This window comes from Corvus moneduloides, chromosome Z (assembly GCF_009650955.1).
Source record: "Corvus moneduloides isolate bCorMon1 chromosome Z, bCorMon1.pri, whole genome shotgun sequence".
In the NCBI taxonomy this organism is placed as follows: Eukaryota; Metazoa; Chordata; class Aves; order Passeriformes; family Corvidae; genus Corvus; species Corvus moneduloides.
In genome coordinates this window covers 56680852-56952607 of record NC_045511.1, presented here as the reverse complement: position 1 = coordinate 56952607, position 271756 = coordinate 56680852, and the positions used below count along the sequence as shown (strand labels likewise).

The 271756-nt window shown below is 37.5% G+C and overlaps 1 protein-coding gene and 1 long non-coding RNA gene across 16 annotated transcripts; one reads left to right on the top strand and one right to left on the bottom strand.

Annotated features, from left to right (window-relative positions):
* Window positions 1–30078: 30078 nt before the first annotated feature.
* On the bottom strand, window positions 30079–156385 carry MEF2C (myocyte enhancer factor 2C). 13 transcript variants are annotated; one of them, XM_032095451.1, is made up of 13 exons: window positions 151549–152073; window positions 142358–142408; window positions 139939–140161; window positions 107647–107844; window positions 95236–95439; window positions 67384–67527; window positions 60738–60924; window positions 59590–59637; window positions 45030–45202; window positions 43822–43845; window positions 42751–42880; window positions 41700–41835; window positions 30079–34817 (listed from the first exon to the last, which is right to left on the bottom strand). In XM_032095451.1, the coding sequence occupies exons 4-13, from the start codon at window positions 107698–107700 to the stop codon at window positions 34496–34498; spliced, it is 1422 nt and encodes a 473-aa protein (XP_031951342.1). In that variant the 5' UTR covers window positions 107701–107844; window positions 139939–140161; window positions 142358–142408; window positions 151549–152073; the 3' UTR covers window positions 30079–34495. The 13 variants fall into 13 exon arrangements, with proteins under 13 accessions (XP_031951342.1, XP_031951345.1, XP_031951352.1 ...); XM_032095454.1 differs by lacking the exons at window positions 139939–140161; window positions 142358–142408; window positions 151549–152073 and adding exons at window positions 155707–155805; window positions 156292–156385; XM_032095461.1 differs by lacking the exons at window positions 139939–140161; window positions 142358–142408 and adding an exon at window positions 67185–67322 and having other exon boundaries at window positions 151549–152079.
* A 21236-nt stretch (window positions 156386–177621) lies between these two features.
* LOC116438236 lies at window positions 177622–215188 on the top strand. Of its 3 annotated transcripts, XR_004237642.1 has the most exons (6): window positions 177622–177856; window positions 188541–188686; window positions 189953–190071; window positions 203383–203461; window positions 203927–204143; window positions 205017–215188. It is a non-coding gene; the product is annotated as an uncharacterized LOC116438236 (long non-coding RNA). The 3 variants fall into 3 exon arrangements; XR_004237641.1 differs by having other exon boundaries at window positions 188541–190071; XR_004237640.1 differs by lacking the exons at window positions 188541–188686; window positions 189953–190071.
* Window positions 215189–271756: the final 56568 nt, after the last annotated feature.

Genomic DNA, 271756 nt, shown 5'->3' with positions numbered 1-271756 from the left:
TAACCCTTGAAGGGAAATCCATGTTTATGAATGAATATTAGCTTTCTTGAGCCTAACAGACCCCTCCCAGTGGCAGAGTTTTGCTGCTACTAAAAGTAAAACAAAAGCTTTGTGAGACGGGCAGAAAACTCCTATTTAAGGTATCAGCTGAACCATTAAAAACTGTTTTCACTGGGGCTGTGATGAAGAATCAGGGTGTTATTTTGGCTGCAGACCCTGCTTCTCACACAGCCCTTTTGCTTTGCTTGTGATTACTGACCCCAAATATGTGAAATAGATAGCTTTTATTCCTAAAATATTACGGGGTTTTGTTTCGCTTTGAATGAATTTGCAGATGAATCTATAAACATGAAAAACATTTCATCTGGTGTTCAGCAGCCAACATTCAAAGGCAAGTGCATTTACAATAAAGCTCTTATTACTTGCAAATAAAAGCATCTTTCACTTGCCTAAGGATTGTTGTAATCAAGATTATTTTCTAGGCTAAGATTTTATTTGTTCACAGAGATGCATACAACAGTCTTTCTCTGTGACTTTATGTTTGACAGTTGTTAAGTAAAATGGTTAAATGCTCAGTTACTGCTCCTCAACTCTACCTAAATACCTATCATATAATTTTGACAAACAGAAAAGAGACAATTAATAAAATGAAACTCAAAATCCATCCTCAATTGGACACTTTTGAAAGAACAAGATTAAAATGGATAGAAGTAACATGCACTGTTTTTCCCTGTTGTGTCCAGAGCAATAGAGGTAAATGTTAGGTGTTAGATATCAAAACCTTGTTTGCCTTCTTCCCCCTCCATTCTTAGATCTAGTTTTGAGGTTCCCCAGGTTTTTCCACATATTTACAGTTTCCTTATAAAACAAACTCTAGACTCTGATATAGACATTCACTTTGTCAGCCAGAATCTCTGCAGCACATAACATCACCACTGTTGTTTTTGTAACCCATTAGTCACTTATCAAATAAATTGATATATTACAGGGGTACAAATATCAAAATTAAATTTATACTTCCTTTTCTTTCCATTCACTTCATTACACAGGCTGCGGACTATATATCTTTTAAAATGTTGAGCAATACTGAGATTATGTATTTTTTAAAAAAAAATGTAGAACTGTCGCGATAGAGGGGAAACCCAGACGCTCAGTATGAGTGATCAGCAGGAATCCGATTTATTGATTGTAGCAGAACTCCTTATATACTAACAATAATAGGCTTCATGCATATTCGTAACAGCGCATTCTAAGTGGTTCACGTCGACTAAGCTGATCCTAAACCCCTCCTTAGTCCCCCTTTCGTGGTCAGCAGTTCTGCTTTTTTCCCTGGCCTTCTAACCACAGATGTCCATTGTTTATACTGCCAAAACCTAACCTTGCTGGCTCTGCAAATAAACCCATAGTTCAGCAGTAAGGCTCAATGGTGGTTCAGTTACTGAGCAAGATACATGTAATATTCTGTAACTTCAGTTGTTACACAGGATGTGTGGTGCATTGTCTTATGAGACCTTGCTCAGCTAGCTGCAAGGGTCTATGTGCCCATTCTCACGTAGCCAGCTTCTCAAATCAGTAAGCTGCAAAGAATCTGTATATCCCGAATCTATATGTCCCTTTTCATGTAACCAATCTCTCACAATTCCCCCGTTTATATTAGTTTGAGCAAGTAAAACTCCCTGAGTTAGTTGATCTACACGTTTGGCTAAACAAGAAAATATAATGCGTGCTCCAAGCAATAGCAAAAGTATGATGCCGACCCATCTAAGACCTTCTTTTATGAGACTTACGGCCCAAACTCCAAGTCCTCCAAAGGTCCCTTGAAACCATCTATCGAAAGGACTGCCCGGAACAGTGAGCTTTTTGGTGTGTTCAGGGAGCCATTGAAGCTGAGAGTGGATTGATTTACTGTGATCTGATAAATTAAAGCAGCACATTCCTTCTATGTCTTTACATCCATGTCCATGTGCTAACAGTAGGAAATCAATGGCTGCACGATTTTGCAGTAAGGCGTGGCGTAAGCTATCCACGTCTGCAACAAGCTCACCTATCAGGTGTGAGGTGACATTTGCTTGCTTGCCTGTCCAACATGCCAATCTTCTAAGCTGAGTGAGGGCACGTGCTAATGCAGCTCCTGGGACCAAAAGAGAAGCAAAAAAGACAGCAGGAGTTTTCCATAACTGCACATCGTCTCTGCAATTAGGATCTAATGGAAGAGCGCTTCGTCGTGCTCACTTGTGTGTAATATTTAACAGTTGCTGAATGCTAGGAGCAAACATTGTTAGTTTCCCAAAATAGCACGGTCCTCCCACTGGTTTAGAAGGCACTCCTGGCCATGCCCTGTCCCCACAAATGAGGAAAGTTCCTGAGGGCAGAGCCCTAGGTTCTTGTGGAGGATTATCAACTGGCCATACTGAGCCATTGCAGTACACTGTGATGTTAAAGTACCATGAGGTGGTAGGGCTCAGCCATGTACTGTCTTTGTTTGGCCTTTGGGGGCTGACATTGCTGTCAAAGTGACTGCCTTTAAACATAAGACAATAGGGACTAGGCTGAGAGCCTAAGAGATCTAGCTCTTGTGGCTCAAACATAGATGTATTAAGGCCTAAGGCAATTGCTCGTGCTTGGGCAGCTAGAGGGTTTTTCTTTATTTTCAGGTCATTGCAGATGTTAAAAGTAGAGAGGTGAGTATCGAGATAGTTATCAGTGAGGGTAGAATGGCTTGCATTACAAAAGGTTGAGAGTGCAATTTCTGGCTCTGAGTAGTTGAGAGTGTATTTTCTGAGGCTACTAGTTTCTGCTAACAGAACCCCAATAAGGCAAGTGCGGAAAGGGTCAGAAGGCGTTGCTAAGGATAAGCAAAAAGAATCTTGGCCTGTTTGGTTAGCCCAGGTAATCCACATGTTTTTTGGTGGTCTATAGCGCTAACGTGGTGTGGATCGGTAGCGTGCACGGTTATCAGCAATGTTGCAAGCACTAAAGCGCTGACACATGCGTTCCCACTTACAATGGCGCACCATCCATTGGCGTGGTATCTTAAGGCCATCTCCGCAAACTCTATGCACTTTTGCGGATTTAAGCTGTAAGCGAATGCGAGCAACCTCGTGATTAATTCGATAGCGAAACTCAGCAATAGCTCGTTGTTCTACTGACTCATAAAGAGTAAGACCCTGAAAAATTGGTAAACCAGTTTCCCGTTCTAAAGCTCTCTGTAACATGTCACGTCGCCAAGTCCCCTCACAATTAATACACCATGGTCCCCCTAACAGAAGTGTCTGATGAACCCACCACTCTTTGTTACAACCCCCACATCGGATAAGAAACCATGCAAAATGCCCTGGCTTCCCGCAAACACCACAGGTTTGACAATTAAGTTTCCCTGGATAATACCAAGGGCGTCCACTAGCTGTTCTGCTTCCTCCCGGAATTCAAAGTGCCTAAGTCAGGTAGGCACGATGTTTGCAAGATGTGTGATCACCGGATCAGCTACTAGATGTAGCCGAAGCAGACTCAGCTCCGGAAGGTGATATTATGGAGGATCCAGGCTTGCACGGTGTCGGTTTGACCCAGCAGCTGGGTATCCACTGCGGACCTGTAGGAGTAAGCACACAAACATAGCCACGACCGAAATATAACACTTCTGCAGGGCCTTTCCATTCCCCAGTAGCCATGTCCTTAAAGTGAACATAGCTTCCAGTTCCCCTTTGAGCTGGTGGAGCCCCTTCTTTATGTTTTATTGCAGGAGGCTCCTTTTCATCACCAAAAATACAAAGATGGTTTAATACAAACAAAGCTTTTGCTACTCTTTCTTTTGGGTCTATAATATCTTTAAACTTCTCTAAATATCTCTTTACAGTCCCATTAGCTCTCTCTACAATAGCTTGCCCAGTAGGTGACTGTGGGATTCCTGTGGTGTGACTGATGTTCCATGTTTGCAGGAACGTTTGAATGGTCTTGCTAACATAAGCAGGACCATTGTCCATCTTGATGGCTTTCAGGACTCCCATCACTGCAAAGCAACTAGTTAAATGTCTGCGCATGTCTCTAGCCTTTTCGCCTGGCTGTGGTGTAGCCCAAACGAAGTGGCTATAGGTATCAATAGAGACGTGGAGATATTTCAGGCGGCCTAATGCTGGAACATGAGTAACATCCATCTGCCAAAGTTCATTGGCTTTAAGTCCTCTGGGATTAACTCCACAGCCTATTCCAATTCCACTATTATGGAAACTGCACACCGGACAGACCTTAACAATTGCTTGCACTTCGGCCATGGAAATGCCGTAGCTTCGTGCAAGTCCTTTAGCATTCTGATGGAAGGTGGCATGGGCCTCTCTCGCCTGTTGGTGAACCGGCAGTGGGGGCTGGACGATTCCTGCCACTAGCTGATCAGCCCTGTTGTTTCCTTCCCCTAGGCCGTCTGTGCTCATGTGACTTCTAATATGTAGCACTGCATATGCTTCAGTTCGTTTAGCAATTGCTATTTGCATGCTGACAAGGAGTGCTACCAGTCTCTGATTTTTGATGTCACGCAGTGTTGCATCCTCAATGCGATTCGCAACCTCTACTACATATAAAGAATCTGAAACAATATTGAGGCGAATGTCCTTCCATCTCACCAAGGCCCAAGCAACAGCATAAAGTTCTAATGTTTGTAATGAATCCTCTGGTGTTGCTTTTAGAATCCGGTGCCTCCTAGTGTTATCATCTTTCCACGTGACCGCTGCTTTCCGTGACTTTCTTCCAGCATCAGTGAACACAGTAAGCGCATTATCCAGCGGTTCTTGAGCTCTTTTTGGTTTAGAAATCCACCCATGGTTAGTCATCCAGGCTAACACAGGTGCTGGTAGTGGCTTTGCTACCAAATTAGGTCCTTCGCTCAAGAGGGCTCGCTGCAGCTCCGGTGAGTTAAGCAGGAACCATTCTAGATCCGTGGGCCATATAGGTATCCAGATCGTCCCTGGATCTGTTCCATCCACCTGCAAAATTCTGATGCACGCCTTTTGAATTAAATCTGCTAAAGTTGCCACTTTCTCTTGAATTGTCCTTCTAGGCTGCAATGGTGGTGCAATCCATTCTAGGACCCTAATATCTTTGGGTGGCTCCCCCGTTTCTGTTAATTTGCATTGGGTGATTGCAGCGAGCAGATATATTGGGCCACAAATGATTGTAATGTCCAAAGGTAATGCAGGATCACATCTTGAAGTGAGGCCTGTAGTGATCTGCTCTGCAATAGTCTGTAGCACAGCCTTCTGTTCAGGTGTCAGTGTAACTGACTGTGCAGGGTTGGTGCCTTTCGAAAGTGGACGAAGCTCATTTAGCAGTTCATTAGGAATGCCAACTACGGGGCGAAGCCACTGCAGATCTCCCATAAGTTTCTGCGCATCATGCAGGTTACGGATGTCTGTATGAATGGTAAGCTTTTGAGGTTGGATAGTGTTGTCAGCGATTTTCCAACCTAGATAAATCCACGGAGCTGAAGTTTGAATTTTCTCGGGAGCTATGTGTAGGCCCCGATCATTCAAAGTATTTGAGCGAGTATGTCTCGTCCCATCAGAGCAGCAACACCAAGTGGCAATGGGATGATGGACACACTGCAATTTATCACTTGCTCAGCTATAGCCCATTGCAATGGGACTTGCGAGCGAGGGTAAGTCCTCCTACTCCAGTGACTGTAGCGTCAGATTCAAAGGTGGGCCAATGCTGAGGCCAGTGGTGACTGCTGATGATGGATACATCAGCGCCAGTGTCTAAGAGTGCTGTCAGGGTAACAGTCTCTTCTTGGTATGTTACTGTCACCTGGCGGCGTGGCCGACTTTTCAAGCTCACAGTGAGCATGGCTGCCGGCCCTGTGGATCCGAAGGCTCCCTCACCCCTAGGGTTGGAGTGTACAGGTGATAGTCCTTCAGTGAGAACCGGCAAAGGCACCGATTGGGCTAGTCGAGTGCCCTTTTCTATAAACATTGGTGGAAAAAGAGTCTGTATCATAATTTGAATTTCTCCAGTATAATCCGCATCGATTAGTCCTGTAAGTATTTGTAATCCTTCCATAGTAGCTGATGAGCATCCGATTAAAAGTGCTCCGACCGCTTTCCTGTTTATAACTATAGGTCCTTTGATCCCGGTGGGGACACGCTGCGGTCGATTGTCTATAAGAGTACAGTTTATTGAGGTTGCCAGGTCCAACCCGAGGCTCCCCTGGGTTGCAGGTTGGAGATGAAAGTGCTGCTCAGTGCTGGTAGAGGTGTGCAGGTGTTGACTTCCTGGGTCGCTGGGTATGCTGCCGCTTTTGGTGTCATCGCGGGGTGGGCCTTCCTGCTCGGCTTCTTGTTTCCCGACTTTGCCCTCCGGCAGGCAGCACTGGCATGGGTGTCCGATTGTCAATGCTGACACCAGACGTTACCGGCGTTACAATCCCGTCTCAGGTGACTGGAGACTCCACAGCGAAAACATCGCAGTCGGGTGGTCTGTCGTCGAGACCCGCTCCGGTGATTTTGCAGAGGTGCAAGGGCAGCTAAAACCTGACTCTGATTTGCCTCAATCTGCCTCTGAGCTACCTCAGCCTGCTGTTTCATCCCTATTCCCAGTTCCTTTCCAAGTTCCTTTATTGCATTAACAATCATAGCTTGGGGACCTACAGGGACCTGTGACATTCTCTCTAGTGCCTCCTCAATAGTCCAAGTAGCAGGCAGAGTAACTAACACACTACATGCAGTGGAGTTACAATTCTGGATAGCACATTGTTTAAGCAAAATACCATGCATATAGTCTGGAAGCCCAGTTGCTAAAACAGCATTTGCTACGTGATCTATAAAGGTACCAAATGGCTCATCTCTTCCCTGTCTGATACTCATATATGATGGCAATCCTCCTGAGTCCTTAATCTGATCTATTGCTCGCCGAGCCAGCTGCATGCTTTCCCGGACCTTGTAAGGACCTACGAGAGCCTGTGCTTCTGTCCGGGTATAATTTCTCAGACCCATTAATTCCTCTAAAGTTACCCCATGTAAAGGATTTCCTGCTCTCCGCTGCGTTTCTACCGACTGCTGGCATAAAGCCTGCCAGTAAGCTCCAAACAGCATACGCTGGTGCTGTGTTAGTATTAGCTTAGTGATATTTTTAACATCATTCAGTAGCAAGAGCATAGAGCCCCACAAAAAATCAAGCATTTGATGAGTTGGTTCCCCTTTTATCCCGGATTCATTAACAGTGGCTCGCAGTTGGGTAAGCAATTTCCAATCTAAACCCAAATGTATTCAGGTTTGCTGTCCTGTAGAGATGTAATGCTACAATGCCTATGGCATATTGTCACCCTAAGAGCTTCATTTTCTGGCTTAGAGGTGATTTTATAAGATCACTTCTTTTCTGAATGCAGTGAAGCCTCTTGACTTGGGGCGTAAGCAATTACAAGGCTTCCACTAAACTTCCCAAAATCAAAAGAGGAGCTTCATTCCTAGTAGTGCAATCCACTAGGATTAGTGGACTGGACACACTGGACTAGAATTAAGAAGCACAGAGAGACCACAACTGTAATGATTTCAAAGTTAATACACGCACTTTACAAACATTTGCAAGATTAAAAAATTTATTAGGCACACATTTAAAAATTCTGGTATTTTGTGATTTTGTGAACTGGATGAAAGCAGCAATTTATCTCCAAGTTGATCTCAATGGGAGAGTGAGAATCTGTCAGACTGATTCATAACACCTTATTTCAGCAGTGAAGAGATGAATAGTTTTGCTGATGGAATTAGCTCAGGTGGAAGAAAGAACTATTTTAAGCACAAGTAAAATTACATTGTCTTTTCTACTTCCCAATCCTTGATATAGTTCATATTGACAAATATTTGGCAGGCCAGAAACTACTCTTTGTAGTATAACTGAGTATTTCAATAAATGTTACTTTTTTGGCTGCATTGGATAAAATAATATCTATCAATTTCCAGAAGAGGTTAACAAAAACAAGCACCTACCTTTTAGAAAATATAAGGTTTTTTTCTTTTAAAACCCATTTTTCAAACAAAAATCCTTCTAATTTCCTAAAAGTGGCTACTTTTCTTCCTTACTTACTCCTAAAAACAAATCACCTTTTAAAACTGGAAGAAAAGAATGTGATTAAGAAAACAACGGTGAGTAAAACATAAAACTCTACTTGCACTCTGTGCTCTCCACATGGGAAAGAGCAGATAGTCAAATAGCTATATTACTAGCAATTTTCCCCAAAGAAGTAACTAAAACATTGCTGTATATACAGCACTACTGGAAGACAGTGCTGAGTTAAACAGGTTGGTTTGTTACTTATTTAGTAAAAGGAAAAATGAAGAAAATCTACCCTTTATACCCATAGGCATATTTTCAAAATCATACACATTTCCTGCTACACACATTGTCCTTATAGCCTAACTTCAGTGTTTTAAAATGAGAATAGGGTGAAGGACTGAGCTATTCAGGTGTCCCTGAAGAGTTCTTAATTTCATTCCTGGCCACAGGAGTTTTTATTCTTGGCAACAGGACAGTGATCTCCTTTCACGCATGAAATTTAACATCGTTATATGATGCACCTGTATGTGTGATTTGGAGGGACTGAATGGCAGGGCCTGGTCTGTCCCCGACAATTTTGGGGATTCTGGCAATGATGGTAATTACAAGGAGGGGTGGTTCAGAGACTCCACAGACTGAGCTTTGGGCACTGATTCCCTTCAGCAGCAGAAATAAATGAATCAGCCAAGTATATATCACACATTTTCCCTAATACCTCACTATTACTGCTCTGTTTGTGACAAGCAAGCTCATGTGAGATCTTGGTTTGTTTGCAAATGGCCTCCACTGCGCTGCCAAAAGAGGGATGCAGTGTATGACAACCCTTGTTTCCTTCCAGTGTCCGTTTGCATTTTCCATTCTTTTCAGATGGTACTCCTGGTTAGCTTTTCAGATCAAGACTTACTGTTGAAATTTCTCTATAAAACTTTTCCTCCCTCAGTTTATTGTGCTGGTGACAAAGGTAGCTTCTCAATACTTCCCACCATATTGTAGCCATACAAAGCAACAGCAGCAATCCTCACTGCTGAATTGTCCAAACACTGATTCTCACATTTGCTACTGCTAGGTAAATATATAACATGGTTAGCATTCAGCATGGAATTTTCTTTCCTGTTGCCCACAGCTTGCCTGGAAGGCAGGGGTGATGCAGCTTGTGTGCCTCAAAGAGATGACAAGCATCTGTTCTTTGATCACCCTTCTGTTCTCTTACATGAATATTGTGTTTCTTTAGTGAACTGCTCACTGTCTCCCTCCTCACTTTCACCCATCCCAACTAATTAAGTCTACATTCATCTTGTCTGCTCTGCTTTTGGAACCATATTTGTTGTCTACTGTGTCGACAAAGACCCACCAAAAAACCTCACTCATGATACATTTTGAAATGAGTAATTTTCTAGGACAGTGCCATATTCTGTGTGACCAAAAATTGATGCTTTGCTGGGAAAATGATTTGAATTCACATACAGATTTTTGGATCTTTTCAGTCTCAGAACATGGATGACACTGACTGCAGATAGAACAAGAGTGGATATTGTAAAACTCAGTGGTTTTCCTGTGATAATTTTTTAAAGTATATTAGGTGCATAATTGACACTACTACGTGTTGCAGCGGGGATTACTGTAACACGCATATATCAAACCAGGAGTCCTGTGGAAAGGAAGTATATATGGACAGATTCATCATAGATGTTTCAGAGATGTTTATTTCTCCAGCCGCATGACCGGGACTCTGCTCAGGAACTCCGCAGTCACGGGACCCGAGGGTCCTTGGCCACACAGGGAAACACAAACCAACCAATCGGGAATGAGGCTGACCAGGGGCAGGGAAACCCCGTGTCTCCCCCCCAGGGCCCCTCTCCCATGGCTCCATGGCAGGGGGGGAGACCCCAACAACTCAGGACCCGTTTTATTTTAATAAAAGGAGAATGAAAACAACTGGATAAACATACCAAGATCAGTTTCAAGGCAAAACAAGCCACCCTCCTGAGTCTTTAAATGTCCAAACAGATTCTCTGGAACATCTTAGGGCTGACAGAAGGGAGACAGAACTCTCTGGGCATGCTTTGTGGGGAAACTGAGGCAGGAGAGGGTTTAATTTCTTCCCTCCCCCTTTTCATCCCCTCCTCGGCATCGGAGAGGAATTGTAGGGAAATGGAATTGTATAGGGAAGCCATGGGGTGAAAAACGGATTAGGAATAAAGTGGGGATAGGGTAAACTTAGGAAGGGGTTCATATTGGGTATAAGGTAAAAGGGGGAAGTAGGCTGTGGGTAGGGAAGTTGCTGGGATGGATATTGTTTATAATTTTGTGCATAACAGCTGCCTTTGACGGGAATACCTCCAGGCCCAGCAACATTTGCTGCTTGTAAACCCTTCTTTCCTTGCACTATATGAAACTGTACAACTTCCCCATCTCCTACACTTTGCATGTAATTTTTAGGGTTATTCCTTTTAATGGCAGTTCTATGGATGAAGAAATCTTCCCCTGTATCATCTCGTGTTGTAAATCCATAGTTGGTTTTTACATTGTACCATTTCACAGTTCCTGTGATTTTCGTTGCTATAACTTCTCCTATCACATGCTTGCGTGTTTGTCGTGGCTGCTGGTCCCGCGTGGCTGCCGCCTCGCCAAATCCGACATCTCGGCTGGGTCCCTGCATTGCGGCTGCTCCACGCTCTCCGAGCGGCACTGCTCTGGCGCGTGTCTGGGCTCTGTGCGGCCCCGCGTTGCCATCGCCGCTAGCCCCGTGCCCTGTGAGTGGTTCCGCTCCGCAGACTCCACGCTGCTTTGAGTGCGGCCCTGTTTCGGCTCGGCGCTGCGCTGCGCGGCTTCTCGTGTCGCTGCTTCTCCCTCCGCAGGGCTCTCCGAGCCAGTCGCTCAGAGCGGTCTTCCACACTGATGCCCGGTTCCTGGCTGCTCGTGACCCATGACACCCACGGCGCCTGTGGCATCGCTCCCTCACTTGCGGTCGCGTGGCCGGGGACCCCGAGACAGGGATGGGGTCCGCGATAAGGCGCGCGCTCCTGAGGGGGCCGGGCGCATCCAGCACAGGCACCTCCGCTGGCACGGCTGCGGTCACGCGCCCCTAGGGTGGCAGCCGCGCGGTCTCGGCCACGGGATAAGTATGATCTTCTGCTTTAGGGGTAATGGGACCATACAAATGCTCCTCAAGAGCTTCACTGATTAGGTATGCATGGAAAGCTTCTCTTTGATCCCTTACCTTATCCCAGATCTCGTCCCAGAAACACCCCTCACAAGATCCAGGAGGTTCGATATCAAAAAGTAAGTCTCGAGAAATATAGGAGAACCTTTTGAAAAGCCAGTTAAAAAAATGTTCTAGATCTCCCGGTTCCAATACCTTTTTGTTTTGTTGTTCAAGGATTCCTTTTACTTCTAGATACATTTTTTTCTGTGGCTCAGAGAGCCCCATTTCCCATGATTATTCCATAGTCCAGAGAGAATATCCAAACCAAGATGAGAAGAGAGAGGTCTAGAGTGGTTTTTTACTCACGAATTTTCCTCAGGGATCGGTGTCAAGCCCACATCCTCCACCAGTTTGTTGCAGCGGGGATTACTGTAACACGCATATATCAAACCAGGAGTCCTGTGGAAAGGAAGTATATATGGACAGATTCATCATAGATGTTTCAGAGATGTTTATTTCTCCAGCCGCATGGCCGGGACTCTGCTCCCAGTCACGGGACCCGAGGGTCCTTGGCCACACAGGGAAACACAAACCAACCAATCGGGAATGAGGCTGACCAGGGGCAGGGAAACCCCGTGTCTCCCCCCCAGGGCCCCTCTCCCATGGCTCCATGGCAGAGGGGGAGACCCCAACAACTCAGGACCATTTGTCAGCAAGATCTTGAGTGGTTGTGGATGGCAATCACTTTACATTTCTTGAAAGGTGTATATTACTGCCAGTAAAAGCCCTTTTTCTACTCGACAAAAGTATCAAGGACAGTCCTGAATCACTCATGATAAGGTTTCTGTCTCTATGTGTAGTCTTAAATTTTTTTATGACATTAAGTTATGAAGGAAAAAATAATTAATGATTGATCTGACACAGCACAGTGAAGAACAGAATGGCAGCACAGAGAGTGCCAAGTAACAGTTTTATGGAAAATGACTTTAATCAAAAAAATATGATTTTATAAGATATCTGGGTTTACTGATAAGAGCAACTGTGTAGTTCTATGCAGGTGTCCTAGGGGTGACTTAATGATGTGTATCCCATATCACTGCCCTATGCCTAGGAATTAATTTTGTGCCTTTCTATGCCTTTAAACTGAGCCTGAGAGGGGGGAGGAAAAACTGAGCAAAACTTCTTCAAAGCAGTTTGCAGCTTGCTCAAGGTCACATATAGCGACTTTTTTTTCAGCTGCGGCAGGAGAGTGAGAGCAGAGGGAAGCACCCGGCTTGCTGCTTTCCAGCCAGCTTTTGGCCAGTTTTTCAGCTTCTTTTTCCCTGGAGAGAGACTGAGTTGAACTTTTGTTTTTTACTGGAATTTCGGATTGTCTCCCTTTTCTGCTGGACTGCTTCAATATCAGAATACATCAGGAGGACTTTCCACTGAGCACAGAGGGCCTGGCCCTGGGCCAAGTCCTAGCTCCGAGGAGGAGGGAGACCAAAGGGAGGACTCTAACATTTTCCCAGGTTTTTCTCCACAGTGAGAGATTTTATTATTTAGGATTATTATCCTTTTCCCGTGTGTTTGTTAAATAAATAGTTTTTATCTCTTTCACTTTCCTTAGAGCAAAAAGTTTCTTTTTTCCTGAACCTGGTGGAGGAGGGATGGTTGTAACCTGCCTTCTCTCAGAGAATATATTTCTAAATTTGGCCAAACTGGCACAGCAGGGCAGTTTGATTTAGCAATGCTTGACAGTCTGAGTGAAGACTATCAGGTTATCAGTACAACACATATTGTAACGACTTAGGAACTGATCAACCAGTAGACCTCAAAAATTGGTGTCAGTGGAAAAACTCTCAAATGAAGTGTTTTTCTGACAGAAGTCTTATTGCTCAGTTGATAGCTCTGTGCTTTCCAATATTTTATTAACTATTTGAAACTAAACAAAATACCCTACAACTGGCAACTGCAGATTGGTTGGACAAGAGAGAAATAATATTAGTTATATGGAAGTCACAGAGTGTATTCTAGTTTTGATTTGTGTCAGTCAAAGCATTTTCTAACACATGCAAGTCAAATGTGAAGTCATGCATCATGGGTCTGTGATTGCAGCCACCAGCAGAGTGGAGCTTCTTTTGAAAAGCAATAACCTTGTTGAGCATCTACAGTAATTGTCATCTTGAGACTGTTAGAAAAAAAACCCAAAACCCCTTGTTCTCAAAAGGTGATGTGCAGAAAGTTTATTTTGCATTTTTGTACAACTCAAGAACAGTATGTCACATGAGGACATTCCCTCATGGGGGAACACTTCCTCACGTTCACACATTCTTAGATCCATTTTTAAAAACAGAAGCTGAAAAATTGGAGACCACATCTAAAAGCTATTTGAATGCTGGGGAAAACAAAAGCCTAAGACAGGTACATAAATGTGTATTAAAAACAACAACAACAGCAACAGCAACAACCACAGGAAGTCTTGTCTATGTAACAAAAGTAGCTTTACTGGCTGTAAAGCACTGAAGAGGTCTTCCTTGAGGGAAGTATTTGTATTTATCAAGAGTAGGCACAAATCTTTAATGGACAGAGGATGCCACAAGTACAAGAGAAGTGAAGCACTTAAGCCTTGTTATCCTACCACAAAGGTGTATTTTGGCACATCAGTGAGCTCAGTGTAAGGTGACGTGAAAATCTACTTCCCACAACACATAAAAAGTCAGCTGAGAGGATCTCAGATTCAGTCTGTTTTTCTAATCTGAAGGGGCTCACTTAAACCATCTAACTTTATAAAAATTAAGAGGCTACTCCCTGTAGGGACTCAACAGTCACTGGAGGGAGACAAAGTCCTCTGTGAGAGTATTTAGGGACTGTTTTCAGAAGGAGCATTTTCTGTTACAGCTGTACAGCATGTCCAGAAAGAGAACTATTTCCTGATAGTAAGGTAATGCAGTACTTGTGCTCGAGGCATGAGCTCTGGCATGCCCCAGGTCAGAGAGAGTCCAGCTGCGTTACTTCCATGCATCGCTGAAGCGACTTCCTCATCAGGAAAAGAGCTGCTGGCTGACCCAGCTAGCTGGCTTCTTTGCAGAGGGAACATGGCAGGAGCCGAGATGGTATCGGCTCACGTTAGCTCCGAGACGGAGGAAGAGAGAGGCTGTTCAGGTCTCACTTCTAACAGGTTTATTGTTAGAAGTTTCGCAACCTGAACAAGCTCGGAAGGCTGGAATCTGATGTGATGGGAATGGTGGGAATGATGGGAATGATGGGATCCTCCCTTGAGGCTCGTCCTCAGTTTTATAGGGAATTTGAAAACCCTGGTGAAAGGGGAAAACAACCACTGAGTTACAAGCCAAGGGGAGGATACAATTTAACAAGAACCACTGGGGGAAACCGAGAGGCGGGAGTTATAACAAAGAACCAGTGAACAACCGAGTAACCGAGAATTTTTCCGAACCGGGGGAGGCGGCTTGTACCCGGGCACTGCCCGGGGGGTGCAGCTTAGGCTTCTGAGCCGCCCCTCGACCCACCCTCTGAGTCTGCCTCTTCGGGAAACTCGATCTAGGGGATGGGCTGGGATTGATTGGCATCACGCTGCCCCAGCCCCGCAGCGGGCTGGATCACACCAACAGTAAGGCAGGGGTGACACAGTGCTGATGGGTGTACATTGCTGCTCAGCAGCTGGAGGCACCTAAGAAGTGCTTATGCAAGCAAGGAGTAGGACAGAATATCCCAAAAGTGATGCCCCAAGTGTCCCAGAAAGAGGATGGACCAGGAGCAGGTGGTATTTCAGGTGTGGTGTCTGCACAGAAACAAAGCAAGACAGTGTAAATGAAAGACTGAACTTTGCTCTGGAACAGATGTCAGTATGAATGGTGTGCCTGGTTGTTTGGATGCCAGCTCCACAGCATCAATTTCTGAGACAGGAGAGTCAGACAGCTAGACAGTGAAGGTTTAGTCTCATGTCTGTCTGTTTTGGGGGAAGTGGTTTGCTGCTGCAGGCAATGGGAGACAAAGGGGGGACAAAAGCTGGTAGGAGAGCAAGAATCCAGCTTCTCTTCATGCAAAACCAAGAAGTAAAACTCTGTTCCTGAAGAAGCAGAAATTCCAGCTGCCAAACTGCATGCACCTCTATACAGCAAAAAAAAAATCAAAATGTGCATACATTCACTGACAAAAATTCCTGTGTTTTCAGGTTACAGGCAATCCACAGTTTGGGGCTGAGCCTCGCAGTACCTTGGATGGCCTGATGACCCCTCCAGTGCCAGCACCAGGACCTGGTAGAAGTACTGTCCATGGCTACACTTGATAAGCCACATGGTAAATAAGTGAGCTGGCAACACCATCTCCCATTCTACTCTACCTTAAGATGTTAAAAGATGGTGGTAGTAGAAAAAAGTTACTTCTTTGGACTTCCACTAGACCTCCTCCCTTAAGATCTCTCTTCAATATATGCTACTGCTTTCTGAAATCGGACATATTTGAAAAAGAGGGTCTTGTCATCTCCTTTTAGTCCTTCTTCACTCTTTTTCTTCATCTTTAATGACATCTCTGTGGTGACATGGGCTTCCCAACTTGGATTTATTTTTTAGTGTCACCTCTGTCTTTATTTTTTTTAGTATAGAAACTTGTCAGAACACATCACCTCTCCCTGCATATCAGAGGATAGAGGAAAAAAGCCACTGCAGTGTCTGTAATTCAAAATAGTCCTGTGCTCTGCCCTAGCTTTGCCCTGAGGAAATACATGCAGCAATATGCTCTCAGGTTTGGCCTACAGAGATGGCAATTCAGATTGTTAGCTGATTTTTCTATTTTATGACCTGCGTAACACAACCAGGTGAACATCCTGAACATCCCTGAAATAGTTTTTTCCCTGTAGCCAGCTTTTTTTGATATGGATTGTTTGGTGACTTATCTTAAAAACACGATCTCACAAACACTATGGAGGTAAAAAACCAGACAGTGATGATAAACTTTCACCTGCTACTGATTTTGCACAAAAGAAGGGCTTTTTATTAAGTTCATAGTCTTCTAAAGGTTTATACTTAAGTTCCATTATTGCGTATCATAAATATAAATTTAGGTATAACACAACTATACACTTAAGCATAACTACACACTTAATTTATCTTATTTAAGCTTAGTAAATGATGGAAAATATTGGCCATGTAGTGTTTAACTGCAAACCCACACATAATTATGAGTGATCCTCTAGGAGTCTTCAAATACACCACAGGCTGAATAGAAGATAACGTCAAGTCATTAAAAAAATCAAAACAAAACAGCAGTTTCCATCTCTACATTCAGAGATTTGAGGTCAGAAATAACCATTTGTATGGCATAGTCAGATGTCTTTGTTTCCAAGATGTAGGAGGAAGATAATGTGAGCTGTATTTTTACCAAAACCTTGTGAGCTGTGATCAGCAATGCACCACTAGCAGTTTCTATAGCTACTCTATCTGATGGGAGCTGCTGCCATGTGTCTATCAAAACACAGTTATTAACACAACCACACAAAGAGAGAAGAGTGCTTGATTGATCACACAAACAATGGATTTGTGTCACAAGACCTGTCCTCGTCTCCCTCACTTTGAAAGTACCTGCTCCTGTAGAAGAAAAGGAGGTCCTGCTGCTCACCCACGAGCTAGGAATGGGAGCACTGAGGCAAGACGCAGGTTTAAATTCCCACCAGAAGGAAGAGGATTTGAAAATCACTCTTTAACTGCTTTGCCATTTTTTACTTTGTGAAGCTCATGCACAAGGAGCTGGGGTTAGCAGGCAAAAGGACAGATACTGCATTCAGGGCACAGTTCGGACTAATAGGGTCTGTGCAGCAAAACTGGCAGGTGCATAAGGGAGATGCCTGGGTGCTGCTAGGCAAAGCACATTTTGTCTGCTCACAGCAGTGGTCAGGCAGCTCCTGATGTCACTGATAAACCTTAGGGAAGTGCCTTTGAACATACAAGTCCTACTCCAAAGCCCATTGAAGGCAACTAGACCCCTTCCAACACCTTCCATGATCTTCATCTTGAAACATGCACTGCAGATCTGCCTGGTCAGTTCAAGCAAACTGGTTATAAAGCTGTGTGGGGGTGTCTTGATGAAATGCTTTGATCAGGCTTGAATTTCACCTTTTTTTGTATACACAGCTGGATTGTTAGTCACACAAGTGATGCCAGGTCATCAGTCTCTGTGGTCCTTCACAGAGATGGAACAAATTCCAGTAACAGAGAGGTTTCTCCATCTCAGCATGCAAGCCATAGTAAGCCTTTCATCCCCCTTCACCAAGAACATAGTGTGTATGTCCTCATTTGTCTTTGTTTACTTAGAGATTTGCAGCTGAAAAGGTCTTGAATAGGTCAGGAGTGTCTTTGACACAGGAGAAAACTGAGATGCAGAAAGAACAGCTTGCCTCTCAAGATTTGCAGAGTTTTTATTCCTTTAAATTTAAAAGGTAATTAAGGTGGAAAGATTGCCTAGAAAAGTTTCTAAGTATCTAACATATAGTTAGTAATAATATCAAGTCCTCTGATCTGAAAATATCTTAGTCTTAGTTACAAAAGATTAGTTGCTGTCCTATGTCACTTCAGGAAGAATTTTCCCATTGTTCTCCAAAGAAATATTAATGAACAGTTATATTTTGCAACATGCCCAGAAAAGGGATAGACCCAATCAGACATGTTATACAACAGAGAAGAGATTAAGGGTATTGGTGCAACCTTAACTTCAAGGTGACACCTATAAGCTGTGGCCTGGCATGATTTTGAAGACTCACAGTCTTTTAATGAAGACTATTTCTGTCTTGTTGTTTGTCTATTCACTAACTCTGTTATTAAAATTGTAATTTTAGTCCTCTAGTTTTCATAGAAAGTTACTTTGGACTTACAAGACAACAGGGTATCAGAATGCTACCTATGCCTCCATCACCTGAGTACCCAACAGAGCAAAGCAAGTTGCTTTTTCTCCTTTGGGCAATGTGAGGACAGCATGAGATTTTTCCACATATTCTAGCCACAGAGAGGAGTTTTACACTGTAAATTAAACTCAGTCCTGCTTAGCCTATACCCTGGTATAAAACAGCATTAACCTTAGGGAAATTAAATCACCCATCAGTGAGGCTGAGACAAGGTGCTGCTGTGCAAGAGCTGTGTGTCCATCTCTGGCTGACTCATTGCATTTATCAGTTAAACCGGGTGTAGTGAGCAAAGGAGTGGGACCACTTACTTATGTAGAGCATGTCTGGACCTGTTCTCCAAAAATCAGGGAGGCAGTGGTGAAGTATGAGGTTTCTTTAAAGTAACTGGATGTAGTCCGATTGTTGCCTTTCTCTGGTCTTAGAATTAAGAACCAAACATAGTTTAAGGGAAAAGGGGTTTTTACCTTGGTATTTATTTAAGGATCCTTAAGGTGCACCAGCTTGCCCAGGTGGAATGCGCCGAAATGCACACCCAAATGCACCCTGATGATAGATCACTTATGCAGTATATGACCTTGAAAATTAGCATATCTATCAAAGATTACCCACTGAGATGCTCAAATGAAGCCCCCCATCCCAAGGAAGCCCCCCCTGGCTGGGCCTATCTTAGTTTACAGGATGTTCTAGGGAAGACCTTGGTTTCTCAGGATAGCATAGGGCTTTCTGGCCACAACTGCAAGGCCTCCAGGATGTTTGGTCTCCTGGCTTAATGGAATACTGGGTCTAAGCTAAGTTATCAGACTTAAGGAATTGTAAGTATGCATGCTAAAAGCACTGGGGATACCTAAAAGCTATATAAAAGGGTATATAAAAGGTATATATAAAAAAAGGCAAAAAATCATCATTGCATCACAATGAGTAGAAGAGGCTTTTGAAGTTTTTCTTTAATTTTTAAATTTTTTTTTTAATAAGGAATAGAGGAACTGTCTGGGGTCACTGACTGTCAAAGAGAAAGATTAGAGGAAATCCAAATGCCTGGGAGATGGAAAGGAAGGGTCTTCCTGAAGCCTAATATCCTCTGACTCCAAAAAACAGAGTAGAAAAACTGTATAGGAGAGACAGATACTTCTCCTTACTAGCAAAACTATCTTCCTTATAATCCAGTAGGCTGGAGAAATCTGTTGCCATTCAGAAAGTGGGAAGAGAAAAGGTCTTGCTAATGCCTGTCTCTTCAGCAGCTATTGATAGAATATTTAAAGGAAGACTGATGATAACATCAGCTGAAAAACTACCCAGATACAGAGCCTCCTTCCAGCTGCCCAAATGGCCATAGAAATTTTTTAGAAACAGCAGCTGGTCTGTTTGGCTTTGTCAGAAGAAATAAGTGCAAGTGGGCAGCTACGACTCTCACAGCTATAAAAACATTCGTAATAAGAGACCATATTGGATAAAAATGACTTGGAGAGTTACAGTGCCTACTGAAAAATTACCCCTAGATTAAGGTGTCATTAATTGTCTTTTATATAGCCTTATCTTTCCATGTTTGGCAAACAGAACAAATATGATGTAAACTGCCTCTTCATAGGGTAAATACATTTTATTGTGTTCTTTCTTCCAGCTTCTGACTAGGGGAAAGTAATTTTTCTGTTCATAGGGAATCACAGGAATTAACAGAGAACAAATTGACAATTTCTTTCATTGTACAGCCACAGTAAGCCAGAAGCTGAGTCTTGATATCCTCAAAGAGGTGTATGATGAGAGCCTTGGCTGAACTGAGCTTTCAGGTGGCACTCTCTGAATTTGTCTTATTGTGAGCATTCTTATTAATGCTATCACTCAAGCAAGGTTTTCTTAAAAAGTTAATTCTTAAACACATGAAAACTTTAAATAACAGGGTATCAGGAAGAGATACTAAATGATAATAGGTGAACTCCCTCTTCCCTCTGTACTTTGTAACCTTGTAATCTTCATTACTGGTCTTGTGCTCCATTCCAGTAGCAATTCATGGTATCGTACACTGTACAATCTTCACACACTTCCCCTCAGCATCTTAGGAAACATTCCTTCCCTCTTTCTTTTCAGTATTTCCTGTGTGGGTGTTTTCTTGTGGGTACATGATCCGTACCCCACCCCTGCTAAGACTGGAGTTTGTACATCACTCTGCTCTTTTTCTCCCTGGAGAGGCTCTGTTTCCCTGTTTTTCCAGAGAACTTTGACTGCCTAAAATAGTAAGAGCCACGGTAAAGCAAGCTGTTGGTTTCTCACAGTCCTTCAAACAAAGCATACAGTAAACTGCAAGCAGGTAACACCTCCGTGCTGCAGAAGGTGTATCACCTTTGGGGTATGTGATGCAGCAGCAGAAGGGAGAACCCAGTCAAAGAAATAATCTTATAGGAGAAAATTACGTCATAATTTATAAAAAACCCTTGAAAAGCCTTAGAATTATAAGCAGTTGATTATACTTTCCATGTTTCTTCCTTCAATACCCTCATTCAGATGTTACTCAGCCTGGGAGTAAACAACAACATATCCAAACAGCAACACGTAGACTGACCATGAATTCTCAGCTAAAATTTTCTCTTCAAAATCATATCTCTCTGTAGAAATATATAACTAATTCTTGTCGGCGATTGAATCACGGACCCAGACCAGCAGAGAATCTGAATCGTTTATTCAAAGGAGTGAGCTGGTTTTATACACTTTTCCGAGGCACAATATTTCCTTCTATGGCGTGACCTATCCCGTGTTGCCACATCAGCCACACATTTCCTCAATGTCCTTCTGTGGGGTGATCACTCACTGTTCACCCGTCTGTCAGCTCCTGGAAGGCTCCTCCCCATAGGGGTCTGCCATGTGACACCTCCTCCCCCCAGGGTCTGGTGGAGACAAGCGTCTCTGTGTGCCACCATGTGCTCCTTTGTGCTGCCATGTGCCTCTGCAGGCAGGTTTTACAGCTCACTACTCAATTCTCTCTTATAATTCCCCATAAATTCTCTTTCTAATAACATTCTTCCCTAAGTTCTGATAAGTTAGATAGGAATATTACAAGGAAAAATTAGAAAGGAGCAAACTGGTATCTTGTATAACTGGCATATTAAAAAAAGAAAGTAATTATGACAAATGAGGAGAAATTTGGGAAAGCACTTTGCATGAGGAAATATTCTGAAAAATCCATACAAAAATCCTATTACATTAAATTGTGTCTCTTTTCTGTCCTCCATCTTAAAATGTGTTAGAAGGCAGTAAACAACACCCAAGGTCCAGTAAAAAAGCATGTGTTTCAGAGTCAAAGCTCAGTGCCAGATTCTGCCCTTGGGTCACAACAACCCCCTGCAGTGCTATAGGCTGGGGAAAGAGTGACTGGAAAGCTTTCACTTTGGTGAAACTGGTGAGATTTCACTTTTTATGGTGGAAAGGACTTGAGGGTGCTGGTTGACTGTTGGGGTGGGTCAGCCTGCTCTCGGGCTGAAACCATCAAATGTCAGTCACCAGAAGAGATCACTGCGGTCTAGGTTACCTCCCCCTGGGTGGCTCCCAATCCTAAATTACCTCCCCCTGTTCCAGAAAGTTCTCCCTTTTTTAGTTATTAATTGGTTCCCTGTTATGACCCCTGCCTCCCTGTTTTCCCCATTTGTTCTGAAAAATTGTATCCTCCCCTCTGCTTGTACCCCATTGGTTGTTTTCTCTTTCCCTGCCTTACTCCACCCCCCCATAAAGGGGCTAGCCCGCGTCTCCTCGGGGCTTCGCTGGTCCCTGGACCCTCCTGCAAATAAACCTGTTGGAACTCATACCAGGAGCCCCTCCCGCCTTCTTTGCCTCCGGGCTAACACCAGCCTATTCCACCGGCTGCCTGACGTGTTTCCTCTGAGGAGCCAGCGCACGCACCCATCCCACGCCGATTCCACTGAGCCGTCCAGCGAGGACGCTGTGGAGGCCAACGCTGCGTCCCTTCTGCCCGAGGGCACACCGGGACTTGTGGTGACAAACCCCCGGTTGCGTTAGTTGACAGTTGCTGAACATGAGCCAGTGTGGGCCCAAGTGGCCAAGAAAGCCAATGGCTTCCTAGCTTGGGTCAGACCTAGTGTGGCAAGCAGAACCAAGACAGAGATTGTTCCCCTGTACTGGGCACTGGTGAGGTGCACCTCGAGTGCTGCGTTCATTTTTGGTCACCTCACGACCCAAAAGACATTGAGGTTCTTCAGTGAGTCCAGAGAAGGTCCATGGAACTGGGAAAGGGCCTGGAGCACAAGCCTGATGGGGAGCAGCTGAGGGAATTGCAGGGGGCTCAATCTAGAGAAAAGGAGGCTCATATGGAACCTTGTCACTCTCTACATATGTCTTGAAAGAGCTTGTAGCTAAATGGGTTTTGGTCTCTTCTCCCAGAAAACCAATGACAGGATGAGAGGAAATAGCCTAAAGTTATGCCACAGAAGGTTTAGATTGGAATATTAGGAAAAATTTTCTCATTAAAAGGGATATCAAATCCTGGAAGAGGTTGCCCCGGGAAGCGGTAGAGTCAACAACCCTGGAGGGACTTAACATATGTGTCAATGTGGCATCTGGGGAGGTGGATTAATAGTGGACTTGGCAATGAAGGGTTAGGGGCCGGACCTGACATCCTTAGAGGCCTTTTCCAGCCTAAATGATTTTATGATTCAATCAAGGGAAAATCTACAGTACAGCACAATGGGGCAGGGGACAGGAAGAGACTTCTCGCATTCCAGCATCTCCCAGGCTGAGCAACCCTAACCCTAACTCTAAACCTAATCCTAACCCTAACCCTAATCCTAACCCTAACTCTTTCCCAATCAGGAAAGTGGAGAGAGGGACAGCTGAAAGTGTGTTATGGCATTGCCTTCGTTGGCTATACAAGTTGCTGGAGCATCTGTTTTTCTGTGGCTTCCCTGTGGATACTTTTCCCTAAAACAACAGTTCAGTTGTTTTAAAAGCTACTGTTTGTCTCACAGATTTCTGAGGCAGAAAGAATTTTGTTTTCTCTGAGCCATACTAACATAAGATGGGTTTTGTCTGTATTTTTCAGTGTCCTGAAAAACTCTTACAATAAAAAGAATTAAAGAGAGGAAATATTAGATATTTAATACACTGACTCAGGATTCATCTGCTATTTAAGAAGTGGGAGGCTCAGAAAGATCAGCAGTAGAAAGAAATTTCCATGAAAATATCAGGAGGTGGTTGATAGGTATCTGTTGCATGTTGGAAGAAGAAAAGACCTGAAAATTGTACCAAACAGTAATACACTTGAAGTATATCCACATTTCTTCCTGAAGAGGTAGAGTGAATCAGCCCCAAACACTTGATTGGAGAAATTACCTGTGTTTTCAGGAGGCAGGGTATATAATTCCTGGGCTACATTCAGAAGTTTGCTGATCAGTCATTTTTGTTCTGAAAACCTTAAAACCTTGAGCCACTGTTCTTCCTCTGTTCAAGGTCCTTTAACCTTTTAAAGGGGATTAGAAGTCATTGCACTGGTAACTGTCATTGCTTTATTTGCAGGTTGATCTGCAGTTCTGCAAACTCCCTACAAATTGCTATTTACACTTGTGAGGGACACCCACAATGACATGTGAAAAGCTCAATCAGGATTAATTTTACCACTGTTTAAATGTAACTTCTCTTTTTGACCATTCAAATTTAGAACAGCTGAAATTTCAAACATTTCAGAAAGAGGGCGCTGGAATGATGTTCACAAGCTATTTGCTTTTCTTGTATGCTTTTCATTTGTCCAGCTGTCTTCTTCTATCTGTCTTCTACCTTGGGACAAAGTCTGTTTTTCTGCAAGAATTGAACAATTTGATAGACTGAATTGTTCCGTTAATATTCGAGGGGTATAAATAGCAAAGAAGTCACTGCAGGAGGTTGTGTTTGGCTCAGCCTCTGCCTCTGCATGCTAAGGTAATATAGGAGAGGTTTTAAAAAATGATTGTTATATTTATACTGCATCTGTCATGATCATTTCTCATGAGCTGCTATATTACCCTCACTAAATGATTTCATGGTTAGACTATAACTAAACTTGATTAGTTCACTGTCTCAGAGATATAAACACATTTTAGGAAACTCTGAAAATATCCCAGTCTACATGCAGAGATATTAGTGGCAATAGAAAACATCATCCAACAGCCTTTGATTTTGATCCATGTAATATATCTGTGGAATTTTGCTCAGGAGTTTCTGCACTTAGTGCTCTAATTCTAATTCTAATTCTGATTAAACCACAGCATCCTTGTTAAACTGGTCAGTCTAGATACTGTAAACAAAGTCTGCACAGGATGTCTAATCCAGCATATTCATTCACATGCTGGTCTGATGGGCTAGTTTCAAAAGCAATCTTATACACAGAGTATACTTGCTGATAATGTCATTTCGTGACATTTTCTGTGTAACTGGGTACTCTGACTGAAAAAATATTCCATTATTTATTGCTTGTGTATATGTGATTTATTAATTAAAGTTTGATGACTAATACTGGCATATTTACACATGCAAGCAAACCTTTTCATGGTGAGAGCAGTTTTGTACCTGGCACTTTGCAGACGACTACAAATCCATCTTTTCAGCAAAATTCTGGTATGTAGTTGAACAGCAGGTTTGTGAAATTACAGACCCATGTTTGCATTCATGTCATCACTTTGTTTTCACTTCCCATCTCTATACTTACACACTGATATTTTCTCATTCCTGCATGTGCATGTTAATTCTATCAATCATGCATCCTTAACTGTACCCTTGTGTCTGTAATTTATGCAGTTACTCATTTTTCCCTGGCTGCTGTGGAATAAATAAACAGTTGCATGTTTACACTTAAGCCAACTGGGTATACTGCACAATACTGGAAAAGCACAGATTCACAGATTCATTTAGGTTTGAAAAGACCTCCAAGATGATTGAATCCAGCCTTTCTCTCATCACCACCTTGTCAACTAAACCATAGCACTAAGTTCAATTGTTTCATGAATACCTTTAGGGATTGTGACTCCACCACCTCCCAGGGCAGCCTGTTCCAATGTTTAACAACCCTTTTTTGTGAAGAAGTTCTTCCTGGTGTCCAACCTGAATCTCCCCTGACACACCTTGAGGCCATTTCCTCTTGTCCTTTCTTTGGTTGCCTGGGAGAAGAGACTGAGCCCCACCTAGCTACAACCTCCTTTCAGGGAGTTGTAGAGTGATAAGGTTACTCCTGAGTCTCCTTTTCTCCAGGCTGAAAATCCCAGCTCCCTCAGCCAGTCCTCATATGACTTACCCTTTAGACCTTCTCCAGCTTCTTTACCCTTCTCTGGATTCACTCCAGCACCACAATGACTTTATTGAAGTGAAGGGTCCAGAAACGGACACAGCACTCAAGGCGTGGCCTCACCAGTGCTGAGACAGTCACTGCCCTGGTCCTGCTGGCCACACTGTTGCTGATACAAGCCAGGGTGCCTTTGGCCTTCTTGGCCTCCTGGGTAAAACTCAGTCTGTCCTGCTATCTGTTGACTAGCACTCCCAAGTCCTTTCCCATCAGGCAGCTTCCCAGCCACTCTTTCCCCATCCTATAGCACCGCATGGGGTTATTGTAGCTGAAGTGCAGGACATGTCACTTGGCCTTGTTGAAGCTCATACCATTCATACTCATACTCATACTCATGAAGCTCATACCAACGGCCTCTGTCCGTCAGTCCATCAGTTCAGCCTGTCCAGATCCATCTTCAGATCTTTCCTACCCTCCAGCAGATCAACACTCCCACCCAATTTAGTTTCATACTTTCTGAGTGTGGACTCAGTCCCTTTTTCCAGATCATCAATAATAATTAACGGGACTGGCCCCAATACTGAGACCTGGGGAACACCACTGGTGACCAACAGCCAGGGTGTAGCACCACTCACCACCATTCTCTGGGCCCGGCCATCCAGCCAGTTCTAACCCAACAAAGAGTGCAACTGTCCAAGCTGTGGCCTGACAGCTTTTCAAGGAGAATGCCATAAGACACAGTTCAAAGACTTTGCTGTGTCCACGTAGACAACATCCTTAGCTTTCCTTTCATTCATCAGGTAAGTAACATGGTAACAAAAGGAGATCAGGTTGGTCAGGAAGGACCTGCCTTTCATAAACCCTTTCTGCTGATCCCCTGGTTGTCTGGTAGGTGATGAGTGATCACACTTGAGTGGTTTGCTCCATAACGCTGCTGGACACAGAGGTCAGGCTGACAGGCCGGTAGTTCCTCAGATCTTTCCAGCTCTTCCTGGAGATGTAGATCACATTGGCCAAACTGAGGTCATCTGGGACCTTCCCAGTTAACCAAGACAGAATATAAAAGATGGAGAATGCCTTGACAAGGCTTTTCTACCAGCTCCCTCTGTACCGTTGGATGAATCCTATCCAGTCCCAGAGACTTATGAGTGTCTAAATGGCTCAGCAAGTCACTAACTATTTTCTCTTGGATTACAGGGGGACTATTCTGCTCCTTGTCTAGAAGTTCGGCGGTCAGGTTTCCCTAAGAATAACAGGTCTTACTGTTAAAGATTGAGGCAAAGAAGGCATTAAGTACTTCAGCCTTTACCTTGTCCTTGCTGACATGGTCCCCCGCTGTGTTCAGTAAAGCATTTTCTTTGGCTCTCCTTTTGTCTCTGATGTATTATAAAAACACTTTTTTTACACCTTTCACACCAGTGATTGACCAGATTGAATTCTAATTGAGCTTTTTCCTTTCTAATTTTCTCTCTACATGACCTAACATCTTGTATTCTTCTTCAGTTGCCTGCCCCCTCTTTCAAAGGTCATAAATTCTCTTTTTCCCCCCAGAGTTCCTGCAAAAGCAAAGCCATGCTAGGTGACAGGTTTAGCTCTTGGCTGATGATGTGTGCTGAATGCTTCATCTGTACTGTATTAATTTCCAGCACTTAAAATCAATATGCATAATCTGAAAAAAGAGGGTTTGCAGGGAAAATTAGGATGGTTATATAAAGTGATGTCTAGACACAAGAACTGCCACATGGGATCACATCAAAAGTCCACTTTTCTCATTACCTTCTCCCTTACAGCAGTCTGTAGGGGATATTCCAGGGGAAGAACACACACACACACAAAAAGCATACATGAATTGTTCCCTAGAATGCTTCTTATTTTCAAAAAATAAGCCATGGAAAATCTTCCTTTGCTCTTGCTGGTAAGTGTATCATCATGCTTAATAAGACAATTGGAACTATGCCCTCTTAAATTAGCAAACCCATTATGAACTTACCCAGGATGTTTACTTTCAGAATCTTTTATGGCCAAAAAGCCTACTGCTTAATTACACATAACATTGGTCATCATATGGCCTTGTGAATCTGCTGTCTGATGGTTTCTTTGGATATATGTGTTCTCCTTTCAAGCAAATTTGTCTCCTGCCCATCTTGTTCTGTATTCAGAACAGACAGAGTAATATGTATTAGGTCAAGATTTCCCACTGTAAAATGCAACTGTAAAGGATGTCATAGTGGTATTTTCTAGCTCTCACTGCCATAAAAAAATGTTACCATAGTGTAAAGGGTTGCAAAAAAGTGACTTGGGCCCCACAGGATGCTGCATTTTCATTGTGAGACTGAAAACCCTATCCTGAGCAACTCTACAGAAAATAATTATCTAAGTAATGTCTGCCAAAACAAAATAATTATTTACACCAATTATGTTTATCATGAAAACACACTAAGTTTTATCACTTCTAAGTTTTTCCTGCACAGTTAGATCTTCTATTACATCATTTCATTTCTTTGGTCAAAGAAGTAAAACCTTCACAACTAATGGTGATCAATCCCTGCCCCCAGAAGGATGCAACATTTTGTAACCTGGAAGAACTTATAGATCATTGTCCTGATAAATAGAGACAGATACTTCAAGCTGAAAACTTTGGGCAGACTATGAATGAACCACAGACAGAAGCACAAAGCCAGAAGAGGGTAGAAAGGACAATTAGAACAGCACACTTTGCAGCTTTCACAAGCAATGTACTCCATTCAAGTTCAAGTATTCTCATGTTAGTCTTCAAGTATCTTTAGGAATCAAGGGGATGCAGAATGGAACAAAAGCTTGCCACAATAGCTGCTGGAAGAGGAGAAAGAAATACCTTCATCAGTAGAAAGTCTACTGTTAACCAAAATATCTGCTCACAACAGAATTATCTTGGATGTGTCTACATGGACTGCGGAGAATGCAGTATAGATTTACCTATTGCAGACACTCTCAATACTTACTGTAAAGCATTAAGTACACTACATGAATAAAAAAAAATGTAGTCATATGGCTAAGCAGTCTGAATGTCCCAAAATCAGGGACTCCAGAAAACTGGAGTTCCATGCATCAGTTTAGATGGAGCAGGTAAAATCTTGCTGCATTGGTAAATTTCCACTGAATTAATGAGGAATAGGCTATGTCTGTCAGTAGAGACATGAACAATATCTTTTTGCTGCTTATAGACTTAATGATCTGATTGTTTTAAAATAATTCCTCCTTGCTGTTCTTTGGATTCTCTCACTCCCAGTATTTTACCTCTGGAAATGCAAGCATTGTGTTAAGAAAGGGTTAGGTATGAATGAGTCACATTGCTGGCTTGCTCTCCTTAATGTGACATATGCAACAACTGTCTCAGCATAGTTTCCCGGTTCTACAAAGATGCTATGTTGATTTTTGCTAAAGAAAAGAAGAAAGGAATTTTCAGGTAAAGCAAACGCTCTGAGTGGAAGATGTATGCCTCTTAGTTATTATCTCAGACTGTACACTTCACAATTGCTTTTTAGGATGACATATGTGAACCTAAAGTGAGAAAGCTGATTTAAAGAATTGTTGACTCTCCCCCCACCTCCCATTGCAACATAATTAAAAAAATTGTTTATAAATATAGTTCATAGTATTTACAGCAAAGTAGTCAGTATGTTTATGCTTATTTTTTTCCAGAGCAATAAATAGCACAACAAAGTACATAACAGACTCTATTTTCTAAGTAATTTCTTTTCCAATGCAGGTATAACATTATCAGTATTAATCACACAGATGACTGCAAGATGACTCCCAGATAAATTTTTTAAGCCAACTGCATTTTCAGAAATATTTTGTTAATCCTGACCAATGATGACATAAAGGGATTTACTTGAGCAAAATATAATATGTAGTAAAACAAATGACATTTAATCTTAGTTTTAACAGCTCATTGCTAGGCCAATTGCTAGGCTATTGGTAGTCCAACACTGCAATACTAGCAGTATTTCTCCTAAATGAAATTGTTGTGAAAAGGAACAGCACAGCACAGTTTTCTTTCATAAACATATTTAGGAACTAGGCTTTGTAAAGTTATTTTTGAAACTGTTCCATTCACCAAGCACCTTAACTTTGTAATAGGTTGTCTGCTTCTGGCATAAAACCACATCTTTTTGAAATAAAGTGATTCTTTTATTCTGAAAATATAAATATTAGTAGGAAAACCCCCCTGTAACTCCCCACAAACAAACAAACAAACAAACAAACAAACAAAAACTCCCAGAAAAAAGTATAGAAAGGTGAATAGATTAATTCTGACACAGTCCTTATGCAGGTTTGTTAGACAATAATAGATCCAATGATATATTATTTTTACACAGAACATGCATTTTTTATAGGGTTTTTGCATGGTTGTCCCCATGGATATAATTCACAGGACATGTGGGAGTTTAGATTCCCTTTCAGTAACTAAGCACCTGAAAGCCAGGCATTATTTCATCAAGCTCCTCTGCTAGTCAGATGTCAAGGACAGATTCAGATGGCCTGATTCCAAATGACACTGACTCCAGAGGAGTGATGGAGTTTCTCTGAATTGGTGGGGTGATGTGTGCCAGAAAACATTGCTTAGCTTTCAAAGCAAGCACAAATAATTGGTAAGGGACCTCGAGGCAGCTGCTGGTAGTTAAAGTGCTGATTCTTTCATGTGTTACAATTCAAAACAGTGAAAACTGAACACTATTTAAATTAATAAAAAAATGCACAACAGACACCATATCACTAAGAAAGCCAGTAACTTTACTGATTTGTCTGCAAAATACAAATTATACCTTATTTCCAGCAGGAGAATCTTTTGAAATTTTCCCATTTTTGTTCACTACAGACAGCTGAATTAAGTCCCTTGAGATACACAGATGTGGTTTAACTTAGTTATAACATCTTGTCATCTAGTGGCGACAAAGTCCAGCTTATGCCGCTGTGAGCCTCTACTTTAATATTTGTTGCAAATGCTTGTATGCTCCCATTTACAAGCTATTTTTTTATCACCATTGTTTTATGGAAGCAAATCCCCATGAAAGAGAAGAAAAAAAGAAAAAAAGGATACAACAAACCATCTGAAGCAATCCAAGTGTAATGCCTGCAGTAACCCAGGTCTGATATTAAATACACAAAAGACTCTAGTACTGCATTTTTAATTTGTAATTTTTTTTAAAATTACTTATTTAACTGACCTTTTTTTGAATCAAACTGAGGTATGGATCAGTCTGAGGTATGAGAAGGGAAGGTAGAAATGCAACACGTGATTATGAAAATAATCAAATGGATATTTTTGATGCAGAAAGTCTGTGGCTCAAAGCTTGGATTGCTCCACATCTTTGGTTAAAATATATTAACAAAAGCCTTTTATTACATCTACAGTCTGAAGCATTCTAACAGACACCAATGTTCCATCAGTCCTTCAAGAGACCTGTAGTGGCAGGAAATTAATGCCATGTAACTGACGACATCACAGCAGATGGCACAAACAGGAACAGATGAAGTATGCCATGTTTAGGCAACAGCCTTTATTGAGGTTTCAAGTGGCTTTTAAAAAATTACAAAGCGTTTACCTTCAAGGTGAAGGAAGAAGGAAAACAAAACAGCTGTTAGACTACAGATAAAAGAGGGTATATAGGATAACACATACAATACAAAAGGGTTGACATCCTTGAAAACAGCCTATGAGTTCTATTCTTATGCTAACTTTACCTGAAAAAGATCTGAGGACAACAGATAGTTTTTATATTAGTCATTAAAAATTGCTAAATTCCTCTTCTGGGAAAAATATAAGCCATTTTGTTATAAAACACAACTTTTGAAAGACACTGAAATGATCAAAGCTTTACTGTGAATGGCTCAATGCATACAGTGTACATGTTGTGCAGGTAAGGTATATCATATAATTGTCACCAGCAATTAAACACTAACTGACAACACCTTTTAATAGAGATTAGCTTAGCTATAACAATACTTGCAGATGTCTAGAATGCCACTTCAGGTGTTTGAACTTGCAATTAAGAATGTTGCCTAAAACATCATATAGCATGGGTTAAGGTAAAGTAAATGTTAATACTCTTTCAGGGCTCTGCCCCAAACTCCTTAAATACAAAGGAATCACACAATAAACCCAAATTAGCTTTTGCAAATACAATAAATGGTAAGGTACAGATAAAGGAACAAGAAAGGTAGACAGTTATAGTTTACAGAAAGTGACTTCACAATCAAAGTTGTGCTTCTTATCATTAGATCAGTTTGCAAATATGCATTATCCCCCACAATTTTGCCAGTATAAATTAGTTGCCCTCTGCAGCAGGAACAAGAGGGCTGACTGGCATTTATTTTCACGTGATTCTGTTCTACTTGTGTTTATACAAAAAATCACTGTCAGAGTTAATATAAATTGCCCAGGCAATATTTTTCACGCTACTTTCTTCTTAGTTACTTGCAGTAATATATTACACTGCATCTTCATTAAATATGATACCTTTCATTTTTTTCATGTGTTGCTGAGGCAAATCGCAAGGTAAACTCTTAATATGGCTATTCTTAATATATCAATAGACCAAATCCCCTTCCCCACTGACAAGTTTCTACTATGATACCAATAAAATTGTATTTTTTCTTGAAATTACAAGGTACATTTGTGATATATTTGCATATTTTTGACACACCAAAGTTCAAAATTCTCAGACGAGAATATGAATACAGATTAATCTGAGGGTGAAGAAAGTGGTTTCAAACACAGGGGTTTTGTGTTTGAAAATTAATTATGGGCCCCATTTTACCTTTTTTTTTTTGTTTGGTTTGGTTTGGTTTGGTTTTTTTTGTTTATTTTTTGTTTTTTTTAAAACATGCGTATCTTTGTTTACCCTGCAGTTTGCTACACGAGATAAGATGGACGCATTAGTAGCACAGTATTCTGCTTAAAGAGTTTCCAGATTATGCTATAGCCCCTGCACGGCTGAAAGTGCCTGTAAGGCAGGCTTCTGTAAAGTCATGGTAAGTGAAGAGCCTGTGTCCTAATGCACACTGTAGTCTGATCATCATTCTCTACTACAGAGAGGTACACTCTATCACTGAGCAGTGCACAGCAACTGCATATATAGGTGGAAAAAAGAGTGTGGATTTCACTTCAAAGTATTTTGCGTTGACATTTCACTGTCACAGCTATATTCTTCATCATAATGTCAATGTATGTAGTTGAGACCTAGAAGGACTCTTGAAAAAAGGAGAAATATTACACTTTTACTATGGCACTAACATTTTGCTTAAACACTTTTTCCCTCCAACAGAAAGATTAAACTGAAACACTTGAATATACCATTTTTTCTAATATACAAGAGGGACAAAGAGGGACTGAAAATGACACATTCCCTCTGGTCAAGCTATCTTAGTCAGAGGAACAATATGAGGCTGGAGAAAATGTGGATGTCGTGTGCTGAAGCAAGTCCTGCTCCGGTGTAAACACACAGGGGGCGTTGCTCAACAACATGCCCACTGTGAGATGACGTGCGGAGGTCCATGAGAACCAAGGACCAGATGGCCAATATTGGCTGTGTAAAATCAACCAGTTTTGAATGACCTTTTAACTGATGATCTCTTTAAGAGTTTTATGTCTGTGAGAGGGGAGGAATCTATACAACCGGCATGTTTGTGCCAATCCCTCCCTTTGTCTCCCCCGCTGCTTCAGCACATATTCACCTGCGCTCACGTAGCTGACAGCCATTAAAGCTGTACATTCAATTCTGACAGGCAGAATACCAGCTTCATTAATGAGAGGGCCAAGTTACGCCACTTTGTCATTTAACCCATGGAAAACTACAAGATACGCAGGACATTAAGAAATAGAAGGGCCCTTAACTTGTTACAATGCACAAAACAGCATGAAAGAACTAATCAGTATATACAATGGATGGCAGTTCACCCAACTGATTGTAAAATGCTGTATTAAAATGATTTAAGTTGTTACACCATGGGTAAAGTATAATCGTTTACAGATCAGTCTTTCAACAGCTGACTTTGATCTGTAAAACATATACCCAGTAAAATATAACTGAAAGAAAATAGTTAAATGTGCAACTGCACAAATATAATTCCCCACTATTAAGAGAACAAAAACTTTTGCTATTACCATAATTATTATATATATTAGAAAGCTATACACAAGCATGTTAATTTCACAGATTTTTTTAAAAAGATTCTTAATATTTTATATAATTAGAAATACACATTTCAAAAACAAAACTTATGCAAAGAGAAAACAGTTATCTTGGTTAGCAAAGCATGGAGTTCCTCAAGGCTTAGGGTAGTGCTTTCTATACAAAAAGTCCTTTTTGTTTTTTTCTTCAGGACTGTTTAAAAGATTAGCAAAGCTATCAAGGAAAAAAGAACACATTTTGGCTTAAGGAAACTACAAAAGCCACAAATGCTTTGCAAACTCTGTCTTACTTTTTAATATGAAAATAAGCAAAATGTAATGTACATATTTTTATACTTTTTTTATTTAATAAATGATGCAGACCCATAATTTTAAAAATTAAATATGTCAGCCCTAGAACTCAACATTTTTAGAAGTATGGTCCTCTTGAAATGGTCTGATCCTTTTTAAATGAGTGCCATACTCCAGAAATATGCCTGCATGTTTGTGAGCATTTTCAGTATGTTAGGTGACCCAGTCTCTTTCTAGCATCAATTCATGGCCACCCAACTTCTGGGTCTGTCAAAACATCTGTACATTTTCTATATGTTGCATAACAGCTGCTTTCTCTCTCAGTAAAGATCTGCCATTTCTGGCAAATGTTTTCATTTTGTCTATTTACATGTAAATAACGTTGAACCTGCAACATGACACTATCTATTGTAACATACATTTTGCAAGGGAGCACAACAGTGAAAAGAAGTTAGCCTTAAAATCTATTTTGTACAAGTGTTCTGTTGTACAACTCAAGTGCTAAGCTTATCTCAGCATTTCTGTTTATCCTTATACTGCATCACTGAGGCAATTTAAAAGTACTTTTACAAAACAGAGTACCTGACTTTTTTTCACACACAGCACATATAATGCATATCGACCCTTCCCCCCTCCCCCCTCCCGTTAAGGTATAGCACACACACACTGCAAGAAAAAAAACCCCAACTAATAGTAATAATGCTATCATGTTGCCCATCCTTCAGAGAGCCGCATGCGCTTGACAGAGGGGCTTTCCCTTTCGTCCGGCGAAGATCTGGTGAGTCCAATGGGGGAGTGGAATTCGTTCCGGTGATCTTCTCGGTCACTTCCATCGTAGGAACTGCTACAGCTGCTCAAACTGTCAACAGGAGATCTCCCCGCCTCATGGCGCGTGTGCTGTTGGTATCTCGATGATGTGGTGGTACGGTCTCTAGGAGGAGAAACAGGTTCTGACTTGATGTTGAGGCTTTGAGTAGAAGGCAGGGAGAGATTTGTACTCTGAGATAAATGAGTGCTAGTGCAAGCTCTGTAGGAGGAAAGGAAACCCAGTTACAGACGGAGGAGGCATGGAGCCCCCAGATATGCACAAACACTCACACAAAACACCAGTGTAAAAGCTCACCAGGAACAGCACATGCAGAGAGCTTGGGCACTGTTGTCTGAGCAGAATTCACAAATTCCAGGAGATGAAAGCACCACAACAGACAAGCCCTCAATTTGGAGAGAGGTCTCACTTTCAATCTCTCTCTTTTTTTTAAAATCAAATGTCATCACAAATTTGGGAAGGTGAGCCTTTGCACTGTTGGAACCACCTGCAGGTTTCTGTGTAACTAATACTTGTGCGTGTGTATGCATTAGCTGAGACAGGGGAAGCATGGACTTTCTTCTGGGTTTAATCCCATTAATTTGAATGCACACAACTATTTTTATTGTGGTTTGTTTTGACATGTGACTTCAGATGCAAAACAGAAACAAAAAATTCTGGTCTGGTAATTTTTATACCTTTCAGAATAAAGTTGAAATTACTGGTCCTAGGATTGACATCAACAAAATAGCACAGGCAGGCAAGGATTTAGATATGATTTATGGTTTAAATCTGTAAATCCATAATTCAATCCAGAATGCATTTGGATAAACTACAAAAGGGAAGCAGAGGAATAGGAGAAGATAGAGGACAACTCTGCTTGCCCATTGGAAAGCCAAGCTCAAAGGATGATATTAGCAGACAGACCGCTATGCTGAAACTTTTTCAAAGGTAGGCCGTATAACTATTCTAAGCTTTTTTTTTTTTTTTTTCTGTGCATTTTTGTGGGCAGGTAGTGGCAGAGGAAAGAGGAAACAGGTAGGGACGAGAGTGAATACTGAGAACATGCTTTATCTCTATGGGAGAAATGAGATTACTTTCATCTGCAGAATATTTTGTACAAAAGCACCACCTCCTGGCAAAACTTGACTTTTCATTATTGAAATAGAATTCTCAACATGCAGTTCCCATTATGTTCCAGTTCAAGGACCATTTGCTCAGCTGAAGCTAGTGTATTACCCTAGAGACAGCATTTCAAGGTTTCTATTCATATTTATTTATAGAGGGGTAGGAAGGCATTAAGGGCAACAGACCACTTGGCTTTGCAAGATTTTAAACCTAAATGGATATGCAGGCATTTTTTAATGCAAGAAGATGCAATATTGGGATTTGTAAGGAATTTCTAAGTATGTAGAAGACAGAGGTAAGTTTAGGTGTGGTCTTTTCATTTATTGAAATACTCTACTTTCCCAGGTATCTCATCAACTGAAAGCTAAGCGTTACTGAAACAACATTTACTACTACTTGGATGAATTTTTTTTCTTCTGACAAATTCAAAATAAAACTATAAGGCTTCAATATTGAATGATATAATCTTCTTTTATCAGGAATTACTGCAGTGCTTAATAATGAATGGATCTTTTTAGAAAATAAAGTAAACAGGATGTTCTACCTCCAAGTTTTTCATCAACCCCTCAGTCTTATACAGATGTATTTCTCAAACCTGCAATAAGCCCTTTCTTAAGTTACGAAGTTCATGAATAATAACCTTCAATAGTAAAACATGTAACCTTTTTCTTTTTTCAAGCAGGATATTTTCTTTGTATTGTTTCTGTAAATATTAAATTAATACATATAAGAAACTGTAAATATAAGACTTTGCCATTCCAACATAGTGAAATATTCCATTCTTCCTGAAAATTTGTTAAAAACAATCCAACGAAAATCCAATATACATCTCTGTCATTTTTTTCTTTTCATTTCCAGTGACTTTATTTTTGTGTTGCTTAGGAGATCCTAGGACTTCACCTGAGTAAACAGGCTGTCAGTTTAGTATGATAAGATTACACATGAATTTACAAGCCAAGCTTATAGCTAAACTGAAAGTCCTGTAATAAAGGATGGTGGAGCCTGGGCATTTGATTTAGAAGTGTTTGATTTGAGCAAATGACATGCCACTTTGCAAAGCTGGGGATAATTAAAAAAGATAAAAATAGATAAAAAGAACTATATTCAGTTAAATGTGTTCACATGGAACATACTAGCATTCTATTGTGTGACAGCACCCAAGGGAACAGATCTAGAGGGATGAACTGAGTGTCATTGATACAGAGCTGGTATTGCTGTGCTGGAATATTGCCTTTTTAGTAGTGCCTCAGAAGTGAGTATGAGAATGCATCTCTATAGACTTTTCTACAGATTCCTTGGGAATCACCGGCATTATTACATAATCACCTGGCATACAAATTAGAGGCAGTTCTATAAATGCTACAGGTTGATTTGAATTTTGAATCCCCCCTTTTTTTCTGTACATTTAAAAATGGGTAAGGAGTCATTTTGGCAGGTCAAGACTGAAGTTCTGAGATTTAGAACAATATAAACAAATTGTAACAATATAAATAAATTGTAGCACTTATTTTGAGTCACCGTTTTTTTCTTTCTAAATATAAACTTTTTCTGCTGAAAGTATTTCTGTGATTTGATATATTTTTATTTCATTATAATTTGCAATATTTCATTAACATTTTCTGAAACATTTTTATGAGAAGTTCCTCTAAGCTAAAATGGTCACTTACATGGGAAACATAGTGTTACACATACATGCGAATGGTGAAATAATAGGTGCTAAGGTGCAGTTTATAAATCTGTATTCCAAACAGAAGACTGACCTCTATTTAGAATGGAAGCTGCGCCATAAGAAATGAGCGTTCAGTCTGCTGCAAAATGGTTTAATTTCCTGTATATGTATGTGTGAGTGTAGAAACAGCTGTTTGCACTTATATGTATCAATGCATATTTTACACTGCTGCTTCATATAATTACGTTAATTTGGCCCTATTTTCATCATGTGAAACCTTCACTAAATCCCCTGGTAAACAAACAGGTCTTGGATATGGAAAAACTACTGAGAAACTAATGAAAATTATTTCAAAGGTTTGTATATAGTTATGTGCACTGAATAGGTGCCAGGCAGACCACTTATTCTGACATCATGACCTTTTTCCACATATGGTAGGAAAACACTTCATTTTATGGGGACAATGAAGAAAATTAATGTTTTAACTTGGCACAGCAGTCCCTGTTGAGGCCAGTGTAGTTAAAATTCGATGTTTATTCAGATTATGATGGCCACATGGAGAAATGTTGGTTCCTATCTGGTTTCGACACAGAACAACAACACAGCTCTGCTGTGTGAGAAGTGGGGAGGAAGACAGGGTGCCATGAACTTGGGATGATGCCAGCTCTGTATGCATCTCCTTCTACTTGAATCTCCAAATGGTATTGAAACTCAGCATGACACAGGCAGAAGTGCAGGTCTGAGTAAGTGATGAGGACATGAACATGGACAATGTAGGGTTTTCTAGAGAGAGAAAGTGGTCTATTGAAGGAAGAAAGCCTCATGCACCTTTTCTATTATGCCTACACTTGCTTCTCTAAATCAGTTTATTTCCTCACTTCATATAATTTTCTCCCATAAATACATGTAAATGAACATTGAAAATTCATGGCGAAATTTATTTATGTAACCTTAGTTATGTGCTAATTTGTATCTAGGAGAAGATATTTTTGACTTACTAGCAATTCAACTTCTTCCCTCCTCTCTGTTTTTATTTTAGGTAAAAGCTAAGTGTTTTTTAGTTGGTTTTGTTTATTTTTTAATACTTTTCTGATCAATGTAAAAGCAGAATAAGAACTTCTGTATCAGGACATTTTGTTAGGCTCTCATGTATTAAGGTTTACACTTTTTAAAAAGGAATTTTAAAACAAAGAATAACATGAAAATGAATTACTAGAACATCTTATTTATAATTGTGGCATAAGAAAAGAAGGCTCAATCTGAAATACATATGGTTTTATTAAAAGCAAGGAAATTGTCAGAACTGATATAAATTCATTAAACATGTTGTAACTGTTTCCAAATTTTTCAATAAAAATTGTTTAATGGAGAATATTTCCCTATATCTAGATATAGTTATTATCTAATCAAAAGTAATTATTGCTAAGTAATAATCTTGCTACGTAAGGATCACAGAACAAGTCAATATTATGTATGAATTTGGACACCTTTTGTTCATCTGTGTAGAAGTTTAGAGAAACTTCTCTTACTTCTCTTAAATAATTATCTATATTGAAGCATCTTCAGATTAAATGTTGTTTCTATGCTTGTATTCATATTTTAGGAAAGTGAAAACTTCACCTGTGGATGTTACTTTTAGATGAAAATATTGTCTCTTAGGCTAGGAAGATTTCTCATACTTTGGATTTTTGCATAAAAATTTTGATAATTTATTACAAAGTTTGAGAAGGATTTCCCTTCTGGTTATCAGCAGTTAAATTCTGTTAGTCTTTTTGGAACATGTTAAATAAGCAGTAAGAGACATCAGTGTAATATTCAGGCCAAATCCCAAAGCTTTGGGAGGGACTGATTTTCAGTAGAATTTGTATGTGTATTTTTTCCAGAGGTAGATGCAGTTAAAAGACCATGAAAATACTATTTTGCTTTTTAACGCAAAAAGTTGAAAAGTCTGGCTTGTTTTAATGTCCTAGTCATGTCTAAACAGGCTCTACATTGTTATGCTGTTCACCAGGCTCAGCAGAAGGCCAAAAGGTGCACAGAAAGTGAAAGTGAGCCACTCCATGTACTCATGTATTTACCCTCTAGTTCACCGGCACTAGTGTGGCTCCAAATTGCACAGTCAGCGTGAAGAACTAAGAGCTAGGTTGCAGAGATCTCTAATTACCTTCAAGATGGTTCAGACAGTGCTACTGAAATTGCTGAGGACTGATCTGGAGCAAGATACTACATCTAACCTATCTTATTCTACTACTAACCACATTCTTCTGTCATGCATTGAGGAAGCAGAGCTGATTTTCACCTCTAGACTTTGGTGAAAAACAAAACCTGAAGGAGAGCTGTAATGTCTCTTCCATTAATTTGTTTTCCCACAGGTTTTTATAGCCTACTGTTAACAACAGGCATCTCACAGTTGCCAAATATTTCAGTGTATGACCTCACTCAGCACAGAGATTTGTGTTGTCAAAACCTTTCTAGATGTTTTTTTCTCAAGTCTGTGAAGATGACTATAATTTTGTTTCATTTTTAAAATATTTTTGCAAATTCTAGATCAGGTTGACATGGACCGAATATATTCTACAGAATTTCAAGTTTTTCAAGTAATCCAAAAGTTAAAACAAATGCTTTTGCATGTAGAACTCAGTGAATAAAATAAAGGCTTATGATTTTCTGCAGTGATAGAAGACTTCTTCAGAGCTGCCTGTGAAGCAGCTTTCATAGCTGAATTCATTTACAAATCATTGAAAGAATAGTAATAAGAGTAGCAACTCAGAATGTAATCCACAGCCACAGTCATTACACTTTGACATTCTGCAATATGAATCAGAAACAGATCACAATGTGTGACATATCTGAAAAAGCATGTAGTTAGTTTAGGAGCTAATTTATACTTTTTTTTTTTTTTGGCTAACCAAATAGTCTTATTACATTCCTTGGTATGGTACCGATTGTTTATACAGTGATACCTAACAAGCGAGCTTTCAATTTGTTTGAGAATTTATAACTGATTGTTCAGTAAGTCTGAATGCTGCCCCAGAAATAGTGCAAACTCAAAAAGAAAAGTGTAAGAGAAAGATATTAAGACTATTTTTTCTAGCACGGCAGGTATTTCAGCTGTATGTTTTTATGTCATTTGTATCTCTATATACTTATTCATATAGGAATGAGGTTTAAAAAAATTGTTTCATTTGAAACACTTGTATAGCTGTCCTTAAAAACCCAAATCTTCTAGATGGTAAGGACATTAAAATAAGTTACAAAAAATGGTCAGATAAAGTAGAAAGAGAATTTTGAAATTTAAGCTGCATTTAGAGTATTAAATAGTTCCACATTATGGCAACAATCTTGAAAAAAAAAGAGTGCATATGTGTAACACTTCTTTCTGAAAAAAAAAAATTCTTTTCAAATATATATGAATTAAAATTTTTCCTCATAAATACACTCCAGCTGTTTTCAGCTTCTATTTTTATGATTAAACCTTTTAAAATTCTGACATGTCTAACCATACATTAGGCTACTGTGCCACACTGGTGCATGTCTATGGTTTTACTCAATAGAAACTGCAGATATCAGAATATTTGAAGTCATACACTTGTTCATTTCAATGAGCCAAGAGGTTGCTTGATCAGGTGATTTGCCTGTGTGAATTTTCACATTTCAAAGATCCCAAGATGATAGAGCGCTGCGTTTCTCCAAAACTGGAGTAAATACTGTAAAATTAGCCACTAGAGGGCAGGAATACCTGTCCTCCTCAGTACAGGCACATCAAATTAAGTTTTGTGAGCTCTCAGTTATTTGGCCTAATCATGGTATTTTCTCTAAAAATTATCTCCAAAGAAATGAAACTTGAATTTCAGAGTTGAGCAGAAGGGAGTATGTTATTATTATATAAGGTTAAGTCTTAATCTCAGGTCAATTAATTATGTAAATCTTACTTTATTAAAATGTCTAGAAAAAATTCTAGTTTACTGTAAGTCTTTATGTGATGGTAACTGGAAATAAAAAGCATAAATAGTAAATATAGCATCAGTACAATATAGGTGTTTGGTTTTAGTAGTGAAATAAAATGCTATTTAAAGAAATAAAAACTAAAACATAAACAATACACTACTGAGAAGATATGGACACAGAATATTTCATTGTAGCTCCCTAGCAAACTTTCCATGAATTGCATTGTTCCAGTTTTGCAAAATCTAGTTTTTACACACAGTAACTATGTTCTGGTATGTTACTTGACATATTTCACATTTGGAATTACTGGGGAGACTGAAGTCACAGTAGGACAGTAAAGTAAAGAAAACACTGCTTACCCCAATTGACTGAGGGTAGATGGTGGCATGTTATGTAGGTGTTGCTGTTGCCAGCCAGTCACAGAACCAAGATGAAGAGCACTGGCTGTATTAAAACCAGAGAGAGATGATATATCTGCATTACTCAGAGAATATTCTAGATTTGAAAACAGAAAGACAATAATTAAGTGAGAATTAAAGAGAAAGCAATTAAACAACACAGTAATTTTCATGTCACTTTGTAAGCCTTTTAATTTTAATTGCACAATCACCTTAAGTTACAGCAGAAAAAGTAGATCTTCCTCTTCCCTCAACTCATTAACTTGAGAGCAAGTAATGCACTAATAATTATTCTGCAATCTAGCAGGGCTTTACTGGGTCTGGCAGATCTAAAGCATTCTTGGCCTGAAAATTCACAATAACTACATATGCATAACTACAAATTAACTACAAATACACTGTCAGAAAGACTTGAAAAGTAAAACATTTTGGTTAGAGTCTTCCTTGAAGAATCCAGCAGGCAGCCTATTTCTGAACAACACATGTGTTCTCTAATATCACTGGATCTGTGTGTCACTGTGTGCACTCTGTACAGCAGCAATTCACAACAGGAACTGTAAAGATGCCTTGAGGCTTTTCATTTTTGCGCCCTCCCAGGTAGGGAGGTGTGATAGCCAACAGTTACTGAACACTGATGTGGAGATACTGAAGCTGCTTATTCCCACTACCCTCATGGCTTTAGGATGTACTAGTGTACTCAACTGCATGAAATTATCTCCAAGGAAGACTAAGAACTGTTAACTGTTTTAAGTTTCACTTTTTTTTTTTAAATTAAAGCCAATGAAATAAAGCTACCAAATCAATTTTTCTTCAAACAAGACGGCTAACTTTAAAATAGATATGTCTGAAGTTAGTGACAGGTACAGAATAAGCAAATGTAGTGCAAAGGCATAACAGCTATGAATATTTCAGTTTCTCCCAAGGAACATTAGCTAATTCATTAATACTGAGATAAACACTTGTCAGCACCTTGCTCCCTTCCCCATCCTTTGCATCCTGCACTCATACTCACCAGTACCATATGTTGTTGAGATGGCTGATGGGTATCCTCCCATCCCTTGCCCTGGTAGAGTAGGAGTTGCTACGGAAACCACTGGAGTAGCCAATGACTGAGCAGACTGGGAGTTATTTATCCTTTGATTCTTTTAAAGTAAGTAAAATAAACATATTATTGACCAGTTTTAAGTCAGTTGAGTGTATCTGCTTTCTGGGAATGTTTTGTGCATGAGAAATACAGACTGTAACAAACTTCTAGAAATTAATCATCTAACATGTGGCTTTGATGAACTCTGCCAACCCTATCATTTATAAGCTTTCAAGAGACCAGTTGTCACCATAGTAACCCATTACATCAGTATCTCCTAGGTAACTGAACTAGTAAGATTGCTTTTATTGTTGGTAGAACAGATCATGTGAGAAACTAATGAAATATATAAGCTCTATTCCCATCGTTTTCCTTTTCACTCATATAGGAAAAAAAAGCAACCACAAAAACCAATAAAACCCACAAAGCAAAACAAAATGAAACAAAAAAGGCAAAAGAAAAACCCCCAAACCCAGCTCTTCTGGATTTTGAAACTGAGGAGCAGCCCCAGATTGCTGAACACTGAACTCTTACCAGGAGATGGAGCTCTGACTACTTCGTTTTGTGCAAAAAAAAGCCCCAAGCCTTCAAGGCTGTTAGATTACACAGCAGTTACTCGCTTATCTTTAACTCCAGGGCTCTAGATGTTGCACTGTAAAAATTACACTAGAGAACTCTAATTATGTGACTGGCAGGAAAAAATGATTAGAGAGCCACCAAAAAAGATGTCATAAGGCTCCACCATCTTCAACAACGTAAGTTTACATGCTCTCCACCACCACCAAAATGAAAGCTTAATTCTAGCAGGCATAATTTGAATATGAACAACAACTGCATCTGGCGTTCTATTGCTATATTTAAAAATTGTGATGAATTTTCTGTTTACAACATAGCTATTGTAGCATTTTCCATTTTATTTCAACCAACATTTCACTTACATAATGAAAAATAACTGGTTTTCTTTTCCTTGTTATTAAGATGAACATCGTTACCACTTACCAGAAGCAGATCAACATCCTCAGACTGATTGCATAGGAAAGGAGTGTTAAAAATTAGTAAATATAAATATTTACCAGGATGTAGGTTTTTAGCTTACAGAATAGTTTCATCTCATAGGGGGAGCAAAATAAACAACTTCTGAGCATAGGTTGGAAAAAATACACCTCATAGATCTCTTATTTGTCCTTCAAATGGAGTGTTTGTCTCAATTGTAGGAACAACCTATCCAGGTTTCAGCACAAGACTTTCTCTAAGAATTAATTTTTTCTTCCACAGTGCCATTGGATGCAGACTGTCTTGCTATACCTGACAACTTAAAAGAGTCCCTTGGAAAATATAACTTTTAAAGGGCTTGGAATAATTCATTTGATGCAGACAGCTTGTCACTGCCTTGGTCAGCTTTGAGTATTGCTGTGTAGGACTATTTGTCACTTTTTCACTTAGGAGGCAGCATCACATTTATGGACAGTTTTAGTTTGATGATTAATTTATTTTGCATCAAGCTGAAGAAGCCAACTTGGAAGTTGTTTTAATAATGCTTGTTACAAAATGGAAAGCTGCATCACTTACATTACCATCTTTTAAAATTAAGTTCACTTTTAATGTTAAAATACTCATGAAAGATTTACGTGGAAACGGACTTTTGGAAAGTCCGGCGTGGACACGATACCTTCCCAATTCAGCCTTCTAGCATAGTATATTGCCTAAATTTCACTAGTTCTGACAGGAGATACAGAAATTTCATACTCCTTTTTCTCTTGCTCTATTTACTACCTCTTATCATTACAAAATTTGGAACTCACAGTGATAGGGCTCAAATTAATTTATTGCTGTTAATATGCCTTCTGCTAAGAGTCTGTGTGTGGCTAAATATTTAAGAAAAACATAATAAGTTAGGAATCCTCAGGGTTAAAGTCAGCCTTTATAAAAAATTCAGGAAAGACTCTTTCAGCTACTGGGAAAGACACTGCAGAAGTTTAGACTCTGCAGGGCGCAGTTCCTCTTCAGCAACCCAACAGACAAAAAGTAGGAAGTAAATAGGACTTAAAAAAGCAATCAAGGAGGCTCAGCCTACGTCCCCAGCTTGATGTCAAGCCCAAGTCAGAAAAATCAAACAATCAAGAATTTATTTGCCTGAGCCAGACTTGAAATTCCTAAGTAACTCCGATCTGAAGGAGGCAAAAAGAAGAGCTTTGAAAATGCATTACCACTGATGGCATGGTATTCTTGCTTCCAGGTGGAATAAGCACACGGAGGTCTGGTTTACGGTTGTTCATTCCCAAATTCATTGGAGGAGGAGATTTTGCTTGCATATTCTTGTTCAAGTTGCCAGGTGAGACCAGCAGACCTGGTGAGTTGCGGGAGTTGCCATATCCATTTCCTATTAAGGTAAAAAAAGAGAAAAAAAAAAAGAGAGAGAAGTTTGATAAAGTCCACTGGTTTTTTTAAGCCTTTCTAAAGCTGTGAAATACAAAACTCATGGTAAATATCTATGTCATGTATCTTTATAGGAAAATACAACATGTGCCATATTTGTAACAACTGGTCTTCAAATGCTTTCTCTCATGGCTGCTGCCATCTCGGTGATGTGTTGAAATTAACTCAATGATACAACTCTGTTTACAGCACTGTCGTATATAGCATGATATACTGTGCCCTAGTAGCAGCCAACATCTGGCATTTGCCTTACAAGGAGCAGGAAAGTCAGATAATTTAAGGGCATAAAAACTGTCAAAGCTATTCCATGTTTTCTTGACAACTACAGAAGATTGTGCCTTTCCTGACTCAGCCCTTTGCAGGTCATGATTTTGTTTTGCTTTTAAACAAAGGATGAGTATAACGAAACGATAATTTCCTCAAAAGGCGGGGGGAGGACCAGGAGGATTCATAAATGCTTTGGGGTCTTTTTCACTACACTTTTTGGACCTGGTCTGTCAACACTAAAGTCAATGGGAGCCACATCATAACCTTATTTGGAAAACACCACCATATCTTTCATCTTCATCTCTCTTCTGCAGGCCCCAGGGAGACAATTCTGACAAGCAAATGCTTCTTTTGCCTTCTCTCACCACATCGTATTGACTACTATGTATGCATAAGGTTATTGACCTACCATACCAATAAAAATGAGACCTTCCTATTTCATTCACTTGATTTCACCTCTTACCCACATAAAATCTAGGGAAAAAGATGACTTTTTAGTGTAACCTTGAAATTCTGTCTACACAATCTCAGGAGAGGTACAGAAACTGCCCAGTCATAGAGAGGGAATAGCATGAAAATTAGTATGGAAAGAGAAAACTTTCATGGGTAAATACCAAAGAAACACTAGGGAAGGCTTTCTGTTCTGTGCTCAGCCTTTGTTCATGAGCTGCAACAGACAGCCTAGAATTTGTGTGAGAAGATGAGCTAGTGAGTGTGGCAGAGCCCTCTGGGTCAAAAACCCTGGACCTTCAAATTTCCTTTGTAGTCCCAAAGTCAGTGAAGAACACGGTATCTCACTTCCTCCTGCCTCTTTCCCCGGATGTGAAATGGGGTTTATAGCCCTAAAGAACATAAATGGATTATGGAACTAAATTTGATAATGTCTATAAGGCGGGCATAAAAATGACAGTACATGACAGCAATTTGCTCCTCTGGTTAGGATAATGAAGTGTGTCCAAGCATGACTAAGATTTTAACGTTTTTAATCCTCAAGCTCATCAGCTACTTGTATTTATCAAATCAACAAATACATGGAAATAAAATCTGTCAGAGGCTGTTAAATACAAGTATGCCACTTTAGGCTCTTGGAGACCCTGAACTGTGAACACCAGGATTAAGGCAGAGGAAAATTATCACAAAACTGCTTGAAATCTGTATTTGTCAGGTATCCTTAGTAACTGGTCTGGCCTGGCTTGTTTGTTCTCACGCTTTTTATTATCATGATCTCCCAAGTCTTTGCAAAATAATGAAAACTGAAGAGGACTCAGATCACTTCCAATATTCTGTATTAAAATGACTTTAGAGATTAAGTTTAGTTAATCTTGTTGTTTATTTCTTTAATAACATCATACAGTTAGTAAGATAAAATGGGTTATTGAAATGTATTTTTGACTTGCTAAGCAAGCTCAGCAGAATGGTGTCAAAATTTTCCATTTTGTGTCAGTAGGCTTTTTTCTTTCAAAATGAGCAATTGTTCTCAATGTAGATTAGCTATCTATTATGCTCTAATTAATGCTGTGTGTTACTACAGGCAGTGAAATTAGAAGGGGCATTTTGAATATACAACAATATTTTCTGCCAGAAACCACACTGCATTTTTGAAAAGTTCATCATTTACAAACTGAATACTGAAAATCAAAGCATGAAGTGTTCAACAGCAGAAACTGAAGCAAAAGGAGGGTTTCTCTGGTGTCAGTTTCATACAGGAGGTATTTTACCAGCAGGACGTAAAACTGCCTGTGAAATCTGTTGTATGACAAGGAATTGTTCAGAGTGACAATGAAATTGTTTGAAGCAGCAGTTTTTTCAGTTCTACAATATAGGACCTAAGATATATAGCAAAATAGAATGTATGTTTGTTTCTAGTTGTGATTTTTGGAGAACAAAGGACCTTACAAGAAAGAACTCCTATTTCCTACATAAGATATACTTAATATAATTTACTATTAAACATTAGGGGAAAGAATGCTTCTGTATGAAGCTTTATTCTTCAGAAACTTTCATCTGAAGTTTACATCTTCTGATGTAAAATAGTTTGAACAATGATTAGATTTCTTATATATATATTTTAAAAACATCAAATTCTTTTTAAGAACTACTGCAAACTTTTCTTTGCCAGATGATTTCTGCTGTACATGGCATATTATGCCAGCTAGCATTTTGGAGCCATATAATAATAGTTCTTCTTTCCAGTCACCAACTTGTTATTCTTTTGGTATAATGAGGATTCAGGAATGTAAGACTGTGGACCTTAAACCAGTAATACAGAAACCCATCATTTGGAAATCAGTGATGAATGCATGCATGTGGTTTACAGTTAAGAAGAGTCTGCATTTAAACCAGCTCTTTAAACTGTATCCTTTTAACTCAAGAGGGCTGTGGCCTGCTTTGAGGCAGCTGTCCCACCTTCAGATAAATCCACCAAAGAGAATGGCCTCATTTACATTCAGAGGCAAAACAAATGTATAAGACTTCTAATGTACAAATTAAACCTTCCTTCATGCTATACTTTAAAATTGCACTCTGCCTGGACAATTATCAATTTAGATGTGACCATATGCAGAACATCTCATTCCACTATCCACTTGAAAGCACAAAAATTATATGTCGTATATGAATGGATTTCCTGATTATAGATCATAAGAAAATGAAAACCAGATGGATTTTAGAACAAGTTGGCTTTACATTTTTATTTGGTTAAAAGCCATATTTTTGATGGAATAGAACATTTTTAAACATTATGAATATATTCTGTAATGCATAATGAAAATAAAAACAGTGGATGCAGAAGTTTTTAAGGGCATATGTCAGAATTTGTAAATTTACAGCATTTTCAATTCCATAAGTTTTCAGAAAAAGAATTTTTTTCCTTGTATTATACTGACTTGTAGGAGCAAAAATATTTTATGCAGGAAAGAGCTTGTTTCTAGATGGACTGTTGGAGCAGCACGTGTCATGAAATGCAGTGCCAGAAATTGTATTTAGATTAATGGCAGAATATAAAGTCAAGTGCTTTCTGAGCACAGAACACTCCTCTTGGGTATGCTCCCACATTTTGCATTTAGGCACAAGTGCCACTGACTTTAGAATGAATTCTGTCCAAGTACAAACTGCATGATTAGCCCTGTAATATCACTTTTCAAAAAACTCAGAATTTGTGCACTGACAGTTATTCAATCAGGAAGAATTATTAAAAAAATCCATTTAATCATGGAAAACTACAATATTAACTATGTTACAAATTCATGTAATACCACCTTAAACAATCACTTCCATATTTTAAGATTTTCAGGATACCAGAAGGGCATAAGTTTACTCAGGACAGAACAGGGAGCAAGCAGTTTACTTCTCTCCTTTCATCCTCTATTATTAACACCTGTACCTTTTAAGGAGTTTTGGTCATTGGTGTTAGAGGGGTTGCAAAGTGACTGCAATTCTTAATAGTTTTAGAGTTAGAACAATAATTCTGTACTGAGTATTTAAGCCAGGAAGGTTTCCACGTGTTAAGATAACACAAATGAGAAAAGAATAACTTTTTTCCTTACCTCTCAACATTCTTGAACATCATTTTAATAATTCAAAGTCTTTAAGTCTGGAAAAATTGGAAAATTTTAGTATTTTGATTTCTTGAACTTTTGAAACTGTCATGTTCCTACTTTTTTTTTCTTCTCTTTTTTTTTTTTTTCTCTCTTTCTTTTTGTTTTTAATCTTTTGTGACTTCAAAGATATAGAGATATATTGAATGAAAAATCCTCTATGGTAGTCTGAAGAAGTAGAGTGGGAGAACGAAGAACAAGACACACAATTTATATGTCCTTTATTTGATCTCTCTTTTGTTTACTCTAGTGCTTTTCATGGAACATATGGGTTGAGAATTTACAAGATGCTTAGGAACCTGGGATTAATTTTGATAGAAAGTAAACTTTCAAATTCTTGAAGAAGTTTTAATAAATACTAACGCTCATTTCAAGTTTCCAATAAGTGTATGCTCTTGTGAAAACTTTCGCATTTCTTCCAAGATGCATATGTACATTGGATTTCATGGAGGATATCTGCTTCTTGCTTGGTTATATTAAATGCATATCCCATATATACGATATGTTGATTTGACGCAGTCCGTGCCTTTAATTGTGTCTCCCCTTGTTGGGAGAGACTTTTTAGAGTCTTTGCCAGGAGTTAGAGACGAACGGGACCTTTCGCTTTCTCAATCTTCAGATAGTTGTTTATTAAGTCTTATCAGGAAAGTACAAGCCACTGACGTGACCCAGACATAGAATGAAGCAGAGAATGCAGCAAAAGCCAAATTATCAAGATTACACAGCCTTTTTAAAGGTAAATTGCCCAATGAAATCTTAAAATGCAAGATATTTTCACTTTTCTACCAATGTCTAATAAATCTTCTAGTCACACAGGCAGGAACTGTGGAATTCTCTATCCAATCATCCCAGACCACTTCTACCGCAGAATATGGAGTAGATGGAGAAGAAGAAGAAGAAGGTCTGGAGAACAATAACAATCCTCCATTTTGATGTTTTCTGCTTTTATATACTTACTATACTATTAAAACCAAAAACTCTAAATTTTTCACCTTGTGACAATCTTACATAATATTCTATCACCTAATCCACACCATTGTAGATTCTAATTCTTCCCAGAGGGTAGTTAATTTTCTCCATGGGAAGGTCAAAACCAGTATTGTCCAGGGGGGTAGAACCCTTCAAAACAGGCAGAGAAGTATTCTCTATATTCTGGGTTCCCCCATTGGCTGATCACCAAGCCTCTCAAAAAGAATGTTAAATTTGGAATTAATCTATATAAGCACAAGAGCAAACTATTCTGCAAGTTATCTACAGAAGTTATAACTTCAAAATATATGCATATATATGAAAGAATCAATAGAAATTTTGCTAAATTTGCACCCAGTTTTGTACTCATCACTTGGTTTATTTTCCTATTTTCTGGAGGAATGGTAATCATTCTTAATACTAATTAAAAGGCAATAAAAGTTTCCTTTTCTCTCTTACATTTTATGTGTCTTTTTTTTATGCATACACACTGTTGAAACAGGCTACGGTTCATCACCCAAAATAAAAAGATACCAACAACAAAGAACTAATGCTAGGAAGCTGTATTGTTGTTCACCTAAATATAATTTTAAAAAGAGGTAATTGAAAGTTCTTACTCATATGTCACATGCGTGTCACATTTCACAGCACACAAGTGTTACTAACTGCAAATGGGAGAAGAAAACCGATATGCTGCTACCCTAATCCAGAGAAAAATAAAATCTTCACTTTAAAATAGCTGCCCGTTCCCACTGCACTGAACTAATGGACCTTCTTTACTGAATTATGGGGAGCCAACTGAGAGAGATGTGGTATAAAAAACCTAATGACTTTGTGTGGAAGAATTCTCAAACATCTTGTGAAAGCAGCAGCTACTTTTTTGAGGGGACTGAAACAGGATGGCAGTTCAGAGAACACACAGACATTGGGGAGAATAGGAGGAGAATGAGAAGAAAACTATCTCAACAACTCTTTGTTAGTTTCAGAACCAATCACTTAGAAATAATATAAATAAATGGTAGAGATTTCCACATCAACAGAAATCTAAGTCAACTCTCTCTAACTCATCCATTCTTGACACGCAGGTTCTATAACTGTCAATGGGAACTTCTTGCTCTATAAGTCTAAAGAGATGAAAAGGGCTCTCTGATGGCACTACAGTTGTCCTGGCTGGGAAATGAGAGGGTATTTGGGAACCACTAAAATACTCCCAATACTGTAGGCAATTTAGGTGTACATGCCACCTGTACTGAACAAAGCTAAAGGTCACATTGTGCATCCCATTTAATTATTCTGGGTGAGTTCTCATTTTAGAAGTCAGCCAAATCTCCAGTTCTTTCATTGTAGCTGAGGTAAATGGTGTCTTCAAATTTCCTTAGGAAAACTGTGTATTATCTGCTTATATTTGCAGTATATTATGAAGGAAGTTACTTCTCTGTTCCATGACTTACGGGGCCAGGAGTTGGACTTGATGATACTTGTGAGTCCCTTCCAACTTGGCTTATTCTGTGATTCTGTGCAGTTATTCAGTTTTGCTTTGTCCCTGTGCTGGTTCAAGTACTTAGGTTCAGATGCTATGTACTGTGACAACATGTGTCTTACTACTGAAAGACATGTTTGGTGCCAATAGTCCTCTGACCAGTGTAATGGTTTGCCTGACCAGGTACCCATCCATAGGCTAACATCCTGGTCCATCCCCATCCACATGGAGGTTCTGGATGCCTGGGTCTGGGTCTGCCATGGCATCTGGGTCTGTCCCGTACTCTCACTGGCCCTGCTCCTTGGCTGGGGCAGTGGGATGGGTCCTGGCTGCAAAGCCCCAGGAACCTCTGCTCTTCCAGGCTTCCAGCTGCTTTCTGACCCCAGTGTGTCCTGGTGGCATGTTCCTCACATAGGAATTAAAACCCAACTCACATCATCAACGCTTCATATTGAGTACTGCCAGCTGTCTTACTGAACTGCTTATGTGGATGAAGTAGTCAAAATTATTTCTAACCCGTGGTCTAGTTCATATAAAAATTGGAACATCCTTACAATCTAGTGTTTGTGGAGTATTTGCTGGTGCACAAACCTGTTGCTGCAAGAAGTCATTTTTATCCCATAATGCAGAAATTTGGCCCAGATTTCCATCAGGACAGTGAACCTCTTTACTTTGAACCTCTGCTTCTCAGGCAGAGGTTCAAAGTAAAGAAGGTTCAAAGTAAAAGAAGCGGCTCTTTGGTCACTTGACAATGCAAGACATATTGTAAAATAAATTTCTGAAAGTCTAAGAGCAAGCTGTGAATTTAGGTGGCTAGAAATTTGAGATGATTTTTCAGCTGAATGGAGAAATAGGTGGGCTTATTTAGATTTACCATGAAAGACCATGAGAACAGAAACCTGACTTGTGCATCACACCCCATGCAAACACTTCACTTCTGAGTCAAGTGCATGGCAATCTAACCTGATCACCAACACTGCGGTTATGTTTTATTGCTATAATAAGATCTGTATTTAAATGTTTCTAAATTAGTACTTGCAGTAAGTATTTCCCCACTTTAGGAGTTCACACCTTAATAAAATAAATGTAAAGGTGGCACCTGACTGTTTTGAATTAGCCTGTGGCTACCCACACAAGCGACTGTGAGAAACCCTTCAAAACAATTCTCGCTGCAATTATTTTTCCCAAGTGGTAGGCAGGTATTTCAGCACATGGATTCCCTCCTTGCAACCTTTGGAATAGTGATGTATATCATAGACAGCAAGGGTCTGTAGTTAAGTTATACACTGAGAGAAGGGGAAATGTACTTTCTTCTTCAAGAATGATGATCCTTATTCCTTTTGTTTTGTTTTGTTTTGACTCAACAAAGCAGAGCAATAGATACTCCAAATCAAGGTCCTGTTTGTGTTTTTTTAGTCTTGAACTACAATTACTATTGCCAGTATTCTTATAATATAATGCCCAATCATAGCATCTTATTATCTGCTTTCATAATTCTTTAATGGCATCTCACTTCAGGAATCTTAGATCACGCAGCTTTCATGCAGAAACACTAGCTTTCTGTTATCATTACTTCTCATTTTATTGATTAATTTATTTCCATTTCCACTATTTTGTTCTAACACATTTATGAATAGCTATGGTCTTTTCAGAACCCATATATTTCACCTTATCTTGTTTTGATTGAAACTTCAGCTAATCAAAAGAGTGACTAAGTTGCAGTTATTGAGAAAAATTGCTTAATTATACAGTGGTCTTCAGTGCTTTATAAATATGGCTGTAGTTTAAACACATGGGCACTGCACAATGAGCAACAGGAATGTATTCTTGTGTCATAGTTTTGTAAGGTCCAAGCAAAATGTCAGGGATCAGAGAGTAATGGCTCTTACCATGGTAAAAAAGTGTCTTACCAAGGTAAAACACATCTCCTGCCCCTACCACTTGTGTAGTACAAACCTGCTACCATGAGGAGCTGGCACAGCGCAATGTCTCTGACCTTGCATAGTTCCCCCTCTTTGTTCTTGCTTGACATTTGCAAATGTTAGTCCATGTTCTGCACTAGGAATACACTTGTCTTCCACATTAAGATGTAGTCTAATAGGAGAGGTCAGTGCCAAGTATTGAGCATGTTTATCAGAAACTTATCTTGTATCACAGATTTTCCAAAAATCTTGCAGTTCCTGGCATAGCCCTGATCTCTTAACATGTGAACAATTCGTACATGGCCTTCCCCCAAGGTCTGAGATAACCATCTACCCTAAATATGTTTTCAGGACTTAACGGTACTCTTATAAGTATGCTAGCTGAGAAGATTCTCCATTCTAGTCCTGTTTATGCAAAAAATAAACAGGTGTTTTTTTCTTTTTAGTATGGGTTGTTTCAACATATGCAGTAATTGAGAAAAAAAAGCAACACCAGAATGTGACTTACGTCAGAGAGAAAACTATGTTGCTGAAAAATACACTGCTTTCTGAAAATACATAGGAGAAAAATACATGCCTGGGAAGAAAAGAGGACTTACATCTTTTGACTGCCGGCAAGAGGCTTTTGACAAATCATGTCACAGAATCACAGAATGGTTTGGGTTGGAAAGAACCTTAAAGATACCCAGTTTTAAACCCCTTGCTAAGTGCAGGGACACCTTTCATTAGAAGTTACTCAAAACTCCACCCAAGGTTGCCACCTTGAGCATGTACAGGGATGGGACATCCACATCTCCTCTGGAGAGCCTGTGTCAAACCATCACCATCCTCAGTCAATAATTTCTTCTGAATACCAAATTTAAATCTACCCTTTTTCAGTTTGAAGCCATGACCTCTTTGTCAATCATCTGCTTTTAACAAATTATTTGCTGATAACAAATGATTTCCTTTTTGGGCTGTTTGAAATCATCATTTTGCAGAAACTGCTTTTTCAATGAAAAATGTTTTAAGACAAGAATAAATAGAATGCCTTATTTGAAAAGATCAGTAACTAACCCTTTGGCTTCTATTACTGGGAGATTGCTCCAACTGTTAGCACAGGAAAAATCTGCTTTTAAGAGATTTGGAAAATAAATGGAACTGTTGGATTCAGTCTTAATTGGTGAATCATGTCAAAAGTTAAAGGGCAGGGGTCATGTTAACTTAATATTGTCAGGAACTGCCATGTGAGGATGCAGTCATAGCTTCCAAAGTTTAAAAGCAATTCTTGTTTTCTTTCTCTCAGCAAAGTCATTGCTGCAGTCCAGATCCAAGAGGCATCAGCTATCCCATTCAGAACTCAGGACAGGCATGAAATCCAGACATTTTCTAATTTGCAATGCCGCCTTCTATTTTCTGAATTTGAACAAGAATATGTACTGCAGTGTGCAACAGAAAATAGTGTTGTGTCTTAGTGAGCAAGAATGCACAGACAGGAAAAACAGTGAAATCCCTGTCTCATTTAAAGCAAGCATAAAATTCCCCCAGACTTCACTAGGAAAGGGATTTTATCTAAAGAACCCAAATTAGTCTTGAGGAACATTTGAAACTTCTTGTAATAAAGGAAGTAAATCATGCCTGTCTTTAAAATCCCATTTACAAAGAACCAGTTCGTATGACTCGCTCAATTGTTCATTACATGTGAACTTAGGGCGTTCTCCTTTTTGAACCTTTCAGGCTGTCTTTTTGTAAATACAAATATTGAAACATTGTTATTAGAGAGATGAAGAGACAGAGAATACCTAAATAAACTACTAAGTCAACAATTACACAACTGGCGGAAAACTAATAAAGGCCAAATTTTTACAGATTTTCACTGATGTCTACTGAGAATAGCCTTGCATGGATCTGTTCTTTGGTAAGAGGTCACGTATGTTAGCTGAACACATCCAACCTTTGCATATGACACACATTGCAAGATTTTTTTATTTTTATATGGACAGCAGCTTCTAGCCTTTCAGACTTATCTCAAAGTTTCACTGATGTGACTTTCATGTGTTTTTTTGTTACATGGAATTAGATTTGGAAAAACCTGTGTTGACTGCCTACTTAGATATGAAATTCAGTAGATAGACTATTTCCTTCATACTATGTATTAGACCTGTCAAATAGTTCTAGTGTTCTCCCTGCTTTAACATAATCTCCTACCTGTAGGTGCTTCCCTTAACACAATGAAGAAAAAAAGTCTATCTATCTATCTATCTATCTATCTATCTATCTATCTATCTACATCTCCTTCTTATATGGAGAAAAGCTTGGAAGAAGATCACTTAAAGGCATAATACAAGTGGAAAAGGAAAAACAGAGCTGTTATGTTTTTCGTTTCTTATCCCCTCCATGGTTTTAAGTCAATGTGCCAATTTATGAATTCTTATTGTTTGGATTTGGCACTATTGCATCACAAACTCTGTTATGAATGATTGTGTGTCCTTTCTTTTGTACTGTGAGATTCCTTGGACAGGAAGTATTGTTTACTATGCTTCTGTACCACATTTTTTCCAGTCTTTGGATCAGAAGTCTGTGGGTCATTGCACTCATCAAGTAATAACAGACAGGCAAAAACTTGTCATGCTCTTCCTGGCAAACCCAGTTTCTGTCCTACTAACAGGTTGCCCATGAGCTGTGGTTTGAGAAATATTTCTCCAAGCTCATTTGTATTTTTAACATATTCCACACTTGTAGTCCAAGAATTACCTTCTCTTGACTATGCTAAACATGATTTCAGGGCAGAGTAAAGAATATTCCTGTTACATTTTAATTTCTTTTAAAAAAATTAAATTCATTTGTTTATTTGTATTTATAGTTCCAAAAGTCTTTAATGCAGCTAGATGTCTTTGAAAACATTGCTTATTTTTGGTACTGCTGGTCAGCTTATTTGGGCAGATTGCAGATCTTTTTACTAAACCACACTTCTTTGAGGATATAACATCCAGATTGCCTCTACCCTGAGGGCATATAAATTAAAAACTGCTACTATTACACATATTCCCATGTGGCTTGAAATACTAGTAGAATATATAATACATTCACCCACAGTCAGTACACGACCCAGAAAAGAAAAAAGAGAACGAAAGTGCTAGAAAATTATGATACTGGCTGGCACTTGAGGGCCTCAGCTGTCAGAAGATAAGAAGGCAATTGTTGGCCTGAATTAAAAGAACTTCACATATTCTACTATATAAACAGGTAAACATATCACTTAGCCTTCATATTAGTTATGGAGTAAACTAAAATGGATTTAGACCATGGCTATTTGGGTCCAAAAAGTTCTTGCTCTGTCTTTCAATCAAAAGCCTCTGTTTTGAGAGAATAGTGTCAAAGACATTGCTGTATTTATAATTTAGCAATGATAATGTGTGAAGTTCACTCCAATTTTGTTGGCAGTTGCTACTATCACATGATAGAAACTATTCAATCAGTGTTTGGCTAAGAACAAATTTCCTCCGACAAACCTGAGACAACCTTTGTTTAACTTAAAAATACCATAGATGGTAATTAGTTGTGTAATATATTAAAGAAGTAGTCAGCTTTTTAAGATCTATTTTTGTCTTAGGTTGACTCCCAAGGTAAATTGTGGATGATTCCAGGGTTATTATTTGAAATAATCCAAACCAGTGAAATAACATACTTCTTAAAACACAGGCTTAAATAATCTTTTTCCATATCTGATATTGCAGTTATAGTGCAATTTATTTTATTGTAGTTTATTGAAGTAGTGCAGAAACTGAGGTCTGGTGTTAGTAACTAAAAGTAGTTTCATTTTATAATAGCAGAAATGAAACTGTTGAGACTCTTCTTCTTGGAGTATATTATTTTGAACATATGCTATTTTTGGATATTGTGGAAAAATGCAAATTCAGAAGGTTCTAATTTGGCCGGAAATATGAACCCAAACATGATCATGCTACCAGCTTCTCAGATGCTAAATAGAAGAAAACAGAGAATTCTTTGTTTCTTGTGAAAAATGATGAACAAAGAGAACTTTTGATGTTTATTCTTCTGCACCCTAAAGAAAGATGACTGTCCAAAATAGTGCCTTTGTGGAATGATGCAACTAAGACAGAGGATTCAACCTTATTATGACCTTTCCATTTTCCTTCAGCCCTTTATCAAATTCTTCCTATTGTTCTGCATTGAAGAGATTTAGAAAGCTCTTCTTCAATGACGTTTAAAGCTCTTATTGCCTAACAAAGAACAAAGACTATTACTGCAATTAAATATTTATGATGCATTCCTAGCAATGTCCCTCATATATATGCCCCTCAAATCAATTGCCTACTCCAAAGTTACATTGCTTGAGAGCTTAATGCAAATTCTTAATTTGTGGGTAAACAATCAAACCATTGTCTTCTATGCTTATATATGTTTTTTATATATTTCCAAGAAAAAAATATTGAGAAAGAATATAAATTTTCAACTGGTGTAGTGATACTCACATTTTTTTAAGCACAAGGATTATTATGAGAAATGCACAAGCAGATGAATTTTAATTTTAGTATGCTCGTGTTTTAAAAGAAAACACTGCTTTTACTAACGGCTTTTCAGCGTCTATTTAAAGGAACGGGAGACCAGTAACGAGGTGATGATATTTCTAAATGAGCCAGGAGAGGGAGCCCCTTAATAGGGCGGTCAATTCCTACGCCAGTCTGTCTGCCGCTGTTTCTGAAATTCTACACAAGCTTAAAAGTAAGATGAAATGCGAACACTGCAGGATGAATCTTTCTTTAGCTCTGTTTTGCAGGTTAACTAGAGATAATGAACAAAACTATGATTTTCTGTCATGCTTTCTCTTTTTTGAGAACAACGGAGACTGATAGTGAAGTTTCCATGGTCTGCTTTCCCTACTCCAAAATTAATACAAAATGACTTCTCAAAACTTTAGCAGAAAGTGCCTTTCTGGTACAGTGCTGTGCAGCTCTAATTATACTATGAATGCACCACATAAATATCTGTGACTCATCTATGTGTGAAGATAAAAGGCGAGTGGGGGTCCTTAATTCACGTTGAGGATAGACAAAGGAGAAAAAAACCCAAACCATTATATCCAAAATTTCTTTATCAGTAATTTTAAGAGACAATATTGGAATTGCCATTTATATCTGCCTTGGTTTATAGGGCACAAAATGGATCTTCCAACTATTTTCCCACACAATTTTCTCTGAGAGCAGTTACCGCAGCAAAATACCATGCTTTACCACTCAGCTTTTTTTCTGTGAACATATGTGTTTACTTCTCAAACTGCAAAATTAATTTTGCCATTGCCTTTTGTAATGTGTATTTGTCATAATGTAACATTGCTGATATTTCTTACAAACCACTGAGTTTACTGAGCAAAGGGGACTACTCTGATAACATTGCTTTGATAACACAGACCTTAGCAAGTACAGTTCTCATTAGTTCTAAGTGAGCAGGACTAAATGGCTAATCTTTTTCTCTGCCTGGGTATTTTGAAAATCCTTTACCTATTGTGTCTCAAACCAGTTAAGCAAACACGTATAACTAAGCTTAAGTTAATTACTAATTATTTAAGTAAATGCTAACAGATTTTGCTGACTAGCAATGGTCTTAGAGCAGGGCTTTGAAATATAATCTTCACACAGTACACAGAAGTCCAATGAGCAACTCAATATTGAAATCATAATTCAAGCTTAAATTCATAAAATGAAACACCAATTCCACTAAAGTCAATGGCAAACTTTCCCAGGATGCAAAAAGGATCAGGGTTTCTAACACTGGCTCCACTAGTTTTCCTTGAACAGGGCAAAGCAATGTACCTTAAAGTTTTTATGTAAAGGCTAATGTGAAGGAAACTAGACATCTGTTTCTGTGGAATTTGTTGAGGTGCAAGATTTTTGATGCTGCTGGAAAACAAGGCTCTTTCTACTAATAAGAGAAGCACAAATATCAATGAACTCTCCACAACCCAGCTGAGGGAATTAAACAAATGCCAATCAATTTTTAATATCCCACCTCCAAAATGGAGCTATTTTAGAACTCAACTTTTGAAGTAAGTCCTTTATTCACTTGGAAAAATAAATATAAACTCTCTTCTCTTTACCTGCACTGGTGCCTGCACCGGTTGTGAGGTCCCCACCCATCAGGCCACCTACGGGGTTGAAATGAAATGCTGTAAATGAGCATAATAAATTACAACACTCAAACATTCAAAGCATTTTCTCTACCTTCAATCAGCCTGCTGCAGTACCCACCATTTCTTTCCTCTGACTTCAACAGGCAGTTGAATCAGACCCATAATTATAGTATCATAAAGTTTAATGCTACCTGTATGAGACACTTGCCTTTCAAGGACACACAAAATATGGAGTACCCGTAATTTCCTTATTTTAGTTTCATACTTCCACAGCATATGAAAAATTATTTTTGAAAGATATGTATAGTAGTCCTTAATTTGAAAACTGTCTTTAGTTGAATGTTAGTCAGAAAAGCAAATGATTGGGAGGAAGAGGCTGAAGGTTCCTGGACAAGAACAGAACTCAGAGGGTATATATATTTACATAGTTTTTAATTTCCTCAGCCTTTCACAAACATTCACACTAAGGATTTTTAAAACTTCTCTTTGCACTTGGAGACTTCAAATGATTTGTTGAACCTGGTGTACTTGAGGGTCTTGATGTTGCTGGAGCCAGACAGATCGAAATAACCTAATCCCCATTTTTCCTATTCAGAGATGAGCCCTCATCATCACCAGAACAAAGCACAACCTCTTGCTATGTAAGGGCCTGAACTACAGAGCTCAACTGACATTAACCCATCAAGGAACTTGTGAATGAATCAATAAAAATAAACTGTACATTTAGCCTGTAGACTGATTATTAAAGTAATGAGTGTTCTAATTTACTTGCTTCAATTTTTTTGCTTTGGCTACATTTTCTCCTCAGCTTTATGGTATAGTAAGTTCTTGCATTAATTAAATAGATGAGCTGATTTTTATGAAAGAACATGTTGTCTGCCCTTTTACCCTCCCTTTTTACCCTTTTTACCTCCATTGATTTTCTTCAGTCTTAGTCAACATTCAGCTTTTCTTTTTTTTGTCTCTTTTGATTTTTCAACACAGCAATTTTGGACAAACTGTTACGACTGTTAAAAATAGAGTTTTTGTTTCTTGGAGTACAGTTTAAAGTGACCCAAAGCATGCAAGCAGCTGATAGTAGAGCATTTGAAGGGATAGGATTGAACAGAGCCTACCTGTGTTACCTGCACTTGGAGGCCGGTGTGTCACACCAGGAGACATGCTATTCCTTTGCAAAGAAGGGTGAGCCAGTGGCAAAAGGTTGGGGTTTCCCAGTGAGCCAACTGGGTTACTGTACACCAAACTGTTGTGGTTGGACACTGGGATAGAAACTGGCATCTCAAAGTTTGGTGGTGGAACAGCCTGTACAAGGAAAAAAGGAAAACAAAGACGAGGATAGTACAAAAATGCAACAGACTTCAAGTACAGCCTTTTGTACTTGGTGGTTAAAATATTTATGCTTGTCCCTTTCCCCCAAGACTCAAGAAAAGAATTTCAAAAGAGTTACCAAGGCTTTTAAATATGATTTTTCGAATCATGATTCTATCTTCCTTTAATGCAGCTTGCATATTTACTTTGTAAGAAGTGGAAAGATTTTTTCTTTTTTTCTATATTTTTCTTGTTTAAAAAAACCTTCTGCCTAATGCAGCTTAATTTTCTATTTCTTTCATTCTGCGAAGTCATAATTGTTCACTTGTCATACCTTAATCTAGTGTCACAGATGACTGCAAGACTGAGGGTACATGACAATGGTGACTTCATTGCATGGAAAAAACATTAGAAGGGGCAGAATGCAAAAGGAAAGACTTTAATTTCAGCTTGTGTTGTTTTAGCAACCAGAATTACCCCAAATCACGTAAAAGACACCAACAAATCACTTTTTACTGAGTTTCTGTCTTAGCTTGTAAGGTCTTAAAAGAAGTAAAGTTCTTCTCAGAGACAGCTAACAAATACAAGAAATTTAGATACACACTAGTATTTGTGGGGTTATTTTGGGGGGGAGGACGTGGTTTTTAGTGATGCATTTTCAATATACTCTTTTCATACTTAAATTCAACATCTTCTCCTGAACCACTTCCCTTTGCAAGAGTGCTTTTCAAAAAAAACCCCAAATAATGTACCTCACTAACAGAGTGTGTGAGGAGATGCATATCTGATTATGCTCTCAGGAAGCTCAGGTTTCCTTGGTTGGTTGGGGTTTTCTCAGGTTGCAGTTGCTTGTATTTCTATAAAAGTTATGATTACATTAGAAATCTGTATTTAATTTATTTTTTTTAAAAATTATTAATTTTTCACCTTTTTGATAAGAAAAACCTTTTCAGAATTACCTGAGATTTTAAATATTCAATACCTGAATGCAAGCTAAGTACCCCTCGATTTGCAGTTTAGCAATCTTATAAGCTTCAAGAGCTTAAACATATCAAAAAAATTCTTTAAAGTAGCCTGGTAATATATTCCAAGGGAGGAAATCACAGGTTTTAAATTTATTGTTGGCAGCTGATAGTATTGGTGTGTCTTCAAGAACCTGGAGGGAATACATGGAGAGCTGGACATATTATCTGTTAGTCAGGCAACTGAGGCGCCCTGACCTTGTGCCCCCCATGTCTCTTCTCTGGCTGGAGCTGTTGGCTATGCCTTGTGTCTTACAGCACTATCCATCAAATTACAGTTATCAATTAAGCTTATTTTTTTTCTTTCTTGGTCCTCTCTAGGGACAAAGAAAATTTTACTCTAAATATAGAGGAATTATTTTGCCTAACCGCTGAAACACAGATCAAAATTTTCAGGTTATGAGGTTAAGGATAATTTACACAAATGCCTTTGAATTATTTCAAGGTGTTAATTTATCTCTGATACCTTCTCAGTAGCCTGTGGCCTCCTTTCTGCAAGAGATGGCTATACCAGTAGTTCAGTGGATGGGCCTGCTGGCATTGCTCCCCAGCCTGGGGGTTGCACACGGGAATTTGCTTCCCCTTGCTGAGAAGCTGAAGTGCACTCCAAGGCCTGTATATTTCATAGAGCTGATTGATTTAAGTAGAGGTAGGAAAGGAAGGCGAGGTGTTTTGGTAATCCTCATATTCTACATCTAATCTACAGATGTAAGAATCTACATGCAATCTGCATCCTTATAATTGAGATTTAGGCTCCTTGGAAATAGGTTCATATAGCATAATCTGAAACATTTTATCAGCTTGAAGGTATGTTTTGAAGCAAGTCATTCTTTCTACTGGCCACAGAAGGACCCAAAAGGTTCCTTAATCCCATATTGGTCAGAAGCACATGACAGTTTGTGGAGCTCAAAGTCAGCTGCTGCTAATTCCTACCTTTTCAAAAGGTTTTAGCCCATGAATTCACAGGAGGATCTGACTAGCTCTTCATGTTTCACCCCGAATTACAGCCTTATGTGAGACATGAATAAGCCAATATGGAGTTTCTCGTTATTGCAGCACTCAGGGCTGTGATGGAGTTCTCTCCCTGGTGTCTTTGAGCCCATGGTCCTGCCTGCTTGAGTGCCAGTCCATGTTGCATTGACTGTTACCCACAGGAGAGCACTTCGCACAATATTTTCTTCACCCATGTCACAAAACCTATGAAGTCTGCCCTCTGAGTAGCGGTAGAGACTATTATTGCCTCTATTTTCTTAACATCTTTTCCTAATCTAAATTTCTGTTATATAAACTAAAACAAATGCAGAACTGAAGGTCTTGCCAGAATTCAACAAGCTTGTTTGCTTTCACCACTATGCTTTTCCTTCCATCTACAAACCAAACTGTTCAAGAGCTAGATTCTTCTTTTTGTACATTAGTACAGCACAAAAGAGCTCCAGTCTTGGTTGCTTTTGAGGTTGCCAGTCTCCCTAGTCATCTGAAACTTAGCTTTCATTTTGCCATTTAAAAAATATATTTTTAAAGTAGTTGAATTATTTGTTTAATTTCTGTACTAATAGTCTAGTTTTCATCATTTTACCTACTCTCTGGATCTACTTACATTTATTTACCTAGCACTTCATAGGCAATTTTATCAGGGTGAAGTCAGTTTACTCTTTGCCTTTCAGCACAATATGTACTATATCTGAAATACAGTAGTTTTTATTTTTTCTTCTACACAGTCAAAAGTTAGAGAGAGTAGTTTGACTGGATAAACATCAGTATTAAACGCTACACCTCTAACTACAGTTTGCTCTGTTTGTCTGACTTTAATAAAGTCTTACAAATCTCTTACCAAGACCTGCAACCTCATGCAGATTTCCTAGTCATTCCTGGTGGTAAACCACAGGACACATTGATTCCATCTCAGCCTGACGGACGTTAAATTTTTTGGTGCACTTGTGTAATATCTATATTAGTAGGAACTAGGGAGGAACTGAGGCCGTCTGAGGCCACAGAGCAGTTCATGTCCATACCATTAAGCTTTCTCAACCTCAAAAAAATCATAACTGCGTATAGACTGACTACTGGGAATTGTTCCTGGCCTGAACTAACAACCAAACAAAGCTAAGAAATTGTCTGTGAGACTGTTATTTGACATCAAAAGGTGTCAAAAGCCTGCTGGGCACTGTTCAAAGGATTCACCTCAGAGATAAGTACACTTCCCACTGCTTCAGCATGTTTGCTTTTTTGTTTTTTGGCCACATTTTGCCTTTTTTCCCCCTCCCTTTGTCTGTTCTCCTTTGGACACCACTGCCAAAGGGGCAGATGGCTCACCAGAGATGATATTGCCAGTGTACAGCACAGTGTAAAATGCACACTCCACAAGCTGTGGTACATGATGCAAAACAAAATGTTGGACACTCAACCCCCTTGGAAGTTAATGAACCAAATATTCTGTGTTAAATATTGGTTTTATTCCTCCCTTGTTCAACCAGGCCTTCATTTATTCAGAGACAGAGATACTTATAGGTTTCTAGAGGGCTATTTCTGTCTCCTCTGCTTTCATCACTCTTATGAAAATTACAAATAAATGTCTAATTATTATCAGATGGTTTAGAACAATATACTTATCCCCAGAAAATTATCTGAGGGAGCATTATTGGGCTTGGCTGTTAGGAGCAAAAGCCAATGTTGTTTTCATTTGGCAGCAGCTTTTTTACATTACAAGACCCGGCCCAGGCAAGGCATTGTTTCATATATTCTGTCAGTAGTGATTTAGAGACTTGGTGACTTTATGATTAATTTTGCTTTCTTCTCCACAGATTTCTTGGTTACCTTTGATGATCACAAGTAAATGAATATATCTTCCCTGACTTAGTTATTCTGATTTGTCCAGTTAAGGATATTACTCTATACAATATATATATATAAAACCAGGTAGTTACAAATTTCCATTATGCACTAGTTGTGAGCTCTATCTTGCCCATTACATCTTAGCTTATGCCAAGAGAAGGAGTTCCTATTGCATTAGCAGAATATATCTACTGTTTCTTCCTTTTGAGGTAAGCAGCTTGATGGAGGATACAGACCCTGAGCTCTGCATATGAAGTATTTAGAGAAGGGCTATTCTGTCTTACATGAAAAAATGCTAACTTTTGGCAGTTCATCTCTGACACATCTCTGAAGTAATTTCACAAAAATATTAATACACTGCACCTCACAACATCCCAAAAGGTAGGAAGTTATACCCTAAATCACCAAATAATTGCTGAAGTAGGACTATATTTTATGTCAAAAAGTTACATTTAATGAAAGCAACCAGTAGGAAATCCTATTAATTTTGGGAAAACAAAACTCATGTACCATGCTCAGATTAACTGTGTTGTTTCCAAATCTTATTCATTTCCTGAGTTTACAGAAAAGACAATTTCCCAAAATGTTTATCGAGATAAGGAGTGACAGAACTCACTACTACAGGAATGAAGGTTTTTTCTCAAGGTTTTGGTTTTTTTTTTTAATTGTCTTAAGATTTCAGATGATTATAGCATGTCTATTTTGTTAGGAAAGAAGCAGGTAGCATAAGATAAACAGAGGTTCTGAAGGGTCATCCCAAATACATTTTTAAGGCAGAAAAGTAGCTTGGTGAAAACTCTGTCAGTTTGATTTGAAAAAGCCAAAAGTCATCCTTGAAAGAGAAAAGAAATGGAAGAATGACAATTGGTGAGATTTTGATGTGAAAAAGGGTTAAGCATTCTGGCTTATTACAGTCTCCCCAAATGCTGCAGTCATCATTTGTCAAACTGAGTTTTATCCTGAGAAACCAAATGCACGGTGACAGCTTTAGAGCTTTGTGTTCTGAGAAAAACAGTTTTCCAAAAGAAGCAAATAAAAAAGGAGGTAAAAAGATTGGGACATATCTGTATTCTTTCCTGATATTCTATATACATGTTGGGCATCCTTAACCAGCCATTTCAAATATTACTTTATCAAATTTGGTGCCTTTCTGATCTCTGGGAAAGTGTTATTTAGTCTTCTTATTTTTTTCCAAAATATTTTTGGCATGATGTGAGAACTCCTTCAAATTTTAATTACCTTGAGTGAAAAATCCTTCTGCTGAGAATTAATGGAAAGAACACTTAGAGTGCTTGAGACAGAATCTGAGCCTCCTTAAGAAGTATCCTCATCTTAGGTGTCAAATTTTGTATGTGCAAATGACTAGCACTACAGAAGACACTGCTCATTCTGGGTATCCAGACAATGTTTTTGGTAGATAACCATGCAACTTTTGTATGGGAATGACGAATGAACACAGACAAATAATCTCTTGTCTTTTAGAAATAAGCAGTTACCTATGCAAATTCAAATGCTTCTTTGGATCTGAGTCAATATCTGGTTTCCCACTTCCGCAGACAGTTGGAAGATCAACTAAATATAACTTCCAAACCTCCATATTCTTTTTGTTTGCTTTATAAATGTAATATCAAACATAATGACCAAGTATTCATCCTTTGTATGTCTTGTGCAAGCCAAATAGCACATGCAGAGTTATTTCTCTTAAATATCTGGCAAGGCATATGACTGTTAGAAATTTTGACTTGGTTAAAACAAAATTTATCTCATGTTAAAGCATTAGAGAAATGCTGATGAGGTCAAAGCAAATTCTCTGATAAAGCTGTAAAATCACCCCAACACACAAACATGTCTGAATCCTGCCATTAGGCTCTCATGCAGTCTGTTTCTCTGCAGTGAGCAAGTAGCTGTAACCCTTCAGTGCTGCAACTGAGTTTAGCAGAGACAATTGGGAATTGAAGTTACACACACAAAACACACTAATTACTATATAAAAAGGAATTTCATTTCCACATTGTTTTTTCTGTATCCCCACAGAAAGTATTGTGTGGATTTGTTAGCCTGTCCACAAAGAAAGATTTCCGCTGTTATTTTTTAGGTATAATTTGGGCAAGTGATGTGGTAAAACAGTTCTGTAAATCAAGTGAATATAGTTCATATATGTATATTTCACTTCCTTCCGTAGGTTTCACCCATAATGGGCTTTGTCTGTGTGTCAGAGTTAGAGACTTGAAAGAAAAGTATGCTGTGAGAAATTTTCTGACCACAGTGTTTAGTTACATATTTGGCTATTAAAGCCTCTTTCTAGCAGAAATTATTTCCTTAAGAAGCCAGAACTGAAAGGGTTATGGTTTGTTACTGCAGCAGTTACCAGCAGACAGCCATCTAACCTTTGGTACTTACAGGTATTTTATGGCTCTTGATCATATTATCAAATTCTTCATTAATTTTTTTGTATTTTTCTTCAGTGCGTGGGGTGAGAGCATAAGAGGAGTCAGGATCAGGGCTTTCACAACCTTTGCTTTCTTTCTTGTGCAATGCCTGCCAGGTTCAGAGAAATATCAGAAAGTAAAAAAAATGAAAAGGAGCTCAGAGTACTTACACATAATCTTTGCCTGCTGATCATTAGATCAATATCTTCATTAATTTTTCTGTACTTGTCCTCAGACTCAGGGCTGTGACCTACTGAATCGTCCGCATCAGGGTCTGGACTGTCACAGCCATTAAGTCCTTTCTTTCTCAATGTCTGAAATACATAATTTGGAAAGTTCCATCCTTGACACAGGCTGCAAGAAAGACTCAGTAGTGTTAAAGAAACACAAACGGCTCATCATAGGAAAGTTTTACATTATGCTTTAAGGAAAGAAGGTGACTAATGATCCACCACACTGATGCTGTAGGTCTCCAATTATGAGTGCCAAGTGAGGACCATACAGGACCTTTCTGCTGAAGCTGGAGCCAATCAATAAAGAATGAATCTGGCAACGAGCAAAGTACCTATGCTAGTATCTCCCCTGCTCCATGATCCCCATATCCCACAGCATTTAGGGTTTAAGCTAAACACACAGAATGCAATTTATTTTGACATAAACCAAACGTAACATATCTATCCATACTGTTTACAGTGGAATACACTGATGTCTTTCTTTTCTTTTCTGAAGGATGCAGGAGGAGGAAATGAAAAAAGAATCAAACCTGCAACATATTTAGGAATAGATTTCTTCACAGAAGAATAATAATTACCTAAATTGAATTCTAGGAATGACTTTAGCAATGTCATTCCTAAGTGTGTATGCTTTTGATAGTACAAGAGGGAGGGCAGAGTTGATAATATGGCTATGAAATAACAATGAAGATCTTCTAGACATAGTGTTTACTTTTTATTGACTACACTTACAGTGCTACAAATGCACAGGGCTGAAGCTTAATGTACTGGGAAAAGCACTGCTAAAACAGATGCTTAGTGAAAAGTCAAAATGAAAGAATTTCATGTTCAGCTACTCAAATACTCACGACCATGTTTATCATCACTAAGATAGCAGAGTTGAAAAATCTTAAAACCAGAATGAAATCAGTAGCTTGCAATTCAGAATAGTTGTCTGGCTTCAAATAGGTTTTAAGTGATCTACCTTTACAGAACACCAAAGAACAGCCACAGGCCATATTAAGGTAAAAGAATATGAGAAAAAAGTGTGGACTCCTCAAGTACAAGCAATAGTACATAAAGCCAATATATTAATGATTCTCATATTTAGGTTCAAGAATATCTCACTCAAAAACTCTTCAAAGTCCAGTTGGCTGTCTACAAATTTTTAAAGTCAGCTTGCAGTCCATTCTGTGTTGAAACCTGGCTGAGCAATATCAAGTACAACGAAAATATCACATAACACCTAATGTGTGTTAATAAGTGGCTATGCTTGTGCTGTCTGTCAGTGTGGGATACTCTGGTTTCTTTTTGCCTTCTTAGAATGGTTGTGTATCATCTGAGCTTTTTGTTCCTTCAGGAATAGTATATTTCATAATTATTTTCTTTATGAAAATGTTTGGCTTGCTACTGTTACTACCCTTAAGTATTGTAATGTCATACCTTGTTCTCATACTATGGAAAAAACCCTGAACCTTCCATTTTCATCAACTAAGCAAAGTCATAGTGATCTGCCCTAAGAGTTCTGACCCTTCCAATCTCACATTGTAGACCTCTGAAACAGATTTAGACATTTGTGGAAGGATGGCTTAATGTAGGTCTTTCTTTTCAAACTTCATGTCTATAGACACTTCAAGTCAATTCCACAAGCTACTTCTGACACACCAATAAAATTATAATCTAATGGAATAAAAACTTGAGATGCTAAAACAACCTGAATGATTCCCTGCAACTTTTTTCTCTCCCTCTTCTCTCTCTTTTTTCTTTTAAATGTTAAATGTTCAGTTAGCAAAACAGACATAGTTGTGCATGATATCTACTGCTAGTAGCTTGAAACAAGCCAATTAGAAAGAGGGTTTTGCAATCAGCTGCTGTTTAATACATTTAATAGACACAACAAGATACAGTAAAAGCAAAATGTCTCATTGTAATCTCAACTAACATTCTTCTCTTCATGTAAGGACAAAACAGTTGTCCTCTAAATACATAAAATATTCTGTTTCAAGATTAGATCAAGCTGTCCAGACATGAAACCAAGATCAGCACACTTGGGACCATTTCCTGAGCTCATCTGATTCACTGATGGAGTCCTGCTGATTCCCATGGAGTCCCTGAGGACTGATGAGGATGTGAGCTGGACTAAATGGCTTCCTCAACTCCAGGCTTTGAGATGACAGACAAAAAGAAATATGAAAACAGAAGAACAGGAGGAATGTTTTGTAGCCTATTTGAATCTTTTCCTCTCCTATCCATCGCAAATCCTTGTCTACTGCATTCACAAGACTGTGTCTGGGTGAAGTAGATGCATCTTGTCCTTAGCATACTCACAATGACCTAAAGCTCTGCAAACGATTACGTAGCACTCAGGTGAAACAGTTGCTACTCTGGTTTGTAGAGGTTCAGGGATGCACTGCACCTTTCAGATGCTCAAAAGAGGAAAGGCAATGTGAGCCAACATATGTCTTGCAACAATCTCCAAAGAGACTGGATTCCCTCCCATGCTTTTATTACTTATTTACTTTTACATTATTTTCATGCTTTTAGAAAGCAGGTGGCTTGCCACACAAGGCAGAGAAAGACCAATCTCTATTTTCACCAGAAAAGACAAGAACCAAATTTAATAAAATTTTGTTGATATTCTACCCAAAAATAACTTTAGCCCTAAAGAGTAGAGGCAAACTTTTTCCTTGCAAAAAACATCAGTCTAGTGTGTTTGGCTGGTACCTTGGCTGATGGTGCAAATCAAGCTCAGTAATGCAGACCACCACATCTCAAAAAAAAATAAAATCAAAACAAACAAACAAGCAAACAAACACAGACACAATCCCCCAGCCACTGCCAACAAAACACCACACAAATCCCAAACTAAAACAAGACATATTTCAATGAGATGGGTTAAGGCTAAGCAACAGGAATTTCCACATATATGCTGGACTCAGAGGCACAGCTCCTAGCTTTGTGAGTGCTGGAACTAATGTCTGGTCTCCTGTGAACTGCATTTTGGGGTAAAGTGCAATATGCAGAGAAGATCTCCTCAGTACCCATCCTTCTGCTGATCTTTGCTGCTTCTCTCTGTCAGGACTCAGGCTGCAATGCTGCTTCCAGCGGGGAGTCTTTCTGGGAGTAATTTCTGGTTTCTCTTTTTTTGCACAAGAAAGTATAATTTTCATGAAACTTCACTGTCTTTGAGACCTCTCTCTTTGCCCTAGATTTGCTTGGCATTGAATAAAAACTGAAGTTTTAAGGGAAAAGACAGAAGAACAGATTGATAGATTACACAGGGACTGGAATGCACACACTTACATCACAGTCCTCCACTGGAGAGGAGAGAAGGCTGGAAGTGACAAACTCTGCACTAAGGCAATGAGTTGTATCAGACAGAAAGGACAGAAATAATGACCCTGAACATCTTAGTGTTATCTCTGGCATCTCAACATGCAGGCTACAGTTTTCCCTATCGTATTACCTTGTTTGTTATTTTACTCTCCTTCACATCATTAACTACCACATTAAATCTCTCATTTTTTTTTCTTCATTTATTGTTGTGCTTCAACACAACACACGTTCATACAGCACAAGTGGTGCTGACCAATATTAAGCTGATTAATCCTTTCTCACAAGCTCTCTGGACTTTGTGTCAAGTTTTCCTCTTCTCCCCTATTTTGTGTAACCTCTTGAAAGCAGAGCCTGGTTCTGGAGTCTTTGACCCAGTCTTGCAGTGATTTAGAAACAATTTTTCTTATGATGTTAAGCTGTCATAGCCTTTTGCAAACCCTGGAAAATAGCCAGACCTTTCACATTCTCCTAGAGATTAGCTAGTTTCCAAAGATTTAATGACTATTCAGGGAATTTTTAAAAGGATAAAATAGCACAATTGTGTAGCACATTGCATTCTAGAGAACTCCAAGCCAGATTTCAGTTATTTTTAAAGAAAATAAGCCATTTTTCAACTACGGAAGCTCCACTTCTTCCAAGCAATCAAACAAGTAATTATATTGGACTCCAATAACCTAAAATCAGCCAAAGCATATGAACAACAAAATGGTTAAAGAAAAACGACCTTTGACTGAAATCTCCATTGCCAGCAATTAGTCTAAATCCTACTCTGTAAACCTCAGAGGAGAAGTACTAACTTAGTGACATGCTGACTCCTGTAAAATGAAGTATAAACAACTATTTTCTTTCATTTCATGCAAAACTTATCATCATTATGGAAGCTCAAAAGAAAATATGGCAATAACACCCAGGTCTGATGTTATCAAGGCAATGCAAATCATTGTAATTTTGAAGACTTTTGAGGAGGAAAAGCCTTTCGTTTTCCTAATCTAGTCTCTGTTTCTGCAGTTTTATCCTCTGTTTGTTTTTTTTAACATTTCTTTAACAGAATGAGTGGAGAAGGTTAGAATTTATTTTATTTTTTTCCATCTCATCATTTAGTTTGTCCATTCATATTTTTAATAGGTTTATCTGCTGTGGAAGTGCTTCTCATTGCACTCCAGGGCTTGGAAATGCTCACAGTATAGTTGCCAAATTAAAAGGCTAGGTCAGTTGATGAGGCTCCCAAAAGGTTCTGACCAACCCACTATGTTCCTTTCTGATATCCTCTGCAATGAAGACCTAACAAGGTTAGGTTAATCACTATCTTCATTTGTGTAATAAAAAGTGTGATCTCACTGGGTCTTCATCTGTAATCAAACTTTACAGTATGGAAAAATTCAGAATTGCATGTCTACTTCTACAAATTCCCATATCTTTTATGTTGTCCAGAAGCCACCACAATGATCTTTAACTGACAGACTGACTGGCGACAATCCATGGACTTGCAATTTTGTAAATACATTTGGCATTTCACTGCCATTTGACTGTCAGAAAAAAACCTTCAAGTCCCCTCAATTTTCACTATCACTTTCTTTCCCATATCTGGATGGAATAAGTCTTTTAGCCACAAATGAAAAATGGTTTTGTCTCTCTTCTTTTCACTGGACCTACATATTTACGTGGTAAAGAAGACAATAGCCAATTTCAAAGGAATTATATGCTATTGTGTTCAACTGCTGTATCATTTATAATCATTCTATGATTTCAAAGAACCTGGCCAAATTTATGGTGGTCCCCCAAAAGAGCAGAAAATATTTAGACATGGGCGTGATTCATTTAAGCATCAGTTTGCTCTCTGTGCAACAGAGATATTAAAGTTAGAAAGTGTTGAGTGAAGAAAACCTCCACTATCTTCTTGGTTATAGAATGATGAAATTTTATGATGAAATTGCATGATACAATGTATGGTGCAATCAAGTAATGAAAGGTTCTACTCAAATGAAAAACACAGAGGAAGAGATGGGTTGCTATGGGAACCACCCGTCTGAATTTCCAACTTATGTGTAACTAAAGTCTCAAATTTTATGTTCCATTAACATAGAGTTCATAAATTTTTACATTTAATAATGGACATAAACTAGTATGCTGGTACTAATGTACTTTAATTGTATATTTAGGAGAATCACATAAAACATTATTATCTATCAAACTCCACACACACAAAAATGTATACCAGTAACACAGAAAAATGGAACATTTCTTACCTCTTTTCCAAAAATCATAAAATGTTTTTGTGGTTTGCATTCCTTTTGAAACAAGCTACAGAGCTTATATTAAGCTGAACTTCTATAGCTCCATGCTAATCTTTTTGTTACTACTTTGTTTTTACCAAATTTCAAAGAAAAAAATTCAGTTGTCTGGTACTATATGTCTGTCTTCTTCAAATGAATACATGTAAATGTGTTTTTCACGACAATACACCAAATCCTCTGCTTGGATTTGCTTTTGATTTTCACATGCTAAGTGATTATTCTCTCCTCCTTCAAGTACCTTCTCTAATCACACCTCTTGTGAAACCAAACAGCACCGACAGCCTTTGCCAGTAACACCTGCTTCTCTCTGCTTACAAATGATCAGCCAATGGATTGACAGTATTAGTACATGTGTACTGCAAGCTCAGCAGGGCATGAGATCTCTACCTGACTAAAGAGTTCAGTCTATCCTCTTCCACTCATGCTCTTGTTGTGTACCAAGGCATCTCTACAACATTTTGCAGTGTGGGTACAAACAAAATCCGTTTTTTCAAAAGGGCAATGGGATAGTGGGATTTTTGTTTCTTTGTTACCTATAGCTCTGCTACCTAACTTGGGTATGGGGGAGCTTTGGAAGACAGTGCACCTGGCGCAGCCCCAGAGCATCCAGGACTTGTCTGTTTGTGCTGACCCTGCAGCCTGGAGCAGACTGGTCAGCACCACCACATCTGCTAGTGCCTCTCTGCAGTGCCTCTCCTCCATCTGTATGAGAGAACTCACCTTGCTGTGCTGCTGTGCCAACATCTCCCCTCTGGAGAGCTGGTGAGGCAGGAGATGGGAAGATGGCAGAGGTTTGTGTGCTCTCTAAAAGAGATCATGCAAAATCCCTTTCTTTAATGTTCAATCTTGTCAACTTGCAAGTGCTTTTTGTTTAGTATAGAGTTAAATTAGACTGGGTAACTTTGGCTTTTTAAGTATAAGAAGTGTACGTCAGATTCAGAGATCTCACAGTGGCTAAAGTAAGCCACATATCTTTTGGGATTTTCTCTGAAAGAAACAAAAGCAAATCACATGAGGACTCCAGCATTAAAGCTCTGTATTAAAATTTCTGCTAATGCATAGTCACTTGGTCTGTTCAGCCTGGAGAAGAGGAGACTGAGGGGAGACTTAATTGAAGTCTACAACTTCCTCATAAGGGGAAGAGGAGGGTCAGGCACTGATCTCTTCTCTGTGATGACCAGTGACAGGACTCCAATAACTGCCATGAAGTTGTGTCATGGGAGGCTTAGTTTGGATATTAGAAAAAGGTTCTTCACCCAGAGGGTGGCTGTGCACTGGAACAGACTCCTCAGGCAAGTCATCACAGCACCAAGACTGACAGAGTTCATGAAGTGTTTGGACGATATTCTTGGGCACATGGTGTGACTCTTAGGTCTGTGATGTGCAGGACCAGCAGCTGGAGTTGATGACCCTTGTGGATTCCTTCCAATTCAGCTTATTCTGTGATTCCTTGTAAACTTACAGCCCCCTATATTCACAATTATTTCATGGGACACGCAAAAGATTTCTGTCCATCACTTGTAAACTGTTTTTAAAAGAATTTATATCTGAAAAATTCCTGAGGTTCTAATTAAGGATATTTTCTCATCCTTTGGGCTTTTTCCTATCCATCATCATGGTGCAAAAGGTCTGACAACCCACAGACCCCCCATGGCAGCTGACGTAGGATTCCTACGCCAACCGTCAATGGAGGGGATCACATTTCCTGGGCTCTGAAAGAGGAGATGGCAGCAACACCTGCTGATCCCAGCCACCCGGGAATCCACGGGGGGAGAGGAGCATCAAATGACCAGTGGTGCTGGCTGGCATGATGTGGCTGCAGCCAGCAGGGAGCGGGTCCCCAGAAATGTCATGCATCCCTGCCATCTGCACCTGTCAGTGCCAGCACCTGCTGCCCTGTGGCCATAGATGGCTGTTCCCAGGGCTGCGGTGCTGATTGGGGACACTCCGCTCCTGGCTGCTTGAGTTTGTCTTTCCTTCACCCATGGTGCTGTCACAATTCTCAGTTCTCATGTGGTTGCAGCTACGGGAGTGCAGTCTTTGCTCCTTACAAATATATGCACATAAATATATGCGTGTGTATCTATACATTTATATATATATTAAAAAATAATATATGTATATACATACCCTCTACTAAATAACGTCTCAGCAGCTTTTTGTTCAAATCTAGATGGATTTTTTAGAAGTGTTCACACTTGCATGACCAGCTTCCATTTGCTCTGATGCAGTATAATACTACCTTAATATTGCTGGTGTGCTGCATTAGTGGAGTTAAAAAAAGGGATATGTTTCTTCAGACAAGACTGGCATTTTCTGAATAATGGGTTCACATGTGAGATTAATTGGAGGTGTTAAGATTAGTGACATAAATGTCATGCTGACCTAGTTGTGATTACAGCTTCTCATGCAATCCCCTTTGTAAATATCTGAGGTTTAAAAAGGAAAAAAAACCCCAGCTTTCAATGAACAGAATTTCTCATAAATGTTAGTAACAATTCACTGTAAAATGCACTCTTTACATCCAAAGATGGTATTGAAATGAAACTTCTGTGCAGATGTATTCTAAACCAGTGTTTGAAAAGAAACTCAAATTCTGTTCTGTTGTATTAAAAACACCGGACAACGGCCCAGAGACTGGCTGTCAGTGTGTTATGCACAAAATTAGCAGATTATTTACCTTATGACAGGTATTCTCAGGATATTTTTGTTTTAGTGATGAAATACTTATGAGTGCCTTTTGAGTACCCCAGCGATTCTAACTCCTTACTGAGGGCTCAAAGGCCCAGGCACTTCTTTTGAGTTATGGAAACATGGAAGATGTAGGTAAAGGTAAAAACCATGAGGTTACTCTCCTGTATTTCCCACCATTCTTTCTGCATGGTGTCCTCCCATGACTGTATGCTTTCTGAAGAATGAAGGCTAGCATCATAGCCTAGTGGCAAAGGTCTCCATTTTGCATCCCCTATCTTTTTACAGAAAATAGACTCCCATTATTTTTTGAGATACAATATTTGCAGAACAACTAACTCCATGAAGAAAAAGCTTCTATATTTTAGCTACTTCAACTAGTTCACTGGCAGGAGCACCACCATTCTGTAGCCAGACCTGGAAGCGGAGGGGTGCAAAGATAACCTAAAGCCAGAATAGTTGCATTCCTGACTCACCTTTTGCCCTTGACCACAGCAAAATATCAGTTCACTATATACCTGACTGATTTTTCAATCTCATTGAAATGCACAAAGTATTTAAATGGCCAGGTTTTCTCTAAGCTTTATTGAGAATCTTTGAAAGAGAACAAGATATTGGTGAGACATAGCATATTTGATTTGTACTAGGTTTTGCTGTCAGACACAGAAAGTGTATGAATGGAAAAATAAACTTTACAGTAGTGCAGAAGAATAATTTCAGTTTCATTAGGGAATATGAGGTTCCTTAAAAATAAACACTGTAATCATCAACAGGTTGTTATTTCACTTCTTTCTTTTTACGTTCGTCTATCTATAATCCTCCTCTGGCTCCAGCCCTTCCAGATGGAGCACCATCCTCAACATTTTCATTTGTGTCTAATTTAGTCAGACATATACACAAATACAAGGCTGAAGTCAGATCTCACTTACACTAGTGCAAATTTATAGCTGGATTTGGAACAGCTGTAAAGATACCAGTCAAGATATTCTAGATGTACAATGGTGTTACCAAGTCTGTTACATCATTGTTGCTAGCTCTTGAAATATAGAGTATTTGAAATATGCAGGGCTTAATATAAACGGCTGCAGAAAAAATTAACTATTTCAAAGGCAGATGGTGTTTTCCATGATATAAATGGTAACCTTTAATACTAAATGACATATTCAAAATACTTTAGAAAAGTGAAATACAGAACTTGAGAAATGTGACATACAGAAGAACACATATATTTGAAAGATTTTTTTTTTTGTCACAAAAGCCTGTTATGTGAAAGAATAACAGCTGTAAGGAATTATTCTTTGCATATATTTTGAGCATTATTTATGTTCTAAAAGATCCATAAGAGATTCTGAAATTATATCTTTAGTGACTGCTTCATACAGTATTAAAATGCAACCATCCTGGGGAGAATATATCGCCAACCTGTGTAGCTTCACTAGCCACTGAAGTTTTCAGGAGTAGAAATGATGCATCCCTCAGACAAATAAAAGTGTAACATATGATGTAAGTTACTTTGGATGCAATTTTTCCCAGATTATGAGGCAAACACCTTTACCCTCAACCATGGGGCCAGGTGACTGCGACATTTTGCTTTTCTATTTCATCTGAAACAGAACACTTCCAGCAGCACTGAACTCTGCAGCACTGACTCAGCAGTGAAAATGCCACCCAGTGAGACAAGAACACCATTTCCTTCAGCACCTGGGTTTTCTTTGGAGGTCTCCCAAAAAATCTTGAATGTATCAATGTTCTGAACAGGTTTGTTTTTCCTCTCAAAATTGGAACATTTATTTTATAACAGATCCAATGACAGGGTACTAAATTAAAAAAAAAAAAAAGGTACCAGCATGACAATGAGTAAATGTTGCTGAATTGCAGTTTCTTCTATAGGAAAAAATATGCTTCCTTTTATCTTCATAGTACTATAATTGCTTACCCATTGGTAAAAATGCCCATACCAATATATTTTTCAAAAATGGTGAATTACAATAGAGGCTAGATCCCTGAAACTCTAGCCTCCTCTTTCTTTGTAGCACGGAGGCCTTAAATAGCACAAAGCAACAACCATCAACTGAGTGTTCTGCTGAGAGTGCTGTCACCAAGGAGAAAGAGAAGGAAGGCTCTTCACTAAGTTTAGAGAAAGCAAGTTACAGGATTTCACAATCCAAATTGGCCCATGATTTTAACTATGAAAACAGATAACTCAAATGATGCAGAATTTTATATCTAAGATGGCTTTTTTCCTGTATGTAAGTTCTGTTATTTACCAGAAACATTCGTGCAAATTGTATCTATCTTTAAACAGCTGCTAAAATCTCTAGACTATGATATGTATTTGTCAGCTTATCAAAGTGTCATCTGATAGAAACAAAGAACTGGATTTTGTTTTCCCATGGAAAAGCCTACAGGAGTGGTAAGATGCAGACAGGAACTTTACGAGCTGAAATTTGCAGATACATTAGCTAAACACTAGCCAAAAAAAGGAGTGAGAAAGTGCAGTCAGAAGTATGGAGAAGCTCAGTGAAACTCCGGAACTGGATGATTATCTTCCAAAGCTGGTCCTTCAAAACAATGGTTTTCCTCAAGCATAACTTCTTTAAAAGTCATACTGCTCCTATCGCTCTGCTCTTCCCTTGAGACGAGTAAGTACTTCTCTCAAAAGAAGACAATCAGAAATGACAAAGTTAGCAAAAAGTTGTCAGATTCTGAAAAGCTTTTTGATAATTTCCAGTCAAGGGTATTCTAAATTTCTATTACGACAAACTGTGCCATCATGGAGGCAGAAGCCCCTTTACATAAGATTATCCAAGGATTAAGCTGTTACTGTATAGCCCAAGAAGATGCAGTTTAACTCCCACTTCTCTTACTGACTTCCTGCATGGGCTTTTTTAAATTCACTTTTCTATAGTTTTCCCTCTATAAAAAGCTGAATAATAGTTACCACTACCATAATTGGGGTGCTATAAGAAGGAAACCCCAAGCAAGTGGTAAAATACTCAGTCAGGAGTCTAAATTTGGTATAGAGAAACAGACCAACCCTCACATACACCTGCAGAACCTGTCTTTACATTCTGCCCTCTGAAGCTGTCAAATTAACAACATGATGGTCAGTTTCAGTGCTCTGCTTGGGAAAGAAGAAAGCATTAGAAACAGAGCAGCTTCTAGTTGTTATCACTGCTTGAGGAAACAGGAATGTCAGAGGCAGACTCAAGATCTAGTCAGAAATTTTGGCCAGGACACAGTTTACACAGGTACTAGAAAAATCATGGCTGAGAAGATAGAATAGAAAATGAAAGGGAAAAAAATTTCTTAATTCAGAATCTAAACATTGAAAAATCTGGCTTCTTCTGGACACAGCTAAAACATTTTAAATGTTAGGGTGTTCGTTGTAAAACTGGATTTCTTTTTTTGGACAAAATTATAGGTTTGTAGGATGAATTGGTATATTGGCCTGGCAAAGTCTACTGTCTGAGATCTAAAATCTTTAATCATATGGTATTTACAGAGAGAGATCCATGGGCTACAAAAGATGTCTCCACTTGGGTCCCCTAATTCCACAGGAGAGATGAATAAATGGAACAAGATTTCAGTCTGCCTAATTTTTCTGAGACTTGGTAGAAGTAGACATGAAGAGCACTGTGAAGGTGGATGTAACAGATACTGTTTCACTTGGTGAAGAGTTATGTGTGGGTTCTTGACCGGTTATGATGTCTCTTGCTACTGCAGCATAAATCACTGTACAGGGCTGCCTGCTCTGCCCTGCCATGAGAAACTACTCACCCCATGCCAGAGCCATGGAGATGGAGTAGTCAAGGGGTAGGCATGCATTCTCTTCCTCTGACTCTGCTGTGAAGGTTGCAACCTCCAACGCAAGAAAGGCAATAAATAGCTTAGGGGTACTCTAGGTAACACAGGTGTTTTTTCAGACCCTCACAAAGTTATGTCACATATAAGAACTTTTTCTTATATGAGAAAGTTTTTCTTATTAAAAATCCCAAATCCAGAGCAGCCTGGTGGTCTGCATTTGTTTTAGTGAACTGACCTATGTGATAAGTCACTTCACAAATGTTTGGCACCATGGATATGAATAGTATTTTGAGGATTGTGTTCCTGAGAAAAAGGTAAATATTGATTTCTGTGTCTCTGAGAAAAATATTCAGAAGCCAGTAGCATTCCGATTTTTTTTCTAAAGTGCTCAGCCTGTGTATAAGGAAGAACCATACAGAGTTCTTACCCAGCAACGAGTTGAAATCCACAAGGGCAAAAACACTATTCCCAGTCTTCTTGTGCTGGAGGCTTTACAAAACTACAGACCAATCTTGAAACCATTATGATGAGAGATGGAAAAATAGCATTGCCTATTGATATTTCTTCAGCAAGAAAACTGAGTTCATTTACTTATTCCCCTATCTTGGCTATCTTCTAAGCTGTATGCAGCCATCTGCCTGCTGCCACAGAAGCCAGAGCTGTTTCTTAGGCTCTGGAGAGCATTTACAGTGCAATAAAACAGCCTAGAATAAAGGTAAAAAGTGTTACATAGAATGATAAAGGAATACTTCAGGTTCTCTATAATTTATTGCATGTCTGAATACAAAAAATTTAATCAGAAGCTAACTGTGCCAATGAAAGCAGAAACGTGATAAGATTGACGGGGATTACCTCAAAATACACATGGCTTTGCCTCTTACTCTTGATATATTACAATTAAAGATCTGGCAAAGAGATCCTGACTGATTTTAGTGGGCTCAGGCTTTCACACAGCACTTAACAGCAGTGAAAGAAGCCAACAATCTCCTAAATAACTAAAATTTCAATTCAGTAATGCTAGAAAACCCTTTCTGTGAAGGGGGCAAGGGGCATATACACCACGATACAAGAATGTCTCAAGTTACAATGCAAGATGGAACCAAAAGTATGTATTGTATCACTGTCTGTTAAAACCAGGTGGGGCAGGGTTCTTTATCTCTTCCATGACACATCCCTGGTAACTCCCCCCGGTAGATATCTTCTGTTAATGGGCCATCTAGCCTCACTGCATGACTCATAAAATTACATCATCCCGTTGTGAGATGTTCCTCCAACCAAGCATTCCTACCTGGATATAATCTGAGGTTTGTAACACCACGCTCAGCCTTTACCTACTGGATTCCCAGAGGACAAGAGCTACATAACCACCACTGGACCTTCAGAGGAAGACCAGACCTTTCTACAGGATCACCGCTTTGACAGAGCCATATCTATCACTTCAAGAGGACTGCAGCCACCATTTAATCAGATTGCTACCACCACCCTGACCAACAGGGTGTCATGTTTCTGTACTATTGCATTTATTTTAATTTTCCTATTAAATTGTATCTCTGACTTGAAGTCACTGGTCTGCTTTCAGACTAGTACAAAGAATTTCTCCAGTTCAGAAGTGCAAAATTTTGGTCCTAGAATCTGTAGAGGGGTTCAAAGTCCTGAGGTTTTTCTAGAGTTTCTCAACAATGTGAAACTTCCAAATAAACTGCAGAAAAGCTTACTTACATAGATTGTAAAACTGGCAAAATTCCTATTCTCCCTGGATATGGTAGATCACAAGACCACAAATAAAATAGCAGTAGCAGGAATCAACGAGTACTTCTTTTGTTCCTGCCACTCAGTTGGTCATGGATATCAGTAGGAAGCAGACTTAACTTCAGAACTTTTAGGTTTAGTCAGTGATTTAACTCCATTACCCTTCATGAAGAAAGAGTGGAATTAAGAAAATTTCTTCCATGAAAAACACTGTACAGGAATAGGTGGATTTCTCAACTCCTTAATGGGAATGGAATGAAAAAGTTAATCTGTGGGATAGACAAAAGAAGATTCTATAACCCTTGGTATCCAGTGTCTCACCTCAAATCCAAGCCCAGAAGGATCTCCCTAGTTCAGGCTAGAGTTGTGAATCTCTCATAAGTGTTAGTACCAGGTGGGTTTAGTCCTACTAGATAAACTTTATTATTGATAAAGATCATTTCCCAATTGTCATATTATATTTACATATATGTAGTTATCTAAAGGGGTCCTAACTGTTCAAGGGTTCTACAATTAGGAAGAGCTCCCACTTCGTCCTGCCCCCCACTTGAAAGCTAGACGTGAAGATGTCTCCAGGACAGTGAAATGACAGCACTTCTTTCTAAGCATCCTTTGGAACAGAAGCAATTTTTAGTGTTAGCGTAGGAAAACAGTCAATGAGGGGTGCTCCTTCTTGCTTTGAGCTTACCCTGAAACCATAAAGAGCAGTCCACACCCTGCTGCGATTGCCTTGCTGCAAAGAAGGGTCTTGTTACAGGAAAGGGCTATGGAATAGATCTAATAAAGGGTTTAGGAACATAGAAAGCTCAATTTGGCAATACTAACTATTTAGGCACCTGATCTTCACAGTGGAATTCACACTGTGTTAGGATCTGAGGCACCAGAAGGGTTTGGTGCTACAGAACAATGTCCAAACCTAGGAGAATGTGATGAAGTTGTGAGTGACCCAGACCAAGCAAATGGGATTTCAGAAATCTTATCCCTCATCAGAAGCATCAGATGCTTACCCACAGATACAGAAATGCCTTCACTCACATTCCTACTGGATATTCAGGTATTGACTGAAACTTACTGTCGCCTCCTACAGTCAACATGTCAAAGGCTCAAGGAACACTCATTCTTCCCTTCTAAGAAAACATTGCTGTTCCTGATCTTTTATCTATATAACAGTTAGTGGTTAGAAGCATGCTAACTGGAAACACAGGTTCTGTTCCTTCTTTTATCGGAATAGGCTCAAAACTATTGCCTGCCGTATTCCTAGAAGGGATAGGATTTATTCAGCTTCCTATGCTCTAGACAGTTCTAGATGGTTAAATCTATATACCATTCACTGTAATATTTTGCTTTTGAGCATTAACAAATGCACCATTTGTTCAGCCAGAGAAACAGAACTTGACAGGAGACAGAGCTCTTTGACTTGTAACAGCATTTTTGTTTGAGGAAAACCTGTTGAAATCCTTTGAGTCTTAAACTAAGACTGGGAAAGACTGTCAATTTTGACCCATGTTGCGTCAATACTTACTAAGCACAGTACAGGCCCCTAGTAATCTTGAAGGTCAAGTAACAGATCCTTCACAATGTTCATGTGCCTCTGGATGAGATTTTTGGACAAGTGACCAAGTTGCCATATTGTAGGCAAGTTTAGTCACTCCTGTGAAACATTTTCAGATATAGGATAGAAAGTACTGAGCATAATTACAAGCTTTTATTCAAGAGTTAAACAATATATGTGGGTCATGTGAAAATTTACGTCTAGGATGGCAAGCTTCTTTTCACACAGGTTACAGAAATGTAGCTCAGATGCTAAGGCACATATTGGAAGGAATCCATATAGCTTCCACTTTACTGATATATGTTTGAACAAGTTAGATGTAATAATCATGCCTTGGATTAAAAAAATGAAAGGAAAATTCTTATATTTTTACGCTTTTCGTGTTACAGCCACGGTTATATTGTAGTAACCTAAATATACTTTAAATGAGATGTTCCAATAGGTACTGCTTCTTTGTCAAGATTTTGATCTCTTTTGAACCAATCCCTGTGTGTTGTTTAAAGTACTCTTATTGATTCTTCTATAATTTGTTTTCTTTGAGCAACCTGTGTGCTGTAACACTTGATCAAAGAAATAAACAGTTGCTTCAACAATCCAAAGTAAAGTGCATGATCATTTTTATAACTCTGCACTATAATTGTCTATAGATCACACAGGATGATATAAATAAATGAGTTTAAGATTTTTTTTAATGCAAGCATATCCAATATATCACAGTTTTTTACTTTTTACGTAACTGTCTATTACACAAAAAATTAACTAAATGTTTAGAACATGGATGATGCAACTTCTTTTAACAGTTTTTACTTCTCCATTAATGGTAACCATATATAGAAATGTTCATGGCAAAACTAAGTAAGGAAAACACAACTACATAAAGTTTTGGATTTATAGATTGCTGCATAAAGAAAATGTTGATTGAAGCTCTTTAAATGGCGTTTTTCTAATGCAATGAGCAATGGTTATTTAAGATTTTAACAAAGTTTAACAGTTCCGGAATATGGACATTGATTCATACCTGACTATAGACTTGTGATTATTAAAAATGTAGAACAACAAAGCATATGTGTTTGAGGTTTTATAGCACTTCAAATTTGGTAACTTACATTAATTTCACCTGTCATATAAAAAGACACATAGAGGCCTCTCTGAATTCAGGGCAAATGGAGTCTAATCAATATGAAGTACATAATGCATAGAGGATCGATGCAAATTTTATAATACACAAATAAATAATTAATTTATACCATCTTACTGTAACAAGGAAGAAAAGTCAGCATATTTTGAAGTTTAACAGAACTTTTGCCACAGCCATGAAAACTGTGGAAAGGCATCTCACAAAAATAGTGTTATTTGTGTGCAGTCTAGGGAAGGAGAGGTATGCAGGTGTTTTGCTTCATACAAATCACATAAGTAAGGTGTTCCAGCCTGAGCAGAACATTTAAGATGTTGGCTCCCTATCAGGAGAATAAAGTAGGCATAAAGCCAAGATTAGACTGACTTTTCATCTCTATCCTCTTTGGTGATGAAGTTCTACTTCAGAGTGCCTTTGTTTCTCACATAATTCACAACTCTGTGGCAGGGAGTTTTACTTCTGAGTACTGATACATAAATGCCACCCATGTTATGAACTATTGAGGTCCCAGCTCTGTCACTTTTACTGACTGCTTCAAAAAAAGAGCCATGGTTCTGCAGAGATTTGCAGGAGCATTCAATTTTCTTTTTGTGACAAGTTTCAGTGTCTAAAAGGTGACTTCCATAAATCTTTTTAGAAGTAAGACCTATTCTAGTATTGCTTACTACAAAAGGTGACAGAATCCATAGAAATTTTTGTCTGTGCTAGAAACTGTAACAAGGCAGATGTGAATTTAGTCAGAATGCTCCCATTGACCTCTCTAGGCTTTAATCAAGGATCTAATAAAACATGAATAGTGAGCTTTGCATAGCAGAATTTTCTGGCTTTTGATACCATAGGGCTCTTTTAACCTAATGAGGGGTAGCTAAGGGCCCACATCTGGAAACATTTATACATCTAAAAACTCCTTACTCATGTGTAAGCATATGAAGAACTGTGCAACATGTAACTGATTTTGCTAGAAACTCAACGTTGCATAATCTTCAACATTGATTTAACAAAGAACAGTTGAGAGCTTATAGAAACCAAATAAAACAAAAAGTCTTGGGGGAAAAGAGGGCAAGGTCAGTAATTTATATTAAAAACAGTTGTGAGGTAAGAGAATATGTAGTATTTTTACACTTGTCATTATCACTACTGCATACAAATCTGGGTAATAACCATATTTTGTATTTGTCTTACAAAGCAGGGGTATTTCAATGATGAAAATTAAAAACGAACTTGCTTACAAAAGTCTTTGTGTCTGGAACACAGCTATAAGTAGCTCACTATCTAGGCTGAAAATGGTAATGCAGGGTAGTGTGTCCTATTTTTCTGTGCTTGAAGTGAAGATACAATAGTAGAATTCAGCCTTGGTAGTTACTAATACACCACACAGACACAATAAAACCCTGTGTACTGGATAAAGGAATTACTTGTGGCCTGCCTCCATTACAAAGAGCAGAGGGGGGCCAACATGCAAGAAGACAAAATGCTTTACAAGGAGGAAGGAGACCAGAAGAGTCGATGTACCCAAATACAAGGACCTTGATTCTTTTTGGAGTGATTTAAGTCCCTTTCCATCAATTATCGTCCTTTGTCTCCAGAGTCTTATCACAAGCAGCATTACAGGAACTGAACAAAACAAAACAATACTCACACTCAAATAACCCTGTGAACTGCGCTGACATTTCCACACCCTGTTGCTGTGTTTGACCAGGTTACTCAGGTTAAAAAAAACAACCAAAAACCCAAATGCAGAAAACTCCATGCAGAACAACAACAAACACTCCTGTTTTACATAACATGCTCAACCATTCCTGGTGTTTCTTCTGCCATGTAGTAGTACTGATATCTCACACTGCAATACCAGAATGCAGATGTGAAACGAAAAACTGCAATACAGAACAAGATCGATTTTCTCTAATTTGACAGCTTTTCAAATGAAAAGTTCCCGCTTTGCAGGGTTCTCAACAGGTTTATTTTAAAGTAAATTAGATCCTGCCCTTTTCTGTTCCAATCTTCCATACTCTCTTGGTGAAATCTGAGTTTCAGAACAATTAGAAATTAAAAAGCTTATATATATGCAGAAGTGCTCTGCAGCTAAAGTTTGATTTTTCAGTGAAATAAATAATGTCTACCAATTTACTTTTGCTGCTCCGAATCAGAGTGATAAATTTTTCCTTCTTACTTATATATGAAGTTTTGAGGGCACATGAAATAATTTAAAAGCGTCTATTTTTTTCATGCATTCACGCTAGATACGCGACATTTCATAGTAATTCTTGACAGAGCATTGCAGTCATTGCTTATCTTAAAATAAATTAAAAACATGTGGAATGTAAAAAAAAATGGACCTTAGGAAAGTCAGCTATTTTTGACAGTAAGTTAGTTTCTGTGAAACAAAGCCTTGTCTTTCAGAAAGTGTTTACGGTCCATGAGGAAAAAAAAGTATATCCTTGGGCTAAAATGTTTATTGGCACCTAGGAGTCTGAAGAGAGCAAGTCAGGCCTGTGGTTTTTTGAGGGCACTTTATCATTGCCCATATTCTCAAAGGGATCTGTGAATGAATAGAGCTGGATTACTCAGCCTTCTATTCCACGCCTATTCCTCTCCATTTTCCTTGGCAAGACTGAGCACCAAGCTATTTTTAGTTAGACAGGGTTCTATTTTTAGACAAATATCCGTTAAGAGACATTGTTAGGAAAAAAATTTAAAAAAAGAAAAACACAAGGAGGAGGGAATGAGGCTTCTCATCTCATATTGTGAAGCAAGCCCTTCAACCTGTAACTTCAGGCATTTCAGCTGCTTCCAATCTTGGAAAAATAAAGAAAATTCAGAGTTCAGGCATTTAAAAATAAACCTACCCTCTGGCAAACAGACTAAAATACAACAAGCTGTTACTATGTGAAACAGTGATTACAAAAACAAAGAACGTTCTCCAGTGGTTACATTGGGATAAAACTTTGGAGCTATTAAGTTCTAAGAATGTTACACAGACATGTAAGATATTTCCAGCTCCATATATCATGTTTTGGAGAAACAAAACATGATCTGCGAAATAGACTTTGCTCTAAGAAATACAGCTTTAAATCCCAGTTTGACAAAAAAAGGCAATGAACTATTTGAAACATATTTATATTCTGCACATATTTTTCACCTTGTTCATTTCAGTATTTTTGCAACAATTCATCCAAAAATTTATTAAGTTATTAAAATATTTTAAAAACTATTAAAAAAGTACAGAAGAATAAATGAAAAATAAAATGACGCAATCCACAACAAGGTTAAAATAGGAGGCCCAGACCACCCCCTAAATACACTCAAAAGATGATTCTCATATACCATGTGCTTCAGAATAACTAACTCTGGATCCATTTTATTTTGTCTGTCCCTTCTCTCTTCTTCCACATATGGAAAAGTAGCTCTCAGGTGAGTGGCTTTGCTTTCATTTGAGATATATATGGAGGGGACGCCAGGGTTTTTTTCCCTGCCTCCACCAACCAGGTTTCGTTAAACCAACACAGATTACAAACTTTATTTCATGTTAACCAAATCCTTGCTGAATTAAATCATAATGGAAAACGGTTTTTTTTTTTGAGATAAAGCAAAATTAAACAACTCATCATGCAACTTTCCCCTAGCTGCATTTTTCACGTATTGAATTAATTTGAAATATTAGAAAAAACCCCTGACCCTCTACTTGTCTTCTTCTAGACTGCAAAGCAACCAAAGTTTCTGACTTATTAAATGCACAGTAACAGGAAGATGCAGAATTATCAAGGAGAGCTTGAAAATAGCCTGGGAAGATAAAGAATCAAAAATCTCATGAGGATAAGTGGGAGGAAGGGAATAAATTGCTACCTACTGGGTGCAGTAGAAGGACTAATTTGGACATTCTCACTGACTGAAACAGCAGTTCCACGGAGAGATTAGTTTGGACAGAGTAGAATTACCAAACAGTTTTACAGCTTTGAAGTTTTTCTTGTGGTCTTGTAATAGCTACTATTTACATGAATCCCAAATTGATGAAATAATAAGATTAGGTAAGAATGTCAGATTTTGTTTGGAAAAGATGTATTTCTAAAGTAGTTGCTTTAAAAAATTAGTTCAAGATTGATAAAATGGACAGCCTTGTATTACTTTTGAAACCAAGATATTTTTCCCTCTGAGATTTCTTTTTAACCAGTCATGGTTAGGAAAAAACCAGAAAAAACTCAGAAGAGTACATTAATTTACAAACATATTATTCAAAGACTCAATACTCAGTTGGCAAACAAAGACAAAGGAAAAATGCTGAAGATCTTGAATTCAGTCCCATGGTTTTGTCATACATGATGTTGGCAATAGTGGTTTGGCTTGTATTTTCTAAAAAATGAAAGAAGACAAAGGCATTTAAAAAGCCTAAATAATCATCCAAAGGAAATTTTTTGGCCAGACTCCTTCCAAATATCTGTCCTGTGTAAATGGTAACTGTTATTTCAGCAACTGGTCTTCAACCAATTTACAAAGGAAATCAATAGTGCTATCCCCATTTCACAGATAGGGAAACTGAAGCATTAGGAGGAAATGTGACTTACCCAAGGTCACACAACAGTATTTGGCAAAGCTATTAATAAAACCCAGATCTCATGAGTCCTAGTCCAGGGCAGTATCCAATACACTGTACTGTCTTTAGATCACCCTGAATAACCTTTCTTACATACAGGCTTACTTTCCATACTGTCCCAGATCTTCAGCCCATGGTAGTTGAAAGAAATCCCCTGATTTCAGCAGCTCAGGAGCTGACTTGATGTGTATTTCATGGCTTGTTTATATGCAGTATTATGTTATGATGACAAGAGAAGAAAATACACCTATTACATTAAACAAGCTACAACAGTTGCCTTATTTTTCCTAAAAAGAGAACATTTAGAGAGTTGTATGGGCTTATTTACCACAAATAAACAGATAAGAATCTTAATTGATATGAAGAGGCTTTCAGAATCTAATTAACCTCCCAGCTAGTCATTAGCTCTGTGACCTTTAGAAATAATTGACAGAAGAAATTTTCTTTTCTCTTTATCTTATTCGGAACTTCCACATCCATTGACTACATGTGCTATAGGACCCACAGCACATCTGTAAGGATTGATGGGATAATGTGCAGTAAGTCCATGAGCAAAACAGGATTGCGGCATTCCTCTCAGGCACAAGTACTGCCTATAGCCACCTGAGTGCCATTCTTATCAACTCCAACCTTCTACTGTGCTAAAGCTGTACTAAGTGTTAACTCTCAAGTCCCTCAATGAGATTAAAAGTATGCCAATTAACATGTTGGGACTGGCCATACAAAAAATGACCAGATTTTCAGTTCAAACAAACTTTTCTACAGATCAGTGGAAGAACGAACTGCTGTCTATCACTAGTTGTATGTTTTCATTAGGCACATTTTTTTCAGAGTAAAAATGGTTGTTTAACAAACAAAAAAGCACACAATAAAAAAAATTCTGAATTCCACCATTAACAAACAAAAAAGCACACAATAAAAAAATTTCTGAATTCCACCACTCTACAGGGCTCGGTAATACTTTGTTCCTTGCCTTCTTAACATTAAGGTCTGTGAAGATTTCTCCATGTGTTGTAAAACACAAAGGATGAGCAATCTGCAGGGAGAGTTTCACATGTTCAAAACCTCACTTCTTGCTCTTAGGGGAAAATGAAGCTGCAAATGGCACATATTTCTTTTTCTATGTTCAGACTGTTCTTGCTTACCAAATACAGAAGTCCACTGGAAAAGGAAAAATACTCTGTAAAAGGTCAATTCAGCAGCAGTTACTAGAGAATGAACGTGTGTGACCCTATGCAACACAAGTTAAAAGGACCATGCTAGATGCTCATTATCCATGAAAAAGAATCTATAATGTGCAAATTATTTTAAAATGAAACATATTATTGCAAATTAGAACTACATTTTTGGGGGTTTTTTTGCCATGCAAAACCTGCAACCCCATCAAAATGTCCCTAAAATAAACTCCTAGAATAGCTCAGATTAATTCTTGATTAAGTCTTCACTATCACTAAAAGCAAGAGTTCACTGAATTCAAGTTTTCCAAACTTACCTAATTTCCATGAGAAAGAAGAGGCAAGAGAGGATGGAGTACCATCAAGTGTAACGGAAAATCAATCCCTAACAGAGTAAGACAATGTATAGATGAGAAGCCAGATGAGATTAAGGTTCTATTGAAGCAGAAAGATATGACCGCATATTGCAGGGGCTGATATCTTCCTATATGTACAAATCTATGTTGAGGACCATTAAATCCTTCTAAGACTTGATTAAAAAGAGAGAGAGAGAGAGAGAGAGACAAATGAAGGAGCAGTTGAAGACAGGTGCCAGAAAAAGATAGGTCAAAAAGCAGGTAACAAGAGAGACATTTCAGAAAAGACATTGAGTTTATGGGAGAATTTTTTGTAAGGTAACGGAGAGCTGCAAAGATCAGACAGATGTTTGTGCAAGCATACAAATTAGCGGTTTTATGCAGCAAACTTTGCAAAATTAAGATATTTGGTGGATGATCAGCATTCATGATATAGAACCTCAGTTAGCAATGAGAAGGATGAATGAAGTCTGTGTTTCTCTTTTTTCTCTACTAGCGATTAGTGGTATAGTAAAGGGGCACTGAGGAGATGGAAATGAGTTTGCCTCAAAATGGAAGATATGTTTAATGGGATGAATTTGAAAGTTCTACTACTAGGAGAACTTGGACTAAAGGAAGTGACCACTGAATCAGCAGATGAATAGAAGTCGGCTGGAGAAAGAGGGACAACAATAGCACCAGGGCCAAAGCAATTGATGGATTGGGGGTTTAAAGAGAGCTGAAAGATAAAATAGTGAGTGATTTGTGAAGGAATGATTTATGTACACCCAGAGCGAGGCTCAGTGTATTAAACTCAATATACCAGAAACTGAATCAAAACTAGGACTTAGTGAAAACTCACTAGAGATTTTCTAAAGCTGAGACAGTAGCTGATGCTTTGACATGAAAGAAATGAGAAGGAAAAAGGGACAATGAGAAAGAAAACAGGCAGGGAGATTCACCTTAAATCAGCAAAGGCTTGATGGCTTAGCTGAAGAATCACAGCAGTTCTGTAGCATGGTTAGACTTTTAATTATATTTGCAGCAAAACATTTCCCCATATTCCTGCTCTGAAATCTGCCTCCTTTAGTCCAAGCGTGAGGTCCTTTCTGAGCTTCTGAGTAGTGGTCTTATAGTGCTTCAGAACTAGATTCTTGTTAACCACAGCAGTATGGTGTTGAGATATCACTAAAATAAGTTGTGTTATATCTACTTCTGTTTTACAGAAACAAGAAAAGGATATGGCCTAATTTCTAATAAATCCAAAGAAAGCATAATGCATATACTTGACTTTGAAAAATGCTGACATTTTTTGTTCCCCATTTCCTTACTGACAAAAGAGTTATTGCCTAGTCTTATACAATTATGCTGAATATATTATTGTTGGAATTTACATACACACTTGGAGGTTAGCACAAAGATGAAATATTATATTTTTTCTCTGTGTTGAATGAACTCTCCAGAGTTTCTGCTGTTCCTTAAAAGAAATTACTAAATCCAGCAACTAATGTTCACTTTTTAACTGAAGGAAAATTGAATGAATGACTGTAGTATGAGTAGTTTGGTGGGTGAGGCCATAATAGTTTCAATTTTAAGAATCAAGTTATATGCTAAACACAAGTTTCAGAATGTACCTTTTTTGTTTGTTTGTTTTTGTTTTGTTGGCTTTTTTTGTTTGGTTTGTTTGTTTCCCAGAATGTATGCATATTTCCATGCAGATTTTGGTAAGACTCACAGTAACTGTCACTGTTTCTTGAAATGGATAAATGTGAGTATAGAATGCATATATTTTCTCCTTCATGGGTGTCTACTGACTTTTATTTCCCTATGTATGTTGTAAGTATACTTACTGGGTGTTAACTGAAACACATTCAGCTGGTAGACAATTTTTGTGACCTGAAAAACTCAGATATATCAAATTTCATGTTAATCAACTCCATTTTGATGAAGTAAGGGGAAAACATCTCATTTATATTTATTACATGTAAATAAAATTGCTACATATGGAAAGAAAGTGTTATTTGTTTAAATCATTAAACTACAAAAGCTCGAAGAGCAGTAATTGGCCTTTACAATTCTCTTAATATTAGCATTCCATTTTTTATCAAGATAGATTTATTGAGATCATATACCTGTAAGTTGGGTGGAACTAATTTTCCATTAAAAAACAGTGTGATGTTTGTTAGATATATGACCTTGTTTTCTTCTGATACTTTAAATAACAAGTTATGGCTTGAATACTCACTTCTTCAGAAATGCTAAATATAATTAATACTAGTAATTACACAGAAAATATTTGCTTTATAAAATTAACAGTTTTATCCAGATCTACATGAAAAGTTATGTCATTTTTCTATTTGAATAGCAGTGGTTTAACTTAAAAGTAATTAACTACATATTAGAGAGTTGCTCTTTTAATTTTCTGTGAATATAAGTAGCTCAAAGAAGTTGCACCACATTCTAATGTCTGATTACACAGTTCTACCAAAACTGAAAAGTAACAAAATAGTTAATATTATGCTGAATGTGAACAAAAATTGGATTCTAAATTAAAGACTTTTATACAGTTTTTAGTTAAATTTCAAATTTTCATAGGTCTGACTAAAAAAGTTTTCTTTCTCTAATACTGTGCAGAAATCTATGAGCACAGCTATGCCCTTTTCTTCTGCTGAAATATAGTTATAGAACAGACATTTAGTTGAAAATTATCAGATTTAATAATGCTGTCTTATTCTCAGCTTCTGTTGATTGCTCTGGAAGAACAAGATTAAAAATTGTAAGTGTGAAATTTAGCTGTCTGAAAGTGAAAAGAAGATGGACTCCTTACAAGGGAAATATGTGTAATGTAGTCAGTTTAACTGATCAATTAAAATACTTAAATGTGTGGCAGATTTATATCCTGTACCTAAAACTATACCCAGACTACACTAAGGGTCAAGCCATTTATCAGATTGCATATTTTCATGGGCTCTGTCCTCTACTGTACTTGTAACTGTGATATTCAATATCCAGTAAAAGCATGTTAATATGGAATTCCAGTTCAAACCTACACCCTGGAGAAGTACTCCTTGGATTCTGAAACTGTACAAATATTGATATAGTTTAAGTATTTTATGTTACAGGGAGAACATAGATAAGTAGAAAATCAAACTCAGAGCTGATAGAACATTCATTTCATTTGGCCTTTTATGTCTACTGTTCAATTTAAATAACATTTATTTCAATTACCTACTTTTATTTTGTTTTTTTTAGAGAAATGAAAACAGTTGCCCACCAAACTTTGGGTATAGCCAGAAAATTACACATCTGCATGCAAAACTGCTGATCAGCCTATCTAAGTTGGCCCACTGTTTATGCAGAAAGGGATTTTACTGGTGCAGTGAGCGCTCTTTCTGAAAATGTCAACATTATTTGAAATTTTAAGCTTTCATTCAAGTTCCTTGAAAAGCCATAGTCCTTACGATCAAAAGTATTCATTCATTGCAAAGCAAGTAATAAATCCCTGACTGGATTAGTCACCTATTTTCACAAGAAAGCCTGCAGGAAGAAGTAAAGATATCACAGGAAACTCTTCTGCTAAGAATATTCTGGCTTTTTGCCACTAAAAGAGGACAGGACTTTATTTTGGGCATAAAATTTGAATTCTGTTGGACAGGACATGACTTCCTAGATCTAAGTGACAGGAAAGGCTTCATGTTTGTACAAAATATTTGAAATAAGAGGGGAAAGATGATGGAGAGGAAGAAGAAATTATGCACTTTCCTTCTAGTAGTACCTCACTTAAATTTTATTCTGTTGTCAGAACCTCACCCTCTTCTAATGGGGGAGAGAATCCGGAGGGAAATAATGAGGAAAGCAAAACAGTAACTTCCTAGATACTGACATAAGGATAGACAGAAGAGATATATATTCCTGTGTGCAATCTTTGCCCATCTAAGGTGGTGTGACTGGAACTCCTTGTAACAAGTTTAACTATCTTAATTATGCAGAATCTTTTATCCTTTAAAAACATTTTATATAGAAATAACTCACTTTCTTACATTGCTAATCTCGAAAACATGGCTAACCCTGGTGAAGATTCTAAAAGCATCAAAGTATCATTTCAGACAACATCCAGATCATTCAAAAATCTGAAACTAACTTTATAAAGGTCTGGAGTAAACTAGGCATATACACTAATATATTCAGGAATAAATTTTCACTGACCCTTCAGATAGGTTGTCGTCCTTCCACTACATTTTTAATTGAGCCTTTAGATCCCTAATCAGTCATGTGCTTTAGAAATGGGAGTTGTGTAGGTCACATAACCCATCTTTTAGATATCTGTCTAAGATAGTGTGCTTTGTTAATAGCAAAAAAATCATTGAAGGCTTCATGTATTTTTCATGGTTTGAATCCAAATTAAAGTAAAGTAAACTGACTTTTCTCCAAATATTATAAACTTAATTTTTTAAATCTTAAATTTAAATTAACAATTTTCAGTAATTGTAAATAAAAATTGTTCCTTATAATTTAAAAAAAACAAAAAGTGTTTCTAGCATTCTGACACTATTGCTTTGATACTGTTACTGTTATATTATGGTAACAATATTCTGTGTGGGTAGCTGATATATTTTTACTGAGCAGATTGTAAATCAACTTGCATTTTTTTAGACACTCTTTGTAAACAAACAAAAAGCTAAAAAAGTCAGTCAAACGCCTCCAACAAGTGGTTCTAAATCTTCTCCCACATCTTTTACAATCTATTCTTAATTCCTTCTGGACAGACAATATTATAACTTTTGGATTGTGGAGACAAATTATGCAATGCTTTCCAGAGACCATGTCCCTGGAAGATAGTAGAAGACAAGAGGGAGATTCAGCTGGTAGGTAGTGGTCAAGGCATGGAGAGGATTAATGGGACAAATTGCCAAAGCAGCACAGAAAGCTGGACAATAGGGAGGCAGAAATCCCTTTGCAGAAGTTTCTGCAAGACTCAGAAATATAAAACTGCTCACAAAAGACATGGATTTCCTGCAGCTTTGGCTTCATGGACTCCAATGTCCAAGCAATGCCCTGTTGTCCTGTTCTGCTCTCCTGCTGCTATGTCACTTGAGGGTATAATTTACTTGGGGCACCTCCATCTCAGAGCAAAAGATGAAGACTTACCTCAACAATATCTGAATTCGTTCGGCTCTCATGCGGCTCATTATACTCAGTATATTTCAGCAACACTTTGTCCATATCAGTGCTGGCATACTGGAACAGTTTGTTGGTACTGTTGAAGATGATCAGAGCAATCTCACAGTCACATAGAACACTAAGCTCATAAGCCTTCTTCATTAACCCAAATTTCCTCTTTGTAAAAGTCACCTGGAAAAAAAAGCAAAAAATGTCCGTCAGAAATCCACCAGTTGCTCTCTTAGTCCTTCTCCTTTTTTTCTGAAATATAATGTGGAACTGTTGTAGTCTTTGAATTGAGTATGCTCAGGAAACAAATGCATAAATACAAATACAGCTCCAAAATAGATTATATATGTGTGTGTGTATGTATTACACAAGGGAGAAGTAATATGTAATTATCACCCCACGAAACTTGAGATATAGGTAAGGACTATGAGGTATTTTCATTTAGTGGTGCAATGAAGTGTTGATACTGCATGTCTCTCTGTAACTTTTAAATTCAGATACCCTTTAGACTGCATACATCTTTTCCATCAATATTTAAAAACTGCGCCTCAGATTAGCAGCTGTAAATAGCTTGAACGAGTGCAGTCAATTCTGATTTTTTTTCTGATAGCAATTGACTTTGATTTAAAGCCCCCCAACTCCTGCTAGCTTCGAAGCAAAGAAATTATTTCATAAGCATTTAAGTAGTGCAAAAGAGATACATTGCTCACAATACAACACAATAATTTTGAAGAAATATCTAGTATTAAAAATTCACACCTGTGAGAAATGAGAATTATAAAGCATGAATGAAGAAAAAACAATAGCTGGTCAGCAGCCTTTGAAACAAAGTCTTTTCTGAAGACACTTATCGTATTTCATTTCAAGCCATATGCTTAGGAATGTGAACTGGCATTTTTAAGTACAAAGGGCTTTAGATCATGTTATATAGGAAAGAAATAGGGATGTGTTTACAAGTTCTCAGTAGGCCAACTAATGCCCTGACATCGTGCAAAATCCATGCAGTATGAAAATTATAATTATAGTCTACAAAACCATAATTTTCCACTGGGACTGTTTTGACAATGAAAGACCTACACATCAAATGACTTTTTTTCGTCTACTACTAGCTTACAAGTTCCAGTAAGACATGTGACTTGAAATAAGAAACTACTAAGAGCTGTTTAAGCGAATTGTGTGGTTGAATTTTTCTTCTCTGTTTCTTCACATGTGCAATTTCTATTAAAGAATTTTCATTTACAGGAATTTTTAAGACAAAAAATGGTTTTGCTAAGCCTACAATTAATCAAATTTAACACGTAGTCAAGGTACTTTGCATGTCAAGGACAGGCACACAACTAAGTTTATTGGTCTGCCTGATTCTGAATTTGTTGCTACCATCCCTTATATACCCATTAACAGTGGCACCTCTGCTCTTTAATGCTGAGGCAACATTTGTCTGTCTGTGATTCAGATGGGTGCTGTTTTAGCTTGTCACACTTCTAATACAAGTTAATGCTAAGTGCAACCACAGACTACCTTAAAATCCCAGCATGTCAGGCCAAGGAAAACGTGACTTTTTAAGTATTGCTAATCCCTATTTGTTAGACTGTCTCAGAAAGATGAGGCTTTGTGCCCATACTGTGAACACTTATTCTCCCAAATGCATACAGAATGTTATTTCTTTTATTGTATCATTTTAGCCTCTGTCAACATACTGTTAAGAAAAGATGGATTGCCATTAAGTACAATTATTCAAACATTTTAAAAAACCACTTTCTACAGCACTGGTCTCAAGCATGCACAATTGATAGTTCTTTCTAAATTTGTTAATCATGGCTTTTGATATTTGGAATGAATAATGAGACAGGTAACAAAACTTCACTCAAATTCTAAATAATAATAATAACAATAATGATAATAAAATCCTTGTCTTCAAAATACTCCTTTAATGGTTTCTCTGATTACAGAAAAATGAAATGCAATGGTTGAAAGATACATGTATACATATATATATAAAAGCTTGTTTTAGAAATAATTAAAGATACAGAAAATAAAATATACTAATTCAACATATTTTTCTGCATCTTACATGCCTTTCAATCAATTTTTTGACCACCGTGCTGTAGGTGGAGTATCTCTGCATTTAGCATGCTTTTCACCATTAAAGTCCACTCCAGTACAACAATATCCTTAAAGCCACTGTTTGTGTTTATTGTTAGGTAAAATTCCTGCACATTTTGAAAAACCAGTCAGCTCTGCTGCACAGCAGATACTTAATTCATCATACTTATTACCAGAATGATACTGGTTAGAGTTCCTTTTTATGGACAGGGAAAAACCCCACAAACCACAACAACAAATCATCTAGATCTTCCTTTTCTCTTTCTTTAAAACATAATCTTAATTACTCTGAATTTAATTTGGTTTCAGTTTCTTGATCTTCCTAATATTTTCTGAATGTACCAGATAATCCTTTCTGTAACTGCTGATTAATGAATTAAAGGCAATTGTATCTACTACTGTTCCACTTCTTTTTAAATATCTCATTCATAGTGGTTTATCTTTACATATACATTATCCATATACACAGATGTAAATTTATTATGCTTTTGCAAGAGTTTATAATAGAGAACATTTCAAATTTATAGTGAAATGTCCTGTCAGTAACTTCAGAAAAGATTATGAATACTCTTCAAGCCAAAATTACCAAAATTACCTCTTTGGATACATTCTTCTATGTGGCTACATAAGGAAAATGAATATGTCATATGCTAAAATACTTTTGTGAGCAATGTAAGTAAACAGAATGTTTATTACTTAACTTTATTTCTTCAATTTGTTCACCATTTGCTATGTTAAATATACTCGTCCACACTAAAGGTATCTAATAAATATTCTCTAAGGTAGCAGTACTAGTATTCTAGTACCGAACAAGATTTGTTGAGTGGTAAAAATTAGCATAAGTTATGTAAAAGATTTGTTCTCTTTTGTCTAGTTGAAAGGCAGTGTGCAACTGCCTTCCAACTCAATTGTAGAAGCTCTGATTACACTTGAACTGATTTAGTGCTGAGAATGAACAAGACACTCACATTGTCATGAGCACAAACTGTAGCTACATCACCAAAAAATTCATGTGTTCACATAGCCTTATAATTATGTACTGTGTTCAAATTACTCAGTCTTGATAGTGTCTTATAACAACTGAAAATGTCACTTTGTCATTTGACATAAACAATGCTAGTGACACTGAAGGAAAACATACACACAGTGAGAAAATCCATCTACATATTTCAAATAAGACACCCCCAAAAATGCATACACTTCAATATCTTTTTAATATTTAATTTTTTCAGCAGAAAGAATCAAATCACTACATGTCATTTCCTCACAATATTAGTCAATGTATGCTTAATTACCCCCTATCTAAATCATTGTTAATTTGTAAGTTTTCCAGTTAACAAACCTACTTCTCTTTAGGAGAAAGATAAGCAATTCAGGTTTTCCTTTTGGGATAGAATATTTTATAAGGACAGCGTGAAAATGATGGAAAATTAAAGTGGAGTGGAAAGTAGAATAGATAGGAGGCTAACATTCAAGGGTCTTTAAAACCTTTTGAAGCATGTGTATATAAAATACAAGGTTTTCAACAATTATGCAATTTCTAAATACTTGTATGAGATGCTTGAATGCATTGTTTTACATATACTGGAAAAAGAGTAGGGTGTGGACAACACCAAAATTATTTCTGATTATTATATCCCTTTGTATTAACTCAAAACCCACTAGTCTTTTATATTTGTCTTAGAACTGTGGTCATTCTACTTATTTAATTTCTATCTATTTATTTTAAATGTAATTGTCCTAATAAGAATGGTGGTACCAAGAAGGTAGGTTACTGAAGTCTGAAGCATTTTTGTGTATGAATAAGCATTAATGCTGGTGATTTTTTATGGTGTGAGCTAATCAAGATGTTACTTGATTATAAAATACTTATAGTGAAGTAGCCAACTTTCAATTTCCTTGATATAAATCAAGGTGAGATTTTTATGCATTTTGGATGGAGTTCTAACTAAAGGTGAAACACATGTGTTAAAAGAAACGCATCGAAAAAAGAGAATTGTTAAAAAGGATGTTTTTCCATTTCAACCCTGACTTTTCTTCAGTTCCATGCAAACAACTTTCAAATGGACTAAGGTATATGCGCAAGTGGAGGTGTAAACAGCCTGAATTCAAGTGTGTGTGTGTCACACACTCATATGCTCCATTTATAGGGTAATTTGGTGCAGAGAAGACTTTCTTATTTAATCACTATTAAGTTAAACTTACTCAAGCTATATTAATTAAAAGGTACTGTTGCTTGTTTGCAATTACAAATTCATCTGCTGAAATTATAATGTAGCTGTGTTGGATTTGTGAATGGGGATGCTGGCCACTGGAAATAGTCTTTATTTAACTAAATTTGTAATGACAATTTTTTACTTCTTATAGATTTTAATATATCAGTGAAGAAACAGATGCATCCATAAATATTCTCATTTAATGAATACAGGCTTCAGGATACATTATCTATCTTTTTTGCCATGTGGTCATTGTTTCTTTCTTTTGGTGGGAGTTGGTTTGGGATTAGTTTAGTTCAGTTTAGTTTAGCTTTATTTTTAATTCATATCCTTCTAGTAATTTTTCTGAAATCTCACAAACTACGAGAGGCTGAACCATAACATCACTCCTTATTTGTCACTAATAGTCACAGCATATGTACTAACACTTTATGTTTTCAAAGTAGGAGTCTGATGATGTTTCATGTAATTCAGTCCAGCCAGTGTCAGAATATCAGTGCTCTCCTTACTTCTTTCTATTCTGGCTATAGAGGTATATAGCTGCTGACATAGGAAAATGAGAGAAACAGAATTTTCACACAATCCTTCCCAAATACATTTCCTGCCATTAAACAGGTGAAGAAGAGGGATCACACAAGTATCTGATTGTGGCACCATGTTGTCAAAAAGAAGTGTTGTCTGTTTCTCCTTATTTCATCTGGAATGTCTAAATTTCTGATATGAGGACTAGAGCAAGCACAGTAGATACGATGTATGTGACAAACAGGAGGTACTTACATGAGCGGTCTACCCAACTTCAAACATAAGGCCAAGTTGGCCATATGTAATCACAGGGGCTCTTCACTGAAATGTCACTGCCAGGCACCTAAGCCTACCCTTTCAAAATCTCAAATAACTGAGAGGCAAAAGCTGTTGTCATATTCTCTCTTCCCTTTTTCCTCTTATTGAGGAAATTCCTCTGATTTTTGTCTAGAACTGTTTGTCGTATGAAGAGGTCTGGCTGAAACTATCTTTACAATAAATCTCAAATGGGACTGGCAAACAGCAGCAGTGCAGAATTTGACCTAGACAAACCTTCTTTTATGCAATAGTTGGGCATACCATATTAAATGAAAGACTTTCATCAGACTGCTTCCATGTTCTTATAAACCTCCAACACAACTTACAGGGATAAGACAGCATTGATTTATGCTGGTAAATGAGCTATTGCCCCAGAAAGCCTCAAGCATATTGAGCTATGACTTGCTAAATAGTCCAGATAAAGAGGAGTTCTAAGAGGATGCTGTAAAATTATAGGCATAACAAATAAAATGTTCATGATTAACTCATGTAAAAAAGAAAGTTTTTTATGTTGCACCACATTTTTAGAATCTTTGTACAAAAATAACAGACTGAATACTTAAAGTAGTGATAATATTCAATCTGCCCAAATCCAAGATGAGGGTCAATCTTGTAAGTTTTTCCCATGTAAAATAAAGAAAGGAGGGATAAAATTGAAAGCTATATTAATTAAAGATGATCCAGCAACCTAAGAAATTAGGAAGTTAGCCAGTATCAGTAAGTTTCCCATTTTAACTTATAAATTAGGATCTATGACCAAACAGGAATGAAAGAATAATCACAGCTAATCTCTGATGCTTCACTTCCTTTTGTTGAATCAGAGAGACATGATTAAGTCCTTTATAGACAGATCTACAGATACGTACACATTCTAGGCAAAAAACATAATCTCAAAAACACAGTAGCTAATACAATATATACAAAAGCTGACTTTTTTTTTTGGTATGCTATCACTAGTTCTGGCAGGTACAAACAGATGTTTATTGTAAAAAACATGTTTACTAGTTCTGTGCTGCTAAAATGTTCATAAGGTAAAGGTCAAAGAATATTTCATTCCCTGCTGAGCAAATGGTCAGGAAGCACATTTGTCTGCATTTCCTGTCATAACAGGAAGAGTGTAACTTCTTCCTCTCCACAATGGCTTCAGTTCTGCTTACCACCTCCAGCTCTTTCTCCCCCAGGGTTTTCTAAACTATTCCTTGCAAGACAGCAAGGCTGTGCCTTTGTCTGCACTATTTTTTAGCTCTGCTGTGTTGGCAGATGTCTCGTTCACTACTGCACTCTCTTTACTTAGGCTTCTTGCTCACACTTCAAATTAAAAGTAATTTGACTAAATATTTACCGTATGATAATTCACTCTAAATTATGCTCAGAACATCAATTTGTAATAGAAGCATATTTAACCTTAAAGTATTGCATTCTAGAAATTCACGGTTCATTTCAGTAGCTCTCTTAAAATGTTACTTCTCAGGTAGTCTGGCATAACATGAAAAGTGTTGCCAGAGTTGTACAGATCACTACAAATTAGGAGTCTTGAAAAATTGGGGTGCAATTCTTTTCTTGTTGAAACCTAACTTTACCTCTAAAAAACCAAGGCCAATGACTAATTTTAATGCTATATTTCAAGTATATATCTGTGTGTAATTTAATATTAGCAATGAATTAAAATGTGTAAAAGATAAAGCATGTGATGTTTAAGACAAAAGTTCCTTGATGAAAATTATGCTTGGTTGCATAGTCAAGCAGTTATGTTTTCATGTGAAAACACTTCCCTGGGGGCACGTGGGGAAATCTCATATCTTGGATAAAATGAAAATGCTTCGTGAAAGAATACTGAAAATATAAGTAAATAGGTGGGAAAAATGTTTTTTATCTGTCTTGTGCTCATGTTAGCATTAATATTCAAGGTTCTTCCCTCTTTCAACAGGGAAGCTCCCAATTCAGATGATAGTCTCTTATCCTTTCCTTTTAAATAGCGCTGAGACACAGATGAAAATAGATACATGAGGCTGAAATTAATTTTGAAACTAGCAGCATTAGGTATTGAAGTCAGTAGAACAAATCTAGGTCTTCCTGCAAATGGTCATTTCCCTCCAGGATATTCTTCCCCTGACCCATAACCTCGCTTTACTTATCTGCTTTGATTTGTTCTCCACTGAGCTGATTGATACCTCAGTAATTCTTAACTTATAGCTTTACAGATTTTCTGAAATTAAAGAATGGTAAAAAGTCTGGGCATCAAAAAATTAAACAGCAAGTGTTTGTTACTGGTATACCCTACTGAATTACACAGACATGACACTTTAAAAAGGGTGTCTCAATGTTAAACACCTTAATATTGAAGTGTACACTTACTATGGTGTTTAATAATAATTAAGGCGCAGGCAGCTCATTAAAAATTGAAATAAATGAACACTGTGCAGAATCATGAGATAAGATAAACTCAGTTTTAATTGTGACTTTTCACAAGTAGGAAAAAAATGCAAAACTAATGAGCAAGAAAATCATAGGGAGAAAAAATGGTGCATTACCCTGTAAGACTTCATATTTCCTAATACTAATTAGAAAAAAAATGGGGATCAAATGCAAGAGAGTGTTCCAGATCCGACACCAAAAAACATTGGGTCAATATGCCTTCGTTCCTAGGTCAAACCTCTAGATTTAGCTCTCAGACCATTGACTTAATGAGATATTTTATGAGAGACCTTGTATAAGAGTAATACAATATCATTTATGTCATTACACCTATTTATTTTAGGCCTGGACAGCCCTGTCTGGATGGCTGCAAAGAGAGTTTCAGATTGTCCCCATATAAAGCAGACCGCAAAAGGCTATCATTAAAACTAACAAAATATTTCAGACTTATAAAAGCACAGAAAAAATACAAGGACTTTTCTGAGGCAGATGAATACAATTTCCCCCTCATGTGTTTACCATGATAAAGGTAGCTGAATTATTTCTTTCAATTAAGAAAACACAGGAAAATAAAGTTCACACATTTTTTCCAAATGACCCTCCTCCTTTTTTTTAACTAACATAGAAGTGTTCACAGAAGCCTTCTCCAATCTGTTCAATTGAAATTTCTGCAGAAAGAACTTGTAGTAGTAGTCAGGAACTTCTAGCATCAGATGTCAATGCTAATATTTTTGACTATCGATTCTGCTGATGCTGCAATTAATATCATGCAAGCAGTCACAGTCTACTTGAATGGTCTGTTGACAAGGCTAGCACAACCTCATGAGCCTGAACAATATTACTAGGGATTCATTCCACATCTATGAAGACTATATTATCCAAGAATTATCACAGGAATAAAAAGAAAGTATTTCATCACATTGGCTGCTTATAGCAGGATTCACTTGAGAGTTTTTATTTCCATTTAATACTGTGGTGGTAACCAAACTAAACAAAATAAATAAACATTTAATCTAGCCTTGGCAGTTATTCATACCCATTCTACATGTGCCAAAGAGTGGTAAAAGGGAATTTTTCAGATAGGCTTCTCTGAAACTTTTACAACCAAAGAGAATTCATGATCCTTCATAGAGTCAAACATTCTTGCCACCTTTGTCACCACAAGGTAACAATGAGCACTAGAAAAATACAGCCAACTTGCAGCCCACATGAAACAACATTAAATTAATGGCTCCTCCAAGTTAGAAGCCTGAATTCTGCACTCACTAAATTTGATATGAGAACTCTTAAGCAGGCCAGGGTAAAAGGACTGGGCCTCTAATAACTAGGTTGCAGTAGATTTCCTTTAATTTATCCCCAAAAATCAAAGTTTCAAATAGTTTTTGGAAAAGCACAGATTGTATCCTCATATTGCATATTTCTGTGAGATTTGCAGTGAGAAATCTGACTCTGGATAATTTGAACTTATTTATTACCAGGATGATCCCTAAAGTACACAAATCCAACCAACTAGACTTGCTCAGAGGAAATTCTCTTGAAGGGAAATCAACACTATTTTTGTCCTTCCCAATCCACTCATACAAGCCCTTTGAAGAATAGACGAGTCTCCAACTGTAGCAGATAGTAGTGTGCAAGGAAACAGCTGTTTCACTGACAGAACAAATACACCATTAAATGGTTGACATAGATAACTATTCAGGAGGCTGGGAAAGCAAGGACAAAAATTTTGTTCCCCAGGTCTTTTAACAACTTGAACCTTTTTGCAAATATCCTGCTTTCCAAATAGACTCACCTTTTCACTGGGAGAGGAGACAGAATAATTAAACTACTGCTATATCTCCTCATATGATACGTGTTCCACATATTTTTACCAGCATGTGCAGTACTGCAGAGGATTTATGTGCTTGAGAACAGCTGAGGATGCACCATCCAGGTATATCATATATAACATACCTTGTATTGTGAAACCACACTATGTTTAAATATATACATCAATAAGGCAGTTTCTAGCCAACTGACTTGCTGCCATTCTTGCATACATTTTTTGGTGAGGTAGAAACAAAATGTCTCTATCTGTAAATGGAGCTAAAAAGAGGCTTTGTAGAACTGTGCTTGAACTGTTATCTTAGCTTTACTAATCAAAAACTTTTAACAATTTTTTTCTTTTGCAACCTTTTAATCTTTTTTTTTTTGTATATATTTATATATTTATGCAATCAAATAAGAAGAAAATATAGAAATATAAAAAAGTTAATATTTTAAGATTACTGGAAGTGTGCAAGTTAGAAAACAAATAAACTGATGCTGCTACACTAAAACAGCAATGCCTTGTGATATTTTAAGAACCAGTGAGGTTCTGGTGAAAGATTACATCTCATATAAGTGGTTAAAACCTCAATCAACTATTATTGAAAATATTATTTGATCACATATATATTACTACAATTAAAAAGCCTGATCCCACACTCCAAAACCTTTTCACTGGCTTAATTGAGCTTTTTATCAGGGCACTAAATGCAAGATAAAGTCAGTAGAAATATTTTTTAAATTATCATTAACATATTAGTAAAAATAAAAAGCAGAATCAAGCCAGTTTTTTGATGTGGAGAGTAAAATAATGTAAATCTATACCTCCAGCTTCATAGTGGCAAATCAACATTAGCAAATATTGAGTTGGGATTGTTCAGCCTGGAAAAAAGAAGGCTGGGGGAATTTAACTATAGCCTTCCAGTACCTGAAGGGAGTCTACAAGAAAGATGGAGAGGCACTTTTTACAGAGCATGGAGTGACAGGATGAGAAGGAATGTATTCAAGCTGAACGAGAGTTGGTTTAGATTAGACATTAGGAAAAACTTCTTTACTGTGGGGGTGGTGAAACACTGGCACAGGTTGCCCAGAGAAGCTGCAGCTGCCCTGCCCCTTAGGAGTGTTTGAGGTCAGGCTGGATGTGGCTTTGAGCAACCTGGTCTTTTGGAGGGACTCTCTGCCCAGTGGAGTTGGAACTGGATGGTTTTAAGGTTTCTTCCAACCCAAACCATTCTGTGATTCTATGAGTCTAAGAAATACTAGCAACACGAACACTTCCTACATTAACACTGCGCTTGTTGGCATTCTAATGTTATGGTTTTATTCATAATTATTAGTTCTGAAAGCTGGTTCTGGAATTCTTGAAACTCTACTGTGAATGCTTTGGAACACTAGCTGTCTTCTTTTTTAAAAGTATATTTAAGGCCTTGAAAGATATTTTTTTGAAAAAAGTGGAGCTAAAATCTCTACGAATCCTATATTTGAGTAAGCAAGTTGAGATTGAAGCTGTTGTATGAACTAAAGTTATGAGTGGCAAAATTTTGTGTTATCATTTACAGAATAATTCAGGTTCCCTTCAAAAAGAAACCATTGTAGCATGGGCAAGTTTCAAACAACTACTGACTTAATATTTAATAATAGATTAAGTTCAATATTTCAAATGCAATTTCAAATCCAATTTCAACTCTGAGCTATAAGACAATCAAAATAAATATGATGATAATTCTATATTGTTAGAATTATTGCTTTTTAGCTTGTCTCACAAGAACAGCCAACCTTTAGGGAAAACATGAAATGTATCCATCATAAAGAACATTTTGCTGTTACACATGATTTTCTGCTATGGAGATCACAAGTTACTACTAACACCACAAAATTTAAAAATTCTTGGAAAGCATATTTAAGGACTATAATTTGTTGTTATGCTTAGGCTGAGATTTTATGGCTTTTTAAAATCCTCCAAGACTAACAGCTTCTTAAAAAAATCCCTGAATATATGAAGAAATTTATAGATCAAATTAGTAGTACTGCTATATTAATAGTAACTCAGTATCAAGCTCTTAAAAATCAGCTACTGAAGATTATTTCTAAATTGTAGCCAGGTGTATGAAGAACATTAATCATAGTATTAAATAATTATATGGAGAGATTCTCATAATTGTGAATCTCCAGTTTCAACAAAACATCCATTCATTTACACCAGCTGTAAACAGCAGCAACTTTCACCGTTTATATTTGAAGATGTCAGCTATTGAGTTTCATTTTTGTGAAAACAGGGATGCAAATTCTCTAATTTATGACCATATTTTAACTAGCAGCCATAGTGCTGATAATATGTGACAGCTCCTTAGCCATTTTATTTAAAGCAGAGGTAAAAATTAACCGGTCCTGTTGGACCTAGTTAAACAGTGATTGGTTTTATAACTACAACAGGCTAATATTATTGTATGTGGATTTTAGAACATGTTAGGCTACTCAAATTCCTTTAAAAATTCAGACAGGAAAAGATGAGACATTTTATGAAGCAGTGTAATTTTTCATATGAAGGAGACAAAAATAAAGACATTGCAAAGGTGAAGAAGCATAAATAATTGGGATGTCTGAATTTAAATGAAAGTCCTCATATTATAATAAATCATATTATAACAGTTCACAAAATATAGTACTAAAAGCCTGTATTCTGTAACAACTCACAGATATGGTTAACCATGTGTATTCCAGAATGAAGTCAAAGCAAGTGTGCAGTAGAGCACACACAGCAGTTTTTGTAGAATCAGGTCCTCAAGTAAAAACTTCCTAACTGTGCATGTTACTAAACTTGAAAACACTGTGTTTCAGGTTGTTTACAAAAGTATTTTTTCTTTGATATTTTAAAATACTTTTTGCATATGTATACATATATGTTACCATATGCATAATACACTAAGTTATCAACTTTTTAATCACTTTTGATAATAAGTCACCTTATAAATATAACATAAGGTTCAAGTCAGGTATTTTTGAAACTCACCTGTCTGTTACGTTCATCCATAATCCTTGTAATCTGAATCTTTTTTCTCCCCATAGTCCCCGTTTTTTTTTCTCTCCTTCTTCCTTAAAATTACGTATTTTTCCCTTCTCTTTTCTTCCTCTTTCCTGTTTCCTCAAAACAAACCTCCTTCTTCAGCACTTGCACTACTCAGTTCACAGTCTCCTGCATCCGTTCCTGCTAAACACAGAAAGGAAATCAAATGATACTATGAAACTGATAACCACATGAAAGTTGCTGTATGAAGCTGGCCAAGCATCCTCATTATAATTTAGTGTACAAGTAAATTATAATAAAAATTTACTGCACCTATAAAATAAGTAATGCATGGAGAAAAAAATTGTATTCAAAGGCTTGTTTTTGTGAAAGAAAGCCCCAAACATAAATAGATCAAGAAATAAAGAAAAAGATTGAAATACACAGTAAAAAATTTTAATGGAATTGGATTCCTTTAAATATCATTCACAGCTCTAATATGACAAATTGCCTAAATCAGAGCATTAATGAACCATTCTGTATCTATGTATGCTCAGCAGGACAGCTAATTCATTTCAGAAGGGAAAACAATTTTGTGTTTTGACAGCAGAGGTTATAATTTCCCTCATTATGCAAATATAATGGACATTTATTAAAGCCTTACTTGATATATAAGAGATATTACCTACTTTAAATCCAAAATTCTTAACCTTATTTTTTAAGGATATAAATCAGTGAAAGTATTACTGAAGATACTTGAAGAAAACACTAGTGCACTTTTCCCTCATTTCATTTCAGTGTAAAATCTAAAATATTCTGACAAAGGATTTATAACCTGCAAACATATATTTTCTATAAAAACAGAATAATAGAGGCAGACAACAATTTAAGAATGTTTTGAAAAATATTTTCACTGTTTTATTAATGCATGAGCTTTACAATGCTGGCTCTGTCACAGAGCTTGGAGAGATACGTACAGCATATAAAAACACACCATGCAGGGAAATATTCACAAAATGTTATAAACCACATAATCAATTTCTATCATATACAAAGTATTTTTAGCCATACAAGAGCCCATGGAAATAAAAAAAAATACAAAAAATATTTAGTCTACTATAAGGTAAAAGACACAAGTTTTTTCCCTTTAATAATCTTAATTTACCATATTTGTATATTTATATATTTTTAATAGAACAGCACAAAGTTTTCTGAAACATGGAAGAGGAAAAAGAAATCTGAATGACATGAATTTAACTGTTCTTTTGAAGTTTTTGTATTAGCTCCACAGTGCAGTAAAACTATTGCCTTGGAAATAAAAAATTAGTAATTTTAAAACAGAGTCTGGTATTTCCTTATTTATCCTATTTCGTCTCTCAGCCAACTTGATAGATTCTCACAATATGCTACATAACACTGAGCTGATATCCTGGTCATTTAATCCATTATTTGGCTCTGATTCAAAGCTATTGAGGTAGAAAAGCTAGATTTCACTCTTTCTGATCCTCAATTATCCTTTGATTTTCTTTGCATACATTAAACTTTAAGCTGCTCAAGTGTTTTATCACTCTAAGAAAAAAAAGGTTGATGAATAAGCAGTCAGTCTGAGTTTTCTAGCTAGCCACTATGATGTAATTAATCTGTTGAGCAAAACAAATGTTCAAGTATAATACTTACTGCATTTCTGTACATGAATGTCTTTTTATATTATTTTCTGGGCATATTTATATATCATTACTGTAATGCAGAACACAGAATGTTGAACAATTCATATAGTAAATATAATAAAATGTAGATTGCAAAAATTCTTTGTTGCTTTTTATATTTGAAAACAATAACTTCTCATTGCTTAAAAAGATACAAAGGTTGTGGTTATATTTGCAACAACAAAAAAAAGAGTTAAAAAAGTCCAAAACTTTGAAATAAATTTATTTTTTAAATGTATTTTTAAAAGTCTTTTTCCAAACAAAGTTAGGAGACAGTCTTATCTGATTTTCAGTGTTGACAAACAAACCCAGTGTATTTTTAGAAACAATTTTAGATTTCCTTGGATTGGGTTTCTTTCCTGTTTTTCCTATAGTCTTACCCCTGACACAAAGCACAAGTTAGAATGGTGTTTCCCGTGCACATGCAGGACTCAAAGGAGTCTAAAAGGCTTTCCCTGTAGCAGAAAACCCATGCTCTAATCCACAGCAAATGCATATGAAACAACTTCCTTTCCTTTCATTTAGCTGAGGCCAGTGCTATCGGTTTACAGCCCTCTGTCTGCCTAAGCTTCTATTCACTGCAGGGTGGAAGGTCAGGGTGGGCAGATTAGAGCAGTGGTGAGGTTAGTGAGGATGAGCTGCTCTGCAGATCAAGATGCTGATGCTGAGTGAGTTCAGAAAAAACTCAGTACTGAGAAAACTCTTGTCAGGAAGGATAAAAATCTTAGCGGAGGAGCAGTATGTTGAGTCCCTCCCACACAATTACCAGTTCCATATTTAAGACCAGTCTTCAAACAACAACAGCTTTTACAGACAGTTTAAAGTCAGAACCTTAACATTCCTGTGATCTACACAAAATTATCTTAAACTAATTCATGCAAGACTTGATAAGCAGAATTTTGCATATAACATATAATTAGGTCATCCGCATAAAATATATAATTTGCAAAGAAACATAAATTTGCTTAAACGGGCAGTGAGTTAAGTTTCCTTGCATGGATTAAAAAAAAAAAAAGTCTTCCTGTAGGTCCTAGTTTGCATTTTTCCTACCAGTTTAATTTCAAATAAAAGTTTTTCAATTTTTGTAGCAAATCTATTTCCTTTTAAACCCCCACATTTCTGCTATTCTTACTACTACTGCAAACAAACTGGGAAGCCTGTGGCATTCTCTATATCTCAGTCTTTTACACAGACACACAGACACAGACATGCGCATATATGGACGTATATACATATATTTACGCACACACCTATCAACATGCAGTCCTTCAAGTGCTATTCTTACTATGAGTTTGTTCATAGTTCTATATATTTCATTAGTACATACATTAAAAAGATAGCTGGACTGATTCCCACTCAGTGAAATTCAGATAAGTAAATCAAGTCATCTCATGCAAGGGCTGTAACCTTCAAAGGCTGGTAATTTCCAAGTCAAACAGAATGTAAAGAACTCTGGAGACCAACAAATCCCCATGGCTGCTTGGGACTTCATCAGTGCTCTCAATACCTTTTGAAAGTTTTTGCAGGATCAAGGATTGCAGTATTAAGTATTTAAAGTTCCTGTTAACTGGTAAATTTTTATTTCACGAACACTAATAAAGCACATTGACTAGAAAAGTTGAATGTACTACAAAAGTCAAATAGTACTGCAGGCTTCAATTATCCAACAGAATCTAAAAAGAAACTTTGTTGAAGTCGCTCCACATAAAAGAAACCTTCCAACTTAATGATATAATCACATGCAAACAAGTTGCATTTAAAGAAACACAGTTAGATGCTATTGTGTTATAGTTTTCTGCATTTTTTTTGCAAAGCCAAACAGCAAGGAAAAAAACCAAAACCAAACCAAAACAGACTGCTTACAAAAAGAGGAACTTCATTTTTGGCGGGCTTCTGTTCACTATATGATTTGGCAGAGGTAGTGGTAGCTGACAGAAGATTGATCTGAGCCTTGAGAAGGGAACAGAGCTAAAGGAAAAATGCAGCAAATCACTTGACTGCTCCTGTCTCTCTTTTGAACACTCACACACAGACATATGTGCACACATATACACACATGCACACCCGCTATCCTTTCTTTGCAACACAGAAGAATCTCGACAGAATGGCAGGAAGCACGCACAGAGCAGTCAGGGAAGGATATTATGTCAGCAACCACGAACAATAAAAGGTGTAAAGGTGCTTCCTTCCCTAAACTGTTCCAGAAGTGCAAAATGGGAACCAAAACTGTCCACTTCCTTCTCCGCGCAGAACTGTCTGAATCTGCTCTGCTGCAACACCCCAGACAGAGAGTCCTTTGAGAAGTTACACCAGGAGCAATAAGGAGTATCAAAACAAGACAGTAACAATATTTAATTTATAAACAAGAAGGCAGCCAGAGAAAAACCAAGTTAAAATGTGCTAGAAGTTAGGATATTCATGGCTTTACAAAAGTAACAAACTTTCATAAGGATGTCCTTCTTACTTTAAACAGCTTGCATTCTGAGCGGATTAATTAGGTTAAAACTGAAGAACAAAACAATATTTTTTTTATTATGCTGATATAAGGAAGTAAACAAAAAAGTGCTGTTCCCTTTCTCTTACCATTCTTATCTTGATATATATAAGTAACTCTAAAGGTCTATGAAATCTTTTTATGCAAACCTGTTTTCTCAAACAAGTTTTGAATCTCTGTCTAATAATGTGAATGTACTGAGTAAGCGCACGTTGTCTACTTTTCTGATGAAAAATTAGCTGCAAAAACTGCAACATAACCATAAACATCAACAGTGAGGGACACATATTAAGATAAAATGGTCACTCAAATTTTTCTGTAAAATCCCCGGCTATGTTCCACACACAGACAAAGACAGCTACACAGTGAAGAAACAGCTGGGCATACTGCATCAATTGAAGACATTACTCATTTTGTGTCTGTCACCTTGAGCTGGATATAGTTTAAAGAAATGCAGAGAAGAGCGAAAATAATTAGCATATATCATGTTATCTGACTGAGATCAGCTGACATTAAAGAGAGAAGTGGTTCTTCGCATTTACATGGTGGTTTTGTTGCATGGTCATTACAAAAGATACAGTTTGGGCCATTAACAGAAGGTTATGATAAAATTATATATGTCATCACCATGGCAATATACCAATAAAGCAAAAATGGTACGATCTACAGTATGGTTTTCCAGGCAGAAAGCCATGAAAAATGAATCTGAGTCATCTTAAGCTTTCAAACATCTGTCCACAACACTCTGATTTAGAAATTAAACATAACCTACAGTTATGTGTTTTGATCTTATGGGCAGGCTGCCATATGAAAAGGTTGGAAGAGAGTTCATTTTAATCTACTAAATTTAACTCTCAAGAGATCATTTGGCTCCAGGAAATATAAAACAAACTTTTACACCATAATGGATATATTATAATAGATGAAGTACTGGAGACTACTGGAGAGACAGTAAGTCAAACCAAAAAGTCTGTACACAAAGAAAATATTTGTAATCTGTAACTACCAGGGCTTGTTATCGTTTCAGTTATCTAACCTGACTTCTGACTTATGGCATGAGCTTAATTTATAATGGAGAATAATTCAAGGGCAATGAAGTTCTGAACCACAGCTGGAATAAAATGTTCATAAAGTTGCAAACTACAAAATCATTCCCTATATCTAAGTTGTTACTTAGAAGTTTAAGAGAAAACTTAAATAATTTGATTTGAATTAATATTTCATTAATTTTTCAACTGATTTTGAAAGCACCTACTGGACTTTTAAGATTATTTCACTCCATTTATTAGTTTGCGTGTTTATGTATAAAGGATAGTAGAAAGTGTTTACTTTAAATCTGAGCTTCCAGAGTTATACCTTATTTTCTTGTTTACATTTCAACATATTCCTAGTATAATGAAAATGTAGCAATGAATTGCAGAAAAATTCCTCTCTTGCAGCTGAGTTACTGGCTTAATCAATACCATTATTTTCTATGCCTTGGAAAAGCCATGAGAATATTTTGCAATGTGATTATTATTTTTTTTTTTCAATTTGGAATTAAACATTTTGAAGACTCATTGTAAGAATGCTTCAGACAGCTGTGGTCTATGTAGCTTATAATTCAGATACAGTACCAAGTTATCTCACAGAGCAAGAACTTGTGCAGCATGGGTGGAAGAGTTTCTTGTTTTGCAAAGATCCCCTGAAATTTTTTTGAGGGAAAACTAAATATCATTGCCAAAACAGTGGAGAAGATGATACTTAACAGTTGCCCTATTTCTCTATGCCATAGAACCTGCTTTTCAAGAGACTGAGGTATCCAGACACAGAATACTTTGTCTGTAGCTGCTTCTCTATTTAAGTCAATCCATGGCTGTATGAAAGGAAAAGAGTGACTTATCTTACCTTTCACAGAATGTGCTGAGAAGCATCCATCCAGCATAGTGAAGAAGGATTTTATGAATATTGCATGCATGCTATACCAAACCTGGTCATGCTGGTAAAAAATCATGACAGAAGACCAAAATACATCCAAGTGATTGTGGAATTTGCCACAGATGGTGAGTCATTCCTTGCAGCAGTACGCCAAAAGAAGCAACCACCAGATGAAAACTGTTTGCCTGGACTCCAGGCATAAGATATGTGCCTGCTATGCTTGATGAAGAAAGGAAGACTTGGCTAATTTACAACATTTCTAAAGATGGCTAAAATGGACTGTTTGATTTGTGAAGCAAAGAATGCAGACACTAATGCAGATTTTAAGTAAGCAGTTAAGTCAAATGATGGTATAAAATATATACCTGTGAAGAGTCAATTTTAAAACTACAATAACTATTGGGTGGTATTTCCATGTGTACCCATCACCCAAAAGAAAAAAATTTAAAGTAAATAGTTTGAAGAAAAGGTCTACATGTTTATGGTTAGATTCATGATGTACCCTTAGCAGCTATATGGACATAATGGGAGTGTGACCAATATAAATGGAATAAGATCTATAAGGTACTTCAGAGACTGGCTCAAGCATAGCAGTTTCTTCAATTAGACATGCTAATAATAAAAGGGGAAAAAATAAAGGACTGAAAAGTGAATCATCTAATTGTTTTGAAATGGAGACTGCCTACGAATAGAAACCAGACTGAAAACGGATTCGAGAAATTGGACCACTGCAAATTCACATAGGAGTCTTGACAGTTTTGAGCTAATAATTTGATTGGATTGCATTATAGTTACTAGATGCATAAAGAATATAATGAAAGGTGTTTCACAAATTCAGTCTGTCATTTACTGAGCTAAAAAGAGGAAGCACTTCAGCATTTATCAGGGTAAGGTTTAGCATCTTGTGAGCTGAAAAGGTCTTGGAGCTACTCTGGTTTGGGTCTACTTGTATTGAAAGACATCTTGCACACAAGGTAAAATACTAGTGCTATAATGTGGGAGCACTCTTAAACACAAATGACTTTAAAGAGTGTTGGCTTATTACAGGAAAAGTGTAAGATCTCTAGTGTTAAGTTATTGCATCACCTGAAAGCAGTCTCTGACTGTGGTTAGATCTAGATGTACAGATTTGTTAGTAATGTTTGTATGTGAGGAAGTCTGTGTAACTTATATCCCCAAAGCAGCTTTTAAGAATCAGGGGATAATTCCAGGTATTATTGGAAAAAGCTGTATAATACAATAGCAAATCATAGTCTGAACTTGTGTACAAGTGCTTAGTAATGCCAATATCAGTAACAGGCAATTTTAGATTTCCTCTATTGAAGAAGTTATGGATTAATTCTCAAAAGGATTATTTCCTAAGAGATTCCTAAGGGGTAAGACTTTCTGCTTATAATTTGCTGAATTGCAGAAATGCAAGGAAGCTTGGTACATGCACTTAGACAGTGTCTGTCTGAGCTATGGTCAATGATTAGCCTAGAAGCAATAGATGGAATGGATGGAGAAGAGAAGTAAATTTTGGATAGAACGGATGGACTTGTCAAGATCTACACAGGCCTGGTCTCATTTGTTTTCATCCAACACGCTTCAGAGAAATTTTACACACTCTGACCCAGGATCCTCTTCTCACTCAAAGAATCCTCCTTTGGAATCCTCCAAAGGAATCCTCCCTTTTCTCACTGTAATCATACATATCTATGTTTAACAACGTAGCTGAGTTCTGCTATTCCAGGTTTGTGCTGCACTACCACTTCATCTCTGTGAGGAGGAACAAAGACTTGGAATGCAGGAACCTCATAATCATATTTTGAAAATGAATATCTTACACATTTGCAAATGAATCATCACAGGAAGATTTTAGAGAAAAGAGAATGCTTTTAGAAACTATTTTTGTGGCATAAATAAATAGAAAAAAACCATAATAAGAACCCAAAGTGTCTTTAAATTACCAAACAAATAAATGACTGAGGACTATAGTTGGTTCAAAGTTTAAGATGAAAATTAGGAAGGATGATCTAAGGAGGTAGAATAGAGGAAAAAACTGTAGATGAAAATACCATAAAACCAGGAACATGAATGTAGAAATTAAGAGAAAAAAAACTGAGATGCAAATAAGTTCCTCATTGTAAGAAAATACGTACTTCTACCAGAAAACAGACTCTATAGAAACATTGTCAATGGGGTTAATAAAAGGAATCCTTTCCAACATAATTAAGGTGACAAAAATTGCCAAGGTAAAGCTTGAACCAAATTAAAACTGTTTCATGTTTGTGATGGGAAATATCTTGATGTGAAAACTGTATAAATATGTTGGGGTGGCATAACGTTTTTTTCTGAATTGGAAGTGTGGCTTATGGTGTTGCCATATTAAGAGTAATTTGAGTAATGTCTGGAAGATGAAAGAGATAGAACTTATAAGGTTATTGCTAGTAAGCATAATTTCTGTGATCTTATAGTCCTGAAAACCTGAAAAAAATACAGCAAAGAGCTCTACTAGGTATTAGTTTGTAAAGGTTTGTAATTTGTGATGATAAGGAGAAGCTGAATATATAGAAACATTGGGAAAGAGCTCAGCTGACAGGATAGGGAACTCAAACATTAATACCTGATAATGGACATCAATTCTCAAGGCTTGTTGCATTTAGAGATATAGTAAAGCTTTGTAAACAAACAGTATTAAGGAAATGTTTGAGTCACTTATCAGTTTCCCTGCCCTAATGGCAATCACCTGTATAATACCCTGAATTTGGTTAGCTACTCAAGCCAAAAATGGACAATGACTCTTAGCATGGTTCAGCTTCCTACCAGAGAAATGAGGTAATCAAACATGAAAGATTTCACAGGTGTCCTGAGCCACTGAAATTCCACTAAATCTGTACAAATATTTGGAGTCCCATGGAATCTGTGTATGCCAGAATCTCAAGTTAATTGATAGTACTTTGCTGTATGATAACACCTACCCAGGCTTGAAAATTTTGATTATAATGGCTCAGATATTTTTAAATTTACTTTTTGCTATTAGATCTTGTATGATGCAACCAGGCATCCAAATCCACCACTGACTCACCAAAGATGGAACAAGTCTCAGACAGATGTGACTTTAAATTTAGAGAATATTACTGATTTCTATGTTAATGATTTTTATTTCTACTCCTTTTAACTCATACCAACATTAGAACAGATCCACCACTAGTACTGAAAAATGAAGTCAGGTAAACATGGAAGCAGAGTTAGTACCTAAGGAAGACTAATAATTTTGGAAAAAATCCTTTATGTTGTATAATTCTTTGGCTCCTCAGTGTACCCCAAACTGATCCTTTGCTTCCAGCTATAGAAGCTGGAAAATGAGATATATTATCTCTGTCTAGAAATAATTTGTCCATGGTATTAGACTATTTTAGCTACAACTATACTACCACAGAAACAAAAGATTTGTTTTCTTATAATATAGCCCTAAACACATAACTCATATTTAAGTACCTTTATTAGTTTTTTAATGCAACCTCAGATTAGTATATCCTTCATCTGGTAATTTCTTTCTTAAAGAGGAATGATTAGACACAGAGATGTTCTGCTTCTCTTTTTTGTGTATTCGGTTATAGAAACACATCTTTTTCGCTTTAATTCCTGACCTTCCCAGAAATGTCAAGAATTAAATATGATTCTTCTGAAATGTAGACTGCACAACATTGTGGAGAGCTGCTAAGCTGTCTTTTTGTGAGAATGCTAATATGATAAATATGAGTATAAGAACTATGACACTCCCTGAACTCAACTCCTTACCCAGAGACAGCTGCAGGCTGTCTGCAGGAGAAGGAGGAAGAAGGGGGAAAAAAAAAAAGCAAGGAAAATATATCTATCTTCCCAATGACCATGACAACTCAAAAGTCTACATTAATTCTTCCAATCCCACTCAGATAATTTTTTTTTCCCAAGGACAAAAGGAGATGAAATGTATGTCAGGTACATAATAAGGCTAATAAAAAAAAAGAAACCCCACACCTGCATTTCACTGCAGAGAAGTGAGGAACCACCTCTGTGAAATATATGTCCTTCCTAATGGCAAAGCTCATAAATTAGGACAGGTTACTGCTGTTAAACATACAAAACACAGACAATTTAAGTAGAAACACACAACTTTGGAATGGATTTGCTCTGAAAGAAAGGAAAAAAATGTACAGTGGCACTATAGCAATGAAGAACTTACAATTACAAAAAATTCACAAGCCACTTGATAGGAAATAAACCTTGCACATATATTGCCTTGTGCCTCATGTCTGCAATTCTGCATGCTCAGGATGAAGCATCTGTTGGAAAAAATGGAATGTTTTGACTACCGAGAAATAAAGTATGTGGCCATATCTGTTAGTGTTAGCACGCCACAAATCATTGGCTGAAGCTATTTGTTTTCTACGTCCTGGCTGCATCTTGACAAGAAGGATCTCTCTATGCTCAAAGATCCGAACTGGATTCCCACTGGTTTGAAACTAAGAAAATGCATAAACAGATAAAGCTGCTTGTAAGAAAGGAAAGATAACATGGAATTTTCCATGTAAAAAAAGTAAAAAAAAAAGCCTTTTGAGAGAAAAAATGTCTGAAACAATTGGCTTAAAATCTCTACTGGGGAAAAAAAATTTCTGTTCTAGCTTAGTGTGATATCTATAAATTTCATTTTTTTCCTTACTGGTTAAAAACTAGGCAAACAATAGATATATTTCTGTTAAAAATATTCACATGAAAATAGAGAGAGAAACCTAAGATAATCAACACACTGAGGAATTATGCTGTGATATGATAAAGAGCTAAAAGAGCTGCAGCTTTGTATCTGCATTAGTTACAAAGACATAAATAGCCTCGTCTAATTTAGTGTGCTGCTCAACCACATCATAGTTCATATGTAATTTTTGAAAACTGTGCTAGGTAACTAATTCATACTTTCCACATGAGGATTTGATCTTCTGATTTTTTTGAGAATTGGAGTCTAACAGCTCTCACCTCAAGCCTTGTAAAAGCAAAATTTCTACTGAAAGAGATGGTGTTTACCACAGAGGTACCCCTGCTACTGTCTGTAACTACAAAAGCCACAAGTGAGCATCACACCCTGCTTACAGAACCTCAGCTATAACCACTCCATTAGCACATGCAGCTGGATTTATTTCTTTCTTATTCATACACAACACACTGCATTTGGCAGAAGCCAATGCAAAAAGTCAACACTCTTAACAAATATCAGAACAGAAATATACAAAATATGCTTAATTTGCAGAAGGAAAATACAGAGGAATTTGCTTGATAATCTCCATTCTACCTTCAATGAGCATTTTGTTTTTCTAACAGGATCACTGCCAGCATTGTTCATCTTATTATCCTAAAAGCATGCAAGAAAAGCAAAAACGTAATCAATACTAAATCTAATACTAATCAAGCTAAATCTTTTTGTGGCCATGAAAGTGCATTACATTTTCTCAGAAATGGCACTTTTTGAGGTCTATTGATATGTAAGATGATTTCTGATAAAATATATCCTTAGAAACAGGTGGCTGTGGCAAAAGTAGCAGGCAGCATAGTTCAAAGAATTGGATTCAAGGTGGGAATGCAAGCATGTCTGAGATGTGCTCCTTTTTCTGTCAAAAATATTTCATGTCACCTTCATGTTTTACTCAGTTTCTTTGTTGGAACCTGTGGATTTGGTCATGCAAGTGTCCTGAGAACTAAGTACAGTGAATATGTATTACGCAATAGAGAAATTCTGAGGTCTGTACTTCTCCTCTGGCATAACCAGTGAGTATGTAAGCAAATAAAGAAGATAATTTAGAATATGTGAAAATGTATAAAAGCAATCTTAAGGCCCAAGATTATGACTGTAAAAGCATTAATACCTGTATTTGAAACCACTAATTTCAGAAAGTTATAATTACCTTGTATACCTAACACATTTATATATGCATGATGTTCTAGCTCTATCATCCTTTATGCTAATGTGTATCTTCTTGAAATAAAGACATTTGACAGTACTGTCATATAAGGTCCAGCATGATACGCAGCAGATGCATCAATTTCCTGTTTCCCTCTCTCTCTCTTACGGCATCCTAATCAACCTAATTAAAGCTTAGTTCATTTGAAATCTCAGATGACAATTTCTTTAACTCTATCCCACTGTGGTCGTTTTATAAGGAGAATTAAATTTGATCTTCTGACAGCAATTATTAAATGATCCCAACTGGCCCCAATTAAGACACATGGCTCACAGGCCTCAAAATCCAAGAAAGTGCCAAGCCCTGTCATTCACATGTATATCTCCCTTTACCTTGTTTTATTTTCTTAAAGCCAACTAAGCTCATGTTAACAAGTAGAACTGAATGCCATTGGTAGATTAATTCAATGCATCACTTTACTTTCACTGACATTTGGAAGCAGGGCCAACACGTTCAAAATCATCATTTTGAAACCTCTCTCTAATTCAATTCACCTATTTTTAATGCTCTTCACTGTGCTGCATGTGACCTACATATGCTTACTTGTAAAATACTGCCTAAAACAAGCGGTCACTAGAGAAACATATTAAATACCCATGGTCTGAGTTTTGCACTGCTTACAATTCTCTTTATAATGATACATCTCTTCTGTAAACATTTCCACTTGGTTGTCACCTTTCTACTGCAGAAATTCAAAGAAATGTGATATTCATGTAAATTCTGAGGTTAAAATTTTTTACCTTTAATTTCTGCTCTAATTTTTGCACACATGTTCAGTGATAATCTGCGAAGAAATGTTTTCACATAAAGGCAGGTAGCCCGAGGATTTGAAACTCATTGATTGTGTGGTACTCCAGGGAAATAGCTGAATTAAAACCACCCTCATGGGACTGAAGTAGCTTCCATACACATCTGGCTCTTATTCTAAACTCTAACACCTGCTTGGAAATTTAACTCCCATCTTTTCTCTGAAGAACAAATGGGACAGATTTATCTAATGCCATTTGGTTTAGGTCAAAGCTGAGCTGTGTAGTGTTCCGCTAAATTAATTGCAATGTAATTGATATTGTTTGACACAGTTTTATGACCAGGCTGCTCTCTCACTATTACAATATATAAGATTTCATATTTTTGCACATTCACCCTAAGTACAGCTTTGAGTAAAAATATTAAAATACAGAACACATTTTTTGTCTCAGTAATTCCAACGAAACTTTGTATAAAATAAGATTATGTGTACAGGTATCATTAAAAGATTAAGTACCAAATAAAAAACACAGCAACTTTCATTATGGTGATTTTTTTTCTGAATTTCCTTAATTTACATACTGAACAAATATAAGCATGATTTTCCTTAACATAAAAAAGATAGAAAGACAGTAACTTTCAGTGCAAATATTTCTTTACTAACAGAAAGATGTGCAATTTTATGTAAGGCATAATTAGATACATTTCCTGTTGAGCTGGGAAGTACACTTTTCTTTGGTAAAAATTAAAAAAATTAAAGTGAGGCCAACCACTTCTCAAGTAAAATATTTTTCTTTTTTTTAAACTAGCAAATATTACATTTAGGAATTAAAAAACATGGGTTTCAAAAAGCAGGCAGCAGTTTTGCTTCTGGAAATGCTATATGACATCAGTAAACTTGAATGCAATAAAGTTGAGTTCTAATAAGTCATTGAAATTTCTGAATATTAAAAAATATTTCAGTATACTGCTAATTATTTCTCATTGTATTCTAATAATCCCACAAAAGATATTATTTTTAGCCCTTTTGCTGAAACCAGCAAACCCTGTAACAGATTTAGTGTCATGAGCTGAAAATATCCTGTGGAAAAAGCTCAGTACAGAGATCAGATCAATCCAAATCCTGCCATTACTCAGCACTGCAGTGACGTGCAGATGTTTGTAGTCATTTAAGGAGCCAGTGGGGGCTGGAAACTCTGCATACTCTACTCCAACATGATTGCAATTGAACCTCATCAAAGTAAGAGCTCATAATTTGTCACAGAAAACAGCCAATTAACATATGTTAGAAAAAAGCTCCCATAAAGATAATATATGATTAACGATCCAATGCAGCTGTCATAAATCAAGTCTGCATTTTAAAAAGAAGTATCAGCCTGGGCCTCTGAATGTTTACATTGACAATGGAGACTGTATTTTAAAAAGCTACAAAGAGGAGGCCCCTAGTAATAGTACTACCTTCAGCTTTGGGGTTAGTTTTGAGAGATCCAGCTCTACTTGCAGTTCTGGCTGTTGTGCTGTAAATAGTTAAGACCCTTGTCAAAACACAATGACTATTTTGTTTTAGTGCTGTTTTAAAATGCAGACCTTCACTGTGAGTGAGGTGGCCTTCATTGATGTACTTTGCTGTCAACACAATCCTCTGAAAACACAGCATCTCCTTATTTCTACCAAAAATGCACTGTAAAGATGCACATTGTAGCTCCAGGGCCAGCATTGCGGTGCTGGCTGTTCAAATGCATGGCCCTGAGTGAAACTACACCCTAGCCAGTCCTGTTATTTCGTATTTACACTGTTGAAAATGAAATCTCTATGCTCCCTGCAACAGTTATTTGTATAAAGAGAAGGATTTAAAATAGTTTACACATATATATGCATGGAAAGTGAAGCCTGTTGCTTTATTAAGATAGAACTTTGACTGTGATGCCTAATCTGAACAACTATCTTTACTACTCGTATTTTGCACAGCAATATTTTAATTCCTGAAACATTGCATAAATAAGCTGCTATTTTTTTACAAAACATTATGCATTTTTCTTCCTGCTATCCTTTAGGATACCATGTAGCAACCAGCAAATTCTGAAGCAACTTGAAAAGTACCTTTTTTGTATGTGTGTGCATATGTGAGAGTGTGTCCTTGTCTTAACATGGTGTTGTAAAAAGAAGTGCTTCCGCTTCTGTGTTTGAAAGAGATCCAAAAGTTGAAACTCAGTAATCTGACTGGATATTAGTCCAGTATTTTTAAAAACGCTCAACTTCTATTCAGTTATACATGGTTAAAACCAGACAAATTTTAGTTGGTGCTAACAAGAATAGGATAATAACAATGGTATTCTCCAGAAGTGAAATGTGATTATTTTTAAGGTCCTTTTCTCACCTTGTAAGTTCTTCAATGATTCAGAAATGCTGTTTCCAGTAATGTTACAGGCTGGAATTTCTGTCATCAGCACAGTTAATTCTCTTAAACCAGAATTTATTATATTGTTACTGAAGTGTCCAGTGACTACAAAGCTGTGGATTCACAACCCCTGAATTGGCAAAGATTTTTGAATATGCTAAAACTTAATATGCTGAGAGGTCAAACAGAAAACCTATGTGTTTAAAGCTAGTGAGCATGTGAGCATGCTCATGTGAGCAAGACTGTCTCTAAAAGATCAAAAGCACTGATACTTCTGACCCATTCACATAGAATAAAAATGGATAATATTTTTTGGCATTCCTCACTATGTTACATTATGATAAAAAAAAAATCATTATGAATCATTGCCCCTTTTAACAAAACACTGTGAATAATATTAAGGTTATGCTGCCTTTTTTTTTCCTCAGGAGGGTTTTCATTGATTCCCAAGCAATCAGTAACATTTTTGATTAAGATCTCAGAAACAGCTGAAAATCCCAAGGCTTCTCTACTACTGAAAATTCATGACTTGGACTGTCCCCAACTAATGACAGTAAACTATGAAGCCTCAAGCAAAAGAGATTAATTTCAATTTTGAAATGAACCGATGAAAAGACTGGACAAAATACCTTCCATATTTATTAATTGTTATGCCTATAACAGAAAATTCACTTTTGGTCCTAGAGACAGCTTGGGGTAAGTAATAATATTCAAGGTGCAAAACAAGCAGTACTTTACAAGTGCTACAATAAACAAGACTCAGCTGAGAACTGTATATTTTTTCTTACAGTTCTTTTAGAATAAAACCACATTTTGGATAAGACAGATTCAAGTTTAGTATGTCTTCCTGATAATAAATCTGCTTTAAAATCTGCAAACAGTAAAAGCAGAATAATTATAACAAGTTCTTAATTGTATGGAAATATTGTGTCAGAGTGATTTCTTAGCTTGTAAACCTAAATTTCCTCTCTTTGTAGGTAATATGAAGATAATTTTACAACTAGCTCATGCATAAATGACCAGTAAGTATCAGTGCACTGCTACTAAACAGCATATTTTCCAAGAAAATGTATCAAATTGTGGTTTACTTATCACTATATCTCCAGGTAAAAAATCTCCAGCATACTCTTTTGTATCTCAGATATAACAAATTATGCATGATGAAATACTGTAAGTACATTCATCCTGCTATCTATCCATGCTGTGCTGCAAAAGTGAAAATTATCTAAGTCAGTAATGGCTTCTACTAAATGGAAATGTCAACAACATGCCATAACCTAATTCAATATGTTTTTACAATTATTTCAAAATTCAGAATGTAGAGCATGCAAACAGAGTTCATGAAAATAATATCCCACTTCCTGATTGCTTTTGTGCATATGGAATTCTGTTGGAATCTTTTTACTGATTTTTACAAGTGGAGACTTTGGAAAAAAAATTGAGAAATACCATATTAAATGCCCAAGATCACTTCAGTATCAAGGTTGCAGACTATAAATGGGCTTAACCCACACATCTCTATGGTATTATCCCATTTAAATAAAAGAAAAATATGTTGGTGCTTCTCTCAAGTAAGTCAACTGGTTGGTTCTGGAGGGGAGAGATGAGTTGCCATGATGTGGAAGGCTCTAAATCCTCACAGACTACTGCAGTGTTATACAGTAATAAAGCATCACAAAAATTGAGCACAAATCTTTGAAATAGTAATATTCATCATCATCATCATCATCATCCTCTTACTCTCTACATGCAATGTTACTACAAAGGTTCTTCTCATGTTGCTTAGAGATGAACACTGAGGAATCAAAGGCTCCATTCTGCAATTTTGCATGAAACAGCTATAAAATAGTTTGAATATATTCAAGAATAGATTAGAAAGTTTAACAACTATAGCTTTTGCTGTTAAAATGTCTAAATTACTGAGAAATTTGGGATAAAATTACTGGGATACTTTGGATGCTGTCATGTAATTTTAATCATTCAACATTTTCCCATACCAGCTCATGAATTTACTTTTCAACACCATCACCCTGAGACAAGAACTAGCTGATTTATTTCCCATGTTAGCCCTTGTTGTTCAGTTGTCATTTTTTTCTTGGCTCCAATAAATGGAGGCAAATCTCTTGCTGGTTTATAAGTTTAGTGTGGTTTTGGGGCTGTTTTTTCAGGTCAAAGTCTTTACTTTTGCATTTTTTTGTTTGTTGTCTGTCATCCTTTGATGTTAGATTCCCGAATAATTTGTTCCAGTTCACAGAGCAGATTCTTCAGATGAGAACCATGCGTTAGCATGTCTGTAGCTCTTGCTGAAACCTCTTGCAGGGATAAATAGAGCTTGCAGCAAATCTACGAGGTTGTTTCTGAAAACCCCACTGCTGCATGAGTCTGTAGAAATAACCACTGACAAGACATATGCAAGAATTTGTGGTATGAATTCAGGTGTGTACAGACTGGTAGTTGTAAGCCTTACTGTACAATACCTTGTCTCCTAAAAAAACAAGGGAACATGACGTTGTGCGTTCTTTTGCAAATTTGGTTAAGCTACTGTACCACTTATTTCCCTTCATCAATCAAAAATACACTGATCATTATGTACAGAGTCATGTCCATGGTAGGCTGGTTTTAGATGGATTTAAAATGCGAAGTTTTAAAACAGCTCACTCTGCTCAGCCTGACTTATCCGATAAAAAGCAGAAGAGCAGCAAGAACAGAGAGTCTTACACTACCTGGAACAGAAAGTAAGGATTCTTTCAAAACTAAACAGGCTTTGCATCTGCCACAGACAAAGCATGTTCTTCATCAAGACAGACAGAGTAGCAGTATTTGCTTGTTTCCTAAACCCTAAGTCAGAGCCATGCTCTGCTGCCATGTAAGAGGGTGAGATTAGATGTTCATCTTTTTAAGACTTGTCAACCTCAATCAAAGAGGTGTCAAATACTCTTAAACTGTATGGTGTATGGTCACCCTCATTAATGAAAAAGACACTTCCCTGAGTTACTACACTCAAACCAGCATGTGCTGTGATCCTGTTGATCCTGACTAATCAGGGTCAATCTGGGTCAGATTTATGTATTGCAAATTCTTTAGGACAGGGACAGTATCTTCCTATAAACTCCAGTGGTGCAAAGAATAACAGGTTAAATAATGGGCCTTCAGTCATAAGACTTCAAACCTGTACAGATAATAAAATTAAAGACGTTTCAACCAATGATGTTTTGAAGGTACTATGCGAACAGAAAAGAGTGTGTTACTAATGAATTGCAATCAAGATCCTGATCACTGAGAATGTTATAGATACCAATTAATTCTATAATGATTTTCATATGCCTAACATACTGGCCAAACTCCATAATGGAATTTGTTCTGTCATACAAATTGTAATGCAGATGAAGAAGACACTCTTTGCTTTTTGGTTTAGACAGATTTCATAATATTTTGTCCTCTTTGAAGTGTTAACACTTCACCATGGCTCTGCCTTCAGAATCAGGTGAACTAATGTTGTTCCTTGCTCATATTTTGCCTACAGTAAGTTTTGTAGAGGCCTATTTCATATGCAATTAGACAGCTTTTTTATTAACAGGAATTTCAACTTATCTGAAGTGAGCACAGCCTTTCTTTTTTACTTTTCTAGAAAAATAACAGAAAAAAAAAGCTTATAAGGTCTTACTTTCAAATTAATGAACATTAGTGAAGACATGAATTTTTTGCATCCACCTCCCCCTAACAATGAAATTAATATCTACATTCAGATAAAACTGATTACAACACGGAGTTTTTTGAAATACCAACTTATGGATGATTATAACAATGCCATGAAAGAAAACTATAGACTAAACCTAATTAATTCTTGAGCATTTTCTGAATAAACCTAGAACTGTCTGTCCAGTTTTGTCAAATACCAACACTGACTTTGAGTAGATTGTTTAATGTTTGCTACTGGCTGTACTTAAGCCTGAAATTATAGCCTGTAAGTAACCAAATTAGTCTTCCATTTTCCAAGGTGCACATGGCAGAATTCGCTCATACAAAAAAATTCATCACTACATTTTATATTCTGGTTTGCTGTTAAATCTGTATGAGAATGTATTGATATATTTGCTTATATTTTTACGGAGTTTTCTCCCTGAATTTTGGCCATCTTTCAAAGGAAATATGTGAAACTTTCTACTTGACAAGGTAAAAATAATTTTGGAATACAGTAAGTAAAATTACATGAAAACAGTTATGTTTTGAGCCCTGTCTCACTGAAAGAAAAGTAATTTGTGAAAAATATGGTACAACATACTCAGTATATTATGATTATTAGCAAGAATTTACATGTATTTTAGTCAATATATGTTGTGAGATTGATTTTTTATGAGTATTATTAACTTAAATCCTTTGTGAAATTCACTGTCACGTTGGTTTCGACTACTGCTGGACTTTTTACATTTTACTGCAGAAAGCAGGCCCAGTGTCACAGCTGTGGGGTTTGTAGCTATGTAGTAGGATTACATGTCATGCACATTATGAAAACAAGAAGTGTGAAGGGTAAATATGTGCATTGCATAGAAATAGTGACTCATCTCAACAGTTCTGTGCACCTGTTGCAGGGTGCAGTGATTTTTTAAATTCTTCCCTGTTCATGGAATAATGATTGGTAATAAGTGATTTAGTTCTACACCCTTTTTTCTCTTCTGTCAGCTAGAAAATAATGAAAAAATTCCTAGTTTGCATTTTAGGAGTGACTATGTAGTCTCTGTAACAGAAAATCTGATAATATTGTAGTATAACATTTTGCTATTGCTGTCTTCACTGAAGCCTAAGATTTTTAAAGATTAGCACAGCTCTTCAGAAAATATTTTCTACAACTGGAGTCCACTTCTAATCTCTTGCTGCTTATCAGTGATTTGATCTGAGATTATGAAGCAGGTTACCTTGATTGTATTACAGTTTAAAGTATCGGTTCTGACTTTTTGCCTCCATGCACATGTATTTTATTACCCTTTTGCTGTCCTTAAAAGATAAATACATTAGCTAAATAAAATGAGGCAGAAAAGGAAAACACTTCAAAAACATGTAATAATGTTCCAACTTTTGCATATATTTTAAGTAAAACTGGAGTTTAAATGAACATGATATGCAATGTCCTGAAGAGATGAAGCTTCCACTAGAACCAAACATATACAGGTTTAAGCAATTGAACAGATCTGATTTTTAGAGTCAACTGACTTTTCTCATGTTTTCCATCTTAGTATCTGAACTCATGACAATGCTCACGGCACCACTTCTTTTATCCTACCTTCTCTGTTTGTAGTAGTGCATTTCCTTTGATAAAGGAGATAAGTTCATCATTTTAGTTCATCTTGAATAGACTAAAAATATGTCCCTGCTGCCACACTGTTAATTCTAGTGCAATATTCCAGCTTTAGGTCACTAAGCAACACAATCTGAGCATGTCAAAATTAATGACAGAAAAAGACTTCAGAAGTAATCTTCACTTATGCACTTGCATCAAGTCCCAGGGTACTACAATAAGGACTGAGATCAAATGAGAAACAGAGCATTTAAAGTCCTGGGCAGATGCTAGTCCAAATACATTTGTTCAAGGTACAAAGAAAAAAGAAAATATGCACTCCTTTGTTAAAATGGCTTTTTTTTTTATATCTAAGATATTAGAGAAATTGTTAAAAATTTATCCTCTCATAAAGATTACTTGTGCAATGCTGCCAAGGTCAGGGTCAGGCTGAGTTATCAGTCACAGACTGGTTAAGTGCCAGACAAGCAAGATAAGCTGCCTTTTTCTCCTTTCTGTACTGCTTAGCAGCCAGTTTCTAATGGCATGCTGAAAAACAGGTAATCAAGTAACAGTTTCCCTCAAGTTTGAGATAAATTTTGCATTCTGACACACTTCTTTGTCAGTTGTATAAATTTATACATATGTAGGGCATAAATCCCAGAAAAAATGTCACTTAAGTATCCAGACAAGAGGGAAAATAATATAAAATATTGTCATTCTTTAAGGATAATTTTGGGTCATCTCAGTGTGATTCTTTATCTAGCACAAAGTTGCAACCAGCACTGAAACACATTATCTATTTTTGAATGTAGTATTGTTATGCTTTTGATTTTCAGCAATGTTTTAGGAAACACTGAAACGGAAGAAAGTAACATTTAACAATGGTCTGTAAAATGTGCTCTATATCTTTCCTAGTAATTGATCAATATTCTCATTGTGAGCATCAGGTATAGCATGACTATGAACAAGTAGTATATTAATATTGGTTATTCTATCCCTGAACTGTAACAGAGCTATTTCTGTCCTTTGAATAAAAATAGATTAACACATCTCTTTTACCATTTTGTATCTAGGGAGAATAAATCATAAGCAAAAGAATGCATGGTATTCCATGATGCCACAATAAAATTTGCTCATAGGAACCAGTGCTATTAAAAACACCACATTCTACTGGGATTGTGGCTCAAAGCTTAATGATTAAGTTACCCTTAAGACTACCCAATAATAAGGATTTGTAAATTCCCATCTTAATAATATGTAACACCTCTAGATTGTTTCAAAAATTTTTTGGGCTAAAAGGTTCGTTGGCATTGCCATTGACTGTAATCCATTGGAAGATTACTAAAATAACATGACAAAAAAAAAGTGAAAAACATCATCAGTATGCTAATCTTACAGAGCAAGGAGTTTGCACTGAAGTAAAATTTAAAAAGATCTAAATATAATGAAGCTAGCTTCAGGTATGCATGCCAAATTCCCCCACTTCCTTTTCTTTTTTTTTTTTTTTTTTTGAAAAATAGCTAATTTGTAAAATTTGATGTAAGAAGAAGAAACCACCTACCAATAACTTTCTTTCCCCACTTCAGACTGGCTTTCACTTTGTAATACTACAATCTGGAAAATATTCTAAGTTCTGATAATTTAAATCAGATTATTTAAGAAACTTGCACCAAGGAGACAATGTAAAATTCAAAGGATTAGAAATAATTTAAGACTTACAATGCATAATGGGAAGAAGAAAGGCATACTTCCTTTTAAAGAAGAGGAATAAAGATTCAAATACAATTTTTAAAAATACATTAAATTTAAAAAGCAGCCTGTGTATTATTTAATAAGCAATTATATTGACATATGGTTTATGTTAACACAAAAAAGCTCATGCTCTAGACATGAAACACCATTAAGAAGTCACTGTCCATAACTACATCAATAGTATGCTTAGGTTACTCTGCAAATAAGGGAAAAATAAAATTTGAAAGAACAATTCCAAGAATTACTGAGAGAATCTGGAATAAATATGATCCTAATAAAAATTACACTGAACATTAAGAACAGAGAAGAAAAAGTAGCCAAGAATGTATATTTAATTTTAATGTTTTCTGATAAGGAGATATGGTTCAAGACAGATTTCCTGGGGGAGTTCCTTAACTGAAGACCTATCACGGCAAAGGACATAACTTGCCAACCTAAGATGTGATGCTGAAATTCCTAAAATGTGCTGTGGGGGTGGTGATATCTGTCAAGATGATATTTGTGGAGGAGTTTTTGAAAATAGCCAGGATCTAAACCATTAAGAATTTAAAAATTAAGGCAGCAAACTTTAAATCAAACAGCTACTTCATAGCAGATTAAGTAAATGAGCGAAGGTACTTGCTCAAGACAGGATGAGAGTGTGTCACTGCATTCTGAACAGGCTGCAAGTGACAGAGCTGAGCTGCTGGAAGCCTTTCTGGGAGAGAATTACAATAATCCTCTCCATCAAAAGGGCATGTGCTGCTGCTATGAGGTCATCACAGGATAAATAAGGGCACTGTCTGCATCAAGCACACCACTAAAAAGACATTTTTCAATCTCATTCACTGCAGAAATCTCCACAGAGAAGAGGGGGATGAACTGGATATGAAATTTTTACTACAATTTCTTACTGCTCACAAATCCCCAAATCAGACTGTAGTGATGTGTAAAAGGAGAGAGAAATCTCCTAAAGAAAACAAATACATGCTGGTAAGATTTGTGCTTTTGCTGCGGCCAAGGCAGAGATAGCTGACAATACTGCCTATATGAAGAGTTACGTTTGTGGAATCCTTTGTGTGACAGTCACCCAGCTCCTTATTGCTCAAACTGGGACAAAGTTTTTGATATTTAACATTCCCACAACACCCACCATGACTTCATGACATGATTTTGGTGTCTGCCAAACTAACCTTGAATGTCAGCACTGCTTTGCAGGAGCATAAAATATTTTATTATTAGTCTGATAGCCTGGGCCACAAAATAGTTGGTTTATCCCAGAATCCCAGAATACTTAAGGTTGGAAGGGACCTCTGGAGATCGTCTAGTTCAACTCCCTCATGCAAGCAAATGAATTAGCATTTGGAATATAAAGTACTTTATTTCCTCATGCTTGGGCAAACTAAGATTTTCTTGCATTTACACATGTTGAATTGGCCTGTAAACTGAAAAATGTATTGTAAGTAACAATACACAAAACCTCCTTGTGTTCATAAATCACAAAAAATTTAAATAAGCATATAATGAAAATGCCAGTGGGTTTGGTTCATCAAACTAAATTAAGGTAAAAAAATGATTACGTGCATTTTTAAAACATTTTTGTAACAGTTACATTTTGAAAGCACATCAGATTATTCACATTATCCAGGAATTAAAAGTATTAAAAATTAAGCACTTATCAGCCCCCAATGAACAGTAAGTAACTTTCTTAAAAGAGAAAGCTTATGTGATAGATACAGTTTATGAAACTTCTGGTAGCATGATTATTAAAAGTAACAGCTTGTACCCCTGTAGCCTGACTAAATTTGAAAGAAAGTTCATAATGGAGGGGGGGAATTAGCTGGTGAACTTATGTCAACTATAGCAGTAGCCTTCATGAATAATTCAATATCTGCCCCATCCCCTCTATGTCTCAACAGACTAACAGCTGCAGCTCTCAAATGACAAGTGCTATTTTTTCGGAAGCTTCTGAAAATAGTAGACTGATTATAAAATAATGTATATAATAAAATTTTCTCTCGCTGCTTTTCACTTATAACCTACAGACACTGGTGAAGTTTTACAGCAAAAGTAGGAATTTTCAAATGGAATTTTTGGAGTCATGCAGCAGGTCTAGAGAATAATGGGAAAAGAATTCAGGTCTTCTACCAAAAATATGGTCCTTTATCTTAACACAACTACACAATATACCCAGATTACTGCGTTCCTTAAACCTCATTTAGAGCAGCTTTGTACATGTGCAGGCTACAAAATTATGCTTTCATAACATGTACCTTTGTCGTGGCTTCATGCAGACGGGAAGAAACTTTCTGGTCTGAGGTTTTAGTGTCTTATGTTTTCTGTGATGTGTTGTGTGAAAATGTCACACTTAAGGATGCCAGAAAATACAACATGTTTGGTGAATATTCTGATGTGGAAAAGAGTTTCTCTTGAGTTAGAAAGACTTCGGTAAATGGGAGAAGATGCTGAAGGAGATAGCAACACAAGTTTCCTTGTGCAACTAACAGCCTGTCCCACTAGTCCAGTTTAGGAAGAGGCTTTCATAGAATGTCTTCTCACACTTCAACAATTCAGAATAGAGGCTGTATAAATCTGCTTTTTTTTTTTTTCTTATTAAGCAAGATAGGCAAAGAAACCAAAATCAGATAAATTCTACTCACTCAGAAAAAGACCTTCCACAGTCACCAGGCCTTACTGCTTAAAGGAATAGATCTCTCAGAGAAATAGTTTGTGTAAACAAGTTGACTATTTTTCAGTGTTGTTATGTAACAGTGTGTATTAAAGGAAGGAAAATATTAGCTTAATGTAATGCTGAAATAGCTAAAATTTTCTGATTTACTGAGAAGCTGTTGTATGCAGCAATTATGACTGAAAGCTGTAGTGGAAAAAATCTTTCTGATGACACAAACTTGATGCTTTGCCTTTTTTTTTCTTTTTAACAAATATATAAATTATATATAATTTTAAAATTATATATCATTTAAAAATATATAATATTTCTGCCCGTAACCCAGCTTCTGCTTGTAGGAAGCGTGCTGTATGCACAAGAGACGAAAAACCCCTTGCCTTGCATGCCCTATAGAGAGAAACACAATAAAAATTAAGAAAATATTGAAGATTTGAAAGTGATCATGTTGCCAAGAGATTATATGCTCCTTAAATATCTGCTTTGCCTTCTTGTATTGAACTGTTTCTCTTCTCAGCTCCAGAAATGTCCTGCCTCTTCTTGTTCAACAAAACGTTAGGATCTTTCAGTGCTTGAATTGCCCAGTGGGTCTGGTATAGGCCTTACTTTAAGTGGGGTGCAAACTATTTAACTGAGCATTTGAATAAGAGCTTTCATGGCTTGAATTTTTTTCAGAATCAGAGTTCTATGTCTTACTGCTGACTTGTCATTGGAACATAAAGAAAGTGGAGTTATACAGTAGATTGCAGTTTAAATTGCTATTTCTAACATACTGAAGAGAGAGGTTTCATTCTATCACATCAAATGTATATTTTCTACACAACAGAATCTACATAATCAGGAAGATATAATATACTTTATGTTTTCACCTACTTACATTTCATATTTTCAAACAAACTAAAGTGGAATTATAAGGCCTTGAAAACAACAAAGCTCTCTGTCCATTCATATTTTTACATTTTTTAGATAACAGAAATAAAAAACTGAAACAGTTATGGAGATAGTGTATTTGAAGGCTTAATGACACTGCCAATGAAAATAAAAAATAAAATGTTATTAGATAGCTTTGTCAATGAAGCTCAATTTAAGATAATTTAGAAGTGTTACCACCAAAGAACTGCTTTGTCCTCAGTCATATTAACACTGTCAGCATGTATAAATTTTCTGAATAATGCAAAAAAAGTACACTAAAAATTACAGTACTTTTCTTCAAAATGAATTTATAATTAAAGCACTGTCTGTATTTTTGCCAAGGACAAATTGTAACAGAAACAGAGGCCATAATAGAATTGACCATAAAATTTATTACTGACATTTTTGTATATTGAGTATTGTGATGGGATTAAGAATTACTCATTTTTAAGGTATCTCTTGCACTGCATAGATGCAGTTCTGAGATTCTGAGACAAGCTTCTGAGATTTAAGCAGGTGGAGTGCGACTGTATACCACAGCAAAGTCTGTATGCCTTGTAAGAGTCAGTGGTCAGCCCTGTCTCCATCCAGACAGTCCCCTTCTCTCTTATACTGTGGATAAGTATAATTTTTTCTTGAGTTATGTGTTTCTCCTGCATCTGGGGGCAAACAGATTTAAAAAAGGATATGTGTATTTTTATAAGGAAAAAAATTCCCCGTACAAACAGTGCTTTCAGAAGGGCCATACTAGCCCAAACTATCATTACTGGTGAAGAACCCAGCTCTATGAATAATACATTTTTGAGGCCAGCTCACATCACAAAAATAGGCTGTTTCTGCTCATGAAAAGTGCACATCTAGCCTGACACAGGTAAAAAATCTGCTTCGGCCAACTAGAGAGGGTGATTCTCCCATTGGAAACATGCTATTGGCAAGGCACTGGAAAGTATTTTCAAGGGAAAAAGCCCCAACTATCCTACTTAGTAAACAGCAAGAAAATGTAATCTTATAACATTAATTTTATCCTAATTTTCTAGTGTATAATCATACATAAAACTGATACCTTTAATGATATCTGCAAGTTATTTATGTTACTATTCAAGTGTAAGATGGAAATATGTACAAGATTTACTGACCTATTCTATATATTGTTTTATCTGAAGATATGCAATACTATCACTTAAGTATCAATATTTATTTTTGAAACATTACTGGGAGTCTGAAAATGCTAGTCCCTATTCAGCAGTGGTGAAAATAAATGGAATACAAAGCTAAGTGCTCTATTTTATGCAAACTAAAATCCGAAGCACCTATGAAAAAGCAGCTCTCAGCCTATTGTTTTTCTGCTAATTTTACCAGTTTTCTTATGGTTTTTAGTTGTTTCTTTGTTTGTTTTTCCATGGAAAATGATCAGCTGTGTAAAATGAAGAAAAAACTGAAACATCCTCTTTATTTCATCTTCTTACTTGCAAAGCATCTACAGCTAAGATCAGCACTGATGTCTGAAACAGAATCTGAAACTGCTTAATGTATAGAACAGAGTTCTATATAGTAGGTCTTCAGCTTTGGAATTTATCATCTAATTTGTCCAGTCTGGATGTGTATAAATTTCATCTTTTTTATCACATCAGATTCCAAGTAAGATCATGAAATACCAGGCAAACGGTTTTGAGATTCTGGCACTTAGCATTTAGATCTAAAAGCAATATATTGCTATGCTAGCTGCAGTTCCTTTTGTTTTTGTTTTTATTTTTGGGGGGAGGGTGTTTGGGTTTTTTTTGTTTGTTTGTTTGTTTTGGCTTTTTTTTTAAACAAAGGTAGCATAGTCAATATGCTTAAATTTAAAACAGAGTGGTTTTAAAAAAATGAAGTTTGACAGGCGATATAATGAGAAAATGTTGCATTCTACACTCTTTCATTTGGTCTTTGCCATCTCTCTTGACACTTCAGATAAGAATCAATTCTTGTGACAAATACCAGGATAGAAGTTCTAGTCTTTTACAAATGTATTAAATTACTCCTTTCACTTCTTGCTGCCCAAACAACTAATAGGTGTGTTGTAATCAGGGTCTTAAAGGGTAATAGCTAAGTGGTAATGATATTTGTTGAGTTGAACTGAGCCTAGTAATCAAGGCATAGACGTAGCAAATGAAATCATCTAAGGACCTTATTTTCTCTGTCTTCTTTTTACATTATATGTCATAACTGATACACCAATAGTATTTATCTCCTAGAAATGCCCATATTACGAATCGCATCCTAAAGTAATTTTAGGACTAATTAAAAAGTTGACATTAATTCCAGAAACCTTGAAGGTCTAGCTTGTAATAGACCCCCGCAAAATACAAAAATGCTCACCTCAAAAAACATGAAAAAAATTAAAAATATTATAATGAAAAACAGGGTTACAGTCATCTTCTAATTCAACCTGTCTATAAAATGAAGAGAAATTATGTTTGGTATTCTTACATTTATTTTTTTGATACTGGCATACACCAACATATATAAAAGCACATACGAAGAACCCACTAAAAAATACTGTATTTCTAACCCATAATACAGAGGATTTTAAGTCTAGAACAATAGAAGAAAGTCATTCACTTTATGTAGCAACTGTATATATGTGAAGAAAGAACACCATGTGATTATGGACTGATTATTTTTATGAGGTCTAACTGTGAAGAGACATTTTGACAGTTTTATTTACAGTTTAAGGCATACCCAGCAGCATGTAATCATAGTTTGAAAACCATATATATTTGTATAAAAAGCACACACACATATATAGAGAAATGTACGTACGTATAAATATATGTACATATTCATAAGAAACAATTTTACAAAAAACCCACAAGCCTAGTTAACACGTCAGTCTGCCATTGTAGCATAGTTCCAGGTAGCCTTTTTAGCATAATACCCTATTAATGGCACAAAACCAAACACCTATGTGAGGGACAACAGCGTGAATTGAGAGTCGTAAGAATATTAAAGGCATTTCCCAAAATGAAATAGTGTTTAAAAATATGTCCTGAAAATACAGATAAACTTTCTTTAAATATATTTAATTTATGTTAATGTATATATATAGCTATTTCAAAGCCAGCCAAGGCACTAGACTCACTACACTAGTTGTCATGTTGGGGAATTAATGGAGATTCTAGCTGTTGAAGATTTTTTTTCCCTTAGCTGTAGAGTAAAAAAAAGGAAGCCAGAGCCATCAACCCATCCAAACAAAGTACAGTTCAAAGAGAAAATTAGATCAAAATAAAAGAATTACAGACAACATCAGCTTGTAAAGCAAATTCTGTTTTTTAATAAACATGTAGAGTGCCCATACACATTTAACATTAGTGGTTTTTTAATGGCTTAGGCTGTAACCTTAGTAGCCCAGTGTGGAAAGTGCTGTTGTCATCCCTGCTTTCGTTGGGATAGAGGTAGAAAGCAGCAAAGAAGGAACACAAAATTTGAGCTATTGATTAATTTTGTCTTTGGTGAAGACAATGGGAACACCCCGGCATCCAATAAACAGTATTTGTCTGGTTAGATACTTTCCATAAAGTTTAATTACTTACACCAAGTCTTACTGAACACTGAGAAGAACAGCAAGACATTTGTAATAGTAAAAAATCTTCATTTCTTTCCATCTACCGTCTTTTTTATTATCCTGTTTGTTCATGCTGTTAAGTCCAAAGGTAGAGCTGCTCATTAATGTGTGTTTGCAAAGCATCATGCACAATAGGCCCTAATCTCTGTTAGGACCTGTTACCACAATATCATAATAAGTGATAACATTAAGGTTTAGAGCTTTTTTTCTGTAGGCAAAGTAAAAAAATTCATTTTTTGATTTGTTTCTACTCAGCCTCTTACTGAATAGAACTTTGCATGAGAAGGAGCACACATCTCCTTATACAAAATCCTTTTCTATAATTCACGTATATCCAGGATACTTAAGAGTCCCCATCTTTGGATGATCAAGATTATTTATAAATTGGAAAATTTGTATTTATATTATAAAATTTAAAGGAAATACTATAATATTTTCTAAAATAGTTGGGAATAGCACATGTATTCCAGAATGGCCAGAATTACTGCCACCACTTGAAATTAGGTCTGTCAACATTCTGTGGTGATTTTATATATTCGTATTATTGGCAAATTTTAATTTTACTAAATAGGAATTTAAAAAGAAAGCTAAGATGTTAAACAAATACTCTGTTTAACCCAATGCAAAGTAGTCCGGATAAAATCCTATGACTGGACAATATGTAAAAAACCCCAAAAAGAATTAATTTCTTCTCAGTTACTTAGAAAAGAGAATCCTGTATAAGTGACTACAGCAGCATGTTCTGCCACATTTTTTTCATAAACTGAGTCCTGTCAATGACAGCAAAACAGATTGTGTGCATCTGCTGGGAATGAGCCAGATGACAGTGGAAGAAACACACATGGATACCTTGGCACAGCTACTAAAGAAGTAGAAGAACGGACAGAAAGAAGTAGAAAGCTCTGAACTTTAATTAAAATGGATTTCTAGCAAAAGTGAAGTTATCTAAGAGTCTGTTGCTTTGCTTTAGACTGTAATTCTCTAAAAGTCACTACATATTTATAGTCTACATTGCCTTGTTTACTCCCTATGGTACTTATATGGACACTGTTACTGCAGTGTCTGTGTCCCACAGAATTTGTCTCATAGAAATATCACCTCATTCTACAGACAGGGAATTGATGCATGAGCAAAGTGAAATCTTCACAGTGCTATAAAAGGGGTTCTGGAAGAATTAATTCCACACAGCCTAAATCCAGGCTGCCATTGTAGATGCTAGAATATCCTTCCTCTGCTTAGTTGTGCTCTCAGACAAAAGTAGCATTATACCTAAAATTGATACTAAGCAAATTGCCTGCTAGTACTCTAGCATTACAGGACTAGAGTGTCTGACAATATGAATTAGCATAAATGGTGATTGAGTCAGCTTTGCTCTTGCTGCTTGCATCTTCTCAAGTTTCACTTGAATATATGGATTGAGAATCCAAGATGGCTCTAAAAAGGATCACTGAGTTACAGTTGTCAGTACAGAACTGGCAACAAAAATAGTTGCAACTATGTATTCTCATATAAAAGGAGAACCGGATCTTCACTAATGGTTAAAAGTATTCTCCAGCTCTTGACTCATCATGGCACCAGAACAGCATGCTTTCTCCCTCCCTCCCTCCCTCCCTCCCTCCCTCCCTCCCTCCCTTCCTTCCTTCCTTCCTTCCTTCCTTCCTTCCTTCCTCCCTCCCTCCCTCCCTCCCTCCCTCCCTCCCTCCCTCCCTTCCTTCCTTCCTTCCTTCCTTCCTTCCTTCCTTCCTTCCTTCCTTCCTTCCTTCCTTCCTTCCTTCCTTCCTTCCTTCCTTCCTTCCTTCCTTCCTTCCTTCCTTCCTTCCTTCCTTCCTTCCTTCCTTCCTTCCTTCCTTCCTTCCTTCCTTCCTTCCTTCCTTCCTTCCTTCCTTCCTTCCTTCCTTCCTTCCTTCCTTCCTTCCTTCCTTCCTTCCTTCCTTCCTTCCTTCCTTCCTTCCTTCCTTCCTTCCTTCCTTCCTTCCTTCCTTCCTTCCTTCCTTCCTTCCTTCCTTCCTTCCTTCCTTCCTTCCTTCCTTCCTTCCTTCCTTCCTTCCTTCCTTCCTTCCTTCCTTCCTTCCTTCCTTCCTTCCTTCCTTCCTTCCTTCCTTCCTTCCTTCCTTCCTTCCTTCCTTCCTTCCTTCCTTCCTTCCTTCCTTCCTTCCTTCCTTCCTTCCTTCCTTCCTTCCTTCCTTCCTTCCTTCCTTCCTTCCTTCCTTCCTTCCTTCCTTCCTTCCTTCCTTCCTTCCTTCCTTCCTTCCTTCCTTCCTTCCTTCCCTCCCTCCCTCCCTCCCTCCCTCCCTCCCTCCCTCCCTCCCTCCCTCCCTCCCTCCCTCCCTCCTTCCTTCCTTCCTTCCTTCCTTCCTTCCTTCCTTCCTTCCTTCCTTCCTTCCTTCCTTCCTTCCTTCCTCCCTCCCTCCCTCCCTCCCTCCCTCCCTTCCTTCCGAATTCCTTCCTTCCTTCTAAAGAAAATAGTGTTCCAATAACAAGAACGTACTAACACTTCTGAATTTTACTCTGATGTTTTACACACTATTTTGTCTTATACAACAGGAATAAAATGGGACTGCCAATTGAGTAAAGACTAATACAGCATCTAATGTTCTGAGCACCTCAAGTAATGTGGAACATCTGGAATTCTCATGAGTCCAGCAGTCTCCGTATACATACTGTATATGTATACCATATACAGTGATTATTTGGTATTCTGGCAGTACTTCAGAATAACATTAGAAAAATGGAATGATTTGGACTTTATAAAATTCATACAGATCATTACATAATATAATTAACATCCAGCGGACAGAAGCTGAGGTATACTCTCCTAATTGGAGAAGAGCTCTAGAACAGCATAAAATGTACCTTCACATTCCATCTCTTTTCAGGATGTGTGAATGGCAAGCCTACATACGCAGACTTTAACCCCCAAGGGTGACTTAGAAAACTGCTTAAGTCTGCTTATAATGTTCTTGATCAAAGAAGTGGTAGATCTTTATATATTCTTCCCAAGGTGGTCCAGAAGAGAAGATAAGAAGATCTTCTTTTGAAATGTTCTATTCAAATGGTATCTTTGTTTCTAATGAGTCTGGAAAAAGAGTCAGAGTGGAACTGAGAAAAAGAGGTGGATATTAATTAAGAGCATGAAGTCTGTATATAAAGCAGTTTTTAGTAGGTCATTGAGTCAGTGAAGTTATGTTCGAATACATGAGCAAAGGACATAGTGCCATGTATTTACTTATATCTTAAATACTTTTACATAAATATATTATATGTGGATGTAAGTTCTCTTCGTATTTCTGAAATCAGAAGTTCCAAATTATAGTAAAAGAAAAGGAAACAGCAGCATGCTTTTATAACTTATGAGCTGCTCCATACTCTTGGATAAATACTAGTCAAGGCAGAATATCAGCGGAACTTTTTAACCAGAGTTGTTATTCTTCATTAATTCAAGCATAATAATGTGGTCAGGAAATTAGCTTTGGACTCACACCCACACATTCAACAGGCACATTAACTATACAAGAAACTGGCTGAAAGGGCATGCATGCTAGGCCACAAGGTCTTTCCTAAAGGACCACCCAAACTCTGCTGAAGATGAGAGAGAACATGCAAAAAATGGTTATTTTTGAACTACTTTTTCTCATATAGGTTTATTAAACACTCCTAGGTAGACTGAGAGATTTATCACACTCTGAAGCTGTACTTCTTGTCTCAGCCAACCCATAATCAATCCATTTCTCACTTACAGCATGCTCACTGTCCTCATATTCAAACACCTCTTCATGTTTCTAACTCCTATCCTAGATTTCAGAACCTCATTAGCCATGGTATATCTCTGTTCAAAAACAAACTCAAATGGAAGAATGAGGTCACTAAAAATTATGAAATACTATCACAGAGGTGATTAAAATCTGTTTTACATATTTAGATGAATGGACTTGCAAATTTAAAGATAAAATCAAAAGAACTTTTTCTTATACATTGCACTTTATAAAGTAAAACTTTTCAGACAATGCAATAGCAAAAATGGCATGGAATTTGTTGTTTAAACTAGTTTAAAGCTATATTACAGACTAGAAACACAGAAAGGCTTGCATTTTTTAGTAAGAGAGATAAAAGAGAACAAGAGACTTAAACAACAGGTAAGGAACTATGACATTCCAGGGAAACATGACTCAGTTACAGTCCTTCATTCAATTACTATTTCTTTATCTATACAAAAATGTAATGGCCTGACATTTGGAAGCGGAGAGTAGCTTTCTCCCAGAATATTCTACCACCAGTGGAAGACAGAATTTGCCACTAACTGCTCTATATTAAGGTTAGGAAGTCTTTCCAGTCAGATTTCTCAATTCTTGAATTTCTACTATAAAAATTAAACCAGTGTTTATAAAGGACTTACAGACTTAATCTAGGGTTGTGGATTCTGGTAGACAACAGGACACAGCAAAGTAAAACTTAAATTCCCCTTTTAGGTGTTGCCCTAAGTCCTCTCTAATTTTTTTAGTAAGTCCCAGCACAAATTTAAGGTTCTAATAAAGTTGATTATTTCATTCAACTGAGGCATTGCATAATGAACTTGCACCAAAAAAAAAAAGTATGCAGTTCCAATTAAAATTTACATTTAGGGGTTCTGATTCCCTTCTCTTACACTGTATATACTAAGCTGTTGTTCACTTCTGCGCTTCACTTGCAATTTTTTTACCTCACATCTGTTGCCTCAAATAAAGTTCATGTATCTCTTGGGAGATGATAATTACTGAATTGTACATTAAGAATAAACATATATTTTTTAAATGCTCCCATTATTTTTAGGTTTTGGAATTCATACTGAAGGATTATCCTCCCTGGTCTTAGAAATTGTAACCAATGGGTTACATGTGGTGCTGGCAATTATTACATTCAAGAAACTTGTTCAAAATTTGGAGCACACTTTGAAACGGAATGTGCCTTATGTTCACTTTTTCAGTAGAAAACCTGTATTTTAGTTTTAGATATCTAGTTTAGATCATGAGATATTCAAAATGGTCTTTGCGAATGGACATAATAGTGGGTATTGATTTAACTATTTTGCATATAAGAATAGGATTTAGACCAACATATGAAAATAGAATGGTGATGATTCTTTCTTTCACAAATTATCATCATCAGAATCTCACAAAACTATATGTCTTTAGACTCCTTGTGATCTTTAAGAGGCCTTTTTGATATATCCACATTGTATTTTGAATTTGTATCTATCAAGCATGGGACCTGTATTTTTAGATGATATTTAACTCACAGGGCAATTTTCTGATCCATTAGTGAAACAATTTTCTCTTTCTGATCACATCTGGAAAATAATAAAGCAAGAAGAGCGAATGAATACTTTCTTCCTGACTATTCTTAAAATTACTTTTTATCTGAAATCTGTAGAAGCGTTACTCAGTGGCCCGTTGGAGTATTCAAATAAGTAGTGGTCTCATGACAGGTTTGCTTGTAATCATATACATTTTTATGTATATAAAAATGTTAGAACAGAGTGCTGCTGTTTTACACTAGTGACTTCTAGAGACTTGTAACAGAAAGCAGCTCAAGAAAATCACCATTTGTCCAGATATGCGACAAGTACTGCTCCTAAAAACAGACCAGAATATCTTTCTTTTTATGTCATGTCTCTTTGCGGAATAAGATATTGCTTCATACTGTTATTTATTGACAAAAAAAAGTTAAATAAAAAAACACGCCCTGGCTCCACTGAGAAATCCTTGCCCTGTCAGTTATGTATATTATTATGCGATTAGGAACATGGGGAAGAAATCCTAATGGCTTTAGAATTGTGATGCAAAATTAGTAATTTTTCTATTGCTTGCTTTGTATCTGTCATAGGATTTACATTATGCCTATCACCACTGTATCACCCCTTACGCAATTTTTAAAAATATGAAATTCCAGAAAAGATAGCACCCAGGAAGGATGCTTTCTAGATGACTATTTTGTAGGTCACCACTGAATGTAATACTAAGCCTGTGACAATTTCTACTGGAAGCATAACTGAACTAAATGCAAGGTTCTGGATGAGGATTTAAGTACTGAAACATGTACTGAAAATAGATTCTCATTTCACTTTGTCAATAACAATTTTTGGAAAACCCACAAAAATATTAGTCCCACTTGCATGCCAATATTACAGGATATGTAGAATATTCTTCTGTTTCTATCCTATGCATAATCTTTTTTACTGCAGCATCAAAAATAAAATAGAAACACCAGATCCTATTGTTTTCCTTGTGAAGATATGCAGATTTCTACCTACCCAGGATACAGGTACAACTGTGGGAAGTTCTGCTTCAATTAGGTAGCTTGCCAATCATTTAATCATGTTTTAAGGATAAACGGAAAAACTATTTTCTACTTAACATACATTTTAAATGTAAATCCATATTATTTCCAATTGATAACCATTCATCATATAGCTAAGAGTACTAGTAATCCGACTAACCTAGGCTATATTTTTTTAAATGTGTATACTCAAGAACATGAATGAAATTTGTTTTAGTTTTAAATGACCATACCAGTTCATAGGCTCTTACCAACATTTATGGTCATATTTATAATTTCTAAAATTTGTATATATGTGTTTTGGATAAAGTTATACATTTTGTATGCCACTGCATGGATGCATTTTCTGGCCCAGTATTCTGAAATAAAAAAATGTGTCATGAAGAAGTTTAGTAAGTATGCAAATTCACACTTATTTCATAGATTGCACTGGGGTCATAACACAGAATTTTTCTCATTCCTCTGCTATATCAGTTCCTTGTCTCCATCACAACACATAAACAAGATGAAGGAAAAACAGATGATTTCTCCAAGACTGTCGGTAAAACAGGTTCTCATCAAATACTGTTCAAAAGATCATTCCTTACAACTATACGATTTATTTCAATCAACAGTCATTAAGACCACTGCCCTATGTCTACAACAGTTAAAGATTATTCACAGCAAGATTAATTAAATACACTTCAACAGGAATTTTTAATGAAAAAATTGTCCAAGATTAATGTTTTAAGTTTGGCTATCATGTATTGTCCACTCTCCTCCATTTATATCCCATCTTACCAAATAGACCATATCCACATTCCTCTTAATCTTCCTAAAGGCCTTCTTCTTTTGCAGTTCTCCCACTTATCATACTCAGTATAGGCAGAAACACATTCAGGACACAGATAGACAGACATAAAGCAGCCCTGAGGCTAAGTCTAGAGAACATACTGTCTCCTGCTGGTTTCACAGAATATCCCCAGACCGTATTAACATTTTTTATAGTAGTTGCCTAGGCATTCCCATGGGATATGGCAATCAGAGGGGAATTCTTGGCAGTAGAAGCATGAAGATAAATGCCAGTCTGAAGGGGATATATGGGCCAGCATTATAGGATGGTCACAGAACCTCAGTGTCCTGTTGTTTCTCTGCAATGTCCTCCTCTCCTAGCTCCCATCTTTAGGGACAACTTTTTCCATGAAGTCCATATTGAATATTTAAATGAAAAGTGCTGCAGTCAAGCTTCTTACAGTGTGAATATCTTCTGAAACATTACAATTTCTCTGATGATTTAACAATATCTACCCTATCTGGTTAAAAGAATGCACAACTTTTTCAAATATAATGTCATATCAAAATATATTTTTCACTAGGGGGAAGAACCTATTCAAAATCACATAAATAGCACATGCTACTGTGTTACTTGGTTTTTTATACTACTAAAATTAATGTACCACGTGGACAATGTTCTGCACTTTGTGGACTTGTGCAGATGTGTTTTATAAACAATTTCACAATCCTCCCTTCTTGCCCTTTGTACATACTTTGCTAACAGTTATTGATTGACAACTTAAAAGTAAATAGTGAAATTTAACTGAGCATGGTTTCCACAAGTGGCATGCACCCTATATCTATAAAAGCAAACATAAATAATGTTGTTTCTAATTCAGTTCACTTACATCTTTTGATTACAGTATAAGAAATAAAAGATGGTAATATTTAAGGTGAATTCCTGCGCTGGTATTTGGTTAATAATTTTTATTATAAACTTCACCTAATCAATTATATAGTTGAAGAAAATAGAGTAAGATAAGACTTGTTAGATTTGAATCTAAGTTTTGTATCAGCTTATAACCTGGGAAAAGCAGACAGAGTAGCTTTATACCATCTGCTCAATTCTGTCCTTAATCTGTGGGCTGCCTTATGGTTAACTTAAACGAAGGCAGCAGATACTGACTGACTTTTCAGGACCAACTGTACTGGCCAAGATCTCTGGAGCTCTCTTCACTCAAAGTCTTGCAGGCTTCCAATATCGGGGAAGGTGCCAGAAGGCAGAAATAAGTACATCTACCCTGCTGGAGCAGGTAACTGCTAAAGCACCTGTTCGGAGGATTACAAAAGGAGCATAGTCTATCAGACCTCACTGGTGTGATTACTGAATCCATATTGTCACAGAGTATATTACAGTGTTAAAATAATTCTCAGACAATTTGTCCAGAACTTGTTCTAAGTCAGATAACACACATGTAGGCTTTCCTAGGACATATTTCTGCAATCTAAATGTATTCAGTTGTTTAAAAAAAAAAAAAAAAAAGGCTGGGTGGGGTTCTCTTTGGCAAAATTTTGGAGTATCAGTCCTACAATTGAAATGACTCAAAGATTCTTTTTCATTATGCTTCCCTCTATTTTTCTTCCACATTTGCTTTCTCTTTACAATGGAAGTTGCAATGTAGCTATATCAGAAAATTATATCAATAGCATGTTAGCTTTCCTGGCAGAATACCAGGTGTCATTTGCATACTTTGAAACACTTTCAAGATGCGAGAAAGTTTAAAGGCTAGGCTTCTATGTGATGTTTCTTGGGTTAAATAAATGACTGATCTCAAAAAGATCTCTTTGCACTTTAAAACTACTGGGAGAAAAAATTTATATTAACAGGGCTGATGGCAAAACACAATCCTAAAATATGCATTTTTTAAATATTCTAAAATCAAATACTAATTCCCAATACCAAGATCTGCATATATAGATTTAACTCTCTGCATTCAGTCATAATCTTTCTGTAAGCAGGCACCTAAATTTACCATATGTACATTGAGAAGAACACACAAATTTTTATGACCCATATTAATGCTTAAACTTTGATTTTTTAATTGCAAACTGACTTTACTTTGTTTTAAAATGTCCTGAATAGAATAAGTACCAAGGAATTTCATTGCTTTTCTTGGAAGTCTTAGAATAATGGTTTTATTTCCAATTCAATTTTCATTAACTTCATCTCATACTTTAGATAAAACTGTGCCACTAAATTGTGCCAGAGTATGCTCAGACTTGGCTGCTTCTTTATCATTAGAAGAGCATACCCGACAGATCCAATATAGAGCTGAGGTCCATAGGTTTTGTTTTGTCACAATGATGCTAGCTAACTTTTTGAAAATTAAACTCTCCTATAAAATAAAAGGTAAAAAATTCTACTGTTGTATGATAGAGAATGTGGTTTTTTGTGGCATTCAGGAGTTACATGACCAGACTGCTGTTGTAAGAAAAGGACACTGTCTTTACCACTTCAAGATCCAACTCAGTATTTTACGCACATGAATCCTTTATCAGAAGTACTGATAATCCATACATACATACAAAAGAGCAAGGTGTACCTGTTGTGAATTTGAAAACTGTCTTAATACAGTTTTCTTGCTTATTCAACAGTAAAATAATCAGGAACAGCTACAAAATATGATAACTATTCTTTGAGGATTGTAGTCAGTGTGTATGTCTCAGGCCAGTGTTTTTTGTCTTGTGGCTGTGAGGTCCCTTAGTATATTTCAAACGTTTCTATAACTGCATTAATTGCCTACTTTGAAGGGCTTGCTTTTCAAAGCATTATGCTAGCAAATCTTTAAAATTCCCATTTGAGCTTAATAAGACATTGTTGAGAAATTTGTTTAATGTACATAGGAAACAAAAGGAGAAAAAGAAAATGTACTCTATATAACTTAAACTTTTCAAAACACATCTAGGCAAAGCTATAATGAAAGAAACTAAAAATGTACCTCCAGTATGCATTAAAATGAGACATCTGAATTTATGCGAGTTTCCTGCCTGATTACAATAAAACATACAAAATTAAATACATAAATATTAATTTTATGTACCACACAAGATGAAGAAAATGAAAGAACAATGTTTACATTTATGGTTGACTCATTAGTGTTTTATTATGTGAAACACTAGGAGGCATCAGTTGGGTAAAAAAAGTAGTTCTTTTGAAAAATGTAAGAAATTACCATAGAAGTTATCAGCTTTCTACTTTCATACTTCTAAATGTTAAAGGCTGTATGTTATAACTAAATTGTGCAAATAGGAAAAACTCTTTATTCTCACTGATAAATGACATATTTGATAATATAGGGACAGCACTTAATTTCTTGGCTATTTTCAAATCAGACTGCACACACGCGACACAATAGTTTTACAACACATTACATTTAAAAAATAATAGAATAAAGTAAGATGGTTTAGTTGTGTATAATTTTTGCTAAATCTGCAAAGCCCTGGCACATTTTAGGCACTCTTCTCTGCTTGTAAGCTCTTAATAGGGTTAAGTGCTGCGAATTTAGTATAGTCCTAGGCACTTTTTAGAGCCTAGGCACTTTTTAAGTGCTAGGCACTTTTAAGAACTTTTAATTGTGATTACAGGATATTATCTAGAGAAGCATATTTTTAAACAAATCCCAGAACAATAATCTACTACATTTTAATTTTAATTCCCCATAGTGGTGTATTAAACATTTTTTATAAAGTTGGTGTAACAATGCTACAAGTGGCTGTACTTTCACTATAAAGTCATACAAATCCACTAATGTCAAAATTGAGCTTTCCTTGCTTCAAATTGCCCTTAACAATGACTAAGCAATAGAGTTATAATTGTCTCATACAATAATCACTTAAAATTGAAGTGTGCCTTGCTATGCAGCAGCAATCAGCTTTTATCTCTGCCCAATCAAAACGACATGTGAACTGCCTAATCCTCTTTTCTAAGGCACATAAGACTTTGTTGCCACTGTTGGTTTTGCGAATCGCCCCTATAAGCTGGTCTGATTTCCTAAAGATGACAGATCTCAGTGAATAGACAAGCTCTGCTGCACTGCAGTCAATGAGACAGTGACATTAAAGTGGAGGGCTGAAGACACTAGCTTTTAATCACCTGTCCACATGTACATTGATCATCAGTTCTAAGAAAATGACCTTAAAGTTGGTCAGAGAACTCAAATAATTACTTCTAAAAATAGTTTAAAAATGCAGGTTTTCAAATTTTCACTTGTACCACCAGTGTTTGCTGACCAAAGTTCTTCTGAATCCATTTTGCTTCTGAGCCAGGATGCAAAATTCTATTTTCATCCTTTTCAAATACCAGAATTTTAACTCTGCTGCTAAGCTTGAAGTTTTCTAGCTTTTGGAATTAAATATATAATTTTTAAAATATTTTGTACCAAGTCATTACAGAGAATAAATGAGGATATACAAAATCTCTCTACTGATATCATATAGCGAAATTAAAAAACTTAGAATACATCACAAATATAAGTGTTTCGGTTATTATTCAGAATGCTGAAGCAAGGACTATTAACTCTTTGAAATTACATAACACCTTATGTAGATTTATTTCCATCATCAGGGTTTTCGAAAAAATACCACTACACCTTACTTGATTTTTGGAATCATTATCATGTAATTTTGAATAACAATATCAAACAGGTAAAAATGGATCGCAGTGTATCAAACACCAAGCATTTTTTCTTTCAAGAACATAATAGAAATTAATGACTTCTTCCTTAATGAAATAACTTTAGCTGTCCCTGAAGATGAACGAAACTATCCTGGTGAACAACAAATTTACCTGTTATAGAGATAAGTAAAATTAAAGAAATTAAGTTGGCAAAAGTATTCTATTCACAACTCCTTCCCAGTTCCTAAGTTTCTATATAATTACTTTAATCTACTGAATAATGAATTACCAAAGTATCTCTTAGTCAAACTTTTGTGAGAAGCTTTGGGAAGCTTCATTTCTCTTTGTCTATAATATTTTAGGTGTTTTAAAAGACAGAACCATTTAAGAAAATTACCTCTGGTTTTCAATATACATGTTGCAGGTAGATGAAAGGTTTAAAAAAAGGAAAAAAAATTTCCTGATCCCGTATTGGAAGAAAATTCACAGTAAGAAAGTATTTGCATGAATTTTCTTATTATGGTCCAAAACTTGAAGCTCAGGAACATAACTGTAGAAAACGTAACCTCCCAAACTATTCATCGTTTACTACCAATTTTAATAAGGCTCTAAACTTAAATTTCCCTTTTTGTTGGTCAAATAATCTTAAGAAGATACCGACAGTATCTGATCCCTGTATGCTTTTAGAGGACATTGAAAGTGACATTCTTTACATCTTTGTCCTGTGAAAGCTTTGGGACAGGCGAGAGGTTTAGTCTCTTTGGGTCCTGATCCTGTAAATTGTTATCTCTGTGACTTTCTCGTTTTCACACAAGTAGTCTCAGCATTGCCAGCAGGACTAGTTGTGTAAGAACTGCTTGCATGAAAGAACCTTTCCAAGTTCAGGTCCCAGAACCATCTTCTCATACTACATAGAGGGTATTAGTATAAATATATATGAACAAGTTTTTCAAATAAATGTATGTGTACAACCAGGAACATAGACACCTGGAACTAAGGGCCATTGTCTTAAGTTGTTCTTCAAGGAATTTTTCTGTTACTTCCAAAAGAGCACAACTGTGGGCAGAGATTTCAGTGTTATGAATTGAATGTTATGAATTATGTACTCATTAATACAGAAAGAATAATATAATAGGTATTTTAAGAAAACTGATAAAGTAAGAAAGTTTTGCAGGTTTTGGATTTAATGTAAGGTAATTGAAATTCTGTAATAAGTATAGTCCACAAAATAACAAATCCCCGGAGAAACCATTTGTCTTATCATTTGAATGGAAAATCAGTACATATGCAATACAGAAGTGCTGTAGTACTGGTTCACAGGTGGTAATATTTCCATGCCTTGCCCAGCATCTAGGGATTAGTTATTACACTCCATATAAACATCTTTACTCTTCAAACACAATAGCCAGGAAAGAGCTAATGAAAGAAATGTAATCACAATTACATCTAAAACAATTGGCTTATCATTCATCTTATAATCATTTTAAAGTAAAGATATGAAACTAGGACATTTGCCATTTAGGTGATGGTCAGATATGTGCAGGGAAAATTTTGTGTCAAAGCAATTATTTTCTGATCACCAGCAAAGTATCGGTAAAGTGCTTTTCTTTGCTTAATTCTCTTAAATCTTTAGTCTTAAATTGTGTATTACGGTATTTATTTAAGTATGCAATTATTTGGTAATAATAATCATTATATACAATAAAGAAAATAGAACTTTTCTATAAAAGACAATGCTTAGGTACCCACAATGATTCATTAGATTTTGTTTTGCACCATACTTCATTGCTTTTTTTGTTAATCATTATTATTATTATTTATTATTATTATTATTATTATTTTCTCTCTCTTTTTTTTTTTTTTTTGAAATGGGATTATTAGCTTGTCTTTATACTTGTTTTGTTTTTCAGGCTGACAGAAAGTCACACTAAGTTTTATGGGAAATACTAAGTATTATAATAAAGTAATGCAACAATAATCTCGTAAGTCTCTCATGTACATTAAACTTTAAGTTAGCCTGTAAGCGATTAGCCTGTACTGCAACTACACCAGCTAGTTATGTAATTCTGATTATCTCTACTCCTTTTTGTTAAAAAATTTAAAGATTACTCAAAGTACTGTGTAAAGACCAAAGCATGCTATTCCAAAAGTGGTTTGCAGCCCATGACTTAAGTTCCCACATAAATACAAGGGGTCTTTCCATCTCAAATGTAAGTAATTCAGATGAAAGATGCACAAAGTTAAACACTTGCAAGCATGCACTACCTAAACTGAGGACTGAAGAGCCTGTGGTACCACGAAGTTTAAGAGCATTTCACTGAAACCTGTTTGTTTCCTTAGTCTGATAAATCAGAGTGCAAGCACTACAAGGTCATAGTTTTTAAATCAACTAAGAGCTATCTAAATCAAATAAGCTTCCAATACTTCATAATATCAAGCACATAAATTATGTAAACTAACTTCATCAAAGTTAAAACACTTATGACACTAATAGAGACAAGTCCGCAGTAATTTACTAGACAGAGATTTAACTATGTTACTTGTCTAACAAGTTACTTTTAAGCAACTGCACAATCACACACTAAAAAGTCTGCAAGCAATCTCAGTCCCAGTTCACATAAAATGACTGATACATTCTTCAAACGGTGATAGGAAATGTACCTAGGGTTTCTGTACCATGCCCACTATATTTCATTCCGACGCTGAATTTCACATGTACTTACATTATAAACAGTTAGCCGTTTGGCTGATCAGACTAGTCCTTCAGATATTTTTCTTTCATAGGAAAAAGAAAAAATCCCTTTACTTCTTCCAGCCTTAAATATTCACCACCTGGTTCAACATGCAGCCGCCTTGAATCACACACACAACCTTCAAAGTCAATCCAATAAGCAGCCAGAAGATGCCTGGGGTGTGGGGGTGTGTGTGTGTGTGTGTGTGTGTGTGTGTGTGTGTGGTGCGCGTGTGTGCGCGGCGTGGAGGAGGAGAAAGTGGCTGAGCTGCTGGTCGGATTAAAAGTAACCGGACTCGTCCTGAGATCGTCCAGGAAGGAAGTGACAGCAAGCGAATGGGAAAAGGCGAACAGCTCACAGCCTTTGTAACATCGCGGAGGGGAAGGGGGAGGCGAGAAAGGGATTCAAACTACACGCCAGATGAGGCGTCCTTTTCTGCTTTGCTTTCTTCCTCCCTTTTCTTCTCTTTCTCCGCGTTTCTATTTCTCTCCCTCTCCCACAATCCCAAACGAATGACTCTCTCCTCCCGAGACGGAGAAATAACCAGTTTCACTCTTGCAAAAAGGGGGCGGGATCAGATCCCGAAAGCGTTTTAATAAAACAAACATAGAGCAGCAGCAGCAGCGGCAGCAGCTCCTTGCCCCTCTAGTCTAAACTAGATTGATAAATTGCTCCACTACACTACTTTAATTATGTATATGGTATGCAGAATAAATCACCGAGCATCAGCACCTCAATCAAGCACTTTTAAAATGATAATTGCATCTTGGGTGAATCAATCTTTCCATTCCTGACATTTTGCTAATTTTAGTTTTACGGTGGGGGTAATGGCATATGCCACACGCAAACCTAATGACATCTTTTATTATACAAAGCGAAGACAAGGCGGCGAGCCGGTGCGTGTTTTCCCCCTCCTGGCGAGGTACCGCCGCGTGCGGGGGCTGGCAGGAAGGGCTGCGGGGCGGGGAGGCGCGCAGTGCCCGCGGCAGCGCATCTGCGGCCGGTCAGCGTGGCCGGTCAGGGCCCGGCTGCGGGGCAGTGACCGAGCCCGCCCGCACGCGGGGACCTGCGAGGCCCAGGGTCCGGAACATCCCTGCATGTCGCACCCCCGGCACCCCCGAGGCGTCACCTCCGGCGTGGCTTCGCCTCCGGCGAGGAGGGGCGGGCGCCGAGAGGGGGCAGCCGGCCCGCGGCGGCCCGCGCAGTCCGGAGGGCGCCGACCCCTGCACCGCCTCCGGCGTGGAGCGGGGTTGCCGTCCTCCGGCACTTGCCCCCTCCCCCCGACACCTCCTGCCCAGCCCCTCGCACCTTGGCGGGGCTCCCCCTTCCGAGCCCTGCGCCTGCTGAGCAGTCCAACTTCCCCAACTCATCGGGCTCCGCGTCCCGCGACGTGAGGAGCGGCCCCGGCGCAGCGCCGGTGCAGCGGCGCTTCCCCTGCGGAGAGCGGCGGCCGGATCCGGGCCCGCTCGCCTCCTCGAGCAAGTCCGGGCCACGGGCGGCTGCCGGAGACAGTCTCGTTTCAGACTCACTCGCAGAAACGCAGCATTGACAGCACGCTCTGTGTGGACAGGGCTTTATTTTTTTAATAGGTCCAGTTGCTTCTAAAACTGGACTGAAAGGACTGCACTGTATGTGAGTTTGAATCCAGATTAAGCACGTGCAGTAATTTCTGAGTAAGACTGGACCTTGCACATACTTGTCTTAATTTTTATGCAGATAGCCAACTTTTATGATCCTTTGGGAGCAGCAGGGGAGTTTGTAAAGGCACGGACTATTATTTCTTATGATAAATTAAGGTACTGGAAATAGGAACAGCACACGTGATAAAACCAAATGACTGAATTCAAGCACAGTGATAAATATATATTTAGGTTATTTTAATACAAGTCCTTGGTCTTACACTCTTTTCCCCCAGAATCATCTCATTGGGCCACTGACCTACTTCCAAGTATTTGACAGTGAATAAATACCTTTTCAGTTCCACTGCACTTTTTAAAAGATGGATGCTCAAAGCTTGGTCGGAGCAAAACAAAGCTCAGGTAGTTCTAACAAGCACCCTGCAATTGATCGCATTGCAAATCCCTAGAGAATACTGTGGGTTTCATCATTTCCTGGTCTGTCTGGGTGAGAGTGCACAACTCTCCATGCAGTGACATGCTACAAATATACCCACACCAATAATGACAGTGATACTGATGTGCCCAGAGTCACCTGGCAGCCAGATACAAGCCAAGCACATTGTACATGGTGGTGAGAGGCACATATTCTTGGCAGTGGCAGCAGAACCCAAAAAAACATTGAGAAATAAATACTTTCTCAGCTCAGGTCTGCTGTGAAGCACAGCAGGAAAGAAACACAGCAGTTACACAGGTTGTACCCTTGCTATGCCTTTTCTGCAGACAATTTTGGTCTCTCAGTGTGGCACCCAACCATCCAATAGTATTTGTATATTCTTAGTGGCAAAAATAGAAAATTGTGTTAAAACTTTGCACTTTTGTGCTCTAATTGAAACCTACTCTCATATGCTTTATTTTGTGCAGGATGTGTAAGTTTTCTGGTTTCTGGTTAGTTGGTAACACAGCCCTTCAACTGGCAAGACAGAACATGAACACTGCCATATTTTGAAAGTAATTATTACAGTAGGCAAGTATTTCAGAAAATAAAAGTATACAGCAGTTTAGAACATCAACTACACCTCCATGTGGGCACTTGTGGTCTAATCTTTTTATAGTTGTGACCTTCACGTACTGGAGCACCTTAAAGCCATGCCAAGTTTTTGTCATGAGTACAATTCACCAAATTCATGTAAAGGACATCTTGATTTTTAAAACAGGATTCAGATGCTAGATGGACAAACAGATATAGGGGGAGGGATCAAAATTTGTCACTCATCTCAGGGTTAGATAAGGCATGAATTTATGCAGCATAATTCGAAAGGTTTAGGAGTTTTTTTCCTATCTTTGCATTTCATTTAAAAATCTGGAATAATTTCAAACAGTAAAAAAACTTTGTTCTGATGTCTGTTCTTGTACTGATTCTCCACAAATGCACCCTTTTCAAATTTCTGGCACAAGACTCAAATCTAGGCTTTTTTGCTGTCCACAGTCCATGTGTAGGTCCGCTCACAATTTTTTGTTCCCAATCTACCACCTGAGGCATGCGGTGTTTTAAACTATGAGACATCAGTCAAAATGTAATAATTATAAAATCCGATCTCCAAAGGTTTATTAAAGAGTGTACCCGAGTATCTCTTTCCATTACAAGTGTGATTACCTCAAGGTAACATTTCCTTTCAAGATGATTATCAAAGTCCGTTTTTGTTCTTTTGCGGATGCAGAACATATTTTTCCCTTAGGAGAAATGAGATTGCCAGTTTAAATCCTTTCATGGTGTTTAAACAGAAAAGCAGCGAGGTTACTATGAAATGATCCACCTCCTTTGCATCTTAACCCTGGGTTGGCTTTGTTTCTATTTTCTGTTTAAAGTTCTGCTCAAACCCATTCCACTCTACACCTCGCTCTCTTCCACCACCTCCCTGTTTGTACGAGCAATGCAGTATAACTCTTCTTCCCATGTCTGGCTGCTTTTAAACTTGGCCCACGCTGGGTGCAGCTCTTGAAGTGAGCTTTATGAAATTATTTTAAAGTGAGCTGGGGCGGTTGCCACAGCAACCCACCCTGAGAGAAATCGAGGCTATAGATTAATCTACCCCACAAGATTATTCAACAGTATTGTATTTGTTCTTCATTCATTCAGAATATTCCCTCAATCTATATGCTTTTATAATGAACAAAAATATATAAACTCAGATAATTTCAAAGCTAATAGGGTATATATTCCAAGAGCATAATTTAATTGCTTTGTAAACCACTGCAGTGAGATGACATGTACATGATTCTTTGCAAAATAATTTAATTGCAAAAAAATCTGCAAGGTAGGCACAGCTGGCATATTAACTTTAAATAAAATGGCATGCCATTACTAAAATGGTGTCATACACATCAAGCAATGATTACAGAAAGCCTTTGTCACAGGTGTATCTGTAAGTATACAATAGAGTTTTGCTCTCCAGGTTTTGCTTTGAACAAAAACCTAAAAATAATAAATAGCACTTGGTAATATTAAATGTAAGGAATATTAAACACTCACCACATACACCCTCTTTATTGTCAAAATGATCCACCTCCAATGCTTTACTTAATCTTTCCCATAGTAGTTACTTCGGAGTTTACAATTCTTGTTCGGCACCTTGGATGTTTAAAAGCACAAAAGTAGCATATTATTAAAATGCAAACCTATAGTACTTCAATATATTTAAAGCAATTAATTAAACAATTTCTATAAAAAGGATACAAACCTTTGCTGATGTGCACTTAGGCCTATCTTACTTGTAAGTAACTTGATGTTTTCAGAAGCTGTTATAAACGCCATCTAAATCCTACCTTGGGGATGCTACACTATCAATAAAATTACAAAACTATTGATCACAGGCTGTACTTATCCTCCAATCGGTATTTGCGCGTTGACATGCATTTTGGAAAACACAGCTATCTCGTTGTTTAATAAATGCCTGTTTAAAAGGCCAGGGTGAATTATAAAGTAGTAAAACTTGGCATATTAATTTTTTCCTTTTATCAAGGGCTGGTATGTGTGATGCCAACACCAGACATGCATCTCCTCGGCTCTGCTTTCAGGCAGGCAACACCAGGTAGCAGCATCAGAACTTTTTTTTACCTCAAATATTCCTTTTTCTCTGCACCTGTAGTTGTGAAGAGCGGGTCCCAACCAGGACGACTGGTCTTGAGGGGCGACCTTTCTGGCCTCTGCCCCAACCCTTCGCACCTGCACACATCACTACCCCGGGCTTCTCATCATTTATTTATTGACTCATTATTTCTAGGTGCTGGGGCGTTCCTCCGGGTGCATTGGTCGTGAGTCACGGCAGGAACAGGTACGACACCGGTCCCCTACCCCATCTCTTCCGCGGGTTTGGCGGCGCCGGGCGGGACAGCGAGTGCCAGGGGCTCCCGGGTCGCGCCGGCGCTGCCGGTGCTTTTCCACCGCCCTCTCCTCGTCCCTGCTCCGACGGGAAGACGCTGGGGCAGTGCGGGGGCGGTGTAAGGCCGGCCGGGCGCCGACTGACGCCAGAGCGGGTGGTCCCGGCGAGGGAGGGCCAGAGGGAGCGGTGGTTGTTCCACTGCAGCTATGGCTGTGTGGGACAGGCCGGGATTAGGAAAGAGTTGGGAAGTCGAGACCAAAGGGTGGCTCTGGGGAAGGCTGCCCCGCGTCCCCCGGCAGAACTGCCCTTATCGGGCCCCTCCGGAGCCGGTTCAGAGCCTTTGCCCACGGCTCCGACCTCTGGAACAAGTGGGTGTCGCCCCTATGGGAGGCCTAGACACAGCTCTGCAGTGCCAGCGGGACCCGGGTTGCCAATCCTGCCAGTTCAGGGCCAGGCTGGAGCAGGGGCTGCTGCCCGCCAGCCGCAGGAGGGTGGGTGGTGGGTGGTCGGAGCCGCGGTCCCGGGGCTTCAGAGAGGGCTGAAGTGGCCAAACACGTAGGGCCAGGCTCGGGAAGCTCCAGCAGCATATGGCAGTCCTGGGAATGGGACAGATCGGTGTCCAGCAGGCCGGTGTTGAAGCCGTGGACTGATGTTGGATGGAGGGCTTGGAGGTTGACTAATTAATACTGGGCATTATCTGTTAGTTTCCAGCCTTTTGGAAAGATGTTTTTTCAACTCCCCACTCCCCCTGTCCTCTACTAGGCTTTTTTTTTTTTATTTTATTTTTTTTTTATTTTTTTTATTTTTTTTGGAAAAGATTTTTTTTTTATGCTCTCCTGCTGGTATTTTCAAGGACCTTTGCAGGGAAGAGATTGATTTTAAGGGAAAAAGGCTGCCAAATGCGTTAAGTCAACAATGAAAAGGGGTTTTGTTTGTTTTGCTAAATTGATCCTGTTCTAGTAATCTGCAGTGTTTCATTGTTACTAAAGGCAGTTTCTGAAACTGTAGTTTGCAAGTTCATACTGTCCTTTAAATATCTCATAAACAGCTGCCCAAAGGTTATTTTTATCCAAGACTTTTTAAAATTGTAGTTTCTTTTAAAACTGCTTTCAGACTAGAGATAGGAGATAACTTCTTCATAGATAAATACATTTTCTTTCAAGGATTAGGCATTACTAAAATTGTCCTAAAGAGTGCAAAAAAAGTATTTATTACTTTCTGAATGACAACACGGACTGATATTAGAATTAAATCTGAGTCTAGTGATAACCACTCTTGCCACACATGCATTTTAGAAATAAGTAATACTTAAGCTATGTATCTTTTTATATTTTTCTTCAAAATGAGACTGAAATTGCATCTGAAGAAAGTTAACATCTATAGAAATCCTGAATCTCCTGCTTGGTGTGGAACATGGATGCTGTGGAGCTTATGTGGTTTGTCCAAAGGTCCCCTGAAGTCTGTTGAAATCCAGTGTACTCTGACAGGCTGAGATATTACAATGGAAGCTCAGCCCTATGCCACTGGCCACCCAGATCCCACTTCTGCTTCAAAATTAATCTCAGGGTATGTTCTAACTCCAGTTCCTGTACCGGCCACTTTCTCTCTGTAAGTCATTCAGAGATACTTATTATGGTATGACAATGTTCCACCAAATGTGTAGAGTTTGTATATACACATATGCATCTTAGGGGCACAACTCTTGTGGCCCATGATCTTAAGTGTAAATAAAGGAAGAATTTAACCTACTAACTTCTCCCTTGCTGAGATTTAGGGACTCTAAAAATCTGGGTCTAGACTTGCCTGAAAGAAAAGCATCAAGGGTTTTGAAGTTTTCAGTGCTAGTAAGAAATTGTCAAGCAAAACTTTAGTCTCAGACAAACTCAAAAGCTCCGTAACTAGTTTCAATTCTACATCCCTTCCCCAATCTCTTCTGACATAAAGTTAATTAGGTAAAATTTCAAGCTAAATGGGCTTTCTTTTTTCCTATGCAAATATACAAAAATAGATCAAATATGAGCTTGGAGTGGAACTTTGGAGTCAATTCCCCATCTTAATAGGGTTTAAGTACAGGAATATATTTAAAGAATAATCTTGGAAATGTTGTCATTTTCATGAACTGCTGTTCATCAGTCTGATAATTCTGCATCTTCACTTGCAGAAGCATCAGAATTTTTTTTCGAAAGCAAAGCGTTTGGTGGAACTGTAATTTATTTTATGGTTTAATACCTCTGTAATTAAAGTCTATCTAGATTATTAAACAGCCTTCACCCAAGAAATACAGTATCTTTACCATTCAACTTGATTGCTAATATAGAAGAGCTATCTCTCACAGCTTCTAGAATTGATGCAGAGGAAGATAATTTTGTATTTCATTGTTAATTTATGTGGCTTTAGAAGTCTTAAACCTCTGCACCATTAGCTGGGTGTTTCTAAAGAAGTTCCTGCTGGGGCAGTTCCTTCTACTTATTTCTAAGGGGAAAGGCTGTCAGAAATTGTTTCAGAATTAGCATTTAAGTAAGGACCACCCTTTTTATTCCTTCTACCACATTTATTTGTCCACGTGATTGTGTGCCATTGAATAAGGAAAATCTCTCTGTGATTCACTTTCATTTTGGAAAAAGCTGGGAGGGAACAGAGAAAAGCTTTTTTTAGGCTGCGCATTCCTTCTCTTTTCCAGAAATTGAATTGCCTGACTAAGGTATTGTGATATTTTCAGATATTTTGACAAAAAAATCCACAACCCAAACCAAAAAATATGATTGCATCCCCTTGCTCATTGTGTGACACTCAAGCTTTTGTCTATTTTGCACTGAGTGATGATGTGATACAGAAGCAGACAGACAAAGATGGCCAGAAAGGCCTTAATTAAGTATTCTGCAGCTGCTACAAATTAGATCAGCATCTGCATCTGTGTAGACAATGAAATTCACTGTAATTTTGAGGGCCAAGCGAAATAGAGGTTTGTTTTGGGTGGACCCCTAGCCACAATTCAAACAAAATTCTGAATGAAACATGTTCCAGGGGAAAAAAAAGGTTGGTCAATTTCACCTCCTGAAAGACACTATGGTTTCCCGTTCTGGCTTTAGACGTGTATTCCAACGTCACACATGAAACACTTCTCTTACAGTATTCAAAATTGTTGATTTTTTTCCCTAAAAAATAATTTTCAGGAGTTTTCCAGATTAGACTTTGAGCTATATTTTAGGTAAGTGACCAGTTTTTTTTTGCTGTTTCTCTGACAATTTCCCTCTATTTCAGATTTCATACCACTTTCTGGAACCAAAGTTGGAGTAAATGATGTACAAATTTTAATGGTCAATGATCCAACCTCTTCTAACAGAGATATTTACACCATAAATTGAATATAGAATACAATAGCTATAGATCAGTACATGGAATGAGGGTATGAAGGTATTAGTCTCAAACTTTTTATACAGATATGCTTGCATGCAGATATCGAGAACTAATGGGCTATTCTGTTGATATTTTGACAAAATGCAGTGGTTTTATGTGTTTTCAAACTCTTCTGTACTGAATTAATGTTTTTGTTTTGCATTTGAACAGCTCCAAACCCAAGTGTTGATCTATAAATATGTTTTCTAAACGCTGCTGTAATACTAATATCTCTGTTGTAAAACCAATAATTAATACAAATTTTTATTAGATGATTTAGAGAGGCCTTTTGAAAGTTGACAGCTCTTCTTGATAAGGGAAGAAGAAGTCGTAACTTCTGTGACGATAAATGTAATTGCACAAGAGTTGGGTCAGCTTTTAGATGTGATTGTGCCACTTACGTACATCTATTTAAAACTTCCATGAGCCCCCTGCTGTGATGTCATTGGTTATAAGTCTTCCCATGGAAGTACTTTAAAAGTTGATATTATTGAGGTTAAAAGGAAAAAAACCTCAGGTCATGTTTGGATATGTATTTTGGTTCAGATTTATTTCATCTGAAGTTGCTGTTACTGCCATATGATCTAGTTTGAGCTTCTTTATACAGCTCATGTATGATGCAGACAGATTTAAGTTCCCATTTCTGGTCTGTTATGTTCTTGCAAGCCTTCACCAATCAGACCAGTGAGATCCGATTTCAGCAATGACTTTACAGATAGCTACCTTAACATGGCTAAAGGAGAAGAAACCTGATTACTGAATCCAAGAAGTTCCTTGATTTGGAATTTTTTTTTTTTTTTTTTTTTTAAATTTAATTAACTTCATCCAAATATGTATTGGAACTTCTTGAACTGACCTAGTATATTGTTAGCCTTTTTAGTTTTAAGCACTCAGTAACAAATAAATATGTTATGGTGGCCCTAGTATCTCTCTTTACATTTTAAATCTACAGCAGTTGGAACGTCTGTGCTGTAAAACCTCTTTGTCTCTGATGTGATTGAATTGTTTTCTTTGCTGTTGCTCAGCTAAAGGGGCAGGAGCTGGGGAACAGGTACATATTTGGAAGGGGTTTAGAAAATTTTCTAGCTCCTAAGTGAGACCAAAGGGTCTTTTTGTAGTCTACATATTCATGTAGGGGAAGATAAGACAAAAGGAATATAGGCAGAAGTAACTCAAGAGGACTGTTGCTAGTGGAGATAGAAGGGTTAAGAATTTTTGGATGAGGAGTTCACATATCCTTTTTTGCAGATTAAACTAGCAGTTTAGAAGTGTTTAAGGAGTGATTTCTCCTGGGAACAAAGGAACCAAGTGCTTCTTTGCCCTAAGTGGGAGCCAGTTCCCTTGTATTCCTGTGTATTTTCTCATTTCAGTGAGATTGAGGTAGGGTATTAAATGGCTAATGAATTGATTTAGTGCAAGGACATAAAATTAAATGGCCAGATGTATTTTCACAAGGATAGGAACAATCTCCTGATATACAGGTAGATTGTTTCACAATCTCTTCTATTTTTCTCAGTATTAATGTACTCTTTTATAATTATTACACACATAAAAAAATTGTTATTACCAAGCATTCTTTCTACAATAATTTTAAATTCAGGAGATGGATTGATATTAGGGAAAGGGCTATTTGCATATAGTTGTATACGACTTTAAAAAGTAAAGGAAAAGAATGAATGGTGCAGGTACCTATAGCAAAAACTATAGGAAGCACCCATTTTTTATACTTCTCTATTGTTAATTTTGTAGCAATAAAATAGAGAGAAATGAAAATTATTGGGGGAGAGTTTTTTGTTAAAAAAAGAGCCAAAACAGAAGATCAAATGTAGCGACCCATAAACAGAAAGGTTTATTTTGCAGGATTAGTCCTTAGCAACTGGTTATCATACTGCTCAGCTTTTAATTTTTTTGCCCTGACAGATGATTCTATGTTTTGGGATACAGCGCATCAGCTACATTAACATTAGATTGAATTCATATGCCATAAGTACAGCTTCTAAGTACCTATGTAGAACTAGTAATACTATATAGCTATACTTATGAACAAAGCTGTAATTGCTGTTTTATTCATCTATTATTTTATTATTTTAAAAATTATTTCCTGTGCAGTTATTTTATGTGCTTCCAGTAAACTTGTGTATGTTAGCTTAAATCTAGATGCTTATTCTTTGTATTTATTGAACTTGATTTAGAACCCAGTGCCTTTAGAGTTATGCATAGAAAGCACAGTGCTTTTGTCTTTATTGGAGATTTCTTAAGTGGTGCTTTCAGAGCTTGTCTCATAATGCTTAGTTGCTTTCAAAGGAACAAACCCATATCTGGCTATGCAGTAGGTTGTCAGTACTTTAACTGGAGAAGACAACTCCTGTTAACTGTTTGTGTACCTATACACTGTGACAAGGGGTATACTTTGAGACCTATCCTCATTACCTAGTTTATGGTGAGTGTAGAGTGCAACAGCATATTTGAAATGGGATAGGAGGGTGGAGCTCCAAGCAGTCATGGAGAGTGGTGTGTGAATGCATCTTCACCTGGGAATGAGCCGCAGTGGGGTGCAGGGGTGGAGAACAGCTGCAAAGCCATCCATTTGCAGTCACGAGGACAGCTCAGGGGCATGGAGCCCTCAGTCAAGGCTCCAAGTGGCTCCCTATGTCGCCAGCACACTGGCAAAGAGGAGAGTTCTCCACTACTCCTAATGGTAGTCAGATCCTTTGATTTCCATGGTGACTGTCTTGGACAAATAACCAATTATTTCTGAACAAAAACATTAATTAACGAAAGTCCAAGAAGAAAATTATATGCCTTGTTTAGAATAAGATTTTGTTTACTGTACCAAGGGAAAATAATTATAAATTTAAAGTGTGTATTAATTCATATATATATTTGTGCATACACACACGTTATATGCACACGTATACATGTATATATGCAAATACACTTTATAATAGAAATACAAAATGGAAAATTTTCATGTTTAAAATACTCTTGTATAAAGAGGTAATTAAGGCTATTCATTCTACTCCCTTCCTGATTTTTTATCAGTATCTCATCTTCTTATCTAACTTTTATATGGAACTTCATTGCCTTTGGTGGAAAGTGTCCAGTTTTCACCAGTGTAAGTAGAAGGTCATGAGATGCTTTTAAAATACCACATAACAGTATATGAAAAAATTTAAATTAACTTTTGAAGAACACAATCCAGACTGTGGATCTCCTAAAGAGATTTTTGCCAAAGCTTTGTGGTCAAATCCCATTTTTTATTTACATGCACTATGGAAAAAACTAATACAGATATCCTCCTGCCACTAAGACTTGGATTTACTGGAAAAGACAAACATGTGGTTGAAAGCTGAGCTACACTGTAGATTTTCAAAATAAAAATGATAAAAAGATAGTTGTAGAAGAAATTGTCATAGTTTACAAAACAGACCACAGAGGTCTTAGTTAATAGGGAATAGTTGGTACAAAAATAAAGGAATGTACCAGGCATTTTAGGGGTAATTTTGTTTCTAACTGAAATAGTTATAAAGTTTCAGTGCATTAAATTAGGTTTTCCTATTACTTAATCGGTTAGTGCTTCATTAATAACAGAATAATTTCAGAATTTCACTTAGTATGCTGAAATCTGTTGACGACAGAAATAAGAAACCAGAAAGTCCAATTAAGGACAGTCATTTAAATATAATGGTCTAATGGTGATAATCTCTACCTTTTGAAGCATTAAACAATCTTTTTCTAGAGAAGGAAAGCATCTTTCATTTCACAAAATACTCTTTTCCCTCAGTGAAATACAGAATAATTTACCTGTAATTTCATGAAATTATCCAAGAGTTTGTCACTTTATTTACTGTTTCTAAGCCTTTAAAATCAATACAGTAAAATGCTGATGAACTTAGAATATACAGAACTAAAGGCTCTAAACTACAGGCTGTATGTTTTTCTTGTTTAGTGTGGCATGTACAAAGTCTAGTTAGCTCCAGGAACTGCTATTACTATTTACTGAGTTCATATTTAACAGTGCTTGGTTTTAATGACTATTTAGGGGATTTGGTTTCCATACATTACATGTTATGCATGAAACAGCAGGGTTTTACAGGCACTGCTCATTTTAAAGGCTGATCTAGTTTTGGGGATTTCATTTTGTTCTATATTTCATACTTGATCTTAAAGTGTATATTTCATATTTAGAAGTTTACTTTATGCTTTATCTAGTAATGTTTTATGCTATTGGCCTTTTATTCTCACATACAGCAGGATATCTTTGCAGCAAACAAAATTGTGATTATTTTAATATAGCACATTCCAGAAACAGAAACAACCTCTTCTTCATTTTCCGGTCTCTGAAAATGAAGAAAATGGATGAAAACTATGCCTGATTTACCTCTGCTGAGGTAGAACTTCCCTGTCAATTGTGTGGGTCCCACACCAAGCAGCCTAGCAGAAACAAAATCAAAGATCATGGGTGTTTGAAAGGTCATTATTATTCAGGTATTATTGTTCAGCCTAATCTTAGACTATGCATTGCTGATATATAATTTATTTTGATATATAGGGAAGACCTACTACAGAAATAATCTAAAAGTATATTGACATGTGATTCCTTTTTCTCCCCCATTAGTGCCTTCTATGCTGCGCAGTGACTTGTGCCTATGTAATCTGTTTGCTGAAAAAGATTCATATGGTTAAGTTTTCTGTCTGTTTACTCAAATAAATGTTTTCAATTTAACACAACAATTTGTAATGAATACTGTGAAACACAGTTAAAAGAATGAATTCTTGAAATAGAAGTAATAATAAAAATGCTTTTCTCCCCTTGAAAATATTTATTTTAACATGTGGTCACATTTTCCTGCATTTTTGCATTAATTGAAATCTTATTGTTCTAGGAAAAAAATATTTTTTTTTCCCCCATCATGTAGTTTCCCAAATCTTATGCAAATTAAAGAATACACACACAGACATAATTTGTGGTTTTAAAACAAGGGAATGTGTAAATTCATGATATCTTTAAAAAGCACCGTGTCAAGCTCTGCTCTCATGAAGCCTCTAGCTTACAATTTACATTTTCACTTTAGTATAAGGCAATGGTTTTGTGTGATAACCCTTTGATTGTCTTGTAAAATGCTCTAAACAGTGTTAATTTCACTCATTTATTACCAAGGAAACTTAGTTGATGTTCAGAAGGAATGTCTAAGCTCAGAATGGCTGTTGAAGCTCCAAGCAGTCTACAGACAACAAATCCTTTTGATTTATTTGGGAATTATCAGGATAACTCATTTATTTTTAAGGAGAAAGATGGAGAGTACAGAGTACACCCTCAGCCAGCACTGTCTGGCTTCTGCTGTTCCTGCATGTAATCCTCTATGTCCTTTCCATTCAGAATCATAGAAACAGTTTGAAAGAAAGGGACTATAAGTATCCATTTAGTTTAAATAAACTTTTCTTGGCAATAGAAGCTAAAATCAAGCACTGTATCAAGTTAAATGAAAGCACGCTACAAAGCTTATCTGCTTTCTCTTGAAGAAAGCTTTGTGAGAGTAACCATGAGTCTGGAGCTGAATCACTGTGGCAAGCAGAACATTCCGAAGACATAAGAATAATTATTTAATAAGTTTTTCTATTAAAACTCACCAGTGCCCTTCTGCTTCTCCAGGAAGTTGTACCCGTCAGCACCTGCTGAGGGCTTTGTTGATCAAACTGGCAGGTAAAAAAAATTCCTGTAGAATAAAGCCAGACCAGCTGGCTTTGAAGAGAAGCCCCCCCAGTTTGGGTTGTGTTTGCCTCACTCACCCTCTGCTCTGCAGACCCGGGCTTTTTCTCCTTTGGATGTTGACCTGTAGGCTGCATGATGTGGGCGCACAAGTGTCTGGCAGGCCAAGGTGCACCTGCTTCTGTCACTCCCAAGTAAATTTAGCTGTAAAAGGTATCACTGACAAGCAGACCTTAGTCAGTGCTGGCAAATAAACAGAGCATTGCCATCCCCCTTCAAAAGTACCCTGTAAGTTAAAATGGAAAATATCTACTCGGTCGTCTTATCCAGTAACCAGGAACTGCTTCTTCAAGAAGAAAGAAGGACACGAGGCTCGTATATGGCAAAAAAGTTTCCTCCTTTAAATAGATGTTAAAATCACATTATTCCAAGGAGAATCTATGAACAAGATGAGATTTTGTTCTATTAAATGTGGCTGGAAAAAAACTTTTTTAAAATGGGAACACACCACACAGAAATTTCAATTCAGGTTATTAAATTGTGCTAGGTGTTAAAATTGATTGTATTTCTCTTCTGTAACTCATTGTGCTTTTTTGTCCAAGAAGTATTAGAAAACTAAAATGTATCATGTAGAAGATATTAATCTCATTCCCAAAATTAGAAAGCATACAGAATTGAGAGTTTGAATTTCAAAATTACATGTTTGTAATACTTATGTTGTGGTTATCCAGGAACCAGCCACTTTTAAAATGGGAGTTAAAGTAAATGGAGGCTCTTTTGAGAGAAGTGATCAAAACTTGTTATGCTTGTCCTTATTGGATATATATAATTTACTCATAATAGGGGTATTTATAATTTATATCTGCCCCTTGCTTTTTTTTTTTTTTCCTTTTTTTCTTCCTGGAGATGGCTTCTGGTAATTGAAAGAGAAAGGTGTAATTTGCACCAGTGTGTCTTCTCACAAAATTAAAAAGAGTCACCAACATAGGTTTGCCAGGATTGGTTGCATACCCAGATACTCCATTTTCTACTTGAAAACTATGCCATAAACTCAAGCGGCTTTAAAGAAAAAATTTCCATAGTGTTTACTTTGCTCTAATATGCTATTTAGAAGGAGCAAAATGTTCCTTCTAACAAATGAGACAAAAATTGTGGGTCAGGAGCTCTTTGTAAGATAAACAAGGTTCCTATTTATTTACTTGTATAAACAACCACTCACCAAGCTGTATGTCTCTGCAGGGGCACCCTTTCAGATAGAAACATGGACCTTATTGGCATCATCTTGTAACCATGGAAACATTTTAAGTACCTCTCTCTCAATATGTACTTCCCTTATTCAGGGTTTAGGAGCTGAGTACCAAATAAGTAAGTGTTTTTATTATTTTCTTTGTGGAAGCTTGTTTTGTGGGGTTCATATCTGTCATAATAAAGATCTTGTACTTTCTTCATGTTTGCTAAAATAAAGTGTTTAGTTTCAAGTCTCCTATCTCCTCTAATTCTTAGATTAAAATTAATGTTCTAAAAGTCCTAATGAATGGAAATTCTGAAACTTCTCGTTATTCATTACTCTTTGAAAAACAAGGATCATAGTTCACATTATCATCAGACTTAATCACTGCTCTCATTGCATTAAACTAGTCTGGTTTTTCTGTGTTTCTGAAAAAGAAATAGGGAAAATAAATAAGAAATCAGACTATTTTCTCTTGGCAACAGCCATACCCACCTATGTCACTGTTTCGTAGGTCATGGAATTGTCTTGAAACTGAACCAAAAGAATGAAAATAAAGGAGCTTATTCTGGGTTTTTACACAGAAGTAATTGAAAAGCAAAATAATAATTTTTCTTTTAAGATGTGTCTGCCACACTTCTTAGTTAAAATTTCAAAGCATAGAGCTAAGAGAAATATGAGATTTTATGTCTCTATATTTCCATGCAGAAAAAGAAAAATTGGCATGAACTACATTTATTTTCAAAACTATCATTCTGAAGAAGATCCTTTGCAGATCAAATGTAGCTATTTCAACACGGCCTTGGCTCAAATTCAAGACTCTCTTGTAATTCCACCTATTAATTGGTACAACTGATGCACACTTTTAATGTACTTTGATTTAAAAAATATGAAAATGGGTTATTGCTACCCATTAGTTAACATCTTCTATGTATTTTTAAAAAATCCTGCCTTAATTTTGTTTATAAAAAGCATTTTCTTCACCTGAGCCAGGCTGTAACAATAGAATACTTTATTAACTACAACTGCTATCAGAAAAACACACTTCTGTCTGCAAAGATCCAGTACTTCTCACTGAAATCCTACTGGTTTAGAATCTTGGTTTGCTAAGATTGTATCCCTGCATATTATTTTCATTTACTACTGTTACTGTTTTTATTTGCCCCATTGTGTCCACAACGCAGTCCTTGATGAGTGCAGATAACACAAATGACTTCTCCACTGATTAGGCTGTAGTATTTGTGTAGAAATTCTATAAAACTTTGTTATATGATAAAAATTGTTACCTTTTTACATGCCAGATTCTCCATATCAGGTTTATACTTTTATTTATGGATATCTGTTTACAAATGTGCAATCATTTTATTTACAAAGTATGATCATGATGTAGGCAAGTTGAAGCAGCCTGACCCCCTGTGAAAACCTCAGTGAGTAATCTTCCTGTGGGCTGGCCTGTTTGCTCTGCAAATTGTCACATGAGACCTAGGATTGTGATTGCTCTCAAGAACTTTTACTCTGAGCCAACTAAGCATATCAGAGAGGTGAAACTTTCAGCCTCCAGAGAAGGATGCAGCACACATGGCAGTTTTTTCATTTCCCTTTCATCGTGTGCCTGACCTTGTTACAAGGTCAAGGTTGCTGGGGTACTAAATGGGGAAGTAGAAAGAGAACCTAATCTCTACTCAGCCCTCTATGTGTTCAGCCTGAGGTAGACGAGCAAGCTCTGACCTTGCTCATCATCCTGAACCAAATAAAACTTCAGTTACACACTTGAAGGATTGCTCAGGTGCGCTGCAAAATACAGTGAAAGTTTGGCTTAACCCTGCTGTTTTGAAATGATGAAACTTAGATTTGCCCTGTTGACTCTATGTAACTGGCAAAAATATAATTCTTCTTAGCCACAGATCTTGGGGAGAGAAAGGGATGAGGAAAATTGGTAGTGGTATCTCTTGGGCACATAAATCTTCATCTAAGTAATGTTCTCAGCTTTATGATTTTTGGCTTTTTAATCCAAGATGTCTTTTTTTTCCCCCTAGCATTTGTTAAAGAATCACTTCCAAAATGCTAGAAAGTCAGCCTGAGCATATTGCAGATAAAATCTGTCTCCCTTCTCCATCACGCAAAATAGAGATTCAACATTTGGCCTATATTCAGTTTTTCAGGTGCTAAAAAGCTATGACAAAACTGCACAGATCGTATGATAATGGGCATATTATACAACTCTAGATCATCATATGCCTAACTTATTATTACTATTTTAGTTTTCCACAGATCACTATTCTAGTGAAGTACATCAGCTTAGATGTACTTTAGAAAAATAAAGGCTAATTTAATGTTTTATGAATTTATAGATCAAATACAAATAAGTGGGAAAAAAACCAGGAAAAATTTAGGAATATGGGAAAGAAGTAGGTAGTATTGCTGTGAAGAGTGAGCTGAGTTGTGTGAAGGCTCTTATGGATCATCAGCAGAATAAAATGTATGCAAGGAATTATACAAGGAATAGAATATCCTCCTCTTATTTTTGAGTTATCACAGCAAAAACAAGCCTTAAATTCTGAACCTTACATGCCCGAAGCACACCCAAATGAAAAGGACTGAGAAAGAAACCTGACTGACTAAAAAGCAGCTATGTTTGAGGAACTTGCACAGAACAAAATTGGTTCAAATTTGGGCTCGAAAATGGGTGGGAGTCTGCTTCCACTGGTAGGAGCAGAGATTTTCCAGGAGGGAAGTACACAGTTACAGTAGCAAGGTGATGGAGTGTGAAATTCCCCGTTCATAAATTTACTCAAATAGGTGCAATACAGCAGTAAATATACATGGCCAAATTCGCATGTGGCCTCCCCTGTATCACTGTGCAAACTCTGAAAGGACAAAGGATGTAAATATACATTTGGCAAGTGAGAGAGAGAGCAAGGTTATATGGGTTTTCCTGATACAGAGGAGGAACTGAACTTTTTTTCCTAAAGAAAAAGTAAATTGAAAGGTATATAGACAGTAGAGGTATGGTAGGAAAAGGGTCAGTTTAGCTGCAGCATTCTGAACAATTTTGAGAAAAGAATGTAGGGCATGGTTAAGGTAGATAATGTGAGGTATCTGTCCATTTAAGTGGTTGTTTGCAATGGTGGTGAGCCACATTTCACTGCAATGAAGATCTATATTTAGGAAAGAAGTTGCATAGTAAAATGCTGGAAATAGGTAGGTCCATAAGTTATGAAAGAGAATGGTTATGAAATACCTCATGTAGTGAGGTAGAGAAGGAAACAGAGGGAAGAGACAGTGTTTAAGTAGGAATAATTCTGTTCATGTCTGTGGCTGTTTGTAGGCAGAGGCAGATGCATGCTGTGCAGCAGAAACAGTCAGATTTGGCATAAATGTAGCTGAAGGCAGGAAAAAAGATAATCACAGAATCATAGAATACCAAGTTGGAAGGGGCCTCAAGGATCATTTGGCCCAACCTGTCTTGGAAAAAGCATGTCTATGGGGGTGGGAGAAAAAGAAAACTTTGGAACATGCTTCTCTACTTTTTCAGTTTTTATGCCCTAAAGTGAGAACAACTTCTCAAAAAAGAAAAATAAAAGCACTGTAGGGGAAGTATAGGTGAGTGAATTAGAGAGAAGAATCTGATCTTTCAGTGAGTTACTGATTCTGCTGAAATGCTGAGACAAACGTATACACATATGTGCAAGCACCTCAAATGCTCCTATTTGTAGATTTTGTTTAAAAAGCGTAACAGAAACTATGGGCAGAATTTATTCATGTAGTCAGAAGTACTTTCTGACACATGCATGAATACTGGCTAGCCAGTGTGCTTGTGTAATTCAATATGAGAGGACAGGGGCAGTAAGGGAGGAGATGACATGGCAGTGCCCAAGTTTGGCATCTCAAGTGCAGCAGCCTCTGTGCCACTCTGTGAAGGCTGTAGCACTGCCTCGGTCACATGAGGTTCACATAGAGGGTACACACTAGGTACACACCTGTAAGGTGACAGGCTGATGCCATAAGATAGCTGGTTCCAGGAACTACAAATACCTAACTCACAACAAGCCTGTCTTGTTATGTTCTCTCACAGTTAAAATAAAAATAATGAAAAACAATTCTGAGACAAATATGAATGCATCTATACCACTGGAGTGAAAGCAGTGTGAGCAGCTACAGTCAGGAGGAACTCGGGTATGTATATGCCATTATTTTAAATGTACTCTAGGATTCTGTCAACAGAGAAAATACATGAGAACTTCCCCAGGAATGTTTACTGCAGAACAGTTAACACTGACTATAAGTTACTTTAAAGTAATAAATTAATAGTGACCTTTTCTGCCAAAGTATGGTTTGTTACAGACTGATATGCTGTTTTGTATAACTCTTTTACATAGTAATTGCCAGTATAGTTGCCCAAGAATTGAAATGTAAATATAATAGGGAGTGATTCATAGACAGTATCTAAAAGCAAAACAAAATCCTCAAAATGTTACGAGGTTTTAGAATGAAAACATTTTAGTCCAAATCAGCAATATGGTGTATTGTCAAATTAATTATTTGAAAAGGAATATTTATAATAAACATTGGAAAGGATCAGTGAAATAAGGGGTTTCACTAAACATTCCCAGTTTCATGTAAAAATGATTCAACTCCTCTTCCCACAAGTAATTTTTCATATTTTTCTGTTGTCTCCCAAACTCATAAAAAGCTACAGTTTTATAAGTACATTCTGTTCAATAGTTAAGAGATTTATTTTGCATTTGTCCTGGTGACTACAAAAGATGCTTATTAATAAATGAGTAAGTGGGCCTCCTTTATTTTTAGTGCTTTGATTCTACATGAACAGTTGCTTTGAAAGCTACCATTTGAGGTGGTTCCAGTACCACAGACACACACAAGTTGCACTGAGATTTTTCATTTTTTGTGGGTTGTCAAATTTCAACCATTCAAATTTAAAGTTACTGTTTTGGGGTATGTACCTTGTGCTGGATTTTCTATAATGATTTAGCAGTAATTTGAAATGAACAGGAGGAATGGTATTCTAGATTATGTCTGTTAAGAAAATATGTAAAATTGTTTCACTGGGAATTGCTAATAACTACAGATTTTTGGAATAATGGAAGAAGTTCAGGGATAATCTTAGTAATGTACCTACTGTCTGCTCAAATAGTGTGTCTGCCAAAAAGATGTTTGCCAGGAGAACATCAGGTTGTGTATGCTTGTCTGAGACTTCAGTTGGAAAACTGGCACCAAAGAGGGGGAGTGATTAAAATCTGTTGTCATGCCTGTATGCATAGAGCCAACTTGGTTAGAGCTGCATGGCAGCTAATTCTGATATCTGTGGTATTCTAAACACCTAACATTATCACAGAATCTGAGCATTACTAAGGTGTGTATGTTTTGCATTGTGTATGGATTGATGTGCTGGCTGCTGGCTGCTCCCTACCTGCTTGGTCGCAGTTTCTAGTACAAAAGGAGGAATATACGCATTGTTTCTTCTCTCTTTGCACCTTTTTCCTGCTCCTTGGAATGATACAGAGAACTAACTTCACCTTGATTTTCTCTCTTTGTCCCACCTTCCCAGTTCTTAGTATGACAGCAAACATTGTCCAGTGCTCTATTACAGCTGGTGGTGTGGTCCGAGGCTGGGCATATCCCACAGTGCTCCACAGCAGTAGGCAGAGAAATGTCTAGTAGAATTCAGACATTCTGAAGAATTGAGTTCTGCAACAGGCACTTGTATGTACAAAAATATAATTCTAATCCTCTGTTGTTTCTTGGCATTAATGTACCATATTCATTGAGACTGAAACAAAACTGATGCCTCTAAGAACACGGATTTGAACAATTATCCAAAATCAGATTATAATGAACAGCAGTTTTAGGAATTTTGATTAACCTCTAAATAAGTGTTAAATAAGTGCTACTTTGGAAAAACCCTGATCAAATGCATTAATGATAAGTTGTGAAGTAGTAGTAATTGCTGATAGGGCATTATAGATAACATAGTTAATTGATATCACTCTCTCAAACATATAGGGCACATCACCTGGCATGAAGCTGGAGTGATTATTTACTGCAGTTGAAATACATTAGATAAGATGCATAAAATGGAAACAGGTGTTTACTGTGATCATCTTACTTGGTCATTCAATGACTTTACTTTGGGTGAATATTGCTTCGCTATTAAAGCTTCCAGGTTTCTGACGAGCTGCTCTGACTAGATTTTAAGGGAATGTCACATGGTTCAGATGAAGACTGTAAGTAGTCCAGAGAGTCTTCACAGGGTGAAGTAATCATTCAGGTCCACGGATCACTCTGAGAGCACAGTCAGGACTAGGAGGAGGTGGACCAGGGACAGGGCTGAGATGAGGCTACACCATGGCTCATTAACCCATTCAGGGAACAGTGAAGTTGGACTGGTAAAAAAGCAGGGGTCTGTTTATCCAGGAAACAGCTACCCAGAGCAAAGCCTCCTAGTCCATTCAGAGACTACTACACTTAAAACATAGCTCTGATTAATTAAGGCCCTGGACTGAACTTAAAGGGAGCTCCTATGTCTGGGACCATGAGTGAAAGGGAAGTTTATCGGCATAATACAGCCTGTCAGGACAATCAGAGCCTTGACAGCTTCTTCCTTTCTCTTTCCTGTATCAATGCTCACACACACAGGGTTCACCAAATGCATCTGCCTCTCACTTTCTTCATGGTGGTCCTAAGGAGTGATGTGTTTTGGAAGAGTTCAGGTTGAGATTACAAATGGGGGTGGCAAAGCTGTCCTCATCTTGCAGGTGTGTTCATAGAAGTACAGTACAGATCACACATGCAGACTCTGAGGAGTTTAGATTATTTTTTTTGAGTGAGAAAGGTCACATATTTGATGAAGAGTCCTCAGTTCCTCTTATTTCAAGCATGGCTGCAACCCACAACAACAAATTGGGAGAAAATACGTGTTGATGACACAGCTGCACATCTCATGAGGGCACATCTCATGCACAGTTCCATTGGACTACAAGGAGTTTTCTTCAACAAAATGAAAATGTTCTTATACCATAGCTTGGCAAATGTTAATAAAGCACATGGGCTTTGAAATGGATGAGATAATATGTGAGTGAAATGTACCCATTTTACACAAGACTTTGATCAGAATTGTTACTTATGACTGGCATTCTATGATATTCTTTCTTTACAACCCCATCTTATGCTGCAGTTCACTTGCCCTAAATTCTGCTGCAGTCTTCTTTTGCAAAAGTTTGAGATTTCAGTCACTGCTGTAAACAAGGTAAAAAAATTGAAGTCTTTACAAAAAATGTTACCATGAGTTCAGCATTGTATGGCATTTTATCTTATATTGCATCCTATTGATTTTATGCCAGATTTAACTTTTCATTTTAAGCAAGCTGCAGACTGCAATGTTGTTACCAAGAGTTGTCAACACAATAAACAGAAGGCTTGAGGAGTGGATATGGGGAAATTTATCAAATTTGTCAAGAATATGAATATGGTCTGGGAAGTACAGATACAGATAAGAAACTAGATAAGAAATACTTACCATCACAGACTATTAAAATAATGGCTATGAAGTTTTTGGTTTAATAAAAATTAAAATCAAAGGACAATTCATGCGTATTAGAGATACTATGTAACTGCTGAAAACTTGGGCAAGTGTCTCTCCATGACTTTTTTTTCAGCTAACATCTGGAAGATTTTCTTTTCTAGCAAGCCCTATTTTAGTTTTAAAAATGACAATCTGCATCCTGCAGCACCCTGCAGCAGTGGGTGGATTCTCTGGCAAATTTAATTGCCACAGAATCACACAAGCCCTTGACTATTACCAAATGATGTGTGATGAACAAACACAGAAACTTATTTTACTGAAGTATTATCTTCATTTAGTACTTAAATGCCCTGGGAAGTAGCCTTTTGAATATCATAGATCATGGAACAATTGCTATTGGAGTATCTGGATTGCTTCATTGTTTATTTAACTTGAAAGCAGACTACCTTCAGTTTCACAACTTTGATTATTTTTATGGCCAAAATGCTTGTATTGTAGTAAAATGTTTTATTGTATCTGCAATGGAATGGTGCCTCATTCTGCGATTGGTCTGGCTCTCTGTAGTTGAGGCTTCATGTAGAGTGGGTGTTTCAGGAAGCTGGGAAACTGTTGACTCAGCAGCGTTTTCCATTTTCTCCTTGTATGCTGTATCCACAATGAGGGAATCTTTTGAAGCTCATTTCAGGATGATTTTCTGGTATTTCACGTAGGCCTGAGGGGAGAAAGAGATGTATTCTGTGATTTGTCTTGAATAAAAGAGTATGCAGATATGAAACAGAATTCAAAAGTATCCTGAAGAGGAGACAAAGCTATTAGTGTGCTAGTGGTATTCTTTGTGAAGCATAGAAGTGCATCAATGAAGGTAAGAAGCTGGCTAATAATATGAATATTTCACATTCATGGAGACACAGAGCAGTCAGTGATAGATGTCGTATCAAACTTTGGTAGCCTACTTCACCCTAATATTTCTTAAGGGTTCAGATCACAGCGTCTCTCTGACATGAATAAGTAACACATAATAAATCAAAAGGAAAAGCAAAGTCTCCTTCTTCTTCCTTTAGAGTACTTTCACTGATGTGCTGGGATGGTATGGGAAGCAGAAGAGAAAGAAGGATGAAAGGAAGGTCATTTGTAGATACCTTATGGGAAGGCATCTGATTTTGTCTCTATAGCACAAGATTCCATGTCTGAGCGAGAGACTCAAACACTTCTTAATGGGGTGCATCAGGCACAGCATTGCCTGCTGGCCAAAGGAGGTGTTTGTCCTATTTTATTTTGCACTGATGTGGCCTCACCTCGAATCCTGTGTGCAGTTTTGGGTGCCTTAATATAAGAAAGATATAAAGCCATTACAGAGTGTCCAAAGGAGTCCCATGGGGATGATGAAGGGTTTGGAGGGGAAGCCATATAAGGAGTGTTTGAGGTCACTTGGTCTGTTCAGCCTGAAGAAGACTGAGGGGAAATTCCTCTTGAAGGAAAGAAGGGGAGCAGGTACAGATACCTTCACTGTCATGACCACTGACAGGATTTGACTAAATAGCATGAAGCTGAGTTGGAGTAAGTTTAGGTAAAAGGGAAAAGTTTTTCACCCAGAGATGTAACAGGGTCCCCAAAGAAGTGGTGACAGCACCAAGCCTGAGTTCTAGAAGTGCTTGGACAATGCTCTCAGACCTATGGTGTTATTCTTGTAGTGTCCTGTGCAGGGCCACAATTTGGACTCCATGATCCTTACAGGTCCCTTCTCTTTTTCTCTGATTCTCTGAATTTCTGATTCTCAACAGCTTTTGATAAAGAACCAAGAGTTTGGGCAACAGTGGACCTATTGAGCAGAAAATGACACACTTCTGGTGGTCCTTGTCTCTGCTGGCTTCTCTGGAGCATTGGAATCACTGGGTATAATTTCTCCCTTCAGAGACAAGTGAAAAAATCATCTGAAGTAGCAGCAAATGCTCACTTACATCTAGGACTGTCTACAGACACAAATCTAGTGGTGGAAAATGAATCCTAGTGCAGTTCATGAGAAGAAGATGAGGTCTTGGTTCCATGCATCTGGGTGCCAGTTGCCAGCTTGACCATAGGGAACTTTATCCTTGTTGTAAGTTTGCTATTTGTTCAGGCTGTGCATGCAAGTGTAAAACAAGGATTTAATTTATTTAATCTAACAATTTTAAAAAAAAGTTTTATAAGAGCTCCATAAGATTGACATTATCCTGCAGTAGTGTCACAGCCTGCAGTCATTTAATGCCTCTTCTTGTGAGGCCAGTATTCCACGCCCAGCTGCATTTAGTAGGTCAGTACAATAATTTTAAATGTCTTTCTTTCAGATTCTTGCCATCTTCAATTATACCTTTCCACCCTACTATTTGTGTAATTTTCTTCTGTCTGAAGTCTCTTTACTGTTGTTCTCTATTGCACAGCATGATAAATTACCCATCAAGCCATATCTTTTCAGCCCAGAAATACATGGTAACAGAGAGTAATGGCATTATCACATGTTGTGTATTTTATTTCCTCACAGTTCATTCAAGGGTGTCACTTTATTTTCCTGCTTCCTTTTGGAATCATGAAAATTAACTATTTTAGTGTTCCTAAAGTTTATGAACAGTTAGAAACACATCCTAAGCACAGAGCAACACATATACAATTCTGTATCACTTAACGCTTCCCCTGCATGGCAAAACCATATCAATGATTTTGAGTCTTTGCCGAAGCCATAATAAAGATGAAAGCCTTATTATACAGTTGAATAACCTGGGCTGTGGGCAAGAGTATTATTTGTAGCCTCAGGCCACCAACCAAATTAACTGCAAGTCACCCTTCACGTTGACATTGGACTAGGTTCTCTTGGGAGTTATGAAACTCTCAGGGTCTGATGCATACTGTTTCCACAATCCATCCTCTTCCCCCCCCTCCCCCCCCCTTCTCTTTAATTTAAGATAAATACCAGTAATTTTAACATTTGTGCTGAGATATCTCCCAGGCATTGCAAGTACATATTAGAAAAATGAACTGGAACAACTAAGAGTATTGGCAGCTAACACATATATAAAAATCTTCTTTAGAAATTGTGATTAAGATGATACAAAGAAATTTTGTTGTTGACAGCATCATTCAGAGCCCTCATTAGCATTCAACAAGGACAGTTTGGTAATTCACGGGCTTGTAAATTCCAGCATTAGTGCTCAGTCTGAAGAGAACTGCAGGAACAAACACAGAGCTGTACTCATAACCTATCTCAGATGTGAGACAGGATCTTGAGCAAACGTACCCTGTTCTTCTTTATGGGTCACTAGGAAGAATGATTGACTGAAACTGAGAAAAATCCCACTTCTGTAAGGCAAGCTAGAGGAATTATGACTTTGGGTAATCAGAAAGACCACTGTGGGATGAAATTTGGCTGGAAATAACTTCATATGCTTTCATGTAAGTATTTTTGTAATCAACAAAATACTATCTATTTAATACTGTTTATTTAATACTGTTTATTTTATGATTTATTTAAGTCATACTTGCTCCTAGAAAAGCATGAAAGCAGAATACAATATGCTGAAGCTGTCATAGTGCCAAGAATACCAAGACCTATTTGCAGACTTGTGATAATGGTCCAGTAACTTAAAGAGCGGCGTATACTGAGAGACTGGTCTTGAGAGGTGCTGGAAGAGCCAGAACTCCCAATAGCTGGTATAGGCACAGGTTAGGCACCAGTCCCAAGCCTAAATTAATCTAATCCTAAATAATATTTCTCTCCTACCCTCTGTAGCATTCTACTATGCACTTTGTAGTATTTACCTATTCTGTGACTATTCTGAGTCTTACATGCTGGGATTTTTAAAATTCCAGATATCAGTCAGCACCACAACATAATGTAATTATGTTTCTTTTTTTCAAGCATATTTTTACAGGTTCAATGACAAGATTAGTATAGAAATAAAAATGCATGAAGAATTTAGAATAAGCCTGACTTGTGAGCCACAGACAAAATCTTTTACTTTGTTTTTGCAACTTTTTGTGTAAAATCTTGAAATTGGTTTAAGTAAGACTGGAATCTCTGGATGTTGCAATTCATTTATCTTGTAATGTGTTCTAATCCATTTGCTTTAGAATGTCAGGTGGAAACTAGTAATAGAAAATCCTGCTCCAGTATGTTTCTACTCTTTTCTACTTTTCTACTCTACCTCTTTTATGGAAATTTGTTACTGCAGCTGATAAAGAGAATTATACAAGCTTTGTCACCGAAATCACATTGTAAAAGGTTCCAAAAAACTTGACAATGTTGACAGTTGTTTTCAGCAAATGGCTGCTTTACTGTAGCACTGTCAATGTTGATGTCCTTGTGCACATGTAAAAGAGCAATGTGATTAAGGCAAGCTTGTCCATGCTAGATATGAGCCAAGTTTTCAATCTCCTCATGGCACTGAAAGATTGCTCAGCTGTTGCAGACAAGGCAAGAATAGCTGGCAGATTTCTGCCATTAAAATAAAAAATCCTTGTCTTTGGGCATACGTCTATAGGAATGTGTAACATCTGCTACTGACCTTAAATTCTAGATAAGAGCAGCTCGTATTTGTAACTCAAATTCATATTCCTTGGTTTAGATGATGCACTTCCAAGGATATAATAAAGTATTTTTGTAAGAAGATACTTGTCTAGACAACGGTCTAAAGCATGATATACTTCTGTTAAGCGTTACAGTAGTGAAATGCCATTATTCCTCTAGTGTCACTTGCCACTGCAATTTATGTCCACCTTATGTTGAATTTAATTTGGACAAATAATCTATATTGTATTCTATTCTGAGAATATTTCATATTTATACATGAAAATCAATGCCTGTGATCTATCTAGAACACCAGTCATCTTTTCTACATTTTTTTTTCACTATCAACCAGATAAAAAGAGTGAAAAACTCAGTTCTTTAGCATTTGTCAAGGGAAATGGGCCTGAATTAACACAGTCATATCTTCCATCCTGTTGACCCTGAATTCTTTATGTAAGATGTCAAAGCCATGGGACTCAGCAGATTTGTTGCCATGCAATAAATTTGGGTGTGGAAATAGCGGGAAGAAGCCAGTTTCAACAACATAATCTCGTAACAAACCCAGGGGGATTTTCTCATATAAATTAGTGTAGACTTTGTTAGTCTAAACACACTCAGATTTCCACTTTGTATCTACTAAAAACACTTCGTAAAAATCTGGATTTCTGAAAATACCCTGAGGGAGAGAAAGGCACAGATTTCAGGTACACTCAGGGTGACCAGTTCAAGATTTCTCAGATGCTCTGTGTGATGCTCTGCACATCATGGGCAATCTAGATAAGCCTATGTTTCAGGGAGGTGATATGGAAATATCTGTGAACTGAAGCTATGAACTGAAGGTCGTACAGTGACAGAGTGTGGTACTGAAGGGCAGCATCTGATAGTGTAGCATTTGATAGTGTCTAATTACAAAACTATGTTTCCTCTTCTTGCAAGCCAGTAACACATTCTCTGTTCTCCAACAGAATTCTAAAAAAATGCCTTGGAAAAAAGTCTTCTTCAAAAAACAAGCCCAACTCAAGCCTAGAAAATGGTCTATTCTATACAGAATGAGGCTGAACTTTGATAGAAACAGAAGTTTTTGACAAGGTATTTGAAGAGCGTGACATAATACATGCAACAAAGGGGGGAAGGAGATAATTTAAAGATTCACTCCTCATCTTAATTCTAGTATTTCCCTGTATTTTAAGACTTGATGCTATAATGTAAACATCTTTATAAAAAAAAATCTTATTGCGGTAAACCATAGGCAGCACCATCTATGCCTCCTATAATTATCATGTTTAAAATAAAAGTAATAGCAAGTGTAACAAGAAGGGCTTTTGTCTTAACAGAAACCAATATTAGTTTAGCCTTTTGCATCATTAGGGTAAAAGGATGTGGTGCAGTAAAAGCCACATTGCAGGAAGATGTATTCATTTTTGTGCCCCCTGTGAAATTCAGGGAGACAATACACTTCTTTTTCCCTACTGTTTTGGATAAATATTTTTACCCCAATATTCTGAGCTCAGAGAGCAGCAGTTTGACTTATATTTTGTTCTCAGGTTGAAAACCTAAATCTCATAAAAGAAGGGCTGTAATTATCAGCTAGTAAATCTCTCTCTCAGCAGTTATTATTTAAGGTCAATTAGAATGAAGAACTTTTCAATCTGGTCTTATTACTAAAGGAAATCTTTCATGCAGAATTGGTGAAACAGGGGAGCTTCTCCCTGTACCCGCTGTGCTCTCTGTTTTGTGTTTTCCTTCACTACAGCTGCAAGCATTACCAGGCTGACTGCACTTTGAAAAACTAAAGCCACATTCTTCAGAACAGTTGCTTGGTGTTGGTCAGGTTTCTCTGCAGACTTTTTTTTCCATTTGGAGACATGGAGGCTGACACATAGTTTCCAAGAACTTTGCATGTCTTCTGTCTCCGGAATCGTCTCCTGTATCCCAAATATTTCTCAAGTGGCTAGCAAAAGAATAGCCAGATAATTTTTGGCCTGGTGGGACAAGCTTTGAGTAGAAAGTCAGATGGCTCTGAAAATGAATTTTAAAGTAATTATTTCATTTTATGTTAGCTTGTTGTCTTTAACATGTGTGTGCTTTCTTTGCTACAGTTAGAGCATTCACAAGATCTGAAGAGACTATGAAATCCCACTAACTTTAGCAGCAATTGCTGCCTTTGTTTCTCAGACTGTAAATGATACCACAAAATGATTAATGTAAAAAAAGCAATAATGCAGCTTGAAAAAAGTACAAGATGAGCAATAAACTAAACCAAAAGAGATTGTTGCATTTCCCAAAACAACACTTTTTCATTCCTGACCTAGGTTTACTTTTCCCCCCCCTTCTTTAAGCATCTGTTACATTATATACTAAAAAATAAATGCATCGAAGGGTAAAACTTTAATTCCAAAATTACTGCCTTTCAGACCCTTTATTTTCCTTTCAGGCATCTAAAAAGATAGGTCAAAGTAACACTGAATAATTTGAAAAGTTAACAAAATTTCATTTATGGGAAATCTAAGTAGATGCAATTAAAATAGTATTTAAACACATTGCTTCCCTGCAATTGTCAACTAAACATTTTAAAGAACTGAAGTTTTAGACAAATAATTTTTTTTGTTTTCTTTTCCTAACAAGGCAAAGGGAAAAAAAAAACAGGCTTCAAGGGACAGGACATGAAGTCTTCATGGGTCACTTTCCCCCTTTGCCACAAAATGAACAAGTTTTGGCTCACAACCTTGTTTTGTTCTCCCTCAGATTACCCTGCCTAGATACCACTGGGAAGATGAGGGCTGAAGATTGACACACAACAACTGTAGATACAAACATACAAGGTGATAAATAGGGCCCTGATTCTGTAAGCAGACCTCACCAGACATAGCTGCCCTCCAGACCTCTGCTCTACCACAGTCAGTCTGCATTTTCAGTATTACCATGGACTTTAATTTTCTCAGTACTTAAGCCTAACTGGTTAGAAGACATAACACTGATAACACTCAATAATGAAGAAACAGTGTGCAAAGAAGAAAATATTTATTTTCTGGACATACCTGAAGTTAAAGACAAAATATTCAAGAATTTCTTATCACAACTGATAAGGGAAATTTCTCTTTGATTTTCTGCTTTCCATGCCTTGGATAAGCTAGGTTTCCGAAACTCTGGGACAAATCGTTTAACATATGTTGGATGAAGCCTGCATTACAGAGCAAGGCAGGGAAGTCACTAGAAATCCCTGCAAAAGGCTTGCTTAGATGTTCCACCTCTACAGTTCATTTTCTTTGGCTGAAGCAACAGGAACAGTGGAAAAGGAGCTAAGCCACTGCTGGCATTTTTGAACCCAGTTAATGGGATTCTTCTCACCAGGGGAGTTTGGAGTCTAATCTTGTCATTTGAGTTCCTTTTCCATCAGTGCTGCTCATACTTTAAGGCTTAATAATAAATATTGAAAATGTATTACATATTTTGAGCTACATTTTAGGGTTTTCTCCACACAGAGTAAATAATTGAACTTAGTCAACTCTGTGCCTCTTCTTCCAACTCTGCACACAAACACAGGCACAGGTAAGGCAGGACTAAATACAACTTAAATTTCTGCAGCATGGGCATTTTACCAATTATAAATGTGTAGAACAACCAACCCCCAAACTTTTATCAGATATATGGTGATTTAATGAATATATTTTTGTAAACCTATGCCCAGAAAATATTTTTTCTACTGAGTGGTATTTGCCCAAGAAAAACAAGGCCAGAATATACACCTCCTGTGGGCCAGGAGAAACCTCTCTATATTTGTCTCTGAACAGTATAGACCTAATAATGACTAGTTGAAAAAATTATTGGGAAAGATGGAGCTTTTCAGATTTAGCAGATTCTTATTGGATTTGCCAGTGCGGAAAAAAGAAGAATCTGAGGATTCTTTTGCACAATGAAAAAAGTTTTGCACATATTCAAGGAAGATTTAAGACACTGATAAAATGGATTCAGATAAAGTGTGAAAAATAAATAAATTAAGTGACCCCTAAATCAAGGTCTTACAGACATGTCAGATACTGGTTTACTCTTCTATGGATTTCGAGATCCTTGGACTCCTCATCTTTCCCAAAGTGGTCAGGGAAATGCAGCAAGTTTTCAGTCTGAAGGGCAGATTGTTTGATAGACTAAAACAGAATCCTCCTTACAGAACACCTGGAATTTTTTGTTATATGCTGGTAGTGAAAATAACAAAGCAACTGCTAAAAATATCCCTTTGTGTTTTTAAGAGGAAGGTACATGCACATGAGTTTCGTTTTCACAAGTTCTTTAGAAGCTTGAAAGTATCTGTTTTTAGGCAAAGTTTCAATATTTTCTTTGACTTGCTTGATTCATTTGAATCTTAAAATAACACAGTTTTTACCCATGTTTGAAAACTACGTACTTTGGAAAACAGTGTATCAGTCCTTGTTGAATCTGCCCTCCACCTCAAGAGCTGTGATTGTGACCAAGTAAAAGTATAAAAAATAAGTTCTGCAGGGAAAAGATGAGAGGTTTGTGCGTGTATGATTTTTTTGTTTTATCTGTTGTTGTTTAGAGAGTTGCATAATTGAACTTCTTCTTTAATTGAACTTCTTCTGCCTCAGAAATCTAATCATACTTAAAATACACACTTACACGAATGTCTTTGGAAGATTATTCCTCAAGTATCTTCATTTCTGTATGCTGATTTATAAAGCTGTTTCAGATCTGTTGCACAGCCTAATACAATGGGTAGGCTTTGCTGGTTCCAGGACCTCTAAGTATCTTGACATTACCCCAAAAACCTGATATCTCTTGGTTGTGATCAGAGAGAGCACCAGAGTTGAAGCTTTGCTTAAATCACAGTATTTTTCCTGGGAGGTAGTAAAAACATAACTGTGCTATGGACAGTGAGGGAAAACACATGTTTGGGGGGCATGGGGTGCTTCCAGCCCTGCTGGGATGCTTGGAAGAGGGTGTTTGGGGCAGAGCTGCAGAACACAGTGTGCTATTGGGTTTGTGCCCCATGTTGCAGGTGTAGCTGTGGCAACTCTGGGCTCCGTATCAGGATATCCGAGTCCATCAGGTGGGTGGGGATATATGAATTTGGGAAAGAAATACATACACCAATTTTTCTAGCTGATGTAAAGGAAAAACACCTCAGACCCAGGAATGGTGCTAATAATGGTGGTGTAGTTTCAAAGACACTGTCTTGGCTCCAGTGCATGGTTTCAAGGAACTATATCCAAGGGAGAATTCAGGCCATTTTAGGACCAGAGACAAGTAATTTAGCTGACTTCCAGGTGATGGAAGATTAAGAAAAATGAAGTGCTGAGTGTCTTGTCCTTTACTGAATGTCTCCTTGCTACATCTGATACTGGCCCCCTCTGCAGGCAAAAAACCTGGCAGGGCCAATAACACAAAGGATTTGTTTTGCCTTTTGTGCAAACTTATGTTGTACTTCCCTGGTCTATGTAAATCGCTCTTTAGCAGCAAAGTGCCCTACATGCACCTGAAGTAACAGCAACAACACAGAGTGGTTTATGTGTCAGCTGAGTGGGCAATAAGTACCAGAAGGATTATAGGTGGAAGCCTAAACTTTACTCATCAGCCTCAGACCTCAGAAAGCTGTATTATTAAACAATTTTTATGACTTTTTCCTTTTCCCCCAAGTGTGACAAGTTGGAAATGAAGTTTTCTAAGGCTCCAACCCTTTGCTCTTTCACACTGTTGTATTAATTTTGCACCTGGGCACTAATGATGTGTCTGAGTGTTGCTGTTATGTTCCATCATTGTTGCCTGTATGCAGAGCTGGACATGGAGCAGTGGGTCCCAGTGCACCCAGTTTTGGTAGGGAAACTTAGCATTAACTATTTTCAAAGACATGCCTTACAAAGAACAGAAATGCTAATTGAAATGGAAATGATTTTTTATTTCAATTGTCTGAAAGGTTTGATAATGACTTTTTTCTTTGTTAAAAATGGCATGCTACAAATTTGTCTTTGTTGGCAATTCAAGACCTTGTGCCCTCACTTAAGTTTTCAAATCTTCAGGCGACTGACAAAACTATGGAGAATCAGGTTAGCAGTTGATTGGGGTAAGATAAAGTATTACACATTATGCTGAACCTACTTTTCACTTGCTAATTTCTAATATAGGTAAAAAAACGCTTTCAGAATGTCTTCATTTATAATAAATCTGATTTTTTCTTTCTCTGTGATTCTTCATTAAGAGGATGTAATGTATGCAGTGCCATAGTTCCTGATGTAAAAGTCACTAAAGCCAATGGAAGTTTATCCATGCATTTCACTGGGCTGTGGTTTGAAGGAATCCTGTACAAAATGTGTATTTTATGGCTCTGCAGTACAGATATCCTTTAATTTTAATGGAAGATTTGCTGGTCCATAGTAAGGTGTTTTTATTATTATTTATGTATTTTATTAATGTGTAGCCTAATGCATTTTGTTAAGGAGAATACAATTTATCTGTTTGTTAAATCTAAATAGTGTACCTTGAACTGTAATAGGTAGCGCTTTAAGGGTACAAGGGATCCTGTAGCAATGGCAAAACCTATATTTTCATTTAAGATCATAAGCTGATAGAAAACTAGGCTGATGTCAACTATTTGAAAGTACTTAGTTTACTCAGTTACAGTCTTTTTTTTCCTCAAAGGATCAAGCGCAGTTTGGAAAACCAAGGACTAAAACCTAATGGCCAAGTTCTTCAAACACGTGTCAGCAAAATTAATTTCAGTGGATAAAGAGTACTGCTTTCTTCCATTACATTACTGAGGAAAATTAACACATTCTGGGCTTACCCTTGCCATCTAGTTTGTTCTTTCAAGCCCCCGTATGGAAAGGAATTTAATGTGCCTTTTTGATTTTATTGTAGAAATGAGATTGGACATTCTTCACCTGGCACAAAAAGAGGGGCAAGATTCCTTGTTTCTTCTGATCTCTGTTAGTGTAATTATAGAAGTTTGAAATCAATCCATGCACACTACTGTTGGTTGTTTTAAGGCCACCTCAGTTATGCTTTAAATGAAAATCTTTAAAAGAGTAATTTATAATTACGGACAGCAGTATTCTTATTTAATTATATCTCAGCGTAGTCTTTGCAACTCTAAGAGGTGAGAATTTAAATTTATTTAAAATGTGTATATTGGGGTGCTTCTGAATAATTCCTTGCTACTAATCTGTGCCAGCTCAGGATTTCACACCCTAGAACAGATTGACTGGTTTGGCTTGCATAATAGGTACCCTACTATCCTGGACTACTTTGTGGGTGGGTGGAGATGGGTGCACTTGAAAATGCCAATTGGTAGCTAACCATAAAAAGTCAGATTTATGTGTGAGTGGAGAGGGTAGAAGTATCTATGTAAAGTAAAATGGATCTACTGATATGCTTAGGACAGACCATGGAACTAGAAATGATGTTTTCCAAAGCACCTAAGACATGGTTTTTGAGGCCATTGACAGGGTTTCTGGCAGGGTTTTTTGGGAACAGATGCAGGAATGCTTGAGATGATTGGCTACATCTACAGGTAAACCAGCTCTACAGAGATGATGTCTTGGGGGTCCGCATATTGCAAGGGAATCACTCTTCATCAGTATTGCATTGCCTGTCATTCTTTTGCTTTCTAAACAGGAAATAAAGGTACATGGGAAGTCTAGGAAAGGGGAGTTTTGATTCAAAGTCTCAATATAGCACCTTCTGTCTGTGTTATTACACATATCTCACTGGATACAATCTGGTGATTTTTTTGCCTTTCCATTTGGTGAGAAAGCACAGACTGGTATCTTGGTTTATTTAAGCATCAACATGGTTAAAGTTTGAGCGAGTTATTTGCTTTCCAAAAAAAAGACATCAAAACAAAATGCATTAATTTTTAATTATCTCTTACATGGGAAACAGTGTTAGTGGAATTATTGTTGTGCGGAACATCTTTGTCTTGGAGTTACTACAATATTTAGCAGTTGAAAGACTTAAAAACAGGCTTCCCTGTTAGCTTAATGAGCTGACTTCTGCCAAAGCCAGCTTAGCCCAGCAGATCTGGTCAGAAATATTTGCAGTCCTCCCAGGTGTGTGGGACAGGCTGCTTGAGATCCTGTACGGCACAGCTGGCATCACGTAGCACATTCCTGGGTTTACAGGCTCTACATGATATTTCATGCAGCTCTTGTTTCGTGGCTATGACCTGTTGCTGAGAGTCAAGCCACTATATAAACATGAAGGACTTCAAACTTGTGGCGTGCTGCTTTCCAGAGCAAGTGGTCATTTGTTCCAGTTTCCCATGACCACATTATTGTTTGGGTTTGCTGCTCAGAAAAATATGTCAGGTTGAAGCAATAATACTAGACAAGGAAGAGGGGTTGTATTGGAAATACAGGCTGCATTAGTATGTATTATTGAATGTGCCAAGACGATAATGTTACATTATCTCCAGTTTCAGCAGTCAAAATATTCTCCTTATTAAAATTAAAAATTTTCAAATATTCAAAGTAGCATAGCCAAAATCCAACTTAGAAAATACCTTATTTAGCTGTTAGCAAGATGATATGACTTTTAAACTCCATCTGTGATACCAATTTCTCCACTGGTGCCATTCAAAATAATATTTTTTTCATTGCATTTATAGCTTTATCCAGAAAGAGAAGGGAAAAATAAGATTAGAGAGTGATTTACATTACACTGGATTTTACTGCACCTTGCCCTTGCAAAGGAATCTTTGAAATAGTTGAAAACTACATAAGGAATAAGTCAGTTTCTAATTCACAGAAGAAAATATTCTGAGGTAAATGAGGTAACCAAAACATTGTGGCTTGAAGAGCATTCTGAGCAATTGCTGTTTCAGCTGTCCCAATCCACAAGATACTATTAAAACAGACTAGTCATAAAGAACATTCACCTTTTTTTACCTGAGAATGTTAATATTATTATATTGATGCACAGAATTAATGAATTTCCAGTCTTGTGAATTAATACAGATTTTGTTTGCAGAATCAGAGATTTGCATCTAGTAGTGTGCAGCAATAAAAGAGAGGATGACTTGACATCTTTAATTCAAGTGTAAATACAAAACCTCTAGTCTGAACTAAGTGAGTTTTCTTCGGATTTGCATCACTGTTGTTACAAATAGAACCTGACGGTCTATTCTTAGATAATCCAGAGCTGTTATAGGTTGGAACCTTGCAACTGTGTTACCTACTGCATTCATGAAAATCCTCAAGCATATTTGAAAATACATGATTAATACATTTTGGAATAATCCTTTGCATGCAAATATGCCATGGCCTTCAGGAGACTGTTTCCTGTCATATTTAATTGCTGATGGATGAAGGTCCTTTATCTCTGCAGAACATTTAAGACAAGTCCTGTTTATGCCACAGAAATTATTTTCTTCAGACAACACTTGAAAAGCACCTAAATATTTAATAGAGCTAATTTCTAAAATGATGTGAGATGTGTTGATTTTGCTGATTCTTTGTCCTGCCTTCCTCAAAAGACAAAAAAACCATTCCTCACTGAGAACTAAGAAGACCAGAAGTGTTAGCAACAAAGCTGATGGAATTTTTTTTTCCTTTTCAATAGTTGTACAGCAAGAAGAAAGAAGCAAGTGGCAGTAGTGGAAGGAAATGCTCCTATTCACGTGGAATCCCACCTGCATGAATCCGTTTGAGTGTATTCAGGCAGAGAGAGTGGGCAGGGCAACTAAGCTTCCCAGGCCTAGCAATTAGGTATAAAAAGCCTGTCTTTATCCAAACAGATAATCTACATTCTGGAAATTTCCACCACCCCTCTTTCTGAAGTCCTACTTTTCTTAAAGTGCAGAGCAGATGATCAATAATAGCTATTCTGGGATAGCAGTGGCTATAAAGTCATCCATGCTAAAAAACTAGGGCAATATACTAAATCAACACGAGTGATCCATGTCACTATCATTTTTTTTGATCTTTACATTGGTGGATTGGGGTTTTTTAGTTTTTAGGAGGGATTTTTGTTGTTGGCTTGGATTTCTTTCTGAATTCTCTGAATTTTCCATTGCCTGTCATAGATCAGCTGTTGTCAGTGAAAGTTTGACATGAGTGACAGTGGCTGTGGGTGGCACAGGAAGCATTTGGTTTTACCTTGGTGCCACTTGTAATCTGATGTGACTTGAGCTTTTAAGACACTGGTGCTTTTCGCTGGGTCTTTGATCAGACATTGCAGGAATAGAAGGGAAGCTTCAGTGCTGGCCCTGGAAATGGGGCAGACAGAGAGGGAGAGAAGGATCAAAGGGAGAAAATTAAAACAAAATAATAAAAGGAAGCTGGAAACCAGTGAAATGGTATTAAATTACTGGCATTGCAATTCCCAGTTTTTCAGAAATGGTAGACTAGATCCTCAAATGTGAGGTTGGCTTTAGAATAAAAAAAAAAAGTAATGACCAGGTTAAAAAGAGAGATAGAGAGAGAAACCTTATGATGTGCTAGTCAAAGCCGGAAATGACAGTATTTTGTTCCATGCATTCATCATTTTTTAAATTTGTCTTCTAGTTTTTCACTTGTTAGTACTCATGATTTTTCAATAGTTATAAGGGGCTGAGACTTAAAGATGCTGGATCTAATTCTCCAAGGTTTCATTTTATGTAATCCTCCTAATATTCAGTGCCTGGTCATAAATATCCAAGTGCTGTCAATACTGATTAGGTTAAACTTATTCTATTAATTTAGTTAATTCATTACATTGGGTATTTTGTTTTCTTTGATTAGTGTTGAATATAACTGGAAGGAAAATTTTTTATACTCAGTGTGATTCTCAGTCAAAGTCATGATTAGTAACCCTTGTATCATTTGAAGAGAGAAAGATATGGGTGTTTAAATGATCCTACCTTCTACAGATGACATAAAGGGTCCAGGAAAAAAGCTATTCCCTACAGCAGAAAAAAATTAAACTGTTCAGCATGTGCAGTGTCTCTTTTGTGGTGTCTATTAAAAATTTAATTTTTGAAATATTTTATGCAGATACTTTTCTTTACATATTGAAGTAATTTCGTTAAAACCACCTAAACTATTATACGTTGAAGAACATCTTCAAAACCTGATAAGTTCAAGACTTCAAATCTGGCAATCAAGCACATGAGGTAAGGGAGACTTAACAATACACATGCCAAGCCTGGAGTAAAAGGTGTTTTAGAAGATATAAGCTTATAAGGTGGGCTTTTGACACAGTATTTTCAGGCATGTTTTTGTACCTCATGCATCTTGAAAAGGAAAGTAAATGGGAGAAGAGGAAACAAAGGGGAGTCAACTGTATACTTTTTGGAAATTCATGTAAATAAAATGGTAACCCAACTTTATCTGCTGAAGTAGATTTCCCTACTTACAATACACATTTAGATAAATATGTACTAAATATTCCTACTAAATATGTCAGTTAAAATTTTTAAAGAGTTCTTATGTTATTAAGAATGTTATTATGTTATTTTATGGAAATGTTCACTATAAGTGTCCCTCATACTTGGGCATCTCAGTCGTAGATAAATTAGTTGATAGACATGAGAAGACAAGTTATCCTCTGTTACAACAGGCAATAGAAGGTGACAGGGGATCAGAGGGCTTGGCTGAGTCACTCCACCCTTTTGAGGTATGGCCACATCAGAAAAAGCTGAAAAAAGATGATTCTGCTCTGATTGCACCTGCCTGTTTTAGAAAACAGGTCTGCCTGCTGCCATGTGAATCCTCTGAGATAATCCCTATGTTCCCTACTAAACTGGATCCTATCAACAGGATTAGTCATGTACATCCACCTTTTCTATTCCCTTTCTCATCCATCACTGCGTGTGGAGAAGTACCCATCACCTGGACATCAAACAATACTAGTATGGTTAAGAAAGAAGAAAAGCAAGACACCAATTGAGGTACACCAGTACCTAATTATATTAGAAAGTACCAACATGTTTATTTGCATATTGCCTTAATACAGCATCCAAAATGCCTCAAAAGTTGGCTGCTTTCAGCTGATCTCTTCCTCCATGTGGCAGTCATGCTTCTGGCAGTTTAGGGAAGCTAAATTCAGCAGCTGGACCCCAGCATGGTCTTGGTTTTGCCTTTGTGTTTGCACTGGTGATCCTTGTGGGGTTGACCCTGAATGTCCCACCACATCTTGTTTCTGGGGGAAACAATGGTAGAACAAATAGGTATTACAGATGTGAAATAGTGGGTAGAGAAAGTAGATGAAATTATTAACAGATAAGTTGATTATTGTTTGTTTGGATAGAAATGTACCCCAAACCGAACTTACTTCAGAGTTTGTTTTCCTGAGTGATGCCCTCAGCCTGTGGGTGGGAAGAAGGAAGTGAGGGATGCCAGCTCTTACAGTTTGTGGGGGCAAACCTCATGGGGCCAAACACTCCCTTATGTCTCCTGAAGGCACAAAGCACAGGCTGCATCCCTCCCTCTTGGTTCTGGCACTGCTGCTGGGACATGAAGGGGCTGGCCCATTCAGATCCAGATTCAGGATCCAAAAACCCCATGCTGGCCTGCTGGAATGGCTAAAAGCGACGAGCACCAAATATATCCAATGACTGGAAGATAATGCAATCTTCCAACAGTTGCTCTATCCATTTTAATAATTTTTCAGTGTATCATTTGCACAGCATTGCCCTAAAGAACTGTAGCAGTTTGGGCTGTTTTTAACAGTCAGGTCTCCTAAGATCAGCTGGTTTTCTAGGCCCATATCACCACTGCATTGAGCTACTGTGAAAAACAAAACCTTCTTTTCCTCTACACTGGCTTGGTCTATGACCAAAAAAACCACTAAAAAGAACCAACAAAAAATATACTGCTAGTAACTGTGTCCTACAATTGGAGCTGGTGCCCGAAGCTGAAAGCATGATTTCTTTCAGTTATTAAATGCTTCACATAGCCTAATACCACAGCAGTGACCCTGATGGGTCTTTTCTAAACAAGTTAGAAAAGATAATACAAAAACAGAAAAAGAAGGGAAGAAACCCAAAGTTTTAAGCATCAAATTACTAAAAATTAGAAATGGTATTTTCTGTCTTAGATGTTTAAGAAAAGCTCATTAAAGAGATGAATATTAAGCCAAACATTTGGTTGGCTTTGCTGCAGCAGGCTGCAGGAATGTAAACTTTTTTTTCAATGACTTCAGCTCCTAATTTAAAAGCTAGGATTTTTAGCAGTGAGCAAGAGACTATATTTGGCAAAAAAACTCTGCTGGCTTTACTTAGTTACCTAGCACATTCAAAACAATACTCCTTTATCAAAAAACAATAGTCTGGTTTATTCATAGCATATGTAGAACTTGGAGCTTCCACCAAATTCCACTTTCTTCTCTTGCAATATGTCTGTTACTGACTAATGAGCTCAATAGTGCCTGTACTTCATTTTCAGCAAATTAAATTTATTCCTCACAGGAATTGTGGTTTGGTCATGGCACTGCTCCTAGGTATGGGTGGGGTTTGTTTTTCAACCAGCTCTTGGTTAGCCACATGGGTACGTGCTGTCGCACCACACAACAAAATCTTCTTTATAATAACTGGTTTAAGTAGCCATCCACCTCATGAAAGTGAATCCCATTTAATTTACTTCGTGTTTACCATGCTCCTTTTCAAACTGTATTGTTGGCACAGACGGGTATTTATACAACTTTTATTTTAAACTATTTATTTAGAGATGGAACTTCAGTAACACTTTTTGTCAGATTTATAGTGCATGTTTAAGACCAAGATTCTAAAAATGTAAGATTTCAAAGAGGAGGAAGCAGACAATGAATTTATACACCCGGGAGTCTATTCTCTCCCTGGATGTGATGGGAACTGTGCATGTTGCTGATGAAGGAGCCAGGCCTGTGAGGCAGAGTGTATACATCTGTGTTTCTGCAACTATGGTTCATCAAAAACCATCATCTGCAGACTTCCTACAAAAATCCACCAGGCTGATCAGGGAAGGTAGGCTTGGAATCTTGGATCACTGTGCTCCCATGTCAAAGACAGATCTGATGGGATACTCTGTGGTCCATTGGTAAGCACAGGTCTTGCATTGAACTCTGAGGAAAATAAAGAGAACAAAATGTAGTGCACAAAATAAAAGAAAAAAAGAGTCTTGCTCAGCCACTGAAAACAGCTGATCCAAAAGTGGCTTTCAAAAAAATCTTCAAAACTAGCCGGCGAAAAATATCTTCCACTTTCTAGTAAAAGCTTTCAGGCTTGTTGTAGGGAAGGAGGAAGTATTATTTTTTTCAAAAAATAAAAAATCTTCATATAGATAGATATTATGACCTGAGCACTTGGGCTTGGTGCCCATTTTCCATGGCTAGCAGAATGAACAGCAACATGTATGGAGCACACAGATTTCTTTATGTCTACAGGAACAAAAGCTAGATTTTATGAAGGCAAAACTTGCCCTAAAAAAGTTTTTGCATGAACCTATGTATTTTTTTTTGTTGTCTTTCTCCCCTTGCAAAAGCACTAAACTTTCAAAACTTTGGTTTAGAAAGCCACTGGTGTATACATCTCAGCACTCCCTGGAATAATTAAACAATGTGGAAAAATAATGAAGGAAAAGTACTTGTTAAGGATTTGTTTTTTTGGTCTTCTTGAAAGCTACAAAAACCATAAAAGTGCTTGGCAAACTCATAACCCTCTTTCTCATGAGACTACAAAACTCAATTTTTACAACAGACTTGTGAAATAACAGAGAAATGGGTGAAATAACTACTCTTTACTCAGAAGTTCAGTTAAGAAATCAACAGTAGATTGATCAAGCACTCCTGATTCTCTATCCTGTGCTGTAGTTTCTAGGATTCCAACCTTTTGAAACCTTATACTCTCAGTGATATTTACTACAATCAATTCAGCATAAATTGGATCAGTTTTAGTGCAAGACCAGTTTAAAGCTCGACAAAAAGTTGGAAGGAGAAAGTCAACCTCTTTTCTCTGATACCAAAGAAAAGATATTTAAAGAAAGAAAGACATTTTAAGATAATAAAAATTGATATAAAGTAAATTCTTGCATGCAAATACATGCCAACATACATATGCACATATATATACACACACATAAATATAAATGAGTACTAGCCATAAAACCTTGTGATTCACCCTACTATGTTCTCCACATTCAAATAACTGTCCTTCATATCTTTTCTTTATGCAAAGCACTAGAAACCGGAAACAAAAACCACAGCTTGTTAAAGCTGTCTTTTCAGAAGGTCCAATATTTTAGGCTAATGAGTAGGAAGAGGAAGTGAGCTTGGAAAATGCGGTATGATCTTTATAGCACAGGTTATAGAGCAGGGTGGTCACACAGGCAGCGTTGGTGCTTCTGAACCATGCAAAACGTGCTGTAACACAATACAGTTTTATCCAGGCTGGGAGCATGGAGAGGGCTGAAGCAGGGCCTCTGTGATCTGCTCTGTGTGCACCTCAAAAACTGTATCTCTTTCAGGGTAGGCAGAGGGGAGAATAGGTGAATTTTGTTCATGAAGAGTATAATTACATAATTACAAATGGCAGTTCAGTTCTCTTATTGAATAGTTAGTGAAGGGAAAACAGCATGGAATAATTCATAACTCATAACAAGGTAAAAATACTCATGGTGGCAATATACTCGACTGATAATCTTTTATATAGGACCTTTTAATTTCTTGTTTTCCAGGTCTCTGCAGAGGAGGAAAGTAATACTATCCGAACCACCAATTAGATGCCTTTTAGCTTTTTACAGGACATTCCTGTCTTGCTAGTGCTTGCCTCCCTTGGCTGCTACAAAGCCATGCAGTTGATTTTTGTTTTCAAATGACTTTGAAAATACAAAACCTTTGCAGAAGTGCAAAACCTTTATTTATGATGAGATGTCCTCTTTTGGTGAGACTGCTGAATGTAAAATTATTGTCAGATGTATTGCAAAGATGAAAAGACACAGAGAGTGTCATTTGGATGGTAGCTTTTTTCCTTCAAATTATCTTTTTAGTCTAATTATTAGCAGTAGCTTTATTAATATCCATTTGCTTGCACTGCTTGGGAATCTGCATTTATGAAACATCACTAGGGTAGAATCTTATTGCCAGAACTGTGAGTAGAGTTTGAAGTGTTTGCAGACAAGTGCAGGTGGTCAGCACTAAAAAAATGTCATTGTCAAGCATTTTACCTCATTTATAAGTGGTACAAGAAAGCCATTATGGCAACAAATCACTCAGCTGTTGGGCCCACAAAGTGGGGACAGCACCACTGAGCAGGTTTTCAGGAAATTAATTATGAGCTGGCAGGTAATTCGTTATAAGCAGTGTGAAAAGGGGTGACTTTTTCCTTTTTTTTACCTTTCATTTTTTGGTTTGATTTGGGGATTTTTTGTTGTTGGTTTTGTTTTTGTTTCTTTTTTTTTTAGTAGGAACTATTTGAACATCAGTGTTAATATAAACGGATTCGTTATAACAGTACAGGGATTTCTGCACAGGTGTATGTGTGTATTGGTATTATTTTCAGCTATTTTCCATACACTCTTCTTCAGGTGGTGTTAAACTGCATATGTGAAATAACAGTTGCGCCTGTAACAATCCTTGTAATGGTTTCAGTGGTGACTGTAGAGAACTTTTAGTTGGGCTGTCCTGCTGAAATGGGCCAGAGGTGGCTTGTGCTAAAAAAAAATAGGAAGTAGAATTTAACCTTTTTTCTTGCACTGTGCTGTGTGATACAGTAAACAATTTAGGATGCTGGCATCTAAAAATAGACCCGGGCTTTTTCCAAGAGTCAGAAAGTAGTATGTTTAAAATGTCTTTCTAGACTGTAAAGTAAAGGTAAACATTCAAGTGGAGCTGTTAATAAAGAATATTTTCTAATAGAGCCCAAAGGATTTGGTTCTCAGAATGACAAAAAAATATCCCCAAACAAAACCACCAAAACCAAACCCAAAAAAACCTCAGAGAAACTAATAACATAACTCTTTGAATTTTATTTTTTGAGAATATTTTAAAATTTTTTTTCTAAATTTGGTGTTTATTTAAAAGCCAATAAAGCCAGAAAAGAGAATTAGGATACCATGATCTAATAAAAAATAAACAATTTCTATGTAGACTTTCAATTACTGAATTATTTTATGTCAAAAGCTAGAAAATGAAATGCTTCTAAATATAGTGCATTGGAATTTTCTTATCAGTTAATTTTTTAGAAGCTCTACACTTAAGAGCACCATAGTAACAGCTCTGCAACCTGATTCTTCATTACAGTTAATCCACTGAGAGCTTCACTGAAAACATTTCCTCTGGGATCAGAGAGACTAGAAATCAATTCTGATAATATTAGAGCAAATTTAAAGATCAAAACTCCCTAGAAAGTATGTGATGAATAAATAAAGATATCTTTATTCCTTATATAGTCTTTTTCACCTCTTTTCTACTTTGTTGTGCTGTAAACAAATATCTTTGTCTTGCAAATGGCAATATCTTGAAAGATTTTGTAAAAATGTGGCTAAAATCATTCATTCTGAATCATGTGAGTATTTAAGCTACTACTATTTGCAAAGTAGACTGTGAGAAGGTCAAAGTAATTGATGATATTGAGGTATTGAAGGCATCTTTGCCAATCACTTGTGGTTTCAGCATATGTGTCCAGCGTACATCAAATCTCTATTGAGGGCTGAATCTGAATATTATTTATTACCAACCAAAATAAGGCCAAAGGTTATGATGATGAAAGAAGCACACAAAGGACAAGTCCAGCTATAGTTCCTGTCCTGTGGTTTACTGAGGAGGAATTCTGTTTTACATCGTTGATACCACCTCACTCTGCAGCTGCCTGCTCTAATACCAGAAAAAGCCATCCAAGCATTTTGATTTTATATACTGCAATCTTTAAACAAGGGTTAGGTTGCCCTAATTACATGCTATCAAAAATTAAGAAACCTATCACATGTCACAGACCACCTTGGTGTTCCTGAAGGGGGACCAGCAGAGGTGTCACACTCCACACCACCTTGTCATCAGCTGCAGTTGTCCTTTAAGAGTACAAGCAGCATCTGTGGTAGATGAAATAACTTGAATTCTCATGTGCACTTTTCTTTCAGAAGACAGCTCACACTGGATACATTTCTGGTACTGGGCACTGCTACATCTGAGTGCAGTTGTGCTAGAAGGCAAAAAATAATTAAATGTTTTATAAAAATAAAATATGGCAAATCAATATTCTATAAAATTAAAACATTGACTCACCATCTTTTGTGTCATTGCATGTGTCCTTCCATCGTGCCATGCACACTTGGACCACAAGAATGGCCAAAAAAGGCCTGTCAGATTCAAGGTTGCCTGGGGAATGCTCAGTAACGTGTCTCAGCCTGTGTGCATATCCCATATCCTGGACACAATGTGAGTGGTGGTGACAGCTCTTCTGATGCCAGGTTGGCAAAAATGGAGAAAGAATTTTTGTCACTTACCTCACTCTCTCCAATGTTTTTTTCACTTTTAACTCTATTTTGCTCGAAGGGAGAACAAGATATGGTCTGCTTGATGAACTCTGGTTAATAATGAGGTTCAAGATGTGGTAACTGGAGCCATGAGAAGCTCTGCTGGGATGGGGCATCACTGATCAGGGAACCATGGAGGATGTGACTTCCTAGCTGCGTGGGGCCATATTATTGAAATCCCAGTGCAGTTCCTGAAAGTGCAATTGACTTCATAGGGAGAGTAACCGTGCCTTTTGTGTCCCTGTGTGTGATATTCATGTGTTTGCTCTGACCCTGGCCATGGCTTGGTGGGATAGCTGGGAATCTCTGAGGGCTGGCTCTGAGGCATCACAGAGCACAAACCCACTCACCCTTGTCCAAAAATTGTTTGCAGATTAACTTTGTAAGCCTAAATGTCACCCGTCAAAGCAGATAGTATCTTTTTTGAAACTTACCTAGTTCTGGCACAAAGAAATGAGAATATATGTGGAGTGAGTGCACAAAGAGTACAGGAGAGGTAGGAAGGAGAAGCAGAAAGGTGGTTTTGGGAGGCAAAAAGGAAGAAGACAGGAAAATATTTAGAAAAGGCAGGTTGCCCTGTCCCCTCTAGGGGGTGGAGAGTTAATCTGAGAGATGAGAAAATCTTTAAAATTATTCATGAGACTTTAAAATGGCTGTATATAAAAGATAGAAATCACCAAAAGACCTTAAAGGGGAATTACAGATGTCATACACAATTTTATTTTAGTGGTATTTTGTCTTGGTTGGATCAGAGATGATCTGAATTTTAAATCTCGTTGTAGCTTAATCTCCATATAATCTCCTAAATGGAAAGATCTACTAGTATCTAATATTTTTCTACTGTACTTAAAGATATAAGCTGTATGTGGTGAGATACTGCCATAATTAAGCAAAATTCACAATGCCTAATGGTTATACCAGCAGTTCAATACCAGAATGGCCTCTAAATTATACAATAGTAATACTTTCCAAACCATTCCATTAAAATGATATTTCAGGACATCCTTTTGCTGTCCTTCTCATCTGAACTTCTCAAAACATTCAAGTTGTACTAATAAGGAAAGAATGAGGATTCATAACGTTGCTGTGATACAGTGCAGTAAATACTGCAAAGCAAATTTATGGAAATGACAAAAAAGAAATAATAGCAATATTTGGAACCAGCCAAAATCACACTTCTTTGCTGTTAATTCCATTTTTAGACCTTCACACAAGTAAAGGTGTTGTAATTCCTCATGTTAGCTCAGAGAGAGGGTTAAGTAATGTTTTTTCACATCTTCAGCACATACAAGTAAGTACCCTGTGCAATTTTTCAGAATTAGAACGCAGAGAATTAGTAATTTCTGGGCAGCAAAATCTTACCAGGGGCAGGACAATGTCAGCACCTTTACCAGAAAATCACTGCTGTCCAGCAGACAGAGAATATATTTGAGTCATTTGAGTCTGAGGGAGTGGAGACCATGTGTGAAGGAAAAAACGAAAAATATCCAGCCATTTTCTTGGTTAGGAGCATTGGCACCAAAGAAAAAGGAAATTTGCCACTTTAACGACTCATTCCACAATTTTAAAAGACCTGAAAAGAGTGCACAGCCTTGGTTATATTGATACTCCCAGACTATAGAATAGAAAGCTGAGTGCTGCTCCACCATGAGCTGAAAATGAGTCAACAGAGGGTTATGACCCATCACAAAAAGCTTTTGATGACCCCATGCAGAAGTACAAGCAGGACAGGATTGAATGAGGGCAGCATGTTTCACCTGAGGCTGAAGCACCTCTAATCAAGCACTTTATGTTTAGGGGAGTTCTTCTGAAGCTGAACACTGCTGGCTGGTGTGACCCAAAGCCATGACATTGTTTTAGGACTCTTCACACCATTGTGGACTGGTAATGTTCTCGTCTGCAGGCAGGATTTTGGGTGGGTTGTCTACTCTGAAGTCAGTTGTGAGCCAGATCTTACCTCCAAGAGCAGTGGAAGGTGTGTCATTTGCTGCTTCTTGCTTGTCTTTGTGGGCTTGGCACACAGAAGAACACACTAACACGTGGTTGTGTAGGATCACCATGCTCTTTTGGAAGAGGCAGGAGATTGCACTGCTACGTGTTGAGGCAGTACAGATGAACAGCAGGTGCCTCTCCACAGAACAAGGCTAGTCAAAATGGCTTCTAAATAAAAGTGTTGAGCTGTGACAGTACTTAACATAACATGCAAGAAAAAAACTCCTCAATAAACACATACGTCCAGAAGACAAATGTGATGCCTGTCATGGGCTGCAGATGAAGCTTCAGATGCTGTATTTCTATTTTTTTTGTTGGGCTCCCCCATGAACTGAGTTATACTGTACCACAATGATTAGCTTACTGTCCCCATTTAGCTCTCAAATGGGGTGTGAATAGTTTAACTCTGATGCACGGTCCATTTTCACTGGTGTTTCATCTGCATTTCATCATGCTGGGAGAATTGAGTCTTTGAGCAGATCTGAGGACAGCTGTACAGAGGGTAGTCATGTTTCCTCGCTGTTTTGTCAACATGTGTGATGGTATTCCTCCTTCATACAGTGTCAACCCAGTTTGTAATAGTCTTGGAGTAAGTATTTAAGAAATTTGCTCTGTTCTTGTTGATCTGAGGTTACTTCCTGATTCTGGCACTGCCAGGGATATATGAGCCTGAATGGAGGCTATGCGATGGGTGCATAGAGGCAGTCGACTAATTTAGGGAAGAAAAACCCTTCCATGATTTTCCTTTTCACACATGCTGAAAGAAAAGGAGACAGGTATAACTCACGCTCTGTTTACATTGTACTGGTATCAATACAGGGAACCCTGTATAACATGTGGTTTATACCTTCTTGAAGGAATAAGAAAAAAAAAATAAAAAGGCTCCTCACAATTGTTGACGAAAGGAATATCAGAGGTAATGGTCATTAGCACATATCATGAGCTTGACATGACAAACACTACCTACAGGCCTTCTTATGGTTAAAATATTGCTGTTCCTGGATACCTGGGTATTGCAAAACTAAAGATTATTTTAAGCCCTGAGTAAATCGCAATTCCAAGTTTTCATGGTAAATCCATTGCAACAGAACAGTAAATATTACTATGAACCTCTTCACTGATTATCATTGTTCATTACATGAAAAAAAATGGCCTGCAAATGTACATTATTCAAACTTCTTGCAGTCCTTAGTTAATCCAGTTGGAGTGACTTGGGTACTGCATGTGTCTGCTGGCCCCTAGCAGACCTCCTGGCAGGTGATATGGCTCTGTTTTCCCTTAAGAATTCCAAAGAATTCCATAGAAACACATGCTGTGTAATGTAATACTTCACTGTTCCCTTTCTGAGCCTACAAATTGCTATTGTGAAGAAAAGAAAAAGGTTGCTATTAATATAGTTTAATGTTACTTAACTTATTAGTTAGTGTTTATTTACTAACTGGGTTAAAAGGGAGAAATGCTATTTCAATGGAAATCAGTTCTGGTCTGATAAATGAAGGTACTCACCCATTCCCATGAATAATGTTATATACATCTTTCTTAAAATTACAGGGATTTCAGGAGTTCTGGCATGTATACACAGCCATTGACACAACGAAGGTTAGCCTTAGGGTGACACTTGAATCTAAGAGGAATGGAAATCTTTAATCATTGCTTAGGTCATGGAAAATTATCAAGCTTGCAGCTCTCAGATATCCATCCCTGTGTGCTCAACAACTGCATACCTCCTAAGCCTAGGTCCCCTCCCCCTGCCCCAAGCTACAGCAGTGAAGGCAGTTCCCAGCCCTTGATTTCTGATATGCCAGCATATGTTGGCAGTGCTTCACTTTGAACAAATTTAAATTTCTCTTGGGAGCAGGTTTCACTGGCCTGGGAAAGTAACAGACTGTTCTCTGCTTTCCTCTTCTACATCTGAGTATATACCCTTCCTGTACCCTGTACATTGGCTCTGACATATACATATACATATATATGTGTGCATATATGAGGTGAAGCCAAATTTCAGAGCCACTCTTTGTTCAAATGCCCATACAATTACAGTGTCATGTTTAACTTCAATCTTTGGAACAGGAATGATAAAAAACCAAAAAGTAGCAAAAATTCTCATGTGGATATTTGTGTCTGAGTCTTTGGGAAATCCAGCAGTGTGTTAGGGTTTTGTTTTTCTAGGTTTGTAAAATTGTGCTTCCCTATTTGCATTTACAGGAAGTAACATATGTACAATACCTACAAGAACAGAGTAAGCTATGACACTGTTCCTGGTCAGGACTCACTTCCAATCGATCCTATCCTTATCTTAAGACCAACACTTACACTATACAACAAAGAGTACACAGAGGTTAAGCGACAGCTTTCCCAGGAATGTCCTCCTCCTCTCAGCTGTCGGGCTTCTGTTATGGTCAATCTCCTTAGGCTCTCCATCTCTTTAAAGTATACTATGGAAGTATTCCATTAAAATGCTCCTATTTATTTGTGGCAATTTGCTTGCAAAATAAATTTGAGAATAGTTGAGATTGGATCTTACTGCTTTTGGAGATTCTGCCTAAAGGCAATGCATCTCTAGCCTGTATTTCCACATACTTTGGCATCACTTTGTTCAAGATCAAGTCAGAAACACAATAATGATGTAGTTTAATAGGTAGCTGGAAAAGGGGAGCTGGATTAGAGCAAAATACTATGTAGAAAATACCTCTGTGTACTGTGGCAATGTTGTATAGTGTGACGTGAAGGTAAAGTTCACATCCATGTCATATAGGAGAAGAGAGTAGGACACAAAAGAGAGGGCTACAATGAGGAAAAAGTGCAATATCTCTTGCTTCTGGAAAATTTACAGCTTCCTCAAATGAAGCATTCAGTTATGGCAATGGGGTTAGTTTCTAAAAAATGTAGATTAAGTGGCTTCATAAATATGGATACTTAAAATAAGGCACGAACAAAAGCTTCATTCCAGTTTCAAAGATTTTGTGTCCAATCACAGATCAGTCAGTGCTTAAAAAGTGAATGGAGAGGGCAGAAAGGGAAGGGACTGCTTTGAAAATGAGCAAAACTCCAAGCTGTGACAAGCAGCTCCCATGCCCTGCCAGCACTTTGCTTAGACTGTAATGAGATTTATTTGGCGCAATCCCTTCTGCTTCCTCTTGTACTTTGAGGACATGAAAGAAGGTGGAGGCAAGGGAAAGCATTGCCAGTTGAAATCTCGCAGGATTGGATGTGGGAGAGGGGCTTGACTCTGTGTGCCACTTGGCCTCAATTCTGCACGTCAGCTGAACTTGTCAACCCCTGTGAGCGCTCAGAGCTCGGACTGAGTACAGTGTTTGTACTTGAGTACTGTACAGACCATGGCAGACAGCTTTTGTTTTGGTTTTGCTTTTTTTTTTTTTGTTCTGTTTGTTTTGAGTCTGTTCATTTGTTTCTTTAATTTTAATCCTAGAAACAAATTAATTTCTCCAATATTTTGTTAGAGCTGGAATATCAGCAAACAGTGCCCACCTAGATCCTGATGAGCAGCTAGCAACCAAATGTATCCCAAAAGAGTATATCTGTTCTTCTTGCTTTACCTTTTTTGTGAGGGTCTGTAAAACATTGACAGTTGCAAAGTTAACTTAAGACTGTGAAAAAGAAAGAGGTATATTGTCAACTTTACAGCTCTTTTTGGAATCAGATTACAATTTCCTGATTAAAATTCATTATTGGGAATAGCTTCATTGATTTCAGTGATTCTGAGTCCATCACAACTATTCAGGCTTCACAGGCATATTTGAATCTGGCTAATGGTGACACAACCTTTTCAGTAGATCAGCCTGGTAGAGAGGCTTTGTACTTTTAGTTCTACAGAGCACTTCCAGCACCCCTGTATATACTGGGAAAAAAACTGTTCAGGCATTTTTTTTTTATAGCATCCTTTCTTCCCCAGGAGAAATTGAATGTTGTAATATATTTCCCTCTCTGCTTCTTATATAAAACATGTGGTTTATATCTTCTTGCAGGAATAAGAAAATAAAAATAAAAAGGCTCCTCACAATTGTTGATGAGATGAATCTTCCAGGGTTTGATCCCTTGGCAAAGGTCTGTGCTTTGGCTTTCTCTCTTCTGTTAGTATTTCATGTGCATGCCATATTTTCTTTGATTTCATAGAACTATTTATCTGTTAGCTTTTTTCTCAGTTGCCCGTTTCTTTTCCTTTACAAGATGCTTCATCAAATTGACTATTAAGTCCTCTCTTTTCTGTATTTTTTGGCTACCTCATTTCCTCAGTGACCATTCCTCAGGACCAGAGTTTGTGCAATGCACCTCTGCCATTTTGCCCATGTTTTCTGTCTCTCTCTTCCCTAATTTCCATTTTTTTTCTCATGTAACTGTCACTTCTTACTTCTAATGCTGTTTTTTGGAAAGTTCTCCTCCTCTAAGCGAAGCTGTCTTTTCTTTAGTTTTTTTCCCCCCTCTTATCTTTTTTTACCTTTCACTCTTATTATGATTATTGTGATTTACTTTTGTGTTCCCATAACAAATACCAACATTTTATTTCATTAGACATTTTGGAATCCATGTCAAAATCAAAATTGCCTTCTCAAATTGCTACTAGTTTAGAAGACTCTTCCAAATTTTTCTAATGAGAATGGAAATAGCAACCATACCTCTCAGGTTATTTTCTTCGGTGAAATGAAGCAAATATTTTCAGTTAAATGTTTTTGTCACAGAAAAAGAGACTTTGGACCAAAACAGAGAATTTGCTGTGTTTTGACAGTAGGTAAGTTATGACACAATTTCTCAGTGTTATGTTGAAAACCTCTGTGGAAATAGTTATATATTTGTATAGTGAGTCCTTCTGGGCTAAGTATGGTTTCCTCTGAATTCATCTATTGATCTCTCATTGACTGAAGTGCTGGGTCCACCATGTAGGACCTGAAAATAATTTTCAATAAAAGGACCTGTAAGATTTAAAAAAAACCCTATAGGAGTTCATACCTGCAAGGACCTCTGATGCTGGCTTGTGAACTGGGGCTGCTTTGTGAATATTGAAGCCTCTTGATTCCCAGCCCAAGTCATTGAATGGGCATGGAATGGAGAGCCAAGGACACTAACTTTATCAGTCTTCCTCATTTAAGCTCTTCCTGCTCATCATTACTTAGCTGCTAGGGGAAAACAGAAAATCTCAGCTAGTAACACCAGTATCTGTCACGGAAGTCCAAGTAATTTAGTGGTAAGCCGCCTTTGCAGATCAGAACCTGGATTTGTAGGACTAAATAATTTCATGCTCTCCAAAGAGCATTAGAAATGTTACTTAGTTTGGTCCTAAAAGAAATTTTGTCAAATATACTGGATTTAATAGAGTCTAGCGGAAATGGTTAAACATCTATTTATTTTAATTAATGAAAATTAAAAGGAACATCTTAAACTCTAATTTGGTGTTCTGCTAATTTAAGCAAAGATGAATGAGGCATATTAAAAATGAACACAGTTATTATTTTTGTGGGTTATATAGCCCCCTTTCTCATTACATACCTCAGTTAGCAAAGTCTACTTTCAGCAGTGGCAGTTTCATTATCACTTCTAATTCAGAAGCACTTTGTAGCACAATAAAGTTTCCAACGGTTAATGACTCCCGTTTCTTTCTGTGCAGGTTTACCTGGTGAAAACTGGTGTCAGAAGTTCCTCACTTTCCACTCTTGGATTGAGGTCATCATCCTCCAGACTGCTTTACCAATAGTGAACTTTCTTCTCAGTTCTGACCTGTGCATTCACGGCACTTGGACCGAGTATAAGTAGTGCTGTCACCAAATCCCTGTGCTGTTGTTACCCTTACATCTGGCGGCTACTGTAGCCAATATACTTCAGTTACTTTTAGGTACTTACCTGAGCAACTTAGTATCTCTGTGAGGGTTGCCGCACTGTGGGACAACTGCAATTGCATCTCACAGAGCTGTCACACATCTTAATTACATGTTCTCCAAAGTGCTTGGAGGTTCCCTGATAAAAGTGATTTCAGTATGCAAAACACTGCAGCAAAACAAACTAATCTAGATGTCAGAGGTCAGCCCTGTCTGCCTACATTAACCTAATAGCCTGTGCTTTTCCTCTTTCCTTCATCATTTGCCAGAACAGATAGGGTTTGTTTTTCCTTTGATCCCATGGAGTTGACAGTGAAAGATGATTCTCAGTTTGTCATCTTGAACCTTCCCACTTTCCTGGTGATGTGACCCATGACATGAGGAAGATCTGTAATCATGGACAGATGCCTTTCTGAGGAATGTCCAGATACCGCAGAAGAGGTGGGAGAGGACCACACAGAAACCTGTGACTCCCGAGAGCAGCAGCTGGGCCCTGGAGGCGTATAATGAGAAATAACTGTGTCAGGAGCAAGGATTTTTCAAAAGCTATGTGTTAGAATTTTCACAAGGTAGCTCACTACTCTAAAGAGTCTTATTTTCTCAACAGGGTAAGTGTTTCAGGCCATTTTAAATATACTTTTGAAATAAGACACTGTTTTCAATGGTGCTGTCCCTGTGTAACATGAACTCTGTTTCTGTGATATTTTCATATCACTCTGTGCTACTGGGAATGGTGATATTTCTGTGCTCGATCTTCAAAAAATTAGAAAACTGCTGAAAATGGGTTTTGTCAATGAAGAATAGGACTCACTCAGGATCCAGCAATGGGTTGTATGTTTATTAGAGGTACCAAGTACATAAACAAGACTAAGGGTAAAAAAAGACTCAACAACTGTTGAAATCATTCAGCCCTGTTATTCTTCACATCTCAAAGCTCTTAGCATACTTTACAGTGGAATAAAACCAAATTATATCTGATAGATACACAGAAGATGCAACATCAAAGAAAATTGAGCAAATGAGTCTCCTGTCTCACTTCATTCTCAAAGTAGTGCCAGCTTGAAAATTAGAGGGGAATGTTTCAGGATTTTTCTAACCTCTTTTTAAAACTTCTGGCTGTGCTTCTGGATACCAGCCAGCCTCCCTTGGTTATCTATCCCACTTACCAATGTCCTCATGAGGAGCAATTTTCTTCCAATATCCAGCCCAAAACTTTCTGATTATCTCTTGTCCTCCCAACATATACTATTTTGGAGGACCTGTCTCCATCTCTTAAATGGGCCCCTGGTGCAGTGGTCACCCTCAATTGGTGACATCTGCAAATTTCATGGAAGAGTACTCCAGCAACTCTTCCAGGACACTGATAAACATGGTTGGTTTACAGGACAGGTCCCACATCTACTTGGACTAACAGTCACCATTGATACTAGAGGTGATATTAAAACATTGTGTTATTGGCTTTAAAGAGCAGAAACAAACTCTAAGACCTTGGAGGGACTGGCAGACTAGAGATCTCACAGAAAAAATCATAGCAATGTTCATGAGATGTGGAAGTGATTCTCCTTAGGAGACAGCCCATTCACTGAGACTCATTATACAAATTTAATAACTCTTTAACATATGCAGCTCTTGAAATTTATTGTTTCAGTCAGATCTTGATCACTAGCACATCTGATTAAAAACAATGGACTGAATTTTGGCTTTTTCCATCAGTTTCATGTAAGAAATAATAACTAATTAATAGCATCATACTTCTCAAAGAGTCCTCCAAGCACCTTTAGCAAACCTATGAATAGAGAAATTAGGGTTGTTAGAAGCTAATCATCTAACTTCTGGTAAAGACTCCTTTGATAATGTTATTGACTTCTTAAGGACAATGTCAGCAGAGTGTTCTGTGAGACAGGCTTCTCCAGAAACATTGTCAGCCACAAACAATACCAAGTTCCTGCACTGGAGCTCATTGATGCTAAAGTTTGAAGGCCTTCAGGGCAAGACACAAGGAAGTATATTTAACTCAGAATTGACTGCGCTTTCTCTTGTTTTGCTTTGGTAAACTCAGCCTCTCCCCTCCCCCTCATACCAAGCTGCTTACATAGCCACATGATCAGTTTCTGTAGTACACTGGTTGTCCAAGCAAGGGTCATCTTTTATTGCTCCTATTTGAACTTTGCAAATCAGCTAAAGGCTGGGGATATTGTATAAACCACAAGATGGTGTCAGCAAGTTCTAGGTTAATGCTTTCCTTTAACAAAATAATATATTTTGTTTTCCACTACTTTCAAATGTACAGGAAGTATAAAAAACTTATAATATACAGGAAATTGTTTAGATGCAGGAACTGTCTGACTGTTCTGCAATGGAAAAACTGCTAATACTCAAAAAGAACTTGTCTTTCTTGAAGAAATATCCTCTTATTGTACAAGATCCAGAGTAACCTGTATTTTGACAAAGGCATATATGCATAACAATTCCTGTTTGAAGCTTTCTACATTTTTACACTTATTCTGGAAGAATATTTTGGAAACTTTCGTACTAAATTCTTAAAGGTTACTCCTAAAACAAGGTACTCAAACATACCCACAGGGATACCATTTTCTGTATCATCCTATGAGTGTGTAGCACCTAATTTAACTCTATCATGTCTCTGTGCAGGTGTAGTGACCCATTCCTAGGAGGATTGCATTCCCTCCACATTGCTGTGTGCCTCTGCACTTCAGCTCTGTTCCAACTGTCAGACATCCAGAAATCCCAGCATCCAGATATTGTTGAAAAAATATGAATGTTTCTCAGCTTTTGGGAGAGAGAATGGAATTAGAGATAAGAAAACCTGGATGACAAAATACAGCAAACACAGACTGAGTCTTACCATTCTTGACAAGTATTGAACCCACACATCCACCTTTTGAGTATATTCAGACATATGTGAGTTAACTCAATAACTTCTAAAAGCTGCAGTTAAGTTCTTTGTAATAAAAACCAGCCTTTATATCTAGTCTTCAGGTGTTTTTTGGTATTAGAAAATAATGCAATAGATGAACTTGCTAGAGGAATAGTAACAAAACTGAAAATATATGCCTAAATATTTCCATCAAGTAACAGCCAGTTCTAACCCACTATCAATATTATGGTGCTAATAAATTGCATCATCCTATTATTATTAAAATGATAGATTAAATAAGTGACTGGCTCTCCTTAAAGAATACAGCTTTTCAATGGTCCCACATAATAAAGCAACTAAAGCCTCATCTGTTAAAACTGCAACGACCCATCCTACCTGCAGGAAAAGGCACGTCCACTCCCGACGTGGAAGAAGTACTTGAGTGACTTTAGAAAACAAACACTTAAATGCAGCTTCTTAGAAAGCCAGTATCACTGTGACTGCCTGCCTTGGGGACTTTATGTTTTCTCTGTCCTAGTGAGGCTTCTCTGTGTAATTCCTTTTTTCTTTTCCGGTAAGCCAGTGTACACTGACGCTTCAAAAGTTAAACCCCTTTCCCTTTCCTTCCACTACTTAATTTGCTTTTCTGTCACTGCATGCTGCATATGAGAGGTGGAGCAGCCTTTTAACTTCAGAGATAGTCTTGATAGGAGGCCATATGAAATCAAACAAACTTTCAACATTTCAAGGGCAGTAAGGTGCCCACAAAACTAGCACCTGGATCCAAAACTAGATGGATGGCCCAGACAGTCCATCCACAGCCTAACCACAGGTCAGACCAACTCCAATGCTGCTCATACTGTCCTCTGGCATTCAGCAAGAAGCCATATCTTTCTGCCCAAGGAATTTCCTTCACAGGGATTGCCTTTAAAGAGGGAGGGGAAAGTCGGTCTCCTAAAGAAAATGCACATGTATGCCACCTAATGAAAGATTTATCAAAAAAAAAGAGATAAATCCAACTTTTGTTGTTGATAAGCATGGGGAAATGGGAATTGGACTTTTACCTCATTTCATAGCAGTCTGATTTTTCCTAGACTTGAGGAGAAAAAAAATAAAAGAAAAAAATTATCATAAATGTTTGTTTTTCTACGTGAATTCCTTCAGGTGGGGTTCTGCTAATTCACTCCCTGCCCATTTAGCTGCCAGTATAAATATATAAAACATTACTTTTTTAGGCTCATTGTCTGCAGCTGAACAACTGTTTATTGTTCTTCATTTCATATTGCTGGTGTAAGACAGAGGATTCAGGTACTTTTGACAATCAGTAACATATATTACGTTTGTTTTGAATGCACATACAAGCTAGAGAGTTGCTTGAATCAAAATGATGCTTAAACATAAAAAGAACACCCCAGCTCCAAAGCCTTTGCAGTCTGAGACAACAGACAATGTACATGACAATTTAATACAATTTTTAGTGTAAGTTGTTTGATTCAATCAATTTAGACTCCAAATGCGATTTAGGCTCCGAAGACTTAAACAGGCAACTAAAGGGCAGCCGCTGAGAGCAAGATGGGCAGATGAATCCATTCACGCGTAAACAAGCATGGAAAAGCTTGAAGGCCTTCATGGCAAAGTTTGGGTTCAACACCTCTTTTAGATTTTAAGCTATTACCCTACTTCAGGATGTGATTAAAAGTGAATTGCAGTAAAAAATCCAAAAAGCCCAAATGAAATAAACCTCGTTTCTTTCCCTTTGATTTCAGCTTTCCTACTTATGCTTCTGTCTTTTAAACAGAAATGACTGGGTTTGTAATAAGAAAAAGTGTGATTTCCAGCTATTGATCCATTTTCTTGTTAACAGAATTCTATGAGACACACATAAGAACTTGGTCAAGGTATAATTTTAAGAAACTAGCACAAAAGAAAAGAAAAAGCTAATAACCAAGGTATTGAATTGTGTATGTCTAAGGTGTGCAGGTAGATTCCTTAGGATGAGCTATCTGGAGGGACATCAAGTAGAAAAATATTGATAAAATTATAAGGAGTTGTGCCCGTAGTTCTGCCCTAAATTCTGCTGAGCAGATGAGGAGCAGAAGTACCTCACACTTTTTTGTTATTAGCTTTCACTAAATTGTGCAGGAAAATATTTGATTCATATATGCCTGAATTTTCCAATCAGCTAAGCTATGTGTTGTGCTCTTGCAAAATATGTTTTCTACTTACTGACTAGAACAAGGCAAGCATTAACTTTTTGCCACAGCACAAAGTGAAATTCTATATAATCCCCACATTATGACTCCTGTTCCCTTTAGTTTAATCTACAACTCTGGGAATTTGTTATACAACAAGAAACACATTTTAAGAATTGTCACATTTTTTAATTCCTTTTTGTGTTTGAAGCGTCACAAGCATTGTGGCTCCAGTTCAAGCCAACTGGAGCCTGGAAAATGAAATATAAGCTAAAAATACCATAAAAATGGAAATTTTTATCCTTAATCTTGTGTAAGGTTTTTACATTCTGCAGTGAAGCTATCTGAACCTGAAAGAGACTATGACTGAAAATTGAGGAGTTTTGCAGCAATCCTCTCATCCACACTGGTTGAACCCATGAGTCCTGCTCATGAAAGGATCTTTGCAAGGAGACCTTGCTCCATCCAGGGACCTACAAAAGCCTGCAGAAGCTTTCATGATAGGATGGCTCTGTATCGAAGGATGGTGGGTTAAGTGGCACCGAAGAGGATGAGGACAAGAATGGCTCAATAGATAAATGCAACTGTTTAAAATATGGGCAATCTGTGTTGTAGTTTCTCTTCTGCTGTTGGTTTCTGGTGAAGCCCTGGGCGTATCTCTTACTCATGGTGGTTGACCGTATAATGGGGAGAACAGCCTCAAGGAGAATGGCAGCAAGGACATTTGCAAAAAAAAGGAAGGAAGGATGTGGGATAAGACTATCCCATACCAGATAACACGGTTTCCAGGGAGGGTTGACATGATCAATGCTATGCTTCTATGTATATCCATCAGGAAAACTAGACACCTCCAGCCTCTTCAGGACCTCCATGAGCTTCTGGGAAGACGAGATCTGGCAGAACATGCTTTCTTGTACCTGCATGCCAGTGACATGTATGAAAGTGGAAGAACCATCTCTCCCTCTGCTTTCAATTATGAAAATTCTGTAATTTACTCAGGTTGCATGTCAGGGCTGAATAGTGGCCTAGAAAGTTTGCAAATATGTATTAATAAATAATCATGATGCCAAAATAATTGTATTTGTAACACATCTAATGCTCTTAAGCATTGCTGTGGGTGAACCTGAAAGACAGAAGTAGTATTTTTATGCTAATGCACTATAAAATGTCTTAGCAAAATAAGCAAGTCCCTCTGCAGTGAGTGTTTATTTTCCTTGATACAGTTTAGTAGATTCTCATGTGACAGTCTTTTGTGTTGTATTTGTAAAATGATCTCTATGAGAATAGCACTATTATAATATATTACAATCTGAAGGTGTTTGAGCAGCAGAAAGCTGCTAATACAGTGCTTCACAATGGAGCATTTAAACAGTTTAGAGAGCAGCTTTCATGTACAGTGCATTAAAGAACTGCTACAAGCCATGTTTGCACTGCTTTTGGAAAAGCAGGGTAATACTCAGGGGACAATTCCTTACCAGTGAGCTTCCTGTCACTGAGCGTTCATGTTGCTGTTCCAGCAAATCCAGGTGGGAACCATTTCAAGGAAATTTTGAATACTTCTCCTTTTGCCCAGAAACAGCTTAGCTATTTTTAGGGATTTTTCCATTGGCCTGAAGCGCATTTCAGTTGCTTAGCTTGATGGAGAGTGGCATATTGTATGTTGTGTTGAATTGAGAAAATGACTATGTTGCATCATGTCTGCATTTGGCACTGAAGGATGCTAAGATGCTCATATTTCCTCATACTTGCGCCAATTTATATGCAACACAGATATACCATAAATAAAATGTAGGGTATTGGATCCATCCTGCACTCATTTAACCTTGTGACACCTTGATGGCATTTGACTTCTTTGTGGAAGACTGGAATCAGTCACAGTGTGCCCCAGTCATAGGGCACTTAAAAATAAGGTGCTGTTGCTGTGCAAAGACTTGCTATAGTAATGCATCCTTTTCTTAATGGAAAATGCACCCTGGAGTCCTCATGGGGTTTAGACTATCAGGAGAAACAGATTGTCCAGTGGGGAGATACAGTTCCATGTTCAGGAAGTGCCTTTGCCCCGAAGAGCACCACAACTGTGTGGGGAGATCTGCACCCATTTCCCTTCATTCTCACCACACACTGCCGGGATGTGATCAGATTCAGTTGCTTCTATTAATCTCAAGACTAGATGGCAGATGAGCTGCATGGCTAGGCCAAAATGGGTTCCAGGGAATCAGCTGCAAAATTTCTTTTTGCTGTTTTCCTCCTCAATTCTTGTATCACATTTGAGGAGAAAAATAAAGCTCTTAGGCACTCTGTTTTAATCTATATAACTAGTACAATTAGTGTAACAGTAAGTCAGCTTTATATCATTGACTGAAATGTGGATGATTAAACAATTTTCTTTGGAGACACAGAAATTGCAGTGATTTTCCAGAATGAAATTGCAATGATTTTCCAGATCTGGTGTGTGAGGAAGAGGACTCTGCACTTGATAGTAATCTATCTTGCACTGCTTGATGCAAACCACCAGGCTGAGTTTGCACAGGGATTGCATCATTATTAACCCTCACAATTGACAGTGATGGAGTAACAGGAGCATCACAAGCTAATTTTGTAACTCTGCCACTAGAAACAGGAGATTCTAGTTTTTGAGTCTGCAATTATTTTCAACCTTTTGGTACGTACATCTTTATTCCCTCAGAAAATGTCGCGTCTTTTATGTAAATATCTCAGCAATAACCAAGAAAAGATCTTCTGATCTAAATTGGAAAGATCAGCCACAGTCTGCTCGGCAAGCTGAATGGCATATTGAAGTCACTCTTGATTTAGTTATTTTAGGAGATCAGTCCCTATCACAGTTGTTCTCTTTAGCCCTTCACAATGAGTTGAGGATGCACTTTGGTTTCGTATGTTACTTAGCTGAAATAGCAAATAAAAAGACTTCCTAAAGCTCTTCATTTTTCAAGTGAATGAGTTCATTTAGGCTGTTGAAAGATAACATTTTAAATGACTCTTAGAAACAGGTTTTTTGTGACAAATTGAGGCCCTGTCCATAGAAAGTTCCATGAATGGCAGTGAGGACTTTGCCTTCAATCCAGGATAGGATTTGAGTCAGGATGAAAGATGAAATATCAGTGTATTGATATTTAATCCTGTAGTTTCAGCTGGTAATGAATCAAGTAGCAGCTCTTCAGGAGTCATCCTTTCCTCCATGGAATGAAGCTGCGATCGGTATTTCATACCCTCACACGGTTCCTATCACTGTCTGATGTGTAATCTGATACTGTATATATCTTAAAAAAATGAAGACACAAACCACGTTTTTCTTTTTATTTCCTATCTGTTCAAATGCAGGCTGTAACATGCAGTGTTATCACTGCTCATAACTATGACACTTAATTACATTTTATGAGTTGAATTTGGGATTTGAATGTCACTCAAGTAGTTCTTGCACACTTTATGATGTATATTTAATCCAGAAAACCTGAAGAAAACAGATCATTTAATTTTCTAATCGGTTTACCAGATACAGGCTGTGAGGCATGGAAATATTTTGAGCATTTTCTATGTTTTTTAATGAAGTGTTACTACAATGAGAGGCGGATGTTACAGCCCAGCTGTTGCCATACACAGCAGTGGCTGCTGTGCTCTGTGCAGAGCATCACGTGCTGGCTCTCAGTGAAGCTTCAGGACTCCAGCCAAGGATGGCTGGCAGCAAGTTGGAGACTGTGATGGTTTTCCTGTTCTGTATTTTTTTTCCCTCTGCAGTGGACAAATACCTCAAAAATTTTGGAATTAAAATTATTCAAAAGGATGAAATATTTCTAGAGGATGAAAAAATGGAGACTGGATGCTTTCTCCTTCTGCCTTTGCAGATGTATAGGCTGTGGGTTTGTGTCCCACAGGAGCTCTACGAGTAAAGGAGACCCGCTGGAGTCTGTCTCCAACAGGGTGTTTTCTTCTTGTGTTGTTACCTCCTCCCTGCAAGTTAATCTTCTCCACTGATGATATTTTGTGGAGACACAAGATTCATGGGTTCCATGAGGATGCAGACCAAGTTCTTCCTTTCAGTGTGGAGCATCTGAAGTTATGGGGAACATGCTATCAACAGTAAAACAAATGTGCATCAGATCCCTGGGGGACTTGTTTGGAGGGAACGCTGCACACATGGCATCCATCTGAGAACCAGAAGTATTGTTATTCAAGTGTTTCTGAAGCAAAGGAAACAATATGATGCATCCATAAATCCTTCCTCATGAGCATGTGAAACTGTAGTACTCAGACATTATGTCTGAATGGTAGAGTAGTACTCAGACATTATGTCTGAATGGTAGAAGAAACTGGAGTATTGGGGTCTTCACTTCCCAGGTAATCATTGTAAATGGAAAATCACACATTTTCTCGCTGAAAGAAATGTATATGTATTGGTGTTTTATTTACTCAACTTTTTTTTCCCCCAATAATGAAATTACTGTTAGAAGAATTCCGTGTGGCTGCAGAAACTTGAAAGTAAAATAAGAGCTCTATCAATCAGGGCCATATACACATATTATTTTTTTAGGAGCAAGGTACTTTTAAAGAGCTGCTACCATCTGAATTGAAAACAGAGAAGAGTCTGTAGGATGACAGTATCCCAAGGTCTCTTAGACCTGGAGCCAGCTAGTAGGCAACAGGAGAGATTAGAAATCAATTTTGTTTGGAAGGAATTATTTCAAAGTGATTTGATAAAACAGAGAGGAGTGTTATAAAATAGCTGAGGTAAATGCTTTTATCTTGGGAGAGAAGATTCATCTTTTGTTTGAGTGGCAATGGCTCAATACTTCATGCTTAGCTCCTATTATGATTATATGCATTTAAATTCAGATAATGTACAGCAGTTGAAAAAATAAAGATAAGTGAAAACAAGGAAGTCTTGTATTTCCCAGGATATTGATTTATTTATATGATTAGGAGTTAGACCTCATATATATTTATAGTTTAAATCAATGCCCAGTGAAAGAACCTACAACTGACTTGAAAAAGTGGAATCTGTGGTGTTAAGCTTTCCTGGGAGGTGCTTAGCACTTTTGGCTTTTAGCAACATCTCTAGGAACTGACTGTGCCTTGTGGCTCATCCACATTGAGCCCTACAGAGTTCAGGAAATTTTCCATCGTTTCCTAACTTTAACTCTGCTACCCCTACTGTCCTGTGTTCACACCACAGCCCTCAGTGAGGGGCAAACCACACGATGTTGTTCAATTGTCCAATGAGTTTTATGTTCCAGAGTCTGGAGCCCTTTCCAGCTTTCCAGTCTCTTATGATACCAGAAGTAGGACTTAAAGAAGGAAAAGAAACTTCTCCAGCAACTGGATTTAAACTTAGAATTTTTACCTGAATCAGCATTTCCTGTCCTTTGTTTTGCACCTTGTAGTGTCTCTGAAAAAGCTGTGTTGGTTTGACCCTGTTTTGTCAAAATTATTGTGTCTGGCAGTAGTGGTTGAATTCTTAACTAGAACAACATTACTACTGTTGTTGTTGGGAAATGTTATTGTCTTTTTGTACATATTTCTTTATTTTTGACAGAATGAATATTGGGAATTTGCATAATTCTTCTGAAGATTGAACTCTGCTCTAGGCAGCTAATAGCTCAGTCAGAGTTTGGCCTTTTGAAGCTGTGTCAAAAAGATTTAAAACTGTAATTTTATCAAACTGTGTCTTCTTTATGCAGCCTAGATCCTGATACAGAAGTCCTCAATGACACAGGTATTTACTGTCCATGCTGAAAAGTGCTGCTACTTTATTAATATGGCAAACCTAAAACTAAGTATTTGAATTCTTTCGTCCTTTGCTGAATTCAAGTCCAGTTACACACAACATCAACTGTTTTCTAACTTACATGTACTTGGACTTCAGCAAAGAAACTGTATTTTTGCTACCAGAATTACAAGAACACACCAATAATATTTCAGTACACAACAGCACTCTCATCAAAAGAACAGAGCCCTTAACAAGCTTCACATTACTTTATCTATGTAATTCAGGTGTTATCTTGAGATCTGCATATATCTTGCATTCATTTAATGCAAACAGAGACTAATTGCATAATAATAATTATTTTTAATTATAAACCAGCTTATATTGTAGTAACCTTATTTATTTTTAGGACATTACTGAATCTTTCTTTGCCAATTTAGCCAGATACATTTGGACTGTTGCAAAGCCATGACAGCCAGTAGGACTCCATAGTTATCCATGCACAGACTTGTAAAATGCCTTGGATATGGCCAATGCACAGTAAGTATGTTCGCAAATGGCTCTTTGCAGTGGGATTCCATACAATGCCATGATCTGTCCAACCCTAACGAGAGATGGCTGCACAATTGCAGAATTATTATTTTCTCCTTATAAGGATTTCAAAACTGGTTTCTATTTTCCAAAGCTGAATACACTAATATCCTCAGTAGTATCTTCATATTGAAATCGGTCACCGACTTTACTGGAAACAGAGTGATACTCAGAAGTTCAAACAGTTCTGATCTAGTGCTTTCAGAATGGCCCTGTATACACAAAAAATGATAAGTTCATTTTATACAGCAGGAAACTGAGGCAAAAATTATAAAGCAACTTGATTAAGCATTCAAAAGTAGAATTTTTCAGGTTTGCTAATCCTAGGAATTCTATAGCTTAGGTTGCATCTTTAAAACTGATTCATAATTTTTGGCTATCAGTAAAATTCACAAAAATAAATTTCTGAGTCCTTAGTATATGGTATTTTCAGTTTATGCACATGGTTAAATAATTTACTGATTACTCTTTATGGTGTCCTAAGAGCATTCAAAGCAGGTGAGAGCAGTTTGTGGATGGTATTTAATACATTGCAATTCATGACCTTCTGATGGTATAAGAAAACTTTTCAGTGTTGTATACCAGATCCTTGTAAAAGTTCATGATTAAAACTGTAAAACAGGTAATCTAAAGGACAGCAATTAATAGAGGCAGGTTATCAGCAAGAGGCATCTGTATTCATGAGAAACAGATAAAAGAATAGCCACAGATTTGTTCTAATGTTACAGAAATTGGTTACGACAGTGAGTTTAGGGGAAGGTTGTTTGTTTCACTCTGGATGGTGCATGAGAGAAACAACGAAATTCTCAGGAGGTTCAGTAACAAACTCTTACTTGCAAACTTTAGAATGTTAAGGTAGAATAAGGTACTCAGCAAATTTTAATATGTAGCCATTTTGGTTAGAAATGCAACAATATAAAGCATAAAAATAACACTTAAGAAAATTTATAAGCAGAAAAGAAAGAAATAAATAGAAAGGATAAGAGTAGAAAGATACTATCTGTGGATCCAGCGACAACATATTGGTTGAAGTGATGGTCAGAGTCTTGATCTGTCAGGGATAGAGGAAGCCCATGAAACACAAAGTTCAATGGGTTAATATATGCTCAGGCTCTGTGGGAATGCCCAGGTACACTCTCTGGGATAGGGAGTTTTACAGTGTCTCATTTAACACTGTGGATCATGAGCACACTCTGGGGTCTTTGATGGTTCATGGTCCCTTCTAAGATATGACAACTGCCTCTCATGGTAGTGTTGCTGAGCAATTTTGTTCCATCAGAAGGGGTGAATACCCTCAGGCCTACCTAGAATGCCCCAGTATGTCCTCCGGAGGGAAGTTTTGACACCTGTGGAAGGGAGGACACTGGCATGATGAAAAGCATTTTCCAGTCTCTCGGGGTCTGCTTTTCGGCCTCTCCCCTTACCTGGCTCAAAACCCAGCTTGTAGCCTTGTGGTGGGCAGGTGTGCAACCCCTTTGCACCTGCATGGTTGCTTTGTATATGGTCAGCACAGCACCACTGCTTTTGAAAACATCTGACTGTTTTGAGTGATTAACCATTGATATTCAAGTCTCTCACAAGGAGGAAGAGAGTAAAAGACCCATTCTCAGTGCTTATATTGCACAGGATGATGATAAACAATCCTCCTGAAAGGAGAAAAAGGAAGGAAAAAACAAAGTGACTACTTCTGGCTCTGTAACATTCAATTCATTAAAAAACACATTGTGGTTGTGCTGATGTGAGTATAGAGTAGAGGTAAACTCACATACCACAGTCAGCATGGAGATACTCCTCAAAAGCTCAAATGCAGAAGTGGCATATGGGTGTATGTGCATTTCCTAGATAAATAGTAAAATTAAATGTGAATTATTGCAGGCAGTTTGGGGTTTCTTAGTCTCAAGCAATAATTTCAGAGCATTTCTATTGCATTCATCTATTCTGAGGGCTTTAGGATCCAGACTACTAGTTATGAGGATATTATCTTTGAATCACCAGCAGCTGCAGGAATATTTGAGGAAGTCTTGGCCACATGCCCCTTTCTGTAACTTGTCTGTAGACACTGATTTCCCATCACTAGTGGAAAGCAGGTAAAAGCTGGATATGCCTGTGCTCAGAGCCAGGGTGGCCTCTTTTGTAATATGGAGATCTAATGTTGGTATAAAACATATAAGCCCCATGTTATTTGATTTCATTATTCTTCATGATTTCAGTTTCTTCCCATAACACACAAGACTAATTTATAATATCTTTCAGGCACTCCAGTATTTCTTATACACTCACAAGAATATCTTGACTGTCTGGTGTTCCTGGTCTTCAGTTTTCAAACTAGCAATTCAATGTAGTGTGATCTCATCATGACTGTCACGCTGCCCTGTATTATTGCTTAAGTACAACCCTGCTAAAACTACTGCACCACCACTGGGGTTGAATGAATACAAGATAAGAAGTGCAGTATGACCATTTCAAAGGAAATGACACAGGGGTTTAATTAGTCCCTCTGTGTGTGCTTCATTGATTCCTAGAGGACTTTTTGTTCTAGTGGAAGCAGAGGTAGCTGGTAGGGTCAGAGCTACGATTATTTCACGTGTTTTTATTGATAAATCCAAAAAGACTAAAAGAGCAAGGCATTAGAGGATCAGACAGCAGACTCAGATATTGGCTAGTTCAGGAATCAGCTGCATATTTTTCCCATTTTTCTGATGCAAAATGTGCATAAACTCTGAGAATAAAATGCACCTGCAACATTAGCAGGCTGGACTGAAAAGTCAAAGCTGTGTTTGGTCTCCACTGGATGGCTTACCCAGCTAGACGAAGAATTCATATGATCTCATCCAGTCATGACCTGAACATGTTGAACATCCACAGCATCCAAAATAAAACATATCATTGTTATTTACCATTTGAATGGACATAAGGTGAAAGAACCTCAAGACCTACAGAAAAAAAGTGAAAGTGTCCATAATCCAAGGTTGGTATTTGGAAAGCATGAGAAGCTAGTTTTTTGCAGCTGCTGCAGTAGACTGGAGGGGAGAGCTGAATGAAGTTGTAATGCAGCTCAGTGATGCTCCCAAGAAGGAGCAAACAAACCTAACTGCTAGTAATTCATGAAAGGAGATTCCTTGTGTATCAGTTTCATCAGCTGGAGCATAGGTTGACAAGCGGGCAATAAACAAAGATAATATTTTTATATATATATATAAATTATGTTGTTATATATATATAATTATGTTGTTTTCCCTGGGTTTTTGAAATACTTAAAGAAGGACAGTCTGGAATTGCATGTCTGTGGTACCCGAGACATTTCTGCTTGTGAGAAGAACAGGTTTCTCACCAAGAATATTAACCAGTGTTGCTTGTGGACCTCCTGGGTGACTGGTGGAGTCAGGAGTCATGATCTCCTGGTTCTGTCCGTAGAGATACACTGGCATCTGTAGTGGCAGTGACTTAATGCCTGGTTCTGACACTTAAATGCTGCATCAGAATAGAACGGCTTCCATAAGGAAAATGATTGCTGATGGCCTGAACAAGAAATGATTGCTTGAAACTTCCAAGTGCCACTTACTTTGAGCTCTTCTTTCAAAAGTTGACTAAGTTTTGACACATGTCCTTTGCAATATTCACATTCATTTTCTGCACTGGACTTGTTTTGCTGACTTATCTCCTTTTGGCTGTGGAATAAGACATAATGATTCTTTTACATTCAGTATTTCATACCACTGACCAAGACCTGCTGCTGAAAAGTTTGAGAATAAAACTGAGTGGCAGGATGCATCATTCCTGGTAAATGCCCCAGTTCCTGTGTGAAAGCCAGAGCTGCTCACTTTCCCCTTTGACACTACTCAGGCAGATAGCTGTTTCATCCTGGCTCTTTACTGTGTAAGACACTGTTCAAAAAGCATTAGCTGAAAGGATTAATTTGCAGTTAACAGGGAATGCACAACTTCCTGCGCATCGACTCAGTAAAATTTGGGTGAAATCAGCAGTAGGTGATTGCCAAGTCTGAGCTTTGCATTTTCTTGATGCATGTGCATAAATGAATATAATTCCTTTTTTCTTTTTTCTTTTTTCAGCAGGTGGCCACTGTGTACAAGTCTATGAGGAAATGATTCACATCAAAAGCTTTCCCTGGAATCCATGCTATGCAGCAGGCCAGCCCATGACAGTGAAGTACAGTGAAAGTTTACACACAGAGACTCCATGTGTGTGATACATGTCTTGTATTTCCATCCTGTTCCTAACAGATCACCCTTTGATCTGCTCATTACTCTCCTTCATGCTGAAATGTTTCAGCTTTCCTACACAGAAGCTGATAGAATGAGAGGTTTTATTGCCTCAGCATGTTAGACTTCCAAAGTCTTACAAAGAGAATGGAGGAAACAGACCAGATGCTCAGTCAGATACGACAGCTTCGATATCTCCGTTTCCAACAGAACTCTCTTCTGAGGGCAAGTAGTCAAACCCCATGCACCCACTTCATAGCTTTTCCCATCTTGCAGTCTAGTTTTCTCTGTGACTGTAGAGTGTTGCAAAATTTATTTTCTCCAAGGTCAGCAAGTTACATGTGTGCCACATGTCTAATGATAGTGCTAGAAAAGAAACTGTAGCTGGCGATTTATAACAACCTCAGAAATCAGTTGTTTTGCTCAGTGGCAAAGATTTTTCAGGCTACTTTTTAAAAATAGACTGAATATACACTCTTGCCTCCAAATCATTACATGTATTCCCAATTTCATGAGGAGTCCTTACTGTGAAGATAATATAGCAGTTAGAGTCGGTCAGAGGGTTATTTTGCTCCTTCAGAAAATGGTAGGAGATAGACAATTTCATATCAAAATCTGGCAAAAAACATTTTCTTTTTCTTTCTATAATTTACCAGTGATCCTGCTATAATACAATTACTTTGTTCTCATCTTGATTTCACATATGTTTAGATAACAGGAATTTTTGACGAAGACTCTGAAAACTGAAAAATTTTATAAGGAAATCAATATATTTAATGGAAAAATTTCTTCCAACTCCATTTATGTACCTGGGCTTGGTATTTAAAGTTCTAGCTAGCTACAAACTTTTTTTAAAATTAGAATACCCTTATTTTCTCCTTTCCCAAGAAGACAAGACTTCTTTTCTGTAAGAATTGTCTAAAAATAATGACAAATGCTTTGCAATTACATCATCAAGCCAGCCATCAAAAGCATATACATTTGCTTACTTTGATAGAGCTTGACTGCAAGTTTGTGTTACATCTTCAGTCCACCAATCTCCAGAATAGAGAGCATCAACAAAGCAGTTCTGTGAATGTTTCTTTTTTGGCATTCACTAACTTTATACATAAAGCTGGAAATCTGTTAGGGCAAGACACTGATCTTATGAAGAACTGAGCTGCCAAATCTCTGTAGAGTAGAGGAAACATCAGGAAAATTTAAACATTTGAAAGCAATTTACTCATCTAAGAGGATTTGAAAATTGTGATTGGAAAGTATCAATAGTAATATTCAGGAAAACAAAACAAAATAAACTTCTCTCTATTTGAGTAACACCTATTTAATGGTAGATTTTCTTAAGTGAAATGAAATGGCATGAGTCCAAACAAGCTGTGAAAAGATTAAAGTGCTTCTTGAAATGGGAGTGCAATATTTTTCATGCAGACTGCCTTGTCTTGAATTGATCAGAATTTGATTTCTCCACTCACATTCAGGGCCTGATTCCAAACATCTCCCTGCCAGTGGAAAAATCTTTATTAGCTTCAGAGTCACAGAACATGTTAAAGCAGAGAACACTATTGTTGAAAAATATTGCTTTATTTTGGGACTTGGTCCATGCAGTCACTCTGTACAGACAATATCTCTTGCTTGAACTAAAGTCTCATTAATAGCACTAAAAATCCACCCTTGTTCAAGCTGTCCACAAATTATATTTCTCTGGGACATGTGTGATCAGGAAATGCCCTTTGTTGTCTGATTTACTTGATGCTGGCCAGATGACATTCTTGTCTCACAGCTGATAGGGACATGCCTTTCCCTGCACTTCATGTAAGTTGTGTTCATGTAGGATTTCACTATGGCATCCTTCTCCTTGTGTTGGGAAACTTATAAGGAATAAGGCATCTGTGCTGCACTGTTATATATGAAACTGGGTAAATAATTTCTGGCTGATACAGAACTAGGAAAAAACTCAAGAAGGAAGTGAAAAAAAAATTAAGGTTTTCTATTTTTTTTAAGTGAAATTTTTTGTTGGCTACACTCATGAACAGTTTGCTTTAATGTTAAATATTGTGACCTGTAGTAATTTTCCTTAGACCTTTTTGAATTCACAATGAGACATATCCCAAGTTAAGAATGTCAGAATGAAACATGCTGGACTTTTCAAAAACAATATCTCTAGGTTGAGAAGATGCTGAAATAATTTTTCTTGAAACTCTACCTCCTATTTTTGACAGGGAAACCTGAATTTTTTGGCGTTTAAATTTCCTTCAGTTACTTTTGTTATAAATATTATATTTTTTTTTCTTCTTCCATTGCCATGAAAACAATGTTGAAGTGGAGCAAAGGAAAGAATGAACACAGGCTTGTGGTAAGTTTGCAAATCATATTTTACCCCTCCCTTCCTGCAAATGGCTGAAACCCACAATTAAATGTAAAGCTTTTGGGAAGTAAAAGTTTATTTTAGTTGCTGATGAGACAAAAAGTTCACCAGTATGGCAGGACGAACATGATGTCAGCAGCAGTTCTTGACAAAGTTGCAGAACAGCATTGCTATTTTTGGGTTCCCATTCAGAAGTATGAATGATTGATTGCATTCTACATTGCTCTTCATTTTCATAAATTATTGTAAAATTATATATTAAAAGAATGAGTTCTTCAAATTTAGAGGAAAGGGGAAAATGCAGTCTGTTTGAAATTCTAGATTCAGATAGTCTCTCAAGATCTGAATTTTTATGGGCTGCTGCTCCAAGTGACTGTTTTTGTGGCTGACCCATGTTCACATCATTTTTTGCACCAGTCATCTCTGTGCAGATTGATGCAGCTATTCATTATTACCTTGACTAGATTAATTATCTCCAATTTTGTTAGACCTTTAAAATATGTATTCTGCCAGTACTGTATAACAGAGAAAGTTAGAATTGTTACTGTTTGAAAACAAGCTGGCAGCCTGTTGGCAGATACTAATTTTTTAAAGATAAGACTTAAATGAAGAAAAATTGTATTTTTTTAATTTGAAGAACATTTTTCCCCTCAATTAAATATAATGAAGGAAAATATGTTTAAAATACAACTTAGTCTTGCAAACCTCCTTATAAATACCAAACAGCTGATAGAAAGGTGACATTTCAGATGCTTAGGAGCCTGAATACTTAAGCTCTTCTCCCAGAACTCTATTTTTTTGTACTGCAGATGTGACGGGGGTGATGAGATATCCCTTACCATACTCAAAGAATTGTCACAGGATTTTAGGTCAAAGATTTTTCTCCATGAAGGAGACTGTCAGGTGAACAGCTTTGTTGAAGAGATGCTAATGTGAGTTCAAACAAATTATGAAGAATGTGGTAGGTGATGAGGTGTCCAGTGCTGTCAGGTGGCCAAAGGAACTTCTGACCTTCTTGTCTTCATCTTGCATTGTGTAAAAAAAGGTGCCAATGTAGGTGCCCCAAATCTGAAGGTCTCCACAAAGACAGACCCCATTGCATCAATGACCTTCCATTCATGTTGGGGATCAAAAACCTGTACTTAGCAAGTGTGTTTCACTCTTCCCATTAGATGGTATGAAAAAACTGCCTTTATCTGTCTGTTTCTGTATGCATGGGACTTTCTTCCCACCTTCTGTTGGTCTTTCTGATGAAGTTCTGAAAATATTCTCATTGGTCGACAATGACACCAGGATACCGTTGCTGAATTTGCTAGACTGCAGTCTTCGGGCAAGCAAGAAGCCAACTATCAGGAGAGCTTTTAACTGAAAACTGTCCTGCAATATGGAGCCCCTCTCTTTAAAAAATGGCTCAAGCCACTAATTCCTAAGTCTGATCCTAGATTTCATATGGTTAGATTTTGTACCCTTCTCACCATCGAGTAGTAACATTGAGCAGTGGCATTGCACATTTGCACTTACAGACCTCAAAGATCTTCTTGGAAGAAAACAGTAGGGCAAAAAGAATCAGAGAAGCAACCAAAAAACAGGTCTTGCATGTCCTGATCATCAAGGCTTTCCAGCTGAGTTTAACTTTGAGGTGCCTCACACATGCTTCAAGCGCTGGAGCAATGTCAAAAAGGAGTTGATGTCTTTATCAGGAAATGCAGTTTTCTTCAAAGTACTCCATCTTCTCCTGTTGCCTGTGAGTGAAGGAGAATGCCTCTACTCATCAAGTTGATGGGTAATGCTGCTGTCCTCATCATTGCCTCCAAAACTCCAAAGAGGACAAAATTGCTGCTTTCAACACTGCTCTACGTAGGTTACCTTATTGCAGAGTGAAATTACCTTCTCCCTTACCTGGAGGGGAACAGTGCTGGAAGAAACAATGCTGGAAAATGTCGTACATTCAGAGCTGCTATTTACCAAAAAGAAAGCCTCAGGTCTGGTTCTACATGGCTGCCCACAGGCAGCCTCAGAGGTGTGGACTCAGGGACACTGATACATCTTCACATCTTAACAGCCAACGTGTGGAGCACATATTCCTTCACTTCTGAATCCTAAAGGCAAAACAGGAAGCCAAATTAATTCTTGTCATAAACTATCCTGAATGACACAAGCACCATTCCCACCAGCTTGGTGGAGGTGGTCACTTTGATCATGAGAGCAGCAGTTTGCCTCTTGTGCAAGCACAGGGTGCTGAAATATCTGGGGCATATTTCCTACAAAGCACTTTCCTACCATGTACTTTATTGACTGCATTAACCAGAAGCATTTTAAGGACTTTTCCAGATGCATAATAAAGTAACAAGAGGCTGGGCTACGAAGCTTTGAAAATCAAGGTCACGATTGCAAAGGGTCATTTACTGAAGAGAAAATAAACTTCTTGACAAAGAACTTGAATTGTGCATATTTAAATATTCACAGCACCTACAAGTTTTGCTGCTACTCTGTGAAATACAGCTTCATTTGCCAGTGAGTCAGGCTTATAAAAATGGTAATTGTGAAGTGCAATTGCTAACTGTATCAAGAGAGAAGGGATTTTATATGTAATGGAGATTCTTTTTAATGATAAATTATCTAGCTCCTGGCTACCATGTATGAGCTCTATTAACTGCCAATAAATTGTTCATCATTAAATCTAGTTCACTCTTCTTAATTAGGCCAAGAGTTCTTTTCTCTTTAAATCTTTTTCTTGCTTTAATTTGGAAATATATTTGAAATCCTAATGATCCTAACAGCTGCACCAGACACTACTGTAGAGTCACTTAAGGACTGATGTTACACAACTGAAGTCTGGAAAGATCTGAAAATCTATGCATTATACAAATCAGGGTTTAAAACACATAGTTAATAGAAATGTCTGGTTATAGCTGCAGAAAAATTCTGAGCACATTCTTACTATCAGCTTAAAAGAACCCAACAGCACACCCTAACCTTGTTTTGTCTAGAAAAGATGGATACAATTACCTGATTACTTGAAAAGGATAAAAAGATACCCATTCTAAACAAAGACCTAAATAAGACATTGTCTAGAAAAGGTAATTAAGGTTTGGAAGTGCTTGCTCTCCATTGCTGGAGACTTGTTTTTCCTTTCTACTTTCAGTTGTCCATCTGAAATAATAGAATTAATGCACATGCCCTTTATATATGCTTTAACACCCATGTTGAATTGCTAACTGGCTCTCTGGGTACCATTTAAGGTTCAAACATAATCAGTCAGCAATTTTCAAACTTCTGCAAGATGTGAATCTTTTCCTTAGGGCAGACAGAGCACTGGACTTGAGTGACAGGAGTTGTGACTGCAGGGAATCCCAGTTGTCAGAGCTGGAGTTGAGTCAAACTCATATGAGTTTTCCCATAGGATACAGTTAGCAAATCTTCCTGACAGAGGCTAGAGGCAAAAAGAGGCCAGAAGTGCTAGAGCTAAAATGTGTTTGTGTGCACAGAAATATAGGTCTCCACTATCTGCTGAGCAATTACAAGTTTAGGCAATTGTACTCCTGCCTCACATTCCTCCTGTGAGTGTCCTTTTCTGCAGTTTAGCCTACTTTGGCACTCTTCACATTGCTGGGTGTTTCGAGGAATTGAACATGTATTGTCCAGAGTGAGAGTGAGCAGTGAAAAAAAAAAAAGGGCTGTAGATATGAAATATTATTAAAAGGACCAGTTCGTGGTAACAATTTTCTGTAGCAGAACAAATGTTTCTTTTGATCTGAAGAGGTTTTGAAAATTTCCAACAGCTACATCAAAACACTCAGTTTTAACTGTTTGTTTAGGTATCAGTATTTTATGCCAATTTGTACAAACATACCTCTTTCAATAAAAAAATATATTTTTGTAAAAGGAAGAATAATTTTTACTTTTCACCAATTTTGGGAGGCAGTAAGGTAGGATGCATGAATACAGGTTGATCAAAATAAGAAGTATTTTCTCCAAAAAGCTTCTCATCATAAAGTTTTATTTGAAGTGAAATATCTCAGTGTAGTTTTATCTGATCTGGCAGATGTTTGCAGAAAATAATTCTTCAGATATAATGAAGTGATTTCAAAATATTTATACTTATCATACAGTTACAAGACGTTCATTCTCTTTGAGCATTAGAGTTACATATACTTGCTTTTCACCTTCCCTGGTCTCCCCGGAGCTCTTTCACACTTCCTCCCAAAAAGCCACATTCAAAACCTTGTTTTTAAGTGGTCAATTTAAATCAGATAGCAGCAGAAGTCATGCTTTTCCTCTGTTCCCTGAAAAAACCAGGTGCCCTCCAGCTCTTATTGCTTCCCAGCATTGTTTTGTCTCAGTGGGTTACAGCATTACAGCAGACTCAATAGTCAATAACTGGCCTTGTCACTTCAGAAATATTTTCAGATACATTAGATTGGGTATGTTCTATGGAATATTAAGCATACGGGAAAAGTGCCTACAAATCAGAGAGCAACTGGCTTGGGAGACCAATATAGATTCATTCACTTCTCACCTCCACTTCCTCTTACCATTTGCATGGTATTTATGTTCCTAGTTTCTTAGTATTCACAATGCATTACAATTTAATAGTCAAAATAGAACTACTGGATGGTCAGTGAGTGTTTAATTGGCATTTAAGTTCAGAATTAAATATCAGCACTAAAACCATGTACAAATCAGTGCTAGTGGCTCAACAGGGCAAATTTAGCTACGAGCCAAGGTATACGCATCCTAAATTTAGTCAATGGATTTATTGCTTCTCCCACTGCCCTCCAAGGTTTTGATAAGGTGTAATCACTTGCATGCTGCAAATTAAAACTGCAATAAAGATCTTATTTTTTTTCTTCAGACACTTTATAGCCAAAAATATAGTAAAACATGGAGCTGAAAATCTGAATTTTGAGTCATCATTGTACTCCCTCTTTCAGGCAGTCATACATGCACCTGAACATTGCGTTAAGGGGAAAATACTGTGGGTCCAATGTAAACTTTTTCCAACTCAGGTTAAAAAAAAAATTGCTTTAGTGTGTTTTTGGACTCTGATCTTTCAGTGTGGTAAACAAGTTCAAGTCCTGTCCAATCCAATCAACCCTTAGGGCATTCAGTTTTACTCAGAATGCAGTCAGAATCTTTCAGATTAGTTCCTTTAATTGTAACATAATTCTGTTTATTTTGTTCCTATTTCCTTCCTTCCTGCAGCAATGGATTGCTCTTCCAAAATATTTGTTATAGATCTCATAAATAATTAAGCCTCTACTTTTCAAGGATACAGTTGTGAGAGCAGGATAAAGTTTTAGATTTCCTGTTCATAAAATAAGCTGTTGGCCTTTCATCTTTTAATTTAAATGTATCTAAGTGATATCTCAGGACCTCCATGAATAATTAGTGCACAATATTAACTGATAAAGAAATCAGACCAAAGCTACCCCTTGCTGTAATTAAATACTGCTGCATTAAATAGGTTCTGACCATTTTTTCCCCCCCCACAAAGAAATTTTAAGAAAAAAAAAAAACAAGAAGCAGGCTGAAGAACAGTCAAGACTTTCTCCCTTCCTGCTCTTTGGTCTGGAGACAGGACTACAAGCCAAATTCAACATCTTTAGCCCAACAAGCAATCTGCCATTCAGTCCTGCTAATTCACAGTCTGTGCCTAGCATCTTCCTCTGAACAGCAAGACACTCTCAGCTCATTGAAATGGGGAAATAATGAAAAAAGAGACTGTTGAGCCTAGAAAGTCGTCTGCATTTAGCAATGTCTGCAAATTCATCTGTGAAATCTGAGATAGTGGTGTTTGGCTCTTGCCTTCCCAGCAGAGCCTGCAAGCCCACATCTCAATGTCTAAACCAGAGCAGTCTTCAGGAAAGGTTTTTCACTCTGCTGATGTTTCTTGACAAATTGCAGTGACAGGACTCAGTGTTACTGAGGCTCTGGATTCACCCAGTGAATGTCAGTGCTTGAACAGAGAGGGATGAAGAAGCCAATGAGTATTTATATGGGCATCTTACAAGCCTACTTCATCATCTCTGTCTGTGGGGTAACACATGGTATTGAAACATAGACCTACAGAACAAAAACTACTCTCATCCAACCAAACAGGAGAAATTGACTGTCATTTGGCAGAATCTGTGTCTGGAATTAAGGTTTTGGAGATATACAGTTAGTCCTCTCTGAAGGCAAATTGTTGGAAAAGGCAAGCTTAGAAATAGAAAAGAATGAAAAGTTTTGTTCTAGCTCTTATGAAGAAAAACAAGGCACATAGTCATGGGGGGCGGGGGGGGGTGTGGAAAAAAAGCAATGTAAAAATTATTTTTCACACTAGCTCTGCCTAGCCCTGTAAAATGTCTTGCCCATAAAATAATCTCAGCAAGTGTGGAAACTATTGACAGGTCTGCACTATAGAGCTTCAAGTGCAGGAGAGCAGATGCCTGTTAACTCCTGTCAGCCTGGAGGGAAAGGGAAAAAAGGAAATACAGAGGAAAATAAAAATATGACTAGCCTGTAGAATCCCTGGAACCACCACTTCCCCTCACCCAACACTTACCCTTTTCTCCCAAATGAACTGTGAAAAGACCTGGAGCTATTATAGAGCTACAAAGAAATAAGGAACTGGTACCAGATGGGACCTCTTGTCTCCATCTCTCTCCAGCCCAAACAATCTGCTGCAGAATTTAGAAGAGAAGGGTGGAGAATCTAATAGTGTCTCAGAGTCGGAAAGATGGCTCTGGCTCGAGCACTGCCAGCCTGTTCTGGAGGAGGATTATTATTATTCTGTGTGCCAAAGGATATGGCTATTTTTCTCTCTCACTCACTCTTTGCAACAAACATTTGGCTACTATTAGCCAGCTGGCAAATGTAAATGAAACATCATGTACCACTTTAGTAGGGAGGGTGCCATCCATGTTTTGCCAGTTGTGCAGCAGTCTGACTGCCAGTGCACAGTGTGGCATGTGCCTCGCATCTCCTCCTTTATCTGGAAGCATGGATGAGAGTGGCAGGGAAACTTGTTAGGGAGAAAGTCTGTGGCACAGTTACAAGACATCATACAGGAGAATCAGGCCAAAATCTGTCTAGTAAGAAATTGTGGACTGGCTATACCCTCCTAAAAAGACATTCCACATTGCTTATTTACAGCAAATTTCCTTCTCTACAGTTACACAGAAGAAAATGCAGAAATTCTATGTGGAGAGGATGGTGTTTATACCTGATGCAGATATAGACCTTTGGGAGTTGGTATAAACAAGTGTATATGGAAGCATGTTCTCAGTTACGCCCATGCAGTTTCAGCCTGCAATGCTGCCTGGGTGTAACAGGGAGCAGGATCTGGCCTCATGCCATTGTTATCCTCCTCCTGCTCTGCAACTTGATGTTCTTACTGCCTCTCTTTTCATTTCTGTTTTTGTTTTTAATTTCTGATTTTTATAAATGTTTATTTTCTCTTTTTCACTGTCACGTCAAATATTGTCATGTCAAAGATGGTTTAATTACTATTTTTCCTTTAATCTGACCTTTTCTTCTTAATTACCAAATAAGGTAACACCATACAGTAGGAGACATATTTATTTCATTGTCAGGCAATATCCCAATGACCTGTATTTAACAATGTAGCCTGTATGGCAAGACAAGTATTTCAAAACTCATAATTGTCTCCCAGCAGAGTTAACATTCAGAACTTGACTATTTGCTTTTGGAACAAACAATGCCATGTGGTATTATAAAATTTTTCCCAAAGATTTTACAGCAAAACTAAGTACCTATTTACTTTAAAATATGCCAATTAAGCATTACTAATGTACAGTACATTTCTAGGTTAAGGATGATTGATAGCAGCATACAGTGAAATATTCTAAAACTGCAGTTGGAAAACTGCAGTCGGAAAATATAAATGTTCAAAATGAAAAAAAACCCCCTTACCTACTGACATTACTATTTGCACATTTCAAAACAGTGCTTAGAAATTGTTCTTTTATTGCTCTTTAAAGATTTTTTTTTTACTTTGTTTGGTTTTTGTGGGTTTTTTTCTTTTTTTTTTTTTCTTATTTTTCCTCTTTTTTTTCTGTTTGTTTGTTTAGGGTTTTTTTGTGTGTGCATTTTTTTTACAAGGCAGTAGCCAATGCAAACTTTTCAAAAGTTCTTTAAGTCTAGAATGTAATCTAGTATGTAGTCCTAAAAGTTCTCATTCCAAATGATGGAGGACAAGGGCTTGATAGAAAACAAGAATTTACATCGAGCAAAAATGTCAGTATTTCCAGAGGTGTGGGGTTTTTCCCCTCTTTTTTTTCCTTTTTTTATGAAAGCAAAACAATGCCAATGAGTGAAAAAGAGAAGACATGAAGATACTTCTCAGATCCAGAATGGCCCAATAAACCCAAGAAACCACCATAATGATATTTGCCAGACTTAATGTATTTTTGTTAGTTTGAAAGTTGACAGATAAGTTATGTTATTTATGTATTATTTCTCTGACCCTGCTGGGAAAAATGGTCTACTTTTCTTGATTTTCAGCATAGAGACTACAGAAACCACAAAAATCACCAGAAAGATATTACATGGCCTGGTCATGGTGGTATTGTACCATTCCACGTGCAGTGGAAGCTTTTGGGCTAGATTCTGTCTTAAGATGGAGTTTACACTTTTAAGCAAAGTCTCTTGTTTCACTTCTATTAACCTAGAAGGAATCCAGAGTGTGAGCTGTTTGCCAAGAATCACAGTGATTATCTTCCAAGCTGGGATAATCTGCAAGTCCCCAGAATTTTGACTAATTGCAATTGTGAAAATGGATAACTATTTTTTTTTTCTTCTCAGAAAAGCATTAATCAAAAGGTTGCTGACCATTTACACATGAGATTTATCTTAAAAGCAAATAGTAATCAACCCTCTTGCCAAATTAGGTAGGTAATTGAAAAGATCAATTAGTATAATTTACTGTACTATTATTTGGATCAGAACCCATCTATGTGTTTCCTGCTCTTCATTTTCATTGGCTTCTGAGGCTGGATGAAAATTTCAGCAGCATTTCTGCTGAATTTAATAAGATTTGAATCATGATGCAAAAAGCCTCAGAAATAACAGACAGTGAAAGTCCAATCAAATCAAAGAATTCACTTAGCTGGGTGCCCAATATACTGAGCAATTTCACAGCAGTGAAGTATGTGCAGTTGAGCCATACACTGTCATTTCTCACTAACAACACTCAGGGACTTTGTGAGAAGGTGTTAATAAGCACATTTCAGTTTCAAAGGCATCACTTGCATTATTCTTTCGGATTCCAACAGGTACAGCAAATAGACTCTTGTTTGTGATGGAAAGGTCTCGACTCAATAAATTGTTAATGCAAAGATATCTTATTTGTAGAACGACCCCTTGTGACTTCTCTTATCAAAGTCCAGTAGCCACATTTCAAGAAAGAATATAAAGTTTTGAACTCAGTAGATAGCTTTTAAGGCATGCATTTGTAATTTTCACATTCAAGATATTCTTTGTTATTTTTAAAGTATATATTTAAATCTTTTCTGATCTTCTCTTATACTAAATTCCATATCAGTTAACAAAGGAAAGTTTCTCCAAAGCCTTCACTCTTTATTTTATTTTCCAGTAGTATTTAAAGTTCTAGGCAGGGAAGAAATTTTTTTCTATCTGAAAGCATCATGGTCAAAAAAATCTGACATTTGTGAAAAGGGGTCTTCCCACCAGCATAATCCATTAGCTGTCACCTGTGACAGCAGGAGCTAAAAATTGTCAAGCTGTCTACCACCCAGAATTGTTTCCAGTGACAAAGAATAAGCGGTAACATGTAACTTTCAAGGAATATTGGGTCTTTTGTTTGTTAAACAGTTTGAATTTCAGGAAAATCACATTATCCATTTTAGTGGAGAGTGCAAATGAGTATACAAGAGACATGAAGTCTCTGGTCTGGAATACTAGTGGGCCACTGCAGTTAGCAGCCTGGCACACCTGGGATACACACCGGTCACTCTCTACTTAATTTTCTTTCTTTTTGTTGTGTTAATTTTTATGTCACTTTATTAAAAATTCTTTTTTGTTATAAATTTCTGACTTAAAAATGCTTCCTGACCTTAGAGCACAGAAGCAGCCACTTTGTCAGTATTATGGATGTTGAGTCAGAGTTTGGGCTGATTTGACTGTTTCAGTGCCTGTGCTTTAAATCAGCTCAGTGCAATTATTCTATTTAAAAAAAGAGAAACCATGATCTTTTTTTTTCTTGAACTCAGACAATCATTTAGAACATGTCAAGACAAACAACAGAATCTTCTTTATTGAGATACACTAGAATAATTTTATTAGAGCTTAACCCTGTCAAGAAAAGGAGATGGAGGAAACACCCAGTCTCTTAGACTAGACTCACAGATGAAAGGGATCACATTGTAGGAAAAAAAAAAAGCCTGAGGGTTCCCATCTCCCAAACTGTTACATTATTTCATATCTTTTTGAAGCGAGAAGTTAGCTTAATACAATATTTGCCTTGTCTGATATTTTTATGCTTCCACAAAACATTTGTCATTCTTCTTTCTCCATTCTACTATAGCAGTCAATGTTAGAAAGCAATTTTAAATGTCGTTAAATAACAAACTAAAATAGATCAGCCCAAACATCACATTTTCTTTTAGTTTTAAAGGAATGTCTAATTTTCAAATTCATTTTTAAAAAATTTAGATACCTAAAAAAAACACCCGTACTGTATGCCTTCCTTTCACTGGTGCTTCTGTGTGGAGCATTGAGGACACTCAAATCCACAGCAGGCGCTAAGGGTTGAGGAAGATGCAGAAGAGTTCTGTTAAAGGTGCTGTTGAAGAACCGTACTTCTCTTCATAGCCTGGGTGGAGAGGAAAGGTCTTTTGGCATGCCATGTTAGTGGGGGGATATGAATCTTGTGGAAGTATGTCCTGAGCATGTTTGACAAACAGGGAGGCAAAGCAGTGACATGAAAGGCAATGGAATTGCTTCTAGAAAGGAGAGAGGTGTTTCTCTCTTTGCCACTTTTTCTCTCTCTGTAGAAGAATTCGCAAAATTCCACACTAGATTCAACCAAGGACTCAGTAGTTGCAAGAAACTAAAATGACATTACACATCTTATTTTTTTGGGAGCTGAGATCAAGATATTTGCTCTCTTAGGCAAGGAATTGCTCACCTTTAATTGCCTTGAGTTGGGCATCTGTAAACCGGAGCTCTCCAGCTGATTAGTAAGTAATTTGGCTCTTCTTCATAAACATGCTTGCAGAGAGCAAACATCAGGCAGAGGTACTGCACCAAAAATCACATGTTTTCAGATTTTCACCCAGATGTGTTATTTTTCACCCAATCTGAAAGTGTTTTAATTGGTCTGTCAATGACTTAGTTGAATACCAGCGTGTGTACGGATGGTAACATAAAATAAAGAGAATAAGAATGAGGTAGGGACTTGACATCACATGCCAAGATTGCATTTCTCATTAATGTTGCCACAGGGAGACAAGTTTGTCTTGCTGGACAAAAGGTGGTGGGGCTAGAGAAAATAATTCTATATTTGGAAATTTCCGGTGAACAGAATGATTGAAGATTACGAGAGAAGGAAAAACAAATACTGCCTTGTATTGCAGATCTTTTACTTGGGTCATACGGTTCAGAGTTCAAATAGCTGGCTTTTGAGAACTCTGTGTTTGGTTTTCACCCTTGGAAAGAGAAGACTATTTCAATGACACGCAGTCAATGTACAGTAGTAGTAGGAATCCTGGAATTCATAAGGTAAAGGCCTAAATCTTGGTCTACTTTTATTAATGCTACGGGAAGGTCTCTGATAGCCTAAATACTAAAGATCTTCAAAAACTATTTTTTTTTAATTCAAAAATAGTTATAAAAATATATTGTTACAAAATCTGTCTGGTTTGTTAAAACATGTCTGGTAAAAAAAAATCATCCAGTATTTTAATGCTAATTTCACAGTGTCAGTGGCATGTCACACCAGATTCCAGTATGAAGGTGCTGGGGATTTGCTGCACTGAGATATCTTGGCAAACAGAAGCAGTTAAATAAAGTTTGATTTTGTTAACTTTAGCTCAATTGGAAACACAGAGAAGAAAGCCAAATCAAAACATCAAGCAGAACAACTCAAAACAGTGTTTTTCAGGTCGAAATGGTACTGACTGGCAAAATACAAACCATTAGCTGGTAGCAATCAAATTCAGTGATCACAGCAGGGGCCTGAAATCTCAAATGAATTCTGAATCTCTATCAGCCAGAGATCACTAGGAATGGATTATCTGACCACCTTTTCCACAGACAGGTATGAGCTCAATTAAAGGGCAAGATTTAGCTCAAAAAACTGTCCATGTGGTTTTGTAGCTTGCCTTCATCCTTCGTACAGAGACAGTGGCGGTTTTGAGCTGTGGCATTCAAAACCTTTGCTGATAAAATCCTTGCAGTCAAGAATTTCTGTACAGAGAGGTATATTAGCTCTGTGCAAAAATTAAAAGAAGGAAATTATAACTAGGTTTCTTAGCATGTTTAATACAAATTCAGGAAAAATATTATCATTGTAAGGTTCTACTTATTACCTATTTTAGCTCTCTTTCATCTATGTGTCACTGTAAGTATCCACTCTGTTTTTCAGAGCTCTATTCCTCATCCACACTCCTTCAATCCTAAAATGAACAGATTGATCTCTTCTGTAAATTGCAACCAGATCCCAAGATTCACTTAAAATACCCCATTTTGGAGAACCCAGCCTGGTCTCTAGTAGCTGAACTGTCTCTCCTAATATGTTCTATGACTAGCATGTTTGGAGGTGCATACCTACCACTACCACCACCTGTGGTGGTGATGATGCCTTCTGCTTTGGGATTGTTTACATTTTCCTGGACTGAGACACGATCTGCAAGGACTTGAAAGACCCAATGAGGTCTGAGTGTCTACCCCATTGTCTTGACAAATGTGGTGGACATAGTAGTATACATCTTGTGTTTGACATAAATTTCTTTCATGGACATTAAGGCAAGAAGAATGAAATTCAGCCTACTCTGCTGCACTGGAAATGTTAATTTAATTTATTGAAATGTTACAGATATGGATCTGAAGAGGGAACAGCCTTCAAACAAGAGGAATGTATTCAGAGAGGCCAGGGATGATTTAAGACAAAAGCAGCTGTTTGTCTTACAGATGAGCTTTATCTTGCTGTACATGAATGATACCATAATTTGTTTTAACAAAACAAATGTGCAAGCAAACATATGTGCAAAATATGAGTGAACCTTTTCCATATGATGAAGCAATACTATGGACATTTTTTAGGGTGAACTTTGTGAACTCTAACTTAGAAACACAGTTTTTATCTCCCACAAATATCAATTATTGCAGACATTATAGCCATGGTATTTTTTACCTTCACCATCAGCTTGATGGTAGTTTACACGTGGTCACAGTCTAGACTCTCAAAGATGAGCTCATGAGTGGGTGATTTTTAGTTCAGAAAGTATGATTGTGATCCAAATTATCAGGCAGAAGATGTCTTAGTAGTTTAATCAAGGTAGGTAGTCACTTCATATTTACTTCCATGTGAAAGTCAGGTTTCCTAATCTCCATGCTCCTCCATTTCCATGAATTGGTGAAAGAAGAACAAACAGAAGAACACTGCCACTTGGTGTGTTAGTCAGAGAGATCAAAATCCGAGGATGTATTCGAAACTCATTCTTTCAAATACTGCTGCTTTGAATAAAATGCTATTAAAAAAATTGGTAGGACTTTTGACTAGTATATCAGATAAAAATTTACACCAGTTTATGAAAAGCAATTGTAAGGTTTACACAATGGAGCTGGGCACACTGTGAACTGAATGGATAGTGTGATGGAATGGAAATGTGACAGTTCTCTTAAACTGTGACATCACAAGATTGAGTGGTTTGGCAAACCTGTGAGATCTCACATCCCATCTAGTCAGTGCTGGTTAGTGTAGGTACCTTTCTGAGGACTGGATCTGTCTGGTTAGGATGGAGTGATGAGACACCTAATGAATACTTTTCACAATCATACCACTGAGCACCAGTTCCCATGTTCTGTCACTTCTTAAAATGATTTCTATCCTTCATTGTTTGCAATGAGAAAAATACAGGTAAAAAGGATTATATTATATTTTTGTTGAAGGAAAGCATGCAGTTTAAGCCAATAGGCTCAAAATGCAAGTGTGTTTTACTGAATTTTGAATTCTTATTTCCTATGAATACAATGTATGTTCACCATATGTGTTTTAGGTATTACCTGCATCTCTTCTCATCCATATATCATCAGTTTCAACACAGGATATAGCATGGCAGACAATCTGGTATCAACCTGTGTATCTTTAAAATGCTGCTGAAAAGTTTTAAAAGTTGCAAGGTCCTGAACTGGAAAGAAAACCCTGGAAGTAACAACAAAATATTGGAAAGACAGACAATAACTTCAGAGTTTTCTATCTGGATCCTGTTGTGCAAGAAGTATATATGCCATCTCCCAGAAAACCATTTCAGTGGAATAAAGTCTTCCTCATTTATTAATGCAACCAGGAATCAACCAGGCAGTTTTTAATTAGCATTGTAATTTTCAAGATGTGAAAAATGGTTGCTTTATAGACTTCACATGCAGCTCAGAAGGGGCTCCAAACACAGCTGCATTTGTATATAATATACTGCTACTTTTTAAGAGGATGCATCTGAGATACTGTACGTACTTGAAGACCTTGTGCTGCATAGCTGGAAAAATTTTATCAAAAGCCATGAATTCAATGTATTGTAATTTTTTTCTCTGATGTTTTTCTAAGCATTAGAAATCATAGGCTGTAGACGGTTTGCAAATAACTGCTCTAGGAGAAATCTCCCATATGTATATTAATAATATAAATATTCCACAAATAGATGAATTCTCATTGAGGGGTAAATATAGGGCAAATCCTCTGTGTTTTTTTGTTCTGCATTTCAGCCATATCTGACATTCAACTACAATATTTTGCATTCCTTTATCTCTGACACTCAAGGATCACACAAATACTTTACCAACGTCAGTGGACTAAATCTAGAAATATTTCTGAAAGGAGGACTCATATGTGCCTGTCATTTATTGCTACATCTATTATTTATTAATTATTCCTACATTTATAATTTCTTATTTATTATTGCCATTTATTACTACAGTTCACAACTTTCTTATCATTCATATCATCCTACTGTTTTCTGAATTATAAAATTCTGCTCAGAAATGTATGTGTTTTTCATGTTTTACATATTTCATTGTTGACCAGAAGACAAAAATCTTGCTGCCTCTCATCAACAACAAGAAGATTATGGATTAGCATCACCATCAGCATCATCATAATAATATTCATAGAGGATATGGAATCATAGAACAGCTCAAGTTGGAAAGGGCCCATAATGATCGCTGAGTCAATGTCAGATTATATTTACAATACTAAGATAATACTGCTCTTATTTTGGCAGCTGCAGAGTTCTTACTGATTTCTAGAGGAAAGACATCATAACTGAGGGCTGAATTAGGTGGTAGGCTCACAAATTCATGAAATACTCCTTTCCAGCTCGTAGATACTGCACCTTTTAGATGCTAAACACAAAAAGAGGAACACAGTTTTCAGTGCCTACTTTGAAGACTTTACAAATTATATCTATAGAAATTTTGTTTTCTCCCCTAAGGCCAGTGATTAGGAACATTTAATCCTTTCCTACTACAGTTTACAAAGGTTGATAGGCTCAAGTTTATTAAAAAATTCATTGCCAAAGAGTACAAACAAAGAAAGGTGTTGTAAGGTACAGATTGCCCTGGTTTTTTCCATTGAGACTTGTTGAGCATTTTATTGATGAAGAGAATAAGCAAAGGTTTCAGATTTGGCTCATATTCCCTAATTGTCCATAATTATTCAGAATATCTTAAAGTACTTGCATAATCTAAGTTGGTGGCAGCTGAATGTGGACTCAGGGAAGGTTTCCAGGCTGATTTCCATGAATAATTTCATTTCTCCAAGCTCACAACAAGTTTAGCTCTCAAGGTCTAATATCCAAGGTCTTGCTGTGGCTATCAAGGTGCAGCCAGCATTTCTGTGTAGATCTCCTGGCTGCCTCTTGTGTATTCACTCTAAACATGCAGCTCAGACCTGTGAAGCACTGACTATTTTCTTCTCCCCTAGGAGTCAAAAGAAAACTGTTTGAAGTGCCCAGCAGCTCTGAGGATCAAGCCCACAAAAATGCTATTGTTTGGAGATTGAATTGTGGTAAATCCCGCATTTGTACCCTGAGCTCATTACTATATAAGTTCACATTTCCTCACAAATCCTGCTGAAACATATTTTGTACAGCAAGCCTCCACATTTTATTTGTTCAATCTGTTACGAGTTTAGAGATACTTTGTTTTGTTTAGGTTTTGTTCATCACCATGGGGTATGGCCTTACTTTCAGTAGGTAGGAAAGTAAAGATGACTCCAGGATGCCATGCATCAAAAGTCAGTTGATTCAGCTAAGATTTTGTTTCTAAAGAATCTACCCCTAAACAAGTGGACTGAAATTTTAAAAATATATCCTTTTTGTATTTTCCACCAAGACATCTAATTTTTAATTTTCTTCCATTGTTACTACTATAATGCTTGTAGGTTATTTCCTGCCCACTAGCAATAGCCATCACCGCATCTCTTGCTTCAGCAGGGAATCTAAATACAAGCCTTTAGTCAGTAGGGCCACTTTCAAAAAGTTAAATTCCCTTCCTGAATGCTGGTCCAAAACCACCTGGACAGTGGGAATATATTTTCATTTATTTTTCCAGTTTCCCTTGAAGGACAAGGAAGAAAATTTTATATACTAAAAAAAAAAGTAAAAAAAAAAAAAAAATAATAGCATAAGAAGCCAAAACAATATTTTTCTTCTAAAAGCAAACTTACAAAAACTTCCATGTAAGGGTATGAAACCTACACTGTTTGCCCAAGAGAAATTTCTAATTACTTAGATAAACATGGGAGGTAGACTGCGTAAATACATATCCAGGTCAGGCTAAATATTGAGGTGTTTTAGAGGAATATTTATTGAGTTAAATATGTTTATGCATACACACAGAGGCATATTGGTACCTGAAGATAATATATTTTGATATACTACCTCAGAGCCACAGCAGCTCTTAGGTGAACAAAGTCGGCTGTTGAGGAATCCAATTTAAAAATCCAATTGAGTAAATCATAAGAACATCAACAAAACCCAAAACCCCCCAAAAAACCCCAAGACCCCCTCAAAATTTGATGGAAGATCAACACTATCAACTCATTCATTTGGATAATGCCAACTTAGAAATAAATTGGTGTTATTTAAACAGCTGTTTCCTTTGTGATGAGTTTATTATATAAACATTGCCTTAAAATCCAGAGGACACTTGAATACCTGGCAAAATATTACTTGCCATATACTTTCTTGGGTGATAAATTTTAAGAAAAGAGACTTGGAAAAAAAAGTTAACTGAATTATTTTCATGTAGAAAAAAACTAAAGTCGTATTAAAAAGTGAAATTAATCCTGTGGGTGATCTTTAAAATTTTCTTATGGACACTGGAAACCTACTATATGCTATTATTAATCCTGTCTAAAATACTTATATTGGCAGAAAAAACCTCAGGGAGCTTTGCAGGAAGATATTTTAATTTATGAACTTCAAAACAGAATGATTAAAGAAGAGTGAAGAAACACAAAATATATATTGACAAGTGCCGTAGATTGGAAAGCTTCTAAAGAAGTATTAAAAATCAAATTCAAATAAAGATATATAAAAAAAGGTAAACATAGGACAGAAATGTAGATATTAAGCTATCATCAATAACAGGCAAAAATGTCTTTCAGTTTTGAATTTCCTCAGTAGCTGGTAGGCAGTTCTAGTAAATGAAGGTGTTACTGACAGCAGTTTTTACTTAAAATGAGTAAATTAAAATGTAGAGAAAACTATGTCATTGCCACTTCAGACAGCTGTGTATATGAGTGCAGAGACAAGTGAGAAAGCAGATATCACATTTTTGGTGTTTAGAGGCAGAGAGCTGCTAATAGTTTTTAATTATGATTTTTTGTTTCTTTTATCCCAGTAATATTCTTATTTCATAGTCAGGCTTCCTGTTTCCATGTAAGCTTCATCTGGGAGCACAAACTGCTGAGTCCACATCTAGAGACATAAATGCCACAATTTAAATAAGGTTAATTAAAAAAAAAATTTAAAAACTGCATTTTGGTTGGGGCATGCTACAGCAGATAAAAAGCCACTGTGAAGCTGCCTGGTTGAAAACCCTCTAGCTGAGCACTGATAAAATTTATCACAGGGACACACATGGGAACGAGCAGCTTCACAAAGCAGCCTGCGGTGAAACGTGCAACAGCTACATATCTAAAGGGATGATACTGCTTGACAATGAAATGGTGGCAAAAAGGGCTAAAAACATGTTAGGTAAGGTTTCTCATGGGCTGTTGGGTTTATATACTGAGATATTTTGAGCTATTTTGTAGCCAGAGTCAAAGCAGAGAGTGGGGTGCCACATACCTGAACCCTCCCAAAGAGCTTGCCTTTCTGCTGTTGTGACACACCTTGAGCAGGAGTGGCAATGGAAGAGCAAGGCTGGTACTAGCACTCAAAACAATCTGATGCTGGACTTTTGTCCCTTAAATGTTCATCTTTTCCTTCCTGCTGTAATTATTTTTTTTTAAAGTGGTTTGGAAGTTAAAAAAGAAGGAGATTTTTTAAAGTACACCTGACCACAAAGTCAGAACATCACCAAAACCCCTGATCCTGCAAGGTCATCAGGTGTTTCGATGAATTCAGAAATCTCTAGAATATGCAAAATGCAATGTAGCTTTGTTCATTAAATGAATATATATATGTATGGTTTCTCTTTCTATCTCCAGTCTCTCTTGTGCTGCTTGTGGCTTGAGAGGGTAAACTCGACATGTAGATACCTGAGTCCATGTGGGTATGTTTAGCTCAGTTGCCCAAGGGTCTGGAAGCTGTAAAAAAAAAATTGTGAAAAAAAAAATCCCCAAAATCAAAGTGAAACATCCTCTATTTTAAAGAAAATCTGGATTAAAGGAGCTGTTGAGAACAATGAAGATCTGGAGGGTTAAGCAATAGCATAAGTGTTTGCGAGAAATCAGGCAAGCAATAGGGGTAATTGGTGAGTAACACAGACTTTGCTCATATGTATCTGATGCTCCTGAAAGTCTGCTGATTCACTCCGTGAAGGACAGGTTCTGCTTTCTCCTTTGCTGACATTTACAAGCAGCATAAATGAAAATGGTAGTATTTTACACCTGTGTCGCACATGTGTAAATGGCTGTAGGAAGAATAAAACAGCTGCAAATCAGGTCCAGAGAGTTTAAATGAGAAGAAGCAGAAGGTTCATAAAAGAGCATAAGATAAAGACTACTGCCAACATGGACAAAGAAAAGAGAGAGAATAAGAGAGGAAAAGGTCAAAGGAAGTATGTGAGAGAGAGACAGAGAGGGAAAAACTGGAACCAGGTTCAGAACAAAGAAAAGGACAGGAAAAAAGTTGGTTTTTTTTAATGAAACCATCCACAAGCCAAAAGCAGGGACGAGTAACAAGCAAAAGGGACAAGAACATGAGAAACAGACAAGAATATTCTCCTTCCTTTCCCTGACAAGCCAATCCTAAAGACCACACCAACCCATCCTCTAACAAAGGCTACCAGGGATTAAAAAACCACGCACTTTTCAGGTGTGTTATTGCAGAGAAGTTGAATGAAGAGATTAGACAAAATGAATCCCAGAATAAAAAAATCACACTGGGCCAAAATCTCAGATTTTGCTCAATGACAGTCCTGCATGCACCATATATTCTTTTGAAATCTTTGTCCTTTTGGTGCTTTTTCATGATGGTGCAGCCCTCCTTTCATTATATGAGGTATTTGTTTAGCATTCTCCAAGCTGACAATGGGGAGCCAGGCTCTGTCCCAAACAATCAGGGAGGCATAAGAGTGGAAGCGCTGATTAAGGTTGTGGGACTGGCATGTCATAATGAGCAGTGAGGGGACAGCTGCTTGCATGCCAATTCTGCATGGCACGCTGTCCTTTCTCTCCAGTACAGTTCCCATCTCACTTCTAATGTGCAAAAGGAGAGACTATTCACTAGGGTGTGTTCTTAAGAACACCATGACATCATTAATCTTCTGTCAAGTCGTTAAGGGCAGGTTATGTGGATGCAAGTATTTTGCAAGGCTATAAATAAAATGTAAAGAGAGAAAGAGTCAGGAAGAGAAGGTGCTTTCCTGGGGTTTCCATTGCTACAGTACTGACAATGTTAACACTGCAATAGTTTACTGGTAAAAATACTTAAAAAATCCCTTTTAATATGTTTTTTTAAACATCTGTCCAGAAAAGTGGAACATAAAATGGGATCTTTCGACCGTAATACAAATTTTCTAATCCTGTCTATGAAACAGATAGCTGATCAAATGAAGTGCACAATGTAACTTGTATTTGTAGTGGTTGTACTGCACTGTACACCTGGCTATTCCTACAAGTGTAAATGTCTGAAAGGAAGAGAAAGAAAGTGATAGTGGGTACAATATGAAGGCTTTTTAGAAAGAATGTTTGATAGATAGCCTTATTAGTTACAAATAGCAAAGATATAATTGACTTATGTAGGTTATCCTCAAATATCCATACTATGTATTCTGCTTGGGCCTCATATATTTTATGTTTATTCTCCTGTCTCAGCTGAGATACCAGGACACAGAAGTAAACAGGAATACCTGTCTCTGACAGAGATTTCTGCTTTGGAAATCAACTTGATGTATTTACTGTCTTAAGAAACTCCAATAAAATAGCTCAAACAGAATAGAAAATATAGTTTTAAGGTCTTGTGCCCTGGATCTCTCAACAGGCATAAGTCAAGACCGAATTATATTAATACACCATGTTTGCCTTCCCCAATCATGTAGAATACCTTTTTTTAGCTATGCAAAGTTGAAGTAAGTAAGACTTTAAAATGGGATTTTTTTCAGCATTAATTAATAATTATTGCTTGCTTTGGGAAATTAAAATAGACATTCAAAAAGAGGAAGAAGCTGTTTATGACTTCTTCACATCATCAAAAAAATGCTGTCTGTCTGAAGTTGCTCTGTGATCAGGAGTATTAGAAATAACTTCAATATAGTCAGGTGGTCAAATTGGTATGATAAACCCAAAAATTATGTGATGCATGTTTCATATGGTTCTGCCATTTATAAGAAAGATATCTGCATATCTTACTCAAAGCATTAATACTGATCTGAGAGCTAGAGCATAGCTGTTGTTTCTTTCATTTGTTCCAACAAGAGTTAGTTGCTTTTAAAAAATCTGCTTATATTATTACTTTACCCAGACAACGTAGAATTTTATTCCGCATAGTTTTCAAAGGTCACACAGTGGTAGTTGATTTTATTTCCATGCTAAAGACTTTCATTAAATTAATTAAACTAGGCACTTTTTTTCTCCCACATTTTGCCAAGGTCACATTTTTGTCCTACCTTGAGTAGGCATAGAAAAGGAGAAAAAGGTTTGAAACGTAAGATCATTTTTGCATGCAATCATCAACGAAATTTTAAATAAAGCACCGTTAAGTGATTGAAGGCAGTAGTGTACTAAGTGGGACTCAGAAATAAAAAAGAATGTAAAATTTTCCTGTTGGTTTTTTGACTCAGTAAAAGCTGAATTGAGTTTAGACTTTAGCTGCAATTTCAGATGATTGGAAAGTGCAATACACTTAAAAGAGGGAGAATATTACTGGAAATAGGGAAGCAATTTGCTTGATGAAGGAAACCAATATGTTGTCTCTACTTCCCTTAGCAGATCTTGTGAACTTCTTGTATGTTTCTTGTAAACTTCTAGGAACCTGTATGCTTCCTAGAGGGCAGCTTCAGCCTTGTCTGTACAGTAAAACATAACTGGATGCAACCTGATTTGTGTCTGCGTGCTCCCGGTACATGCCTTGGCAAAGATGTGAACCTCAGGTTTGTGATGGCAGGAGGGCTGAGGGTTCAATCCCCAGTTCACTGGGTTACTGGATTTATCCCTGCAAATGTACTTCCTGGACCAATATATATAGATAGGTCATGAAACCACCTTATGAGATGGGTAAAAATGCCTGTCTGGAAAGCAGTTGAGTTTTCAGACTCCTCCACTCCTACTGAAAGGGCTTGCAGAATCCCCTAATGGTTGAGAACACTCCTCTGATTACAAGCACACACTTACTCGTTGCAGTTTATATACATTTGTTCTTGTGCCAACAATGTCCTTCTCTAGCAGTTGTTCATTACTACTTATGTATTTATAGACTGCAGTCATATCCCTCCTCAAGTTTTGCAAACTAAAAGAAGCCAGACGCTTTTCATTCCCTCTCATGAGCAAGGCTCCTGGTTTCTCTGTCTGCCCTAGCAGGCTGCCTCTCTCCATGTGCCAGCCCTGGTGAACCTTTCACCTGGCTCGTCATAGCTATGCATATTATTTCAAATGCATTTTCATGGGTGCTTTACATGCTGGAGAGCATACTTCTGAATTTTTACAGGAATAATTCACCTAGCAGGTTTTTTTTTTCTGCAGCAGAATTGCAAACTCATAATCTTACAGTGTATAATTAGTCTACCAAAGTCTTTCTCCTGCTCCTTACTTCCAACTGATGAATTCCAGCTGATAGCAGAAATTCCTGCTATTAGCCTCCAAGTTCACGCTGTTGCACTTTGTACTATTAAATTTCATTACAGTTCTTTAACTTCATTCTTCAAAGTCATCCATTTTTTTTCCCTGAATCATGCATCAAAAAAGTGCTGGCTTACTGCACTACTTACTGTTAAAACAGGCAGGTCTATGTGTTTTTCTCTCAACAGGTTACAAGCTGAGCCTCATCTGCTTGTCTCATAGCTCTGCAGCCTAGTAATATTCTGTTTTGGACCATGCTCCATGAGCAGAATACTTCTGGGAACTGTACTACATTGTTTTCTCTGAGGACACCCTTTTCATTTGCAGTTTTTAGTAGTTTGAGAACAAAAGATATCAGGGTGAGGGAGTGACTAGCAAATGAAGGACAATAATTTTCAGGTGTGACGCCAGCCTGGGGATTTTTTTTTAAAGCCTCCTACCTTCCTACATGGATGTCAGCATCATGAAATCCAGACGTTGCTGGCTTCTGTTCAACACAGCCTTTGTCTGAAATGGAAGTGAGGCTGAAAAGAGAGGGGAACAGGATTCTGGTAACCAAAACAGGACCAGGAGAAGATCCAGCAGCAGCACCAAGTTGCCATATTAGCAGAGGTCATGTTTCTTTCCTCAAAATTAACCCCATTTCAGCTCCCTTAGACATGTGCAGAGAGGCATGTCCTTGCCTGAAGTCACAGATGCATTGGTCCTAAAAGAGCTGAGGCAGTTTGTTTCACTGCAGGACCTGAGGACCAGAACAATTGTTCTAGCTCCTTCTTCAGGTCCTGGAGTGAATTAAAAAACATGTGAGAAGATAGGCTGGGTTTTAGGATTCTTCTCATGGTCTCACTATGGTGGCAAGTTAAGGTGATTTGACTGTATTTATCAGACTGCATTTATGTTACACTACTAGGATTTCTTTTTGGAATAACCACAAGACTGAATTTACTGCATCTATAATTTCCAGCTTGTGAATAACTATCACAACAGCTTCTTCCTTTTGAATCACTGATATGTGCTTTATGTTTCAATCCAATTTAATATTGTTCCTTGGCCTCTCTGACTGAAACACCACTCCACATTATGAATATAGATCTATCAGCACAGATTTTTAGCAGAGGGTGTTTGACAAACAGGAGGACTTGAACAAATTTCAATAACCTATTGTTGTTAAAATGTATGTTCTAACCTTCCACAAAATGATTTCTAATGAAATTTTTTTGAACCAGAGCTTAGTTATTTGTACATTTGATGTCATATTTTCATGTTATAAACTCAACATTTGTAAATATTGTGCCATGGAATCCATTCAGAAAATGCCGTGTGTTCCCAGACTGGATTTTGTAGTCTTTAATACTCTATATCCTACTATGCTTTCTTCCACTGTAATATTAGCTGCTGTGCAGGAGCTGTGCCTTGGCTTCTGCAATATTTACCACTAACAGGGTAAAACATGTAATAAATAAACCTCCAATATGTGCAATAACTAACTTTTAAGACTACCATTAAATCCTTTTAAAGCAGATTGATTAGGTTTCCATTCTGCAAGTTTCTTCAGATTTTGATTTGAACTGAAGTGTTTCTTTAGGCTATTCTGAAGCTGTGCTCACTTTCTGGTACTGATAGTCATTCAAATCCATCTTGTGCTATTGTAACCCGCTGTTAGCCCATTAGCTGCAATCTGTGGGAGGAGAAGAAGACAAATTGTGTCACTATTCCTTATCAAGGGACCACACAGTTGTTTGCCACTTTGACTCTGTGACGGATAGTTATCTTGAGATGTGACAGGTGTGAGACTAGAAATTTAGAAAGAAACAATGCAGGAGCTCAGCAGCATTTTGTTATTGACACTTGGTAGATAACAACAGAGTGTTAATCAAGCTCTTGTGTTGTTTTTAACCCCCTATTCTTTTTGTCTTCAAGATGCAGTTTTTCTCATCAGACTGACATGGCAGGAAAAAGGTTCAAGTAGATAGCAGACGTTTTTCCTTTACAGAGTACTAAATACAAAATGCCAAATTCCATGAAAAATAAATACTTGTTTCCTTTGACAACTTTTTTTAAAATTTTAGAAAATGGGTCAGGGGTTGGAAAAAGTAGAGTTTAAATATCTGAAATTATTTGCAAAAAGACATCCTTTCTTAGAAAGAGAAACAGTGTTTTTTTGACTTTATTGTCAACAGGCTTTTTTATCACTGTATTTCCACAAATTAAATTGCTGTAGGCCATCTCTTATTATTTCCCTCCTAGACACAAGCTAAAGTTTGTATGAGAAAAAAAATAATACCCAGAAAGTTAAATGATCTCACTTAGCTCTGCTCAAAGACACATGGTTTAAGGAAACACAGATCCAGGAAAATTTCTGCTGATATTCCAGACTGAACCAAATAGATTTGGTTCCTTTATGACCGTCAGAAAACTGAATAATAGTACAAAATTCACAGTTTCCAAAAAGGTTAGAAGTGGTGTTCAACATGTTTGGGAAGTACAGAATGACAGGACTTTATGTGTGAGCTGAGGTTTGTGTTAAATAAGGATATCTGGTAAGAACTAGAATTTAGTTCAAAGAGATGTCAATGAACATGGGACTCCTGCTGTACTAGCATGAAATGAGAGACTTGGGTCCAAAGAGTTGAAATAACCAAGATGAGAAATGAGGAGGACGTTATTATTATTTACTTAAATGTGTAAAATTATATAAACAATGGTGACTGTTTTGAGGCCTGCAGGGAGTTTGCAGGAACTGAAGGCCAACCTTTAAGACCCTAAACTCACATCTGATCTGCAGGGCATTGGTAATTAATCTTAGTTTTGGATGTATCTGTTTGCTTTATTTCTTCGTCCTGTCCTGTTATCCTCTATAAACCAAGTTTTTTATGCAAATGATCCTCCTGCTGGTAAAGGAAAATTCTAAGTGTACTAGCGGAGCCTTTCAGTGGTTCCACAGTAAAGGACCAGCTTGTTCATACTTTGTGTTTTATTTTGACAGGTTAGAAATTTGATGTATATTTGGTCGGCGAATTAAAAAACGTGTTTTTTGACAAAAAACAAAACAGAAAATATGCAGTCATTAATTTTAGTAAGCCTGAGGGTTGAGTGCCCTGCTTGTGGATTGTTCTAAAACATGCAGAAACATCCAGCAAAGCCTGCACTCATGGATTGCCCCAGCAGCCATCCTGACATGATTTCAGATGGGGTCAAGGAACTATATGGTAAGTAGGATGCTCTATGCTGCTCTTCAACTCTCACACTGTGGCACAACAGGTTGGTGAATTGGTGTAAAGGCACACTTGTTCCCTAAATCAGGTTTCCAAGGTCTAGCTGGAAGAAACAGACTCTTTTACCCCCTCTGCTTACTTCTCTTCAAAAATTTACATCTGTTTTGTCACATAGCTTCTGCTTGGCTATGCTTTGCAAGGCAGAGTTATGATGTAGATCACATCAGCCTCTTCTGTCTGACAGACATTCACACAAGCTCCTTTCATCTCCACTGCGGGAAATATTAGGGATGGCAAATGATACACCACTACAGTTCTAAAATGTCTCTATCAAGTTTCCACATTAGCTTGCTTTCACCATTTCCCTCTTGCCTTCTGAGTTTAAGTAGCTGCCAATGAAATCTCAGAAAGGTCTCATTAGATTTGAAGCTCTTGTCAGAGCTGGAGGAATATTTATGATGTGATCTTCATATATGAGATTTGAGAAACTTGTTTCTGTCCATCCAAATCACATTCATGTTCTGTGAGAAGAACAGTAATCAACCAATGACAGTACTATAGGAAATAAAAAATTCTTATGCACAAGCATTAACTAGAAACTCCTAACACTTTGCCCTTTAGCAATACCAGCTGACCACCCAGTTCAGTACATTATGTACCAGCAACATCTGTTCCCATGTCACTGTGGCTTTCCTGAGCAGAAAGGTAGTTTGTGTGCTTTATAGCTCCCACATGTCTGACATTATAATTCCACAACCTTGGAATATAGCTGCTGTTCTTGCACCCCATGCCCCTAAACCTTGGCTCTTAAATGCTTCTCTGCCTTCCACCCCACCTCCATAACACCTGAAAGGCACAAATGCCCAACAGCAGCAGAGATTCCTAAGAAAAACCAGCAATAAAATAACATACCTCTAAGACGAAGGAGACATGTAGGTTTCTGAATGCTTGAGTGACAAGTTTTAGTCATCCATGATAGCTAGAATTCTATATTTTACAAAGAATTACCTAGAGTAGGTTGGATAGAGGAAGTATATCAGGAAAATATTTAACATGCTCCTGTCACTAGGACTGATGAGCTAGGTTCACATTTGGTCTAGCTGGAGACTTTCTGTGAAGTACTGTAACACTGCAGCCCAGCTTCTTGAAGGTATTTGAAAACTACTGAAATCCAGCTTCTTTTTAGACAGAACAGACAAAAAATCTTTTCACTGAGTGTCATTGTTCAAAACAGAGCAAAGGATTGCATTAAACCAGAAATTACCAGGCTGCAGTATACATATTAATCATTATATCTGAAATACTTCCAAGTGATACCCAGAAACTGCTTTGGTTTGTCTTTGTGCCACATATTCACAGCCTGCAGACTCCAGCATTGATACGGCTTCCTTGTGCAAAGAGAATTAAATACCTAAATATCATTAAAGACCTAACTTTACCATCCTACTTTTAGAACAGGGATTATTTTATAGCATTTCTGCTGCTTACCACTATATAAATGTCTAGGAAAAAGGAGTGTTTGATTGTGTGCTGTGTTCAGTACATATTATGGTGGGCCTTGATTTCGACTGGGGCTTGATGGCTACTGTAATACAAACAAATAATAATAATAGCTTAAGAATATCAAAGAGAAAAGGAGAACAGAATGCCTTTCATGATTAGAAAAAGATTAGGTCAATTGATCTCGCTTTCAGAAAGCAGTAGATGAGAAGACAAGTGCAACTTGTTTGTGTTAGAAAGTAGAAATCTGTTAGCCTTTGATTTACTAGTAACACTGTTTAGCACACTGTTAAGTACAAAAAGAATCAGAAGAACACAATATATCAGTGTAGTTGCTCATATTCTTTAGAAAAAGCTAGTAAGGAAAAAAAAGAATAGGCATGAGAGAATTTTTATCTAATACAATCCTTTGCTCAGTCTTGAGCAATGTTCTATCTAATAAAATTCTTTTCTCCCTAGTTAATCAGAACAGGGTTCAGATGAAAGAAAATAATCTGCAGATGAATTGCTAATATGTCCTGTCATGCATGCCCTCCTAACACCATGTCATTCTAGCCAGTTGAAATACTTATATCACATGGAGAGACCTGAAAAGTTTGAACATTTTGGTCCACTGCCAAGAAAAGCTATTTGTCAATGATACATACTGTGCTGATATATACCACAAGAACAGATTTTTAACTAAGAATGAACATTAGGACAAGACCCTTTCCCTTCCCCTAGTGCATTAAGACAGACTGGGATGCTGCGCTCTCTTCTCCAGAGCCTTCATGAAGAAGCCTCAAATCTATCTTAGTAACGCAGGTCTGTTAAATACAGTATCAGGGTTCTTATAAGATCCAAAGTCATTAATCTCACAATCCTCCCAAGAAGTAGTACCGTGCTGCTCTCACATTTTACGGATGCAGAATTAAGGTGCAGGGAGTTTATGCGGATGGTGTGTAGGTGGCTGTAGGTGGTAGGACATGCTTGTATGCCTGGAAGGGCATGTGTCAAATGATTGGCTGTACTATGTCATATTCTTTCTTCATAAGATGTAGCCTTATGTATTGAACAAGAAGTACCAGCTTTGCTTCAGGGTAGCTGTTGACTCTGAACCAACCCATAACTGTCTCAGCACATTCACAGTAGACACGTATTCCTCAAAGTAATTTCTGGACTACTTACTCATCAAATTAGGTATGAGTTTTGAGAGTGCACTTTTTGTCCATTGCACCTGTATGGAATAGTGTGTCATGAAAAAGACTTTATTTCCTTCGGCAGTGGATCTAACACCTTCAAAGAAGCTCAGAGAGAGGGAGCTCAAAGATGCCATTAAGAATTTTAGGCAGATCTTGCTTGAGCTGGAGAGGGTTGCTATCATTATATGTTGGTATGCTCCAGAGGTCAGATAGATCAAAAGCTCTGCTCAGCAGCCAATTAATACATTATTTAATATCAAGGAAAATAGAGGGGAAAAAAAGGAAACACAATTAAATTTTCAATATAGAAAAAGCAAGTGACTGCAATATAGTCTGCAAGTGCCACCCAGGAGGGCTGGGATAATTTACTATGATAGGATAAAATTATAGTTCTCTTACTTATGGGGAGGTTTAAGTCTTCAACTTTAATATTTCTTTGGTGCATTACCGAATTTGCATTTATCATTGGCTTGTACAATGGAATTTTCACAGGACTTGACATTTTGAAGTCCTAACTTAGCACTTGGTCCAACTGCCTTTGAAGTCAACAAGAAGATTGCCACTAAGTTCAGTGAGAAGTTGGATCAGGCTTTATAATCACTACTGACTCATTATAATCTCACAGCTGGTAACAACCATTTAGAAGTGTAGTATAAAAGCTGTGATACTGCTGGGATGAGTTCAGTGAGAAGCAGAATCCCTTCATATTTAACATAACAATTTAAACAGATTTTAGAATTAGGTGCTCTCTTTGCACAAGAGTATCAGATAACTCTTCCCAAAATTTACTGAAAAGAGCCTCTATATTTGCTCTCTGATCTGCCTGAATCCTTTAATATGCTTCTGTTTCTTTAACTTCAAAGAACGAAATTTCCCTCTGTCACCACAGAAAACAATTTTCTGCAAAATGGTTGCTTTTCCAGTGCTTTGCTAAAATGGCTCCTGCTAGGATTAGGTCTAGAATCATGGCAATTGCAAATGCTAACCCTTTTCTCATTACACTTCACAGTTTGTATATGATCAGCTACTCTGTGTTCTCACTGTGCAGATGCTCAGATTGCTGTGATGACCAAATTGAGGGCAGATCCTTTCAAAATGAATTGAGTCTCTGCAACTGTTTTGTGAATTACTGTTTTTTATAATCATAAACTAGAGGGTGAATGTTTCTGATGGGATTGAGGGGTCCCCAGCACTCAGGTGAGTTGATGTTTGCTGATGTGACAACACATGTTTAGATTGACCTAAATGGGAGGTATGTTGCTCTCATGCAATCTTGTTCCTTTGTGTTCTTCAAGTAAACTTGCAAGTATCAGCCCAAAGAGGTACTAAAGCTGTTTAAGGACAAAACCTGAAGGTGGAAGAAAGTGGTCCAGGTGACTCAAAATACTGAGCATCTACCCATTGAACTTGCACGTGAGAAAATATTGCATGCCTGAAACGATATTTATGTTTTTTCCTTCCAAAGAGTATTCTAAAATCCTTAAGCACTTTATGCAGAACTGCTGTCTCCTCACAATGTGAAAAACTTCCCAAAAGTCACGATTCCCTCTTTGAGCCAGATGCAAATAAAACTACAATGAATATCAGTGTAATTCCTTTTCATGGGTGAGGAAAAACTTTGCAATTTTTCTTCCACAAAAGGTGCCTGGCAGAAGTGCATGTCAGACATTGCATACCCAGAGAAGACCCAGGGGTAACAAGTGCTGTAATGACAAAACACTTTTATTGCCATTATAATTTGCCAGTTCTGCTTCTTTTGCAGTTGTTGTTTGTCTCAGAGCTGCAAGAAAAATTTGAAAGGATGGTTTTCACTAATTTTTGGGGGTTCTTTGTAGAACAGCAGGCATTCAGGGTACAACCAAAAGCACTGATCTAATTCCCTCATGAAATTGTAATGATCCTTACCTTGCTATGTTTTGCTTTTTTACTTTTTACTTTTTATTTTTTCTGCTGTCCCATATAAGAGACTAGATCCCATGCTGATGCTAAATACTGCTTGTATGTGTAGATCTTTGTTACCTATATTGGCTTCTCTTTCAGACTCAAATACGTAAAGCCTCAGAACCCATACATACTCTAACACAAATCCACATGAAGAAAGACAGAATAATCCTCCATATGATGCTACAGTAGTAATCTAGCTTAATGCAATCTTGGAGCATGGGCTAAACCAGCGAACCTTTTCTACCTTACTGATGTGGTTTACATGAGGCACAGAGCCTGGGGAGAGAACGATTTCCTTGCAATGTAGTGATCCATCCATTATTTTATATATTGAACCAATCAATTTACTTCTTTATGACATGCCTTATGTTTGGGGAATCCAAAATTCAGATTCACTTCAAGTCCTTTTAATTATAGTATATTCATTGAAAACATATGCTTTTAATATTCAGCTTGAGAGTTTAATAAGCTATGCAAATATTTTATTTGTGGTATTTTTCTGGTGCTCACAGACAAAACTTGATAGCAGATTTTTCAGAAAGCTACTTTATTTTACAGAAACCTAGGGGAATTCATATTCCCAAAACCTACTTTTTCATTTGCAGATTATATATTGTACTCTATCTTAATTTTTATGCTTTTAAAGTTTTCTGTAGTAAGGAAATGAAAGTATTATATCAGTCTCTGATGTTTAAAAATACATAAATAAATTTTTGGTCAATTTGACTAAATGAAGGAGTGTAGTTATTAAACAGTAGTTTATGTTGGGAATTTTTTGACATTGTACAGCTGTGGAAAGGCTGGAAATTCTACCATAAAGCTCTTCTACTTGTGTACTGCATTTTGAAGAAGTGAATCCACTGAAATTTTCAAGTAGAAGCTACTTGAAGGAAACAAAGAAAAAAACCTGAGCAACACTGAATTGCAAATGTGGACGCACAGCTAGATATCAGAATTTTGACAATGATTCATGTTTTGTCTATAATATTACCATAGAGAAACTCTAAAAATCAAACTAAGCAGAAAAATATTCATGCCAGGCTAATAGCAGCTGTCAAGAAAGATTCACTCAGATGTTGGTAGAAGAAAGGTTATTTCTAAACATCAGCTGCTGAAAAGAAATCTACCCCCAGCCCACAAAAAACAAACTCTCAGACCCATTAGAGACACTGATAGCTATTAACACATCCACTCTCCACCAATGCATTCTCAGCCCTCCTGTACACCTACTGTTGCTCCTGCCTCCTCTCTAATGTTTCAGTGCTGATGCATGGTTTCTATCAAAACAGAAAACAAACATAAAAAAAAAATCTCAGTTGAAGCAACTTGTTGCAGCAGAAAGAGTCTTGAACATCGTAATTATGTAACAGGGCAAAAAAAAAAAAAGGAAGAATGATCATTAATGCTTTCAATTGAGAGAAACAATAGGATGAAAATATAGTCAAATAGAAATCCTTTAATGTGCACATCCTAAAAAGCTCTTTTTGTTGGAATACTGTTTTCCTGAGTCCTGGTTGTGTCTTCCTTATTCTCAGGGGCAAGCTGTCCTTACTTGTTCTAAGTCATGCAAAGGAGCCCTGGATATAGATCCTCAGCAGCCTGCAGCAGCCCTTATCTTCTTCTTTGCACCATATTACTGTCTTCCATTGTTCTTCTTCCTGTCTCAATCAGTCATGCAAGTGGTCTCTCAACACATTTTTCCCATATCTTAGTTTGCAAGGCAACAGTGAGCCATTCCCTATCCCCACTTCCTAATTACCTTATTATTTTTCTTACCTTGTAGATGTCTGTGTCCCTCAGGTGATGGCTGAAGAGGGGGCATGGTGCTCAACCTCACAGCCCTGCTGTTCAACAGAGAACACAATCACAGAACTCTTTATGACCCCCTCTTCAGTAAGCAATTAACCACCAGATCCGTGGGCAATTTTTCTGATCCATGAACACTACTGAATTCACCAATGTTTTCTAGTTCCTCAATACTGAATTATATAATAGAACAGAACTGTAGAATCATCAAGGTTGGAAAAGTCCTCCAAGATCATGAAGTCAAAATTTAACCAAATAGCACCATACCCACTAAACCATATCACAACATGTCACATCTACTAACTTTTGAACACTTCCAGGGATGGTGGCTCCACTGCTTCCATAGGGAGCATGTTCCAATGCTTAACCACTACTTCAGTTAAGAAATTTTTCATAATATCCAACATAAACACTCCCTATTGCAACTTTCCTCTTCTTGTCCTACTGGCAGTTGTCTGGGAGAAGAGGCTAACCCCCACCTGGCCACGATGTCTTTTCAGGTAGTTGTAGAAAGCAAACAGGTCTCCCCTTAGCCTTCTTTTCTCCAGTCTAAACACTCCCAGCTCCCTCAGTTGCTCCTCATCAGACTTGTGCTCCAGACCCTTCCCCAGCTCTACTGCCTTTCTCTAGGCAACTATTCTTCTTTACATAAAGGCTGAAGAGAACTATCTTTTTCGTTATTATATCTTACTTTTCTGCATAACAATATGCCATAAAAATAATATGTAATTTATGTGTTTTCTTCATCTCCTAGTCTTTTAAGTATCACTGATTTCCACTTTTTACTTTCTTGATGAATAGTACACACACACACACACACATACACACACACAGACACTAAACTGGTGTTTTCAAGCTGTACTTCCTCTTCCTTGATATTTTAAGCCTTCCAGCTCAGGCATTAACACTTCAGGATGTGCTGAAATGCTCTCCTGAATCAGAGTCCGAGTATTTAACAATGTGAAGTAAAATGGATGGACATTTTCATGTTTCCTCTTGTATGTGAATTACTCTTTCATCTCTGTATACTACGAACATATATTTGGGATCATTTTGAAATAATGCCCTCTTGTTTAACCCCAAAAGAGAAACACACATCTTGAATCACCCAGTGTGCTTTTCATTTGGAGATGCAGGAGTGGACACTGGCTACAATTCTGAAGCAGTTTTGTATGATTGTGGGTGCTTGGTTTGCAAGATTGCACCCACAGCTCATCATGCCATGGTCAGCAGCAAGGACACATTTCAGAAAAGCATGGATGAGGCTTTGCTCCTTCCTCCTGAGCATCTTTTTTCCTGCTTTATAGAGAAGAATGGCATTTCTCAGAAGACACACATCAGAAGGTCACTGAGCTCAGAATTTTTCAACAATTTTTCTTCTTCTTTATAGTTCTAAAGGAATGACCTCAAACATTGTTGCTGGAAATTGGCCACCAGAGTTCTTTTAAAGTTTGTTTTTATAATTTGGCTAAATTTCTGACCAAAAAAAACCATCAAAAAAAAGGAACCTGCTAAGTCATAGGTCAGCTCTTCATGAGTCTACGGCAAAACTGCATGCAATAAAAATAGATTGCACCCATTCCTGCTGTTAAACAGCATGAAAGAAACAACAGCATTTATACGACATTGAAAGGAAAATGCCTTCTGCCACCCATAATAAAAAGATTGAGTTCAGGGTCACTTCCTAATAGGTGTTATTTCCCCTATTTTAATAAAGGTATTTTAACACCTGTATTCCATGCCAGACAGTATTGTCATTTTTTCCACTGATTGGCTTAATGAAATGCTGGGGTGGGGGGCATGAGCACTCCTCAGACACTGCTGCTTGACGCCAAACACAACTAACTTGCAGAAGGAGGAAGACAGAGAAAGTAGCAACTGCCCCTAATTACAAACAGGCGACTCCCAGTCCAGAGAAGAATAGGGAGGCTTTCAGGATGGAAAAAGGTCAGGAAGCCCATCTAGGTCAGCCAGTCTCTGGCTTTGAATTGGCACTTGTACTACCCTCACCCACCCCCACAGTCTCACATACAGACTATTTTTGTTCTCCAAATAGTTGCCCAATGTGTGCTGAAAACTATTTATACTCATTGGGATCGCCTCTGTCCTCAGTGCTTTTCGCCATACAGATGAAAAACTCATCTTTGCTAAGCTAGAGACCAAACCTCCTGTGAACGGGGAGCTCTGTCATTCCTATACAAGTCAACAAGAGGGTCTGAAAAAAAGGAAACGCTTATTGTAGGAAAATTATATATTTCCATGGATCTTTTTATTCTGATTTCTGAAGTATTTTCTTCATCAAATGTCATTGCACCCTCCTCTCATGGATGAGGAACAAAACACAAAAGCCAATGTAAAGCGGATATACTGCATTCCAGTCACCCACTTTCTTCACTACATCTGACAAGCTGGAGTGTCCTGGGTTGCATGTAAATTATTTCCTCAATGACAGTCCATTTTGCATCCATACTCATTTTCACACTGAATCTTGGATCTGGCTGGGCTGGGAACATGAAACTAACCAAATGGAGAAATGAATTTCTTATGGATTTGTCCAAAGACAACCAGCAGACCTGTGGCCACAAGGAGCAGAGCACAAGCTCATTTTATAAAGCCTTAGTGATTCTTGCAACTCACTCTTTGTTGCTCTAGGAAGGTGAAACTACGTATGTTCCCTGTGATTTGGGGTTTGGCAGCAAATGCATTGCATGGGACGAAGAACGTACGTAGCCTTTGTGTATACTTGTAAGCACTTGCTTAGAACTAGAAGGTTATTTTGCTCAGGCAAATTAAAAATCCTCTAGAAGGAAAAAGGGAATGCTTGTGGTCTCTGTCAGATATCATAGCAAACTGCACTGTAAATGAATTTTTTTCTTTGCATATTTCCTGTGTTTGACAACTAGAATTTAAAACTTCACTGTGTCAATATGACTGAAGGCCAGAAGATCAAACAATAGTCACCCATAGTACCGAAAAGGCAGAAAAAAATGCTCTCTGACCTTTGCAGGCCACACTGCACAGACAAATTTGCTAAACTTACTTAGTTATGAACTGAACTCTAATATTCTTCTGTGTAGTTGTAATTTGCATGAACCTTTGTTCTGCATAATGAGGATGATGGCCAAAAGGAGTCATTAGTGTAACCACAACTTATTAGTTGTATATATTAGTAGTATAGTTGACTGAGTTTGTTTCAGGAATTACCGGGAAACACTCCTCAACGTACATCATACCAAGGGTCAGACTGTTTGACTGTAGTGGCCTAGCCTGGTTTTATCAGTGTTCTGACAGTACTTAGGCAATATAGGTAAGAGCAACCAAATTTCCAAAGGCTAGCACAACATTTGCAGCAGAACCAGAACTAGTTTTGCCCCAAAACAGTACACAAATCAAGGATATCTATCTAAGAGATAAGCAGGACAAAAGGTTTGTAGCTAGTTTCACACTAAAAATTCTCTCTCCCTTTATAAAAAGCTCTGGAAGGAAGGCAAAAGTATTTTAAGCATCAAAGAGACTAATGAATAGGGACGCCAGCATATTCACTTAGAGATTGTATTGTCAGGAGTTGCTTTCTGGGCTAGGATACTAAAGATAGTAGGAACCAGCAAAAAAAAGAACACTGTAAAAATGCAAATCTGTAAAATGTTGAATCTATTAATCCATAGCCCACTTTCTTCTGAATCATACTTACTCAGACATGCAGCTCATAAATTATTTATTGGTTGTGGTCAAATGACTGTTGGCACTTTCGTAATTATCTTTTGTGTGAAAGTTCGCATAGCATACAGAGACATTTCAATAGCAACTGAAGATCTGTGAGTTCCTTTAATATTAAAGAGAAGAAATGGCAGCTAATTGTAGAGATGCTAATATATTTGCTTTTGAAAAGTGGCAAAGCTAAAAGGATTATATTCAATTTTAATTTATTTTTAAAAGAATACTTATTTTGTGCAAAGTCCTAGTAACTTACATAGGTCCTATGTGCTGGGCATTCAGGAATAGCGAAAAAAAGAAGCAGCTTGCATTGTAACATTACAGACCTATTAGAAACTTTTCAGTGAGAAGGAGGCCGTATGTTTGTCGTGCTCTGTAATATCACCAATTATTTGGGCTGGACTCTAAATAAGTAAAACATTTTCTACAGAAGAATTACAACCATGCAGTCTTTAACATTCTGAAGTGGGGCTCCTTTTCCTTAGAGTCTGTCCCTGAAGATTGAATAGAGTTGGTATAAAGTGAAAACAGGTAACTGCTAATGGGCACCAGAGATACAGAGATGGTGGATGCCTCCAAAACTGCTGTTGGGATTTACTGTCTCATAGACATACATGAATTGGTCACGCTACTTTGCTACTGGTAATTGCCAGTTTAGGTGACTGTGTGGATATTAAACCACCTGATGCTTTTAAACACTTATTTCCAATTATGAATACATAAAATGCATAAACTTTGGAGACTTATTTTCTTGTTTTCAATCAAGTGAATGTTGGAACTTTGATTTAGTTCAATGTGACAAATTTTGATATCTTTGAGGTATATCTTAATCTCCCTTTTATTCTGAAAAGAGGAAAGGTTAAAAAAAAGAAGAGAATTTCCTGAAATATGCTAGCAACATGGAAGGAAAGTGATTAATTTCATGCTCTGAATAATAACAATCAGACTAAGAGAGACTCTTTCTCTCATATAGAGACCTCATAACATGTAAAGAAATCATAACTGAAAAGGAGATAGAAATAAGACTTGCTTTCATGGTATGGTGAATAGAAATATAAAGCTAGAATCACCATACATGGATAATTAACAGGCAACAGTAAATTTCAGGTACAAGACTTTCATTAAAAATAGTGCTCAAATCCTCCATAAACCTTCACACTGCTGCAAGCCAAGGAGGAAGGACAGAACCTGACAACCACTTGGGGAGCCTTCCAGCCTGAACCACAGCCTGATTCTGACTGTGGCTAGTTCATGGAATTCAGTGGGAATAAGACTTTAGTTCTGCTGCCTTTTGAAATAATACTTCCAGATGCCAGTGAGCTCTCAAAGAAAGTGGCCTTGGAGCCAATATGTAAGCATAAAATATAAAGCAGAACAGAAATCTGAATTAGGTATATGAATTTCTGTATGTAAAGAGGGAATATGCTTTTCCACTTCAGATTTTATGGAGAATTTCCTAACTGCATCAGGGCTGACTCATAACATGATGCGCCATGATAAGTGAGACAGTTACCTCTTACTTGCAGCTCACTTGCTCCCAGAATATAATTTGTTGAGTTAGAAGTCTAAGAGGCAAACTCTTGCAGTTAGATGGTACAGTTCTCTAAAACTTTGTTTAACAAGACTATATAAAATTCTTGGTTAAAAAGCTTGACTTCTTTGAAAAAGTTCAAGATCCATATATATATAATTTCTTGGAAGCAATTCAAGATAGTTTGAAAATACTTTAGTACCAAAATACATGTGCCATGTGTCCTTTTATGTGTAATAGATTGTAGGGGGTTCGGTTTGTAAGCGGGCAGAAACACCAATTTAGTGTAGTGGTTTGGTCCAAAATACTCATTACTATTTACCTTCTGTGAGATAAGAATTAGGAGAAACACAAAGCAGGCACTAAACTTGAAAGAATATAAAGAAATTTATTAACAGACCTAAAAGAGGGAAAAAGAAAAAAAAATTAAATCACACCACACCTTCAGAACTCTTCTCCTCCCACTTTCCCCCCTTCTCCCATTGACAATGTAAAAAGACAACCCTTGAGAAGTTCAGTCTGTTTACCACTTCCGTAATAGCCTTGTTCAGCTCATTTAGGAATAGGAGTCTCTCTTGCTCATGCTATGAAAACATTATCACAACGAGACAGCCGCCTGGGTTGGTTCTCTGCTCACATTATGTGAGAGTCCCCCTCCCACGACTTGCAGCTTTTCCCACAACTGCTTTCGAGAGTTCAATCTTGAGCTACTGGGGTGCAATTTTAAGGTTGAGCCGTTCAGAAACAAAAGTTCTCTTCACCCATCTCTGGGAGCATTTAATCTCTAAGAATAGAGGCCCTCCTCCTTCCCTGGGAGCAAAGGGTCCTCCTCATCTCCATCTTTAGGACTGTCTCTGGGAGCATCTCTAGGAACTGAGGTCTTCTCTTTTTCCATTTGGAGCAAAAGTCCTCACCGCTTCCATCTCTCCCTGTTCAAACTTCTCATTAAATTACAGCCACTTCAGCATCTGCCTATCTCAGTGCAGGTGCTTTTGCTCACAAGTTTAATGCTCCACCCCCCATGCCTTCATGAAATTACAACGGGTACTCTGATATATCATAGCTTTACAACAGAATTTCAGCTTTAAGCATCTCCTCTTTCTTCTCCCTCAGGTTTTCAGCTCTTCACAGCACTAAAAGGGTTAATCTCACCTCGGCCTTGCAGCTGGAATGTCACTTATCACTGTTGGTCACATGATCTTTTGCCGGACAGCAGGGCAGCTTCAGCTGAATCTTGGCCACACTGGAGAGGGGGAGCCGAGCCCCTCTGGCTGCCCACAGCCCTGCTGAGGGGGGGTTCCACAGGTGGAACAGGGCCCATTGGCTCCAGGATGGCCGTGGCCCGGCCTGGCCCAGCCCAAGCAGGGCCTGGACTGGGCCCGCTGGCCCCCACACAGGGCTCACAGCCACCTGTCCCAGCGCCGGAAACGAGAGAGAGCTCTGCCTGGGGTTTGTCTATTCTTAAGTGTGGATCACAGAAGCAGTCACAATTTTAAGTGGCTTAAAAAATTGTCCATATTCAAACTGGTCAGCTGATAGGTTCTGTCAGGTCATGGAGGAAGCTGTAAGCACCCCTTTGCAAGAACATCACTTCCAAGGCTATGCTTTGCTAACCCATGACATAGATTTAATGTACTTTACATCAAATTGTGCAATTAATTTGGTCACATTTGCCAGGAAATAAGTTTTTGTATGTATGGGAATAGATTAAGTAATGCAATGAATGTGGCAGTTCAGTCAGATCTTTGTAAATGAATTTTACAAAATTAAATGAAATGAACCTTCCCTCTACTTTCCTTCAGGAGAAAGAAAAGTTGTTATATGAATGTGAGTGTTTTAAACAGTTTGAAATGTTGTGGCAGTGCAAGTGGCTGCAGCCACTCTGACCCTGGAGGGAACACCACAATCCACAGTGTGGTGGTGAGGCACCAATGTTTAGAAACTGCCTCAGCGGTGAGGGTGAGATCCCATCACTGCTTGGGTCGGTGATTTGCCTATTCTAAGCTGGCTGGTTCTTGTTCTCCTCTCCCTGTTTTATGTATAAATTTAAAAATATTAATTTCCCTTAGTTAAATATGTATCAGTTCTAGAAGTTTCTCAGTTACTTGGTACCCCATTGGCTATCCCCTGTAATCCTTCCTCTGAGTTATTCCCATTGGTTACCTCATTGTCAGTCCTGCCTCCTTAGCCCTACTCTGTTGGCTGTTACTCTTATCCCTGCCTTTCCTTCCCCGAGTATAAAATCTTTCTATTGAAGGTACTCTTCCTCCCTGGAACTTTGAGTGCAGTAAACCTACTTGTGGAGCCCACACGAAGAGTCCCTCCCTCCTTCCTTCTTTGCCTCTGCCTGCACACCCTGACAGCTCAGCTCAGGATAAGCTCCTTTGTGTGAGGAGCTCACTCTCCCCTCCTTTTTGTGTGGAGAGCCGCAGGTTTAGAGAGTGCAGCCAGGCCTCTGGGCTTCTTGTTTCCTGGCTTAGTGCGCCCTCAGAATGGTAAAACCGCTCCTCAGAGTCTGTATGAACATTGTGGTACATCACAGCAATGGATTTGCTGTCAAAAGGGAATTTAATTGAACAGAAGTTTTCTTTACTGCCACTTGCTGTTAAGACCATAATGACTCGAGCAACTGGCTTAACCAGTTTTGTAAATCCTCATGGATGGAGTGATTCTGGAACATTTATTTCACAAAATCACAGATTCATGGAATAGGCTGATTTGGAAAGGTTCCAAAAGGATCACTGAGTCCAACCCCTGGGCCTGCACAGCACCATCCCCACGAGTCACACCGTGTGCCTGAGAGCAGTGTCCAAATGCTGCTTGAACTCTGTCAGGCTTGGGACTGTGACCACTGCCCTGGAGAACCTGTTCCAGTGCCCAGCCGCTCTCTTGGTGAAGAACCTTTTTCCAAGATCCAGCCTATTCTTCCCCTGATTCAGGCTGTTTCCTTGGGTCACAGGCCACCACAGAGAAGAGAAGAGTGCCTGCTCCTCTTATTCCCATCACAAAGAAGTTCCAGACTGCAATGAGATCTCTCCTCAGTCTCCTCCAGGCTGAACAGATCAAGTGACCTCAGCTGCTCTTTGTGCAGTTTCCCTTTAAGGCCCTTCACCATCATTGTCCTCCTTTGGACATTGTCTAATAGCTTAATGTCTTTCTTATATTGCAGTGACCAAAACTGTACACAATACTCAAGGTGAGGCTGCCCTAGTGCAGAGTAGTGTGGAACAATCGTCTTCACATCTGTATGTGCTTCCCTTATGTTTGGGTAGATCTGTTAACTTGGAGTGTCTAAAAGATTTGAGAAAGGTTTTTTTGTTCTTTTTTCCTCAACTGGAAATGTCATGAATTGAGTGAATAGAAGCCAACAGTTCTCCATTCTTGACAGCTTCTTTCTAAAAGGAATACTACTGGCATCTGAAAAAAAGGCATTTTGGTGAGAACAGGGAGAGAGCACAGCTGGAAGAATGCTATAGTATCAGCTGAATTCTGCTTAAGATTTCATTTTCACCAGTGACTGAACAGGATAGTCTGATTAGTGGAGCTAAATAAAATGAATTACCTAGACCAAAGAGAAAGAAATAATTTCTTGTGAAAAAAAAGCTTATGTAATTCAAAATTTGCTTTTATTAGATCATTTTGCAGAAATAAACCTTCCTAGTAACGAGGAAAAATGGGAGATATTAACTACAATAGAATGAATGTGGAGGCTACTTTGATATAGAGAAGGCAAGGAAGGAAATTTTATGGTCTTAGAATAGCCACCAAATACTCTGTTTTGTGGATTGTTTGAGAAAACACTCAGAATGACCGCCTGCATCATTCAACTGAAGCCACTGGAATTTCAGAAATTAAAACAGAAAAAATATTATTCTAGTTTCCCAGAATTTTTTATTTTGAGGAAAGAGGTGGATCATCTTTTAGAATGGAATAAAAATTTTCAAAGAATGTGCAAAACTTTAACATAGGAAAAAAAAAATCTGTGCCCATAAGTACTTTCAAAATGTTTTTCATGTTTGTCCAAATATCTTGGACTGAAACCTAGAAATGTTGCTCAGCTTCATTCTACACTGCTGTGCAAATGTTACCACCCGTTTTTACTTGGCATTTTCCCAACAAAAGACACATACTTCTCTGAACACATTTGACTGAAAATGGAGAGGAAGCTGTAGTTCAAAGCTAATTACATCTTGCTCTATCTTCTTTTCTCAGTTATTCATTTCTGCTCACACATGCTACTGCTTAGCAGTCCTCACTGTTCTCGGCCTTCAGCAGAACCATCCACATCTCTTCCTGCTCACACCATAAAAATACACACAAGCAGAAAACAGCAGTTAACAACTTTAAGCTTTCTTTACTGCACAAATCAATCAGTAATGGCTGGCATGACTGGAAGCATAAAATATGTTTTTCATTCCAGCCTTTGAAATGAAAGCTTTTCTTCAGAAACTTCCAGCTTTAAGGGACTACATTAGAGAGGCCAGATTAAAGAGTTTGTTAAAGTCTAGTTCAGATGCAATGTATGCTTCCTCCAGACCAGTCCAGATTGGTTTAGGTGGTTGATCTGGCAGTCAGAATACCCTAGCTCTGGAAGAAAACCATGTGTTTGTGGGTGGTTGCATTTTTCTGTTGTAGTTTGAAACTTGTATTGACTTACGTTTCCAGTAAACCACACCAGCTTCTGAGTTTGGAATAACACGGTAGCATTATATGTAATTCAGTTGCTACCCGCATCACAGTGTCTGTGTGGCGGAGGTAGGGAATACTAAGGGTCATGTGGCCCAGTTACTAAATGGAGGGGGATCCTGGTAACACAGGATGCAGAGAAGGCAGATTTACTGAACACCTTCTTTGCATCAGTGTTCATTGACAAGAGTAGCCCTCAGGGTCGTCTCACCCCGAAGACCAGGATAAAAGAGTGTTTGAAGAAAGTGATGTTGTGTTGGTCAAGTAGGATTGGGTTTGAGAACATCCAGGCAAACATGACATCCACAAGTCCACAGGCCCTCATGGATGCATCTGTGAGTGCCGATAGAGCTGATCGGCATGATAACCAGGCCACTCACAATCTCATGGTGGTCAGGAGAGGTTCCTGAAGACTGGAAGACAATAAATGCCATCCCAGTCTTCAAAAAGGACAAAAAGGAGAGCCTAAGGGACTGCTGGTAGTCCATCTCACCTCAGTCCCTGGAGCACTTCATTTGGGAGGCTATCTTTGTCCACATGGATGACAAGAAAGTGATCAGGAGCAGTCAGCATGGATTCACTAATGATAAATCATGCTTGACCAACCTGATTGGCTTCTACAATGAAACAGCTACCTGGATGGATGAGGGGAGAGCAGTGGATATTGTCTGCCCTGCCTTTCGTAAGACTTTCAACACCTTCTCTCAGAACATCCTTACAGGCAGACTCAGGAAGTGTGGACTGGATGAGTGGACAGTGAGGTGAATTGAGCTGAAGTGCAGATCCCAGAGGGTTGTGGTGCGAGGTCTAGTTGGAGGCCTATCATTAGTGGTACCCCCACAGGGTTCGATACTGGGGCCACTATTATTTAACTTATTCATCAATGACTTGGAGGGAGGAGCAGAGGACTCCTCAACAAGTTACCTGGTGACAGAAAGCTGAGAGGAGTGGCTCATACCCCAGGGAGTTGTGCAGCCCTTTGGAAGGACCTCGACAGGTTGGAGAGATGGTCAGAGAGGAACAGTCTGAAATTCAACACAGGCAAATGCAGGGTCCTGCACTTGAGGAAGAGTAACTGCATGCAGCAACACAGGCTGGGGACTGCCCTGCTAGGAGGCAGAAAGGCCTGGGGAAGCAGAAAGACTAGAGATCCTGGCGGACAACTAGCTGTCCGTGAGCCAGAAGTGCCCTTGTGGCCAAGAAGGCCAAAGGAATCCTGGGATGTGTTAGGAGGAGCATTACCAGCAGGTCAAGGGAGGTGATCCTGCCCCTCTATTTAGCCCTGGTGAGGCACATTTGGAGTACTGTGAGCAGTATGAGAGAGATATGGAGCTCCTGGAGCAGGTCCAGGGGAGGGCTATGAGGATGACTGGGGGACAGAAGCATCTCTCTTATGAGGAAAGGCTGAAGGAGGTGGACCAGTTCAGCCTCAAGAAGAATCAGCTGAGAGGACTCATCAATGTCTATAAGTTTCTGAAGGGAGGATGTCAAGAGAATGGAGCCAGGCTCTGCTCAGTGGTTCCAAACAATTGGACAAGAGACAATAGGCAGAAACTGATGCACAGGAAGTTTCACCAGACTCTGAGGAAGAACTTCTTTACTGTGGAGGTGACCACATGCTGGAATAGATTGCCCAGAGAGGGTGTGGAGTCTCCCTCAGTGGAGATAGTCTAGAACCATCTGGACACAATTATGTGCCATGTGCTGTATGATGACCCTGCTTTAGCAGGGAGGTTGGACCAGATGACCCGCTGTGGTCCCTTCCAACCTGACCTCTTCTGTGATTCAGTGACTGTAAATTTTCCTTAGTCTGTAACCTCTCCAGTGTTCATCAATGATTTGTATTTAAGGCATCAGCTGTATTCAACTACCCACAACAGGGTGTGCAATACAGGCATTATGTAAACACGTGTACATTTTACCAGTGCACATTTCATGTGTGCTTTCAGCTTTCTTTGGTATGCCTGACTGCTGGTTACTGAGCAGGCACCATTGTTCTCATGCCAAGCTAATAATTTCATCTGAATATTTGAATGTTTCTGAGTCATCTCTTTCCTTCATAATTAATTAAGTTGCAGACTCTCAGTTACTGTGGAGCAAATCTCCAAACCCTTCTTAACACTATTGTATTGCCATGGCTTTGAGCTATATATCCCTACCATTCTGGATGCCATGCTTATAAATTGCCAGTATTTTTTCACTTTTTTTAGCTTCTCCCCTTCTTTGTAAAACCTAAATACTTACGGAATCGCAAGTTAAATAATATACTCCTTAAACATTATGTTGTAATACATGTGGGGCAAGACTAGCTGATACGTGAATTGCACATCAAAGATGCACTTACAAACATATGTTATTCATCAAATGAGTATTTGATAAAGATAGTAAAATGAGGAAAGCTGACTGTGGAATTAGAAAGCTGTAAATTGTTATAAATACGCCCAGCCTTGTCTTTTTCCTGTTTTAATGGGTTTGGGGCCAAGTCCTTGGTTAAGTAAGAGAAGATAGTGATGAATTTTAGTAAAGGTGCACTCATCTGCATATCAGATGAATTGCAAGAAAATGGTTTCATTTTTACAATGATTTTTTTTCCATAAATCTCCATTTTCTTATAATTTCTTTAGTCCACTGAGATACTACTTTAATTATTCTGCCCTTGGCCATTGCTAATCCATTAAGCAGTGCCTAACCAGCCTTAAAGACGATGGAAACTTGTGATTTAAGTAGGATATACTACAGCCTAATTCAAAAATCAGTGATACTAAAGAGAAAGACTTCAGTTACCTTCAATGAAGATAGAATGGGGCGCTTGACAGGAAATAAAAACTGCCTTGAAAATTCTCAGTGTGATCTTCATACAGTGCTATGCTTTCTAGGCTCTAACTAAACAGTCAAATTACAGACTGTAAGATCCCTGTGGGGTCAGGGAAGTTTTTGCAGTAGTCAGTCCTCAACCTAAGCCTTCTTCTTTGGGAGGAAAAAGGTGCATTTTGAGACCCTCTGAACCCACCAAGAGCAGATGTGAGCAGCAAAATGGGTTTGGAGAACAAATGCTTTGCAGCCAACGCACCTACAACACCCTTTACCACGTTCCTCACTGATCCATAAGGGCTTAATGTTTTTGCGGCAAAAAATTTGACCCAACAGTTTCTTGCACTGAACAGCAATCTAACTTTTGACCATGCATGTTTATTCTTGGTGGACCAAATCTGTCTTCCCGTCACAGCCTCTTCTGGGTATAACAAACTAAAAATATTATGGTCTAAAATACTTATGGTCCAGCAGCCTCAGTAGACTTTAATATTAAATAGCTTACAAAAGAAACATTTTCTCTTGTTTAGTTACTTGCCACTTTAATTTGAACTCTGACCTCGAATACAGCTTTCTTGTTCTCCTGGCTTCTTTGCTGATACCTGTGTTTCAGGCAAAATTCCTGAGAATTTGAAACAAGAGAACTCATTTTTATGTGGTAACTCTTAATTTTTGTATGGGTTATATTTTCAGTTCCTTCTGAGAGTCCCGTTAATGACTCTTGTAGTGTTGCTCTCGTAAACATGCTGAGAGTGTTGAGTATTAAAGATGCCTTTATTGTAAATGCATGCATGCAACTTTTATTGGTTTAAAGATTCTTTTACCTTCCTGTGTCCCAAAGGCAGTTGGACTCCCAGCTTGCTCTGTGTTAGGTAGAAATGGTGTTTTTCACTCTAGAGGAAAAAAAAGAGAGAAAAAGCAGTGAATGCTGAGAAATGAGCATGTTTCTCTTTCTGAGTGTACATAGATGAAGCCTTTTAACTGAACTGACCCACAAAAAGGAAGGGATGAAAAGTTGCTTTTATCGAAGCTAATAGCTCAGTCCTTCAAAAGTCAATAACCAGTACAGTTTATAGCATTTCTATGTTAGTATAAGGATGCAGATATGGAGTAAGTATTTAGGTATCTGTGTAGGCTCCTGCTGTTCACTTTCCCATCAGCCAGTTCCAGCCTGAGTCCTCTTCCAGCTGGAGATGCTCCCATGCCCTTTGGCATGTATAGACATACAAAAGTACCACCACAAGAATACAAAAATACGACCACAAGTCACGGCAACATCCCTAAACTTGTGCTTGAATTAATGGCAGTGTAGCCATGGAGACATGGAATTCTTTTAAAATTTTCCATCTGAGGATTTACCCAGCATCTCAGGCAAGCTTTGAAGCTGACCTGCATGTTGGCACCCAGCACACCATGAGCTTGCATTTACCTGCACAAGCTGCACAGTCTACTGGTGTGGTTAGGAATACAGTATTAAGATATTCCACCTCTTATAGAAACAGAGGAGGAAGGATGAGATCCATTCCTGAGTGAAGCACTCATGAGTATTTTGTTGCTGGTTTTATCTTCCGAGAATTGTAAATCTGGAATCCACCTAGTATGGCATAGAATTTTTTTCAATGACAAGCCCTCTATTCATTCTTTCCCTGTAGATGATTGAAGCTGATAGTTGGAAAATGCTGGTATTCATATTTCTTATCAAAGATAGCAGAGTCATGTAAGTGCTGAAAACATAACCTGGATCTCTGGTCTGCAAGCTGTCAACTCCAACTCAAGAAGTTCCCAGGCCTTATCACTGTATGGAAGAAGACTTCTTGTGTCAAGAAGGTCTCAATCTACGATAGCATATGGCATTTCTTGACTGCTGGCTGTCCTCAATCTCATGTGTGCGAGAATTAAAGTCCTGCTTGAAGTGACACCACTCCCAAGATGTTGGGATGCTAGATCATCTTCAGCAAAGATATTCTCAAACACTGCTGTAACCAGTTTGGGATGTAATTTTATTAGTCATTCTAATTACTTTGACATCCAATGTAGACGCACTTGGGGTTTTAGATTATGTTCTGCTTTCAGGACATTTACAACTGTTAAATAATTTCCTTATTTTTTTGCACAGATTCCATAGTGGTAAGCTCTGTGAGAACAGACAAAAGACATTTCTTGGCCCTAAAAATCATGCTACATTAAAAACAAAATCCTAGGGCCAGAGGTTTGCTTTACTGTAAATAGCTGATGAGTATGTCTGAAATACAGAGGATTTCCAACACCTATTTGGGATTTATGCAGGAATTGCTGGCTAGTGTTCTCCTACATATACTACAGTCAAATGAGGCAATCATAATATTCCATTCATGACTTTAAAATTATAGACCATAAAGACTTCTCTGGGCTAGTATCAGGCAGATAGGCAAGTATAAATTCAAAATATGTGTCTGTTAATTCTCAGATCAAGATCCTATTGTTCTGTGGGGTTATTGGTCTCCATATCCACTCTTCATCACTCCGTGTAGCTAATAACAATCATTTAAAGACATGTAAGGCCAAGAAAGGGGGTCACCCCCCTTTCATATTTCCTGTAAAATGCATGCAGTTAGAATAACATGGTTGAAAATACCTTGTGTCTGTTTCAGTAGATTTGCTAAGCCCCTCAAATGTTCAGGTGACATGTTTTAGATTTCACAGTTCTGAAACTAATGTGTTGCTGTTGAACTGTAGCTAAGAGACCTGCTGTTTAATGCTTACACTGTCCATAATGCCTGGATTGGTTTGTTTTAAGCACAGAGCTCAGTTATTAATTTCTTAGACATTACTGTAGTCAGACGTTGAACAGGTTGAGCAGTGTTCAAATTATTTAGAATTTTTAATATTTTTTACTCTAAAAATGAACTTATTGCAAGTGTAACACTCAACAAGGTAGATATTTTAGGATTTGATTAAACTGCATCAAACGTACCTCCTTCTCCTACAACTGATTTCATCTCCCAGTCCTTATCTATACAGTAACAGAGAAATCAAAGCTAGCATTTTCATCACTCTATTGTCCTTTATAAAACTACCTTTTGTTCCCAAAAGTTCCGTATCACCCTGAAAAGTCCAGGAGCATTCAGAGAAGTGATATACTATGCATGGAAAAAAATACAACAAAGAACAGTGTGGAATACCAGATAAGGTGGTGTCAGCAGCAAAGATGAATTTCAAGAGCTTGGATTTGGTGTACAGCTTCAGTCTCATCTCTAGTCATTATCAAATAATTCAATATCTGAAATGGCTGTAGGCTCTGAAAAAATTTTGAGATATAAATCAGAGTTTAATGATTTCACAATAAATTGTCTTAGGATCTTTTTTCTTGTAGTGTATTACTACAAGTAGTAGTAGCAGCTTTAATCGTAGTACAATACATTATATTTTGTATTAAAAATTCTAAAATCATTCTCAGATACCAACCAGAGAGGTTTTAAGCAAACAGTGTAATAGTTGTAGCTCTCAAAGTTCACTCCT

What these genes read in the sequence shown, in the direction of transcription:
- MEF2C (XM_032095461.1), bottom strand. Translation starts at nt 107,700, where the DNA reads ATGGGGAGAAAAAAGATTCAGATTACAAGGATTATGGATGAACGTAAC. An exon ending in TCAGCAGGCAAAGATTATGT is followed by an intron (nt 67,323 to 67,383) that starts GTAAGTACTCTG and finishes TGAACCTGGCAG; the next exon opens with GCATTGCACAAGAAAGAAAG. An exon ending in TCTACCCTCAGTCAATTGGG is followed by an intron (nt 34,818 to 41,699) that starts GTAAGCAGTGTT and finishes TTCCTCCTACAG; the next exon opens with AGCTTGCACTAGCACTCATT.